This window comes from Bacillus rossius, chromosome 3 (genome assembly GCF_032445375.1).
Source record: "Bacillus rossius redtenbacheri isolate Brsri chromosome 3, Brsri_v3, whole genome shotgun sequence".
Taxonomy (NCBI): domain Eukaryota; kingdom Metazoa; phylum Arthropoda; class Insecta; order Phasmatodea; family Bacillidae; genus Bacillus; species Bacillus rossius.
In genome coordinates this window covers 28,695,027-28,959,122 of record NC_086332.1, presented here as the reverse complement: position 1 = coordinate 28,959,122, position 264,096 = coordinate 28,695,027, and the positions used below count along the sequence as shown (strand labels likewise).

Below are 264,096 nucleotides of genomic sequence, written 5' to 3'. Positions count from 1 at the left end.
ATCCACAGACATTCCACTCATCTGAATCAAGATTTAATGGACTTGAGACACTTAACTTATTATTTTTCTGAAGGCAGTTTAGGTCACATGGCCATATAAATACACTGAGGTGATGTTCAAAGATGTAACTCCTACATGACATGTGAATTATGGCTCACAAGCACATATTCAGTATGAAAGTGATTCATAGCTGACTTGAAAATTTTGGGTGATTTTGTGGGTAGTTGTTTGGTGTTAAATTTTAGCTTTTAATTGAACTGTTAAAGTGATTTTATTTGCTAGGTGTTCATTCATTCTCAAGATTCGACTTAAAATTGGCCGGCTGCAATGTGACCTTGTTCACATTGTTTGACAATGGAGACTGGCTAAGGAACCTCGGGCCCTATGGGGAGTGATTGCTGACCTGTGATGTGCATGGGCCTATATCGGCACTGCCTGGAACCGCAGTGGGGGCAAACACTGTTGGTAAGCTGGGGTAAATGGTGGGCTAATGGCTGTTCGGTGGCACTGAAGTTGGGATGGGTCTCCTCAAACTCTCGACGTAGCTGTTCGGTTGTTAGAATCCATGCAGCGATTGGAAATGGCGTATCTATTTCCTGGTTCTTGGAACCCTGTCCAGTTTGGACTTGTCCGTACTTGGACATGTGAAAGATCTGCTTATCTGCCAATCGGATTTGCCCTCACGGGTTCAGTTGCAGTGGGAGTCTGTGTTTGTAAGGCTGTAGATTGTTTGTATATACTGTTTGACAATGGTGATCTTCCTCATACCTTTCTCACAAAACCATCTATAAATGTGAAGGGGGGAAATAAAACATAAATTTTGGATGTGACTAGCAAGAAACCTGTACAGATTAAGATGGATTTATAATGGTGCTAGTAGAACCTCTACAGAACTAAACTGAAGGAACAAAAATATGGTAAGTTTGTTACAGAAGAGTTCTTTATAGAGAGGTGGAACAAAACTATGCCATTAAGTCTACTATACTGGATTATCCACAACACCTGGACACTAGTATAAGATGTTGAGTGTGATTGTCACAAAACCTGCTGTGCTTTGGTTACAGCAAATAGTTTTTGAAAAAGAAGAAAATTTAAACCTGTTACATTTCATTTGTAGTAAAGGTGTACTAAATTTCCAAATGCCATTAATTTGTGTTAATCAGCATAATATGCTACAACATATATTTTTCTTAAGAAAGTGAGCCAAATCTAACTAAAACAAGAATTTAACTAGAATTAATTGATCACTTAACACCTATGCTAGGCAAAAGTAATTTCTAAGTAAAAGAGTTACAATAGTAAATTACAAAAAATCAAATCAAAATAGACTGCACAAAAATTCATAATGAAGTTAAGTTGAAGGACAGGACAGTGGTGTAGTCATTGTAAAAACATTCCTATTGTATATTTAAAAGTCTGAACCTGTCTTAATTTTTGATTGCATTAAAACAACATATTTTGACAAGATGTGCACCATGTAAGAATACAATGGATGAGATTTACAATTGTAGGTATTTCAGTTGTGTTTATATGTAAAACTTTTTTTTGTAGGGGAGTTTCAGCTGTTGCTACTCATAATATATAAACGTTTATTTATAGCTTTGGGCTCCAGGTTTTTCTCGTAATCATCTTTCAATCGCACGTCACAGTATCTTGTAGACGTAAGCAGCGCTACTAATTGCATCATCTGTACATAGTTCAGAATAGCAAAGACTTAACTTCAAGAAACCTTGGTCAACAGATGAAGCAGACTGTAAGTGACCAAATATTTGGCGGACATAGGTCACATATAACGTTCTTATCAATACAAAAACTTACCGCTTTGGCAAGCGACTAGATATAATTTAGATTTCAAAGAAATACTACCTATTGTAGCCGTTACCATGGTGTGACTTTTGGAAAATGTTTGTGTAGTTTTTCACACACACACACACGTGTGTGTGTATCAATATAAAGTAACATAGGAATGGCGGTCCACCAGATGATAATTGGAGACTTCTAAATTAGGAATTTAAGTCTCCATGAGGACATTTCAAGCCTCTGGCATTTCTGGTGAATAAAATGGGAAATTTTCCCTCAAAATGTGAACTTTTCCCTAAAAATAGAGTAATTTCTAGGAATTTTAAGTCAATTTTGAGGAAATTTGCCATCAAAAATTGCTGCAGTAGCGTTAGAATCCAATATGGCGGTCGGCTCCTGAACCAGGAACCAGGCGCAGGACTGCCATTCCTATACTACATATATATATGTACACACATGTATAAATATACACACATATTTGGTGATATCCTTGTAGCTATTACACATCCCAGACACTTGTTTCCAAAGGCCCGTCAATAGTGAAATCTATACCCAACAATTTCGGGATATGATAGAGCAACAATCCTGACCGTAGCACAGTTGGCTGCATGCCGGCTTGCGGCGCGAGGGGTCCTGGGCAAGGAGAGGGCGCAAATGTGTGTCCAAATATGTAAAAAATTATACATTTCTCAAAATGGTCGCATAATAGTCAGTTATAAGATTACCTCTTAATGACAACGAAACAAACATTTAATATTAAAAATAAAGTGCGTGCAGCTTCTGGCTGGTGAAACAAAGGTTATGTTTCGATTCCCGCCCGGCTCAGCGATAGTTCATCAATATATCACTCGTGGGAAATTTCCTTCCAGAAATAGGACTGGGTGTTGTGTTATCCATGAACATCCAACTCCATACTGCAATGTGGAATCACCGCAGGATCACCTTGCTATGTCGGCTTCAGCCTTGATGGTGTTAACTGGCGACAATACGTACAGAAATGAGTATCAGGACGCCGATGTCATAATTTAGTTACAAGAAATGTCGGGTGATGTATTTCTATTGTGGTAAATTATGAGAAAAAAAAAATATTTCGCCCATCAAAAGTTAAATTTAAACTTCGACAGTTATGGTCTTTGGAATTTAAATTGTTATTATTTGGGTTTTTACCCTACTGTCATTTTACCCTTTCCGGTCCTGAGAGACCAGATTGGTGGTTGTTGTAGTACCGGACGGCTACAGTGCTGGATTCAAATTGTGGACGAGACTTGCGTACGCGGAGTGATACAGAGTGAGTCTGAATACGAGAGAGAGAGAGAGAGAGAGAGAGAGAGAGAGAGAGAGAGAGAGAGAGAGAGAGAGAGAGAACTCCAGCTGCAGGATCATATATATATATATAAATATAAATTTAGATACATCTACATGACATATTGCCTAAAGTGTTTCCCAAGGCTGGAGTGATAAGCTTTTGAAATTGGAGCTGCTAATAGCTGATGTATTGTCAGAAAGATTTTCTCACTGCTCATTATACATGCCACTCCTGAGTAGGCCTCGAATCGGGAAAGAAAAAAAATTCAGTTAAAACAAAAAATAAGTTACAACTATGATGAACGGAAAGAAGAATACGCCACAGACATTCAGTTTAGTTGGTTTCAATAGTTTTTAGGGGAATAGCAAAAAAGCGAAAAGTAAAGTCGGTTTACGGACGATAATTTTACGTGATAACATCATAAGAAAACATTGATGAAAAATTGCATACTTTTTAATTTTCAACTATTATTTACAGTTTTTGCAAATTTAATTTAAATAATTTGTTTAAATATAATCACGAACAATTAGTTAAAAAAAACCCGCCTTAACCTGTTTGATATTATAGAAGATTTTTCTCGCACGGTGGTTGGCCTGTTCTTGCACGCTCGGCTCAGGCGATACGTGACAATTTTTCGAGCGTGCAGCCGGCGTTCATCGATTTATAAGACGTTATCACGTAAAAAAAACTAGGAAAATATGGATTTGAGGTGCACATGAACCCCACCTGAAGGATCTATGTGCCTAATTTCACGGCTATGGGCATTTCCGTTCACGCGCTTTGCCGACCTCTGTCGTGTATCCGGATGCACGCAGCACCGATCATCGGTGAGAGAGGCTCTTTGTTCGAGTCCCGGCTAGGGCATGGGCGTGAAATTTGTACTGCTTGAATAGGCTATATTACTGAGGTAAATATGGCGGTGAAAAAAGTAATACAATTGTGTCTGGTTGTTGACGAAAGCTATTATTATATATTGTCGTTCACGTAGCACGTGCCACACAAAATATCTCGTGTATTATTATATATAATAGAAAAAATCTTTAATTTAGAACACTCAGATTTTTATATTGTTTAATTGCGGAATGTGTCGCTGTCGTAAAATAAAATTCATTTGAATAATTGTGCTTAAATAACATGCAATGCATGGGAAATAATTTCACTAAGCTTGAAATATTTCAATGAAAGCATTTTACGACAGCGACATGTATTGCGGTGGTTGTATAACTTTGTCAACAAAACACTATCCCCATGCTTCGTGTTCCATATAAAAAAATATTATCTGCAATAAACAAGTTGTTCATCTCCAAGTGCGTGTACCAATATCGGGAAGTACTTCAGCTGACTCGTACTCTCGCTGTAATTTTCCCCACGTAGGCATGAGGTTGGACTGTAGGGTCCACAAGAGGGTGTTGATAGGCAAACGCAATTGGCTGTGGAAAACAAGCGTGACGTGGGCGTGGCGGGTTGTTGACGGCGGCGGAGGTCGCCGCGTGACGTGGCACGGGGTTCTTAACGCGGGGGGTCGGCGCGCGGCGGACCAGAGTCCTCGCAGACGCGCGGACGGACAGAAGGACGGACAGAAGAAGGACGGACGATGCTGGTGGGGAGCGCGTGCAGGCTGGTGGCGGGAGGCGCGGCTAGGCGCACCGTGTACTGGCGGGCCCGCGCCGGGGACTCGCGCGCCGCCGTCAGGCTCGTCAAGCACGCCAGGATGTTCTGCCCGTCGCGGACCGGGCCGCCCCCCGCCGCCGCCGCCCCGCAGCCGCCGCCGCGCCGCGCCGCCGCCGCCTGACGGGTGAGTTCTGCTGTCGCTCTCAATCGTGCGTGTTCTCGCGATGGGGAAACTTCGTGAACGTACACACGGAGAGCAAGGCAATATCAGCTGATGTCGAATGTTAAATGCCTGTACAGCACAGATAATTCCGTGGAAGGAATTTATAAATAAATAAGTAAATAAATACAGTTGAGCAGTGGCGTAGTCAAGGATTTGTGTACGGGGGGTGCTAAGCGGGGGGTCCAGGGGTCCTCCCCCGGGAAAATTTTGATTTTAAGGTGTAAAATAGTACTATTTTAGCAGTTTTCGGTACTTAAATTTAAATATTGTAATGGTAAAATTGTTATTAATTTTAATATGAAATTTGTTTGAGTGATGAATAAGAAATTAATTAAAGATTTGGTGCTAAGGGAGAGGGGGTTGAACCCCTAACCCCCCCCCCCCCCCTCCTGGCTACGCCCCTGCAGTTGAGACAACAGCTGACTACGACGATAGAGTTTGCAACAAGAACAGTAACAACAGACAAACGACAATTCCGGACTACACAGCCACGCACAAACGGAACACAACGATGAAACCAAACAGGAGTTCGTTGTCAGCTCACCGTGTCCGTCTCTCATAAATAAATAATATTTTTTTTTCTGAGACAATTCCTTGCACGGAATCCCACCCCGCGGCCGACCCGATCGAAGCGCTAGCTCTCTTGTTGACTGAGCGGGCCTACGTTCCATTTTCTGAGGGAGAACGGCATTTTGGTATCCTGCTTATGGAATGATAGCATATGTACTAACTACATTCATCTCACTAAAGCGGGAGGCATCTTAAAACTACCACGTCAACGTGTTTTAAACGAATATATTAGAGTGTTATTTGTGGTGAAGATTGGTTAAATAAGCTACTGGAATATATGAGGTGCCTATTGGGCTTTCTAGAGCTCACGCCACAACTGCTTGCGAATACCGTCGCATGCCGCGCGTGGCGCAGTTGTGGTGCACTATTGCCTTGCTCTGGCTTCCTATTCAACACCTTTGAAAGCCAATATTCCATAGAAGAGTACAATCAGTTATGTCAGATTCCATAACCGCCTTTCGCGTGTATGGAAAGAAGACGTGCACAAATTCATTCGTTAAACGGACGGTGGGAAACCAGTTATCAAAAAAATACATTGTATGTAATGCGATGCTTAGTAAATATATTTTTTTTTTGCAGTGACATTGCCATCGCACGCTTTTCCTCCAAAACTAATAGGTTAAAAGCTAGCCAAGTAATAAATGGAAATAGTTATGTTTGTGTAAAGACCACGATAAATTAATTTTATTCTGCAACAATGATAGGTATAATTTGAAAAATTGTTAGTAATTAAATATTATGATTTAAGTTTTTGACAAGTGATGTAACATGTTTCAGTTGCTTAGTACACCACAATAATGAAAATAAAACTCTTGTAAAAATTTGTTATTAATGTATAGAATATGTTTCTTCAAACGCTATTCTGTAAGCGTTCCGATGTCAATTAATGTTCATTTAAATAAATATTTAAATTTTTACAAACCTTAATACAAATTAAAAATAATAATTAAAATTCCTAGTTTGCTCCACTCACTGATGCATCACAACTTTAAGAAGAATATGTAGCTTATAGTCCTAAGAATTAACTCATTTACGTTCTGTGAGAAGGTTAGTAAGTACACAGAAATGAAACCTAGGAAAAAAAAAAAGAGCAAAATCTGATTAACTTATGACGTACGAATATGTTATTTGCGTAGCTTGCTGGTAACTCTTACCAAGGATCTTTTTTCAAGATATCAAGTAAATTTACAATTAACAAAATTAAATTAGGTATCATTGGGTGTTATTTTCAGTAAATAAAAACTATCAAATAAAACTTTTAACTTGACGTTACTACCATTTTTTTCCCCTCTAAACTTTGCTTACGTTTCAAAAATGTTGTAAATGGTTACATATAAAAGCTAAATACTACATAGTAGTTATTAAACAGTCTTAGAAGTGAAACATTTCTTAACTGAGTGGAAGATGGAAGATTTATTGAATATAGATTTAAATTATAAGCTGTCACGACAAAAATAATAGCATGGCTATAAGAAGGAAAAAAAACCTTTCGTCTCAGCTTGGGTGCAGGCAAATCTTTGAATTCATATTTCTTAATTGCATGGAGTAAAGAGCACAAGTCAACTTGTTTACCATAAGACTTGTGCCCTTTTGACCATGCACTAAATATTTGGTTTAAAACATCCTGGAAACTTTGAGAACATTCGAAATTATTCTGTAACATTCTGGAATCTTAAATGTAAAATCAACCTATATTTGCTCGGAAATTTCTGAAGGATCAAGAAAACACTTTTCGCATATTCCATGGAACCAAAATGTTTTCAAGGTTTTTTTGTTCATTGCATCTTGTAAATATTACTAAATATATATTTGTCGGAAACGTTTTTTTACTGTAACCCTTGGCGCAAGAGGTGAATAAATTGGTTTAGTGCTTAGTTTGCTAGAATAAATTGGTATGTCACTTTTACAGAACAGGACCTACTTACCTGTCAGGGTCAGTGTCAAGTTTAGGGCCATGCCATTCTTATCGAGAATATTATAGAAATTGTACGAAAATACTGGATTCATTGAATATAAATTAAATATATATATATATATGTACTATATTATATTCTACTACAGGAAATATGCGGAAATGTTCAATCGATCCTTTGGAATGTTCAAGTTGTTCTGTACAAACAGTTTTTAGAATGTCCTAGAATTATGTACAAGTTTCCGGAATTTTCCAGACGATTCTAGAAAGTTCCAGAGTGAATTTCCGGTACATTTATTTTAGAAAATTTCGCTACGTGGGTACTTAAAGCTTAATTTGCTTGGGCCTTCCTACCTGCATCTGTAGACCGAGTCTAAAAGAAATTTAAAGTTTTAAATGTTTAAAAAATAGGATAACGAACCTGCAATAGCGTATTCGTAACTTTTATCCTATCGCCATGTTCGTAACTCTGCAACGCACAGTGGCGCTTCTGTTCGAAAGCGATACCGTGGAAAGGGCTAAATCACGCACGATACAATTTAGCATGTGAAATCCTATTCCGGCGAACGACTAGGTCTCCAGGTGGACAGGAGCCTTAATCGTAGACGCCATGGAGGGGCTGGAGACATTCAGAGACTTGCTACAAGAAAACTATAGCGAAACTCAACATTCTTAGAAAATCAGGAGTCAATCAACAAACGATATCTTCATTTGTTTGTGAAGGATGTGGAGTCCAGACTTCTGGTCTTTTACAGCTTGGTCTTATACACCATTTTGATTTTTTTTACGTAATTACTTTTATTTAAGGGCCATTTATAAAATTCTAACTCAATACGTCCCTTGCATTAATTCTGGCACAAATATTTTCAACAGACACTACACTAGGTGAATACAATGACGAAGAAACAAAACAAATGGGTTCGTGAACTTATATAAGTGTTAGAAATTATCCTTACATGGCGTGATAAAATACTAACTTTAAAAATTCCATGCAAATAATTAATAGAAATGAAATAATAAAAGGACTGGAGTGATCTTATAAATACAGTATAAATTCAATCAAATAAAAAAAAATTAAATACATTCTCAGTATTCAATATTAATATAAACACGCATATAAAAATTGTTATTTAATTCAGTAAAACAATCGAGTTAAAAATTGAATTGATAATTAAAATTAATAAATATACTTAATGTTTATTCTAGTTTTTAATTTAATAATTTATCGTTCAAATAAATTATACATACGATAACATACCCTCTTTTGCATAAATACACTTGTAAACGTCTATAAACACAATTTATATCCCTAATGTTTTAAAAAAAAGTTTTAAATTATATGAACCAGTATTCAATATCAGTAGCTAAAATATATGATTTAAAATCACGTATATAATTTTTATTCGTGTGCAGTTTTTTTATTTTCATCTTGTGAAAATTATTTCGTTGCGTGGTGCGCCGCGCGCGTTGTACATATTCACTCTCATCATTTGTTTTTCTCGTGACGCGCCTCAAGAAGTGTAACTTCAAAAATAATAAACCAACGTGGCGTGTGAGACCAAGCACCAGCTATGTTCTGTTCTCTCTCTCTTAATTCGTCCTGTGTTGCCTGCAGGTGAGACAGCAGGCGCGGCCGATCCCACGTCTCGCAGCGGGGCCTGCGCAGTCGCGTCGACAACATGGCGGTCCCGAGCCGCCCGAGGAGACACGTCCTCTCTGCACTCGTCTGCTTCAACCGCCTCCAGCGACCTCTTGTATCTCCTCCTGGCTCTTGTATATAATTATGAGATGATTTTAACAAAATCACTATTTAATGCCACTGTAATTTGACTTATCATTAGTTTTTTTTTAATTTTATAACTTTTATGAGAATAAAAAAGCTGTTCTTTTAAAATTATGTTTGATCACAAGTTTTTTTCCTGGAATTCCTATTAAATACGTGTAATAATACACCACACTTTATGTTTTGCATTAGTCTAGACACAATGAATATTTCTTGGAAGGCTGTTATTAGATACTTTATTCTGAAAGAGACAGACATAAGTCAGTTAATCTGTTTGTATGTAGGTACTCAAAATACATTTAAATGTCTTAGTCGAGCGTTCTGAAGCAAGATTCTTCCAATTAAAGCTTAGTTTTTTTGCTTATATAAATACATAGATACAGGCAGATTATTGTCCTATGCGCACGGTTCGCTAACGTTACTGTCGGATTCAGCTGATGTAAACAATTTTTACTAACGGTAACCTAAATACACATGTATATTGTTAATGACATTTTTAAATATAAAGTGCTAATTTGACGCAGAACGTTTTTAATTGCACATACCTATAATGGAAATGGAATATCAAACACTTACCACAACGACGCACCGACTGCATCCGGCAGCGAATTCTAGCGGCGGGTGCAGAAACCAACATATGATTTGCGTTCAGAAATTTTGTTAAAAACTCATTTTAAGTATATTTATCACACTTGGCGTTATTTAAAATAATTTTGCGTTAAAATTTTATGTCCAAGTTCAGTATTATTAGTAGGTATATTTGCTGTTTACCGAAGTTAAATGTTAGGTACACATCACTGGCGAGTAATAAAACATTTGCTCACGTGTTTTTTTTTAAATATCCTACATACGTATATATTTGCTTCCCAAAAAAAACTTCCAGAAATAAGCACGTATTAATGGAAAACCAAAGTACATTAACTCGTAGAATAACACCGTGTCAGGGTTAAGAAGACTGCAGGTTGTCGCTCTACCCTCTGGCATTGGGGTAGAGCGCCTGACTTGTGACTTGAAGGACCCGGGTTCGCGCCCCGGCTTCTCCAAAGTGGATGCCTCAGGCAGATGGTGGCATTTGTCTGAAAGAATACAATCCCTTGCAACAAGTCAGGCTAACAAAGAGACGGTGGGTGGTAAAAAAAACTTTCCAGGGTGGCTTCCTTATGGGGAGCCCGTTTCTTTTCTAGGGCTCCCCATGCGGGGGCCATCCGGGGGTTTCTCCGGGGTCGAGGAGTTTTGCAAAAATATTTGTTATCATTATTTTTTGTTCAAGATACTGGTGTATGAATTAATTCTTATATTTATTAGAATAAATGAGTTAATTTTAATCAAAAATATTCTAATTCATTAATTGATACAAATTTTAATTGCAAAACGAATTGTTCATACGAGAACCTCACTTATATTAACACTTCCATAGAGATTATATACAGAAATAAAACAAAAAAAAACCTGCAAAAATACTAATATTAAAAAAATAATATTTAATAGTTTCCGCACACGTTTAACTATATGTTTTATAATAGGAAGTATTAAAAGATAATTGTAATTTTGTAATGTTTTATTTACCATGTGTATGTTCCAGTAATCTTCAATGTAAAATATTTTCCACTAGCGAGTTATGATACAATTCCTAAAACCACTACGTTACGAAGCCTGACGGAAGATCGAACTTGCCTGAGCGGTCACGGCCGTCGAGCAGACTGCGTTAATTAAATTATCTAAAAATTAGTTAAATGCTACATAAATACTGCGGCATATCTATATTAAGCGTTTGACAGTTATTGTCGAGTTTCGCACCCCGCATCTAACCAGATACTCATTCCTACTACTGTAAAGTTGTGGAGATGACTGACATAATGTTCTGTTACATTGACATTCTCGTTGTCGAGCCGGATAGCTTCTGCCCGACCCCCCTCTCTTTCCTTGCGCGGTTCCCCTTCCCGCTCCTCCTAAGGCGCGGCCAACGAGAGCGCAGTTCAGGCACGCGTGGGCGAGTCGATCTAGGGTTTGGAAATACTCTGCACGGTGCGCAGAGCTTCAGATAAAACCACGCGATTTGGTGTCCGTTTACGAAAAGCAATACTAGAACATGCTTTGGGCGGATAAGTGGTTTCTTCGCCATTCCGCATATTCACACTGCTCTAATTTCATAGTTGTCCTATGTACGACGAGAAGATTGCGCGCCAGTTCAGAGTGATATCAGCACTTAATCATTCCACCTTACTAACACAGATACACCCCATACTAGGTAGGTCCCTTTGTGCAAATTTAGTTCACGTGCGCTCGTATAAAGTTTAGTTCATGTACCTTGTCTCAAATTTACATAGTTCTCAAAAGTGGTACTCATTCCCCAACTTTCATTTCAAAGAATGTTGTTCACGAGCACTGTCAACTACATGAAGTTGTTATAAATACTGTTGACGGCATGGGGTGGCCATGTCTGCATGGTTATATGGGTGAAGCAATTTTTTTATCAGTTAATGGCCATGTTGGTTGGACGTCCAAAACATGGGCTTTAACGGTTTAGCTGTTTTAAATAACTGTATTTTTTTTTGGAAGTGACTGATTGACGACAATTCCTAATTCAACGATCGATGGCACAAAAGTGGCACTACCTTTGAGAGCTGTCTGCAAAAGTTATTAATGTTCCAATATTATAAACTGCACTGCGAGTATCAACCAGTTACAAAGCAACTGTATAGATATAGCTAATTTCATCGCCTACAGGTTTGAGAACCGTTTTAACATGCTCGGATATAGCTATAACAATTCAGTAGTTAACATTAAGCGAGAACAACTAAAATAAATTAAAACTAGGTAGTAAAATTCACTCGTATCGACCATGCGTAGACGTAAAAAAAAAAAAACAGTATGGGCAAATTTCTTGCAACCAACTGGTATTACTAAATATACGTTACTACAATGTCATTCATTCATTTACGTACTCTAAAAAAATACATTAGTTAAATTTTTGGGGAGCAAGATTTATTCTCATTATAGCACCTACAACTAACCTGACCAAATGCCATTAAATCACGTATTTACAGAAGGAATTAATGCAGAAGGCAAACCCTCATTAAGTTAGATGTAAAGATTTTGTCATTATTTTAATTAGTTAAGTTTGATAACACGTTCTGTGACCCCGCTTCAAGAGGACTAGGCAGAAAAGTTAAAATCCCTAAAATCCCATAATAGTACCAACTTAATTTTTTTAGGAACTCGTTTGAACGAAGTGAAGTGAATAAAGTGAAGCTGAAGAGCATTTTTTTTTTGCGTATTAAGGTATAATTTAATATAGATTTACTGCAACCAATGACGCCCATCATTGGGCGGACGCATCATTCTCTTTTATCGCAAAACTATTCTGTTAGTCCCATGAGATAGGGTAGTTGAGTGTAATGCTCATGTTAAGGGAAATTAGACCTCGCCATCTTGTAATTTCAAATAGTTTTATGCTTGCATTGCTTTTTGTTGGGTTGGTGTGGCAAAGGACTTAGATTTGGCTACTTTTTGAAGTCAACACTTGTGAACTGATGTGATTATCATTATAGTTGTAGTCGCCTGAAAAAATGTGTTATAACTCGTGGCGCTTGCAGACTAGAGCTGTTAGTCATTAGGTGGTTCCAACAAGGTATGGAAGATATGATTTATTCTATGACATGCCAAAAATTTGGATAAAATTATACGTAGCTTTACCAAAAATTAAACAAAAATACCAAGATGGCGAGGCCTAAACCCTCTGAACATCCAGAGCGCGTGACTAACAGTAGACTTTTCTTTCTCATGGCACTATTTTTTTTTTTTTTAATTTTATGTCACAACGCAAAGCTCATTTAACGTGTATTCGTTTCCTTTCGGAGGGTTGACAGGAAATGCAATTTTAAACCACCGCTTGATTTCCCCTTTGTGCGGATCCGCGCACGAGAGACGACAACCCCCCCCCCCCCCTTCCCCACACCACTCCCAAACCAGCAACAAAGCTTCGACAGTCGTGTGCCGTGACGCTGAATGACCAATCGGCGACCGAGCGATCGGAAACAGAGGCGGAAACGCGCTGACAAGGGCCGGGTGTACGGAATCGTTCCGCCAGTTTCACGCTCTCTTCTCCCCCCCAACCCCTCCTCCAACCCTTCAGCATGTCCGGGACCACGAGCGACAGTGGCGCGGCGACCGGCGGTGTCCGCGCGTGCAAACACAGCCCGCAGCTGCAATCACGCGACCCGCGAAAGGAGGTTACACAAACTCTATTTTAAAACCATAATCACAGCCACCACCGAGAACCAACCCTTTTAGCGCGCACTCCAATCATTCTTTTTTAAACGCAGGGGACGAATTCCCCCGTGTGCGCTGCCACAGGGAGCTTGTTTAAAATAAAACCCGGGTGAAACTGGTAAATATCTAGCGCACGTGTTTCAGTATAAATATAGTTTCACCCGAAGGGACGATACAGCAGAAACCTGGAAAATGCAAATCGGGCTCGCTCGGCAAGTGTACCGTACTGTTAAAGAAATATTTACAAACTGCATTTGAGCGATGTGGTCTTTGTAGCTTTGTTCATTAATAAACTACGTCCTATGATCCGTTTTTTTTAAATGTTGTACATTTATATCCCCCACATCCTTCAGATACATAAAAATATACACCAGATTATGCGACTTCTCAAGCATTTGGTCAAAATAAATGATACATTGAATATATACGTAGGTATATATAAGATAATTTTATGATTATCGAGATATTTACAACGATACGTTATATGCAAAAGAACGAGTCTTTGAATTCCGCACATGTGTACTGTAAATAACTAGTTTCAAACAGTCGTGTGTTAATTTTTTTTTTCTGTCCAGTAATAAGGTAAAAAAGGTATAAGTCAGAGAAGGTGTTGGATTTTAATGACCATGGGGTCAAACAAGACATTTGTATGTTTTCGTCTCTAATAACTGTACTGTAGTTGGTTCACTACGTCATTTATATATATATATATTAATTTAGTTGTATTTGCTGATTGAAATGGACGACTCTCTCCTAGATCGCGGGAAGGAAAAAACGCTCAGTAGGATAATGTTCTCGCGCGACACATCTTTGGAACACAAAGCAAGGAAGATATCAAGAAATTATATAACTAACGCTCTTATTTTATTTGGAAATCGGTGAGCTGAGTGCGGTATTTATTGGCAACCTAATAACCTAAAAGTCGTTAACTTTTCGAAAGAAAATGTTGGCTACATTGATTTGGTTTTTGTCGTTCGTTCACCATAAATGTTTCAGATTATCTATTTTCGAACACGGAACAACCAAAAAACACAATGTTAAAGTTCTTTATCTTTCGTTTCAAAACTTATAAACTGCTAGCCGCGAAGTATGAGTGTTGAATATCATAACTTCAGTTCCAATTGGAACGTCTGCTCATGGTAGCAATGCTTATTTCATTGCCTTCCAATATAATTCAGAACTGTCAAAATGCTTTCCAAAGTATAATAGTTTGCAATTGTACTCAATAACATTACATCAGAAGTAGCTTGGCTTCTAGGTTGTACTTCAGAGAATGGCCGTGAAAGCCTGCGAACATTATTAACATTACATCAATTCTGAGCTAATAATAGATAATATTTTATTAAAGTAATTTTGATTAAGAAATTTCTATGTTTTCTTTATATTTAAAACTTGATTTTTAATAATATTCGCAGGCTTTCACGGCCATGGTCTGAAGTAGCTTGGCTTCTGGGTTGTAGCCGTGTCCTTGGCGAATATTTTTTAATGTTGGGCCATTTCTCAACCGCACGTTTTCCATAGTGGCTAAATTCCGCCTGTTCAGTTGGTCCCCCTGGCGGGGGCTCCAAGCAGCCAGGATGGCTCGCTCGGTCGGGGAGAGTGTGGCGTGGTGGTGTGATTGTGATGGTGTTATCGCTAGCGGGGATAGCCGCGGTGGTTGGGCTGGGGAGGGATGGGGGGGGGGGGGGGTGGCGCCTTGTTGCCACGCCTGCCTGTGTTTGCTGTGCCCCCTGGACCGTGACCAGGCTACCGGCCACGCAGTTAAGCCTCTTACCACGCGATATCAGCTCCAACACACCACAGCCCGGCCGATGCCCGTGGCTCCGGTTCTCCCGCTAGCCTCGCTGCCGCGTGGACTCAATCGCCTTTGGTTATTCCATTTTCCTGTCGATACTATCAATTAGGGGCCCCGCCTACACGGGCGCACATACGCTTCAGAACGAACCACGCGATTTGAAAACTGCTCAAGATGTCAGACTAAAGACCGTCACTGTAATTTTTTTTCCCCTCTCCTCTGGACACGCCTTTTGATTATGCCTAGCCCGAAAATGCATACTAGTGGTATGTAAGTAAATAAACACAAGCAAATATTGTAGTAGGTTAATATAGGAAAGTCGTGGAGAATCCGTGAGACAAATGAAGCTCAGGGATCATTGCGGTATGGGCTGTACCTATGTTGTTGGTACGAGAGTTTTGAATGTATTTTCCTCTTTAACTGCTACATAAGAACATAAGAACACGTTGAGGGTGGATGAGTAGTTTTTTAAATTACTTTTATATTTTTAAGGGAATGAAAAATTACTTAAAACGCGTGTTTTCTGAATCATTTTTAAGCATGAAACGCCCAGTACAGATCATTGAAAGCACTCCAGGGACTTAATTTCTCCGCCTTATAATGTTATGCACGACGAGAAAACTGCGCGCCAAGCCACGGCCTTGCGCTTCAGGGCGATAACGCAGCGAGCGTCGCACTTATCATCCCCTCCCTCTCCCTATAATGTCGGAATCACAACAGCCCGTCACTTCCGTCCGTGACTTTCAGCCAATCGGAGAGCCCGAAAAATTTTATCCGTCGGCTCGTCACAAGTTTGGCAAACTCGTACTTTAGACGGTCATAAGGATGGATTAAATCTATGGTTTTTTTTTTTTAATGCGACAGTCAATTGTTACTGGAATACAGGCCTGTGGAGTTTGTGTAGGCATTTCGGTTCTTAAAACTCATGTCTAAACAATTAAATCACGACTCTGAATTTTTCCAAGGATATGCTAATACAACAGGTACAAAAAAAAGTATACAAAATAGAAATAAGTATCTGAACGGAAAACACTGATTGATTGTTAGTAGCACTTTATTTGGAAAATATGTTGACGTACGGATGAAGTCATGTTGTAAATCGCTTGGCTAGATGCGTGACAGTGACGAACGGACGTATGACGGACGACAATCTGTTGTAATTCCGCCTCAACAAAGATACACCCCTGACTAGGTGTGTCCCTTACAACCTGTAGATTCATTGCGATAGCTGTCTTGCATTGGAGGTTGGATCACGAATTTCCACACCAGATATTTACTTAACGCACTTGTGTATTGAGGTTATTTGAAAAGAAACAGCATTTGTTAGAGAGCTGTCAGTGATAAGTTTGCAGGCCAAGGCCTCAAATGACGTTAATAGTCAGAAAATGAAATGGCAACCATGGCGCTTGAGTCCAAGCCTTGAACACTTCCTACGGACGCACGTCTTCACAATAGTTTATGGACCAATAAATGTAAATACAGTATGTCCATAAAATAATGTCCCAGTTATATATTTTAATAGTGTCAACTGAAAGTGTTGTAGCGTGTTGGTTCCAGGCCACAATTAATTAGTGACTCAAACAGTTTTAGATGATGCATCTCACTGCATAGTAGCAGACCAAGTGAGTTGGTACCACTGATGGCAAAACATCAGTCCGATGACCGTTAAAATTGTAAGTAGTGTTCTCTGATAATCTTATCACCACGAGGTCTCAACAATCTCGACTTGTTTTAACAAGGCAATATCCAAGTTTAGTCGCCTCAAACGAGGTCACAGCTAAGGGGGGGGGGGGGGGGTGGGGAACTTGGAAACACCGACCTTATTTTCTTTTATAGGCAGGCGGAAGTGAGCGAGCGAGTCTCGTGGCTTCATTGCGACCAGGCCGTGTTCCCGGGGGCAGAAGGAGGGGGGGGGGGGGAGGGTGCGCTCATTTGATACCTCCTCTTGGCCCCCAGGAGGGGCTGTGGATCACTCCGAGCTTTGAATATATATACTGTATATAAGTCGCCAGCCCAGGTTAAAATTTCTAATACGGTTTGAGGTAGTTGGTTAATTCACCGCCGCAATCGCCACCATCTCTTAGGGCATCGACTTGTGGTGGTCCCTGGCGGACAAGTGTCGAACTCTTCAAACACCCCTTCCCCACACTCCCACAAACACGCGTTGTCCTCCACCCATCCTCTACCCCACCTCTCAATCTAACAGTTTTGTGACGCACAAACTGACGTTGAACGACCTTGAGCTGCAGTGAATTTTGGGTGGGTGATGCGGGGGAATGACAGCGGGCGACAGTGCTGCGCTCTAAAGTGCAAATAACAACCTAAGACGATACAGGGCGTTACGGCAGCGCACTGCAGCGGTGAAGTTCCCAAGCTGCTCATCACACGCTCCTGAAAAACGTAGAGTAAATCCTATCCACTCGCGACTTCTATACAGTATATATATTCAAAGACTAGAGTCTCTCGAGACGGACGGGAGGGTGCGAGGTGTCGGCGAGCCAGGCGCGTGTCTCTCGTCGCCGCAAGCAGATCCAGGATGTCTCATTCAGTGGCGGGGCTCCGGCCCATTTTACTGCTTTAGGGGCCCTTGACATTTGGAGAATTGCCGTACCGTCCCGGTAAATTTGAAAAAAAAAAAAAAGTAATTTCTTTAACACAACCTTATTTTTAAGCCAACATGGGAATTAAATTTCAACGATGGTTTTGCTAATTTATGTTAATAATACATTTATCTTGTTTCCTGACTAATTATACTAATTATAAATGCTAATGATCAAATTCCGATTAAATCTCGTCATTATAGGAAGCAATACAATCTTTGAGTTTTTTTAATATAAAAATTGAAAACCACCTACAATTAAGACTAAAAAAATTTTTCAAAAATTAATTTCAAAAAAATTGCATTTACAAAATTTCTTTAAAATTCTCAAATTTCGCACAAAAAAAAAATCCTTCATCTAATGGATTTTAACATTGGTTTACCTCGTTATGAAATAATGTTTTAGTATGTTTATAAAATGATGATTGAATGTTTAGAAATTGTGGTTCATATTGAATTATTTAGGAGGGGAGATAATGAATAACAAATTGTCAGTAAATAAAACATGAACTTATTTTATTTAAAAAAATAATCGGATAGGTTCACATTAAAAAATGAAACGTTTATTCTTAATTTTTTTGACACCAATACATTTTCTGACAAATTGACTCTCAAGATTAGCGTTTTGATACAGTAATGTAATGAATAGTTAAAAAAAAAAGGAAAATAGCTCCTCACCAAAGGATTTTTTTGAAAAATCTTTAGAAATACCTTTTTTTGGTTGCATCTGTACTGCACAATTGATTCTCAAAGTTTGGCCATTAAGAACTGAGACAACCTGAACACAGCGTATTCACCAGTTACACATAGGCATGGGTTATGCAGGAAGATTATCAAACGCTCATGACCTTTAGGCATGTCAACGTACTGAAGAAGAAGAAGAGGCAAAACCGAGAGAGGCCAAGAACTCGAGAACTGTTCGGGTGTTGCTCTCATCCCTGTGAACGGCAGGCTTCGCCAGATTCGTGGCTGTCAATGAAAACTGTCAAAAGAAACGGCCAAACTCCCAACAACAAAATTAAAATGTATTGATTGCTCCTTGGTAATATAAAAACAGCGAGACAAAAATTAAACATGGGTACGTATCCGCCACCCGCGTTAAAAGTTAAACTTCACAGATAAGAAGGTTAGGAATTGTTTTGGTTACTCTAATATTTGAAACATGCGTAGTCATGGGTTGAAAATAGACCTTAATTTACTAGTGTCTGTCCATGAATTCAATGGAATCTAAAAAAAAAAAAAAAAAAAAAAAAATATTATTGGGTTTCTGATAGCTAAAATATGATACTTAACCCTATTGGAAATGCCTATACAAATTATTACATTGAGGTTTAGAGTTGCGAATTACGAGTTGCGTAATATGCGAACGTATGAGAAAGTATGTAAAAGTTTACAAAAGTATGGGAAAGTATGAGAAAATATGTAAAAGTTTACAAAAGTATTGGAAAGTTGCGAAATTATGTTGCCACCTGAAATCGGCTGTAAAGATGTTTCAATTCAAAATACGTTACATACGTTAACTCCGTTACCTACTTACTTCCGTGATTCTGATATTACTCTACCGACTAAAATTATCACTTTGAAAACTGTTAATAGTCGGAGTTGTGTTTATGACATCCTTGCGAACTGAACATTCCAATTTTGTTATTGCATGATGCCTTGGAGTCTCTTCAGGCATATGATGGAATGTTGGTTTCCATACGCCACGACCGATTCTTTCTTCAACGATGATCTCGCTGTCTGCGAAACGTTAAATGAAAAACAGTTAATTTAAAATGTATACACAGAGATGCGAGTTGAAAAATTTTCATACATATTCTGAATTAGAAAAATTAAGAAATATACACATTTAAATATTAGATAATAGTGACTGTAAGCATACATTATTACCGTATAAACATCTTTTAACTCAAACAAAGACCATTCCATTGATATGGGAAGTGATTCGTAGTGCGTTCCGATGGTTCGCTAGTCATTAACACCATTCGAACAATATTTTCAATTAACAACACTGATCCATCTTTGAAGTGTTCAAGTAAGTAACACAGCACTTGTGTTAAAATTCATATTTAGCATCTGAAGTGGGAAACCCGTACTTTTTTTTTTTTTTTTACAGGGATTTGTCTGATTGGTCAAGATTACCTTATCACGTATTGTAGCGCTTCCCACCCGTCAAAGATAATAAAAGTGAACAAGTTCACGTGTTTCACGAGTGCTGGGAAAGTTTACTTCCACGTCGTACTACTTGTCACGTTTCAAGCAAGATTGTAACATTCGAGCTCAGGCTTTTATTTTATCTATTTATTTTGACTTCATTTTATATTGATTTGAATTAAGTTCATGACCATATTAAATTTTTACACCGGTTGACATAGAAAAACTTCAAGAATAGACATAAAAAATGAATACATAGTTAGAGAACAAAACATCAGCTGTTTTTAATTGATAGAAAGCATAGAAAATTCACTGGAAGGTATTTAGTTAGAACAATACAGCACAGGCAAACACAGTGGGTTGAAACGACGAAACAGTTGTAACATGATAATAAACACAAAAAAAAACCTGAACAACAAGGCTCAGTACAGACGAACCCAGCGATGAAACTTAACAGATAATATCGTCCACACAACGATGCCAGCATGCGCGAACACAATAGGCATTTTATGACAAAACAGTTGAGACGGAATCATTCAAATAACGTTAAATATCACATGGCATTTTAAAAAGGTATGGTATGGTAATAATTTAGTGTACAATCGTTAAAACAATTAAGTAAAACCAAAATTCCTGTAGCCAAGGCATAAAGTGGATTAGACCATAAATGGGTTTTAACAGTAAAAACAAATAATATATATCACTACTAGCTGCAATTACCGGCGTTGCCCGGGTTGAACACAGGGTGTAGTTAGTTATTGTCTTCTTAATTTGAATGTCAAGTGTGAAAATTAATTTATATCACTTTCAGATCCCGACAGACGTTGTTCTGCCAGTTTATAGTTATTTACCTGGTCTGTATGTAATTTAGACTTTATAAAGCAATATAGAAAAAAGCTTAACAACAAAAACAGACGAAGTGCCGCTATATAAAATGAAATAAACAATTTTTTTGACACGATTCGTACTCCAACTATTGAAAAAATAGTTATACCTTCTCAGTAACCTTCATGGGCATGCCCATAACAAATCACCAAAATTTCATCGCAATCGGATGAATGGTAGGCCTATAGGAACGCATACGGTACAAACCAACGAAAATTAAGACATGAAAAACGCATCAAACGATGGTGCGTTTAAAATTCAAGACAACTCTATCTATTTACGAAGTTAAGAAAAAATTGATATTAGTGCCTTTATTTTGCTAGCCGCTGCAAGCTCCACTAAGCGGACTGGTCTCACCAAGGAGAAAAATATTAATTTGCCAGACCTTACTATGTGTATGATCGTGTGTCAGACATAGAGAAATGACACTCACTCACTATTTGTATGTCTATGACCTATGATTTTTTCTGTTATAAAATGAAATTATCACTTTTTCACTCCCTTAGGGAGGGAATTAAATATTAATATGGGGTCTATGTGTTAATCCAGGCTATAAGCTAGCTGTAGGCCAAATTTCATTCAAATCCATTCAGTAGTTTTTACGTGAAAGAGTAACAGACATCCATTCATCCATACTTACAAACTTTCGCGTTTATAATATTAGTAGGATGCGATAGGGCATGGGGTATTTTAACTATTCTGTCAAGTGAAGCAATATTAGAGAATTCGGATGAAAATAAACTTGGAAAAATGAGCAGAGAAGTACAACATAACAGTTATTAAATAGGCATCAGAATGATGCGCTTACAGGACATTCTAAACTAAAACGTACATAACATGCGAATGTAGCAGGAACAACCAACCCAACCTACATAAACAATCTGAGGTTGTTTTGTGGGTTCATAATTTTAGTTACTAGTTAAAACAACCATGTATTTTTTTCCCAGTGAAAAATCTTAAGCGTGCGTTTTAAATACTGCACATGATCGTGCCTCAGTTCAATTGTCGTCTTTAGTTCAGATAACTGCCGTGAGCCATCTTCTAGCGCTGATGCGAACTGTCCAGCAAGCAGCGACTTGTAACGCACCACTGCGATGAAATTCTTGCAACAATGTGCTGAATGAGAGAGAACGAGCGGACATTGTACGGGCCGTAACTGATATATGGGGGCTCTCGAGACTGTCAAGTGAGCGTTCGTTACTTGTCAGGTGAACAAGTCTGCCCGTAGAAGTACAATGCGTCAAGATAGTGCCAACATCCAGTTAGATACGTCTGTGCTATCTCGCTGGGTGCGAAGTTCACGGACACAATCAGCTACACAGTGATTGGCGACAGGGAGTCCTTGGTTCGATGGTGTTGGCTGAATCGTGAAGTGCAAATACAGTATGACATAAACAGAGCCCTAGCTTCCATCCATGGTACCAAATAACTCGGTAGTGCGTTTGTGGAAAATAAATCTCGTAAATATTATATAACAATAGAAAACATATACAAGTATAGCACACAAGACGTAACACAGATAATAACTATTATTGCTATTCGTTCTAGAATGAGGGAAACTGCATACACTATAGTTTTCATAAATGCATTAGCAATATAATTTTAAATAACTTTACTGCAAAAACGCTATAACTGAAACTACGAGAATACGAATAAAGTGTATCGTTAGAATCGATACGTGTATTGCAGTAAAGAAACGAAGTGTACATTTGACGTATTACGTTATCAGACCTTAACTTTGCTTTTGCTCTTATGGCAGTTTGACATAGCTTATGCGATCGTTATGTTTTTTATGTTTCGTCAGCTCCCAGAGTCTGGCTTGATCCTACCAAGCGCTGGAATCAGTTCTAGTTTATTCCAGCCCAAGTGGTACCGTGGCAGGACAATGTCATCCACCAGCTCAAAAGAAAAAAACCCATAGGAAATGTCACAATACATATGTAGGACTAAGTAAGTTACACAAATCGCTGATGGGATGAGTGGATAGCTTAACTGCCAATTCTTGGGGGATCAAGAGTTTTGTTCCCGCCCGAATAATCATATAAAAAGGACGAAAAAAAAATTGCCAAAAAATCGGAAACAATTGAGCCTCGCCCCCTACCTATTTGCTTATACATACGTCGGCGCCTATTTTGGATAGCCGTAAACGTGATTTTATCCAGTGTAAGCAGGGGCCAGAAGGAGGAGAGGAGGGGTGGTTTTGACCCATCAAGCGACAAGCTTGCCATTCACTTGAACGAGGCTTACCGTTTAAGTCCGACACATAAAGCTCGATTCCAGCTTGGTTGAAAGCTTGAATCTGGATCTTGCTGTCTTCGAAGCTCGCCGATGGTTTCAATTAGGTTTTTTCTCCGCATCTAAATGCTTTGGAAATATTCCCAGGGTCTTGCCTCGTCAGGATTGGTCCAAGCTCGACACGTTGACTAGTTAGCTTGAACCAAGATTGCTTAAAAGCTAATATACTTGCTATAACCTGGGTGACAGCTTGTCATGGCGAGCTTGATTCAAGCCGAAAATTTTGTATAAACAAACTATCCATGATCGTTAAGGCGTCACGCTCATGTGACGATGATCGTGGGTGCAATCCCAACATGCCGGCATGACTCATGTTTATGAGCACTGCGTCGGCATCCAAAGGTTCGGAGCCCACTGTAATCTTGGAGGCGTTACGCGCCTTGTGATGCTCGGTTAATGGCCCCGCCTACCCGGGCACGCATACACGTGCAGAGCTTCAGGCAAAATCACGCCATTTGAAAACTTTTTTTACTATAAAGAAAGGTGACCAACTACACTTATATTATCTACGCATTGAGGCTACTACAGTTAATAATACTGCTTTGCGTATTTAGACGGTTCCTTTTTTTTTGTGCGATAGGATTTTTTGCAGTAAAAAAAAATTGTATCCGTGGATGCGAAACGTTCGCTAGAATGCATTGGAACCAAAAAAGTCATTTTCGTTGAACATGTTAGGCGGTGTTGTTCGCTAAGCGACGCTAACCAGGTGCTCAAACCTATTTTAGTAACATACAAAATTGTGACTTTATGTAAGTTTTTGGACATACGCCATTGCTAAGAACTTTTTTTGTTAAAGAAAAGCTAAAAAAATAAAATAAATAAATAAATAAAATACCCAAAAAAGACAAAAAAACACTAATTAAGCCAAAAATTACTGTTGTCAACAAGGATATAAACACCACAAAATATTCCGTAACAGGAATATGGTCAACAAACAAAGAAAAACAAAGAAAATGTACTAAGAGAACGAAAAAAAAAAAAACCACAAATGATGACGACACAGAAATATTGAACCCAAAAGAATTCAGTACAACGGTTGAAACGAAACAAAAAAACGACAAAACGAAAAGACGAAACAAACACAATAGTTTTCCAATTTTGCAAATAGTTTCGGATAAAGCTTACGCGGAGCGCACATCACGGTTATGTGTTGAAGGTGAGCACGCGGTAGTCCACTCGACGGCTATCAGCAAGCAGGGTGGTGGCGGTGGGAGATACGGCGCCGGCGGCGGTATAAGGCCCCCGGGCAGCCGCGCCCCGCCCTTGTCAGGCCATGCTGGTGGGCAGGGCGACCCGGTTCTTCGCGGCGCGCGGCGCCGTGCAGACGGTGTACTGGCGCGCGTCCGGCGACCAGGGCCAGCGCGTGAAGCTGGTGAAGACGGGCCGCTGCCTCAACCTGGCGGCCAGGTCGCCGGGCGAGCGCGAGCAGGCGGCGCGCGTCATGGCGGCCTCGCGCCACGGTGAGTGGCACCAGTGGCGTAGCCAGGATTTGTGTATGGGGGGTGTTAAGAACCATGCCCCCCTCCGCCCCCGTATTAAAGCGGGAGGTCCGGGTACCCTCCCCCGGCAAAATTTGGATTTTAAGGTGTTAAATAGTGCTATTTTACCAGTTTTCGGTTCTTAAATTTAAATATTGTAATGGTAAAATTTTTATTAAATGTTAATATGAAATTCGTTTTGAGTGATGAATAAGAAATTAATTAAAGATTTAGTGCTAGGGGGGGGGGGGTTGAACCCCTAACACCCCCCCCCCTCCTGGCCCCGCCCCTGACGGTGAGTCCCCCGCTCCGCGCTTCAGTCGGGACAATACAGCGACCCCCAGACAAGCAGGGTATCAGGGTTCCTCCCCCCGGAAATCAAAAGAAAATAATAATTCAAAACGCGTTTTTTTTTTTTTTTTTTTTTTTTTTAACTATTTGAGCACACACTTAAGTGCTTCATTCAAAACCTGATGTTCTGAAACAGACAGTAAGTGCCACTTATGGAATGTATATCGTTGCAACACCACTGCTTATTGTTGTGTCCTAACGTGTGATCAAAGAGACGGCTACTCTTTAATTTTGCATGGTTTAGATACACATTAATTAGTCATTGTAAAATATTTCTTTAGAGGGGGGCCCATGACCCGTTCTTGTCTACATTCTTGCATACATCGTAGATAGAAACCACGGGTCTCGTAAAAGTTAAACGTGGCAAAAATAAATCAGTCAATTTTACTCGTTATGATTTTTTTTAAATATCTTCCTTTAATTCAACGCTACTGGGCAATAACATGCTCGCTTGATTTCTATTTTGAGGCTGCACTCCAGAAAGGCTGATTTTCACTATTCTCCACGATCTCTGTTAATAAATCATTATGATTCCAATTTACTAGTACTTTTGAAGATACTCTCTGCTTTTATGGGGCCTAATAACTAGAGACCTGCAAAATTCGCGGATTCATTCGGTGATAGGCTAGAATTCAAACACATATACCTCTTAGATAATTTTGCTATTGGCTTACTGTTAATCTGGACGAATTTCAACCAGTTATAAACCCTCAACCAAAGAAGGATCGAATCACAGAAAAACCATCTGAGATGACTTACAAGTCGGCAGCCAATGAACTTGCGTTATTTGCCCGAGTGTACAGGGGTATGTGCAGTCTATCCTGAAGGCCATCGAAACCGCGAATTTTGCAGGTCTCTACTAATAACCTGTTTTTTTTACATCAAATTTAAGTACATTGAAAAAAATAAAAAAGACTGCATGCTTCAGATTTGAGAGAGGGAAACTAACAAAGCCTTTGTGTGTTTCCAGGCGGAGCCGGAGAAGGCAGATAACTTCCAGCACCCCCACCACCCCAGCAGACGCCACCACCTCCATCTGTGCACCTTACGCCTTCACGATTCAGTATTAAAACACTCTACCTGCCACTTCCTGCGTGTCGCATTTATTGTTGTCGTACACCGTCCCATCCACAGGCTAATGACTAGGTGGAGCTGTTCTAACCCTCTGCTCGTACGACCAGCACGGGATAACGGGTTCCAAAAATTACAGTCAGCATAAATTTGTGTAAACAGTTGAAAAGTGTATTTTTTAATACCTGAAATCTCAATTTACTCATCAAATTACTTAATACTCGGTCTCATACGCCACGTTGATTTTTTAAGTGGAACTTATTTGGGTCGAATTTTAATACAACTTTCAGTGAAACATTGTTGTGAAACGTTTAACATGCGAAAAGGACATAGAATATTTACTTGGCCCAAGAGATATGAAGAGAGCTTTATGCTATATACGTTACTAGACTCGTTTTCGTTTTCCTCTTTGTGCGATGATTCGTCTCCCCCCCCCCCTCCCCCCAAAAAACCCTATAGAGATAGATGAACGAAAGAATAAGATATAGTGCGTGCGCAACACTTGTTTCGTTTTATCATTAAGTATAACTATTATTTAAGGACTATATCTGAAATGTTAACATGATACTTCCTTTGAATTTGTTATTGTGTCACGAATATTGCCAACAAATATCCTCCCAGAGTGATATAATGAGCAGTAGCGACCAGTGGCGTAGCCAGGATTTGCGTATGGGGGGTGTTAAGAAGCATGCGGCCCCCCCCCCCCCCGTACTAAAGCTTGGGGTCCGGGGGTCCTCCCCCGGGAAAATTTGGATTTTAAGGTGTAAAATAGTGCTATTTTAGCAGTTTTCGGTACTTAAATTTAAATATTGTAATGGTAAAAATTTTATTAATTTTAATATGAAATTTGTTTGAGTGATGAATAAGAAATTAATTAAAGATTTGGTGCTAAGGGGGGGGGGGGTTCGAACCCCTAAACCCCCCCCCCCCTGGCTACGCCCTTGGTAGCGACCATAGACTTTGGGGGCCCCCAATATTTTGGTGTGGGGCCTTACCGAGGTGTATTTATGGAATACGTATCTACAAAGAAGGCGATTACGAGGGCCAGTTACAATACGCTTTATGAATATCCATTGAAAATATAAGCTACCAAACTACAAATGTAAGGGAGATATCGTGTAAGTTTCAGAGATACCCTAAAAAAAAAAAAATTGCAACGATGAGAGGAAAAAAAACCACCATGGTGTGCGAAACCGACCCTAAAGGTAAATTTGTAATTTGACGCAGAACATGTTTTTCACGATTGGCCTGTATTACCCTCTTTTTGCACTCACCTGACAAACATAGTGCTAATGGTATTTTATAACTCAGAGCGATTCTTGGACGCGTGCGTGTTTTTGAACCGCTGGACGTGGAGACGCTATATCCGTAGCGCGAGCACATGCAGCGTAGAGAAGACACGCTGTGGCCAACTTGCGACTGGTATCCCCGGGTTTTAAACACTCAGACCTCAGGAAAGAGGGCATGCATAAATAACACTGATTCACAGGTACAGCCAGTTAAATTACACAAATTTAACACACGAGCACATTATGTATTCACATTTATACATACATGCATGCTTTAATCTGAGCCACACATTTGTACATAACGTTAGAGTCAATTTGAAAAGTTACAAAAATTTCAGTCATGAGCTGGACCTACTACACTAAAAAAAAAGGGGATTGTCTGTAAAGTCGGTTTACGGACGATAATTTTACGTGATAACGTCATAAGAAAACATTGATGAAAAATTGCATTCTTTTAAATTTTCAAATATTATTTACAGTTTTTGCAAATTTAATTTAAATAATTTGTTTAAATATAATCACGAACCATTAGTTAAAAAGCCTGATATTATAGAAGATTTTCTCGCACGGTGGTTGGCTGGTTCTTGCACGCTCGGCTCAGGCGGAACGTGACAATTTTTCGTGCGTGCAGCCGGCGTTCATCGATTTATAAGACGTTATCACGTAAAAAAAAACAGATGAAGGTTACAAAGTTCGCCGTCCGTGAGGTCACTGAAAACAGACAGCGCGGCGCGGCCGATGAAGGCATCTGCCGGGTACCACGTGACAAGGAGCAACCCCGACCCTTGCCTGGGTTGAACTCGCGAGAGAATGGCAAACAGGTACAAGAATGGTTGAATCGGGATTCGAGTTTTGATACTCCCGAATACGAGTCCAGCGTTTCACGATTGCTGGCAATTTAATGTTAGATGGAAAAAATTCTTGATAACCATACTCTATTTTTTTTAATGGAACTGAAATAATTATGTATAATGACAGATTTTTTTTTGTGAATTTGCACATTTACATGAAATAAACTGTATCTCTGCAACCAAATGCTTGCAGGAATTTGGGTTAGGATTCTTGTCAGATTTTGTTGTCAAAGTATCTACATTTTTAAAGTTATTTGTAAACCGTTTCCTGAATAGCTTTCCAGTGTTCACTACGTAAATTAATAATCATAATAAAAAGGTCCAATCGTTTGTTGTTCGATTATATTTTCCACGGATTAAAAATTTATGCTTATATAAAATATCAATACAAATTTAAAATTATGCCCCAATTTTCGTAAGTGTGACAAGAAATATTCAATTTTTTTTTCCAAAAACGTATTTCGTAAATGTAAAAATTACCATATTAATGTGTTGTACCAATTCAACAATATATTTCGTGTGGTATTATGAACTATTTCTTTGCAACTGGTTTCCAAAGGAGTGTGTTGAATAACAGTGGCACTGTTTATCAACAAGGCGATAATCTTTTTATTTATGATAAACTTTAACCCCAAAACACATGATCTAGCATTATTCATTGTCAGTACTACCTTAAAAGAATCTACTTGAGCAGTTGTTTTAACCGGAAGATTCTTATAGCTGATACAGTCTCAGGCGACGCACTGTAGCTTCCTACCTCCAGCTATGATTAATAGACAATTGGTTTTGGCTATCTGGAGTAATTAAAAATATCTTTAGTTTATTAAAAACTGTTTTTATCTATTAACGTTCTTGGCTGAGGATGAATCTCGATCCAAGCCTGTCGGGTGTAATATTTAGAAAGTTAATACAATTTTGTAATTTCAAATAGCACAAAAATAGTTGTGAAACGTAGCCATTATTTTTTATAGCAAAGTTGTAAATAACTATGGCTTGAATCTAAGGGTTTAATGATATGTAAACATCTTAGCACTCAGTATGCAGAATTTGGTAGGACTAATTTCGTGCAAATGGAACGAAAATGAGTAACCACGGTGCTGCGTCTGCGTGGAAGTCTCGGAAACCTCGAAAAGATGGTGCACCCGCGTGAAAAAATCGTGGTCACCTAACAATGTACCAACCACGCTCAATGGGGCTTAATTATGATCATATTTTAATCATAACTATCATATAATTATTATAGTTCATGGTGGCCACCATGAAGTATAATAGTCTTATAAATATATAAATTAAGAATATCTCAGAAAAAAAAATAAAATTTTTACGAGTCTTTCAACAATAAGTTTTGTTCATTTAAGCCACCAGCGTACGAACTGTAGGATAAATGATCCGAAACTACTCCAACCGCATCAAATGCACCGACTTTGAGAAAAATTGTAGGAAATAAAAAAAATAGCCTAACCTAACCTGGGTTGGGTTGTTTCAGTTACCATTTTGTTTAACAGAATTATGGTTATGTGTTAAATAGGGGAATAATTTTGACTTTTTTTCCCTTTTCGCATATTTATCACACTCTGCATTATTTTTAAGATTTAAGCGTTAAATTTCGTGTCTAAATTTCGTATTATAAGTTTATTTGCAACATAAGAACACATTAACCTCCTCGTTACCGAGGTTAAATGTTTACACATCAAAGTCGAGTAGGCTAAAAGACTAGATCAATTTTTTTTTAAAATGGATATGTGGAAGTGGAAAATCACCTTCTGAACAGCCACTCCTCAAACAATGTTTCATCTGTCGACACTGCAGTCGCCATCATCAGGGAGCAGTTACCTACTGCAGTGTCGACCGAGACGTCGGTGAATTATTCGCCCAAGGACGCGGCTACAAACCCAGAAGCCGAGCTGCTGCTTCAGACAATGGCCGTGAAAGCCTGCGAACATTACTAATGTTTCATCTGGTTGGGGTTGAGATAGCACGAAGCAAGGTTTGAACTGTGACGTAACTCCGAAGTGCTCGGCCAACCGCGAAGAGGCCGGCGGCCGGTCACGTGACGCGACTGGCGGCCTCGGGGCGGGTCGCGCGACCCGGAGACACGCCGTCTGCCGCGGCGCCAGAGGAAAGTCCCCAGACGCTGACAGCAGCCGGACTCGCCACTGGCTCGCAACAGAACAAGAAATCGCTAGGGACCTGAAAAATACGCGGATTCATTTCGTGTTATGCTAAAATTCAAATAATAATTAGAGCCACGGAATTTTCGCGGATTCATTTAGTCGCAAGCTAGAATGCAAACCTCCACACTGTCGCACTGTGTTCATGATTGGACCGCAGTTATCTGAACACACCCCTCTACGACCGTGAGCCAATGATGTCCAGCTAGGAGAGAAGTAAGCGAATCAGGTAGTGCCAAATAACAAGGATAAAAATTGTTCTCGCTAAGAAATCAACCAATGGGAAAGTAAACATGGGTCGAGCACACCTATAACTTTGAATTCTATCCTGACGCCAGAGGAATCCGCGAAATTTCCGGCACTCTAATAATAATACCTACCTTAGTGCTGCTTCCACCACTGGTTCACTGTTAATCTGGAGGACTGAGGGCCAATTAGAGACCCTCGCTCAAAGAAGTGTCGAATCACAGGCCACCCAGTCGAGACCTCTCACAAGTCAGCATCCATTGTACAGGTGGCATTTGCCCGAGTGTGTAGAGGATTGTGGAGTCTATCCTGGAGGTCATTGAACCCGCACATTTTTCCGGTCTCTAGAAATCGCTGGGTTAATGGGAACCGAGACATATCATCTTGGTTTGAACAGCTGTAGGGGCGATACAATATAATATATATTGCCAGAATTTAGATTCGTCGAAATAAAGTACAGCACGTCCATAAAATCATGTCCACGTTAAAATACAAATTGTAGTAGAGTTTTGGTTCAAGGTCACAATTAAATAGTTACACAGTTTTAGATAAGCTCATGCGCAAACACCGCTCTGTTTTCTCACTTGCAGCGCCACATACGCAAATTACGACTCCCCACTGGAATCTCTTTGTACGAGAGTGGTTGAACGTCGATCCCTGACCGTTGGACTGGTCGTGATGGTCGAGACGACAGAGCTCTTTTCAGCGGGCCTCCACGTTCACCTGACATAACGCCGTGCGATTTTGTTTTACTTTTGGAGCTTTATAAAAGATCGTGTCTACGTTCTGCCGCTGCCTAGTAATTATTTGCCAGAGTTGAGACGCAGAATTGAAGTCCATTACTCCAGACGTGTTAACCAAAGTGTGGGAAGAATTAGACTTTATGTTGAAAGTGTGCCGTATAACTGAAGGCGCACATACTGAACATTTGTGAGGAAAAATAGGTTAATTTACCTTCATTTTTATTTATGATTTGTTGTAGTTGTAGTATAAATTATAATTATAATTATATTTTTATAATATATAGTATGTGCATAATTTAATAATATCACAATTATTTCTGAGAGGCTTGGATCGCCGGGCGGTAGCCTCCCCGTGGTCCCCGTGTAAACCAAACAACTGAGTTCCAATGACAGAATGTTTGGGCCAAATACCGCTCTCCGCCTGGGGTGGAATATCCTTCAGATATCCTCCTTGGGCGGACCTCAGGGGTATTTCCAAGCAGACCAAATGATTTATTTTTAAATGATAACTTTTTTATTATTTAATAATTCTGACAGAAAAATTACAGATGGTTTCGCTAATTAGTAAATTAATTTAAAAAAGAAGAATAGGTACCTCGGTAGGGCCACTAAAGGGTAAGAGGAGTTTCATGTGTTGTTTTGTTATAAATATGTTATACTGTATCATTGAAACTGGGGCATTCTCTTATGGGCACTCTGTTTATAGTTTACTCGACCGCCTCAAGTTAATAATGACTAGCTACTATGAATAGTTTCCCCCGTGAAGTTATTGATGTTTGGTATTGAATTCATGTTTGGGAATCACCGCAACTTTAATAGTTGTGCCAGTCTACACTACGTTATGGCCTTTGAAAATCTTTCAATATGCTTTCAAAAGTTAAATTAAGAAACGATAAAAAATATTGTTATGGCACGGAAACTGTTGAAACCAATATTACGTCTTTCGGCTCCTAAATCAGATCAAGAGAGCTCGTCACCTGGCATGTTCATGAACCAGATAAACGCCGGGGAGTTGGGATGAAGCCCACAACCACCTCCACGTCAGAGCGACCACCTCAGCTACCGCGACCTCCGAGGACAGATGCAGGCAGACGTGACGAAGTGGATAGGGAAGGCAAAACTTTTCAACACATCGATATAGCGCTTGAATTATATCGATAACGATGAAATATCGGCCTGATAATATCGATATTTTCGATAATTTGGTCCATTATAATATAAACAGTTTAAACCATTATTTACTTATTACAAAAATTATTATTTAAGTGTATGTTACATCGAGTTCTTGATATGCATTGCTACAACCTACCATTCTAATGAAATTCCCTACTGTTAACTCCAATATTTCCCCCTTTCCCCCTCCTTTTAAATAACAATGTGTTCTCCCTAGAGCCTTTTGTCCACCATTTTATTATTTTATCTGCCAAATTTATTTACATATAATTTTAATACAATTTTTTACATGAAAAATAGTAATTTATACACATACGTTAGCGGAAGAAAATATCGATAGAATACTATCTGCACTAAAATATCGATACCAAATTATCGATATTTTGAACATGAAATATCAATATTTCCGATATATCGATATATCGTTGCCATTCTTAGAAGTGTAGGAGCTATGGCACGGTCCATCACCACGCCGACGCTTAAACAGCGTTTATCTTTCTCTTGGGATGATAAGCGCGACGCTCGCTGGTGCTTCTAGCGCGGTGTCGCCTCCACGTGCAAGGCTGTGGACTGGCGCGTAGTCTTATCGTTCTGCACAGGATAACTGTGAAATTTGAGCTGTAAACGTAACATTAGATGACGGAGAACTGAGGGTAAAAGTGTATTACAAGGCCCTTGGTGCTTTCTAGATCTTTAACAGGAGTTTCATGTCTAAAACTTATTCCGAAAACACTTATCACTCTCCATAAAAACGAAATATGGAAACATCCGCCCTCAGCCATTCTTCGTAAACAAACACCACTCGGATATCTTGAACAGTTTTGAAATCGCGTAGTTTTTTTGTGAAGCTCTACAGACTGTATGTGTGCGTAGGTAGGCAGTTCCGATTAGTTTACTACTTTTGTATCTAATAGAGTAAAGAACGTACTTTACTTTTTTTTCTTTTGTTTACTATTTTTTTAAGTTTTCTTCATTTAAATAAAAATTAACTATATAATTGTTGAGTTCAATTTAGTTTATATAAGCTATGATCTTAGCTGTCAAATCGCCAGTGGCACACCAATAGAATTATATTTTTGTTCATTGCAGCTAACATCTTTTTAGATAAAATTTTTAAAATAGAATTGATGATCAACTATTTTTTTTAGTAGTATGATAGGAATTTACGAATCATACATCAGAACAACAAAAAATTACAATTTTTTTTTTAATTTTCAATACTTAACTAGTAGAATTATTAAACATTTTTCTGTCTAGTTTCCATTTTTTGTTAAGTGTGCATAATGTAAAGTTTAGGTCATTTAGTCGATGTAAGTGCTAGTGGTGTATTTGTGTTGGTGAGGTGGGATGATAAGGGTGACACTTATTACCCTGTGCGGAGTCTCCCTAAACGCGAGACTCTGATATGGCACCAAGTTTTTACATTGTGAGACTTTGAGTGGTGACACAAACATTAACGGTGTATAATTAGAAATTAAGGCATATAAAAGTTGCTAAGTTAAAAAAATAAAGAATTAGTACCGGGGATTTCATAAGTGGAGATTTAGTTCCCTATCAGCCACATTCACTCCCCAAAACGAAATTCTAAACGAGAACAAACATTCCCACCTCAACATATCTCTAAATGCTGGTCGTAAACATACACGTGGATCTATTGAACAATTTTTAAATGGCGTGGGGTCTGCTGGAGCTCGACGCAAGTTTGGAGGGCCCAGCTATCGGATAAAGTTTCACCGCGATCTTAAACTTTTATCCCGACGGCATGCTCGGAAAAGTTCCAAGAGGCCTTCGGAAACACTAGGCGACGCAAGTTTTGTTCCCGGCCGCACATTGACCTCGTGGCAAATAACGCACGGGGCAAAGTGTGTCCGCTGGCGTGATGGCCAGATAAGTCACAATAACCAGGAGGTCCTTGAACCGGGTCGTAACACTTGGCCACACGACCATCGCAAACAGAAGCTCTCTCTCTTCATGCGCTTATCACCACGCATGACCTGCTTTGCTCATACTGAATTAATTATCTTCGGATGGAAGTTGTAAACATCTGCCGAACATCTGCGCACACATGAGTATTTATACTTTCTTTTACATTCCTGACCCGCTCTTGGTGGGCTGCAGTGGTTGTATTAGGAAAACCTCAGGAGTAGACAACAAAGGTGAACACATGAAGGCACAGGCAACAAGCCAATATGTGTTGAAGTCAAGTTTGATAACTTTGACGGCAAAATATTATCCCGCAGAAGAAAATTAGTCATAATTGATTGCAGTACAGACGAACACAGTGAGCTGACAAAGAAAGGTCAGTTGCAACAAGAACTGTAGGGGTGGACGGGGTAATGCTCACATAAGCGAAAATCGCTTTGAAACAAATAGAAATGGACTTAGTAAGAATAATTTTTTTTAATGGACATTTCAAAATTCCAACTTTTAAATGCCATAGTGTGAAACATATGGAAACCTAAAAGTCTATGATTAACACAAAGTATATATATACACATATCTTAATATATATAAATCTCGTGTCACAATGTTTGTCCTCAATGGACTCCTAAACCACTTAACCGATTTCGATGAAAATTGGCATTTAGGTGTAATATTTTCCAACTTGAGAGATAGGATAGTTTTTATTTCGAATAATGGTCTTAATCTTATAATTTTAGAGTTTTCTAATGTGATGTATGTATGAGTTGGCAGAAAATCACCACGGCAACGGCTGTAGCATTGTTGATGCTTCATTCGTCTCCATGGCAACGACTATTTCATTGTTAGTGTAGTCCTCATCACTCATTAAATACAGACCACCAATTTTTAGATATATACAGGTAAATAACTATACACTGGTAGAACAAAGTCGGTCGGGATTTGAAAGTGATATAAATTATTCAAATTAAGAAGACAATTACTAACTACATCTGATTTCTAAAAAGGTCCCCTTCACCAAGTCAACTGATTTCGATGAAAATGGGCATTTATGTGTAATTTTTTCCAACTTGAGAGATAGGGTAGTTTTTATTTCGATCAATGGTCTTAAAAATTTATTATTAATAATAAACTGATCATCAATGTTGATTGGTGTTTAAGCCCGGGAAACAGTGGGCACTTCGTCTCCATGACAACGTTGCGTGCTCGAGAGTCGGGAAACCATCGGTGCTATTCGTTTTTTCTTCGGTACATTACAAAGCATTGTATTAAATTTTTGTCAAAATTAATTAATTTTCATTTTATTTCATTTATTATAACTGTAAATAAGAGATTTGGTCTCATTTCCCCCTCCCCCCCCCAATTAATACAACCGTGCGAAGCCGGATCGGGCAGCTAGTCTTATATATAAAATTCTCGTGTCACAGTGTTAGTTACGATACTCCTCCGAAACGGCTTGACAGATTTTTATGAAATTTTGTATGCATATTCATTAGGTCTGAGAATCGGCTACTATCTATTTTTCATATCCCTAAGTGATAAGGGTTGTCCACCCCTAACATTTTTTTTTTTAAATTTTTTGGACAAACATTTTATTTTTATTTTTTTATAATGTGGCATTAAAAAGTATACACAACCCTAAATTTTCACCCTTCTATCACCAACTCCTAATTTTTAATAGAATTTTATATTTTTAAACCCCGGTCGATAGCTGATCAATTAACACTTGATCAACCTTCCCCGCCTACAGCGAGCTCATTACCTGGATTAACACATAAACCACATATTAATATGAAATTCCATCCATAAGGGAGTGAAAAAGTGATAATTTCATTTTATAACAGAAAAAATCATAGGTCATAGACTTAAAAATAGTGAGTGAGTGTAATTTCTCTATGTCTGCCACACGATAATACACATAGTAAGGTCTGAAAATACATATTTTTCTCCTTGGTGAGACCAGCCCGCTTAGTGGAGCTCGCAGCGGCTAGCAAAATAAAGGTGCTAATAACAGTTTGGTTCTTAACTTCGTTAATAGATAGAGCTGTCTTGAATTTTAAACGCACCTTCGTTCGATGCGTTTGTCATGTCTTTAATATTTTCGTTTGTTTGTGCCGTATGCGTTCCTATACCATTCATCCGATTGCGATGAAATTTTGGTGAGTTGTTATGCACATGCCCGTGAAGTTTTCTGAGACGGTATAACTAATTTGCAATAGTTGGAGCACGAATCGTTTCAAAAAAATGTGTTTATTTCATGTTATATAGCGGCACTTCGTCTGTTTTTGTTGACTAAGTGCGCACGCATGATACAATTGATTTAAATATAAAAGAGAGACAGAGATAGAGTGATATATATACAGAGTGAGATTGAGAGAGACAGAGAGATAAGTTGAGATAGAGCGCGGTATAGAGAATGAAATGGGTTAGATAAAGAGATATATAGATGTATAGCGCTATATAGAGATTTATATATAGAAGAGAGAGATAGTGGGAGTTATATATGTATATATGTGCCGAGCATTAGCTAGATAATGGAATCTTTTCATTATTAGTAATCTCTTATTTTTCAGCTTTTTTCTATTGTGCTTTATAGAGTCTAGACTACATACAGACCACCAATTTTTAGATGTATACAAGTAAATAACTATACACTGACAGAACAACGTCTGTCGGGATCTGAAAGTGATATAAATTATTTTGCACACTTGACATTCAAATTAAGAAGACAATAAATTACTAATTTCGAAAAAGGTCCCCTTCACCCTGTGTTAAGCCAGGGCAACGCCGGGTACTGCAGCTAGTATATTATATAAATGCCCCACCGATATGAAAATGACTTATATAGAGTAATCAAAGCACAATTTTCTTGTACACATGAGCATCGAAATTGTTATACCTTTAATTAATTATATCTAATATGCTTCTTAAAAGAATTTAATTGTTTTTCAAAGTAATTTTTTTAAATTTTTTTATTAAATCGGATTGTCTGCGATATGCTGCTTTCTAGGGCTAAACAATGTTTTGCAATGGTGGTTGGCATGTGAGGGCAGCGATACCATGTTCCTTACTAGACTCATATGCATACATAGTGCAGTGGGATATGAGGTTGTCAAGAATCAAGACCTTTGTTTATGTCTACACTCGCAGTGGTGAGGTTAGCAAACTTGCAAGACCTTGGTAGGAACAGTTCCACCCATAATACACCCCGGCTGCTTCTGTAAACAGACCCTTATTGTCTAATATTCCGTTGAGGAAAGATGAACATTGGCGGTACATATTCACCTCCAGAATTAATTGCACAGACAACCGTTAAATTGTTCCCTTTTTTGCTAACTTGTGCGGGACCCGACTCTTTTCTGGCCTTTTCAGAAATATTCAAACCAGGATCTCATGTGATTTTTTACCCTGGTTTCAACCAAATTCCAAATGATTGTGCTGATGAAATCTTTTACCTCACTTACGTCCACCAAGTTCTTAAAGAAGCAACGAACTTCAGTTTGATTACCTCTGGCTCCCGAACACTAATATTATGTCGACTTAGAAAACTCAGCAAGCCAGTCCGCTATCTCCATCCTGCTTCCATTACAGAAACGGGCCCATCCAAACGCTTTGGAGCGTCTATTTTTTGTCCTTCATAGTGTCACGATTTCGCCCTAACTGAAGTGTACGAAAATTTCGGGCCTGCGGTGTGCTAAAAAGATGTAATATGCTTTTGCAGCTTTACGTAATGACATTTTACAGCCTGAAGAGTTTTGCAGGGTCTCGAAAGTATATTTGCCGTTCTCGGTTTTTCGAATATATTTTTGCGAACCGAGAAGCAGGGCCGCGACACGTGCCAGGTACCTGAGCGGGCCTTCCGGCGGTAGTCTGACCGGGGGGGCTCTCGCACGGGCACTGACGTCATGCGCGCATACCGCGGGGGATCAGGGAGGCCGGGCCTCACCACCCCCTACCCCCTACCATCCTTACTCGGCCTGGGAATACTGCGAGCTTACAGAGGTCGCCGCGTGGAGTGGCGTGAATAATGCGCCGCTATTCTGGATGCTTCGAGCGTCGGGTCGGCCCGGGATGACGCGACTGATCACAACTACTCAAGTTGATTCCAAAAAGGCGGTCAACGGATATAAAAGCGTGGAAGCCGGCCTCTGCGATAGCCCTAACAGGCGAGAGTGAGTGAAGTGCGTGTTCGGCAAACGGCGCAGACGAGACCGAGTGGCGCGAGACTGTGTGTGTGGACAGGCGCGTGGTAAGGGGCGAACCACTGTTGAGCCTAGCTCCAGTGCAGAGTGCGAACTGTGGACTGAACATATACTTAGTGAATTGTGAACAGACATTAAGTGTGGTGATTTCATTAATAATGTAAATATTAGTATTAAATAAAACTGTATAAAAATTAATTGGGCTATCCTTACGACATCTGTAACAATAAATAATTGATAACCGACCTTATATTTGTTTGAAAACAGTGGAATCATGTCAGACACTTTTAAGGCGACCGTAAATACCAAACAACGACTGACTGCCACTTCCCAAAAATGCAACCTTTCATAAAGAACCCAACAAACTTTCAAATCTGAAAAGTTTGTACCGTACGTAACTCATTCTATATAGATTAGTGATATTATTGACAAACGCACATTAATGAAGCATTACACAAACTGCCGACTTACTGCTGCAGTATTTTTGTTTTCCTTAGCCTACATCATGAAATGAGGTGACACACTTTGCACAATAATATAACAGCAAATACTGTCAAGCTGTCGTCGCTTATGGCGCCAGTTCACTTTTGTCTGTAGATAGGGCAGCCCCCATCAGAATTGAACCTGTGCGATACATTTCTCAGGTATTTCAATAACCGGTATTACCTTCTGGATGGCTGCCACTGCAACATCCTTACCTAAAAACAGAAATAAACAACCCAGGACAAAAAAAGCAACGCTCAGACGAACCCAGCGACGACATTTACCAGATTATTATCGGTAAGGTTCATCTGTACGTGTGTGTGTTGTCCAGTTTTTTTTTTAGTTTTCTGTATTTACTGTTCCTGTTGCCGTTGTCCCGTTGTTATCAGCCCACCACGGTCGTCTGTGCTGTATTTATTTTGACGGAATTATCTGTTAAGTCTGTATGACACGATGGAAGGTTTCATATACATGCTCTGCTAGAAGCATCCAGAAAAAAACTGCTAGTGAAACCTCCATGGAAGCAGGTATGGGTGTTTCTATGGGAGAAATTGTGACTGGTGTATAGGCCTAGCTAGTGCGAAATGTTTTATTATGATAATTAATACTTTTCTAATGTATAAACATTGGTATTTCTTATTATTGTCGCATAATGCGGTGACTCCTCCAACAGGCCAAATGTTCACCGAGCCTCAAATCAAAAATAAAGATGACTTCAATCCCTCCAAAATTAATTACATTTTTTAACAATTGGGACACACTATCACTACATTATGTTTGGATAAAATTTCCATCTTCTATGAAACCGACCGATTACAAAAAATTCTATGAAAACGGCCAGCGCTTTGCTAATTCTTCTACAGAACCATACATACCAGCTACCGTGGGAGAACTTCCAAGGAAACTTCCATCGTGTAATAGGGGCTTTACTTTTTAGACATGTAACATTTGACATCAACTGATATAGGCTAGATGTTAGTGTAGATAAGCATCTTTGGTGTCCATTCTTAAAGTTTTTACTATGACAAGTACTATTACCATTACTATGACAAGTACTATTACCATTACTATGACAATTAACAGCTTATCCAATAAATACTTTTAATTTATTTAATATATATAAACAAATTAAGGATTTAATTATGTTTCGCGCCTTTCAATTAACTTATGACGCATTTGGTGGCGGCTAGCAACACAAACAAATCCTTCCAAACGCATTGAACTGGGTAATTTAGACTGCCACGAATGATTTACCATTCTTCTGAGTTAGAGTGTACGCAGAAACGAATATTGAATTCCTCACGTCGCAGTAAGCGATGCTGAGCGATTGGCTGACGAAGGCACGGCGAAAACAAAGCTGCTCAATAACATCGGTTTCCCTATCACGTGGGGTATGGAAGTGCCTACTTTCACACCTCGGATATCGAGAGCTCATATCCGCCGAATCGAAAAAAACAACAAAAAAACTAAAACAGTCATGGGGACTGCCGACAGAAGTGAAAACTTAAAACTTTGGAATGACTGCGTTCTATTTTTGAACTTTTAAATTACTTATAGTCCGAATATCTTTCAATATCATGCTTTACATAAGACGTGACTCATAACTGACTCATGACTGACGCATAATTTCGCACTTATTTAGATCAGATACTGACGTAACATTAATGTCATAATGATGTCGTTAGTCTGACATCATTATGATCTCCCTTAAGTGGATTTTACATACCCATGACATAGTAATGATCCTCAATTTTATCGATTAAACCAGGCGACGAATAATAATAATATTTTAAAATGCCTAGCGATTCAGTTTCGAATCCCACTCGGATACTTTTTTAAAAATATTGTAACGGGCGGCATGGGCGCCCGTGCACACGGCCTTCCCTCCCTCTCTTTCCCCCCATTTACTTTTGCTTGAAACCCCTCCCCTCCCGCTCCCTTCTTTTCGTTTCTTCGGTCGGCGATTGACGACGCTAGCGCCACCTGGGTAGTTTTTATAAGGGCTTGTTCCCCTTTCCTCTTCCTGTTTCGACGCTGGGACTCCGACCGATCAACACTCTTTTGCTCTCGCTGATAAGGTACGGTTGATATTGACTTTGAGTGATTTCTGATGGGGCGCGGTGGCCGCCCCCGTTTTTTAAACGTAAATGTTTTAAATTTTCCTTACTAGTTTTTTTTTTTTTTAAATCATTGTCTCGGCTGCCACCTTCTAAATTCTGTTTTGAATAATTCTTAGAGTTTTTCCTCCCTTAGTCAACCGTGACTCGCGAGATGTATTTGTGGTTCGCGCACTGCGAGACAATTTTCGTGAGGGCTTTGTAATTTACCCGCTAGGATAGGAATGTAAGTCTCCACCGTTGGCAGCGAAGCTTATCACTTTTTATTCTTTGTGTAATTAATGTGCGCACATTCTCTGTTTGTTCTTTACCACGACTTTCCTTTTTTTTTATAACTATTTAGAGTGCAAATTTATGATGTACGGCGTGTTAACCACTTTGTATGTTTGTGCCTTGAGGATCATTTAAGATGGATCGCTTTGTGTAATATGGGGCTTTCTGCCGCGTGTGTCCAATGAGACTGAGTGTGATTCTCAAATTTGTAACCCTCAATATTTAGTGTAAATTTATAATCTGTATTGATAAAGGAACATATTTATTGACGAGGAACAGTAACGTGTTAATAAAATAAAAATAACTTTACACATACTTGAGATCATGATGGAGTATGCTCTTATCAATAACTTGCTCTTGGAAAGCATATTAATGTGAAATTCCCATGTTTGAACATATGTAATGAACTTTGGCAGTTGTTGATCGCCCTGGATAAACTATTTAATAAATTGTTCTGGTAACAGTCGTTTTTGGAAATTCCTCGTTTACTTCTTATAGCACTGTTGTTTATCCCTTTTGTTACGGCAATCATTCTGAGAGCACCCCTCCCAGAAGGGGCCTATAATATTATAGAAACACTGTTAAAACACGCGTGGGTGCAATATAATAATGATAAACTAAAAAAAGGACTCGATTATTGTTATTATAAGTATTTAGGAAATCACAATCTCGGGATCCGAACGTAGTACCTAACCCTCGCCAGTCTTATGCGCTATCCACAACGCTACGCAACAGGTTTGCAGCATAGTGTTTTAGTAAGTTTATATAAGGTAGTTGTAAACCACGTCTCTACAAATGACAATGCATTCTGTCAAATGGAGAAGGGATAAAAGGTCACGATCACATGTAAAATTATTATGTACGCAGTTGAAGAAGTTATAGCAGTAATAGAAGTTGGACTCTATCTTATTGGCTATAAAATACATCCTTTTTTATTTTCTTGTTTTACTTTTCGGAAGATTATTGTAAATTAAATTCTTTATTTCTGTTTTATCGAGCGAGGGCTTCAGAAAATTTCATACCGATTTTCTCAGGTCTCTATACCGCGATTTCTATAAATATCAGTATGATGTCAGCATGATATAATTTATCCTTACGTCATTTTTTTAGCCACAACAGATGTCAGTGGTATGTCAAAATTACGTAAAAATTCATTACCTAGTTATGACTTACCAGCGATGTCAGACCTAGCACCTAGGTCATGTGTTCACTGGGCAATGCACAGTATACACAAATAAAACTTTTCACGTGGTTAATTTAACTTCACTTACTGCTACTACAGCATGTCGGTGCCGCGAACTCTAGATTTTACCCATCCAAAAAGAGTCCAACACGCAATAATACAGTCAAGTATATACAATGTGTTAGTGTATATATGCGTATACGTGTACACAGGCCACTGCGCGTGACCAGTCTGGCACAACACGTCACTAGCATGTCAGAGACGCGAACCCCTAAGTTTTGCTCCTACCAAAAATCGCTCAACACGGCTAAAAATGTTTTCACTTCAAAAATATAATTAAATACCCATAATTCATATACAGAAATACATTATTGGAAAAAAATATATTTGAGCTTAAGAACCTCATATACTGGGGAGGAAAAAAATCAGGAATAAATTGATTTCTTAAATTTTTTATAATAATACGACACAATTGTAAAAAGTAACTTTTTATGAAACTTAACATTTTACACACATACATCGGTAATTTTTACAAAAAAATATTTATCGTCATTAATTTAGTGGCTTAGTTCTTGCCTCATATTTCCCTGCGCTACTTCACACTATGTCGTGCAAAACCGGTGGAATTCAGTGGCTGAGACTGTTGCTCCAGTCATCAGTAGTAAAGGGGCTTCAAGGATAACTGGTTTAAATATCATAGATCTGCAGTCATTGTAGAACTGGAGACTGTGTGTTGTTTGCACAAAAGACTTCGCAAACAACACTGCAGCAGGTAGAAGTGAAAAATTCATTGAAAATCGGTTTCGGCCAGTAGCTGCGAGTAAGAGGAGTTGTAGTGGGTAGTCTCAAGGCAGGAAGGTGAGAGAAGTACGAACGATCCGTTCAGGAAAATAAGGAAGACGAGGCTGAATGAGCAGGGTTGGAGATGTAGGAGTTAATAGAATGACTGAAAGAGAAGGGGAACTACTACCAATATTGCAAGAGAAGGAGTGGGATGAGTTTCTGTGGCAGGGAAGAGAGGTAATACACAATATGTATGAAGTAAACTTTCACTCCCTAACACCTCAAAATTTGTCCTGAACACATTCGGACTGGAGCTAACCAGGAGAAGGAGATATTTTAGTCCTGTTGAAAAGCTGGACTGGAGTGTATGATCCATTTTGAAGGTGGAATTACTTGTTGCCCATGCTTTAGACACACCTAGTAATAATACCAAAGGTATAAATGTTTGAAATTGAAGAAATTATATTATCTTGGGGTGATTTTTCATAAGTCCGCAGCCTATTACAATAACTTAAGAACTCCGGAGTCGTCTGTTCTAAAGTGCAGTCAAGAGATTTAGTTACGACAGCTTCACTTGGTATTTTACTTCAAACACTCTGGGCCCGCCTGTGTTTTTATTCGCTTCATGTTGACTCCAGTCCAAGTTCTTGCTAGACAGAATGAGGAAAGCAAGAGGAGGTCGCAGTCAGCAATGAGAGGACTCCTGAAGTGTAGCGCCACTACAGTGGCAGGCTCTCGTGGGTGAACTGAAGTCCGCCTTCGCTGAAGTCCGAGGCGGCATGTCCGTCTCCTCGCAGCACCCACTTGGTGGTCAGCAAGCCCTCCACGCCCACAGGCCCACGCGCATGGATCCGCGCTGTGCTGATGCCCACCTCAGCACCTGCCGCGGACACAACACGGACTCCTCGTCAATCGTCCCTCAGGCGAACAACGTAACGAGCTTTGGTGCCCCTATCGGGACCTTTCAAAGTGTTCATTACCCCCGATAGAGGTGTGGACTTTCAAACTTGGACCTGAGCTTGTATGGTAGGTCGTTAAGAGATATTTAAGGCTTAAAGTCATAAAGACCGAGATGCAATTCTGGTATGGTGTGAATTCCACTAGTTATATACTGTTGGCAAACAGTGGCATATGACACTGGTAGCACGCCAAATCTCTGAACAAAATATGAAATTCATAACAAGTAGCGCTATCGATGCGGGAAATCCAGGAATGTCTCAACAGTGCTCTCAACGCTGCAATTCTCTGTTCTTTTCACATCAGAAACGTTTCACAAAAGGTTTCACGAAAACGTTGCATGTTACTCTCATCGTACTCAAAGAATATTCACTTCAAAAAATCTTGTTTGGACTCAGATGCAGAGTATTTCGGGTTGGTGAGTGAGGAGTACTCACCCAGTCCGAACCTGTAGCCGTCTGCGAAGCGAGAGCTGGCATTGACGAACACGCACGCGCTGTCCACCTGTCGCTGGAACTCGGCCGCCTTCAGCTCTGCGAACAGGACCTGCTCTGGAGGCGAGTATATGGCCCGGGGGGTGGGGGAGAGAAGAGGGCAGTAGGCGAGGTGAGCTGGTAGGGAGAGGTGGACCGAGGGCAGTGTGTGAGGCAGGTATCTGTAGGAGAGTTGGACAAAACCGGGTGGTCTGGTAAAACGGGGTACCGCTGTTATTTCCACTATACCGTGCTGCCATCTACCTCTGATCGTGTCAGTTAATTACTCGTACGAGTACCGCTAGCCAGCAACAAATAGCGCGGCAGTCGGCAGCGTCAAGCGTTGTCTATTGAGAAAAGTGTGTTTTCTGACTGATGTGATGTAATTTTTGGCTTTTGTTTGTATGATTACTGCAGATGAATGAAACCGTCAAACTATACAGGTGAGTAGGCATAGAAATGAGTGTAGTATGCACTAAAAATACGTGTGTGTACTAATTTGTACGTTTCTCATCTTTCCTTAGAAATGAATTTATTTTGTAGCAAGGCGTAGTCTGACAAAACAGGGTACTGCGTGGTCGGTTAAAACAGGGTAGTACCCTGTTTTATCCGACTATACCCTGTTTTATCAAACCGTTTCTTAACTATAGCTTTAAGTACAATGATCATTTGATATTGTTACCCATAAGTTATAAACCATTATTTATTCGGTTTCGGGCACAAATTAATGTACAGAATTTTATTTAGACAGTGAATCATCATGCCTTATGTTCGCCAAACCAACAAACAGTCTTGGTCTCAAGATGCTATGAAAAATGCAGTTGCTGAGGTTTTGGCTGCCAGAATGGGATACCTTAAGGCTTCTAAAATGTTTGGCGTCCCACAATCAACTTCTTAAAGCGAGAGTGAAAAAAGCCAGAACTGGTTTATCGCTTGAGGATGCTACTAAGAAAGGCAAGCACTTTAAAATTATTGCATTCTAAGAAGTGTAAAAAATAAATATGTATAGTTTTTTAATATATATTTATTGAAAAAAACTATATAAAATCTCTATTATTTTGCTGAATGTTGACTTTTTAAAATAAGAAGCATCATAATGTGTGAATTATTATGTTTTAGGCTTGGGCTGGATGTTTCAACCTGCTGAAACCACTGAAAGGGCTCTAAAGGAAATGTATCGTCAGCAAAGTTTGGCCATTTCAAGCATCCACCAACCATTGGTACAACCTACCATGGCTGAATCTGAAACTAATGCCAGCACACCTGAACCTGCATCTAGCCAACGCGAATCTCATGGGCCATTTTCGCAATGTCTCTTGGATTCCGAAGCATCCACATCAACAGCCACATCGGCATTTGCTGTGTCACCGAAAGACATTAAACCCATACCTATAGCTCAGAGGAAGGTTGAAACCAAAAATAACAGGAGACGTGGCAAAACTGTGATCCTCACAAGCTCCCCTTATAAAAATGAACTAGGCCTAATTGCTGCACAAAGTAAGACATCTGCGCATAGTTACACTGCAATCCCAAAACAGTAAAAAGAAAACTGAATTCATCTAGAGACAGGTCACATGTTAATGAGTCTACAACTCGCAAAGCCCACAGTAATAAAAAATGCAGTAAAATATCCGTAATGACTCAGGACAACTCTGAAACATCTGATGAAGATGAAACAAATGCAGCATGTCTCTTCTGCTATTACTTGTATTCAAACTCCAAATCAGAAGAAGGGTGGATTAAGTGTGTTATGTGCGATGAATGGGCACACGAACAGTGTGCAGGTATAGACAGTGATGATGTTGGTTCTTACACTTGTGATTAGTGCCAGCGATAGAATATTGTTTTTGGTATAAATGTGTTGTATAACTTGCACTGATACTCAGAGAGTCTGTGATTTCATGCATTTTGAAAAATGAGATCCTCAGAAACTGATAATGATGACATTTGACTTCCTTATTGTGCTATTTGTTAATGTATCATAGTAAACTGTAATATACATGCAAGTCATAAATCATATGTAATAACGTTGTCAACACTTTTTATTAAATATGTCTCAATTTGTATCGAAATACCTGCACTAATATGTTCGACATTGATGTACCCCGTTTTATCCGACCGGTATGATAAAACAGGGTACTTAGCAACAAGAAAGAAAAATATTAATGTTTTATTTCACATTGCTTGGATCCGACTCTTCATATGCACAATATCAGTAGGGATATATATAGTGTTTCCTTGAAAATAATGGATACTCAGGTATAATTACCAGCCACTTAATGAGCATATAAACACTAAGTACCCCGTTTTAGCGGGTCGTGGAGATTTTGAAAGTGACAGTGGAAGCCAATGGTTTTTATGGGGACTGACCGGATAGTTCATACAAAGTTTCTAACGACAAGGTCAGTTAAAAGGATTTTCATATAAATATGAACGGTTTTATCTGTTTGATGGGCAGTTTATGTCTTACGACCAGAAAAAAAAGATGTACACACAAACCTTTCGTTTGGCCCGCCACAAGAAGAGCTGTGATGCTCTTGTTAAGGACTATAAATTGAAGGTGCCGGTAATGCCTCAAGAAACACGCGCATCAGGGCGAGACCAAGTGTGACAGAACTGTACCACGAGGTAAATGCCAGTTCCAGTACTAACGAAGAAAATATCCTAAGGGCATTATGAAGACTGCAAGGGACTAGGACATTTTCGATGGAGGTGCTCGGAATGGGAAGTACCCAATGGGACTGCCTGCAAAATTCGCGGTTTCGATGGCCTTCAGGATAGACTGCACATACCCCTGTACACTGGGGGAAATAACGCAAGTTCATTGGCTGCCGACTTGTAAGTCGTCTCAGCTGGTTTGTCTGTGATTCGATCCTTCTTTGGTTGAAGGTTTATAACTGGTTGAAATTCGTCCAGATGAACAGTAAGCCAATAGTAAAATTATCTAAGAGGTATATGTGTTTGAATTCTAGCCTATCACCGAATGAATCCACGAATTTTGCAGGTCTCTACTGATGAGAAAGGAGACGTCACAGCCACAAATACAAAAGAAAGAAGTCTAAAATCATTTCAAAAAAGACTTATGGCCACGATGTTTACACCTGTCAAGGAGTGGGCCATATCCAGCACGATTGCCAGATGCTTAGGATGACATCACAGTATGGACAACAGGTCCCTGTCCGGGATGAACAGGTTATAGGAGGGGGCAGTGTATCGAGGCTTCTGGAGGTGAGGTCCGGTACGGGCCAAGAGGAATCCATGGGTAAGCCCCGCCTCTTTAAGGAGCGCAACACAGGTAGCAACCGTCCCTCCCTTAACATTACCCAGGAATTTCTTTAGCAGCCTTACCAAAGAGTCGGGGCCGCCTCTTTGTTTCGCCTGAAGGGTTTTACGGGTCATGAGAGTACCGTCGTTTGAAGTGGCATAACTTGAACGTCATTGTTATTGTAGCTTCGAATGTTAAATCCGGGGACTTTGATGACGTGACACGTAGAAGGCCTATTAGACCAATCCAGGGCAAGACGAGTGGTAAATGTAGCGGGCCCGACCTGCGTGCTGGCAGTGAAGCGAAGAGAGAAAGAGAAAGAGAAAGAGAGAGAGGCTGGTGAGACACCGGCGAGCGAGAGAGAGAGAGAGAGAGAGACAGTGGGGCGATACTGATTGTCTAGTTATTTTTCTAATTACTTGTATCTTTGTTAGCATGTTTGAAACCCCCACTGACGAAGATACCATCCTTGCACTCTTCAAACCTGTGCTACTCTGCTTTTCTGGAAGCAGTTTCCTCTGTATGTGTGATTTCTGTTGCATGTAACCATGGCTTGTACTGATACACCGGTGGGATGGGTCTACTCGCTACGGCACGCTGTGCTGGATGAGAACGAGGTAGACTTCGAGGCGTCGGAGACTGTGCCTGAGCTAAGTGCCTAGTTAATCTGGCACATCAGAGATCCTAGGAGGAGACTTCCAAGGGCCAAATCGATTCTGCTCCTGCCAATGTAAGTCACGCCAGTGGCTCGTCATTTAATATAGTTATGTTTTTTCTACCCTCAAGTCTCTTCTGAAGCTATAAGTTAATGATTATAAAGCTTTCTTAGCCTTTTTAAGTGAGGCCACACGGGTCGCCAATCTCAAACTGATTAGCAATGCAGAGTTTTTGAAGGCATTGCTAAGCAAATGTGGTAGCGCATATGTTCAGTAGCTGAGCGAGGCAGTGGCTCAGAATCACTCTTTTCAGCATTTTGAAAGAAGTGTACTGAATTTTGTCAGTCTGCCTCGAGGGCTGGAAAGCTGTAAGCGTGAGTTGGTTTTCCACTCCCAGCACCCCAATGAGCCTGTTTTGGAATTCATTAATTCAGTGGTGACGTATGTCAAGATGAGATTGATAATAAAACTGTGCAAGCCCCTTGTTGAAGTAAGGTTTTTGAATATAACAACTCTTATATATGTACATTCTAAATTCCCCCCCGAAATGAATTCTTGTATCAATGGCTGATTCTACCTATGTTACATTCAGTATACATGTGCATGTGTTTGAAATTTCCTTATAAACATGTTTCAATATTTTTTTTCTCTGAATTTTTTAATCACAGTAAAATATAAAATTAAAATAATTTTGCGAGTATTCTTTTGCTAAGAGAGTACGGATTCTCTTACACTAAACCATGAAACATAAACAACTTATAATAAGTTATATCTATGAAACAAACCTCATATTACTAATGACAGCAGTTAATGATGAATAATATACAAATTTAACATTACATTCAAGTTAAGTACTAAAATAAACAATTTAAAAAGAATTATTAAACATTAAAATATAATGAAATACTAATCAAAAACCTTTTAATATTGTTTTAAATAGAATTTTTTTTTAAATAGATTAAAATTCTTATTATTAGGTCATAAACTCACACACTTACACAAACACACACACATCAATTCTATATTCCTTTGGTTACGTTACTGTAAATTTAGAGAGCCAAGTCTTTTTATTAAGAGTTTTTTAAATATTTTGGTAGACCTTGGTGTCCAGCATCCTGGTCGGGGCTGTTCCAGACGAGATGCAGTGGCTGTGGAGGATCTCGACATTGTGTTTGTTTTATGCATGTAGTATTGAAAGTTCACGATTTGATTTTGATCGGTTCCCAAGACTGTGACGCCAGCTTAAAAAACGTAAATCGACGGGACAGATATTGAGGAGCATTTAAGTATTTCATCTAGCATTAGTAGAGCGTTTGGTGATCTTTTTTTGGTGAAGTTGAAGCCAGCCTGCTTTTGTTTTTGAAGTTATACTTCTAATGCGACTTCCAACAAGGTTGCGTTAAACGTTTAACGCTCCTGGGGAGGGGGAATAGAAAGAGAGAGCGAGCGAGAGTGAAAGCTATTGTAAGGAACTAAGTAGAGAGTAAGAAAAAAATAAAGATCCTAACAGTTTGTAGTGTCGCCATTTTGTTTCAATTTTCAATACCGTTTTTGTATATTACAATTTAAATTGCAGAAAAAAATCATGTTTCATAGACACATAAATAGTGTGTGTGTATTTCTCCCACGAGGTCTCGCCGCGTCAATTTTCTCCTTGGGGCGAATCCGTCCGCTTTAATTAAATAAAAAACTTTTATCGTTGAATGATTTCATTATTTATTTCATGATAATCTGCTCTCATAAAAAAGTTAGTTTTATAGACATTCAATAGGTCTCTGTCCCTCTCTCTTTCTCTCTCTCTGAAAATCAATCTATGAATCGTTACAAATTTATTTCCTTTATTTTTTTTAGTTTGATTTGATACAATATGATTTCACTAAATATCAATTTCTACCCCTTCCTATTTTCATTTCCACATTACGAAGTTTCACTTCTTCCGCGCGGAGGGACTCCACGCACTATTTTTGCATGCAATTAAAAACTATTTTTTAATGATGCCAAAGACGTATAACTTCTCACGCACGTAGTACCTAAGTACACGCACCCATTTTTTGTTTATGGTAGGAGTGCAAGTGATGGTGAGTAAAGCGAGCGCAAGTGTTCGATATAGGTTACGAGCTGACTCTCGAGGCGCGGACTCACGGTTCTCGGTGACGATGACGTCAGTGTGGCTGCTGCCGTAGGTGTGGATGTGCGCGACCGCCTCCGCCAGGCCGGCCACCGTCTCCACGGTGCACTCCAGGCTGCTGTACTCCATCCTCAGCAGCTTGGCCGGCGGCGGGCCGAACGTCAGCTGCTTGGACAGGTTGGGACCCGCGTAGATCGTCACCTGCGGGCCGGTCGCCAGGTCGCTGCTTCACCGACTGCTTCACTGTGGCTAACCTAACCCAACCTAACCTAACCTAACCCAACCCAACCCAACCCAACCCAACCCAACCCAACCCAACCTAACCTAACATAACCTAACCTAATCTAACCTAACCTAACCTAACCTAACCCAACCTAACCCAACCTAACCCAACCCAACCCAACCCAACCTAACCCAACATAACCTAACCTAACCCAACCCAACCCAACCCAACCCAACCCAACCTAACCTAACCTAACCTAACATAACCTAACCTAACCTAACCTAACCTAACCTAACCTAACCTAACCTAACATAACCTCAGGCCATAGTCACACACTTGAGGTAAAACTGCCAACTTGGATCGTGCGGGAATCATCTCCGAAAATCAACAACAACGGTTGTATAATTGAATGCGGGTACAGGTCAGTTCCGAAAGCAAATGCACAGTTTTGTACGTTTAACCTCACTAGAATACGTAGGTTCGTGGTATCACCATGGAAGCAGATCCAAATGTGACACTTTCTTTTAAATGGATTATGGCAAGAGAAAAGAAAAGTTGTTACTACGGGAAAACGGAGTGTATTAATATTGCAGCGGAGCATACTTTATTGGTACCCAGTCGTAAACTTTCACTTCGATGGTTTAGCATAAATTATGTTACTGAATGTGATTTTATACGGTAATTTTTTCATTGTGATTTGTATCGGCTAGACGTCTCAACTACAGTGTAATCCCAACATTTGTGTATGTATTTGGTGTTCAAAAATTAAAATGATGTATGTTGTTCCCAAAAAACTGATGAATAACTTCCAATATTTATAAAACTTCAAGTACGAGAAGGCCTTAGAATGATTATCAGTTCCTGAACGATGCTAATGGAATGGGTTAGGGATATCTGAAAACTCGAGGGGGATCATCGCATTATTTAAGGAGGTGCTTCCCAATGCAGGTCATGATTCTATACGTATTTACGTTGAACACATGCAAAATCGTAGAATTTTTAAATAGTTTAACTTTTACGAAATGAAAAAAATATATACATAGCATACTTTTTGCCTTTTTAGCTGCCAAAGTTACTTCTTATAATGTGTTTGGAGAGTACAAATAAGAATAATTAAATTGATTTCACAACTATATATATTATTTTTAGGTTTAAAAGCAATGATATTGTTACTTCACGATAACGTTTGTATGTCTATTACAAAAAAAACCTTTTTTGATTTCGCTTATCTGTCAAAGTTTTCACAAATTTTGAGGATTTTGAAAGGCCATGTAAAATTAAACAAAAAAAAATAATAAAATCTGAAAAAATCCCAACCGTTTCTTGAAGTAGCCAGTAGTTACTAGCTAGCTAGCTAGCCCAGTTTTACAGTTGCTTTTCTTTATTTTTACGCCCTCCCAAAAACGTTAAAAAATTTTAATTTGTCAACTAATTATGCGAAAAGTGTGGGATCCAATTTTTTTTTTTTTTAAATTTAATGGAAGTTAATCTATTTGAAAAAAAACTCTACATGTTTACCAGCGTTTCATTTAAATACAAAATAACGACCTAGACCCTCTAAGATGCACGCGAACAAGCAACGAGATCGACCGGTGGCGTGGAGGAGACGGGGTTTCTCACCCCTTCCTTCTTGAGCATGTTGCAGACTTGCTCGAAGAAGGAGCCGCTGCCCTTCACCAGGTCCTCGTGGATCAGCAGGGTCTCCATGGCGTTGCAGGCGGCGGGGTAGTCGCACTTGGAGTCCCTGACTGCAAACATCAACACTCTCATCAAACAGCTATGTTTACTCTTTAATGTATGTGTCGAGTCTTTAGTAATACTTAGGTAACGAGCGAATTTACATTTTCTTATTATGCAAATAAACTTATAATACGAAACACTGACACGGGATTTATCGTATAAATTCCTACAAATAATGCTGAACATGATAAATATATGCCAATTACGTTTTCAAATAGGTACACTTCTGAACGCTTATCATACTTAGTTTACGCACCCGTCGTTACAATTCGTTGCCGGAGGAGACCGAAAGTCTAAACTACATATATAATGAAACGGCTCCGATAAAGGAAAGAAAAAAACTACTTTAAAGAATTACCAAACCCCGGATTCGGACCTGATTTCCGACAAATTATTTTATTAAAATGCTGCCCATCACGTTAAAATTTATTAAACAGTTAATACTTAAACGTTTACCTTTGTCTCTGCGAACTTTGGCTCGCGCCATCAGCTACAATAAGAAGCACAGTGGTCACACATTTCCTTTCCACGCCTGTTTCCGTTCCAAGAGTTAAGATGTCGCACATACAAACGATCAGTAGTGAAAAAAACAAACTATATATATATATATATTAATTTACGGTTGCAACGACTTGTATAAAAGTGTAGTATATGGATATGGATATATAATTTTTTTTTGCGTTGCATTGTTTCGCACTGATCATATTTGGCATAATAGGTCGTGCTAGTACTAAAAAAAAAAACTTGAAAATTGAAAAAAAAAGGAAAATGTAAGTATCTATGTAAATTGAACTAGCCAACAGTAAGAAAGTTTCAGTTGAAAATGACAACACCGCTTTTGTGTCACACTGGCTGCAGGGTGTCCACAGTTAGTACTTTCGTTAGTGGTCTAGTACATTTACGCTCAGATCTAGTACATTTTTCTTTACTATAATAATATTATAGTAAATCCCATATGTTTTATTATTAAGCGTAATTTTATTAAAAAACTATGGAATGTATGTGTGCGTGTGGTGTGATCGAGCATTGCAATGCCATAGTATCTTCCTAAATTGTTAAAAACTATAAAAAAATTATAATTTAGTAATTTTATTTCAAATCTAGTACTTTTTTCTCGCCTAAGTTGGTACGAAATATATTTTTTCCTTGTGGGCACCCTGACAGGCTGTCCGCCACCCACCGATCTTGAGCGCCTTCTCCGCGTCGGCCTCGCTGTCCACGTACACGTGGCAGATGCCCTCGGCGTGGCCCAGCACCGGGATGTGCTGGCTCTGCGCCTGGATGCTGCGCACCAGCTCGCTGGAGCCGCGCGGGATGATCAGGTCGATGTGGTGCTCCATGGCGAGCAGGTCGCTGATCTCCTCCCTCGTCGACACCTGAGCGCACATACACTCCCGCCACTGCCTCGCCACCCGCGTCGGCCCGTTCTGCAACTATCGCGTCTCTTCCGCCTCCACAAAGAACGGAAACGTAAAAAAAAAAATGGCCACCGATGATATGGCATTTCAAGGATACAACATATTATGCTTCGAGATCAAAGCACGGGCAGAATTTAAATACATAATAAAAAAAAATTGGTTGTCTGTAAAGTCGGTTTACGGACGATAGTTTAACGCGAAAACGTCATAACAAAACATTGATGAAATGATTGCATACTTTATGAATAAAATTGAATAATTTTTATTTTAATAATAAAATAATACATACTTGAAATAATACTAGTAATCAGATTTTTAAAATGCAAGAATAATTAACCTTTATTGCCGAAATTGTTGTAATAAGCAATGAAAACCACATTAACTTTTCACTTCACTTTATAAACAGTCGAGTGGAAGAGAGATAGATGCGGCGCAAGCGTACAATGAGCGTAACGGAACACAGCGTAACGGAACAATGTGCGTAACGGGACACTTTATCGCGCGTGCAGCCGGCGTTCATCGATTTATTAGACGTTGTCACGTCAAAAATAAACGACAACGTCAAAATTGAAAACTAGATATGCTTGTACATGAAACAATTTTTTTAAGCTTATTTAGAACATAAACGAACGTGGCTAAAACCGCAGCACCGTAAACTCCGTCTCCTGTTTCGGTATCATTGTAGAACGGGCCTTACACGCACGAGTTAAGATTTCCGTCCTTAAGCACGGTCCCCATTAAACTAAGAAATAACTTCCATTATTTTCAAAACTGGAACCTTCAACCAATTGACAGAAAGTGGCTTTACGTAGTGTCCACACATACTTCTCTCTCCCCTTTGCCCCACGTAACATAATTATACACACATACAAGCTATACGGAGAGTTATTTTGTATCTTCACTTGTTCATGTTAAAATGATAACATCTTTTTGTCTACGTAACAAGCAACTGAGCGAGTTAAATGGTAACATAAGATGTTGGAAGTAAAATAACGCAAAACAAAATTAGTTGTAGACTTTACACCTCAAAATGATAAAAAAAATATATTAGCGATTACGAGATTTGTTTGGTCACACGACAAATTTTAGTTATATTTTTATGTTACTCTTATCAAAGGAAGGTATAATGTGTTCAAGACAAATAATATCACTTCCGAAACATCCGTATTTGTGGCGCGTTATGAAAAATCTGGATTACAAGATGTCTCTCAAAGTTAACAATTGTTCGAAGTAGTAGGTACCAGTGGTACGCAGTTTAAATATGTCACATGCAAAGCAACATAATATGTTTAGGGACCGGAAAAATTCGCGTGTTCAATGACCTGCAGGATGAACTCCACAGTTCTACGTACACTCGGTCAAATATCACCCACTCATTGGCTGCTGTCTTGTGAGACGTCCCAACGTAGCAGCCTGTGATTCGATAAAGCTTTGGTCGGGTGTTTCTCACTGGCCCGGAGTCTTCCAGGTGAGTTGTGAGCCAATAGCAGAGGCAGCACTGAGGTATAACCATTTGTATTTTAGCCTATCGCGAAATGAATTCGCGAATTTTTCCGGTCTCTAAATATGTTTGTTTCCGAACACTCGACAGTCGCAGACGCTTGCGGACAGAACGCGGATGGCTGTCGGGAGAAGTGACGTGATCGCAGGCACCCGGGGCGGGAAGACGGCGTACTCACGAGCGCCATGGCGTTGCCGACGCCGACGGTCGCTAGCGCCTCCTTCACCAGCTCCATGAGCGCCTTGTTGCTGTGCGCCGCCTCCTTGCCGCCCTTCAGCAACAGCCCGTTGGCCGAGCTCATGGCCAGAGCCGCCACCTGCACACACGCCGCGGCCCCCCCTCCGGTCACCCAGCTTCAACACCACGCCCGAAACGTCGCTCCGTCACGCGGTCGTTAAATAACAAGTCACTTCGTAGAAGTAGCTTGGCTTCTGGGCTGTAGCCGTGTCCTTGGAGAACAATTTGACCGACGTTTCGGTCGACATTGCAGTCGCCATCATCAGGGAGCAGTTGCCTACTACCGTTAGTTCGCTAGCCGCCGCGAGCTTCACTAAGCGGACAGGTCTCACCAAGGAGAAGGATATAATGGTGCCAAACCTTACTATATGACCGAGTGGCGTACATAGATAAATGACACACACTCACTCTTTGTGTGTCTATGACCTATGATTTTTTGTTATAAAAATGAATTTACTTATGGCAATCGGTTGAACGATATACAAGTTGATGGGCTGCAGCACCGTATAGTGGAAGGTTACAAAAAATGGATAGCATGAAAACCTTCTCCATGAAAAAAATACTTCAATGTGCCAACTTTCATGGTGATGGGTTAAACTGTGTCAGAGTTTATCAACGTCGTATATACAAATATCCATGTTATATATAGATAAACTAAATATATTTGGTCTAACAAACATAATTAAAATTTCTTTGTTGAGCCAGCTTCGCAAAAATTCATATACTGATTTTTCAGCTAATATGAAATTTTCTAGGATTTTAATAAGTGCTCTTCTTTATGATAAGAATGTGTAATAATACGAAACTTTTGATTCTAATATGTTGTCACTTAGAATAGGAGTAAGACGAACTATGTTTATGTTTAAATACTGTACACCCGTGTACAACAATGACTGTCAGAATTCGATGCCAGAACGTTCAGATCAGCTGAAATGCACCATTGGAATACATCTTTCAATTATTTATTGGGTTTATTTTGGTTTTATGTGCCATACTACAGCTGGATGCCATTTACTGAATAACACGAAAACCAAAATATAAAACACCCATTTGCACGATAAACTTAAACAAAAACAAACAATTAAAATAAATCAATAAAGTGAAAATGCACGAGACAACACAACACACATACAAACACAGCTGCGAATAAAAGGTTTTTAACAGAATGTTTTTTTCAAAATTATGACAATGTAAATTATTTTACTTAAAAATCAAGCTAACATTATATAATAAAATGGTCTAATTTTTTAAAGTATTCTTATTTTACGATTTTCCTAAAATTATGACAAATATCCCAATATATTTTTTAAAAATTTTAACGGCAAAATACATTATATTGCTTATATAATATCTTAGTATTTAATTTTCGTTCCAGTGAAAGGTTCTAATTTGTTAACACACCTATTTATTAAGCTATTCTGTTTACTTATCATATTGAAAGTGTAATTTTTGTTCTATAGTGCATCGAGGTCACCTGCGCACGCATGACCCATGCGAAGACACCAGTAGTTCCAAACAGTCCAAGGCCCCGTCGGCCCAGGCACACACACGGTTCGCAGAGATTCAGGGAAAAAAAAAAAAAAAAAAAAAAAAAAAAAAAAAAAAAAAAAAACAACGCGATTTGAAAATTACTCAAGATATCAGAGTGTATGTCTGTTTGAAAATTCGCTGAGGGTCAAAAAGAACTTTTGATTTAGGATTAAGTTTCTAGACTGTATTTTTTTTTTAGACGGGTTAAAATAGGTGTTGCAGATTTTTGTAAGCACCTAATTGACTTTTACCTTCATTTGTATGCCATATAATGTAACGGTCACCGCTCAAATGTCACAGTTGTCGTACGGACGACGAGAAGACCGCGCGCCAGTCCGGAGGCGACGCCGCGCTAGAGGCGCCATCCCGCGCCAGCTCACTGACACACACACACACACACACACACACACACACACACACACACACCTGACCAGAGGGAAGCCTTCTTTTCACAGACGAGAGAGCCAATAGCCCGATCGTGCATTTTTTTGGTTCATTGTAAATAAATATGGTGGTGTTGATAAAAAGGAAAGACCATAAACAAGGCAACGGTATTTATTTGTAATTGTTTTTAGAGGAAAATACCTAATTTAAGAAACGCGTTTTCGTGGATTTTTGCTACAAAAATTCCTCTATTTAATAAAACGTGCGGAGATACGAAATTCCAACACGTTTACGAGAAATCGCAGTTTTTTTCATTAACATACATCTGCACATTGGTGCGACCATCGCAATATTTTTCGTTTGCCGTGTGTCCGTGAATGTTTATTTTGGACAACTCGTGATAACTAATGGTCAATTAGGTTAGGTTAGCTACATTATAAATACTTTAAAACATTGTGGACGGTTGATTTGGTTAGGATAGCTACAGTAAATATACTGTGATATCATGTAAATGGTTTCCCAGCGCTGGATAGCTACATATTAAAGAGTTATTTGCTAAGCAACCATTAAATGATTTTACAGTATTTTTAATGTAGCTATACTTACCTGATATAACCAACCATCCACAATGTTTTAAAGTATTTATAATTACTTCTTGCTAATTTTAAGAATGACATATTGTAATTTAAACCCGCGCATTCGGAGAATAAATGCCCGCGAATTTTTTTTCCACCGCCAAATAAACACACATGTTGTGGTACGGAGGGAAAAAAAAAGCGAGCATGAACTTCGGGGAACTTCGGGGAACTTCGGGTGTGGCTCTCTCGTCTGTGAAATGAGGGCTTCCCCTGACCACACGTCGGCGCGGAGGCACGGCCGCCGGCAACAAGTCACCTGCGGCAGGCAGTCGGGCCGCGACTCGAAGATGACCAGCAGCACGCCGATGGGGACGGTGATCTGCGTGAGCTCCAGTCCGTCGGCCAGCCTGGTGCGCCTCAGCACGCGGTTCACGTTCCGGTGGCTGCTCTCGGCGATCTGCTTCAGGCCTGCGACACGCGCGTCCGCAGTTCCGGGCGGGGGCCTCACATCACCCGCCGGAAAATACTCAGAACAATGGGGCGTGGCTGTGTCATGGACACGGCCGTGTGTTGTGCGTCAGTGGCGGATCCAGAGGTTCACCTCTAGGATTTCAGAGTAGCCGGAGAAAAAATTGTCTTAAAATTACTACATTTGTATTTAATCTACTCACACTACACACTACATCCAACCACCAGATTTTATGATTCTACAAGAAATTCTTTAATTATATTTATTAAAATATTTTCTTGGTTTCAGAAACAATAATTTTTTTCCGGAAATATTAATGTAGCAGATGACAACTGGTTTTTCGTGGATCCGCCACTGTTGTACGTAAAAGGTAATATTTTCTGTACAAAGTATAATAAACGCTATTTTTTTTATTTTAACACCATATTTATATTCACTGTAACTATTTTACACTAATGTTTCATATATGCAATCGATAGATTTTGACAAGAGCTGACGATTGAAACCCAAACGAACGTCGTAGCTTCTCCGAGTCAAAGGATATAATACTAAATGGAAATCTCGAAACGCAGCAAAATGACTTCAAAATGGCGGCGCTTCCCCTTCCACCGGGCACAATGCTTCACAGTCGTAACTTAGCGTAACGAATTCTTTGATCCTTTAGCTATCCAGTGGTGTAATTAAATTTTGGGATGGAGATGATAGATATGTAGCTGCAACACCAAACTGTATTTCCCCGATTTTGTTATCATTCGTATTTTGAATTGCGTCCCACTATCAAAGCAATTTTAAAGAGATATCACGTCAGAAAACTTCTGTACTTTCACAACAGATTTATTTGGAAACCACAAGGAATGTATTGTAACTGTGTGCAACACATGGCTATGTTTATTTTTTACATTTATGAAATACCTTTTTTTTTTTTTGCCAGATAACACTGAATATTTCTCACGAAAATTGGCGCATAATTTTTTTAAAGCATGGAAAAGTAAATAGAAAATTCAACGAATGGACTTTATTTAGTTTTATTATGCTTATTAATGTGCGTAGTTAATGCCGGAAAGCTATTTTGGGGACGGTTTACAAATAACTTTAACTTTTTTAGGTACTGGTGCATAATTTCTCCGGCACGATTCCGAACCCAGTACCTATTATTGCGAACACTATTTTGCAGTGATACAGACATATATTTTTTATGTGAATTTTAAAATTTACAAATATCTGTAAGTTAACGTGGATATTTCTGTTCCATTTACAAAAACAAATTACATTGTACACTGCAATAAGGTATGCCCTCGCCAGCGGGTTCTTCCTTGTGATTGGTGGCCGTCTGCAAGAGAAGCCATTTCCTTATTTGGTCAGGCCATTCAGGACGAGTTGGCTTCCGCACTGGTAGACTTTGAATTTGTGTGCCGACAGTAGGCGTGCATCTGAAGGAAAGTCAATCAATCACGAAACACAGACGATGCTACAGTGTTTGAAGGTTTTAACGCACATTTGGTCTCGAATTCTTTTCACGAAAAATACGTGCCTCTTTTCATGGGTTCCAAAAACGTATAAGATCCGTGGATCCCGCGTCTACAGATTATTTCCGCCGCGACACCCCCAATACGAACAAATACGAGGTTCGTCCCAAAAATCGTTTAGACAAATTTTATTGCAAAACCCATAAATAAATATTATTTTCAATGTATAATTTAATTTTAATTGTTTAATATAATATTAATGTGTAATTTAAATTAAACTTCGGTAATCTTTATCGAGAGCGTACGCAGAATTTCATTTGCGGTGGGTGGTTTGGGGGATGGGGGGATAAGTATCACTTTTCTCGGGAGCTTTCAAATTATTCATTCGTTGTTGGAAATTATTATTATAATTATTTTTTTTAGAATTTCAGGGTTGGGTATGTATCTCCCCCCCCCCCCCCCCCCTCATACACACTTTCCCCGTGCGCACGCCCTTGATATTTATTAATAAAGCTATTTCATAAATAAATAAAAATGAGTTGGTAGAAATGGAGGGGTAAGGAAGTGAACTAAAGAAACAGTAGGTGTTAATTGTTAAGGCAGTGTAAGCTTACTCGCTCTCCTGAGCTTCTAGTTAAGTTATTCAGCAGGGTCAGTAAATCGAATGAGTGAGCTAGAGCAACTACTGTAGTGTATGAAACATTACTTGTAGCCACAAAGAGAAATAAACGGTAACTGTCGACATGCAGTTGTGCTGTAAGGCAAACTGCGACCAGATATTTGTTAAAATGGGTCAGGAACAGTGAGTTTATTCCAGGAGTGTCTCACGCTGTTTGGCTGTTGACAACCATTTTGTGTACAACCATAGAGCTAGGCACCGAAATGTCGGAGGTCAACTCTTCCACCGTGGAGAAACCGGCGAGTGTTCTGAGATTTTGAATCGGTATCTACGCGTCCATGAAAGAATAGAGTTTATTTGATGACTACAATGTCACATGGTCTTTGGTGATAGTGACTGCTGAAGTTCTTCACTCAGGTATTAAAAAAAAAAAGATCGTAATCGCATGTCTCCTAACAATCACGAGAACCCACGATAATTAAAATTATCTTCACAATATCTTCATGTGCTGTTCTTAAATCTGAGATAGAAACCAAACGATGCCATAACACATTCAACAATTTTTTTAAGTGTGAACAATATATTATTGTTAGTTTTTTGAAATTCAACAAATTGATAGTAGTCTGCTGTAAGAAATATTTCACAAGTGAAAAACGCTAGTGTTCATTCAGTATTAATTTAAATTTAACATTCATTACGTCTACAATATCTAATATTAGGCACTATTAGTCACTTTGTTTTATTCTATGAATGTTTATTAACGAGTAACGATAAAAAATATATTGTGGCATAAAAAACTGTCGAATTTATGATCGCGTGTTTTTGTTTCTACCTCTCTTCATTTTACAAATATAAGAGAACGTAATGAAACAAAACTTATTCTGCCTGCGCCAAGACCTCGCTATTTTTAACTGTCATCTATCGTGATAGGAAATAACGAAATAAATATCGTTACGTATACCATAATACATAAATGTTTTAGTTTATGATGACTGTATTTATAGGAACAATAATTGTTAGGGACCGAAAAAATTCTCGGATTCAATGACCTCTAGGATAGCCTCCATTATCCTCTGCATTTCTCAAGTAAACACGCGTGTTCATTGGGTACTAAATTGTGAGCCGTCTCCACTGGGTAGCTTGTGATTCAACGCTTCTTTGGTCGATGGTCTCTCATTGGCCCAGAGAGCTTCAGTTAAACTGCGAGCCAATAGAAGAACCAGCAGAATTGTGCACATGTTTGAAGTTCAGCCTATCACGAAATGAATACGCGAATTTTTCCGGTCTCTAATAATTGTTATTTTGTAATATTGCAGTATAGCAGAAGCTAAGAAGAGACAACAAAGGAAATTGAAGATGATATGTAGGGGCAGGAAATTTTCCCAAAAAAAATCTGAACGCCTACTAGACTGCAACAAGGTATACCCACACCAGCGGTTTCTTCCTTGTGATTGGCGACCGTCTGCGAGAGAAGTCGTTGCCTTGTTTGCACGAGCCACTAAGGACGAGTTTGCTTCCACACTGAATTAGTGTGATTGGTTGTTGTAACAATCGACATGCGCCTCAGAGTAACTCACCCGATCACGAAACACAGACGATGATACCACAGTGTTTTAACTTCCAGCTACTCTCGGTATCTTTTCGCGAAATATTCATGGCCCTAATGATATGGTATAGTAGAGACCTGCAAATTTCGCGGATTAATTCGGTGATATGCTAGAATTCAAACACATATACCTCTTAGATAATTTTGCTATTGGCTTACTTTTCATTTGGACGAATCTCAACCAGTTATAAACCCTCAACTAAAGAAGGATCGAATCACAGACAAACCAGCTGAGACGACTTACAAGCAGTGACGTAGCCAGGATTTGTGTATGGGGGGTGTTAAGAAGCATGCCGCCCCCCCCTCCGTGTTAAAGCGGGGGGGCCCGGGGGTCCTCCCCCGGGAAAATTTGGATTTTAAGGTGTAAAATAGTGCTATTTTAGCAGTTTTCGGTACTTAAATCTAAATATTGTAATTGTACAAATTTTATTAATTTTAATATAAAATTTGTTTGAGTGATGAATAAGATCTTAATTAAAGATTTGGTGCTAAGGGGGGGGGGGGGTTAACCCCTAACACCCCCCCCCTGGCTATGCCCCTGCTTACAAGTCGGCAGCCAATGAACTCGCGTTATTCGCCCGAGTGTACAGGGGTATGTGCAGTCTATCCTGAAGGCCATCGAAACCGCGAATTTGACAGGTCTCTAGGTATAAGCAGCGGCCCCTGGAACAGCCGGGAAAGCGCGACTGGAACTGGGAAATGTGACGCGGGCGCTGACCGAAGGAGAGGTTCTTGAGCTTGGCGGGCGACAGGGACAGCCTGGAGAGCAGGGGCGCCGCCAGCCCCGCCCTGGTGGCCTCGGCGATGTCCCGCGCGTTGGCGGCTAGCACTGCGTCCTGCCGCGACACCAGCAGCTCTGCCAGGGCGGTGATGCAGGCGGCGCGGTCCTCCGCGGCCAGCCCCTGCAGCGCGCGGCTGCCGCTGCGGGCTGCGGGGTCACGTCATGTTCGGTTGGGCACTTTATTTATTTATTTATTAAGTTTTTCATCTGTAGATCCCATATGGAGGTAAAGACTCCGGGATATAGAACAAGTCAATTAATACAAATATATACATATATACAAACATACTGTACAACCACAAAGAATAAATATTACAGAGTACTTTTACATTTCAAAAGTAAGAAAGAGAGAACAAAAAAAAAATGGTTGTTTGTAAAGTCGGATATACGGACGATAGTTTAACGTGACAACGTCATAAAAAAACATTGATGACATGATTGCATACTTTTATGAATAAAATTGAATCATTTTTTATTGATTTATCACTATTTTGTATGGATACAAAGAAGGAGTGAAATGAAATCTATAATTTAATTGATAAATTTACTTTTATTCGCACTCATTAATTCAAATATGTTTATTACTTTAACGAAGAGATTATTTTAACTATAACTTTTATACATGTTTGCTATTTAACTTCTTCCAATCTGTGTTATTCTGTTAAGGATATGACGATGATAGGAAAAGTTGGAAACGATTGGGAGTGTTTCAAGGATGATGTGAAGGAAAATAGCTAACCCAACACCAAGATGCAGTCAAAAATAATATATTTGCGCCACGGACTCTGCAGCAATGCTAGGAGGAACGGGTTAGCAAAGAGCAATGAAAATGTTACATTGAAATGCATGAAAACAGAATTACGCCACGGACTCGGTCGCAATGCTAGGAGGTTCAGGTTAGCAAAGAGCAATATAAAATGAGCGAAACGGGACAATGTGCGTAACGGGACACTTTTTCGTGCGTGCAGCTGGCGTTCATCGATTTATTAGATGTTGTCACGTCAAAAAAAAAAACCTGGGCACATAAGAAATGGTATAAACTCAAGTCTAAGGCTCAGAGCGAAGAGTTAGTTTACAAAACTCAATATTTTTCTCCTCGTTTTGTGATGGATTTAAATAAGATTTACCAGAGTTGATTTACACCGAGTTTCTTTACGTGGCGTTAAGTTGGCATTTCTTTCGGTTCGATCAGTTTACTAGAGGTTGAATTACAGGCAATGCTGAGTTATTTTAGGTTATGTTTGTAACCTCTCTCTCCGTCACAATCACGGTCTTGGTTACTGTCATGATAATTTTCATCGACTGTTTACGTTGCTTACGTTCACTGTAGTGAGAGACGCTTAAATTGTTTCATCGTAATATTTATATAATTTAATTTTTTAATATGTAAAACATATCGATATTTAAACTTACTTTCTGGCGAATGTTGAAAAACAAATGCTGCCAAATAACATATTTGGATATTATTTGCTACATAGACACCAGAGTTGTTACGTACTTTGAATTATTCTTGCAATGGGAAATATTACATTATTATATTTTGGACATGCGCCATCGTCAGCAATGATGCGTGTCCAAAAATTAATTTTAAACCAGAGTTAATATATTGTTGCAAAAAGGCATTGACATTAGAGACTCTTTGTATCACTTTTTAATTTATGTAATATGGTCAGGTAAAATTATAGGTACTGTGTTCATGGTTCTATTTATATAATTTCATTAGCAAGATTTTAGAATATTTATTTTTGGATCGGAAATATGGTCTATGGTTTATTTTTGTAAGAGCTTTTTAATTTTAATGTTAAATTGTTCTCTTTTTTGTGTCGTGTCTCACTTGAATCGAGCACTACTGTAAGGTAAAATATCTGGATGACCGATATTATATCGGAAGAAACGAAATACCTATATTACTACGGACATAAAAAAAAATTAAATTGCTGCATTTAAATTTAGTAATCATAAAAACTATGTCAAAACAATCTTTTCTACATTTGGTACATTTATAAATCGATTTTTTGCCCTCTAAACCAGATATCTTGTGGATTTAAACGAAAGAAAGGCATGCATTGCTCGTTCAATAGTATTCGGCTGTGACTGATCACTGTAGGTATGGTAGTTAGTACAGACGCAGGAGTACCGTTTTCCGCCATGGTGTCCACTGGCGTAGTGCCGTCGTTGTAAGAGTCAGTGAAGAACGTCCCGATCTTCCTGCCGTCCAGTATGGTCTTTATGGCCTTCTCCTGCATGCCGTTGCAGATGACCACGGACACGCCGTGTTCCAGCGCCCACGTGGCAGCCTCCACCTGTGGAACCACGGCCGCAACACTGTTCAGAATCAGTGGCAGATCCAAGGGGGGGGGGGGGGGGGCACCAGGGGCAAGTGACCCCCCCCCTGATAAACCAGTTGTCTGCTACATTAATATTGCCGACAAAAATGATTGTTTCTGAAACCAATAATTTTTTTTTTAATATAATTAATGAATTTCTTGTAGAATCATAAAATCTGGTGGTTGGATGTTATGTGTAGTGTGAGTAGATTAAATACGAATTTAGTAATTTTAAGACATTTTTTTTTCCTCTGGCTATTCTGAAATCCGAGGTGAACCTCTGGATCCGCCACTATTCAGAATGTTCTCATTAAACGCTGGTTACGAACTATCCAGGTATCTTCGTAAATGTACGGGCATCTTCGTTAAATTACTTGCTTTGAACACGAATCCACAAGAATGATATTGGTATAATAGCAAAACATTCAAAAACTTTTTAAGACTCCTAAAAAAACATTCTTATTTCTTGTACACGTGTTCTCACCTCATAAACATAGGGCCTAACTCGGAAGTCTAAATACGGCGTAGTTTTTACGATGATCAAGTTCTGAAATTACGAAAAACGCTTCGTTCATATGAGGTGAAGTCTTCGTCGAAAAGTCCGTAAATCGACCGTAATTTCTTACAGTGTATGACATATATGACGTAATATTTACCTCAACCTTCAGTCTCTCTTCCGTCTTTCGTTAGTTTTTTTTCCTGCTTTATGAAAGCGTACCAATAACCGTCTCGATGGTTCAATATCAATATCATATCAATAATGTAATATAAAACTTAAAATACGTCAAGAGGTAATGAAAAATATAACTATCAGATACCAGAAATTATATTTATTGTCTTTACATATTTTTCCACGAAATATAACCTACAAAGTGTAAAATTTCATATCTTGTAAACTATTCGACCGATATCAATAATTCAAATTTATAAAAGTAATGCAACAGCAATGGAAAAATATGCAATACACAAAAATTGCACCAAATGTTTAAGTACAGGAAAGGTTTGTGCAAATTTCGTAATGGTCAGGTCCTAAACTAATGGACCTAAACTGTAGTCTCTTGAGTGTAGGTACACACGAATTTGCAAGTCAAAGCCCGAGAGGGCAATACCAGAATGGACATAGCGTGACACAAGCTTCTAGGGGTTTTCATGAATTACAACTCGAGTCAAGTTTCACTTTGGTCTTCTTGCTTCATTAAGGTAGTGATTGTTCATGGTCACCTTGGATAAATTTATTTTAGGGTGTTTGTTATTATGAAAAACTGTATTATGTGAATAAACTTAAGTTTATAACTTAACAAAATATGTTTATATTATGTGTTCTAACACTATAGGTTCTTTATACTGATGACAAGCGAACATTAAAAAAAAGTTTATTTCCCATGAAAAATCACAATATTAAAAAAAGCACGATTTTAATTCACTCTCGTTGTTAAGCTTGTTGCAGATCTGAAATTGTAAATCCTCACATTTCCTTAAAGTTATGATAATTACTGAATTTGTATATATGATGTACTCTACGTATGTTGTTCTGTGCTCACTGATCTCAATATTTTTATAAAAACATCGTGATGCTATCACAAGCAAAATTTTTACGTTGCATAAAAAGCTCATGGAAACATTTTTTGATCAGCATTTATTTGGCAAACATTAATAGTACAACGACTAGCATTTTTAACAGACCATTTTGGTTATTGGGGTGAGTCAAGTGCTTTTTATTTTAACATATGTGCCCATAGAGCAAGGGAATTAGGAAAATGCGTGGACCAGCTGGATAAGAGTCCAACCAAAAATATTTTTTTCATAGTGGAATGTCACGAAAAGGGGGTACATGTTCTTGACATGATAACTATGCGACAAAAATACACAAGTCATAAAATGAGAAAATTCATTCTTACATGTTAATGAACGAAGTAAGCTCAATGAATACAAAAAAAAAACACTGGAAAGCTGGTGACTGTCTGCAATTAGTTGTAATCTAAATATGTTCCTGTGTGCAGTGATACAAGAAGAACATAATTCATTTATTTCAACAGCTACAGAATATTCCAGTGCGCAGTGAAATAAGAACATAATTCATTTCTTTCGACAGCTACAGAATAGAATTGATGGCATTCATGCAAGACAGCAGTGAACGAAGCGAATGAATGGAAGTAATTCCAATTCGTAGTGAGGGAGCAGGGAATGATCATAATGGATTCAATTCTTTCCGGTAAGTAGAAACTAACTGGATGAACGAAACTCGTTTCGGTCGAACCGTTAATTAATGAAATGGACGAATCTCATTCCGTTTGGCAAAGAATGCATTTAAAGTAATGAAATGAATTTCGGTCTGCGGGAAATTAAAAAGTGGATATTATGCAGTAAATGATTTATAAAAAACATATCTTGAGTTTTGTCTGTTAAACAATAATGCGCGTGTTTGCTTACATTTGGTTTTCCAACATATCCGCGTTAAGATAATCACCAGCTAGTATATGTTAGTTTATGATAATTTTACAGAAAAAAAAACATATTTTGAAATTTGATTTTTAAGGGTGCATAACACTTTAGGCTCTCCGACTTGTGTAAAATTTTTCTTCATTGTGTTGAGACGAGTCTGTGGTCACAACGAACACAACAGATACTGTACACATAGTTGACGCGGTCGGAAGGGGTCGAAGTGACGCAACAGGTTAAAGGTTGGACTCACTTCCGGGAGCCCAATGGTGTGGATAAAACTGTTCATCCATCTTGAATTTGGTTCCCAGAAGAATGCTGGGATGGGCTTGGAGACGCGCAAATTTCGCGAATTCGTTTGGTGTCAGGCAAAAATTCAAAGCCTTATGTTTTATCCACCAACGTTTGCTTTTACATTGTCTGATATTTTACGTGTAAACGTCTGTTCGCTCGTCACTGTGATGATAGTCGGGCGAACTTTCTTGTGTGACAAAATACTGTGACTACTAGACCAATAATGCGTCAACCTTGGTTGAGCCCACGATGGATAGGTATGTCTGTACGTGTTTGTCATGCAGAATTTGATTAGCCTATGACGTAATCGTACCAATGTAAATGCAAGCGTAATTGTTACGATTGATGATTATATTACATGTTAATATGAAACACTTGATTTTATCCCGATGTTTTCACGAGAAATATACGGCGTGGACCCGAACTACGTCTTTCTTAATTTTTTTCTTTTTAATCGGCACTACCGGACTCGCTTTCTACCCTACCTACATATATATGCGCAAAAAAAAAATCATGCTAAGCATGGTTTGCATTTGATACCTATCGTTTCAAAATATATCATATTTTCGCTACACGGCGCTTTTCAAACTGGCATCCTGATCTATAACACGTATTCTCGTCAAAAAAAATGTTTTCGTGGAGCGCACGTACGCTGTTAAAAATTACAGTAAATTTACAAACATTTAAATGATAATAGTGCCTCAAATAAACGAAGATTTCTTCGCAAATTTAGATAACTGTATATTCTTAGAAACTACGCTGTATTTTAACTTACTAAATTTTTCTCTCGGTATAAACAGGGTAAATGCACACGAGGGAAGAAACAGTGTGTTTTTCGCACGAGTAGAGACAGGAAAAAAAATTCGCGGATCCATTTCGCGATAGACTAAAAATCAAATCCATATACCTTTGAAGCTGTTTTTGTTATTGGCTCACTGCTTATTTGGACGACTCTGAGTCAGTGAGAAACCCTCAACCGAAGAAGTAACGAATCACAGGCAAAGTAGTTGAGACGACCCACTGGTCAGGAGCCAATGAACCGGCGTTATTTTCCCCGAGTTCACAGAGGGCTGTGAGGGATATCCTGAAGGATAATCAGTTTTTGAATGTTTTTTTCTTACATACCAAGATTATTCTTGTGGGTTCAAAGTAACAACTGTTTTCCGACTCAAGGCCGGCAACTCCACCACTCCTCCCAAATATGCGCCCTTAAGGGTAGATTGGGAGTCGGCAAGTAAAGTTGAGACCAAACTGTCATGGGATTACTCCCCTCTTTGATCGGGAAGGTGCTGAAGCTTCAGCTATGACCAGAGGCCTCAATCAGCTAACCAGAGAGTTGGCTGCGTCCTTAGCCCTTAGACCTTGTCAGCATTCCACCACATCACACTGGGACCCCTCAAGACACCCAGTGAACCCGTTGTTACGGTGGAGGCCCTTCCAACCTCTGCTAGCTGTCCAGGCTAGTGGTTCAAAGTAATGGCGAGAGAACTTCGTGTCCGTCGGTCTCCGAAGGCGACCACTAATCTACGGACATCCCTGGACAGTGCAAGCACCATGGGCGTCGCAACGTGGGGGGTAGGGGGGACACGTCTCCTCCAATAATAAATGTCTTCAATTTCGTCCCCTCCAATAATATATTTAGTTTCGTAGTTTCGTAGTTTCTCCTGATGTTTAAACTAATGATTGTGTGGATATAGCACCAGCAGATATGTTAACTGTGTTTTTACAAATTTGTTCTCTGAAAATATTTTTTTATAAAAAATAAATTATATAGTGCAACCAACTATAATTAGAATATTTAGGAAAGAAAAATTCCTAAAAACCACCTTTTTGCACCTTCAAACCCCAAATTTTCCCGGCGCTTTTTTTTTTTTCTTCCAGGGGATGGATATTCCTCAAACAACTAAATCAGTTGAAGTCCCCCAAATTTATACTTGCGACGCCCATGCGAGCACACCCGGGAGAGGGGAGTATACGCACCTTGGAGTCCATGCCGCCGGTGCCGACGCGCGACTTCTTGCCGAACTGCACGTTCTCGTTGACGCTCGGCGTGTAGGTGCGCAGCAGTCGCGCGCCCTCCTGCGAGGGCGGCCTGGTGTAGATGCCGTCCACGTCCGACATGAGGATCAGCAGGTCCGCCTGCACCTCCGCCGCCAGCATGGCCGCCAGGCTGTCGTTGTCCTTGATGCTGATCACCTGGATCCCCCCCCCGGCACAACGCGATACCGACCACGGGGGAGAAACCCTCATCACCGAGACCTTTGAATATATATACTGCATAGAAGTCGCCAGCCCAGGTTAAAAATTTCTAATACGGTTTTGAGGTAGTTGCTTAATTCACCGCCGCAATCGCCACACATCTCTAGGGCATCGACTTGTGGTGGTCCCTAGCGGACAAGTCTTCGCCGCCCGAGTATTGGAGTGTTCTATGTCCACTTTTTAGGTTTTTTATGCTATGGACACGAAATTAATATTAGTATTCATTTGTACTATATCCACACACGTCTACGCACATAAAAATGTTTGTTCTTAATTTAAGACCAATATTATTTTGTTCTGTGCCATGATATTCATAGTTATTTGAACTTTCAAATGCTTATATCTCAGTTCCGACTTCAATGGACATAGAACACTCCAATTCTCAGGCGACGATAGTGTCGAACTCTTCAAACACCCCTTCCCCCTCCCGTTGAACGACCTTGAACTGCAGTGAATGATTGATGGGAGGTGCGGGGAATGACAGCGGGTGACAGTGCTGCGCTCTAACGTGTAAATAACAACTAAGACGATGCAGGGCGTTACGGCAGCGCACTGCAGCGGTGAAGTTCCCAAGCTGCTCATCATACGCTTCTGAAAAAACGTAGAGTAAATCCTATCCACTCGCGACTTCTATACAGTATATATATTCAAAGCCGAGACTGAGACCTAGTTTTTTTGAAGTAGTTACGGGCCTGTCCGCTAGATAGTAGTTTTTCATAATACATTGCTGACATAACTACATTTATTTATTAGGAGAAGTAATTTATAAGCTATCGTCAGGCAAACAAACCAGTGAAAATTCGCTCTATTTTAGGTAGCCACTAATTTTGTGGCGTGTAATACAATGAGTTTTTGCAACCTCCTACTCCTTTATTTATTACATGCCGGTTTATTGCAAAACAGCATTAAGTATTTTCGCATCGATTAAATTAGTTTTGCGCCGAAAAGGAAATAACTTAAAACAACCAAAAACACGTATTAACTAAAAATTTGAACCTCTATTCCGATTTTTTATTTGCTGGTAGTTATGGGCCCGCCCAACAGATAGCGACACATGTCGCGTGAAACATGGTTTCAGTTTCCACTGTAAGAGTCGCACTTCTTTATATCCCTCCTTGTTCTGTGATACCGACACACGCCGCAGAGCGCCCGCGACAACCGCGCCAGTCTGCTCGGGGAAGCAACGTCTTCTTCAGATCAGATCAAGAGGGGCAATTTCTACGAAGACGTGGCCGTTTAAAATGAACTGTGATGTGCATGCTACAGATTGGAGTGATTTAGAAATTGTGTTTTTTTTTTTTTTTAATAAGAAACATGATTCGGCTTCACTAGAGTGTGTTTGCACAATAAATACCTAAATAAAGGAAAAAAAAAAAGTGAATATATGGCCTTTTCCAACATATCGATTCAATTTCAACTTGTTTCCAAACCGTTACGGTGCGGAACAGTTGCCTTCCGTAACAAGGAAAACCACGCATTAAAAAGCTTATAGAAATTGATGATGTCAAAGATCTTCAATTATTTTTTTTGTAATCTTAAAAATAATACTAATAATTGAAATGTTATTTGCAAAGATTTTATTTTTTCTCATGGTACGAAAACATTTTAAATCTGTAAGGTAATTAAAATGATGAACATTTTGTAAATGACTGTTTTTCGTACACATTGCACAACAGGAGAACATTGAAATATTAATGATTTTAATTTTAAAAAAATTCGGAACAATAAAAATTAGTCAATTGTAGAACTTTAGGCCACACACTTAATAGTACAAAATATATTAAATTCATGAATTTCTACAAAACTTTTAATACGGTGCGCGACGAAAAAATGTCAACCGTTGTTTAAGCATATCTTTACGTTGTTTTTTTACATTATACATATTTACGACACTGCACAGTAAAAATAATTAATTGTTCAAAAATTGTTTTTAAAAAACCAGTTGCCAAAAAAATTGAAAAAGAACAAATACAATGTTGTAAACACAAAAGATTTTTGTAATAGTACTATTACTATTCCTGTAACTAAACATAAGTCCCATGTTTACCAAAAAATATTTTTGTAACTTTACAAACATTTTTATTTTAAAAAAACTTCTTCTGCTCCAATTACAATATATTTTACTGTGTACAGCGGTTTGTGTTTATTTTTATCCACCATTTCTAACGTAGACCACACGCGCTAGTTTCAAGTCCACGACTAAGCGGCTTGTTTGACAATAGACCTGTCAGAAAAGTGTCATGGTGAATGGCAGTAGATGCGTTGAGATTCTAAAACCATGCTTCACTTCATGGTGAAATTTCACTGCAGTGTTTTATATTTAAATATAGGTGAATTTAAATATGTTACGTGTCAATTTAACATTTCACAATTAAAAATGGGAAAGAAAAACTAGTGTCTATTGATGTACAGTTAGCAAACAAAACAACGTGCTATAATTTGACAGTTTGGTTAGTAAATCTTAAGCCAATGATAGCCTCATGCGCAAGAGACAAGTATCAGTCAATATGATGTGTTTCATGCATGGTCCCCATGCGGCTGCCTAGTGGTGCATTTCACACGTATGCACGTAATACGCGTCAAGCTCATGCGGGTTCATTCCCAACACCACGGAATGACTCAAATACACGAGAACTAAGTCGGTAGCCAAGTGGTTCAGAGTCGACTGTATCTCGGAGGTCCCATCGCCTTAGGCCTCTGGCCATAACCGCGTGACGTGAAATCCTACGAAAGTTACAGATCAAATAAACGAAAAATTCGGTAGTTGTCATAGGCAGAGGAGAACTTCGAAAACACGCATATTTTCTTCATTTGAATACTCGTGACAGTTTTTGATACGCTATGAACGATCAGACGAACGATACAATGCGCAGCGCAGTTCAAAGGTACCGACTAGCCGTTCGTGAACGTGAGGTTTCTTTTCTTCTCCCCAGTTTTTGGGTTCGAACCCGCGATGAGCGAGACGCCTCAGTGATCACTGCCCCCGAGGATCCTAATAGGGCAGAAGTCAGAAAGAATAGTTTATCAGGGTTGCTGCGTCACCCTTTTGACATGCCTCACCCGCCTTTTCCTGCGAGGTCTCACTCTGAAAAAGACAAGGAGGCCTTCTAGTCGTGATCGAAACATCCCGGACATGCTTTAGTGGAAGCACGAGCAGGCAAACCGCCTTCCTGTTAGTAAATTATGCGTGAAAACCTTCTTCCCACAGCTCTTCAATCCAGAGATTCCTTATTGCACCAACGTTAGTGGAAGAGCCTGGTTAGTAAGTGTGTCATGTGAGGAGGTTACTCAATTGTCATGCACGTAACATTGTCCCCCAACTGAAGCCACATTTCTCCTCATGTCTCAGAACCGAAGAAGGTCTTTGCTCGTGCTTTCCCAGCTGTGGCCAGTTGGCAACTAAGGCCCCAGCTGGTGGTCCCGCGTGTGACGTCATGCAGGCGAGGAGAGAAGCAACCTGGCGAAGATCCTGCAGGTCCCCAGCGGAGTCGCCGAGTTGGTCCCAGGACGTGCACACACCCCCCCAGGAGTGCGGGAACACCAACGTGCAGCCTCGCCCACAAGCACTGCTTCCTCGGTCCCGTTGCTAGAGAGAGAGAACGTGTCACCGCATGTTACCTTCTTGTGACGTACCCCGGCCAGATCGTCGTCGGCCTGAGGCGGCGGCGACACCGCGTCGTTCGTGTTGATGATGGGCACGATGTTGAGGCTGATCAGCTCCGACAAGGTGCTGAACAGGTTGCGGCGCGTCTCCTCGTTGTAGAAGTCGGGCTTCGTGACCAGCACCTGGGCCGACACCACGTCAACCACTGAGATCCTCCACGTCTCGGCCGTTACAGACGGACCCATTGCTCTCACTCTGAGTAACTGGCTCACTACGTTCTTGGAAAGATACTTGCTATGGGGAAGACATATTTGTGTACATTCGCCATTGCTGGTTGTCTCGTCCATTACAGATGGACCCACGCTCTCACTCTGAGTAACTGGCTCACTAAGTTTTTGGAAAGATACTTGCCATGGGGAAGACATATTGGTGTACATTCGCCATTGCTGGTTGTCTCGTCCATTACAGACGGGCCCACGCTCTCACTCTGAGTAACTGGCTCACTAAGTTTTTGGAAAGATACTTGCCATGGGGAAGACATATTGGTGTACATTCGCCATTGCTGGTTGTCTCGTCCATTACAGACGGGCCCGCGCTCTCACTCTGAGTAACTGGCTCACTACGTTCTTGGAAAGATACTTGCCATGGGAAAGACATATTTGTATACATTCGCCATTGCTCGTTGTCTCGTCCATTACAGATGGACCCACGCTCTCACTCTGAGTAACTGGCTCACTAAGTTTTTGGAAAGATACTTGCCATGGGGAAGACATATTGGTGTACATTCGCCATTGCTGGTTGTCTCGTCCATTACAGACGGGCCCACGCTCTCACTCTGAGTAACTGGCTCACTACGTTCTTGGAAAGATACTTGCCATGGGAAAGACATATTTGTATACATTCGCCATTGCTGGTTGTCTCGTCAATAACAGACGGGCCCACGCTCTCACTCTGAGTAACTGGCTCACTACGTTCTTGGAAAGATACCTGCCATGGGGAAGACATATTTGTGTACATTCACCATTGCTGGTTTTTCCCTGCACGTTATAGAGAAATCACAAGAATTGACGAAAAAAGATGAATACACAAACACACAGATAGACAATCAAAGATCAGCTGATGCTAAATGTTAAATGCATATACAGACCAGAGAATTATGTGGAAGGAATAAGTTGGAAAAAAAAATTATCACGGCACAGATGACCACAGTGGGCTGACAACGTGACAGTTTATGTCTGATGATGGGAACAAATGTCAGTTCTGGAAATGTCACAAATCTAGTCTTAAAAAATCCACGTCTCAGCTCTCATCATTGCGTTGTCCAGAATAGTTGTTTTGTTTCATAGCTGGGTTCGCCTGTGCGTATCTGTGTTGTCCAGTTTATTTGCTTTCTATCATCGTTGTGTTCATCTGTTTTTCGCTGTGTTGCGTAAGTAAGGTTGCTGTTTGTCTGTATTTTATTTTATTGACACAACTGTCTCGTCGTTGTCAGTACAATGTGTTAGTCTATGCCATGATATTATTTTCTGACATTCCTTTCGCGAAGTTCTCTGTGCTGTCTATGTATTTAACATTTGACTTCGTCTTATTTTGGCTTGTGTAACTGTGTGTTTTTTTCTTTCTTGTTCTATCTCTATAGCATACAGTAAAATAAGCAATGACATACGCCCACAAAATTGTTTAAAATTATGTGAATCACTATACTGAAATTGTAATACAAGAAACTCTTTTTAAACAGCTAGCTGGTGCAGAATGGTAAACCAGTGTAATTCACTGGAAACGTAGCATATGCTGAGCTTCACTCACCTCATAGTTTACTACAGATATTTATGAAACATTGTTTTGAAAATGATAAGTAAATTCGTAATCACTATCCAGCTGTGGAAATACATGAAAATAAACTTCTAGTGAAAAGTTGAAAAGCTAGGAAAGAATTATTTTAGTTATGAATATTTGACTGACAGTTCATAAATAATATTTAAAGTGTATTATATATGTGACGCAAGATTTACAAAACAAAATTACAATACGTAGGAGTTACAATAACACAAAAATTATGACGTAAAAATGCTACAACCCAACATAGCCCTTATAGAACAATGAAATCAGTTGAAATCACTCATAAAATAAGTTAATTTTAGTCACTGTAGTAAGCTGTAAAATGTTACAAATTCTAACTTATCCAAGCAATTAGAATAAATGTGCATTTTTTGTTTGATGTGGATAACTTTCCACTATTTAGAATGTATTCAATGTGAGTAAGAGAAATCGGGAAAGTAATTGGCCATGGATTGATTTTTGGAAAACATAAAAAAAAAAACATAAAAAAATGAAATTATGATGTGGAACCGGGATTGAACCCATGTCTTACCAAATGAGAGTTTCCTAGTTTGTCAACATTTGTTCCTTGCGCTCCCTCTCACTTTGTCTAGCAAAAACGAACAAGCGGTGATTGAACTATAATGAATACAAGGTAGAGTGCACAAGGAGAGTATTAACAAATTTGGTATCCCAAAATCGAATAGCTTATATGCTGATTGAACTGCCAAAATTTTTTTTTGTGGCGTACACCATTGGCACATTCTTTACACATTATACAAATAACTCCATTTTGTATGTCCAAGTCTCAATGATTACTATTTTGTGACTGTTACACTAAAATATATTGGTCAAATTCTAACAATTATATTTGAAAATGATGTTAAGAAAATAATGCGTGTCTATTAGAATATCAAACTTGGTGATTGAATACATCATTTGTAATTAACAGTTGTGTGAGCAAAACGTTGGCCCATGTGTGATCATTACTGCCACCTCGTAAAGGCGTTAAAATACTGACGGTTTTGGCAAACATTCGCTTCCCCACAGGTTTTTTTTCCCAAGCGCTTCGTCTTACAGTGCCAAACTTTCATGAAGTGCACAGTTCGTATACAAGCTACACACAATAAAACTCGGGCTAAAGGCGAAAGAATGGGTTCACCCTGCAACGAAACTCAACAAATTCGCAAATTTAGTTCAATGAATAAAACTTTTTGGAAGCAGCGGTATTGCTCGCACGAAGGCGCGGAGGAGAAAAAGTTTCTAACGAGCTGTTTACATATTCTTTCCTCATTGTGAAACTCTGGCTCCAAGAGGATCTGTTTGCGAGCAGTGGTTTCCACAGAGTTCTGCGGAAAACCGAATTAATAGTTGAGAAGGAAAGCACTTACTTCATGTAAGTTATACTTTTGCCCGTTTCTGTTGCACCCGTACGTGTTGCTCATTTCACAAGAACGATTCGAATTTGTATTCGAATAGGATACTTCGCAAGAGAAGATGAGTTCAGTCAGATTAGATATGAGAAAGGGTGGGGCCCTTCATTCATGCAACCACTCTCATGACCCTAGCAAGCAGATATAGTGATTCTGAGGGGTTCCTGCGAGAGGCATATTTGTTCGCTCAAGCAGACAAATATTAATTCACGCAACTCTTTATACAATCACAGGTACATAGGTTTCAAAAATACTTCAGACGACGAAGTTTATTTCCGAGCGTGCGTTAAATTTAATGTCGACATGTTCCATCATAAGATCCGGAAGTAGTTTAGCATTACGTCTCTTATCCTTTAGGTTTATTGTTTCTTTGTTAAAGTTACATTAATGTCAACGGTGATAGTTGTAATAGCTTCACGGTAATAAAACTGCACTGGAAGGCATATCATTTCATAAACATAATTTAACTTCATGTTAAATTTGTTACAAATACTGTCTGTGGCTTCCGTGTAGGAAGGATACGTCAGCATTTTTATTGTTTCCTCACCGCGTTCGAAAGACTCCGAGCTCAATGACGTAAGTGAGTTTTTTAATAAAATTTTTATAAAAATTGTGTTTAAATAATTTTTAAAAATTAAAATTTTTTTCTAATTTTTTGGACAGTATTTACGGAATTTCAAGATGGCGGAAGTGATGTCATTTTTATTAAAAAAATATTATATAATTTTTAAAAACATTTTCCAATATTTTCGATTTTAATTAAAGATTTTCAAGATGTCGACCGTAAAGATAATTGAAAAAGTGACATCATAATCAAAAATGGCGGCCATGACGTCCTATTAGTCTAGGTCAGATGTCCTCAGAGGTTTATTGGAGGTTTGTAGATGAGGAATTTAAACCTCTTTGCGGATATTTCAAGCCTCTGGAATTTTCTGAGGACTAATACGGGAATTTTTCCTCAAAACGGGAATTATTTCCTCAAAAGAGAGAAATTTTTTATTTCCGATTTTTTAAAAATTTTTGGCGGAATATTTTTCCTAAAAACTGGACATTTTTTCATTTTGGCCATTTTCGGCAAATTTTAAAATTAAAGGTCAAGGTCATCCACCGATACATCACAATCCAAGACGGCGGATCGATAATCCAACCCTCACTCCAACTCCAGACCCCCTGACAGACATTATATACTACTACTACTACACACCCACTATATATAAAAGTGGATGACTTATCTCGTTGACCGCAAATGCCATTAAAAGACGGTTCTATGAAAGTCATTCTATAAATTCTTGGAAAATAAATATGCCATGTCGGTAAGGACATATATATTTGAACGTAGATTTCAGGAAATCATTACGAAATAGAAAAATATGGTCCGATTATCGAAATTGGGATCTTTCCAAATGCCGAGTACAAGTTGTGCCACAGTGCGATCTCACTCGAAGGGGTATCGTCAATTTAAGCAGTCTTTCATCTCAATGCCGTCGGTAGGATGTGTGACACGGAAGCGTAGAGTGAACATTGCGGGTAGACTGGACACTAAAGAGACGCAGAACCACACCTGTCGCCCCAAACTGAACGGTTTATTTGCCTCCATATCTGACACAAACGTTTGTCTTGTCGGACGCAGTTAACTGTTTGCATGTCCAACTCTCAGTAGAGAAGTTCGTTACAAGTGCACAAAAATATGTGTACCGCGTCAAAATACTACTTTATATATATATATATTTTAAAATTTTAACCAATGCTGTGATCTGTTTAATACCGAACGCAAACTCATGTGTCATTGTTTACAACCGATGATCTCGACATTTCTACTGGGAAATCGTACATCAGCAAAGGGATCACGTTTACAAGTCAAAAATCTGACTACTGAATCATCAAGTTGCTTGGCTTATGGGTTCTACCGAGGAAGTTGGAATTTCTCAGGTAGAACAAATCTCTTACATGAGAGTATTTCAAGACAAGGAACTACCCAGACCCTCAGTAGGAGAATACTACCATGAAGATAAGGACTGCAATTTTGACCGAAACGTCGGTAATCTCTTCGTCTCCGGCGTGGCTAGATCCCACAAGCCAGGAAACCGTAGACAATGCCCGCAATAGCCTGCAATTCTTAAAGCTGCACCGTCAGTCGACGCAAGTGGCACACCTGGGCGATATCCTTACTACCGCACTGTCAGTCCACGCAGGTGGCTCACCTGGGCGATCTTGACGCCGTACTGCGCGAACATGGCGTCGTAGAGCGACATGAGGCCGGACTGGCCCACGGCGGCGGCGGCTCTGGGCTCGAGCAGCGTGCCCGCGTCCTGCAAGCACAGACTCTGCTCAAGCACCGCTCACACCACCGCACCGTCACAAATACTCCTCACTGCAGACTCTGAATCGATCAACGTGTTCCGATATTTTTAGATTCCACCGGTACATTCTTCAGCGTTTCCCAATTTGAAATTTAGGGCTCCCCATGCGGAGGCCATCCGGGGTCGAGGAGTTTTGAAAAAAAAAAAAAATGTTGTAGTAGCAGATTAAAAGTTACGTAAAAATATTTATTATGGCATACCAGATATGAAAAAAATAAATAGAAGTTGACTACAAATAAGTGTATATAAAATCTTTTCGTATGCATGATGCAAGTAAACTAAACCGAGTTGTAATAGAAGCGTCGCCATTTTAAAAAGCGTTTTGTAGATTGTATTCGAAACAACACTTTGGCAAATAAAAAATAGCAAAATATATTTTACTCCGTTGTTTATCCGGATTACATATTACATGAACATATACCTAATTATTGTTTTTCACGGAAATGAAGTAAATGATAAATTCGGATGTGTTCGTAGAGGTAAAAATGTATGTGGGTGAGCAGGTAATAACATTGTACTTGAATTCGGGCACAGTCTAAGGTGGGCTTTATAAACCACGCAAAAACGCAAGAAACGAAAGATACAAAACTACCTTCTTTTCTGCCCATCATACTTGTTCCGAAAATCTTCAGTCACTGGCTGTTTCAGAAAACCTCCTTGAAGGACCTTTTAGCCTAAAGAACTCCTAAGTCACGAAAAAAACATGACGAAATGTCGGTTAACTTCAACATGACTTGCGAAAGCCACATCTTTTTTTATAAATCTTTTTCGTATGCCCTATTAAAAAAATGTGCGGTTATAAGGAATGTTGATTAATGCAATGCTGATATTAAGGACCAGCCACGAACTATATTTGACAGCAAAGTTGAAAAGATATGTTGTATATATTGTCGCGGGTTGAAATTTTGCAGGGTTGTTGAAATCAAATTTAGGGACTTTACTGACGGGACTCTGGGCTGGCTGCTCTGTTCACTCGTCAGCGCAAGTGGCGTGACCATGTAATTGGGGCACGGGGCCGGCGCGGCGCGCTGCGGGCTTGCAGAATTTTGTTTGTTTGTTTGGCCGCGCGCTGGCGCAGCCACGGGCCGCAGTTACTGGGGCGCGCTGTCGTAACAAGCCGCGCGGTGTGGCCTGCACATCGGGGTAGAGGGGGGGTAGTCTTCCCAGATGTTCTAGTTAGTTGTTTAGTAAATTTGACTTCAATAACGAGCTTTTGTTATGCTAGGCGCGGCAGGGCGCGCGAATTTAAGCGCAAGTGAGTGGTGACTTCAGGCTCACTCAGGCGGAGGCTCACTCAGGCGGAGGCTATGCGTCTCACCTGTGGTCACGAGTTGTTAGTTCGTTCGTGATGTAGGAATTCAAGCTTTCGGGCGGAAGCTATGGCCGACGCCAGAGGCCACGAGTCGTTTAATTTAAGTTAGGTCATAATGTAGTCGTCAAGCTTTCGGGCGGAGGCTATGGCCCTCGTCAGGGGTCACGCGTCATAGTTTTTAAAATGTAATGTTCGTTCGGGATTTCAAGGGCAGGAGAGGCCCCTACGTTATTTTTTTTAAAGTAATCGATCAAGAAAGGCTTTTCGGAAAATGTGAGTATGGACTTATCTTTGTTTTAATTTTAAGTATTAATTATGATTTGAGGTATTCGGAAGGACTAGGGAAGTGTTTAGTGAAGTTCTCTCATTCTCTCTCTTGTAAGGTCGTTCAATCGTTAAGGAAGTAAAGAGATTATTGTTTTAAATTGTAATCCCGCTATTTAAATGTTCTTTAAAATGATGTTGAGTATTTGACTTTAAGAATAAAATAATTTTAATTAAGTATTATGTTATTTTGCAAAATCTCCTTAGTTCAGCTCTCACCAGACATCCTGTACGGGATGACGAACCTATGATCCTAGGTACAGTAAAGTATTTTATGAAGTTAAGACTAGTTGATGCCAAGCGAGTTGTTTCTATGTAAAGAGCTACGATTCTCGCCCCCCCCTCTGAAGGTGGATCGTGACAGAAATGGCGGTGGCACCGGCTAGGTGTTTGTGATAGAAATGGTAGAGTTCGCCGGATAGGTTCTATTTCTGGAGAGAGAGAGAGGTAGATTTTTATGTTTATTATTAAGTTAGTTTCAGCTTCTGATAGCAGGTTATTAAGAGTTTACTTGAGGAGAGGATTACGGAATTTAATCTAAGTGGAGGAAGTCTTTGAGATTTTTTTTTTGACGTAACAGATGTTTATTTGAGTATACTTGTAAGGATAAAGTTTATAGTGATAAGTTGTTTTAAGTCGTTGAGTTTATCGGGGATTATTACGTGAGGAGAATACGTTATAAGTTAAATGCTTATTAGAGATAATGCAAGTGGTTTAATTTAATTGAAGTTCATTTTAAGATTGTAGGTTAAGAGAATTATAATTTAAAATAAAAATTTTTTGTCGTAAATAGGAATTATTTTCAAGTGAAGTTTGTTTTGTTGTCGTGCGCGTAGGAGACGAGACGTACGAATTAAATCAGTCGAGGGAAGGATAAACGTTAGAAAGGAATTAAAAAGAAAACGAGAGTTTATGTAAAAGAGAGTTATAGAATTTATAGTGATGTTTTGTTTTAATTAGAAAAATGTTGAGAGTTGTTTCAGAACGACACGTCAGTGGACGTGGCAGAATGAACACGTGACGGGGAGGTGCTGAGACCTAGCGGAGAACGGAGGAACCGCAAGCGAGGGTTGGCGCACCTGATGGAATTCGGTGACGTCACGAGCACGTACAGAGACGTGGACGGCCGTGACCTTGTTTTGATCAGCTGTACGGTAACTTAGCGATAAGAAAATAGACTATTGGTTAAATAAATTTAAATTTAAGTGTGTTTTAGAAGAAGAGGAACTTTCAGTATGTAAGTAATTTAATTTAAGAAGTGTATGATGTATAGGCTAGAAGTGTTTCGTTGTAAGTTGTTTATGTTTTTGTTAGTTAAATTCTACCTCGGTTTTAAAAATATTTTTTTTGGGATTTGTAAACATTATTAAGGAGGTACACTATAAAATCGATAAGCATTGAGAAAACTGGGAAGGCTAGATTTTGTGTGTAGAGGGAATTTACTCCAAAAGAACAGAGAGACAAAATTAATGTTTTCATTAGGGCGAGGGACCCTAAGGTGAGGCGTTGTGTCCCTGGGAAGAAAGGGAATTGTAGCGCAGACCATAGGAGATGGGCTGACTACGGAATTAAGGGTCAGGAGAATCCTGAGAGTTGTGAGTAGTTTGGGGCAGGAGTTCCCCATGGTAGTACCGAAGTGGCTATCCTGTATGGGATAGGGTACCATTTCAATGAAGTTTGTTGGTGGGGTTAGAGTCCCTTGCTGTGTAGTGGGCCTATAGCAGATAGGCACTACAGTGAAATTTTTGGTTATTTTGTGAGGTAAATTCCCTGGAGGTTAAGTAAGATTGGATTCAGTTAGGAAGGAGGGAAATGAGAAACATTGCTGTAGAGAGTTAGTGTACTTGCCTAATGTGAAATTGAATTTTACTAAATTAATTTAGGAGAAAGTTTTGTTCGGTAAATAAATAATAATGGAAGATAGCTAGATAATTAATTAATTTTTTTTGAGTAAGGTGTTTTAAGTAATGAAATAAAATAAGGTGAAGTAATTTGAATAATTGGGGAGGAGTTTCTTTAAGAGTTTAGATAATTGTTTTTGAATTTATTGAGATATTCAGCCAGTGAAGTTTGAGTGTGAGAGATACAGTGAGATTTTAAGGAAATCGGTTGTTTATTAATTAGGACAAATGAGATTTTATGATTAAGAGTCAGTAAGCATAGTTAAAATTTACGACATGATATTTGTTGACAGTTTACAGTTATTAAGGAGAAAACAGAGTAATCTATTTATTTTTATTTTAATGGTTTGAAGATAAGATTATGAATTTTTTTTGGAAGTTTCTTTGGCATGTTGGAATAATTTTTTTTGATTTTTAGAATTTACAGAGAAAATTTAATTGATTTACATTAGTTTGGAAGTATGGAGGTTTAGTGTTCGATTAGCCCTAACTTGATGGTCGGATCCCAAAAGAATGCCGTAAAACCGATAGCCAATTGAGAGGAATGCGGTAGGCGCTTGTGTAGAGAGGGGTTGTGGGAAAACTCCTTGGGACTGATGGCAGATCAGGGGCCCTAAATAGTGTGTGATGCTGTAAAACCAGTGCAGAGAAAGCCTGGTATGCTTAAATTTTTGGGCACAGGTTATGTAAACCTGGGGTTCCATGGGATTTAGTCATGTTAGCTGCTGTGAGACATTAAGATTTCCAGGCTCCATAGTAAATTCAATGTAAATTTTTGTTTTCTTAAAATAATAAATTTGTTTTTAATTTATTTGAGATATTTGATTTGGAACAGTGAATACAGACCCCGAGGAATAAGAGTTATGCTGTGAGAGGAGAAGGTGGTAGGCCTAAAGGGTACAGGCACCACAGAGGTTATTTGTATTGCATAATTTAAATATAAGGAAACTTGAGAATTTGAAATTTTGTTGTTGGTTTGTACACCCATAAGAAGAGTATAGGCAGAATTTTTATTGTTATGAGATGTCTAATTTAATTGAAAAGAAGAAAGTTTAAAGATGCAAGGTAACATTATTATTGTAATAATTGAAAGAGATTAAGAGGTAGAGAGAAATAGGCAGTTTTTGTTTGTAAGTACTAAAGTTTACATATAGAAATTTAGTAACTAAGAATGAATAATAAGTTAAGTCTAGTGTAAAAGTTTTTTTTTAAGTTTGTTAAGTTAAGAGTCACAAGTAAATTTTTTTTTTAGAGAGAATGTCTTTGATAGGAAGTATTAGAAACTTATGGGAAGTTTAGGGTAACATAAATAATGTAGGTAATGAATAATAAATAGATGGTAGGTCTTAAGTTAGGATTAACATTTGAAGCAGAATTTAATTAAGAAGAAGGAAAATAAATAGGCCTAATGAAAAGAACAAAAAAGGATTTTATGGTAAAGCATTTTTTTTAAGTAATAAACAATGAATAATAATGTTGTTTCAGGGTAATGTGTACTAATAATACAATTTTTTTTTTAGGACCAAAGAACAGGAATTATGTAATTTAAATTAACATGTATTTTTGAAACTGTTACAGATTCCTTAAGATGAGCTGAGCAGCAGTCCAGTTTACAAGATGACAAGAGTTCGAGAGACAAGATACAAGATCACTGAAACAAGAGCCAAGACTGAAGATTCAAGAGAAGAGAAAGCTGGCAGCCATGGACTTACAAGTGGAGATTAATAAGGTCATGTAAAGTTTTATTTTTTTTATGGAAGACAGTAACTGGAGTTTTTTTTTGTTATAAACATTATTTACAGAACTTTTTAGGTTATAGTAATGTAATGGAACTAGTGAGTTGTGGTAGCTGTCAAAAAGAACTAATACCTTAAGTTTAATTTTTAAAGTTAATTTTCTTAATTTACAGAGGGATTAGTAGTTTTTTTTAAACCTTATTTAGGTTGGAATTTCAATACAATAGCTTATTATAAATGTGTACGAACAGTTCAAGTTCACCGTACTGATAGGTAGGTCAGATGATCTTATTGATTTTGATGATTTGTTGTTTTGAGTTGATTTTTAGGTGTTGTGAATTAGACAATGAAATAGTTTTGAAAACTTAAATTATTTCAAGCTAAGAAATAGTAAATTTAATTGTAACTCAAAGGACACCAGAATTTAATTTTTTTTTGAATTAGTAATGTTTGAAAATTTTATACTTTACCAGAAAGGTTATAAACAAACAGATCGGATGGAACAAGGATGCAGTAAATCACAATTTCATTTAGAATTATTGATTTGCTTTTGAGGTTATGAAGGAAAAGTAGCTATAATTTAAAAATTTGAATAAAAATGGTTTTTTTTTATTTGTTTGAAATAGAAAGTTTAAAAGTTAATTAGTCATGATCTAGGTGGGTGATGGGGTGGGAATTGGCCACTCTTTTTCCCTATAACCTCCCTAACATGGCCTTCTATTACATCTAACAGAATAGAAGAAGAAAAAGACTTATTATTAGTTAGAATGTTTTTTTATGAAGATACCTGATGAACTTTTTTTTTATTGTTGGGAAGAATAGTAGCAAGATTAATCAGATGTTTTACTCAGAAGAAGAAGAAGAAGAAGATAAAGCAGTTTTATGACTCGACAAGCCAGAGATTGGTGTTTCCCCTCTGCGCTCCTATTGACTACGTTGTTTACTCTCATGGGATAGCTGGTTCGGCACCATGGAGAGAGATTGGTGGGCATTGTGGTTGCCCCCAGAAGAAAAGAAGAGTAGAAAGGTTATGGGTGGGTCATGTGAAGTGACCTTCAACCCAGTTACTTCGTGGGGACTATTTGCTGTATAGAGAAGATCAAGACTCAAGAGTTAGGGAAAATCATTGGAGGTCATGTTTCCCTTCCTTAAGTTTTTCCTATCAAATTATTTGCCTGATTAGATTATGCTAAGGGTGGGATACTTTATGTTAGCAGTTGAATTAATTAATTTTATTTTTTTTGTGTGTTTGCATCCTTGCCCATCGATTGCAGTTTAGTAGTTAGTTTTGTATTTGTCAGGCGTGATGGTAATGCCTGTTGATGATGTTTCAGAATTGTAATCTGTTCGTGATGAGGATGGCACAACTCCGAAGCAGATGTGGGGAGAAGTTGTGAGCTGCCCTGGAAGCCAGTCCAGTAGCTGTTGGAGTTGAGTGGTGTTTGCTGATGGCCAGCCCAGGGAGCTACTCTTCTCGACAACACTGACTTCGAGGAGTTGCACCAACCTTCACGAGATAAGAGTTTAATTAATTGAAACACTGTAAGGACACTTAATTTTTTTTGAAGAACGAAAGAAGTATGGTAATAAACGGAAACCGAAAAAAAAAAAAAAAATAATAATTATCAAGAATTTGCACATTGTTTAACGAATACTGAGAAACTAAGAACAGTAATTTAATTTGTAAAGAGAGCTTCACTAACAGAACAATTTTTTTAGAATTGAGAACTCGAGCCTCTGAAGGTTCCTGTGAGAACAAACCAGATAAAAGTTTTACATTTAATTTTATGAATACTTGTTGTTTTAAAATAAATCTTATGCAGAATCTAGATGTATGTTCAGACAGCAAGGAACTAAGAAAATTATTATTTTTGTGAAATGAGGAATTTATAGTTATGGTTTAATGGAAAAAGACAATTTGTAATTTTGAGGTAGCTCGATGGGGCTCGAGCTCTGTGAGGGGAGGGTTATGTCGCGGGTTGAAATTTTGCAGGGTTGTTGAAATCAAATTTAGGGACTTTACTGACGGGACTCTGGGCTGGCTGCTCTGTTCACTCGTCAGCGCAAGTGGCGTGACCATGTAATTGGGGCACGGGGCCGGCGCGGCGCGCTGCGGGCTTGCAGAATTTTGTTTGTTTGTTTGGCCGCGCGCTGGCGCAGCCACGGGCCGCAGTTACTGGGGCGCGCTGTCGTAACAAGCCGCGCGGTGTGGCCTGCACATCGGGGTAGAGGGGGGGTAGTCTTCCCAGATGTTCTAGTTAGTTGTTTAGTAAATTTGACTTCAATAACGAGCTTTTGTTATGCTAGGCGCGGCAGGGCGCGCGAATTTAAGCGCAAGTGAGTGGTGACTTCAGGCTCACTCAGGCGGAGGCTCACTCAGGCGGAGGCTATGCGTCTCACCTGTGGTCACGAGTTGTTAGTTCGTTCGTGATGTAGGAATTCAAGCTTTCGGGCGGAAGCTATGGCCGACGCCAGAGGCCACGAGTCGTTTAATTTAAGTTAGGTCATAATGTAGTCGTCAAGCTTTCGGGCGGAGGCTATGGCCCTCGTCAGGGGTCACGCGTCATAGTTTTTAAAATGTAATGTTCGTTCGGGATTTCAAGGGCAGGAGAGGCCCCTACGTTATTTTTTTTAAAGTAATCGATCAAGAAAGGCTTTTCGGAAAATGTGAGTATGGACTTATCTTTGTTTTAATTTTAAGTATTAATTATGATTTGAGGTATTCGGAAGGACTAGGGAAGTGTTTAGTGAAGTTCTCTCATTCTCTCTCTTGTAAGGTCGTTCAATCGTTAAGGAAGTAAAGAGATTATTGTTTTAAATTGTAATCCCGCTATTTAAATGTTCTTTAAAATGATGTTGAGTATTTGACTTTAAGAATAAAATAATTTTAATTAAGTATTATGTTATTTTGCAAAATCTCCTTAGTTCAGCTCTCACCAGACATCCTGTACGGGATGACGAACCTATGATCCTAGGTACAGTAAAGTATTTTATGAAGTTAAGACTAGTTGATGCCAAGCGAGTTGTTTCTATGTAAAGAGCTACGATTCTCGCCCCCCCCTCTGAAGGTGGATCGTGACAATATGTAAGAATATAAGAATATATATATATATATATATATATATATATATTTATTTATATTTATATTGTTACACCAACGTTTATATTTTTAACTCATTTTAAAATAAAATATCCAGTTAACAGTTAAAGTACTTTATATCGGAAACAGATGCCAGTATTCAGCCATCTTGTTTGACGTCATGGTTGTCATCTTGATTTTTAATAAATTTTTCGTAGGATCATCTAATGTTTTTTCCTCGACTGCGCTAGTATCACTCTCCCTTGTGCATACAAAGAGGATGTTCCATTATGTTTTTAATATTTTATATAAATACCTTTATTGGTAGACGTCTCACATAGAAAAGTGACACCCTTAACCACACTGCCATTTTTTTTTTAAATTTATAGAACGCATATGTTTGCTAGATATTATTATTATTTGGAGGAGGTTCAAATCATCCAAACTTTCGTAGTATACGCCCTCGTTTCCGAAATTGGCCGATGAGTCTCGCATGAAAACTCCACGAAAAAAAAAGGATTTTCAGCTTGTGCGCGGTGAGTGGGTGGATGTTTGGGAAGATAACTTTTTCATACCTAAGATAGTCATGTCGTATTTTAACGCGTTAAATGTCTTTTCTCTCATTACAGTTATGGTAGGACGAACTTTCTTGTGTGAGAGAATACCGTTAGGATTGAATCGCCAATAACTACGAAACTATTAATGTGCCAACAATGGTTGAGTCCATAACGCATAGACCATGTCTGTACGTGCTTGTCATGCGGTATTTATTTTACCTGTGACGTCATCGTACCTGTGTTGGCTGGCGCATGCGTGATTCTTACGAATTGTTATAAATTCTGTGTTTGTCTGTTTGTTGTAACAACGGATCGATATGATTATTTTTGCATATGGTATATATATAAAATATTTAAAATTTATCTATAAGAGAGTGATAAAGGGGTAAATTCAGTTTTATAATATAGAATTATTGCAGGTATCTCAAACCATGAGTTTTTGTCATGTCTCTATGTCCACCACATGGTAATATAGTCTGACAACTTCACTATCCTTCTCATTGGCGCGGCTGCTAGCGAACTAAACAAGCTAATAACAGTTTAGAAGACTACGTTACTTTGAATTTGTAACGCGCTATCGTTTGGTGCGTCCGTCACGTCTTGCCTAGGGCTTACCTGCCTTACATTAAAACGAAGCTGAAGTTTGGCGTCCATGTTTTGCTTATGCGTAGCTTTGAGGCACAAAGATAGTGAAATCAATGGTACTTTAAAATCAAAATTTCCCGTTTTTCAGGTGTATGTACTGCAGACTCGGTAATTATGTTCCTTACATTATGACGTGTTTAGCCCGGGAACTCTTAAACTAGTCATTCATGAAATAATTTTTTTTAAATTTCATAGCCATAATGTCTACTAGAATGTAGGAACACCTTAACCCACAAATACTGAGACCTAAATTGTCCACTAGAATGTAGGCACACATCATTAACCCACAAACATAGAGATGTAAATGGTCCACCAGAGCGGAGGAACGGAGTGGGAAGGAGTATCTGCGGTGCTGGACGGCCTCACCTCGCGCGTGTGGTCCTTGGGAGACAGCGTCTCCCTCATGCTGAGCGACATGAGCAGCTCCTGGGTCAGCTTCTGCTTGCCGAACGCCACGGCGCCGCTCGTCACCATGATGCACTCGCGGCCCTCGATCTGGCACTCCGCCACCTGCGCACGTCCCCGACTGCTTCAGCCGCTCACAGCACTGCCGTCCGTCACAACTGTGTCCTGTACTGCCGCTCACAGCGCTGCTGTCCGTAACAACTGTGTCCTGTACTGCCGCTCACAGCACTGCCGTCCGTCACAACTGTGTCCTGTACTGCCGCTCACAGCACTGCAGTCCGTCACAACTGTGTCCTGTACTGCCGCTCACAGCACTGCAGTCCGTCACAACTGTCACCTGAACTGCCGCTCACAGCACTGCCGTCCGTCACAACTGTCACCTGAACTGCCGCTCACAGCACTGCCGTCCGTCACAACTGTGTCCTGTACTGCCGCTCACAACACTGCAGTCCGTTACAACGTTATAGAGTGCAAATGTTTCAGACACAAAATTGCAATGTAATGAAACGTTTTTAATTTATCTGAAAAATTAGTCTATTGTCAAGGAAAATTTGAAATAAGAATTGTGGAAATTAATTTTCCAGCGTATTTAATCAAGAGCATTATCTGATAATATTAATTTTTTTCTTTCATTTCAATGGAGACATAATTGAAAGATTCTATATTTGTTTCAACAAATTTTGTTGACTGTTTAGAAAAAAAAAACAGAAATGGTATAGTTAAACAAGCCAGGTGTTACCAATTAGGCAACAGTGTTGTCCATTTACACTCACTACTCTCCAAGCGTGGGCCAGACTAGAAGGAGAATACTACATTACTTCCAATCGAAATCGGGTAAGAAACTCAGCTTTGACAAGGGACTGATTAGCAGAAATACAGGATGTCCATAAAATAATGTCCCAATTTCAATGGAATATTATAAAAGTTTAATTTCGACTATCAACAACATATCATACATCAAATTGAATGTAAACTAACCTTTTTTTTCTTACAAATGTTCAATTTGTTCACCTTTAGTTATACAGCACACATTCATCCTAAAGTCCAATTCTCCCCACTTTTTTGTTAACAAGTCCGGAGTAATGGAAGCAATAGCCTCTTAAATTCTGTGTATCAACTCAGGAATATCATTAGGCAGCGGCGGAACGTAGACCCCAAAGAAAAGAAACGCATTGTATGTCAGGTGAACGTGGAAGCCAGCGAAAAAGAGCTCTGTCGCCTCGTATCGCCTATACCATCGGCGGATGTTTTTGACACATGGAAGATCACAATTAAACTTTAAAGGAAACGCACGTTGAACTGTAATTACAGATTCACTCTTGGCAAATTGCAGAACCCAAAACTATTTACGCTCAGGAGTTGGCGCTGCAAGCGAGGAAACAACAGTGCAGTACTGGCGCATGCACTCATCTAAAACTGTTTGTTACTCTTTAATAGTGACCTTGGACCAATACTCTTAGATACTCTTAGAGTTGATACTATTGGAATTTATAACTGGGACATTCTGAGTTTGAACTATGACTCGATCTCGTAGGGGTCGTGAGGCGAAGCGACTGTACCTGCTGGGCGATGGCGAGGCGACTGTACATACCTGCTCGACGATGGAGGGGTGACCGTACCTGCTCGACGATGGAGGGGCGACCGTACCTGCTCGACGATGGAGGGGTGACCGTACCTGCTCGACGTGTAGAGGGGCGACCGCACCTGCTCGACGATGGAGGGGCGACCGTACCTGCTCGACGGTGGAGGGGCGACCGTACCTGCTCGACGTGTAGAGGGGCGACCGCACCTGCTCGACGTGTAGAGGGGCGACCGCACCTGCTCAACGATGGAGGGGCGACCGTACCTACTCGACGATCGAGGGGCGAGGGGCGACCGTACCTGCTCGAGGTGTAGACGGGCGACCGCACCTGCTCGACGATGGAGGGGCGACTGTACCTGCTCGACGATGGAGGGGCGACCGTACCTGCTCGACGTGTAGAGGGGCGACCGCACCTGCTCGACGATGGAGGGGCGACCGTACCTGCTCGACGGTGGAGGGGCGACCGTACCTGCTCGACGTGTAGAGGGGCGACCGCACCTGCTCGACGATGGAGGGGCGACCGCACCTGCTCAACGATGGAGGGGCGACCGTACCTACTCGACGATGGAGGGGCGAGGGGCGACCGTACCTGCTCGACGTGTAGAGGGGCGACCGTACCTGCTCGACGATGGAGGGGCGACCGTACCTGCTCGACGATGGAGGGGCGACCGTACCTGCTCGACGTGTAGAGGGGCGACCGCACCTGTTCGACGATGGAGGGGCGACCGTACCTGCTCGACGGTGGAGGGGCGACCGTACCTGCTCGACGTGTAGAGGGGCGACCGCACCTGCTCGACGATAGAGGGGCGACCGTACCTGCTCGACGTGTAGAGGGGCGACCGCACCTGCTCGACGATGGAGGGGCGACCGTACCTGCTCGACGATGGAGGGGCGACCGTACCTGCTCGACGGTGGAGGGGTGACCGCACCTGCTCAACGATGGAGGGGCGACCGTACCTACTCGACGATGAAGGGGCGAGGGGCGACCGTACCTGCTCGACGTGTGGAGGGGCGACCGCACCTGCTCAACGATGGAGGGGCGACCGTACCTACTCGACGATGGAGGGGCGACCGTACCTACTCGACGATGGAGGGGCGAGGGGCGACCGTACCTGCTCGACGATGGAGGGGCGACTGTACCTGCTCGACGGTTGAGGGGTGACAGTACCTGCTCGACGATGGAGGCGAGCCGACCCAGCGCCAGGCCGTTCTCGTCCTCGCGCGTGATGACGGCGCTGCCCAGCTTCACAACCAGGCGGCGCGCGTACTTGAACTGGCTGCGGTCCGTGAAGGTGGCTGCCCGCCGCTCCACGCCGCCGTGCGCCGCGCGCCTGGCGTCCACCTGCGCCGCCTGCGGACAAGCACCGTCTCCCTCGGTCCACACCCTCGACCGTCACGCAACCATATCCCCCGCTGCGCCGAGCGGAGATCCACAGAACAAGGAGGGAGGCATAGTAGTGCGACCAGTGGCGTAGCCAGGATTTGTGTAAGGGGGGGTGTGAGGAAGCATGGCCCCCTTCCCCCCGAATTAAAGCGTGGGCCCGGGGGTCATCCCCCGGGAAAATTTGGATTTTAAGGTGTAAAATAGTGCTATTTTAGCAGTTTTCGGTTCTTAAATTTACATATTCCAATGGTAAAAATTTTATTAATTTTAATATGAAATTTGTTTGAGTGATGTATAAGAAATTAATTAAAGATTTGGTGCTATAGGGGGGGGGGGGGTTGAACCACTACCCCCCCCCCCTGGCTACGTCACTGCGACTCTACAGTGGGTAATGAGACCATGTTGTTCACGACATGTGTCTCTATCTGTTGGGTGAGTCCATAACTACTAGCAAAAAAAGAAGAAAAAAAAATCTTGGGCCAGATTTTGAAATCCAAAGTTTTAGGTTTATAAATTTAGTTTAACTACTTGAGGATTAATTGCGTAGTAAAAATTATTTAAACTTCGCGAAAATAACTTAATGGTGTTTCTTAATTTTTTTTTAAAAAAATGCATGTTCTTTATACATGAGTAGGGAATGTATAATTTTTATTGGTTTGTGTGCCTGACAAGCCTGCATTAATTCTCACTGTCAATGTAGCCATGTTATAAATAAAGTATGAATGCTACTATCTATTGGACGGGCCCAAAACTACTTAAAAAAAAACTAGGTCTCAGTCTCGGCAATCAGAGTTTCTCCCCCGCGCGAAGATCGTCGGGAGCTCCGATGTGCACCGGCCCTCAGGTCCCTGCAGCCCAAGTTAGTCCGTCGGTTTCGGACTCTCCGAAAACATTTGTGGCGGGACAACAGACGCAAGGGAGTATCGTGTTAAAGTTTCAATAATAGGCCTTAAATAAAACTAACTGATGAAAAAAAAAATTGGTTGTCTGTAAAGTCCGTTTACGGACGATAGTTTAACGTGACAACGTCATAACAAAACATTGATGAAATGATTGATCCAGAAGAAAATGAAATATCCAATTAGGTTTTTGCAACCAAACCATTTAGGCATTAAAAATATGTTATTCTTTCAGGAAGGTAATTTTTTTTATTTTTCTATCTTTTGTTTTTACGCTTGTTCGCAATTACACATTTAACGACGAAGTTTGTTCGTTGTAAAATTAAACGTAGAATTTAATAAAAATGCCCTTGCAGTTAATAAAATAAGTATTAGTAAGTTTAAGAAAGAATTTCGGCTTTAATCTCCAACCCAGACGCTCGTGGTGCGCTGGGGCCGAGATTAAAATTCGCCGAGAATTTTTTTATGTTTTTATGTATTCCAGTGCTCAAAATGATATGCAATTGTGGCCCCGGGCACGAAATTTTATTTATAATTAATTAATAATAACGCCCCTCGTGATAAACAAAGGAAAATATGTATTAACGAGTGCCTGGTTTCCACGGAAGACAATGAGCGTAACGGGACACATCGTAGTGGGACAATGTGTGTAACGGGACACTTTTTCGTGCGTGCAGCCGGCGTTCATCGATTTATTAGACGTTGTCACGTCAAAAATCAACACGACGTGTGAGACCGAGGCTTAATGCACTCCGCGGATTCTCCTCCAAATACAGTTCGAATATCGGGTGCAGGAAACGAGAAGATTCGCTTGAGCAACGCAGCAGACACAGCAGCCGTAGGTACTTGCAATGCACGCAGTAATCTAATTCCGTTGAAACTGCGTTTGCATCAGGTTCAGCCGGGGTCGAAAGCGCTTCGGGGATCAATCTATTCCCACCAAGGGCCAGCATAATTCTTTTTTTTTTCTGGGTGCAGGAGAATGTAGGACGCAGGGATGATTTGCGCGGCTCTGGAGCCCCCAAGCGCTAATTCGGTCCTGAGCAATCTCCCGACGGACCTCCCAGCGATGAAACGACCAGGATATTATTTAAATTCGAAACCGTGTCCGCGGGAGAAATTTAAAAAAATTGGAATGCTTCGAAATAGAAGGTCTGTGCGATAACAGCTCGCTTAGATTTACTGCAGCGGAAAGTTAATGCAATATTTTTCGTGCGCAGGGAAAATTTTAAACCCGGAAACTCAAAGAGAAAAATCATGTTTTAATCAGTTTTATTTTACTGGAAACTAATGTCAACTCATCCTTAGGGATAACTTATAGATAATTCAAGGAAAAAATAATTTTCTTAAGTATAATTTAATAATAGTGTTAGTTAGCTCTAAGATAAAAAAGTTTTGTTTATTCCGATAGTTGTTTATATTTAGTCTGATTTCATTTCACCGAATATTTGGAGAAGCAAAGACGCATTTCGCAGTGTTTGTATAAATAAATTTGCATGTTCTCAACAATAACGAACAAGTGTCAGTTATTTATGCACAACCTATGTTAATACATTTTACAAGCGAAAATTTTGGATACTTTATATTTATATTGTTTATATTATTATATTAAATATTAATTTTTATTTATAAATCCACCACTTTTTAAAATTACTTATTTGGACATTTTGGCTTAATATTTTACTTATTATTTTTTTTTAAAATTTTACTGTTTGAAAAATTGAATATGAGTATTTAAAAAAATCTAAATCATTTACATATACCAAAAATAATATTTTTCATAGTTTAAAAATCCATTAATACATCTTGTTGGTTTTAATGAGCTTATATTTACATATTTCGTAAAGAAACAGAACAAGCTTGATATTATTTTACTCCAAACCTCGCAACATTCACTTGAGACACAGACGTTTAATGGCGACATTTGTAACGGGACGTACGCTCATTACGTTCCGTCCACTGTCATGACTCTCCTACGAGCGCGAGGACTGGGGAGAATAGCAGTGACTCGGCCAGTGTAACTTGGTCGGAGGCCCAGTTGCCAGACAGCCACTGCGCACCGTGACGTCAGGAGTCTGGTGTGCCGATACAGGGTGTGCGGGAGGGGAAGGCTTCTTTTCACAGACGAGAGAGCCAAACGCAGGATCGTGCATCTTCGGTTGTTTTTTTTTGGTTCATTGTAAATAAATATGGCGGTGTTGATAAAATTATACTAAATGGTCAATTAGGTTAGGTTAGCTACATTATAAATACTTTAAAACATTGTGGACTGTTGATTTGGTTAGGATAGCTACATTAAAGATACGGAGAGAAAAGAAAAACGAGCATGAACTTCGGGGAACTTCGGGTTTTGGCTCTCTCGTCTGTGAAATGATTGCTTCCCGTGCGGGAGAGCCGAGAAGCACCGAGGGGCGACGAGGAGGGAGCGGAGCACCGGGACACTCGCTCGCTCGGCACGCGAGCGAATAAGAGATCGTCGCCTGCCAAGGCTGCAGCGAGCCACATGACGCCCGCACCACGGAGCGAGCCCAGGCGGACGGGAACCGGCCGAGGCGGAGCGAACGAGCACCGGGCCACTAGCTTGAGTCTGGATCCCCCACATAACTTATAAAAATCACAACTTATATCATTCACAACATGGAGTTCTTGAAAAACCACATAACTTAGATCCATCACAACTTAGAAACACATAACTAAGAACTGTCATAACTTAGAAACACACAACATCGAAACACCAAAATTAGAAATGTAATAATTTAGAACTATCAAAACTTATAACAGTACTAACTTAAAAACACCATAACTCAGAAAGTTATAACTTAGAAAGTCATAACTTAGAAAGTCATAACACAGAAAGTTATGACTTAGAAAGTCATAACGTAGAAATTCATAACTTAGTAAATCGTGACTTAGAAAGTCATAACGTAGAAATTCATAACTTAGAAAATCGTGCCTTAGAAAGTCATAACTTAGAAATTCATAAATTAGAAAGCCATAACTTAGAAAGTCATAACTTAGACATTCATAACTTAGAAAGTCATTACTTAAGTAATGACTTAGAACTGTCATAACTTAGAAAATGTTATCGTGTGCGTTTCTAGGTTATGACAGTTTCGTCCGCCCGCATAGGAAGCGAGGATACTCGCACAAAAGGGGACCGACAGCAGCGTCTGGACGCCAGCGAGTCGCCGCCGAGGACATTTCCGTCAAAACGAATCTCAAAAATAGCAAAGTAATTAAAGAGTTTATTAAAGTTGTAAAAGCTAAAATAATGATAATATGAATGATGAACATATAATGTGTCTATAGCTTTTAAAAATATTGGAACGATCTACGTGCGAGGAGTGAACTGCGTGTCTGCCCGAGGACCCGGTGGGAGCTCCAGGCCTGCGCAGTCCGAGGGATCAGCCCCAGGAATAGTGAACCGAGGGTTGTCTACCGGCAGCAGTCAGTTGACAACACAAAATAGTAAATTAGCTTCGCCGAGCGAAGGGGCGAGTTGTAACCAGATAAACTAGTTTTTTCATCCGATTACTTTTTTGTGGCACCCGTTACCAATTGATTTAGGAACGATCCATGTCCGTAGACAATATTGGAAAAGGGCCGTGAATAGTAATTGCAGATATTTGTTGAATAATTTGATGATAGTGCATATGAAGGCACATTGTTTAATTTTATGTGTTATATAGGAGGATGGAGCCAAGAGATAATTTGCGCAGTGTTACGAATACATTACGTCGAGATATATGCAATTATTTATTTTGAAGTTTCAAGCAATAGATCATTTGTAACGAGTCTGCATTTTGTTTTTCCAGAGTTGGTAACTATCCCAACACATTTATGTATATTTTTAAAAGATTAGTAATGTGAGTGCACGTACTAGTTGTATTCTATATATATGTGTGTGTAACAAGAATCAATTTTCAACCTCTCTACATGGTTATCTCAGAACTAACACTTTGTATCTGCACTCATAATCATGCATTATTTAATCTTGTGCTCAATCTTAACTGTCACTCTCCGGACAGATTACATGGGAGCGTTACCTAAGTAGTTCAAGTACTCGTGTGTGTCAATTAAAAACACTCGTTATCACTGCATCGACTATGCGCGAAACACAAACGTTGTGCTTGATATTCACGCGCTCTTATAGTAGGCTTACCACTGATAACACCTGTCTCTCCCGTAAGACCCGTCACACGGTCAAACTTTCGTTTCCAACACTTTCCAATATGTTTTATCAAATAATGTCGCAGGCATATGACGTCACCGGACAACGTCACTGGCGCAGCGATGTTTGTTTGACATATTGGATGACTTGAATTTCAATCAGAGATTTTGTATAAAGTACGGCTTGGACGGAATCAACCAATCAGAATCGTGCCTAGTGAAAACGTAAATGGGGTACATTTCCGTCAAAACGAATCTCAAAAATAGCAAAGTAAGTTTATTAAAATTGAAAAAGCTAAAATAATGTTAATATGAATTATGTACATTATAATGTGTCTATAGCTTTTAAAAATATTTGAACATGAATTTAATTGCCATACATATTAATGCGCGTTAAATTTAAAAATTCACTGTTTGAAAATTTCAATATAGGTATTTCAAAAAGCTAAATCATATATATACTAAAAATAAATTCTTTTGTAGTTTAAATATCCATTAATATATTTTGTTGGTTTCTATGAGTTAATATTTACATATCTCGTAAAGAAACAGAACAAGCTGATATTTTCTTACAAACCTCGCCACGCAACACTTGAGACACTGACGTTTAATAACTTCTTATATCTCCATATAACTATAAAAGATAGCTGGAACCAGAAATAAACTTTGAGAGTGCAACACGATTTAAAACATATTTGAGGTTCATCAGAGACGGAGTTTGGTTTTCCTTCGCCCGGAGCGTAAATTGCGATTAGCGCTTCCACCCTCCCCTCTTAAATAGAAATAGAAGTACCAGGCAAGATTTGTTTTGCATCCGTGTACATCATATGGGGAAAACATTAAGTTAAATTATCGAACCTCATGTATTTACCAGTGTTTAAATGTACGTTTTGTTTTACGTACTGTATTTATAGCAATTATAGATTATTGAAGATTAAGGTTCATTGTAAACACTATATATACTATATATTGTTTACCGTGAACATTATATATAATAGTTCTAATGGTATTACATTATTAAATAACAACATTGAAAAATGATTTCATAAAAATACAAAATCTTAACTAACTTTGACTGTTGTATTACCTAAATACCTACATAATAAAACAAGGTAATAAGAACACATAAACATTATGGGAAGGTAAAGTTTTCATCCACCTAATGTCTTAAAACTTCACTTGACGAGCTTGTCTTGTAACAAAAGAAATGAAAATATCCTCAAACGGGAACTCAGAAGCTAACTCATCCATCAATATGAATGACGTGAGGTGTGGAGAACATTCCCTCCCCTAACCACCTTCCTTTATCCTCAGTGTTCTTCACGCAAGCAAGACACGCAAACTATCTTCTGAGTGAAAAAAATCTCCATTTAAAACATGATTACTGATAACGAGTAAAATACAAATGTTGGTAAATTTTCAGTAATTTAATTTTTTATTCGCCTTTTAACTAACACTTAACAATAAGTGCGGATATACGCAAGCAATAATGAAACTGTGGCATGTTGATGATTGGATCGCAGTTATTTATACCCCTCTCTACGACCGTGAGCCATGGATTCCCAGCTAGAAGAGAAGTAAGCGAGTTAGATGGTTCTCACGACGAAAAGAAACGTTTGCAGAGCAAGGCTTTGAATTTTAACCTGATCTCAAACGAATTCGCGGAATTTCCAGGTCTCTACTTATTGTACGAAAATTCTGTCGGTTCATCCTGCTCACCTTCTAACCCAGTGCCCAGAACAAGCTACACTCCCTACCTCCCCTATATCCGTCCCCGCAGGTTATCTGTCCAACTTTATTGGATAGAGAAAATTGGAGATAATTTTGCTTCCAATGTTACCCTCCCAACTCTATTGTAGACAATTTATCTGTCTAACTTTATTGGATAGAGAAAATTGGAGACTATTTTACTTCCAATGTTACCCTATTGGTTAGAGAAAATTACAGACCATTTTGCTTCCAATGTTACTCTTCCAAATCTATTGTCAAACTATAAATATAGACAAACATATTTGACAGTGTGATAGGGTCTTTACAAATGTTTCCATAAAACAGGCGAGGGAAAGGAGGCGTGGACGAGTAAACAAGTTATTCGTGTAAACATGCCACGTTGATAACAGAGTAGGCTAACACAGCGAGCGCAAAGTCCAAGGCACAAGAGTTTGAGTGGGTTCGGTTACTCGCCCAACGCGCTCTACGCGGAGTGAAAGTTTCTTTCCCGTTTTGTGATCCAGGCGCGTCGATAAGTTAGCTATATACGGGAAAAGGAACAATCATTCGTACACACAGGGCAATATAACATGTTTTTATGGAAACTGGACATGGCTATGTATTCATTTACGACTTGATGCAAAACTGTGGAATGAATATGGTAAAATATAATGTTCGCACATATTATATCTCACGCTCCTAAAATATAAATCTTGGCAAATAGTTTTGAAATCAGAAAAAAAATAAAATTCATACCCGTTTATTGGACTAAAATCAATCAATTAAATTCAATATATTTCAAAATGACAGGAAAATAGGTCCTTGTTCTATTTTAATATAATTTTAACCGTTATCAGGATGCACTAGGAAGAAAATATATATCCGTAGACATCACACTCTTATAGGCAATCTGTAACCGGTTCAGTTAAACACTGTTGAGACCTAAAACGGGGGTTTTAAGTACACATCACTACGGGTTAAAGGAAAAGGAAATCTTACAATAAAAATATATAATTTAGAGTTAAATTTTAATAGAATTTAACATGAGTTGGATGATGGCAATTTTTGAATTCGATGGGTGACGAGTTAACACAGTTTACTATAGTAAAGATTAGCTGACAGAAACCTCGGAGGAACCTTGCTTTCAGCAATACTGCCTTTACAACACAGCAAACTTGAACTGTATCTTTAATTAAACTTATTAGTCACCACGCGTCTTGCTTGCTGCAAGATAGCTACAGAAATATTGTTCAAGCTGGCACAAGAACTCGACTTAGGCTTACACAAATCTTACACCAAGCTTGAATTAGGGCTTTCATAATGAAAAAAAAAAAGAATTAAATAAATATTATAAAAACGTATAGCCATGAAAACAACTGGTTTTCCCCAAATATACATTAAAAATTTATTTGAATTTTGAAGAAATGTATCGAAATTCCAATCATACGCACGCCAGTTTCTCTCTAGTTGGTATAAAGCTCTAAAGTAAAGCCAAGATAAAAAAATAATAAATATGTATAATCTACCGTGTTGCTCTCTATGTTTTACCACGTGAACAAGATGCATCGGTTAAGTGCTTCAGACAGAATGTTTAGACAACACGGCCAGACAGATCTAACAGACGCGACTGCGCATATGTTGCAGAGCCTTTATTCGGCATCTCAGCCCGAATCCTGGTCTACGGATCGCGTACAAGAAAGCGTCAGCTGACTCTCGACTGGCTTGCTGGTCTAGGGCGCTTGGGATTCATCCCTGTTAGTCGTCAGCTGACTCATAAACCGGTTGCGTATTTCCAAACCCTAGATAGACTCGCCGACGCATGCCTGAACTGCGCTCTCGTTGGCCGCGCCTTAGGAGAAGAGGGGGGTCGGGCAGAAGCTATCCGGCTCGACAACGAGAATTCGTCTTATTTACAGAACTTTATTTCAGTCATCTCCACAACTTTACAGTAATAAGAATGAGTATCTGGTTAGGTGCGGGGTGCGAAACTCGACAGTAACTATCGAATGATTGATATAGATATGCTGCAGCATTTATGTAGGATTTTAGAATTTAACTAAATGTAATATTTGACGCACAATAATTCCCATTATCAAATCAGTCTCCTTGACGGCAGTGACCGCTGAGGCGAGTTCCCTCGGTTCAGGCCCAGCCTCTGTCATGTTAAGACATAATGAGACGAGAAACCAGTAGGCCTACCAATGCAACATGTTTAATTTATATCAATTAACAACAATTATCTTTGGTTTCTTGGATTTTTAGACATTATTATAACCCGTATAACATCCTGCATAAAATAAACGGAATTGTAACAAAAAAGTGTATAAATTATTTTTTTTATCCTTGTACCCTAAAATGCCACCGTTTTAACTCATACAAGTAACTCGCATATTTAAAAAATATATTATTAAAATATAAAAACCTTTATTATTCGTTAAAATTTCGTAGTTGTATTTTTTTTGTGCGTTAAGGAAACATAAAAGTGAATTTGTACGATGCGCACGCAATGCAACATGCAGGGAAAATTTCATATTCACGTGTATGAATATGGAACCAAAAATATTGGTGTTTCAAATGAAACTAGATGATAGTGAAACTAGTATTAAATATATTTGCTAAATTAAAATAGTCATATTAAACAATCTTCCGACAGGCTTCATAACGTAGTGGTTAATTCATAACTAGATATTGGAAAATATGTTACATATTATTAAATACTTAGCTCAGTCCATTACTTGAATTAAAATAAAATTAATTACTTTAGGTAAAAATATAACATTATAAAATTGCAACAATCCTCTAATACTTCCTATTACACATAAAACATATCAAACGTGTGTGGAAACTACGAAGTAATAAATTTTAAAGATTGGTATTTCTTCAAGTATAAGTATAAGTGATCGAAATTGTGTATATAATCTTATGGAAATGTCTATATTTATAATTTTGTTGCAAATTAAAAATTTTATCAATTAATCAGCATTATTTACTGATTTCAATTAACTCATTTATTATAAAAATATAAGAATTATTTTTTAAATATTTTTGTTACAATAAAAAATTATAATAAATATTTTTGCAAAACTCCGCGACCCTGAAGAAACCCCCGGATGAACCCCGCATGGAGCGCCCAAGAAAAGAAACGGGCTCCCCATTTGGAAGCCACCTTGGAAGGTTTTTTTTTACCATCCACCGTCTCTTTGGTAGCCTGACTTGTTGCAAGGATTGTAATCCTATCAGACAAATGCCACCATTTGACTGAGGCAATCCACCTTGGAGAAGCCGGGGCGCGAACCCGGGCCCTACAAGTCACAAGGCAGGCGCCCTACCCCAGAGCCAGAGTGGTAGAGCGACGACATGCAGTCTTCTTAACACTGACACGGTGTTATTCTACGAGTTAATGTACTTTGGTTTGCCATTAACACGTGCTTATTTCTGGAAGTTTATTTGTGAAGTAAATATATACGTATGTAGGATATTAAAAAAAAACACGTGAGCTAATGTTTTATTACTAGCCAGTGATGTGTAATTTCTAAATTCGGTAAATATTAAATTCATATGTTCGCATGTTAAAAAATACACTAATAATACGAAACTCGGCACGAAATTTAACGCAGAATTCTTGAAAATAATGGCGAGAGTGATAAATACACGCAAAATGTGTTTTTTAATAAATTTCAGAACGTGAATCATGTGTAGCTTCAGCACCCACCGCTAGAATTCGCTGCCGGAGCAACTAAGTCAGCTATACAATTTTAACATGAAAAAAATAGTAAACCCTGGCTATGGCAGCATGAAAAAAGACTACTTACAAATAATTATTTACGTGTTTTTAAATCTTATAATTAGTGATTGGTATTAAATAATGGTCCATATGATTAAAAACTTTATTTATTGTGAATATTAATTATATAAATTGTTTATAAACTTTCTAAGTGTATTTATAAGTGAGGTTATGTTCCAGTATGCACAGCGAAGAGTTTCTGTAAGCTTCCATTGTCGCTGGCAGGGAGTGTATGTGGAGTAGTCTGCTGGCCGTTTACATGGTAGTGTTTGTGAGGTTATGTTCCCGTTTGTATGATTTATTTACATTATAAATTATCATTTAATAAATGATTAAAATTATTAAACTATGATAAACATTAGGCACATTTTTTTAAAAATATTAATTAAAATTTATACTCATTTATATTAATATTGAGTTTTTATTCAAAGTACAGTTGATTTACTTTATATTTTCCTAACCGTACTTTTATTATTTTATTTATAATTATTATTTGCATGCAATATAAAAATTAGTTTTTCATTGCCCGGGATGTAGACAGTAATTGTCTTCTTAATTTGAATGTCAAGTGTTCAAAATAATTTGTCACTGGCAGAACCCGGAAGACGTTGTTCTGCCAGTGTATAGTTATCATTCGCCAGAGCCCTAGCTCTAACCACCCTCCTCCTGCCCCGCTAGTGCCGCGACCAATCCCAGCGCGCTTCAAGGGCCAGCACGCGAGTCAATCTAGGTTTTGGAAATACGTCTCCCGGCTGCTATAGTCTGGGGCGCTTGTGGTAAGTCTCTGGAAGTCGTCAGATACTGTTCTGGGGCGCTTGGCATTAGTCTCTGGAAGTCGTCTCTGTCTGTAATCACGCAAAATAAAAGTCAGAGCTTCTGGCTGGAAGCAACAGATACCGATTTCACTCGTGGAAATTGTCCTTTCTGGATTCAGGACTGGGTGCCGTTGTGTCCCTCCAACACCATAATCCGGAAGGTCACGGAAAACCACCGTAGAATTATTTAGTCCAGTTCGCCCGAGTCACGCCACGGGTATCCTCCAGTGGCAATGTCCAGAATTCCAAACCAACCTCCCGTAATAACATGAAAACATTCTAAAGGTCCCGTCACTCTGTCAAATTTTCGCTTCTAACAGCTTCCAATATATCGTGTCAATTAAACAAGGAGGGTCATGATGTTAACCGAAAAGTCACTTGCGCAGCCATGTTTGTTGGACAAGTTGGATGACTTTCCAAGAAAATATTTTGCATTTAGGACGGGCTCTAAAATTAGTTCGATGTTGGATGCGATCGGCCAATCAGAATCGCGCATAGCGAAAACGGATATGACACACGTTTCCGTCACAACGATTCTTTAAAATGGAGAAGAACAACACATGGGCGATTAAAGAGGTTGTAAAAGTGAAATAACTAAATAAATGTTTATGTGAAAAATGTATTTGTAAAAATGAAATTATGATTCTATAAATTAAAAAAAAATACTGACCATTAATTTTATTATGTAACTAATATTATTGTGAATTAATTTTATACATGTTTAAAATGTTTTAAAAAGTTCAAAAATTCTTTCCAGCACTGTGATGCATTATTTCGTTTAAAAATTGAGATTACGATTGACAAAATTGAGACAGCTCAGGCCAAAAATAAACTTCGATAGGATGACATCATTTGAAATACATTCGAGGTGATCTGTCCAAATTTATTTGATGTAGAAATGTAGAAAATTGGAAGCTATTTTACGTCCAATATTCACCCTCTAACTGTATTGTAAAATATATTGGAGACAAATATTTGACAGTGTGACAGGGCTTTTTGGACACGACTCTCATCTCGTTGGTATTACAAAGAAATCGCATTTATGACTATTCATGAGGTGGCTTGTATGTTCAACTCCTCGCAAAGAAAATGCTTCTTCCAGCTGCGCTGGTCATTTGTGTGTGTGTGTTGTGTGTGTGTGTGTGTGTCGGGGGGAGGAAGGGAGGGAGAGGGGCCAGGGGCAAGAAACCTCACGTTCAAACGTCTCATTGACTGAAATAAATCGTCAAAAAAAGATTTCCAAATCTAACAAACCTGGCTGGAATGTAGGTAGTTAGCTCGCATGACGGAACTATTCATTCCCCCTACCCACTTCTTCACACAGTCGGATTTACCGGGGTTGGCGAATGATATGTCCTCGGGACAGGTCCAAGTGTGTAACGCTCCAAAATTAAGCAGTATCTGAAACCTGGATCTTCGGCCAATCGAATAAGAAGCCTGTCCTCACCTGATACTTAGAGAAAAGGTAACACTCAACATGTGATTGAAGTTATTAACGTATACAGTTGTGAGGAATCCTTTTTAACATTTGTTCAGGAACAAGTCAAATTAATAGGAAACACACATCATAAAGTTCGCAGGCCTTCGCTGCCAATGTCTGGAGTTGCTTGGCTTCTGAGCAACCAAGGAAAAGTCCCAGCTATGTGTGCATTGTAAAATTTGCCGTGCAACTTGTTATAGTTACACGTTTAGGAACGTCGTTGCTAGAAGGCAGCTTTACAGTAGTGGCTCTAGACTTTGCGGGGACCTGGACTGTTTACTTTGATGGATGCCCTTAAACCCCCCCCCCAAAAAAAAAAGAATAGTTGACGCTTTCAAACAATATTATTAGCCAAACCTGTACCTTAAATTTTGACGATGATTTTTCTAATTTATTTTAGAATATTTGGATTTTTTTTCCTGATAAATTATCCTCAGGTCAGTTTTATAAATGCTTGAGATCAAATTACCTTTAGAATCGCTTCATTATATGTGGCAATAAAATCTTTGATTTTTCTTTTTTAAATACGAAATTATGAACTGAAATAGGTATTAACAAGCACATTAAGTTACAAGATAATAATATTTTGACTTTCCTTTTCCCTTTAATGTCCACATTTCCAACATAACACTAGACAAACAAACAAAAAAATAAAAAATGAAAAGCTTCTGTGCTGGACTCTGTACGGTTGACTGGAGCCGCCCCTGGAGCTGTATTTCAAACGGAATATGTCCTTGTTTCAGCTGAGCCGGACAGGTGGCAGTATGTTCCTAGGAGTTGTAAGAGTTAGGAGCAAATGAACCTAGGTCAAAAGTTGAGTTCGTAACTTTCGTATAGGCGAAGAGAACGACTTAGAGGTTTAGTATTTTTTTTTTAATGGGACAAAAGAGTAGTCATGAAAAATATAATTGCGAAGTAAGTTTTCTCTGAAGGTGAAACTGCTTAGACAATACCTACTATCGTGCCACAAATGATGAGAGCTTAATCAAATTATGTTTTATGATTTTTAACGTAAGATCGTCAATACGAACATAACCTCTAGTAATGCAATTTATTCGAAATACAATGAGATATAAATATGCGATCATCATTGTAATTTGTAACGTGATACTTAAATTATTCATTATCTTAAAAATCATAATACACCGAAAATTACAGACGACATAACAGTAGATGATCGCGCCGAAACAACGAAACAACGGTACAACCAGCAGAGGACTTGCCCTCTAAACTCTCTCTCTCCAGAGGAGCATCGAGGTTTATGACCTGAGTGACCTGAGAGCATCTGGCTTCGTCGAGTAAAAACTGCCGCTCGCCATACTGTTTCCGGCCAAGAAGAACGAGAAAAGGGCACCCAGAGAGTTAAACGATCAAAAAACAGACATCGAGTAAACGCCCCCCCCCCCCCCCCCACACACACGATAAGTTCGAACTGTCCTTCCGAACTTATCATTTGTAACTTAACAGCCGGAATCTCCTTGTCTGAGCTAGAAAGGTGGACTTATCAGCCGGAACTGATGGCTTTCCATCAGATCGGGACTGTGGGCTCGAGAACCACCCAGTCCGAACAGCCGTGTGTGGGAACAGCGTCTTTGCCAGTCCAAAAAATCAAGCCATCAGCTGAGTGTCGTGGCAGACATCTTTGGTTACATTGCTGTTTTGTTTTCCTTTTTTTCTAACTAAAAATTGCAACAACCTAAGTTTATTCTGTACTTTACGATGAAGCGGTACCTCCGACCACACGACCAGCCTGGAGGAAGGGCCAGGAGGGGGTGGAGGAAGGGCAGGAAGGGGAGGAGGAAGGGCAGGAAGGGGAGGAGGAAGGGCAGGAAGGGGAGGAGGGTGGGCAGGAAGGGGAGGAGGAAGGGCAGGAAGGGGAGGAGGAAGGGCAGGAAGGGGAGGAGGGTGGGCAGGAAGGGGATGAGGAAGGGCAGGAAGGGTAGAGCCATCACGCACCTGGAGGGCGAGGCGCAGCAGCAGCCCGCGGGCCGCGAAGAGCAGCGGGAGCGTCCGGCAGGGCCCGCCGCGGTGCAACATGGCGGCCGAGTGACTCCGCGGGTCTCTCGCCGGGAAGCCCGATAAGGCGGCGCGACCCTCGACCCCTCGCCCATGATAACGCCTTCTCCCTCCCCCACCCTCCCCCACCTCCTTGCGGCTGTGGTCAGCGAGCTCGGCCAAACGGTTTCAACAAAGGAAAGATGCCATCGCCTTTTTTTTTAATCGTTCATTCGTCTTATTTTTACATGTGGCAAAGTTAAGGCGTGTAAACCACATTTTTTTTTACACTTAGCCACAATTAAAAAAATATATTACTTATAAAAATAAACATTAAATAGAAAAACAAAACAAAGAAATTTTAACTAAAAAAAAAAAATGAAAAAAATTCTCGCTACCGAGTTTTGAACTAAGTTCCTTCAGCTTATTAGCCACGCACTATACACTGAACTACTTCTTTTTTTTTTTTTTTAAATTATGAGTAGCACACGGTCAATTTTAACAGTCACCAGTGAGCCAACCATCTCTCTCTCTCTCTCTCTCCCCCCCCAAATTAAGGTTGTATGTTTTTATGTAACCCCCGTGTCCTTTTGTAATTGTAGTTGTAGGTGTTTGGGTAAGCGCCAAGGAGGCGATTAGGACCCGGTATTCGAACCCAGAGCCCCCGCACCGAAACCCGGGGCGTTGCCGACTACGCTACGGAGGCCGACACTACTAAGGTTACATGTAAAATATGTATTGTAATTTTTATAATACGAGCATCCTTATGATTTCTTTTTAACTTGAGATTACTTTTTACTGTGACTTTTTTAGTTTACCAAATATATTCCAGGGTGGTTTTCCCTATCACGACGTTTAATTTACCACACCAATACGTTTGGTATGTCCGCTAATTTTTATAAAAAAAAATTATGTATGTGTTTATGTTCATGCACGTGGGTCCGCCATCTTCCTGTGAAAATTTTATTGCATGGTGCGCACGCATCGAAGAAAATTCATTTTCATCAGTTTTCGATTACGCACCTTAATAACTATCCATAACTCTAAAAATGTCAAAACTAAGGAAATAGCTCAAACTTAAAATACTAAAAAAAAGTATCTTGATTAAATGGTTATCAGTAACAAATATTCTATCGTTTAATTCATTGAACGTGATTCATTAATATAATTTAATTGAATGCCTAAATATTATAGTGACTGGCTGCTACAAATAGTTCCCCCTGTGAATTCATTGGCGTTTAGTTTTTAATTCACATTTGGGAATTACTACAACTGTAATAATATTGTCAACTGGCACAATGTCACTGTCTTTATTAATCTATTATTGTGCGAACTCTGCCTAAACTAAGACTAAAATTCAATATTAAAATTTAAAATCTTTTATGACATGAAAACACCATCTGAAACCAATATGGCGTCCTTCAGTTCCTATCTCTCTCTGGAATAATTATCGGTAAAAAAAAAGATATGACGCAAATAAATTAACGTTTACGTTGCCTGGTGCGTACCAGCACCGAGTCTAAAAAAGTAGGTCTATGTTATAATGCGGCAATGAACGGGCTTTTTTCTAAATTCATTTTCATGTGTTGTCAAAGTCGGGAAACACACGCCACAACGACACGAATCACGGTTGTCGGTGAGGTAACCTGCAATGGAAGACATTACATCATTTGCCTACGATGGAATCATTTTTAGTGAAAACCACGGAAAACCGGACTTCTGTTTTCACCAAAATCTAATTTCGGACCTGGGTGCTTAAAGGATGCGATTTCAGGGTCCTACAATGTTACCACCTCGCTCGGTTATGAATCTGTAACTTGTGTTTGAATTAGCACATCGGTAACATGTGTTTTATTTTGTTTTCATATCTTTGAAGGCTCATAAATTCGTATTAAATATATTTAATTTTATAAAAAAAACATAATAGCGCCATGAAGTCCCCGCGTAAATACTGGGCTGTTGGATTCTCGATGCGTGGTTTGAAGCGGGATTACCAAAAATCTGGCGACTGCCGTATCTCCTGCGATACCGTCGAAATCACATCGCATCCTAAACACCGCGATGTGAACGCATGCTTGCAGTTCTTCAGGGTGTATTTGTGCTAGTGAGGCGGGATGATAAGAGCGACGCTTGCTGGTGCCCGTAGTGCAATCTCGCCTCTAAGCCCAGGGCTGTGGCCTGACGCAATTTCTTCTCGTCATGCAAAGGGCAACTACGGTGTAATGCAAGTCCCTTTAGTTCTTTAAAGAATCTCTACCGAGAGTTTTATGTTCTTATAACACGCGTAACCATTATCACTTCCCTAAAAGTACAGTTTTAAAACGAAACACGGAAACGTAACTAGTCATCCGCTCCCAGCGCATTCTTAAATGCTTTTCGTAAACAGACACCGCTCGGATATGTTGAGCAGTTTTCAAATCGTGTGGTTTGATCTGAGACTCTGCACACTGTGTGTGTTCCCAGGTATGCTCAGTCGTGATTTGGGGCAAAGCAAAGTATTTCACAATGGATTAACCTGCAAAAAGTTGTTGCTTGTATTGTACTCACCTGTCTTTGCAAGCGGCCCTAATGGTTGGCCTACACTACGTGTTGATGAGTTAATTTTCTGGTTATTAATTTTCTTGAAAGCTATTCCAGTAACTGAATTTCGGTAGTTTTTTTCACATTTGTTTTTTGGTTATATTTTTTCACCCGATATTTATTGAACATTACTTTCAAGCCTTAATATATCACGCAAGTAAGCATAAAACCGAACACTTGCTTAACTTTTACCTCTATTAGATAACGTTTATTAAATATCTAGTGACAAGATTTGTGAAGAAACATAACATGTAAGATAGATATTGTACTATATCTACTATAAAAACACGTAAAGAACAGTAATGACAAGAAGATGGAGTAACCGACTTGGCGAACGAGACTTAAACTTTAGCGTGGGAACAATAAGGGTGACATTGACTGGTGTGGCAAATGCTTAACCACCTGTACGTGCAAGGCGCGCTGAATTCTCTATTTTGCGTCAACGGTAAAACGCTTGCATGTCATATCTGAAACACAACGCTTACGCCATGACTTGGCTACTAGGGCGTTTCTTTTGACCGCAATACACAAGACATGAATCCTAGAGAGTTTAGGAATCTGCAGTGTTTCAAGATGTTAGTCTCTACGTGGTTTTATAAGTCAATATCCACCCCTTGTTCTCACTTCTCATTTATGAAGGTGATTAAGAGTGGCTTAAAACAAACAGTAGAATATTTTTTAATGTTTCAAGAACATTTTCACCTGAACCTTTTTAGGAAATGCCTAGCAAATTTTCTGAGTCAGCAAGATTTGTAACAGGTTGTCATGTATTGTGTATATATTCCATCGAGATACCAACAGTAATTCCATTACGGTTCTAAAGGTAAATACCCCCCCTTTTTTATGTCATGTTGTTACGTTCTGCCTTCTGAGCGCTGAAGAGTGGGAAGAACTGTCGGAGGAAAATAATTTAAATACCAAAAATTCTCTTCGCATTCGTGGAAATAATGGCTTTCCAAGAAATATCTTCCACTTGCGAAAATTGAATGCACGAAAAACTGCTCACAAATGAAAAGTTAACGAGCACTTGAGAAGGCCGACGGAAAATCAGAAAATAACATTTTACCTCTCACGTAATATAAATTAAATTATTCGACGACGCGTGGTCTGTAAAAAAAAAAATTCTTGCAACCCAAGTAAAAATTTTGCTGCAAACACGTGTAGTATACGTCGCCTAGTCTCTGGGTTATGGTCGCAGCGTGGCTGTCTTGAACAGCCGATTATAATAGAGATTTTTGATATTATATATATAAATATGTTATCTTAATTTTTTGATCTTATACTTTTTTAGACGCGTTCTGAAAAAGTGAAAGTGAATTCCTACGATTTTACGCGCACACCATTCAACGAAATTGTTACAGGATAAAAAAGGCTTCAAAGAAATACTAATTTTATATGTGCTTTAAATATTATATATTATAATATTATAGTGATTGATATTACTGGACCATATCATTATAAACATTTATACATTGTGGATATTAGTGATATAAATTGTGTTTCGAAACTTTTTCAAGCATGTTTTCAAGTTTATTTATGTAAATGAGGTTATTTGTACAATATTATTATTTATTGAATAATTAAAATTAATAAATTAGTCTAAACATTCAGCATAATTATTGAGTTATAATATTAATTGATATTCATCTCGGTTATTTAACTATATTAAATAGTTAACTTCATAAACAAGTTTACATTTAATTGAAAACGGAATATTTATTAAAATTATTTCTAATTTTATTGAATTTATCTCTCCAATCTATTATTATTATTATTTATATTGATAAATTGCATATAAATTTAAAGTAAGGTTTTACTACGCCAAGTAAGTATAACTTTTAACACGTATGTATATGTATGTGTATATATGTATATATTATATATATATATTTCACGCTTACTGAACACGCTCGACGCTTGGCGCTAGCCATACACTACCTGCTACGCTTGCTGATCACTCTCGACGCTTGGCGCTAGCCACACACTACCGGCCACGCTTGCTGAACACGCTCGACGCTTGGCGCTAGCCACACACTACCCGCCACGCTTGCTTAACACGCTCGACGCTTGGCGTTAGCCACACACTACCAGCCACGCTTGCTGAAAACGCTCGACGCTTGGCGCTAGCCAATCACTACCCGCCACGCTTGCTGAACACGCTCGAAGCTTGGCGCTAGCCATACACTACCTGCTACGCTTGCTGATCACTCTCGACGCTTGGCGCTAGCCACACACTACCGGCCACGCTTGCTGATCACGCTCGACGCTTGGCGCTAGCCACACACTACACGAGCACGCGCATCTCTTGCGCTCGTGTGGATTTTTAATTATGTTCAAAAATTACAAACATAATTTACATTTTTTTGGTAATTATAAATTGTACAAGGTGAGTCAATCATTTTATTCGTCATAAGTTTCTATTAATTATCAAGAACTGTTTAACATTAAAGTGTAAACAATCTCCCATCCTTGGTCTTCGAGTCTGTGAAAAATCAATGAATATTAATAATAAATAAAAACTTTATTCACAGTTATAACCCCCTTCGTGTATTTTAGCCCACACTGTATTTTTATTGAAATTACTAACTGTGTTGTCGTTTAAATCTTCAGTTTATCCGTTGTCATGGCCTTTGCAACAATAAAATTTTTAGTGACTTCTATCAATAAAATTTTAATAAGATAATAATAATTTACCCTGGAAGTGGCTGGGATTAATAAAAGAGGGGAACAGGCAAACAAAACTTAGTACCTCAGAGGTGACACTAAAGGCCAAGCAAAGAAAAGAGAATGCTTCCCAGTAAACACTGTGAAGACTATGGATCGGTAACGTTATATTAATAAATAAAAAATGCAGTTTTATCTATAAGCGTGCTTCGATTTATTTTCTTTCATATGTCTGAAGTGTTAGAACAAGAGATTAACATGAGTTAAGTTCATGACAGAGTAAATTTATATTATAGGGTCGACCCGATAATAGTTGCACATATGCATCTGAGACATAATTAAAAAAAATCAAGTAATATAAGATGTTAACATATAGAATTTGCACACTGGCGATCTTGTTTGTACATAAGTTATTATAAAAATGTGGCGATATTTAAATTGCGCATTTTCGCTTGCCTTGTTTACATCCTAATTATTGCGGAAATGTCCCGCAGTTGGTGTTTCGTAACAACAAGGGTCCTGAGTCGTCGTGGAGAATTTGTAAGGTGATAGTCCGTAGCCGGCTGATTTTGAGAGGTTATCGCTTATGAGTAGTATGTAAATGGGCATACTGGATCAGGGTTCAGGGTGTGGTGCCGGTGCCGGTGTCCGCCATCTTGGATTTGTGACGTCACGGCGGCAAAAATTCCTCAAAATTCCTCAAAAATGACTCAAAATGACTCAAAATTTCCCGTTTTAAGAAAAAAATTCCCGTTTTCGAGGGAAAAATTCCCGTTTCGAGGGAAAATTTCCCGATTTAGTCCTTAAAAATCCCAACGGCTAGAAATGTCCTGATAGAGGCTTAAGCATCCTTAACTCAAGCCTCAGTTAAGCCTCTATCAGGATGTGACCTTGACCTTTGACCTTGACCCCGACGGCCATCTTGGATCCACCATCTTGGATGACGTCATTTAGTTTTCTCGGACATTCCGGCATTGTGTTATCGGTCATTTTGAATTATGACGTCACCGTTGCAATTTCCGTTACGGTCGCCATCTTTAAATTTATTATCCGATTTTAATGAAAAAAATTAAAATTCATAAAAAAATCCATTTAATAAAATTTTAATACAAATTTTTAAAAAACAAACATTTACGACACGGAGTTCGGAGTCCTCGGTTCGAACCCGGTGAGGGCAAAAGAAATAAAAATGGTGACCGATCCTTCCCCTGTGGCGGGGGGTGCTGGCAGACTGACCCCCACCACTTATGTCAATGCACATATACCATCAGGTAGTATGACGTCATGTCCGCCATCTTGAAATTTGGACGCCATCTTGAAAATCTTTATTTATTATCCGATTTTAATGAAAAAAATTCCAAAATTCATCAAAAAATTAACGTATTTGAATTCTGTTTGATTATATCGATGTACGTCCTTGGTTCGATTCCCGACGAGAGTAAACAGTCGATCCTTCCTCCATGAAAGCTACCTAGACTGATCTATCACCACCAATACCAAGGTATATATCGTCAACTGGTATGACATCATGTCCGCCATCTTGTCTTCATCCACTGGAGACCACCATCTTGTTTTCGTCTGCTAGAGTGTGCCGATATCATGTAGTATAATTATCTGGTCACCACACCTTTGACCTTGACCTTGAACTTTGACCTTGACCCTTGAACTTTGACCTTGACCCTAGAAATTTGACCTTGACCTTGAAATTTGGCCTTGACCTTGAAATTTGACCTTGACCTTGAAATTTGACCTTGACCTTGAACTTTGACCTTGACCTTGAACTTTGACCTTGAAATTTGACCTTGACCTTGAAATTTTACATTGACCTTGAAATTTGACCTTGACCTAGAAATTTTACCTTGACCTTGAAATTTGACCTTGACCTTGAAATTTGACCTTGACCTTGAAATTTGACTTTGACCTTGAAATTTTACTTTGTCCTTGAAATTTGACTTTGTCCTTGATGTCCATCACGGATCCGTCATTTTATGTTCAGTACATGCTACCAGGAGCGACCACCTGCTGGAGTACACCATCTTGTGCATGTACTCGTATTACCATCATGCTAGTTTTATTCTAACATGCTACAGTGCAGTAATCATTTATTATTACTGAGGTACCCACCATCTTGAAATTTGACCGCCATCTTGAAATCATGTAATTATTTAGCTATAAATGCGGGAAAAATTCCAATAGTCTCCGAAAAAATCATTTATTAATTTACAAATCAAATCGATGGATCCCTGTCCACGGTTCGATTCTTGACCAGAGACAGTTGTAACTAATTATTAAATAAATGTTAGGTTCTGTTTTCCATTACCTTTCGCAGAGTTTATTAATCATTCACTCTACGAAAATCAACTCAAGTCAATATACCGGACCAACGAATTAAATCAGTGCCGATTAGCCTATTATGAAAGTCTAATTTTTCAATAATCTGAATAACATAAAAGCCGTTCATGTACAAAGCCACACATATAGATCAATTGCCTTCAGTCCATGAGACCGAGTCATGTCATTATCAGACGTATAGGCTAGTCATTTCAGGACCACATGACCTTCGTAATCCATCGTGACATTTTTATACATTCTAAAGGACCAAGTAACCTTGTAAAATATTTTAGTAACACCAAGAGGTGATAAACTAGTAAATATTCAATCACTACATTTTGTACTACGCGCAATCAACAAAAATGGAAGCACCGACAACGAAAAGACAGCACCACCAACGAAAAGACAGCTCATTTGGAAGCACCGACAACGAAAAGGCAGCACATTTGGAAGCACCGACAACGAAAAGGCAGCACATATGGAAGCACCGACAACGTAAAGGCAGCACATCTGGAAGCACCGACAACGAAAAGGCAGCACATTTGGAAGCACCGACAACGAAAAGGCAGCACATTTGGAAGCACCGACAACGAAAAGGCAGCACATTTGGAAGCACCGACAACGTAAAGGCAGCACATTTGGAAGCACCGACAACGAAAAGGCAGCACATTTGGAAGCACCGACAACGAAAAGGCAGCATATTTGGAAGCACCGACAACGAAAAGGCAGCACATTTGGAAGCACCGACATAGAAAAGGCAGCACATTTGGAAGCACCGACAACGAAAAGGCAGCACATTTGGAAGCACCGACAACGAAAAGGCAGCACATTTGGAAGCACCGACTACGAAAAGGCAGCACATTTGGAAGCACCATCACCGAAAAGGCAGCACATTTGGAAGCACCGACAACGAAAAGGCAGCACATTTAGAAGCACCGACAACGTAAAGGCAGCACATTTGGAAGCACCGACAACGAAAAGGCAGCACATTTGGAAGCACCGACAACGAAAAGGCAGCACATTTGGAAGCATCGACAACGAAAAGGCAGCACATTTGGAAGCACCGACAACAAAAAGGCAGCACATTTGGAAGCACCGACAACAAAAAGGCAGCACATTTGGAAGCACCGACAACGAAAAGGCAGCACATTTGGAAGCACCGACTACGAAAAGGCAGCACATTTGGAAGCACCGACTACGAAAAGGCAGCACATTTGGAAGCACCGACAACGAAAAGGCAGCACATTTGGAAGCACCGACAACGAAAAGGCAGCACATTTGGAAGCACCGACAACGAAAAGGTAGCACATTTGGAAGCACCGACAACGAAAAGGCAGCACATTTGGAAGCATCATCGAATAAGGAAGCACATTTGGAAGCTCCATCAACTAAAAAAGGCAAAAAGGAAGCACAAGTTACGAGATATAAGTCTTAGAAAGAAATCATAATACAAGAAATAAAAACATTACATTCTTATAATTTAAATTATTTATTTTATTGCTTTACATTATACAAATGCAAGTAAAACAAGTCAATATTGTATGTAGCCAGCATTCCTCAGTTCCTTGAGTATGAAGGATATTTCTTTGATGCACGAATAGTTTCCTGCACAAAGCGAACCATGTAGTAGTCTTAGCCGGTCAACCAATATGTTTGGATCTTTCCATGATGTGTAATCATTCTCTTCTACCACCATCTTCCTTGCACCTTTATAATAAATATTATGATCTCTGGTGTCTTCCGTTTTACCACCAACCTCAGGGTAACTTTCATGTTTGAGACGGTGATCATCACAAGCTTGATCAGATTTATTTAATATATCACGTCGTTTCCATCGTTTCGGTCTCAGGACACAGCCACATTCTTCGATCTTGGCAGCTTTAGGTGCTTCATCATAGTCTATGTCTTTGTCAACAGCCTCAGAGTCACTGTAACAATCACCGTAGAAGGAATCGTCTTCACCCAATTTACCGTAATAATTCGATGTTGATGATGTTGAAGTGTCTTCATCGTCTTCGTGCTTCCTTTTTAGGAGTCCATCATTTTTACAAAGTAGGAAAGATCTACTTGAATTCGGCTGGAATATATTCTCACTTTTCACGTTAAGGATTCTTCCATTGTCTTCATTCTTCCGTAAATCATCAACCTTCTTCAATTTAAGTTCTTTGTCGAGATCGGAAGAGCCAAGAAAATTATTGTCGTAATGCAGATCACTCTTCCTTAGGCTAGTAGATTCATCGTTGTCCTCTAGCTTGTACGTAGGCTTGGCGCTACAAGTTCTGCCATGTCTTTTTAGGCTCTCTCTCCGTGTAAACGACTTGCTACATCGAACACAACTTATCATATTGCGCAGTGGATTTTTAACACAGTCATTCTTCTCGTGTTGTCTTTTATTCTTTCTCAAGATAAACTCTTTACTGCAAAACTTACACCTATGTTCTTTCGAAACAGCGTCAGATCTCAAATCTGAATTCATATTAGTTACTGAGACTAATGCCAGATACCAATTGAGTGTTTTAAATTAGATTCAATACTTAAATAGAAATTTTTTCATATTTCATCAGCGAGAATTAATATATCTCATGCAAAAGTACTTTTTGCATGTAGTTCTGCTTTTCAACAACAGATATCGCCACATGTTGCTTGCAGGTAAATAATATTTAGTTATTTTATGCGGGATGCGGGATGCTCACTAACGATCGCAAAAGAAGGATGGCTTCGTTAGACTCCAAGGAAAAGGAAGTTCGTCTTGCATGTTGGTGCTCCACAGATGTCTCATGGCGTAATATTAATTTGACTGTGTAATGATATTTGTTAATTCCACCTGATAAAAATATTGCAAGTTTTGATTTAGTAGCAGAAATTATCGAATTAAATGTAACTCCAAATAAAATGACATGTCTCATTAGAACAAAAAAAAAATCCATGCAGAGAGCGGTTTCTCAGAATAGTCAGAAACACTTGAAGAAACCACAGGAATGATTGCAAGAACACGGGAAAAACCATCAAAATATTGTCAAGAATAATCAGGAGCACACTGAGAAAACCACTATAATATTAACAATAATAATCGGAAGCACACGGAGAAAACCATCATAATATTGGCAAGAATAATCAGGAGCACACGAAGAAAACCGCCACAAGTTTTCTTTGATATCATTAAAATACAAAAAAAAAATTAATAAAAAATAAAAACGAAAAAAAATTCAAACATTCTGGCTTGTACTAGAACTCTATCTTTGCTCAACAATGAGAAGTTCACAAGCTAGCAGAATGTTTGAATTTTTTTTCGTTTTTATTTTTTATTAATTTTTTTTTTTGTATTTTAATGATATCAAAGAAAACTTGTGGCGGTTTTCTTCGTGTGCTCCTGATTATTCTTGCCAATATAATGATGGTTTTCTCCGTGTGCTTCCGATTATTATTGTTAATATTATAGTGGTTTTCTCAGTGTGCTCCTGATTATTCTTGACAATATTTTGATGGTTTTTCCCGTGTTCTTGCAATCATTCCTGTGGTTTCTTCAAGTGTTTCTGACTATTCTGAGAAACCGCTCTCTGCATGGATTTTTTTTTGTTCTAATGAGACATGTCATTTTATTTGGAGTTACATTTAAATCGATAATTTCTGCTACTAAATCAAAACTTGCAATATTTTTATCAGGTGGAATTAACAAATATCATTACACAGTCAAATTAATATTACGCCATGAGACATCTGTGGAGCACCAACATGCAAGACGAACTTCCTTTTCCTTGGAGTCTAACGAAGCCATCCTTCTTTTGCGATCGTTAGTGAGCATCCCGCATCCCGCATAAAATAACTAAATATTATTTACCTGCAAGCAACATGTGGCGATATCTGTTGTTGAAAAGCAGAACTACATGCAAAAAGTACTTTTGCATGAGATATATTAATTCTCGCTGATGAAATATGAAAAAATTTCTATTTAAGTATTGAATCTAATTTAAAACACTCAATTGGTATCTGGCATTAGTCTCAGTAACTAATATGAATTCCGATTTGGGATCTGACGCTGTATCGAAAGAACATAGGTGTAAGTTTTGCAGTAAAGAGTTTATCTTGAGAAAGAATAAAAGACAACACGAGAAGAATGACTGTGTTAAAAATCCACTGCGCAATATGATAAGTTGTGTTCGATGTAGCAAGTCGTTTACACGGAGAGAGAGCCTAAAAAGACATGGCAGAACTTGTAGCGCCAAGCCTGCGTACAAGCTAGAGGACAACGATGAATCTACTAGCCTAAGGAAGAGTGATCTGCATTACGACAATAATTTTCTTGGCTCTTCCGATCTCGACAAAGAACTTAAATTGAAGAAGGTTGATGATTTACGGAAGAATGAAGACAATGGAAGAATCCTTAACGTGAAAAGTGAGAATATATTCCAGCCGAATTCAAGTAGATCTTTCCTACTTTGTAAAAATGATGGACTCCTAAAAAGGAAGCACGAAGACGATGAAGACACTTCAACATCATCAACATCGAATTATTACGGTAAATTGGGTGAAGACGATTCCTTCTACGGTGATTGTTACAGTGACTCTGAGGCTGTTGACAAAGACATAGACTATGATGAAGCACCTAAAGCTGCCAAGATCGAAGAATGTGGCTGTGTCCTGAGACCGAAACGATGGAAACGACGTGATATATTAAATAAATCTGATCAAGCTTGTGATGATCACCGTCTCAAACATGAAAGTTACCCTGAGGTTGGTGGTAAAACGGAAGACACCAGAGATCATAATATTTATTATAAAGGTGCAAGGAAGATGGTGGTAGAAGAGAATGATTACACATCATGGAAAGATCCAAACATATTGGTTGACCGGCTAAGACTACTACATGGTTCGCTTTGTGCAGGAAACTATTCGTGCATCAAAGAAATATCCTTCATACTCAAGGAACTGAGGAATGCTGGCTACATACAATATTGACTTGTTTTACTTGCATTTGTATAATGTAAAGCAATAAAATAAATAATTTAAATTATAAGAATGTAATGTTTTTATTTCTTGTATTATGATTTCTTTCTAAGACTTAGATCTCGTAACTTGTGCTTCCTTTTTGCTTTTTTTTAGTTGATGGAGCTTCCAAATGTGCTTCCTTATTCGATGATGCATCCAAAATGTGCTGCCTTTTCGTTGGCGGTGCTTCCAAATGTGCTGCTTTTTCGTTGTCGGTGCTTCCAATGTGCTGCCTTTTCGTTGTCGGTGCTTCCAAATGTGCTGCCTTTTCGTTGTCGGTGCTTCCAAATGTGCTGCCTTTTCGTTGTCGGTGCTTCCAAATGTGCTGCCTTTTCGTTGTCGGTGCTTCCAAATGTGCTGCCTTTTCGTTGTCGGTGCTTCCAAATGTGCTGCCTTTTCGTAGTCGGTGCTTCCAAATGTGCTGCCTTTTCGTAGTCGGTGCTTCCAAATGTGCTACCTTTTCGTTGTCGGTGCTTCCAAATGTGCTGCCTTTTCGTTGTCGGTGCTTCCAAATGTGCTGCCTTTTTGTTGTCGGTGCTTCCAAATGTGCTGCCTTTTCGTTGTCGGTGCTTCCAAATGTGCTGCCTTTTCGTTGTCGGTGCTTCCAAATGTGCTGCCTTTTCGTTGTCGGTGCTTCCAAATGTGCTGCCTTTACGTTGTCGGTGCTTCCAAATGTGCTGCCTTTTCGTTGTCGGTGCTTCCAAATGTGCTGCCTTTTCGTTGTCGGTGCTTCCAAATGTGCTGCCTTTTCGTTGTCGGTGCTTCCAAATGTGCTGCCTTTACGTTGTCGGTGCTTCCATATGTGCTGCCTTTACGTTGTCGGTGCTTCCATATGTGCTGCCTTTACGTTGTCGGTGCTTCCAAATGTGCTGCCTTTTCGTTGTCGGTGCTTCCAAATGTGCTGCCTTTACGTTGTCGGTGCTTCCAAATGTGCTGCCTTTTCGTTGTCGGTGCTTCCAAATGTGCTGCCTTTTCGTTGTCGGTGCTTCCAAATGAGCTGTCTTTTCGTTGGTGGTGCTGTCTTTTCGTTGTCGGTGCTTCCTTTTTTGTTGATTGCGCGTAGTACAAAATGTAGTGATTGAATATTTACTAGTTTATCACCTCTTGGTGTTACTAAAATATTTTACAAGGTTACTTGGTCCTTTAGAATGTATAAAAATGTCACGATGGATTACGAAGGTCATGTGGTCCTGAAATGACTAGCCTATACGTCTGATAATGACATGACTCGGTCTCATGGACTGAAGGCAATTGATCTATATGTGTGGCTTTGTACATGAACGGCTTTTATGTTATTCAGATTATTGAAAAATTAGACTTTCATAATAGGCTAATCGGCACTGATTTAATTCGTTGGTCCGGTATATTGACTTGAGTTGATTTTCGTAGAGTGAATGATTAATAAACTCTGCGAAAGGTAATGGAAAACAGAACCTAACATTTATTTAATAATTAGTTACAACTGTCTCTGGTCAAGAATCGAACCGTGGACAGGGATCCATCGATTTGATTTGTAAATTAATAAATGATTTTTTCGGAGACTATTGGAATTTTTCCCGCATTTATAGCTAAATAATTTCATGATTTCAAGATGGCGGTCAAATTTCAAGATGGTGGGTACCTCAGTAATAATAAATGATTACTGCACTGTAGCATGTTAGAATAAAACTAGCATGATGGTAATACGAGTACATGCACAAGATGGTGTACTCCAGCAGGTGGTCGCTCCTGGTAGCATGTACTGAACATAAAATGACGGATCCGTGATGGACATCAAGGACAAAGTCAAATTTCAAGGACAAAGTAAAATTTCAAGGTCAAAGTAAAATTTCAAGGTCAAGGTAAAATTTCAAGGTCAAGGTCAAATTTCAAGGTCAAGGTCAAATTTCTAGGTCAAGGTCAAATTTCTAGGTCAAGGTCAAAGTTCAAGGTCAATGTAAAATTTCAAGGTCAAGGTCAAATTTCAAGGTCAAGGTCAAAGTTCTAGGTCAAGGTCAAAGTTCAAGGTCAAGGTCTAATTTCAAGGTCAAGGTCAAATTTCAAGGTCAAGGCCAAATTTCAAGGTCAAGGTCAAAGTTCAAGGTCAAGGTCAAAGGTGTGGTGACCAGATTATTATACTACATGATATCGGCACACTCTAGCAGACGAAAACAAGATGGTGGTCTCCAGTGGATGAAGACAAGATGGCGGACATGATGTCATACCAGTTGACGATATATACCTTGGTATTGGTGGTGATAGATCAGTCTAGGTAGCTTTCATGGAGGAAGAATCGACTGTTTACTCTCGTCGGGAATCGAACCAAGGACGTACATCGATATAATCAAACAGAATTCAAATACGTTAATTTTTTGATGAATTTTGGAATTTTTTTCATTAAAATCGGATAATAAATAAAGATTTTCAAGATGGCGTCCAAATTTCAAGATGGCGGACATGACGTCATACTACCTGATGGTATATGTGCATTGACATAAGTGGTGGGGGTCAGTCTGCCAGCACCCCCCGCCACAGGGGAAGGATCGGTCACCATTTTTTTTTTTTTTGCCCTCACCGGGTTCGAACCGAGGACTCCGAACTCCGTGTCGTAAATGTTTGTTTTTTAAAAATTTTTATTAAAATTTTATTAAATGGATATTTTTATGAATTTTAATTTTTTTTCATTAAAATCGGATAATAAATTTAAAGATGGCGACCGTAACGGAAATTGCAACGGTGACGTCATAATTCAAAATGACCGATAACACAATGCCGGAATGTCCGAGAAAACTAAATGACGTCATCCAAGATGGTGGATCCAAGATGGCCGTCGGGGTCAAGGTCAAAGGTCAAGGTCACATCCTGATAGAGGCTTAACTGAGGCTTGAGTTAAGGATGCTTAAGCCTCTATCAGGACATTTCTAGCCGTTGGGATTTTTAAGGACTAAATCGGGAAATTTTCCCTCGAAACGGGAATTTTTCCCCCGAAAACGGGAATTTTTTTCTTAAAACGGGAAATTTTGAGTCATTTTGAGTCATTTTTGAGGAATTTTGAGGAATTTTTGCCGCCGTGACGTCACAAATCCAAGATGGCGGACACCGGCACCGGCACCACACCCTGAACCCTGATCCAGTATGCCCATTTACATACTACTCTTATGATGCCATGAAAACCATTTGGCCGCAATCTCGGCTGCGGTTCTTGAGTACTGGTTCTTGGATCCTGGTTCTTGGATACGGGTTATTAGATACTGGTTCTTGGATACGGGTTCTTGGATACGGGTTCTTAGATACTGGTTCTTGGATACTGGTTATTAGATATTGGTTCTTGGATACTGGTTCTTAGACCCTGTCCGCGAACAAGCCAAATCCAAAGGAATTAGCCCTAGTCCGCAGTAAGTCGTAAATAGGCACAAATGCCCCCCAAAAAAGGGAATTATCGGGGAAGAGAAATAGGTATTGACAACTCACCAAAACAGGGTGTCGATCCTGGAATCAAGAGGTGTCTCGCCGAGGAGCCCACGAAACTAGCGCGGTGGACGCGGAAGCACTCATAATTATATAAAAAAAATGAACCAAGTTTTAACTATAACTCTGACTGACTGTTTACAAAAGTTAACAATAAAGTGATTTGGGAAAACATCACTTAAAGAGGCGACTACATCTTAGTTGAAGTAGTGAAGGCGAATCTAGCTGTGAGCTGGCCGAGAACTATGCAGTCAGTCGGAAGTCACGCCAAGAAGTCCCTGGTATGGCACCTTGAAAAAGGAGGGGATACTTCGGCTACAGGGCCGAAAGATTCCGAAGATGTCCGAGGGAGGTATCGAGAAATACATAGCTCGGCGCTGCAGTTGGCGCCTGATCGCAGTGCTATCTACTGGGGAGTGGCCGAAACAGAAGTGAAGTCGACTCGCACATCTCGAACGAGACTACTATAAAAGCATGGGGCTTATGGAGGAGACTGGTGGAGCGCTCAGGTGACTGGGAAGAGAACGACAGGAGAACATTTGTTGTGTGGGTCGCTAGAGGGCAGGTGTGTTGAACAACAACTCGAACACCCAGGAAAATAGTTGGTAACTCTGCCACTAGAGGTCAGAGGCGGTATATTCGAACACCAGTGTCCAGACCTTGAGACAGGCTGTCGCTGGCCGGGGTTAAGAACTGGTAAATGTTCTGGGTGGTGATTCATGGAAAAGAGGGAAGGAGGGGGCACAGGCTTATGAGAAATGTCTTACCCGGAGTGCCTATACGTGCTCGAGAGCCCTGGAACATTAGAATGGGGCATGAATGTAAGTGTTCACCTCAGGCGAGCTCTAAGAAATGGGCTGCGCTGAGAAGCTGCAGCCTCAAGCAGTCCTGGTCACAGCAGGAGGGATGGATTTCAATCACTGGTCATGCACTGGGACAAGAAAAATATGATGCCAGAGGCTAGCCTCGCAAAGAATCGGCAAAGTCGCAGATACTGCGCTGGGAACTAGCCGAGGAACTAGCCGAACAAAAATTAAGTGGGAGGTTACAGTGGGCTGAACAAGTTTAAATGCAAGCTATAAAATTCCTGTTAAACTGATAATTTAAAAATCAAATTAATTGTTTGTATCATTCTGGTTTAAGGAGCCCACCTAGTCAGGAGTGTATCTGTGAGGTGGGATGATAAGTGCGATGCAAGCTGGTGTTTCTAGCGTGGTTTCGCTTCTAAGCGCAAGGCTCTGAACTAGTGCAGTAAAATTAGCAGAACCCATATCAATAAATGGTGGAGAAATGAAGATAAAAGTTTAATACAAGGCCCTTGGGTGCTTTCAAGAATTTTTACCAGGTGTTTCATATCTAACAATTAGTCTGAAAACACGCGTTTTAGCCATTTGCACACTTCTTAAAATACAATTTAAAAATGAAATACGGAAACAGAAAGACTCATCCGCCCTCAGCTCATTCTTAACTGATTTATGTAAACAGACAGCACTCGGATATCTCAAGCAATTATCAAGTAGTGTGGTTTCTTCTGAATCTCTGCACTCCGAATTTGCGTTTGCCTAGTCACATATTTCTTACTCTTTATGTACTAAACTGGTCGAGGAGTGCGATATAGGTTTGTGAATTCCCCCCCCCCCCCCAAAAAAAAATCCCTTTGTCGTCAAAAGACTATAAAGTGAAGGACAAAACTGAAATGGTGTCACACCTAACAGCACTCACACTGTAGCGAACCAGCTCGGCTGGACCATAGCAAAATCTAAATAAAAATGTGTTCTCAAGGTATGAATTTCCCAGAGTACTCCTGACAGACAATGACGTACAATTAATGAGTCGTCACTGGCGGGCGTCATGTAGGCGGTAGGGGGTCAAACACCACACCACCCCCACCTACCATCCACGGGCAAATCCCACAGATAGGTGCAATCAGGACATTAAGACTCAACTACGAATCCGCCTAGATGAGGACCATACCAAGTGGGATATACACCTCCTCACTCTCCTATATTGTATCCGGCACAGGACCAATGTGGTCACAGGCCACTCCCCGGCCGAGCTGCTGGAAGGCCGTAACCTAGTGCTGCCGGGAGAATTGGGTACCATCGGGACCGAGGGCCTGGTCCCAATAGAGACCCAGTGAGCCGAGGCCCAGCAGCTACAAGCCCATTTTCAAGCTCGTCACACCACTCAATCCACCACTCAACCCATTCAACTTGCCCTCGGGCAGATGGTCCACGTCAAGCTTCATCATCTGTCAGCTGGTGGGCGAAAATTCTGTGCAGGCCTAGCACCCAAGTGGTCTGAACCTCGGAGAGTAATGGCTCGATTGGGTGCGACTTCTTACTTGGTCAGGACAGCCAAGGTCCACTGCGATGCTATGTGGCTAGTCGATGACTCGACAACACCTGAGCTACCCCTGATGGCACCAAGGGAAGATCGACCTATGCTCGACCGAAATCAGCCGATCCCACCAGAACCCAAGCAAACTAGAACTTTACCAAGAGACAATGACATGGGTATCAACTCTGAAACTCCTAAGTCTGCTCCAGCAGAGACTTCCCCTGAGGCACAACCTGAAATGAACCAGCACAGCACAACCGACATTTCGGGAGCAGAGCTAGTCCCCAACACAGGGGCCAGAGAAAATCCCAGGCCGGGTTTAAATCCCGAGGCTTCCGAGTACCATCCAGTAGGAGTACCCACACAGTTTCGGCATACAGACCAATCCAACGAGACCGCCCCACTTGAAGCTGTACCGGCTGGAAATAGGGCCTCCCAGAGGAACAATACCTCAAACACGATCCCAGAGCCCACACAGAGGGACCCCCCCTATGTTGCCAATCGTTCATCACGGGAAATCGAGCGAGGCGACATGACACTGCACAAACTGGAGCAGCTGATGGATAGGCTGTTTCCCAGGGACTCATCACCCGGGTCTAGGGAAGGTCACTACAATGGTAATGACGATTAGAATGCCCCACTCCAGGTCAGTGGACCTATCATTACACCACCCCCAGAAATTGACAACCCCAATTTACCGGCCTCCAATACGACACTGATAGTGAAGCTTCCCAAGGACACCATAGACGAAACAGACTCTATTGTACGCCCTCGCCAAACCCGCCACTCACCCGAACTACTCGGTGATTCAGATGATGCAGAGGGTGTTATCATAGTTCCTATTGATGAGGAAGAATTCGGAGGTGGAGCCCAGCCCACTACTAGTAACCCTGAGCAGGACGAACACGAAACCCTGTTGCACCCCGCTGTTCCACCCAACAACGTAGGGCCCCAGCCCCTCTTCAGTACTTCCCATGGCCAGGTGCTTTTACTCTGCAGACGATCCCCACTCACGCCCCGAGCCCCTCGATCAGTGATACCAAGAAGTCTAAGTGCTTCGTTATGCAGTGCGTTTGACCAATGTGTCAATGGGCAAAACGGCCTTGGCAGAGGGGGGGCATTTGACATAGCCCCACGTGCTCCTCCCAGTCGCTTAGGCCGTTGTTGCACATTGCCACCTCTTTTCCCCGATGGCAAAACCAGTGCGCGTGTGGGGAGTGTGGGTAGCGGGGGCAGAAATAATCTTGCGAGCCGGATTACCGTCGTATCGCCAGTATCGCGCGGATCGCGAAAGACGACAGCATAGTGAGTGTGGCTGTGGGTAGCGGAGTCGTCGGACGCGCTGGAAGCGCGTGCTCGCGGACGCTCGCGGACGCTCGCGGACGGACGCCTTGGCCGACGCGGGACGCAACCACGGCGGGGAAACTTCTCAGGTTCGTCATCTCGTTCCACGACGGGAACCTGCGGTTCTCTCCGGGACAGTGACACACCTGCGCTAGGCTAGTTCCCCCAGGCAACGAGGCTCGAACCCCCTCTACCTCCCAACTGAGCAGCCGGGACTTCATCCAACACAGACGGGATCAGCCCCAGCGACGCCAACATTTATAAAAATATTCCACGTGTAATTATAATTTATTTTTAAGATTTTACTTTACAATCATACCCCGCCTAAACAATACCACACAATTATAAAAGTTATTTAAAATTTTATTCAAAGCAAAAATAATTCTGTAGGAATTGCAACTTTTTTTATTTTAAGTACAGTTCCTTGTTTACAAATAAACATAGCTAAGCTTTGAGTTATTAAATAAAGAACATAAATCTACTAGACAACATATGTTTTTAATTTAACAGGGAAAACTTTTCTCTATCTGATGGGTATCTTAGGAGTTACTTAGCATTATTTTTCTTGCTCAAACATAGTGCAAACGTTTGTTGATTAATTGGGTCAACAAGGTAAAATTTATCCTTTTAAAACAAATTATGATGTTGTTAACCACTTACACATACATGAAAGTGATGAAATAAATAAACCTTTATTTTTAATGAACGGTCAAATGGAGACCCAAACATTTAAATTGACAGGTTGACATCTTTATCACTTAGATTCGAAGGTAAACTGAAAATGAACTTTTTTAAGAGCTGCTACTTATCATTTCTTCCGATTACCCACACAGGTAATATTATATTAAAATTACGCTCACTCGCTTATTCGATAAATATTCATGTGCTTTAATATACATAATATTGTATTTGTATTTAATTTCAATTCTGGAACAGGTAAATATTACTTGAATATAGCCAAGAGCTTGAAAGTTTGTAACATGTTTACCTACTATTTATATTTTATAAATTACATTTTACTGTACCCGTGATGCTTTTTAATTTGTTATTCTTCCGTCGGTTAGAATCCAGAAACAAAATATCTTCTTACATTGGTGCGCAGATATATTTATCTCAGTACTTCAGGCATCTTCTTTCAATCCCAGGATCAAGGTTTGGTTTCATAAATATTAATCAGTTTTTGTTAATTTTCTTCCGACCAACCCATAATTAAAAAAAAAAAAAACATTGTGAACGAGTCATTCAGTACTTGCCAGTATTGTGTAAACATCTGACCTCGGTCAAGAGCAAATTCTTGTATTCTCATATTATTCATGTATTATTATGCATGTAATTTACTAACTAAACCGGATCCTGTTGAAACACCTACTTCAGGGAACAGTTTAGATATAATTTCATACTTTATATGATTATCGTCTTTAAACAAGTTAGTTTTCGAACCGTTGTTTTTGTAATGAGCACTTGTAGTTTTTAACATTAGCTTATATTGTTCTAAATCTGTATTTGTATATCGCTGAGGATCTCTAAGAAACAGCAAATTATAGAGTCCAGGTGTCCCAGTCGTAGTAAATCCGCCTACTTGTATGACATCACCAGGTAAAAAATGTACTTCCAATTTACCCATATACCCCTTTTCGCTACGTTTAAAAACACCATAAATAGGATCTCCTTTACGTGACGAGTATGAAGAAATAAAAAGTATAAAACGAAATTCGGACACAAAATTTAACGTATTAGAATTCCTTAAAATAATACCGAAATGATAAATAAACAGAGAAATAAAATATTTGCTTTTAAAATACCAAAATTTCTGGACGCGAATCACACTCATACTTTCTGCACCCGCCGCTAGAATTCGCTGCCTGAATCGTAAACGTTGCTTGCCACCATCAAACGCAGATAGCAGCTAGGGATAAGTGAAATGGTTACTTTGCAATACCAGATATGGTAGTTATGGTTACTATTGAATAACTGGTTATTTATATGGTTTACATGATCAGTTATTGGGCATGAAGATCTGCTTTCAATCATTATTATTCTAGTTACAAAGAGTGACCAAAAACATATTTACAGCCATCAAAATTATGGGTAATTCTAACACTGGCTTTGTAATTTTCTTTTTTTTTATTCAAAATAAAATAATATTTTTTCACAGTTGCAAATGTAATTGTGTATCATTTGGTCCAAGCACAATTTTTATTTACATAATATCGAAGAAATTTCTATTTACTAAATGAATGACACATTTTATATAATTTCACCCATATTCCACTTAACTTTGACGTGCAGACTATAGCCTATCGACATAACATGAAACATTTAACTGTTAAACCAAGCAATTATGAAATAATGAATAACCGCCACCTCCTGATAGTTGTCAAATAACTGAGAGTTTGTTAAAATTTCTATCGCGAACAGAGAACTGTTTCTGTTGATAGCGAGCAGAGAATTGTTTCTATCGATTGAGAGCACAGAACTGTTTACGTCGATCGCAAACAGAAAAATTCTGGTATAAAACGTTACTTTAAAGATTTCCTGTTACTTGAACTTAAAAACTCCTCAATTACCCGAAGAACTTAAAAATGTTAACTGCTAAACGATTATTTTATAACCGAGAACTGTGTAAAGGGAAGACTCGGTATATGTAGATAGTTTCGTCCAGAAAATAATTGTTTCTGTTTAGAATCGATACTATCGATAGCAAGAACTGGTCTTTCACTAATGAAGTGCATACATCGCAATACCTAGCGGAAGCACAAGAGTTGAAGTTACAGTATTTTATTTGCTCACTAGATCGCGCGATGTGCGCTATCGTACAGTTGTAAATTATATTATCTTTCTTTAATAACAGGTTATCAGAGACCCAGAAACGTAACGAAACGGTTATTGTTTCATAACCGTCTTATATTCTGGTTATAGTGAATGCCGCCGATCTATAATAGCAGCACGAAACAACAGGAAATTTTAAACTACTACAAACGGCTGCGATTTAACCCCAACTTTGTACCTTATTTTCGACAGTAAATTTTATTAAAATACTACCAATCTTGCTAAAATTCACTAAGCATTAAAAACTGTATAGTAACCGCACACATTAGAAGTTATATTTTAAAACACATTTTGTAACACAAAGTATATGTTTGTATATTTGTTTTTGCTTAAACGACTGAAATAAGTCTGTAAATACTACCTGCAAGCAAACCATAACATTATTGATCTGATTGAACATTATTTTTAATATTATAATAATATTAAAAATAAAATTCCGAATGAAAAGATTTGTACCACGTCGTTTGGGTTTAACAAGCCCGCACTCTACCGCTGTGCTGCTAAAACAGTTGAGGATGTTAAAAGAGGATACGTATTATAATAAATGTAATGCCAGTTTTCTTATGTATTTTAAAACTTTAAATTACTTTTTACTATGAATATTTTAGTTAAAAAGATATATATTATAGGGTAGTTTCACTATCATTAAGTTTCATTTGGCACACCAATACATTTGGTATATACCCTTATGTTTACGAAAGTGACTATATACGTGTCTATGTTGCTATACGTGGTTCCGCCATCGTTGTGTCACATTTCCGTTCATCGACTTCCGTCCCAGTTCCGTACCGAGAACTAAGACGTTTACACAAAAAATACTGCGAAACAAAATCAATACGCACAAGATGAAATAGTCTACGGAGTTTGGAGGTTCGCGAGCAGAAAGACACACAAAACAAGAAAATTGGGTCAAGGAATGTATGGAAAACGAAACCTTGCAAAATTACAAATGTGAACAGCAGCTCGCAAATTTGAATTTGGCGGGTTTCCGAGGACTGCTCTACTCGCTCTCTCAGCGGGAGACAGTTGATGTGACGGATAGTGTTATTCAAAGTGAACTACCAACCAGCAGTCACAGTAGCTGGGTTGGTTCTGGCAGGTTTACGCGTTTGGCTTGCATTCGCAGAGATGGCTAACACGTTAGTTCTGCAGCAAGAGAAATAGGGCATTTACCAAGGGCGCTTTCACAACGTACGTATCGTCGCATGCTTCCCTGCGCTGCGTTCGCGCGTCCTCTCAGCCAATGGAGTGGTCCCACCCAGCCCGCCAAATTCAAATTTGCGTATTACTGTTCGCGCTTGTAACTTTGCAGGGTTTAGTTCCTGGACACATGTTCTTTAATTGCTTGTTTTGGCATTCTCTGTTACCCATTAAATTTATACCCCTTAATCCTCGAATATCATGTATGTAAAGTGACAAAATAAAACTTCTCATGTTTTAAATTCAACACAAAACATTAGATTGTGTTTGTTGGAGTATTATATTTAAAAAAAAACAACTATGGGTCATTGTTGACATTCACGTATTTGACGTTTCTATTTGTAAAATTTTAAAGCAATGCTGTAGTTGGACATATAAGACTACACAACATCATTTTTTCACCTTTAGTCTATGGACGTACTGGGATTATAGTGTGTCCAGCGCGCTAAGTAAACATAGTAATCACTGAACCCCGATCAGTCACCACTCACTTTCAATGCTCGCTCGTGTAAACATCACAGTCGGAATAGGAAAAAAAGTTTTTGCGAGATCGCATATATTTTCACGATTTGGGAGTGTTTTAAAGGTCGCTGACCTAACCTCACAAACCTTTTATTTTTCTTAGGTTGAACTAGCGTGCAAAAACCTCCCTTCCGAAAAAAAACGGGTTTTCAATAATTTACATTTTTTAACAACGATTTTACTTACTATTAATATAAAATACCTAATAACGTATAGCTCGCTTTTTTATCATTAGGATATTGGAGCTATAACTTAAAAATGCGCGTAGAGGTGTTTAAGCTCTAATGGCACGTGCAAGTGAACACCCTTATTGCTTTGACATCTTGCTTCAGTATCTCAGAAAGCCATAAAGCTCCTAGAGGCTCTTAGCTCACTGGCATATTTTTTTCCTATCCTGTCTAGCCAACTCTTTTCATTCTGGAAATATTCCAGGTTCATTTACATTTTTATGTGACAATTTTATCCGTAATTTCTCGCTACTGAATCCATAAGATGGGATCAGTGCAATGTCTTCACTACTGCAGTAACATTAATCATTTGCTTTCAAACTCTCGAAGAATACTAAACGTGAAAATGAATAAGTGATATCTATCTAAAAAAAAAATTGTGATCACGTCTCCCGTAATATTGTTCGCAGAAAGTTTTTGGAGTACGGAAACTTCATCGATGTCATTGGAATTCACACGAGAACCTCTGGAGAAAGAATAATGGCGGAAGGATTTTATTTTTTTAACTATATTTATAAAGTTTGAATTTCAAATTTATTTCTTATATTTTTCTAACATAATCACCTTAGTTTATTTAAGCTGAAACATTAAACTAACTTATTTAAAACTGGAAATTTATATTTAATAAGGTTTTCTTTTCTGAATGACACGTGCAAACGAAATCTGAAGTATATATACCATTTTTATTCTGGAAAGTGTTACCAACTACGTAAAAACACTGGGGGAAAAATACATGTCAAGAATAATAATGCTCACCCATGCTGTTAAATACAACACGGAGGAAGTGACGTAAAGTTTCAATGGAAAAGTTGTTTAAATCTATTTTTTTTTAATTTTTGAAGTGAAACTTCTTGACAACCGGTGGGGTAAGTCAAGGTGATGACATCATCAGAGCCTAACGAAGTAGTAACGCTCAGAGGGCAATTGAATGTGCAAACATCGGGAGTGGGGCACTCGATGGCCTGTTTTTGTACCGTTGCATACTTACTCGTTCACTTGTTATCTCGTGTAATTACTCACTCGCATACTCGCACAAGTTATTACATATTAGTTTACCTCTATCGGTAAAGTGTCGCTTTCAATTCGTGTGGCGGTCACGCACCCGTGTGTTTATGATGAAACATCCAATAATTATTTTATGTTATTACTAACGGGTGTAAGTTATTTCTCACAGCGACGCAGACATTGGAAAATAAGGCTCTTTGAGCGAGAACGCTTTGAAACACGACCGAGCTTCGAACCCGACCACGTCGTGTGCCGTAGCTACTGACTCATCGAGTGATCACGAGCCAGGTAAATAAAACGCCATTTCATTAAAAAAAAAGTATATTTTTTTCCCCTGTGTCTAACACGTCATTAAGGTGCCGGACTTGTCAGCGGTGTAACTGAGTTAATGAGAAGGGATGATAGTGCGACACTATTTGGTGCTCCTAGTGCGGTGTCGCCTCTAAGCGCAAGGCTGTGAACTGGCATTGCACCTTTAACATTCATTTCTCCGCCATGTAACGTTAGGGCCACCACTCGGTTTTCACAGTTGCACAAAGACGAGAAGACTGCGCGCCAGTCCAGAGCCTTGCGCTTAGAGGCGACACCGCGCTAGAAGCACCAGCGAGCGTCGTACTTATCACCCCGCCTCGCTAACAGACACCCCCCCCCCCCCGACGAGGCGGGCAACAGGGGGATCCCCACATAACTTAGAAAGTCACAACGTAGAACAATCATTAATTAGAATTATAAATAAACCCAAAGAATGTCAATAACTTAGAAACACGTAACTTGGAACTGCCATAACTTAGAAACACACGCCGCAAAACACACAACTTAGAAAATGATAAATTAGAAAATGATAACTTAGAATATCACAACTTAGAGCTGTCATAACACAGAAACACGTAACGTAGAAACGCACAACGCCGTAACACGCAACTTAGAAAGCCATAACTTAGAACTGTCATAACTTAGAAACACGTAACGCAAAACACACAAATTTTAAACGTAATAACTTAGAAAATAACAACTTCGAAGCATCACAACTTAGAAACACACAACTTAGAACTGTCATATCACAGAAACACATAACTTAGAAACCCACAACGCCGAAACACACAAACTTAGATCTGTCATAACTTAGACAGTTCTATGTTGAGTGTTCCTAAGTGGCGACGGCACCCCGCAGCAGGGCCCTGTGGCTGGCGGGACTGCCCGGGCGCAGACGGCCGGCTCTGCGACGGAAATGAAGGGCTTGCCGGGGGAAAGGGGACCGAGAAAGGCCCGCAAAGTGCATCTGAACTCGACTGGAATGCCGCGTGCTCGCTGGCACGTGTTACAGCGGTCCGCTGCATCTCTCGTTTCCCGCGGACTCCTCACAAAGGAACTGGTCGACAGATCCCTGCACCTCGTACAAATACTGGACAGCTTAGATGTCTTTGCGAGAAAACTACGCCAACACATGTCTAAAGGCTAGTACAGTCGTGACTTGAGGCAAGTGAAGTATTTTCCCATTTGCCTAAACTGCAAAGTTTTTTCTTTAGATTTAACTTACCTGACCCAGAAAGCGGTCCTATTTATATTAAAAATTGATGATACCAGAATTGTGACTGTTAATTTATTTATGTGTCCAAATTATTGTAACAAAAACAGACCCTAAAATAAAATAATTTTTTTTGAAGATATTACAAATATGTCTTAAAGTATCGAGCAGTATTAAACTTACATATCAAAAGATTGTCATGTAATACGTTTAAGTCTACTCACACGTAGTTCTCTTAAAGCCTTGCTTAAATCATAATGTTAGACATTTAGTTTCTCTGATATTAGCTTTGTTTCAGGACAATTACAACGGATGTTCTTCTATATAAGCAATGGATGTTCTGTTTTGTTGGAAATTATTCTGTCAAATATAGGTATGCTACAATTGTTTTTACTTATTGAGCTATAGTCTCTGAAAGTTAATTTTCTATAATTTCATAGCTGGGTAACGAATACAATTTAACTGCTATGGACGAATTTCAAAAATACGCCTTCGTAAGAATCTGAATTAGGAAAAAAATAAAATACAAATAAAAGGATGATAAATCAGTCTTTTTATTTTTTTAATGAAGATAAAATCAATTAAATTTTCTACAGGTATAACTATTTGCAACATATGTATTTGATAACGATTTAAAAAGCATTAAACACTCTTAAGGAATGATTCTCCCCCTCCACAGAACACCGCAAGTAGGATAAAAAAGCTCATTTCTGGCCGATTCGTTATGTTCTTTTTACAATACTCGTACACAGGGGGCGCAAATCTGTAGGATTCGCAAAGGGAGGCCTGCGGAAATACACACAAAAAAAAGCGGGGGGGGGGGGGGGGGGGGGGCGCGGAAAGAGTTTTGCGCGTGGGTTTTAACCGACACAGGTCATCTCTGGATAGGGTGCTTGTATGTTGTATAGCCTACTGTCCATAAGTTGGCCTATATGCATGCAATAAGCAGAAAACTTTAAAATACACTGGAAGTTTTCCATAAAACATAGTTTTTGACGTTTACGTTTATCAAACCCGTTTCACGGTCACGATTTTGCAAGCGCAAGCCGGGCCACCACTTGATCCCAGGGGAAGGGGGGGGGGGCATCTCTGGCCTCCTCCCCCCGGGGTCTTTACCCATGCCCGTACATTATGACATTTTTACGATTATTCCTAGCGAGTTCCTTTAACGAATTAAATAGAGACTTCATCATTTAGATCGGACACCCACTCCATGGAAGTACCTACACCTGGTCGCTTTGCAGGACTGACGGATTAGCAGCTGGCGGTTCTCTCGCTCATCAGCACGCCCTGCCGGGAGGAGAGGGAACTAACTCATCACTGTCGCGCGTAATGGCGCTCCTTTGTCTTCGACCGCGCTTCTCTCGCCGGAGAAGCCGCCATGTTTTCATCGCGCCCACGAGCTCGCGAGGAATCCTCAGTCCGAGATGGACGGACTTCCCCGAGCAGGCGCCGCGTTCCAGGATTTAAAAGGATCCAACTTGCTTCTCATTCCCGGACAAAATTAAATTGCTCCAGGCGCGACAGGAAAGAAAATCCGACTGTCTGCCGGGGATTTCTGGCATAGAGTTAAGAATCGTCAGGAGAAGGCTTGATTTGACGTAGTTGAACACATCATCTGACCGTCACACCCAAAACGTTACGGAAACGGTGCTTTACCTCGCCTGATGATGGCCAATAAGTATTAATTAGAATTTCCATTTTTAGGGGGCCCGCCTGGTCAGGGGTGTATCTGTGTTAGTGAGGCGGGATGATAAGGGCGACGCTCGCTGGTGCTTTTAGCGCGGTATCACCTCTAAGCGCAGGGCTTCTGATCTGGCACGCAGTCTTCTCGTCATCCATATGGCAACTATGAGATTAGAGCGGTAACCATAATATTATATGGTGGAGAAATGAAGATAAAGGTGTAATGCTTGTCCGTTGAGTGCTTTCAAGAATCTGTACCGTTTATATTATGCCTAAAAAGTACTTTAAAAACACGCTTTTTAGCCTTTTTCACTCTTATAAAAGCACAGTTTATAAACTTAATCCGGAAATAAAACTTCTTATCGGCCCTCAGCGAATTCTTAAATCCTTTTCGTAAACAGACCCCACTCCCATATATCTTGAGTGGTTTTCAAATCGCGTTGTTTTTCCTGAAGCTCTGCGCGCCGTGTGTGTGTCCAGGTAGGAGGGGCCATCAAGCGAAACCACTTCTATAAAACGCTGTGTTCTAAAACAGTTTCCACGCTTCACTCAACGTCTCGGTTGACCCTCAGTCACGGCGCAGACAGTCAGCTGGGCAAAGAGGCTTCAGTGTCCAAGCAGTAACACGTGCGCGACCGCACCCTGGTTCCTGATCTGCCTCTTGTTTCGGGATATTCGGGCGCATGCGCAGAAGATACCCATTTCTTCGCTTCCCGACGCTGCAGTCTCGTGTGATTACGGCCGTTTACCCGCCAAGGTAAGGCCTGTGTTAACATCAGATATTTAATATAAGTCAGCTCTGGTCGCGATAAATGAATTATTTTATTTATTTATTTTCCACTTTAGTTTTGCAGTGTTGTGAGCAAGTAGGAGTCTACAGCCCCACGTAACTACAACGTCGACTACATGATTTCAGCACTTTTCACAAATAATAATCAATGTACACGTTATGAATATTTCCGAACTTAGCTTTATTTGTAAGTTAAAGATATAATCATTGACTCACCTCCCACAGTTCAAGAAATAGACCTGTTTTTTTTTTGCTTATTAAAGGTATACTCTAGCGAAGCGTGAGTAAAAACCGTCGGGTTGTATATTCGCATCTTGTTCCCTTTAAGCGAGAAGTTGAATGAGTGGAGCTTTGAGGAGGAGGTAGCGAAGGGGAGGTGGCTGAGAAAAATGACAACATCATAACAAGATAAGTTCGGAGGGAACAGTGAGAGTGCCGCAAACTGTGATTTAAATTTTCATTTTATCTTACTGTAAATCATTTTTTATTGCCCAGTTTCAACGAGATATGACTTCTGACAAAAACTTTGTTCTGAAACCTCGAATTAATGTTATCAGATAACATTTGCATCATAAAACAGGCCGCTGTAGGCTCTGTTATTAAATTTTCTGATGCTTTTGTGGTTGAGTGATGCCATCTTACGACGAGGTTTTCCTTTCAACTTTCCGCGTCCCATGGCATATAGGTATATTTTCACTAACGACACTTTTAGGTCGATAATAAAAAAATAATGGTTTTACCTAGCTTCATTTGTACTGTAAAGCAGATCCGAAAGATATGATATGAATATTTATGTAAGCAATTATTTCGTTGATTAAGAAATAGGGGTCGGGGAAAAAGAATTAATAAATTTGAGTAAAAAGCACACATAAAATTATGCTACAGTGGTTAATAAACGAAATAAAATGCCCTTGCTAAATGGTAAAATAGTTTGGTAATATTTGTATGTAAAGTATTCGTATCCAATATCTTAACATCTGCTTACTTGGCTTTGGAGCTACGATTAACTTATTGTAAAACCTTTTTTCATTCCTTTAGGGGTGAAATTTCGTAAAAAAAAGTAAAATTTTATAGTCCAGTATTCAAGTTAGCCAAATACTTTACTAACAAAAGCATTTAATCTAAATCCGTATAGTTTTCAAGTGATGTCTGAACAGACAGAAAAAAATAGGAATACAAAGAGGCGAATAAAAATAAAATTTCTTCTAGTTCCTTATATTGTAAATGGTATTTTCCTAAATATTTCATAATTTTATGAAATGTTCAGTCTTATTACCCCGGATTTATAACTGGTACAGTTTACTTGGATGCAACTCATATCTAAAAGACGAATAATATAATCTTTTAAGCATCTGAAATGAGTAATTACATTGACAAACTGTAAAATTAAGAATATATTTTTTCACAGCAGTTGTGTGTTAATTTTAATTGTACCGTTAAAATGTTCCTTCTGTATCATGCTATCTGAGCGAATCGCAAAATGTGATAGCATCAGGCTGTTATGATCGGAGAGACGGTACACAAAGTTTCCACTGATAACTCACAACAGTACAGCCTCTCAAAATCTTATAATCTCCTAGTATCAAACTGACAGAAAATGCACTATCTGGACTTAATTTACAACAGCCGTGATCTCATTGTGCTCGTCAGCAAACTCGGAAATCCACTGTACCTTTTGAGCGAGCCGTATGACATTATAGTATCTGGCTGTTAGGATTTGAGAAGAGGGGTATGTAATAATTAACACTGTTTGTGCGCCACAATGCCATCACCCTGTCCAGATATTTTACTTTAACCAACAGCAATATTTGAACCAAATAAACAACAAAAAGAGACTAATAAAGCTGATAGTATTTCTTACCTTATGCTACATTATTGCAGACGGTCAATAACCTATTCATTTGTGATATCAATATACTATAACCGAATCGGTTCGCTGTAAATTATATGAACTAAACAATGCACTGCAATTCTACCACCCTGCATCTTATAATCTACTGATACCAAATTGAAATAATACTGCAATCAACAAGGATGATTGCAATTATTAATTATTAATTAAGCCTATGGGAGCAAAGAGGAGGAGTAACATACTTAATGAATCCCAAAGCCTTGCAAGTGCGCATAAATTTTATTTATCATTCCTCATCTATCTGTTTTTTTACGTGAAACTTACTTGGGCGCAATGAGAGTAAAATTTCAAGGTCGAATTTTAATGCAAGTGAAACATTGTTGTGAAAACATTTCTGACTCAAAAGGTCAGAGAATAGGTACTTGGCCATAGAGATATAACGAGAGCACTATGCTATATACGATGCTGTGAGTGTTTTCGTTCTCCACTTTGTGCGATGATTCGTCCCCCACCCAAAAATCACAGAACAGAAATAGATAGATGAACAAACGAATAAGACAGAGAATGTGCGCATGCGCTTATTTCAGAAAACAGATTTAGGTACCGCATACAAGTAGTATATAAATGTATCCCCTGCGGCAGGGTCCAGGGTCTGGATCTGGAGACCATGTCCACCATCTTGGGCTGTGACGTCACGGCGGCCATCTTGGATTACCTTGACATAGACCTTTAAATTGGCCAGAAATTGCCAAAAAATGACTCAAAATTTTCCAAAAAAATTCGCCAAAATCCAGTTTTTAGAAAAATAATTCCGCTAAAAATTCTCAAAACATATGAAATAAATTTTTTTTATATTTCGAGGGAAAAATTCTCGTATTGAGAAAAAAATTCCCGTTTTAATAAGTACTAAAAAAAAAAAATGTTAGAGGTTTGAAAATTCATAAAAGAGGCTTAAGACTCCTAAAAACAAGCCGCCGAGGTCATGACCTTAACCAATGGAATGGCCGCCATTTTGAATTGTGACGTAACCGTTGCAATTATCGTTACGGTGGACGTCTTGAAAATACCTAATTATTATCAAAATAAATGAGAACAATTTTAAAATTTACAAAAAGATTTATATAATAAAAATTTTAATAAAAATATTCGGTCATTTTGAAATTATGATGTCATGAACGCCATTTTGGACATTTGTCATAACTTAGCTAAACATTCGGGGAAAAAATATTTAAAAACAATTTTACAAAACTTTAATAAAAAACGCACTTACGTCATGGAGTTCGGAGTCCTCGGTTCGAACCCAGTGAGGACAAAATAAAAATGGCAACGGATACTTCCTTCACAGAGGCCACCGACAGACTGACCTCCGACCACTAATACGAATGTATAAATTATGGCATCTAGTATGACGTCATGTCCGCCATCTTGTTTTTCTGTGCTGGAGACCACCATCTTGGATTATGAAATCACAGAAGACATCTTGTTTTCGTCTGCTGGAGGTCGCCATCTTCTATTATGACATCGGAGTCGTCATATAGTTTTCGTCTGTTAGAGGGTGCTGCCACCATATTAGTTTAATTTTTACCTTGTAGAGTGCAGTAATTATTTATTGCCAGGGTGCCCGCCATATTTTCGACCTTATTGGCCGCCATCTTGAAAATATGTATTTATTAAGCTAGAAATTCGGGATATTTTCTAAAAATCATCAAAACAATCAGCAATTAATTTACTGATTGATTCATGTTTGTAGTGCATATACCAGAGTTGAACCCAGGCCATATACCACAAAAAGACATCGCCACGAATAATAAGAAACAACAAATCTTCTTACAGGTCAAGCGAATTGGAACCAAGAAGTATTTTTCGACGATACTCGACGAATATTTTAAACAGGCCAAGTCCAATTTCAGGCGTTTAGACCAGGCATCTCCGAACCACGAGAACAATCATGTCCAAAGTACAGACTTAACGATCCAAAACCAATGAAAAGGAAGCACATTTGGAAGCACAATCAGCGAAAAGGAAGCACAATCGGAAGCACAATCAACGAAAAGGAAACATAATAAAAAAAGGAAGCATATTTGGAATAATAATCAACGAAAAGGAATCACAATCAATTTTACAGTTTGTGTCAATGTAATTACTAATTTCAATATGCTTCTTTTTTGATTGTGCTTCCTTTTCGCTGATTCTGCTTCTAATTGTGCTTCATTTTCGTTGATTATGCTTCCAAATGTGCTTCCTCATTTTGTTTGTCCTTTCAAATGTGCTTCATTTTGGCTTCCAAATGTGCTTTCTATTCGTTGATTGTGCTTCCTTTTCTTTGATTATGCTTCCTTTGAAACCAGTTTACAGCCAAGCACAGGGCACCGTTTTTTAAAATAGTTGCCGATATTTTTCCTTGCTGGGATTCGGCTTGGACACGTTCTGGAATACTGCCCGCGAGTTAGGTTACAGTTGTGTCCCAACAAGGTAGTGCTTATTCGCTACCTTATCCGAACGTCTTGGAATACCTCCCTATGAGAGTATGTGAAAGTATGTTAAAGTATGCATAAATATGTGATAGTATAAAGTTGTGCGACGGTGCGCTATAGTGCACTTAAGTGTACGAAAGTGTGGGAGAGTACGTATAAGTATGGGAAAATAGTTTAACTATCGGAAAGTAAGAAAAAGTATGATAAAATATGAAAAATCATGGAAATGTATGTGAAAGTACGCGAAAGTATATAAAAATTTTAAAAAGTACTTTAAAAAATATATTTTTCACTTTTTAAACAATGTAAAAATATACTAAAATGTGCGAATGTGAGCGAAAGTGTGCAAAGTGTAAAATGTTAGTGTGTAAAAGTAAGTAACGAAAAGTAAGTAACTGTGCGAAAGTAAGTGTGCTGTAGTGTACGCTTGTAGTGTGTAGTTTGCTGTAGTTTTTAACGTGCTAAAATGTGCTGCTGTGTGTGGAAAATCACTTGAATGATAAAACTAAATAATAAATTACTCAATTGCTAATCACAATCGCAACAAACATTGCGACGTAAACCCGCAAAGATTTTTAATTTTTCTCTCAACTTTATTCGTTGAAAGAGCATAACTTTATGGCTTCGCAGGTGTTGCTTGGCAGACATAAAGAATATGACACATATGTTTTGTATGTCTATAATTCATGCTCTGTGTCTTACCTTTTATGACTTTCTATTATATTACTGAAGCTACCCCTTTTTTACTCTTTTAGCTGAGGAATTTCATAATCATGTACAGCCTATGTTTTAATCCACGATATTCGTTATCTATGTTTTAAATTACATCTAAATCCATTCAGTATCAAAGACATGATTGAGAAACAAACATACAAACTTTCACACTTATATATCAGTACGCCAAGATAAGATAATATAAGATGTAACTTTGTAACAGAAAAAAAAGTTTTTGAATCTGTCCATTATCTTTCATATTGACTTCCTACAAAAAAAAAACTGAATCACACACTATATTTATAATATCAGTTTAGATTGAAATATACATTATAGTTAGTACAGAACGTCCTCTATGAATGTTAGCTAGACGTAGAGAATTGAAATCCTGAGACAAAGGCGAATTATGTGGTCGGACTAGTCGCCTCTTGCCAATGTGAACGAATTTTTTTACAGTTGGTGGTTCCCTCATATAAAATAATACGCCAGTACATCGGAGTAGCTGGGTTGTGTCAGGGTGCTCCGTGGTATTCCATCGTTGCACCGTCTCAGGGCCTGGGTCAAGTCCGGGAAAGACAGGCCTCCGCGAATGAAACATCTAAAGCCCTCGCTCCGACTGGTACGTCCACACATCTTTCGCAAGGGATTGCCCACGTGATTGGTCAGCCGAATTCGTTATCACCAAGACTGCGATGATGATTATTACTATTGCCGAATTCTGAGCGTGATGTCAGCAGACAACGTCATAAAGGCGGAAGGAGGAAGCTGGCAGGCAATTCTGCGGTGGTTCGACACTGCCTTCCGCACTACGGAAGTGATGGGACGTCACATCATCCAGTCCAAAACCCAGGACCTACCAACCTGCTTTCACTGTATCAAAATTCTCAATAAAGCTCACATAGGTTTATTATTTTTGACGTGAACACGTCTTTAAAATTGCTCCCATAGTGGGAGGCTATTCAAAAAAATTAATGATAACAAAATTGGGATAGCTAAAGGATCAAAGAATTCGTTACGCGGAGTGAGGACTGTGACGCATCGCGCGCGGTGGAGGGGGAAGCGCCGCCATTTTGAGGTCATTTTTCTGCGTTTCGAGATTTACATTTAGTATAACTTTTGACTCGGAGAAGCTATACGACCTTCGTTTGAGTTTCAATCGTCAGCTCTCGTCAAAATCTATCGATTGAATATACAAAACATTAGGTAATGTAAAATAGTTACAGTGATTATATATGGTGTTAAAATAAAAAAAATATATATAATGTCGGCCTATACGCGCCTTCTTAGTGTTCAAACATGATTATAACATACATTAATTAGCGTATTTTATATTTTGTACAGAAAATCTTACCTGTTACGTACACGTATTAACGTGCAACACACGGCCGTGTCCATGACACAGCCACACCCCATTTTTTTGGGAAGTATTTTCGTATATTAAATGCAAAAAAGCAAAAATTTTAAAAGTATATAATTCACGCGACTTATTTTTGCAGGGGTAATGAGTCACCTTAAATTGATAATGGCTACTATCATTATCTACAAGAGGTCACTCATGTCTGCATATATACGTACACAAGTTTGCTACAGAAAGCTTCGCCTACCAATCGCCGTTTATGTTTTGCTGGCTTAATCTGAACATCGCGTGCAAAATAATAACATTTAACTGCAAATTTCCGAGTTAATTGCTCTTTTATTTGTTTTGGCGCTGTTGAACTTTTCACTTTTGGTAGTCGATATTACCGTCGATTGAGTTTTCCCCGTCGCTATTTCAACGCGGATGCTTTTAATAATCACGAAATAATTACTATCGCTGGTTTTTATCAATGACTGATATTTTTATTAGTGGTACGCTGAGATATTATTCGGTCCTCGCCCATATGGTCACGTGGTTAAGCTTCCTATTACGTGTTGTTTTCTACTGAATTTGTCTGTAAACGTGCATGGTACAATATTTATTTGCACTAGCTGCATTACCCGGCGTTACCCGGGCTAAATCACCCTTCGGAGCTAATTTTTTAAAACCTCATTCTCGTTTGCTGGCTGTGTAACTTAAAGGAAAATCACTGCGCAGTTTCAAGTCTGTAAGTAATATACTTGAAGAACGGGAAATTTTTATCTTTAACTCCCCCGCAACCCACTTTGGTAACTGATTTTCGTAAAAGTCCTTTCTTAGCGGATGTCTACGTAGCAAAAGGTATACACGCGCCAAATTTAAAGTCTGTAGGTCTAATAGTTCCTGAAAATGATGAGTGAGTCATTAAGTGGTATTTCACTTCATACAAATTAACACCCATTTAGGTATATAGGCCTAATTAAAAAAAAAGTCCCTCATTAAGTGCATCTCTAGAGTACCCAAAGAATATTTCCTCTTATTTAAAATCTCTAGGTCCGACGGTTTATGTTTTGCGTTGTCCGTCACCCAGTCAGTGTTAGAGTTTTATTAAGTAGATGAGCGATTTCGTGGAAACTACCAGTTTGGTGGTGGGGGAGGGGGAATTGGGGTCAACTCTGTCAGGACTCGGCCGCCAGCTTTTAAGGGGCCTCCCTAGTAGCATCAGCAGTTAGCGGAACACTATGTTTTTAAAATAATGATGGGACTTTTTTAATCGACACTACGAATCTGAAAATTTTTCACCCACGAGAAGATAATACACGAATTGTCTGTATACTTTTACATTTTGTTTTTTTTTTATCAAAATATGAAATAAAAAATCACCAACTTGTCCAACTTTGGGGCCATTTTATACTGCTTAGGAGAATGACAGAAAAAAAGTACAAGTCTAGAAAAAAAGATAATTTTTTTCTGAAGAAATTCATGTATTTAAAACATATAGTCATCGCTTTGAATTCCGAGTTATCTTTTCCACAATTTCCGCAAATCCTGATAGTTTTCCACCGTCTCGTGCTGCCGCTCGGCGAAGCCAGCTCGCAGGCCACACAGCTCAGGTAGCCGGGTGGAGGAACCCGTTCCCGGAGGGGAGTCAGGCTACCTGTGTGTGCGTGCGTGCGTGAGAGGGAGACAACCCACAACCGGCACCGGTAAAAGATAATCCCGTGACCGAAAGAAATTCTCAGAATTGCTTTTAGTGTGCCTCGCCACAGTACCATGTGCTCGACTTACTCTGTGACTATATTCGTGTATCTCTAAAACATTGCTTTTGTTTAAACTACAAATATCCTAAAGCTTACCAACCTAGATCATGTATTACGAAATAAAGTATTGAAACTAATCAATCAACACATTGAAAGTTGTCCTACAAACTATTTATTGGTGGCTTTACAGTCTCGCTAGCTAATTCGACAAAATTTATATTTAATTTTTAACATGAAAATACACTTCATTGTTTTTCCTTTTATTTTTAATAAAAATTCAAGAAACAATTATTATACTACCCAATATTTTTTAAAATTATTTTAGTTTTCCAAAATGATTTTACACATCTTACAACGCCGGGGAAAAATTTTATACTGGTATTAACCAAATGGTTAACTATTTACAAAAGTTTTGATACTTAAAAATGTAGGTTTTATATAAAATGTATCTTAAATTAAAAGAAAAATCGTATTTTGAAAACTCAATGTCATTTTGCTATGCTTTTTGGTTAGATAGATATCTGATTGTCTGCACTGTTTTAAAAATGTTCATGGAATGATAAATAAAAAATAAAAACTAGGGAAGTTCTATATTAAATAAGCTAGTCAGAATTATGTAAATGTTCCTCCTGGCGCAGGAATCACGAGGAGGATTGAAGATGAGGTCAGTGACCGATCGCTCACATATGTAGTTATGGATGGTACGTTATTAATTACAAAATTCAAAAACCATTTTGAAGTTAAAAAGTATAATTAATGGCAATGTTTAATAAAGATGACGTAAATTTTCAGATAAACTTATTTCTACAGCTCAATTAATTAATAAGGGCAGGAAATAAATTTTTTACAGTAATTATACAAAATTATTAAAAAATTTTAAACCACAATTAATTTATCCAAAAACCAAAATTAAGTAAATATTGCCCACACATTACAACATCCACGAAAGAACCTTGCAAATTATTTTTGTTAGATGCATTATTTTGCATTCAAGTTCTTTATTTTTTTATACTTCACCTACTTATAATTGTTACATATTTGGCACATGGTCCGTCACGCCCAATTAAAGGGCCTGAATAAGTAGAACGCGTTTCTGATCAAATTGCACGCCTGTTACTTTACCTGCAACCCGGAGCGGTGTGAAATAAATTATTGTACATTCGTGACGTTGGCAATCAACTTAAATATTTATGAGTTAAAACCAAACATAACTATAACGGATACTCAAAGAAATTTATAAATTTTGAAAGTTTGTTCTGTTTTTATATAGTACACGAAGCAGTTAAACCATAAATTATTTGTTGTTGAAAAAAAATAATCCTTAACCTTTCATGCTTTTTTTCATTAATTTTTATTACCAGATATTTCCGTTTAAGTAATACTTATATATATAACAATATAGCAATCTAGAAAAAAAATTAAGGTAGCCTTATTCCAAATTTGTTATGATAGACGTTAGTTAACTAAGAATATAAATTCGCTTTACAACCACAGCTTGTACACAAGTAAAAAAAAAAACATGGTTCTACTTACAGGCCGTATTGAACGTAGGGTAGGTTTATGACAAATACAACAGCAATAAACATATGGCTGAGTCTGCTTTCATGTACACTTTTTTTTTAAGTTATCACTTTTAAAGCGGGTAAAGGGTACCTATCAAGTAGCTTAGCATTACCCAAAGTGAATGTCGTGCTCCAGAAAATGTTCGAACTATGTAATATTTGTATCACTGTTGCGTTACAGACCTGCAACTTTTTTCAGTGCGCGATGTCACTCTCATGTAAAAATATGTCGTGTTTAGCGCAAACGTGTTCGAATGAATCCACATCGAGCTGCCAAAGAATACCTATCGATGTCGGCAACATACATAAGTATACAAACCAACGTTTACAAGTGTATTCATACGTAAGTATAAAACTGGCGGCGGGCCATGATGCAGTTGGTTCTTCGCGTACAGTCCACTGACGGGATAAGAAGCGTCAAAGATCTTATATGGCTATTCTGTAAACTTGTATGTCATTTCACTGCCTGCTTTAGACAAACAACATCCATTACTTTTAGCTTTGGCTTGAAAAGAATTACTCCGGCCGGCTTTCTTATATGACTTATTTCAGCTCCTCGTGCGACCAGTGTGTATAATTTGTCCGCGGATTTATCTTTGGGTGAAAGTTATTTGTAAGGGAAGTTGTATCGGTAATATTCATCATGTATTACATAACAATTCGACTTAGATACGCACATGTGTTTTTAAAATATATGTTTAATAACTTGCAATACAAAGTATGTGTTGAATTTCATGTATTGAATTTTTTTTTACATTATGTACGAACATAATAATCACAATATTTCATGAGAAATTTTTAAAACATTTTACAAAGTAATCTCTAATTTCTTCCACACCTCATGGTTAACCTTACTATTTTATTTCATGTTTCAGTTGATTTAAACTGTTTGGAATCATAATATGACGGACAATGAAGAATATTAGTTTCGGTAAATTTTATGAGAGGATTTACTTATTACATTAAATATACCTCAATTTTTACCTCAAAGGAAAATAGTTGCATATCATTAAATGATAAATATTTGTTTCCCATTAATATAGTTTATGAACATAACTTATTGTTATACCTAATACCTACATTAGTTAAATTGTGTTTTTGTAATGCTCTCCTATTTCAGTAAAATTTTTGGGCAAATTGAATAGCATATAGTCGATCTTTAACATAAGCTTTTGGAATACATAAATATAATAAATTATGTTCTCGTGATTTTAACAATTAAATATTTCTTCGCATGAAAAAATTAATTAACTAAAAAATATTTCAGTAATTTATACTTAAGGACTAAAAAAAAATTTATTTTTATAATATAATAATATTGTATGTATGTATACTTTTCTGAAAAAAGTAGATTCAAGAAAACAAATTTTCTTTTTTTTTAATTTTGTTCTTGAACTTACTTGACAAGCGATATTGAACTTCAACTTTATACTTTCGGTATAGCACTTTTCGATTTATTTTCTCCAAACGGGAATTAAAAGTAAAGAATAAATAACATTTTCCTCTATAATTATTGCAGCCGTATACTGAAAAGTTTAACTTTCCTTTATTTGCATGACGCGGAGCTCCTAACTACACAAAATTTTTGTTATTTATTTTGAACGTTGTATTTATGTTTCCTTACAAACTTAAATGAACCTCTTAACATTTAATTTCATCAAAAGTTATACAATATAAGTATCAAGTTAAAATATTTTTAAGTGTAGTTGTGGCTATTTTGTTGTTGAAAATTACACTCTATAAGTTTGAATGAAAGTGAGATATGATAAAATTATATTTGTAGTTAAAAACAGATAATTCATTTAAATTCAATATTTTGTTACATGCATATTTCCAAATAAATTTGACAATATATTAAATTCTATGCATTTGAATCTATTCGTATATTCTGCAGCATTAATTCCTATAAGCAAATACTTATTACGTACAATGTACTTTTAGTCCTGTCGTATAGTTATGCAAAAAATTGTTTCAAAAGTATTGTTTCTTCTATGCGGTTATGGTTTAAAAAGAAAAAAAGTAATTTAATTTATTTTTAAATTCGGTTGTCAGTAAGAACACGTATTTAGTGTAATACGACATATATTATTCTGTTTATTAAAACATTACTATCGATAACTCCATTTTAGATTTATCTGTCTATGTTATATTTCAAATTGATTCTTTTTCTTCGGCTTATGACAGCAGCAAATTTTGTTTTATCGCATATGTAATGTTTTTATGTTTTGCATATTATAATTAATGAGTTAGTATTGTTGCGGGTGAGGCGTTTTCACAAATGGACGCGTTCTTGGCGGCTAGCAGGTAGGACGCGTGTATTACGCAGGTTGGATAGGGAAGTACGACTGCGGGCGAGCTCCATGATAGAAGCAACGGGAGTAGTATCACTCGGCTATTTGTATAGGTTGGGATAGCTGTGCGAATGGTAGAACAGACCACGGGACTATGGTGAGGAAAAAGGTCCCAAGCTCGACATCCCGACGATGAGACCGTTTACGAACTGTCGATGGATCATCAGGAAAGTTAACAACTTCTTCAGAAACTTGAGTCCCTCTTTCAAAATTCAGTTTAATACCTGGAGATGACTATATTCGGTGTTCTACCAAGCGAAGCATACTCTTAATTCATTACTAGTTGATGTTTAATATTTTGACGCAAAATAAAATTGTGAATCAGCTTACTTTGCTCATGCCAGGTTTTACAAGTTTTGTCAAAGTTAATTAAATGAATAAAAATTGTGTCCCTTTGTTGCTGGCTACCCGCAAGAAATTATCATGGTGAATAATACTAATTTTAAGTCGACATGTAATATTATGATTTTTATGGGATTGTGTTTTGGTAATGGTGTGTGTAACTGTCTTGTGTATTTTATTACATTCACTTCACGTAACGAATTGTCTGAACGTAATGTTATTGTTTGTTTGTTTTAATATTTCGTTTTATTGGACAAAGATACATAGTTTGCCGCTTCGAGCGACTACAGAAATGACAATACAATTAGTTTACAGTGTTCCAAACATTTTAGTTTCCTCTACTGTACATGGGGCGAATATTTTTTATGTTATGTTTACTGAAACCATTTTACGCGCTAAGTGAGATGTTGCGATTGAGTAGAAGGGAAAATATGTCTTAAAACCCTGCGTAATGTTATGAATTCCATTCATTCGTTTACTCTGTGATCCGGAGGGTCTAATGTTAAGACTGAATACATGTGCACTTCCTCTATGTAGAGTGGCTTCATTGAGATGAAAGCAAAGCTCACGTTAATGAAATACTTATTAATTAAAAAATTTAAATGTTGTTTTATGCTTCAATTTCTGTTAGTGTCGTACACAGATTAAAAATGTAATGCAGAGTTCCTCAGTTTTATGTATATTGAAATTTGCTCATGTGTAGAGTAGTTATTAAAAGCATAAAAAACATATATGACGAATTGTTGTGTATTATTTCCATTAGGTTTGACCATGAAAATAGATAAGATTTGATCATTATGTAAAATATACATTTTAAATGTTGGTGTTTAAATATTTATGAAAGCGTGTGATCTTAAAGCACTATTTATCTATTTAGGAAGTAGGTAGTTTCTTTGATTTTAGAAGGGTTTTTTAAACAAACAACTAAATTAATTCAAAAATTTGAACTACTGCAAGCAAAAAATACTTTATTCCATTTTTATTTTAAAATTAGCCATTGTATTCTACCTTGCTTACACTCTATTATCGAAAAATATTTTTTTTTGGCAGAGATGAATACCGTAAATTAATACACAACAAAACATACATGTTTTCGTATGATACAATAATAGCTAGTGACAGTGACGAAACCAAAATTATTTTGATAGTTTGTATAGAAAATCCCCAACAGTAGTGGTGGTATATTTAGGGATTTCTTTGTAGATGGGTACTATTCCACAATAAAAAGGAGTTATCGTCAATTATCAAAGCAGCCATATTTCGTATCTTCTTTGACAGCCTAAATACAGCACCAAATGACGTATGTACTTGGCTAAAAATTAATTCCAGCTGCATGCGTAGATTCCGGGAGGAGGGGAGAATCTCAGGGTGGCCCGAACCTCCCTGAAATAAAAAAGTCCGTCTGAGGGGGCCCGCTTGCATTTGCAAAATCTTCACGTTATCCCGTGGGCCTCATGGGAATCCTACAAATTTTCGCCCGTGATTCCAGTTATACATTTCACTGACACCTTGAGCACAACAGTCAGTGCACACTGAGTTCTTCCATACCACCCGCACTTGTCTTCGATAAAATCTGAACTCAGGTGGATTCAGCGTGACTGACTAAGCCTGCAGTCTGAATCCACCTGTAGGCCGCTGTTGCAACAGCTAAGAAATGTACACTGCTCGTAGTGAACAGTCTGTATGTAACTCGAAACGGGATTCCAGTTCATTCGTGTATACTTATTCATCATATTATGCAACGTTAAAGTCATTTAAAAAATATGCAAAAATAAAATAAAATGCTAAACATGTAATAAGAGCCAGAAAATAATAATATGCAGTAATATTTAGTGTAACTAAATACGACGTGAACCCTAGAATACAAAGTTGACTATGTGTCTTTGGTGGGAACACTTGTTTGTTCCTGACATTTTTTTTCTTTACAGAATTTAAAAGTAAGTTTGACATGCACTTTTTATTCAGGAAGTAAGTTAAAAATTTATTTGTCGTTATTGCGATTTAAAAAGTTGATTTGTGTCTAAGAGTAAAAATAATTAATATTATTTTCATCATTTTATTCCCAGTTTTATTACTCAATTATTAGTAGGACGTGATTTCTCGTCGCGGTGCGGAATACTTTAAGAATGAAAGCATAACTGTTCGTGCAAAACCATTCATCACACAAATGTCAGTTCGAAAGTATAATGTTGTAAATTTTTTTAATGATATAATTTTTGCATTTTTCCCCCCCTGAAAACACAAGCTAACACATCGATTGTTGGTGACAGCATTTTTTGTAATGTATGTAAATCTCTTAATTATGTAGAACGTTAATTAAAAAATAAAAATACATGTTTTAAACAGAATTGACGATTGTTTGCATTTCATGGATATGGACTGGATCGCAACACTAATTTAATGTTTCAAGTTAATAAACACTGTCAGGAAGCAAGCAAGGCAATATGAGAACATTATCCTTTTGGTTGAATGTAGCGAAAGGGAAAAACAGTCACCTTTCTTGCCACGATCTTGTTCGCAGATAACGCAGGTATAAGTAGTAAATGGACTCCACACAATGACAACCCTCCCATTTTTCCGCCCCCCTCGCTGAAACGCCCTCTCCCCCCTCCACCCCGGCGCAGGCGACAGTCTCAGGTATATCGCCCCGCCCAACCACTGGCCGTAGCACGTGGCCAGTGGCCCACCGCGCTAAAAATTTTTACTAGGGAGGCCCCTTAATATTGTCACGTGCACCTAGCCGGTGCCACCGCCATTTCTGTCACGATCCACCTTCAGAGGGGGGAGAGAATCGTAGCTCTTTACATAGAAACAACTCGCTTGGCATCAACTAGTCTTAACTTCATAAAATACTTTACTGTACCTAGGATCATAGGTTCGTCATCCCGTACAGGATGTCTGGTGAGAGCTGAACTAAGGAGATTTTGCAAAATAACATAATACTTAATTAAAATTATTTTATTCTTAAAGTCAAATACTCAACATCATTTTAAAGAACATTTAAATAGCGGGATTACAATTTAAAACAATAATCTCTTTACTTCCTTAACGATTGAACGACCTTACAAGAGAGAGAATGAGAGAACTTCACTAAACACTTCCCTAGTCCTTCCGAATACCTCAAATCATAATTAATACTTAAAATTAAAACAAAGATAAGTCCATACTCACATTTTCCGAAAAGCCTTTCTTGATCGATTACTTAAAACTAACGTAGGGGCCTCTCCTGCCCTTAAAATCCGAACGAACATTACATTTTAAAAATTATAACTAAACGACTAGTGACGAGGGCCATTGCCTCCGCCCGAAAGCTTGAAGATGACTACATTATGACCTAACTTAAATTAAACGACTCGTGGCCTCTGGCGTCGGCCATAGCTTCCGCCCGAAAGCTTGAATTCCTACATCACGAACGAACTAACAACTCGTGACCACAGGTGAGACGCATAGCCTCCGCCTGAGTGAGCCTGAATTCCTACATCACGAACGAACTAACAACTCGTGACCACAGGTGAGACGCATAGCCTCCGCCTGAGTGAGCCTGAATTCCTACATCACGAACGAACTAACAACTCGTGACCACAGGTGAGACGCATAGCCTCCGCCTGAGTGAGCCTGAATTCCTACATCACGAACGAACTAACAACTCGTGACCACAGGTGAGACGCATAGCCTCCGCCTGAGTGAGCCCCGAGTCACCACTCACTTGCGCTTAAATTCGCGCGCCCTGCCGCGCCTACCATAACAAAAGCTCGTTATTGAAGTCAAATTTACTAAACAACTAACTAGAACATCTGGGAAGACTACCCCCCCTCTACCCCAATGTGCAGGCCACACCGCGCGGCTTGTTACGACAGCGCGCCCCAGTAACTGCGGCCCGTGGCTGCGCCAGCGCGCGGCCAAACAAACAAACAAAATTCTGCAAGCCCGCAGCGCGCCGCGCCGGCCCCGTGCCCCAATTACATGGTCACGCCACTTGCGCTGACGAGTGAACAGAGCAGCCAGCCCAGAGTCCCGTCAGTAAAGTCCCTAAATTTGATTTCAACAACCCTGCAAAATTTCAACCCGCGACATAACCCTCCCCTCACAGAGCTCGAGCCCCATCGAGCTACCTCAAAATTACAAATTGTCTTTTTCCATTAAACCATAACTATAAATTCCTCATTTCACAAAAATAATAATTTTCTTAGTTCCTTGCTGTCTGAACATACATCTAGATTCTGCATAAGATTTATTTTAAAACAACAAGTATTCATAAAATTAAATGTAAAACTTTTATCTGGTTTGTTCTCACAGGAACCTTCAGAGGCTCGAGTTCTCAATTCTAAAAAAATTGTTCTGTTAGTGAAGCTCTCTTTACAAATTAAATTACTGTTCTTAGTTTCTCAGTATTCGTTAAACAATGTGCAAATTCTTGATAATTATTATTATTTTTTTTTTTCGGTTTCCGTTTATTACCATACTTCTTTCGTTCTTCAAAAAAAATTAAGTGTCCTTACAGTGTTTCAATTAATTAAACTCTTATCTCGTGAAGGTTGGTGCAACTCCTCGAAGTCAGTGTTGTCGAGAAGAGTAGCTCCCTGGGCTGGCCATCAGCAAACACCACTCAACTCCAACAGCTACTGGACTGGCTTCCAGGGCAGCTCACAACTTCTCCCCACATCTGCTTCGGAGTTGTGCCATCCTCATCACGAACAGATTACAATTCTGAAACATCATCAACAGGCATTACCAACACGTCTTACAAATACCGAACTGACATCTAAACTGCAATCGATGGGCAAGGATGCAAACACACAAAAAAATAAAATTAATTAATTCAACTGCTAACATAAAGTATCCCACCCTTAGCATAATCTAATCAGGCAAATAATTTGATAGGAAAAACTTAAGGAAGGGAAACATGACCTCCAATGATTTTCCCTAACTCTTGAGTCTTGATCTTCTCTATACAGCAAATAGTCCCCACGAAGTAACTGGGTTGAAGGTCACTTCACATGACCCACCCATAACCTTTCTACTCTTCTTTTCTTCTGGGGGCAACCACAATGCCCACCAATCTCTCTCCATGGTGCCGAACCAGCTATCCCATGAGAGTAAACAACGTAGTCAATAGAAGCGCAGAGGGGAAACACCAATCTCTGGCTTGTCGAGTCATAAAACTGCTTTATCTTCTTCTTCTTCTTCTTCTGAGTAAAACATCTGATTAATCTTGCTACTATTCTTCCCAACAATAAAAAAAAAAGTTCATCAGGTATCTTCATGAAAAAACATTCTAACTAATACTAAGTCTTCTTTTTCTTCTTTTTTTTTCTTCTGTTAGATGTAATAGAAGGCCATGTTAGGGAGGTTATAGGGAAAAAGAGTGGCCAATTCCCACCCCATCACCCACCTAGATCATGACTAATTAACTTTTAAACTTTCTATTTCAAACAAATAAAAAAAAAACATTTTTTTTTTATTCAAACTTTTAAACTATAATTACTTTTACTTCATAACCTCAAAAGCTAATCAATAATTCTAAATGAAATTGTGATTTACTGCATCCTTGTTCCATCCGATCTGTTTGTTTATAACCTTTCTTGTAAAGTATAAAATTTTCAAACATTACTAATTCAAAAAAAAATTAAATTCTGGTGTCCTTTGAGTTACAATTAACTTTACTATTTCTTAGCTTGAAATAATTTAAGTTTTCAGAACTATTTCATTGTCTAATTCACAACACTTAATCAACTCAAAACAACAAATCATCAAAATCAATAAGATCATCTGACCTACCTATCAGTACTGTGAACTTGAACTGTTCGTACACATTTATAATAAGCTATTGTATTTAAATTCCAACCTAAATAAGGTTTAAAAAAAACTACTAATCCCTCTGTAAATTAAGAAAATTAACTTTAAAAATTAAACTTAAGGTATTAGTTCTTTTTGACAGCTACCACAACTCACTAGTTCCATTACATTACTATAACCTAAAAAGTTCTGTAAATAATGTTTATAACAAAAAAAAACTCCAGTTACTGTCTTCCATAAAAAAAAATAAAACTTTACATGACCTTATTAATCTCCACTTGTAAGTCCATGGCTGCCAGCTTTCTCTTCTCTTGAATCTTCAGTCTTGGCTCTTGTTTCAGTGATCTTGTATCTTGTCTCTCGAACTCTTGTCATCTTGTAAACTGGACTGCTGCTCAGCTCATCTTAAGGAATCTGTAACAGTTTCAAAAATACATGTTAATTTAAATTACATAATTCCTGTTCTTTGGTCCTAAAAAAAAAATGGTATTATTAGTACACATAACCCTGAAACAACATTATTATTCATTGTTTATTACTTAAAAAAAATGCTTTACCATAAAATCCTTTTTTGTTCTTTTCATTAGGCCTATTTATTTTCCTTCTTCTTAATTAAATTCTGCTTCAAATGTTAATCCTAACTTAAGACCTACCATCTATTTATTATTCATTACCTACATTATTTATGTTACCCTAAAATTCCCATAAGTTTCTAATACTTCCTATCAAAGACATTCTCTCTAAAAAAAAATTTACTTGTGACTCTTAACTTAACAAACTTAAAAAAAACTTTTACACTAGACTTAACTTATTATTCATTCTTAGTTACTAAATTTCTATATGTAAACTTTAGTACTTACAAACAAAAACTGCCTATTTCTCTCTACCTCTTAATCTCTTTCAATTATTACAATAATAATGTTACCTTGCATCTTTAAACTTTCTTCTTTTCAATTAAATTAGACATCTCATAACAATAAAAATTCTGCCTATACTCTTCTTATGGGTGTACAAACCAACAACAAAATTTCAAATTCTCAAGTTTCCTTATATTTAAATTATGCAATGCACATAACCTCTGTGGTGCCTGTACCCTTTTAGGCCTACCACCTTCTCCTCTTACATCATGACAACTCTTATTCCTCGGGGTCTGTATTCACTGTTACAAATCAAATATCTCAAAAAAATTAAAAACAAATTTATTATTTTAAGAAAACAAAAATTTACATTGAATTTACTATGGAGCCTGGAAATCTTAATGTCTCACAGCAGCTAACATGACTAAATCCCATGGAACCCCAGGTTTACATAACCTGTGCCCAAAAATTTAAGCATACCAGGCTTTCTCTGCACTGGTTTTACAGCATCACACACTATTTAGGGCCCCTGATCTGCCATCAGTCCCAAGGAGTTTTCCCACAACCCCTCTCTACACAAGCGCCTACCGCATTCCTCTCAATTGGCTATCGGTTTTACGGCATTCTTTTGGGATCCGACCATCAAGTTAGGGCTAATCGAACACTAAACCTCCATACTTCCAAACTAATGTAAATCAATTAAATTTTCTCTGTAAATTCTAAAAATCAAAAAAAATTATTCCAACATGCCAAAGAAACTTCCAAAAAAAATTCATAATCTTATCTTCAAACCATTAAAATAAAAATAAATAGATTACTCTGTTTTCTCCTTAATAACTGTAAACTGTCAACAAATATCATGTCGTAAATTTTAACTATGCTTACTGACTCTAAATCATAAAATCTCATTCGTCCTAATTAATAAACAACCAATTTCCTTGAAATCTCACTGTATCTCTCATACTCAAACTCCACTGGCTGAATATCTCAATAAATTCAAAAACAATTATCTAAACTCTTAAAGAAACTCCTCCCCAATTATTCAAATTACTTCACCTTATTTTATTTCATTACTTAAAACACCTTACTCAAAAAAAATTAATTAATTATCTAGCTATCTTCCATTATTATTTATTTACCGAACAAAACTTTCTCCTAAATTAATTTAGTAAAATTCAATTTCACATTAGGCAAGTACACTAACTCTCTACAGCAATGTTTCTCATTTCCCTCCTTCCTAACTGAATCCAATCTTACTTAACCTCCAGGGAATTTACCTCACAAAATAACCAAAAATTTCACTGTAGTGCCTATCTGCTATAGGCCCACTACACAGGGGGCTCTAACCCCACCAACAAACTTCATTGAAATGGTACCCTATCCCATACAGGATAGCCACTTCGGTACTACCATGGGGAACTCCTGCCCCAAACTACTCACAACTCTCAGGATTCTCCTAACCCTTAATTCACGTAGTCAGCCCATCTCCTATGGTCTGCGCTACAATTCCCTTTCTTCCCAGGGACACAACGCCTCACCTTAGGGTCCCTCGCCTTAAAGAAAACATTAATTTTCTCTGTTCCCTTGGAGTAAATTCCCTCTACACACAAAAACTATCCTTCCACTTTTATCAATGCTTATTGATTTTATAGTGTACCTCCTTATTACTGTTTACAAATCCCAAAAAAATATTTTTAAAACCGAGGTAGAATTTAACTAACAAAAACATAAACAACTTACAACGAAACACTTCTAGCCTATACATCATACACTTCTTAAATTAAATTACTTACATACTGAAAGTTCCTCTTCTCCTAAAACACACTTAAATTTAAATTTATTTAACCAATAGTCTATTTTCTTATCGCTAAGTTACCGTACAGCTGATCAAAACAAGGTCACGGCCTGTCCACGTCTCCGTATGAGCCCGTGACGTCACCGAATTCCATCAGGTGCGCCAACCCTCGCTTGCGGTTCCTCCGTTCTCCGCTAGGTCTCAGCACCTCCCCGTCACGTGTTCACTCTGCCACGTCCACTGACGTGTCGTTCTGAAACAACTCTCAACATTTTTCTAATTAAAACAAAACATCACTATAAATTCTATAACTCTCTTTTACATAAACTCTCGTTTTCTCTTTAATTCCTTTCTAACGTTTATCCTTCCCTCGACTGATTTAATTCGTACGTCTCGTCTCCTACGCGCACGAAAACAAAACAAACTTCTCTTGAAAATAATTCCTATTTACGACAAAAAACTTTATTTTAAATTATAATTCTCTTAACCTACAATCTTAAATTAACTTTAATAAAACTAAACCACTTGCATTATCTTTATTAAGTATTTAAATTATAACGTATTCTCCTCACGTAAAAATCCCCGATAAACTCAACGACTTAAAACAACTTATCACTATAAACTTTATCCTTACAAGTATACTCAAATAAACATCTGTTACGTCAAAAAAAAAATCTCAAAGACTTCCTCCACTTAGATTAAATTCCGTAATCCTCTCCTCAAGTAAACTCTTAATAACCTGCTATCAGAAGCTGAAACTAACTTAATAATAAACATAAAAATCTACCCCTCTCTCTCTCCAGAAATAGGACCTACCCGGCGCCTCCACCATTTCTGTCACGTGCACCTAGCCGGTGCCACCGCCATTTCTGTCACGATCCACCTTCAGAGGGGGGAGAGAATCGTAGCTCTTTACATAGAAACAACTCGCTTGGCATCAACTAGTCTTAACTTCATAAAATACTTTACTGTACCTAGGATCATAGGTTCGTCATCCCGTACAGGATGTCTGGTGAGAGCTGAACTAAGGAGATTTTGCAAAATAACATAATACTTAATTAAAATTATTTTATTCTTAAAGTCAAATACTCAACATCATTTTAAAGAACATTTAAATAGCGGGATTACAATTTAAAACAATAATCTCTTTACTTCCTTAACGATTGAACGACCTTACAAGAGAGAGAATGAGAGAACTTCACTAAACACTTCCCTAGTCCTTCCGAATACCTCAAATCATAATTAATACTTAAAATTAAAACAAAGATAAGTCCATACTCACATTTTCCGAAAAGCCTTTCTTGATCGATTACTTAAAACTAACGTAGGGGCCTCTCCTGCCCTTAAAATCCGAACGAACATTACATTTTAAAAATTATAACTAAACGACTAGTGACGAGGGCCATTGCCTCCGCCCGAAAGCTTGAAGATGACTACATTATGACCTAACTTAAATTAAACGACTCGTGGCCTCTGTCGTCGGCCATAGCTTCCGCCCGAAAGCTTGAATTCCTACATCACGAACGAACTAACAACTCGTGACCACAGGTGAGACGCATAGCCTCCGCCTGAGTGAGCCTGAATTCCTACATCACGAACGAACTAACAACTCGTGACCACAGGTGAGACGCATAGCCTCCGCCTGAGTGAGCCTGAATTCCTACATCACGAACGAACTAACAACTCGTGACCACAGGTGAGACGCATAGCCTCCGCCTGAGTGAGCCTGAATTCCTACATCACGAACGAACTAACAACTCGTGACCACAGGTGAGACGCATAGCCTCCGCCTGAGTGAGCCTGAATTCCTACATCACGAACGAACTAACAACTCGTGACCACAGGTGAGACGCATAGCCTCCGCCTGAGTGAGCCTGAATTCCTACATCACGAACGAACTAACAACTCGTGACCACAGGTGAGACGCATAGCCTCCGCCTGAGTGAGCCTGAATTCCTACATCACGAACGAACTAACAACTCGTGACCACAGGTGAGACGCATAGCCTCCGCCTGAGTGAGCCTGAATTCCTACATCACGAACGAACTAACAACTCGTGACCACAGGTGAGACGCATAGCCTCCGCCTGAGTGAGCCCCGAGTCACCACTCACTTGCGCTTAAATTCGCGCGCCCTGCCGCGCCTACCATAACAAAAGCTCGTTATTGAAGTCAAATTTACTAAACAACTAACTAGAACATCTGGGAAGACTACCCCCCCTCTACCCCAATGTGCAGGCCACACCGCGCGGCTTGTTACGACAGCGCGCCCCAGTAACTGCGGCCCGTGGCTGCGCCAGCGCGCGGCCAAACAAACAAACAAAATTCTGCAAGCCCGCAGCGCGCCGCGCCGGCCCCGTGCCCCAATTACATGGAAAGTTCATACGAAGACAGCAGTTTCAATCAGCTGTTTATATAAGGGCTTATGAATGGAATTCACATCAATGCTAGTTTTAGCCGCGGCTGAACACTATCGGTGATGCCTCCACTCGTACCAGGCCGTGACGTCCGCCATCTTAGATTTCTTCCTCTACCAGCTGTCTGTTACTTTCGGCTTGAAAATCTTTTCTTTCTTCTTATCTTAGTTTCTTGCAATTCCGATTGAACAAATATGCCATATGTCTAGACATGGTATGTTATACGCACTATTATTCGTAATTTCGTCTCATAATTGTGATATCGTAAACTTAAAAAAAAAAAAAAATTAAAGCGTGGTTAAATTTCGTTACTACTTTCTGCACAAGTGTTTCATATATTTGCTCTCAAAGTAGATGTATCATCCGGAATTGAACATTCGAGAAACTTGCCTATTAGGTACTCCTAGTGATCTTTAAATTTACAAAAAAATGTTTTAAATTGACGTGAGTTAAAAACATTATCTTACCTCATATATATATATATATATATATATATATATATATATATATATATATATGCAAAACTCGAATATAATAAGCACGGTTTGTATTTTATAATGTTTAAAAAATATAATATTTTCGTTACTCTCCAATATTTAATCTGGCATTCCGAGTTGTAAGACGTATCAAATTCAAAAAACGAAATCAGGCTGACCGGACAGGATAACAACCCGTGTCCTCGGGGACTGTGTTCGCAAACGAGTGGCGGGGGGTCGCGGGTTCGAGCCAGTGTTCCAATACACCTATTGACATTTTTACTCTTAAAAATGAGTACAGTTTGAAGTGAAAGTAAAAGTTCGGCTAGGTTAGGTAGTAAGCTACTTAAAATAATACGTAAAATATTTTGCTCAAGTATTAAAATCCAGCAAAAATTGGTTCCTCTCCCCCCCACCGCCACACACGGTTAGAGTGAGATTTAGTACTAAAGGTGATCACAACTGCGCTAAGATATTTGATTGCTTAGCAAAATTTTTTTTCCTAACCGAACTAAAACAAAAAAAAAAATATTTTGCAGAAAAGGTCCAGATTATGGAGGGGCCTAGGTGCTTCTCAGGCCGAAGACTAAGTCGTGCTGGGATTTAGCCATGCTGGGAGAGGGTCGCATGCATCGCGTGCTTTCGAAAAAAAAATTGTGGCGTTCCTTTTTTTTTTTAAATTCGGACAGCGAAGTAGCACCGGCGACCGTGAATGTTCCAGAATAATTTGGGGAGGGCGAGGGGTTTTTAGTGAATTTGAAGTTTGTTTTTTCCCCCCCCCCCACAGTTTCTTCCCCTTGATAAGTAATAATCCCCGTATTTGGCGACGGCCTCCCGTAAAATATTCCCCGTCCGAGGAGCGGGCGGGTCCGTCACGCAGGACGCGGGTCGCGCCCTCCGGGGGAATTCTGGTCACGTACGGCACACACCCCTGCGCGGACACCGGCCAGAGACGAGGCCAAACTCGGGATTAGCGCGGCGAGTGCCACCCCCTGCTCGGGGGGCGAGAACCACCCCCGCTCCGCCGGTCCGCCGATCCGCGCCCGATGAATCCGTCGTGCTCGACGGCATCATTATTAATTTACATATATATATATATTTTCTTTCGAGGCGACGGACCGGGAGGCATGAACCCGAGTGAGTTGTGCAGGTACGAGAGGCGCGTGAAGGGGAGAGGGTAGGAAGAGGGTGGAGTGACCGACGTTGAGATAACTCCACAACAGGTGCACTCAAACCGTTAGTGACCGAGGTGAAATTATTTATGCGCCAATTAAATAACGTTTTTTTCTCCCATTTTAAATCTTGAAAGTATTATCACAGGTATTGAAAATTCACAATCATAAATTTTCAGGACAATCTGCATATGGGCCTAGCAGAATTTATTTTATACTTTAAGCCCGTTTTTTTTTTAAAAAAAGCGGTATATTAAATAATTTAATTATTTACTCATCTTCCCCACTTGCGCTAACTGGGAATGACTAGACAAGGATTCGTATTAGAAACCCCTCTTATAAGAGTCCCGTATGAAAGTGAATGCCTTCTCTCATTATCTAGGCTTCGTTATATGAAATTAATGGAACATAAATTTTTGATCGTTTTTGAGAATGACTGAAGGCATATTCTTTTTTCCCTTCGATTACTGACTGTGGCGACACCAGGTATCGCAATGGCGGGAAAAGCCGCTACGTAATTGTGGTTGCCATGGAGTCGATGTGACGACACAAAATCCGGTATTGCGTCCAAGGAGGAGATTTTTTTTATACAAATGGTGGATTTATAGCCTGGCCGAGGGTCGAATCCGAGATATCATACGCTCCAGATGGCTGCCCAGGTTAGTGGGAAAAGCCGGCCAGACTGAAGTATTAGGCTACAACAGTTCTTTCACTAATAAAAATAAAAAAAAACTTAACTGCAAGATATTGATTTAAATACAATTTCTTGCGAAATAAATAGGTATATAAATAAAAAATTACGATTAATTGGCTTAATAAAGTAATTACAACAGTCCATAAATCTACTCTGAACACGAGAAGCGAAGCAGTTTATTAAAATCAACTAAACAGTCCTTGTTTTTCTTCGTGTATTAATGGGGAAAAATGGTCGTTTTGACTCGCATATTATACCGGAAATTATACACGAAAAAAACCCTCACCTATAACAATGATGCTAACAAAGCTAATATAGCTGGGAAAGAGCAGTTTGCTCTCCCTGGGAGCAGTGTGTTGATACTACCTGCAATGTTCTCCAGCACACAATGCGCTATTTCCGCGCAGAAATTGCAAACAGCGCAGCGGCAGCGTATATGGCTGGTTGCAGAAACGGTAAACAGAAGTGCAGCTGTGAATGCATGCGAAAATGCTCTATACGCCCGATCATTCCGCCCAAACACTTAAACATAGAGATCCAGGTCCTCAATAGCTTCGATCGTTGACGCATCTCGTATCGCAAGTTTCTATATTCAAAACCGAGGCAGAACTCGCAATAAAAAGAAAAAAAATGTAAATATACGTGAGGCTAAACAAAGCGTGAGTGCGTCACGTTTTTAAAAAGGACTGAGCGTATGTGGACAAGTCTGTAAATCATACTTTTTAATTAATTACTTAGATTTATAAACATTTTATGATGGAAGACTGTCGATGGGAAACAATACAATTGTTTTTAAAATTTCCCAGCCTGTTAATAAATACTCGACTGTAGCAATTATTTTTTTGATGGGGGATGCCTAGTCAGGCTAAAATAATTGAAAAAAATAATTCCAAATTGAAATATATATAATATTAAAAAAGGTGTGGACAAATTCCCTCTTGAAGAGCGCCCCTTAAATTTGTTTCCCGAGAGAGGACGTGCATGAGAGATGCCTCGCTTCACCTCGGAGGACCTCCCACATAAAGAAGCCCCAGCTCGCGCGCGTGCTGCACAAAGGGAGCCCGGGACGAGCTGCTCCTCGATGCGCGGCACGCACCGCTGCTGTTCCGGCGCCGATGGAAGGGCCTGGGAGGGTCGATGCGCGCCCTCCGCGGTCCCGCGGGAGAGTTACGACCCTGTCCGCCGCCTCCCCCCTGTGACGCTACCCCAGACACCTCCGTCGCCCGGCCGTGAGCCGGCGCGGGGCTGACGCGACGCTCGTCTGCGACTTCATCTCCGGCAGCCGCGCGACTGTCACCAAGGACGCATCCGGCTCGGAAACGGAACGAGACGTCATGTTATCACAAACCAGCTGAAGCACCCGACGTCTGTAGGATATACACTTGGAAAAAAAAAACGGAACATTTTTATTTTGAAGTCCCATTTGGTTGCACAGACTCGGCGCATCAAGGCAACGCAAAGAGCGAAATACGGACGCCAATCTTCATCTAAAATTCTGCGGGAAGGCAGGCAAGACGTGACGGACGCACCAAACAATGGCGCGTTACAAATTCAAGGCAACGCCATCTATTAACGAAGTTCTAAAGTAAACTGTTGTTACCGTCCGTCTTTAGTTCGCTAACAAACCGCGAGCTTCACTGAGCGGATGGATTTCGCCAAGGAGAAAGATAGGAAGTTGTCATTCCTTGTGGCGGACATAGAAAAATGACAAAAACTCACTGTGTCTAGTGACCCACCTCCTATGATTTTCTATTATAAAACTGAATTTACTCCTTTCTCACTTCCTTAGTGATGGAATTTCATAATTTCGTGTAGGCTATGTCACTCTCCGGCCCATAAACTATCTTTATGCAAAAAATAATGTCCATCATGTGCGAAAGTAATATTTACGATGCATGCGACATTTATATTTCATCATTGAATGTTTTTAATCATAGTTTTTTTTACATGAATGTTGAGTATTACCTATACTTGCTTGATACAAGCGATGCATTTCCAATATTCGTTTATTGTAAAGAGCGATGTATAAAATTTTTTCTGATAAGGCTTTCAGATATCGCAATGATATTGGAAATGTGCAGCCCTTCCGGTAACTTCCGTGATGTCTCGTCATCCCACTCAGTTGTACGACGCTAGGAGGAGAAGCTGCTAAGTACACTCGCCTGGAGCTAGCATTAACTCAAAAACATAATTTGAAGGGCGATATAAATTTTGAGTTGTCTGAAATATAGGCAGTGGTTCGATACATTTCAATATAAAAATTACAAATCCAATAAACACCCTTTTGTCTCTTCACTAGTAGGTGGAATACAGAATGTATTCGATTTGCACTCTCTCACGTGAAAACTCTACATATTTAATTTATTATAATTTTATACGCCTTCCAATTCAAAGCTAATATATCACGGAGAAATACTAACAACCAATTTCATAGCGATAACCTCAATAATCCATTGAGGTAGTAAAATATGTGAAGAGGAATAACCAAAATGTTGCTGGTTACCCACACTAATTATTTACAAGAATAAACGACTTATTATGTTAATTTCGAGCACTCGACACTCACGAGCAGGCTACACACACTTGGCCATGGGAAAAACATGAAGTACATACCTAACTATATCCTGCCAATTTCAATGTTTATCCATGTGGCTTATTTATCGTCGTTGTAAATGTAACTTTAAATATTAGCTGCAGTTTCTTAAACTGAACAGGCTGATATCGAATAAAACTGAGTTTATAGTTTTTGCATGTTTATAATTGATATACAATATCTTTATTTCCTATTGATTGGCTTCGAGCATATATTTAATAATAAAACCAAACCTCGCTCTCTTTTCACCTCCTTGGGGAAAAAATTTCAAATAAGTTGCGAGTTTTCGTATGTTTATTATTCGTGTAAATTATTTGAACTTCCACTTGATTAGCATAGGAGGTATTATTCATTATTATAAAAATAAATTTTCTGTCTTTTCATTCCTTTAAGCTGCACAATTTCTAAAATTAAAAAGCTATTTCCCTCGATATATGTTATTTCTGCTCAATTTCTCAACACGAGCATAGTTTGTTTTGGATATAAAAATATATTTTTATAGTTAAACAAAGCCCCATTTAGCATATATTTAGTTTGGTATATGGGCTGGCACGGTTACAAGTTTCACCCAATTCGGTTCTGTAGTAAAGACGGGATAGGGTGACAAACATCAAAACGTCTACATTTATAATCATTATTTGTAAGACTTAATAAATTTCTCTGTAAAAAGAAATATTCCTTGCATTCAGAATATATGATATAACACGGGTGAATTTGAAGGTTTAAGTTGATTCACGCGGGAGAATTTTGCAAGTGAATCAGTTAAAAGCTTTGCTTTTGGAACTAAAGTTCTCTTCTAGTTAAGCTATTTCGTCTGACTTACTACTAGACCAACAACTCTCTGCGGACACGTATCTCTCAGTAAAGTCGCGTTTCAAACGGGAACTTTTACTTTAGGAAATTGGCACTAACTCATTTGACTCTGGCACGTTAACCTACATGTGTACGTAAGAAATATTCACTTTCTTGAGGATGTTCGCATTTGAAACGGAAGATGTTTTTTTCGCACCTTTTAAGAAAATTGTACCCAAATCTTCATTTGCGGACAACTTTATTTACAGTTCGCTGTACTTGAACAGGAATGTTTCCTGTTCCTCGTTTTTAAATCTTGGCACCAGATTGCATTCCTTCTGTGTTCACTCTCAGATGAAGAAGCGCACGATTTATCCGCAAAGAAAATATCGTTTGTAAACATAGCAAGTTAAATAAAATATAGCATCGTTGCAATAACTTCAATTAAACCAAACACGTTAAAAGATGTGTGTTATTTAAAATCCTTTGAACTGTAAAGTGCTGTGAACTAATATAGCCAGAAGACCGTTAACAGACGATGGCAGGATAAGAGATACTCTAAACTATAATTTGTTTTCTGCTCCAGGATAACCTCACACTTTATAAATATGGTTGATGAAAAGACTGTGGGGTGTTACGTTTTTATTAGAACATTGATATTTAAATGATATCTTAAGATATTTCACGCAGGTTTTAGCAGCAACAAGGTTGAGCTGTTAGAACCGTGTGGCAATGGACATATTTTATTTTGTTTTTGTGTTGGGAGCTAACCAAGTCTTTGGCTCTAATCACTCTTACGCTCATCGAAGGTTAGGGAGTAAGAAATTCGTACATTACGGCTCGGCTTCAACCACCATTTTTATTGTTATGTTTTTCCAATTCCAGATATTTACGAAGAAAGGTTTTTCTGAAACAAAACAACTGTCGCAATGTTGTACGGATTAGGTACTTAGTAACCTAGTTGCGGAAACTCAGAAACTCACTTTGAGTGCAGACTGCCAGAGGTCGAACCCACGGCCTCATAAAAGTCAGACCGACACTCTACCACGTGAAAAAACAAAAACAAAACAAAAAATGCTATGTGATCAACCCACACACATAGATTAGAAAGCTTTGTCCTAAATTTAACTAATGCATGGAATCGTTTATTTAAGTAATTAATTGCGTTCACAACTAGGTGATTCATAATTTAATTTAATGCTTGAACTTGTTATAATTTTATCACTCCGTATGGCAGATATTACCGAGTTTCAAATTTTCACAATACGCTTTCATATAAATCATAATTCAACATCATCTGAGCGTAATATTTCACTTGACGCTACAAAATGTTTTCAAATAAGCCAATCTTCTTTTTCCACGCAAACAATGAGGATGGCTAATTTTTGTGATGAATGTATCTTACGACCTTCTAGCATGTGCAATGCTGGCACACTGCAAGAGAGAAATTTTAATATCGTGTTCAGGACTACAGGCCCGGCGCGCATGCAAATGTGCAGATTTGCATTTCTTTTTGAGACGGAAAGGCGATAAACCTAATATTCTACCACTGATATTTAATTTAAAAAAATTCTTTATTTCAACATTTTCATCAGGGTAACACGTTACGTGATATCAATACATAATATTCTGCAGCCTTCAAAAATCACACATAGTCTGAATTGTGACGTAGGTATATTTAAATACCATATGTTTAAAGTTTTATGATATTAAAGCGAAGGATTTAATACTGGAAAAAATGACCATGTAGCGTGTTCGTACTTCAATTAAAAAACTTTAAAAATAATATTGATGAAGACAAGAAGAAACGATTTCCAATGCTAAATTAGAGTACTCTTTTGATAAAAAGGTTAGTACATATTTGCAATATATCATTATAATAAGTTATGTAGAACCATTTTAATTCCACAAATTAATACAACAGAGCCAAATTATTTTAAGCATCAGCTTTTTTTCAATCACATTTAATTCAGTCAATGGTATGTAATGAAATGCAATGAAATCACTGTACAATTTTGAAATATTTTGGAAATGCTATAGGTACGCTAACAAGATTTATTTTTAAAATTAACGAAAATTATTTATAGTTTTAATTACCTGTTCCCATGTATAAATTATTTTAACCATTTGTGAAACGACATCAAAACCAGTAATCACAAATTGATTATTTCCCGATACGGAGCCAACATCACCGCACGAAAGAGCAGATGCGATAACAAATGTAACTTCTTTCATTGTACCCAGTAATAAATCTTTTTCTTTTAACACAATACGTCTTTTGTGCACGGAAATTCTCGTTCACGCGGTAAGAATTATTGCATGTCTGGCAATGAACGTAGATCCATTAAAAAAAAAAAAAAAAAAGGTGGGGGAGGGGGCTTCAGCGGGTTTCGGCCCCCTGAAATCAAAAGGGTTCCCGCTTAAGCTTACAAAATCGATAACTGTGAAATGGGAATGATAAAACGTTATCCCATGACTCCCACCCCCCTGGGAATAAGGGGAGGGGGGGTCATGCATCCAGCAACACTATAACATGCGTCGAAACAACTGTTAAAAATTGTCTACTTAAATTTACGAAGAACGCTGTGTTACGTACCTTTACTTGCCACAACATTTAAGCTCAAACCCCGTTGAGTTGCTCTCTGCCCAAACACTCCCTTACTAGATGTCAGCAAGTTGTGGTCACGTCAGGCGCAGGCGGGTCCCTACCGCCACGACCCGCCTATCCCTGCAGCAATGCAGCCGCACGCCACCACGTGGAGCCCGCTCTAGGCATCGAGACCCGACAAGTTCTCTGCACCGTCCGCAACCTATTATCCGTGCTTTTCGCGTCACAAACGTTAAGAAGTTTCACTTAAAAAATAAATCATGAAATCATTCAACGATAAAAGCTGTTTAATTAATTAAGCGGACGGGTTCGCCCCAAAGAGAAAATTGACGCGGCGAGACCTCGTGGACATAGAGAAATGACACACACTCACTATTTATGTGTCTTTGGAACATGATTTTTTTATGCAATTTAAATTGTAACATACAAAAAGGGTATTGAAAATTGAAACAAATATGGCGACACTACAAACTGTCAGGATCTTTATTTTTTTCTTACTCTCTACTTAGTTCCTTACAATAGCATTCACTCTCACGCTCTCTCTCTTTCTATTCCCCCTCCCCAGGAGCGTTAAACGTTTAACGCAACCTTGTTGGAAGTCGCATTAGAAGTAAAACTTCAATAACATCAAAAACTCTTTAAAAAAAAAAGATTAAATGATTATATAAGGAAGTTATCTAATAATAATGTGCACAAACACGCAGAATTACAAGTAGAGTAATTGAGGGAAATTCCCCCTGTAGGGCGCCGGCCGACCGCAGCTCGGTGACACATGGCCAGTGGCTTCGCGGAGCAGGGGTCTGCTAATCCCCACCCGCCTCGGGGCAGCTCCCTCACAGCTGCGGCGGGCCGGCGGGTGCGTTCCGTCGCGATGAATATTCAACCCACCGCCCCACAGCGCAGGACACCACAGGTACTTTTTTTTTCCCCCGAAGTGAAACTTCTTCGGCAGCGACGGGATTAAAATTTCAAGTTCTAATCCTAATACAACGTTTTCGTGAAACATTGCTGTGAGACGTTTCTGACGCGTAAAGGACAGAGAATAGGTACTTGTTTCTAATCATTGTGTAAAATGGCATTTCAGTATTTTAAGTAGTTTACCAATTATTAACAGTTTAATGATTTGGTTAGGTTAGGTAGGTGACATTTAAAATACTAAAGATTTAGTGTAAACGTTTCGTTTAGTTTATGTTAGCTACGTTTAAAATTATTGTAAACAACGCGTGGACGGTTACTTGCGTACGTTTAATAATTTAGTTACCATAAAGTTATAAAATCGATATTAGTGTAAATATCGAGGAAATTTAATCAAAAATTTAAATGATATTTTGGATATAATGTTATCATTTTGATCCTTTAAATACTTTCCTTAAATTTCATTCATACTAAAGTTTTTTTTTTTTTTACAAAATTGTCTTCTTTCTCTCTCTCTGCCGTTTAATCCCTTACGAGGTTTTAATTGCCATAGAAGGTCCACTTCTATGACGGGAATTGAGTTTCACGCGCTCTTTTTTTTCCTACAAGGCGGCCGACGCCTTGCTGAATTAGGGAACCAGCGACGTCACTGCACCTTCCGCACGCGATGAGTCGGAGTTCATCTGCGACAAACATCGGCTGCTGTCTCATCACGGCAAGGAATTAAGTTCAAGATATGTACACACGACTTGCGTTTCAGGGCAGTGATGGCAAATATTCTCTCTCTTCGACGGCCAGATATTATTTTTTGTTACTAATCCGAGGGTCTGACACGCATGAATTAAATATTTAACATATTGCTAATTCATAATAACCAATAATTTCAGGTTACATACATGTTACGAGTAATGCTATAAAAGAAGTAAACCTAGGTTTCCCCGGGAAAATTAGCATTATCCAAGGTTGTTGGGTGAAGTCCGAATAATCACTGAAATGAATTTGTGTTCGGCGTCCACCCGTGTGCAGCTATGTCTACCCAGCGCTGACCGGGTGATGTCATGTCCGAGCCCGCGGCACAAACCGCCGGGCGCCGACACCCCCTTCACCGCTCAGGGACAGCCTGCTGGCCTATCAGAGAGAACGCACGGCGTTCCGTCAGCGCTTACGTAAAAGGTTTCAAGAGTCATTGCCTATGAAGGGATCGACCTGCTCTTCCTTTAACAACGAACAGTATTTGCAAGCAACATTAACGAACGCGGGAACTATTGAGGAAATGTTCTCAACTAACCAGTACTCATTGATATTGAAAAGCTTACGACAACTTGCAAATGAACAAGAACTTTCAGGAGGTCCGAGGCTATAAAAGGTGTTATTATTAAACAAAATGTGCTACAAAGAAGTGCAAATGCAAAGCTGCAGGAAATTTTTTTGCAATTTTAAGTGTCACGACAGTTTGTCTTTCTAAAGTAACAATTACTTTGTTATTAATAACCATATAGATACTATTTTGTGAAAGAGCAATTTTGTGAACTATTGTCATAATCATTATAATTTTGATTACATTTCACTACGAATTTTCTCATTCAAAATACTTTAAATATGTATGTTTAGTTAAGGTATCAATGTTTTGTCGATCGTTAAATTCGCCAACTCCACGCTCACACACACACACACACACACACACACACACACACACACACACACACTCACACACTCACACACACACACACCTACACCTACACACACACACTCTTACCTGAAAAAAAAAATTGGAATACAGTCACTACCCATTTCAAGTTATGATTTTTTTTCTTATATTACTTAAAAAACGGCAGTAAATTTCACAAGAATACTCATTACTGTATATAAGAAAAGAATTTAAACAAATATTTTGTTTCTTTTATTTGGGTTGAACGCACAGTTTCATCATGCAGAGACATAGAACAGAGATATTGGGGAAAGGATCAGCTGTGGATGATTTAGGGAAACAATTGAATACTGAAATCAGGTTGGCCTAACTGGAATGCAAACTCGGCTCCTCCGAAATGCAGATTCTGTGCTTTGCCACTGCATCACCTCGTGTAGTTTTATATAAAATTTTAATACATTTTAATAATTACACTCACTGGCTTTGCTCATAGTCCAGACAAAGCATGATTTTTGATGTGTAAACAAATTATTTCTCGGTACACTGCATTTGGTGGGAGTAATCTCGTGAAAATTGAACGGTTTTCGATGAACGGAAATGTGATACAAAGATGTTGGACCCACTTGTAGCACCATAAACCCTTATATAGTCATTTTCGTAAACATAAGGTGACATACCAATCGTATTGGTACGCCAAATGAAACTTTATAATAGTGAAATTACCCTGGAATATATTTGGTAAACTAAAATAGTCCTAGTAAAAAAGTAATCTCAAGTTTTATAATATCTGAGAAAATTGGCATTACACTATTGATAATGCACATTCTCCTTTCAGATTCTTAAAAGGCTTAGAAGCGCGCTTGATATCTTCGAAGGGCTAGGTTCTAAACTCCTTAATGTTATTTTATTAATAACATTATAATTTATTATATAATATTAATGTTGATTCAGCCCAATATTTTTTTTTGTAGAAAGTATTTACAGTAAGTACCTACGTGTGTGATTCACATCCAGAAATTTTGGCATTTGAAAAGCGAGCACTTTGTTTGTCAGTTTATTTATCACGCTCAGCATTATTGTAAAGAACTCTACGTTAAATTTCGTGTACGAGTTTCTATTGGTAAGTTGTTTGCAACTTTTGCAATTATAAATTTATCGTTACTGCGGTTTTATGTTTACACATCATTGGCGAGTGCTGAAAGACTCCCTCACTTATTTTTTCCCCCATCAGAACATGGAACGTGATATGATTTTTATTTGGTAACGACACTCAAAAATAGATGAATAGCTATTCCTATAAACCCTAAGCGTTTCTGTTAGTAATTTAGAATTATATTTCACACATACAGGCAATTTGCGTACGTCGACTGAACACTTCAATTTCATACTCGAACTGTGTGTATTCAACCTGAACATCAGGTGGGCAGATGTAACAAAATGAGAAAATGTTTACTGAATCTGTGGGTTTTGGTTATGGCTAACGAGTAGGCTAATATCGCACTGGCATCACGAGTATGTTTATCCGCCGGAAACAGACGAAGTGGTTTAGGGACACTAGTACTAACATTTCAGAACTCAGGGGAACGCGAAAGCAGGCGAAATTTATTTTGAGGAACATTAAATTATTAATTTTACTACCGTGGTCATAAAAAAAAATTATTTAAACATCTTCACTGAAAGTTTGAAATTTCATAAGCATTTACGTTTCAAGTGTAAGGACATGTAACTAAAATGTAAGAATATTTTGATGCATTTTTAATGGCATTATGAAAAAATAAAGAACTTAATGTATGTTTCTGTAATGTGGGTCATTATAAAAATAAAAATAAAACAATTGATTTAATTTTATTAGTTATTTGAACACTAAAAAAATTTGTCACCCAAATATCAGAACATGAAATTATTTTTTTAATATCACAAAATAATCTCTCTGTGGTTTAATTAGTTACGACACGATAGGTTTTTGAATATGTTAAAGTGAAACCCCGTGTTTTTAGCGATGCCATCATTCACTCCTGTTAGCCAAAGTGCTAAACACATGTTTATTGCGACATGCAAATTCCTTGCTTGTTTATCAACCACGCTTATCCCTGCTCGAGGTTCACGGGAGTAGACGCCAAGGGACCTACATTCCTGACTTCTGCTCACGGGATCACTTGAAGCTTGCAGTGACCGAAGAAGCTTCGCGAATCTTCGGCAGTTTTGTGTTTGTCAGCAATAGACGAAGCTACAGGAATGAGAGAGAGTTCAAGATTCTTAACGCAGTTCCAGACTTCATTTCCTTGTCATCATTGGCACATAAACGCCACATTTCTCGATCATTTTTAGGTATTGATATTACATTTTCCTGAAGTCGTGGTTTTTATCGTTGTCGGGAAACGGAGGAACTGAGTTTGAATTAATTAATTATTAAGTTTTTGAACTTTTCTCAGAAACCTGTCCATGCAAATGCCTAGGTGGTTTTCCTATCAATGCTCTTGGCCGATTACATCCCCAATAACTTTGGCTCGTGTTGTGCTCTGGTTCCGCATCTAATGATCTTTCTGTCAAAGAGGCGCAAATGTCAACAAGAAACTATAGCCAATGAATCATGATTTGTAGAAGGAAGCAAAAATTATTGCTGGACCGGAATTGTATTACATATTCCCTCCAAATGAGATCCCAGAGTTGTGCCACTAGGCCAGGGTCGTCGGTGGTTGCTATTGGGCCGCGCTCATTACCTAGGGGTCACGGATTCGACTCCAAGCCGTGGCAAGATATGAGCGCCAAGTATTTATTCAAGCTGTTCGGAGCCGACCATGTGTAGTACTTCTTGGCAACCCTGTCGCCTTTAAGCCAGTGCGCATAACCGCGCGATTTAATAAGACACTTTTACTAGGCTACATTACTTTTTTATTCATACATCACCTTCAGCTCGCTTCCGTTCAAGCCCGGTTCCATAGAGTAAACACGGGTGAGCGTTGAAGGGAAAAGGTGGTTGAAGCCGGGGGAAAAAGGGGGGGAAAAAAAGGGGGGGGGGGGGTAAGATCGATATCCCTCTGAGTCCGAAATTTATTTTTTATATAATATTTGAAGAACATACTTATGTTTACCTAAATACTTAAAAATTTTAATTCGTGTGATGAAGTTTTGTTTCATCAAATGTTGTATGCAATTACTCAAACCATAATTTTGAAAATAATCCCAGACCAATTTCTAAATTATTTAAGCTCATGGATTAAGTTTCAGTCCTCCTTTGTACGATATCCCTTCCCGGAAATTCTTCCTATAGTTCAATAATGGTGCGCACAATCCTAAAAATTGTTACATTTTGATCGGGGGATTTTCTTAGCCATAGTTTAAATTACTTCTTGGCTTTTGGATTGAGACGCCGTCCGATGCCTTGAAGATGTAACCGATGTTTCGGCTTGTTATCTCGCAGCCATCATGGCCGCTCTCAGGGACCCACCGAAGCTCTGATGTGACTGACACAATATAGGTACAATACAATGCCAGAACACCAGGCCTTCAGTCGCGGAGCGTCTTTGCAGATAGATGCAACATGGAGACCCGAAACGTTGGGCAAATCATCAATTAGTCGGGCAGAAAAAAATATTGGTTGTCTGTAAAGTCGGTTACGGAAGATAGTTTAACGTGACAATGTCATTACAAAACATTGATGAAATGATTGCATACTTTTATGAATAAAATTGAATCATTTTTATTGAATTATCACTATTTTGTATGGATACAAATAAGGAGTAAAATGAAATCTACAATTTAATTGATACATTTACTTTTATTTGAACTCATTAATTCAAATATGTTTATTACTTTAACGAAGAGATTATTTTAACTATAACTTTTATACATGTTTGCTATTTAACTTCTTCCAATCTGTGTTATTCTGTTAAGGATAGGACGATGATAAGAAAAGTAGGAAACGAATGGGAGTGTTTCAAGTTTAATGTGCCTCTAAAACGTCAAATCGATGGTTGTTCCAATCGAGTGGAAGAGAGTTAGATGCGGCGCAAGCGTACTTTGAGCGTAACGGGACACAGCGTAACGGGACAATGTGCGTAACTGGACATTTTTTCGTGCGTGCAGCCGGCTTTCATCGATTTATTAGACGTTGTCACGTCAAAAAGTAGTTGAATGATCCTAGACATGTTGCCAACTTATAAGGGTGGCATCCTATATTATTTTGCTTCTAATATTAAATGATTTTGCACATAATTTTAATTAATTCTTTCACGACGTGTCGTTTTACGCGCTAGTAGAAGTCGCGAGCACAGGTAATGACATGACGTCACCGCCATGACGTCTCTATTCGTGCCAAGCCTTAGCGGGATGAAGGTTGAAGGAACCCGGGTAGGTTTTTGAAAAATCCCCTTCCCGGTGGGGAATCGAACCCGGGCCAACAGCCATACACGCTAGCCACTACACCAAGTGGACGGACTAAAAAAACATAGTATTATCATACTTAATTGTTTATAAAATATGTTTTTTACTTCACAAAACTTTATTTAATGGTTTTCATTAACTTACGAGCTAATTTTTAGGTCAGTCCTAGCATTTACTGAAATAATGAAATCATACCCTGTTCCGTTTCGAATTAACCGTTTGTATAAAACGTTCGTCTTCACACATTTATTTTTAATGTATATTTAATTAAATTAATAAAAATGAGTTTTTTTTTTCAGAACCTTAAAAATATGCAGGTTTTTATGGTTTTGGGGAAACATAACTTTTATTGATTTAATGAAAAATGTACTTTAAAAAAATTTATTTAAGCCAAAGGCTGCATGCTAACGATTAATCTAAAACTGTATACCATGTGATTTCATGATTTCAGTACATGCTACTATTGACGTAAAAATTATTTGCCTTTAATCTAATAAAAACAATCAAGCAAGAACTTGTTAAGTGTAAAATTTGTTTATGAATAATTAAACATTATTTTTTTATGAATTTATTTAAAAAAAACATTGCAAAAACGCGAAATATTACAAGCAAATTAATTTAGGGCGGGAAAGACGTGGAGCTTGTATCTGTATTCCGGAAGAGGAAGGGGAGGGCCGCGTGTCGGGTTGTGACGCTGACACCCCCCTCCCTCACTCGCCCCTAGCCGTGCAGCGCTCCCGGCATGCCCCACATCGCGGCGCACGCAGCCGCCACAGGCTGCCTGTTTCCACCGCGGCCCAGACAAGTGGTGTGCAAACTCCACTCCCGCCGGCCAGCCCCTCCCCCCCTCTCCCACCTTCTCACTATACGGCAATGTTTGTTTTCTCGTCGGGGTAGACGAGAGAGCAGCAGCGCTGAAGGAAAAAGCCAATCTCTTCTCCCACGCCTCTCTCCCTCTCTTCGTCTTTCGGCACTTCCCTCCCACTCCTCAATCCCCTTTCTAACCAACCCCCTTCCCCCACACCGGGAAACCATTAATTTAAACCCCGCAAAATGTTACCTTTGTCGGCCCCGACCGCCAACTGAAATGGCGGAATCGTGTTTTTCGCCTTCCACCCCCCTCTCTTTCCCACTCCCTCAACAAGACCTGCGGAGGAGAAGGAATATATTTTTAGAACAGCTCAGAGCGCGCCGGAACAATGGCGTCACAGTGTCCCGCCTTTTCGCGGAAGGAAAACTCCGAGTTGAGAAAACTTAAAAGAGACGTGGCATGAAAATTTCGCTTGTTAGTCACGTGCACGCGAAAGGAAAATTTTTTTTTTTCAAGCCGTACGTACACTCGAGGATTAATAACTGGTGCGGGGATTCGTTGTAATAATAAATCTATTTCCCAGCATGAGTTATTTTCTATGGGAGACATCAATTCATTGTTATATCTTACTACTAATACCTATTTTATGCATGTGAAAATGTTTGGTCGTTTCACGCGCAAATCACGTAGGCCTATTTAGTACTGAAGGGATTTGGATAGAAACTTAACAGGGGTAGGCTAACACACATACTGGATTAACACATTGGCTTCATATAATTATGAAATTTCATCCCTAATGAACGTAAATAGCGGTAAATTCAGACATAGTTAGAACATCATAGATGGGTGTTATTTTCTCTATGTTTACCAATCAGAAACTGTAGAGCTTTGTATTTATAATGTTGCAGAGTCAAAGGTCAGCCATTAAGTCTTGAAAGCTAAACATTGGAATTTCCATACAATTAAAAATTTAAAAAACGTGTTTTTTTACGTTGCTACGTTGATAATTACATAGGCTTTTCCAGTTATTTCAGCGATTTGCTTCCATATTGCCACGTATCAGTAACATTTATGGAATACAACACGGAGTTTGTCTCTATTCATAAACTGTAGTTGACCTGCGTACAGTCAGATGCAAATAAACAAAATAAGATCACCGATATTTCGTTATCACCAATTTAAATGAAATAATTTTTTTTTAACTTCGTATAATCGCCTTTGTCCTAATTCCTATTCTATTATTTTTAACTAATATATAAATGAGAAAGTTGCGATGTTTGGATGTTTGTTGCTCAATCAAGTCTTTACTATTCAGCTGATTTTGATGAATTTTTGTAACAGACGTACCCGATGAATTGGATTTATTTCATCCAATAAAAAAAAACTTATGAATCATCATAAATAGATACCTATTTTATATGATAATGCATAGCAACACTGGCCACAATAGCGATATAAATAAGGAATAGCATACTGTCTAGGTTTAGTGGTTCAATAAACATTTATTTGGCGTAATTTATTTAAATTTTATAATAAAAGAGATAATCTCAATCTCTGTAGGTAACTGCTCCCTGATGATGGCGACTGCAAAGTCGACCGAAACGTCGGTGATGTCTTCGCCTTCGACGCGGCTACAACCTAGAAACCAAGCAACTCCAAAAAAAGGTATCGAATGTTTGCGATGATTATTAATGTATACTTTTACGACCAATGTATGTTGTTTATATTGCGAATATGTTATTTTCGAAGTGATATGGATATTCGGAGCTAAGTGCATCTGAACGCTTGGACCAAACGGGAATCAAACCCATCAACGATGGGTACTACAGCTAGTTAGTTAAAAAAACCAACAGTTCTAATCAGAGCTTGACTAATCAGAAAGTTCCTGGTTTTGGTTTTGAGGAGATTACAACTACAATTTTGATTTGTAGAGACTAAACTAAACTATTGTGATAAATGAGTACTTCCCGTTTATCACACGACTGTTGTGTTGAAGGAAAAGAATTAGCTACTTCCTCGGCAAACGATCTGAAATTCTTTGCACAAACAGTTTTTTTTTTTAGAAATGATGAATTTTTTAGGCGCTTTGAGGATGAAATTTTAATGGGGGAAAAAAATTTCACGCGCACCATGCGACGGAAATTTTAAAAGGACTAAGTCCTATGTGCATGCGCGTTTCTTCTAGTTGTGCTTTAACGCAAGTTATACTACGTTGAACGTGATTTGTTTTCAAGCAAATGAAAAAAGTTCTCATTATAATTAAATTGAAAAACATGTGTACATGAAATTTGTTTTTTAAATATTGAATCGCTAATTTAAAAAAATCTGAAACCAGAGTACACAGTTTCGCAATTTGGTTTTCTTCAGGATTACTCATTATATATTAGCCAAGAAAATTGAGTTGGAACAAACATGGAGTCGATGATACTAACCACTTTTCAAAGTCTAATATGACGAACGCATCTCTATCTTTTTATGTCAACTATAGTCTATGCTTAATTTGATCATGCAAAAGAACAAGCACCCCTTCTTTTATGAAAAAAAAATAAAGATGATTTTATGAATGTATGAAAAGTATTTCTGCTGTAAAAAGTGAAACGCAGTTGCAATTATGTTTTACTATGCGTCACGAAAAGTGGTGGTTTTGCCCTCCCCCCTTTCTCCAAGGGCAATCTGGGGATCTAGTCCAATAGAGCCGCCAACCACTGAGCTCAAAAGAGATCTCGCGTGATGAAAAGTTGATGATGAGGATGGAATGTGTTGATGAATGTTGCGTACGTTCCCACGCGCAACGGCTTAATTAATGAGACGCCACGGGAATGCCGATTCATTAAGTGAAGCCTTCGCGTGCCACAATAACTTTTCCCCTCCAATTTACCCGAAGACGAAGTGGCAGCCCCAACACAAACCCGAAAATACACTTCTCCCCCCTCCAGAAGCGAATAAGGCTTCGTCTGGCTGTCAATCCTAAACGCAGGATTTAGCCCATTTCCGTCCCATTTACACTAACGACTGATAGGCGCAAATAACGGAAGAAAAGGCCAAATGTTTTGTTACTCAAACATGAGTCAGGCTAAGATACACATTGTCACCTGCTTAACTAATTCAAAATGAGACAGAAAATATAGTAATACTATTAATAGGCTATAGTTATTAAATAGTTGTCATTATAAATTTTTTTAAGCAAGAGAATTAAAATCAACTTCTTAAGACTAAACAGTTAATTTTGTATTAATGCAGCTTTCATTGAATGAAGCTATTAAATGCGATAATATTTGGTTAGTAAACTTAAGGGGTGCTGGTTTGTTATTATAATTTGTCTTTATAATTAGATTGAAATTTAACTTTTTTTTTTCAATTTATTATTAATTAACACGTACAAAAAATATTAAAAAGTTGTCCTTGGTGCCACTCTTTCAGGTCAAGGGTTCTCTTCGAAAAAAACACAGTTTGAAAGGGTGAAGCATCAGAACGCCTGGTAGCTATGCAACCTATTTTACTTAATTATAGTAGCAAAAAAACATTTTAACCAGCATAGTTCACATTGCATTAGCACTGCATCAGATTTTGTATAAAAATGACGCCCCATTGACGTGCATTGGATTATTGAATTCCGTAACGCAACGTGGTGCAGATAGAGGTTTTCAGGAGGTACGGGAATAAATTACAGAGAGACCTTATTGCGTCACGGACGCTATGTCCCGTTCCCTAGCGCCAAAATTAATCCAGATTGGCAGGTAGAGGTGAAAACTGCAGGGGACGAACAGAGGATGGTTCGGTAAATTATTCAGGATGGGCAGATTTGTTTATCAAGCAACACTACATAAAAATATACTAAATATATATCCTTTTCTCCGAGCCTTGGTTGGTTGACGCTCCAATATCGGTACGGAAAATGTGTGTGTTTATGTTCTTGATTCGAATACTGTGTGACTTTTGAAATGACGTGGTGTTTGTAATACAAATCAGGTTATTTTAGCTCGTAGGTAGTCCCCTTCACAGCTTCATAGAAAGCGTAAATAAATAAATAAATAAATAAACGTAGTCCAACTCCACTAAACTTTTAAGGTTATTTGTGTGGATTTTTATTTTCACTACATTCAGCGTTGTAAATGTAGAGAAAACTAATACAGAAAATGTTTTTACATCGTTGTTTAGTTACATAAATAACACCCGCGTTGTTTGCTAGCTGTGTTTTACCGGAAAGAGAATCGGTCATGTAGTGACAAATACGTGTCTGTAAACAGTGCACGCCCGGTGCTCGTTCAAAATGTGGTGAAAGAATCTTTTACAGATCAGGTAGAAAACATTCCGCCTCAAACATAAGGAAGAAGAAATCGGTTGTCCTGACATGCTAGGACACTTTTTTTTGTATAGATAATACACAGCATACGACCAGGTGCACGACCGCCATCAACCTCCCCCCCCCCTCTTTCTTACACAAGGGTAACTACTGCTGCAGACTATGGTTGATAGCTCTGGCAATTATCTCATCTTGCAAGCTGACAACCCTAGAAACTTTCCGTCTCTTTTACCGAAGAATGCAGCCTATACACTGGACAAATAAATATGCCTATGTGTTATTTAAGGAGGATTATTTATTTTTATTACTTCAGCTCACTTCTTTTTTCCTTTAGAATGCATGATAACTTTCAATTTCTTTATCATGTCAAAGAAGTATAACTTATAAGTTATAACGCGTGTACATAAGTACAGACGTCTTTTTAAATACGAAAATATGAAAACTAAATTACATTGGAAATCTGTTGACCAGCACCTTGAATTACAGGCTACTAAATAGGTTAATTCTCCCTTTTACCATTAATGTTGATTATTTTTTTAATAACAATTAATTAAACTAGGAAAATAAACTGAAAAGATATGGTATTCTTGGAGCCGCCCTTGATTGCAGAATGCAGTCATTGTATTTTAACACCAGAATCGGTCGAGCCCTATTGTTAAGCAACATCCCAGAACTATTCTGGAGTGATTTAAGGAAAACACGGTAAAAATACTCGAGGGGGCTTAGGCCTCGCCATTTTGCTATATCAAATAATTTGATACCACTTGCAATAAATCTTTCGTGAGAACATTCTGCGGCTCGACGTAGCATAGGACTTAGCTTTGGTTAATTGTCGAAGTCAGCACTTGGGAACTGGTGTGGGTATCATGACAGTTGTAGTCACCCGCGCGAAGTGTTAAGTTTTTTCCTCACGGCGCTTACAGGCTAGAGCTAGTTAGTAAACACGTGGTTACAAACAAGGTACAGAGCGTCTGCAAGGTATGATTTATGGTTTGACACGCAGAAATTGAGATAAATAGTTAAAAATGTTTATTTGACCCAAAAATGGGAAAAATCCAAGTTGGTTTTGCCTAATCCACTTCAAGTCAAGATGGTCGGGGTTCTCCTGGAACGCCGTTTCAGTGAGTTATCACCATACATCTTTCTTTAAATGATTCATACAATGGGGAACTTTGATTTAATACGGTTTTTTTGGACGTACGCCATTGCATTTTTGCACTGTTTGTCATAGAAAAAATTCAAGAATGCAAATTAAGAAATAAAAATGAAAACAAACCCACAGAGTACAAGCCGAAATCAGCTGATGTCAAACAGACAAACCCAATGATGAATCTAAACAGGCATTATGGACAAAACAACGACGATAGAACAGACGAATTTAAATATCAGACATTACAAGAATTCCGTGGAAGGAATTTAGCCTTGAATAAAATAATAGCAGTACAGACGAACACAGAGGGCAAAAAACGACGACGAGACAGTTTCAACAATAACAGTAAATGCAGGCAGATAACACAACCTGGACAACGCAGCAAACATACGAACACAACGATGAAGATGTATATTATGGACAACACAACGGCAACACCGTCAGAGTAGCTTTCCTAAGACCTGCTTAGGTTCATAGTTGGGTTTATGTGTTTGACATCAGCTGATTTAGGCTTGTTTTATGTAGGTTTGTGTTTTCAGTTTTATTTTCATGACTAGAGGCATGCATATTTCGCGAAAAAATTCCGAGACCAGCTGAAAGCTAAAACACTGTAGAATCGTCTGTGTTTCGCGTTTGGTTCCTTTTTTTCTGGTACATGTCGATTGTTACAACACCAACCACAGTAACCCAACGCGGAAGCAGACGCGTCCTGAGTGGTTCAGTCAAATAAGGCACCTACTTTTCTCACAGACGGCTGCCAATCACGGGGAATAAACCTCTGTTGCAAGTATACCTTGTCGCAGTCTAATAGGCCTTCAGATTTTTTTTTCGCGAAAAATGCCTGCCCCTATTAATGACAAATAGTTAGGGACCGGAAAAATTCGCGGGTTCAATGACCTACAGGTTGAACTCCACAGTTCTACGAACATTCGGTCAAATGTCACCCACTCATTGGCTGCTGTGTTTTGAGACGTCCCAGCGTAGCAGCCTGTGATTCGATACAGCTTTGGCTGGGTGTTTCTAATTGGCCCAGAGTCCTCCAGTTGAGTTGTGAGCCAATAGCAGAGGCAGCACTGAGGTATAACTATTTGTATTTTAGCCTATCGCGAAATGAATTCGCGAATTTTTCCGGTCTCTACAAACAGTGCAAAACTGCAATGGCGTATGTTCTAGATCAGCAGACGTGTTGTTTGGCAGAGGCCCGTGCTGTCGGTTGCTCGGAGCAGGCCGAGGCGACCACTCGGCGTGAAAGCAGCCCCGGCAGCATTAGCCGATCACGCCATGTGTCGCGGAGAGGTGTGTTAACTCACTCGGCACTCCGCAGATGGAGCCGGAGCCGGTTAGCGACCGCGTAATGGATTGGCGCTGCGCGGCGCGTCGCGTGACCAATCGGCAGTCGCGTGCGGCGGCGGGGTGTGCGTGCAGCCGCAAGTGGCGCGCGCGCCGGCACTGCGGGAAGTGCTGGAACTACCTCCCGACCGACCAGCGTGCAAAGTATCACACGTTCTCGTGCTTTCAAGCACGCCTCATTTTGCATTGTTTCATATACAACTATTGTTGCTACAGCTATAATTTAGCTTGTAACAAATATAATAAATTTTCAACCTCATTATTATTTAGAATAAACTGATAAGAGTATTTTTTCTTAAAGGAGATTAGTTGCTTTAGGTGAAACCGTTAATGTATAAATACATACAGTTATCTTATATCTCTTTACAGTAATTGCGGGTGACTTTTAAAATAAAGAGTTTTGTGTATGAATGTAATATGTGTTGCCTAATGACCTAAACAGTACGGCAGATATTTTAATTAAATTAATTGTTTAAATTCATACTGCCACATCTAAGTATGGTATCAATCATTGCCATATTTCATTGGCATGATAAAAAGTGTAGTTTTTACCAATAAAGAACTTATAAAAATATTTATAAGAATTCACACATACGTTATATAAGCAATTAGTAGTAACAAATATATTTATAGAAAACTCACCCTAGGCAGCCTGGAGACATCAAGCTGGTGATCATCTCTCACCTGCAGCTTCTCAGCCTGAATAAAACAGAGCGTATGAGCGGAAGTACCACTTTCACTGCTTTTTACCAGCAGGCTTGTTATTACACTTTCACCATTACCCACAGTGAGTACAGTCACGACTAGAACCACCACACTGAGAGTTGCTGCACTCGTTGTACTTTCATTTTATATTGTTGTGTTTTTTTAATAATAATACATTTGTAAACCTTTGTTTGTATTTGGTAGCACGTGATATTTTCTTTAGTTTTTAACTCACAGCTCACTTGCGTCATGTACTAAAATCAGTTTACAAATAGATTTTTTTAATAATCAATTTACATTGTGGTTTTTACATACTTTTTTTTACTCTTCTTTAGTAGGCTACTACTATTTCAGATATTATTAAATCTATTTTGGTTGGTTAAAACAGGCTTCGAATTAATTTAGTTTATGTTTGTCATAACTGTAGTCAATGAAGGGAATGCAAACAGTCTAATTTAAGAGTAGTAATTACAACAAATTATTGCGATTTAATATTAAAACCAACAAACATTTTATATGTTGTTGCAAAAAGAGTTTCAAGAAATGACACTTATATATAGAATGATACACAATTATGTGCCATTATTTTAAGCAAGAAGTCAGCCCTTGTATTTATATGACAATTTTTTTTCCGGCAAACAGCTCTATTTCTTTTGGGTTTTCATCAACAGATTAAATGCTGAAACAATTAACAATAAAATATATCAATATTTAAAATGTATCCTGGATTCGAATGGTCAATATTATTACTTACACTAATAATAGCAAATAATAATATAATAATATAGTTTCAATATTTTTCATATTTTAATAATTTACCAATAAAGTTACAAATATAACAAAAAAAAATATTTTTTAACATTATTCACGTTTGTGTATTCGATACTACTTATAAATCTAAACTGATTTTCTCAAAATTTCTCATACTTTTTATATGCTAATAACCCGAGGCTTCGCTCGCGCCAATTTCAGGGCATTGCTGATATTGTACCATCGTAAGACAAGTATGTGAATTATTGCAAATGTTTTAAGAAAAGAAATAGTCGAAATAAATGGTCAGATTTGTATAAGATTAAATTCATAAAAAAATTTTGAGTTTGAAATTTTAAAAGTGGTAGTGCGTAAACCTTTTTAATTTTTAACGCGCATTAATAATGTAGATTTTATTAATCTTAGTTTAGAGTGCTCAGAGATATATTTTACCTTGAGAAATCGCATCTACCTCCTTTTCATGTTATGAGGGAGCCAATTAGAAATTGGTAAAAGATGCATCTAATTTACTTCTATTAAAATAATGTAATCTTTTACTTGTCCAAATAAATTTAATTTTATTGTGTGCACACAAATATTAAAAATAAAAATCCCCCTGTTTCACGTTATAACAGATAAGTTACTTACATTATTTTAAGATTTTTGAAAAAAATATTGCTGTTTTATTTTTAATATTAAATACAGGTATAACAATTCTTATCGTAGGTACGTGTTAGTAGATAAAAAGAGCCAATGATCTATTAATGAAACAAAACTTCCAAATATCACCCGTCGCTTTATTTCATCTCGTGTGTAGACAAAGCTGGAAAAAATTAATAACAAAACATGGTAACTTATTAGTGGTGCTTAGTTTCTTACCTTCCCCTTGATTTGTTCCGTGGATATGATTTCTTTGATAAAACAAAACTTACTCTCTGTTCACTCTCTTACCTGTTTTATTTCGAAAAATAAAAATGTAAACTGCAATATGCACTTAACTCTAAATTTTGTCTTAGTTTCGTACCTATAGTTGTAGTAGAATTGGAAAAGTGCATTTTTCTTCTGAAAACTGAACCTAACACTTTTACATTTCATATAATTTGAATTTGGTAAAAAAAAACTTATGTTTGGTTAAATAAGTTGTTTATTATTACTGAATACTTTAGATCCTGATTTATTAGTTTTGGAAATACGATTTTTTAAAATAAATTTAAATGTACCTCATATGTACTTTCTCTACTGGTCAAATTTCAACAAATGGGGAAAAAATACGAGACATTAATTTGTACGCATGTTGTTCAGGATTTGTTTCTTACCTTTAGCTCTTGTAGATGCGGTTGTAGTATATATATTTTCTTCTTTAAACCTAAACTAGCTCTTCTACACCTCTAATGAGTGGAGTTCGTAAAATGGTAAAAAAAAATTAAATATGTATTTAGTTTTTGAAATGTTACGAGGACTCTAGCGACGAGGATGGCCAGCCAGCCGGCGCACCTTCCTGCGGAGATGGTGCGATGCAGGTTGCGCCCATCCCTCCATTACCGCTACACGTCTAATTCGATTAGCAGCGGCGCCTAGTTAACCCCCTTTCCCTTCCATAGCGCTTAGCCATTGTGCCCGGAGAATTCTGTGTGGCTCCCGAGGATTCGGCACGTTCCCAGAGCCCCCGGTCTGCGTGAAGTGGCGTAAATTGGACGCCATTGTTCTCGAAGCTTCGCGTGTTCAGTCGGGGATTCTGATGACGCGGCACTTAGGAGGACTACGATACTTTTCCAGGGGAGGACATGGAAGGTGTATAAATGATAGGGACTGACATGCGGATGGGAGTGAAGTGAAGCGGGTGAGTAGTGACCCCTTGGCGAGCGAGCCATAGCGGGCGACGAGCGACGGGCTTTGTGCGCGAGGACTGGTGCATCGGGGAGCGTATCATCCGAGACTGTGTTGTGTGCGCGGCGGACGAGTGAGTTGTGCGAGGCAGTGTGTTGGGACAGAGGTGCGAGGTAAAAGACGAGCAGTAGGGAGAGCCACTGTCAAGCCGAGCGCCCGTATGGAGAGTAAATTGTGGCCCTTATGACATTTAAATTACTATGACATAACGAATAATGTAAATATTAGGTAATAAATATATCTCAACTTAATTAGTTTGGCTATCCTTACCGGACCCTTTATTCCAATCGTATCAATATGATTTATTATTCTTACCCCAATAGCTCAGGTTTTTCTTTAATAGTTTCGGACATTAAATTATTTAAAAGAAAAATAAATTTAAACCAGTTTCATTCATTTAAACAGTCAAAATTCAACAAATAAAAAAAATACAGTACAGAAATTTATGTGCTTGTTTTTCGGTCTCAGTTTTTTTTTTACTTATAGCTCTTCGCAAGTATGCTTTTTTCTTGCTAAAACTGAACTTTCCCTTTTTTTACACTCCTTATGGGTAGAATCTCGCGAAATGGTAAAAATGGGGTTGGTAGTTTTGGTATGTTTATTATTAATACGAAATATATTTTCTTATACTGTATTAATTTGGAGAGTGGAAATTTAAATTTATGTAATCTAGTGTTTGGTGATGTTGAGTCGCACAGGCAACTCCACGGTGATGATAGCCGTGAAGTTCCTGTGCTTGCCGAGGCAAAATAATTCTGCGGTGGTTTACAATTGCCTTCTGTGGGATAAAGTCAAAGGCGATATTACGAACACCCAGTCCTGAACCCAGGGCCAGTAATAAGAACCCGGGACCCTGGCGTACCATCCAGACACACTAGCCACTAGACCAAGCGGGCGGACAAGCTAGTGATTAAGTTAAAAAAATACCTTACTAAAACAAAGAATTTAATAGAATTATGTTCAGAACTTCTGAGTTATGATGGCACAGACAGACAAAAATACAGTCAAAAAAAAAAAAAAAAAAAACTATGTTTTTGGGTTCCAAATAACGCAAATAGCAGTTTACAACGTTTTTTTTTAAATACAAGCAGTGTACAGACTATCAACCTCGAGCAGTTTTATTGTCTATACCATCGGAGGATGTTTCTTCCATACGGGGGATCACAATTAAAATTTGAACAAAATTCACATTGAACCGAAATTACAGATTCACTCTTAGCAAATTGCAAACATAAAACGCTTTACGCTCAGGAGTCGCCATCTTGCGTAGGTGGCGCTGCAAGCGAAAAATAGACAAAGCAGTATTCGCGCTTGCGCTTATCTAAAACTGTTTGAGTTACTCTTTAATTGTGAAATAGAACCAACATTCTACAACACTTACAGTTGATACTATTAAAATCAATTTTACTAACATTATTTTATGGATATACTGTACATTATGATGCTTAAATACAAGATCGCAACACACATGGTATGCGCAAAAACCGCACCAATGTGACGCATGCGCGCTTGCAGCATTGGCCGGCGGTAGTTCGTCAGCAACGCAAACCACGCATGCGTGCGGCGGAATGCACTGCCGCAGAAAATGGTGTGTTTTAACATATACTGCTAAGAATAGCAACCATTCCTCACATTAAACATCTTATGGCAGCAATAGCATTGTTGTGAATCTTTAAAATTATTTAGCTTTATCCTTGAAGAGAATGTAGCAGCAAACCATATTATAAGAGAGTGAGATAGTAAGTGTGTGTATATATATATATATATATATATATATATATATATATATATATAGTAGAAGTTTAATAGAGTTTTCAACAAGATATTCCGAACGTTGACTTCCAAAACATTAAAAATTGACATGGTCTAAACCCAGAAGTCGAGAAATAAATATTTAATATTTCACCTTTATGTATGTCGTTTACACAAAGTCAAGCTGGAAGAAGCACACCTATTAGGAATCTTACAATACATAACTGAGTTTGTAACCCCATCGTCACCCCATTCAAAATTCGCCGGCCTGAAGCTGAGTAATTATTTAATAAACATCCTCCTTCGATTCCTCAGTGAGGGCCGGCGGCGGGAGGGGTAAAGGGGAAGATCCTGTTCCGCGAGTAATTGGCTGCCATTCTGCGAGAACCCTCTCTGGGCGACTCCCAATTCTCACCCGCGAGGCATCTGTTCTCGACACGCTCACTCAATAGGCAAACCCCCCCCCCCCCCCTTCTCCTCGAGGCTCAAATTGGCCGCGAGAGAGTCTGCCCTGCAACATTCCCCCTCCCCCCTCTTTCTCGTAGCTCCTTCCCCCGCGTCTTTGCCAACCCCGCCCTGGCCAACCAAAACCGTTCCACCAACACTTGCCGCTAGACCACCCTTCCACCTTCGATCTTGGTGTGCCGTGGCCTCTCTCTGTCTTATAGGATTTCTAATGTAGGATTATATCTTTGCAAACATCACAAAACCAACACCTTCAGATACATCCCCTTTACTTCCTCCACCAAGAACAGATGTATTCATCTGGTTGATACTCAATAATCCCTCCTGCACTTTTGAACTAGTGTAACTTCAAGTTTTTTCGACTGAAGAAGAGTCAATTATCTGGATGCACCGAGAAAAGGAAAGTGCTGTTGCGGATTGGAAGCTCTATCAAAGGTTAATCACGAGGAAACGTTGGATAGAGTTAAGAAATTAGCTAATCCCAGACAACTCCCCTAAAGTATATATATTTTTTATTCATCAACAACCGTAAACAATGTCAGTCAATAATTGTCAGCGTCATCCGATACTGTGTGAGCCACGCGTAGGTATTCTGATGTTGCTCGAAGTACTTGAAAGGTAGTTTGCTTAGTTAGAATTACATTTATATAAAGAAAGAACACAAAAATTGCCTCTTTAACTAAATAATCACAAATAAGTATTAAATTAAATCTGAGTAGTCTGATTTCAAAAAAAAAAACTAGTTGACATCAACATAGTGTTCACACATATCGCTACAGAGCAGTCGCTTTTCTGTTGCCATGACGAAGAGATCTGCTTACAGTGAAAACTATTTGAATTTTTTTGGCACAGTTTAGAAAAATAATCCACACAACTATGTTGGCATGGTTATAATCATAAAAAAAGAAACAGAAAATTGGAATAAATTTCGTTTTAGTTTAAAAAATTTGAGAGGCCTGCAGTGAATATAATGGTTATCTCTCATTAACTTTGAAGAAAAAGTTCCATTTTTAATGGTGCTGTATCATGATTGTTGGGTTGTTCTTTGGGAGTCAGTTTACAAGCTTCATTCTTTTGAGTAGGAAAACATTTTACTGCATCCCGGAGTGCTAGTCGTGATGTAGGAGGAGATGGTGGTGGGGAGAGACGGGGACCGTGTGTCGGGAAAGTGGTCTCTGCTCACTCCAGATGGCTTGTTCTGCTGACGGGAGCTCTCTGCTGGGGGGGAAACGGGGTTGGGGGAACTTGTGGGTCGCTATTGGCTGCTTCTCCCTTTCCTACTCCCTCCCACCCGGACAATATCCCTGTTTGCCCGGCTCCACTGAGAGGGTATATTGGACGCCGTGCGGGGAGAAAACGTGTTACAACTTCTCGCCGCTCCAGGGTGTCACACACAGCTGGTTTCATGGCGGCTCTCCTGGGCCTGCATCTACTTTGCTCGCATCTTGCTGACTCCAGACTTCGACCGATTCCTTGCCCGTAGCTACGTATGCACTGTTTTGAATCTTGATGGAAGAATTTACATGGTCAGGGTCATCAAACCGCATGGGTGCTTCTGGGTTGGAGGCCACATCGACGGACTACCATTTGCTTTCCAGCTGCAACAAGATATGCCAAAATGTTGGATTTTTAAAACCTCCAAAACAGACAAGTCTAAACTCAGAGTTTGAAGCATACCTTATACGTAACCTTATAATTAATAATTGGGTGGGCACTGAAATCAGTTTTTTTTATACTACACCCAATAAATGCATTTATGTGAGTGGGTTGAAGATCACAGGTAGCGGATTTTTCCAGTTTAAAATGAAAGTTGTAGGTTGTAAAAAACGACGTGTTCTTAAAACTACGAGGCTTTTTTTTTTTAACAATCCTTTGGAAAAATTAGATGCCGACATGGTGCTCATGAATTTTATACATGCATGGAGCTGGAATCGAACCACTGTCCGCTCGCCACATCGGCGCGACGCCTCAGTGATTTCGGCTGCCGATGATTCTCGTGGTGAATTGAGATTAGTCGTTTATATTTATTGGGGATTGTATTTAACGTGATTGCATTAGAGGCCACTTGCTGGGCCTCAGTCTTCCTGCACCCTTTTAATATAATTTCTTTAATATTATATTTTTTTTCTTTTAAATATTCAGATATGTTTGCCGTATTTATTTAAGCCAGTCATAATTTATTTAAACATTTTAATATGTGTAGTTAATTAATTTAATATTTTGTTTTGGGTTTGATTCAGTTTTCTTTAATACGTAATATCGATACTGTTCCCATGGACGGCTACTGGGCGCGGTGTCGTCGGCTGCTAACTTGACGTCACGATCGCCGGACGAGGGAGCGAGGCTTGTCGACTGCTGGCGGTGGTGGAGGAAACGTCGCCGGACTGCTCCGCGCGAGGTCTCGCCGGGAGACGAGCCAAATGCCTCGGGACATGGAGAGGCGGCCCGTCACCAATTGTGCACGGACTGGGGACTTAATTTGTTGGGCACAAATGGGAGTGCCTTTGCTACGGATCGCCGGTACCTGCAAGGTAAAGAGGCGACATGTATATTTGGATTTGGCCCCCGCCAACAGTGTTGCACATTTTGGAGTTTCACAGCAATTTAGCAAAATTTGGTGACTTAAATATTCGTGCACGAATTCCATCTTGAAGACGTCTGTTTTACGTGCTTTTAAAGTAATATGAAAAGGCCTACGCTTCGCCCGTTTTATGACTGGTTATAAAGAAAACTGGAGAAAGTTTATAGGGCTTTTTGAGAATATTTTAAGGAAGTCAAATTTATAGCTAAGCCCTTATGATAACGGATTTTGCTTTTATGAGACCTGGCATGTAGGAACTTCTACTTTAAGGCAGTGGCCCGTCTTGTATACGGTGTTTGCGCATACGTTTTTGACCTCGCTGTGCTGTTGCGTAGGTCAGGGAAACAGCTGTGATTATTTACGACTCTTAACAAAAACGTATACGTTTAAGACCTTGAACTTTATTAATTTCTTATTTAATATTTTACGTAATTATATAGTTGTATTTATTTTATGTATGCTTTTATTGTAACTAGGCCCTTTGGTATAGGATTTTTGCTTCTGGCTTATATTACTAGTTACATGGTATCAGAAATATTTAAATCTATAATTTATAGGTGTGTTGAAGGTAAAATTTTGTATTGTATATTTAACTATCTATAGGTTTGGTATGAGACGTACTGGTAATTGACATATACGCAAAATTGTAAATTCATTGCCATACTTTGTATTATGTTGAAGGCTATTCTAGTAAACCTCTCTATATGCGTTTATTTTTTTTTTTAGTATTTAGTTACCACAGACTAGCCCTCAATTTGTTTGCTACTTCTTTATGTTTACGCCCGGCTACTTGGGTAAATAGTGATTTTTACATTTATTATTATTTAAAGTTTTTTAGATTTTTGTGTGACAATATAAAATTTACCCAGAGTGTGTCAGGGATGCAACCCCTCTTTCTTCGGGGAAGGAAGGCGGGTTACACATTTAACGCAAGGTTATACCCTTAGACAAAGATGAAACTGTATTTGGAGCAAGGAAGTGAGGTTCTACTCGCGCGTGTCTCACTGCGAGGGAAGTAGTTTAGGCTCTGTCTCACGCGAAATGCTGATTATTTATTTTTCTTGTCATTACTATTATGTCACAAGCATACTGTAGGCGGGGCCGCGAGGTGGGCCAGAGGCCGGTTGGCTGGTCCGTTGGCTCCCGGGTGGGGCGCGGCCCATTGACGCGGCGCATTTCTTGTCGCTCTCTCTCTCTCTCTCTCTCTCTCTCTCTCTCTCTCTCTCTCTCTCTCTCAGCTTCCCGTTCCTCGGCGCTTTTTCATTGAACCCTCAGTCCATCTGTAGGATTCTGCGGGCTCCCAGAGGCCACTGTGTGGAGTGGCGTAACTAGAACGCCATTGTTCTGGGAGATTCGGGCTTCTAGTCGACCCTGATGACGCGACATGTCAAAGGGGTGCGAGACCATTCCAGAAAGGGACTCAGAAGTTTGAATACAACGATGTCAGCCTCTGAGGGAGGAAGTGAATATTGAGCAGTAGGGAGAGCTACTGTCAATCCGAGCTCCAATGAGGATTGTAAACTGTGGAATAAATGAAAGTGTGATTAACTTTTGGACAGGCATTTTAAATATTGTAATTTAATTAATATTGTAAATAATAAGCTAACAAATAACACTGCAATTTATTAGTTGTGCTACCCTTTTCGAACCTTTATTTTCCTGCTTGTAACAATTACCTGAGGATTTTAATGTAAATTTATGATGCAGTATTTTATCCTTGCCTAAAATATTTCTATATATTTTACTAAATATTGTTACGAATGGGAAAACAGGTTCATATGTATAACCAATTTAATTTTTATACAGTTATATTTGATAATAATATTTGCATTACTAATTAAATCACCACACTTAATGTCTGTTCACAAATCACTAAGTAGTTTCCAGTCCACAGTTCACACTCACACTCATCACTGGAGCTAGGCTCAGCAGTGGTTCGCCCCTTACCTCGTGCCTGTACACACATAGTATCGCTCCACTTGGTCACACACACACAGTTCCGTCGCTCTGCGTCCCACCGTTCGCTAAAAAAAGGGGGGGGGGGCTGCCGTCCTCCTCGCCAAACGCACACTTCACTCACCTGTTGGAACTCGAGGAACTACCGCGAATTCCGGCATCGCCGCTTTTATACCCTTGGCAGTCTTTCTGAAACCGACTGGAGTGGTTGTGACGTGTCGCGTCCTCCCAGGCTAACCCGACGCTCGAAGCATCAAGAATAACGGCGCGTTATTCACGCCACCCCACGCGACTAGCTGTGCAAGCCCGCTGGATTCCCAGGTCACTCAGGGACAGATAACAGCGCCGAGCAAGGAAGGCGTGGTGGCAAGGGGGCGGGGGTAGCGAGGTTAGGCCGCTATAATTCCCGAAGAACTGCGCGTATGACGTCAGTGGCCGTGCGGGTCCACCAGGCACCCGGGTACCTGGCGCGTGTCGTGGACCTGTCTCCCGCGTTCGTAAAAATATAATCCACTAGCTGAAAAAAATTGACGCCACATGTTTATTATTTAGAATACATACTTGCGTGACCTTAAGCAGATCTAAAATAACATAATTTATATCATATATATGTTGAGAACATTTGTGATCGCAGCAACAAACATAAGAGATTTTACAGGAAAAGCCCTACAATAATTGGAAAGACAAAAAAAAAAAAAACAATCGGCGTGCTAAACCGAGCAAAGCACCAATCTGACGATATCAAGATCCTTTAATCAGCGCAGGCTAGATAGTTCCTTTTAATCTTCCTCTGCAGTCCGACCCATGGTCTAACAGCGTAATGGTGTTATTGTGTCCGGGGTACCTGGAGGGTAATTGGCTTGTGACAATCGGGAGTCGAACAATGGCTGCAGGGAGAAATTGAGATAATTAAAAAAGATTTCCGGAGTCGATAACAACTGCACTGAAAGCACTTCGCTCGCACACAGCCCGAAAGTGGTTATAGACGTGAGGACGAAATTGAAGAGACTTCGCTATGTTGACCAACATGATAGTTCCTCCGACCATAGAATTCGTGAAAGGGGAGCCGAAAGCCGTCTGACATATTGGATTTAACGTAAATTTGAACTTTGACTAGGCAGCAATGTTAGCCATGAACCCTTATTTTGAATATTTGAACATACTTTAATCTTGAAATAATATTACTTTTATACGTTGCAACAACTTTGATAAATTCGAACTAAAAAACAAACAAAAAAAAAGCGTTTAAAACTCGATTTATTTGAGTGCTTTTTCAATCGCTTCAATCTTTCGCAATATTTGAGTCACCAGCATGCATCGTATTTAAACAAATACTTAAATAATTATAGAATAAAAGTTTTCCTCATTAAAATCAGTGAGATATAATTATAAAATAATCAAATAATATTTGAAAATAAAAAAAGCGAAAATAATGATTTAAATGTATTAAGTTTAAATTATTTAAAAATCTATATTGGTTCCATAATTAAGAACATGTATAAGTATGGTTTACATTTGTAGGTAAGTAACGTAAACAAAAAAAAATTAATGATACGACAGGAAATTTTTCGTTATACTAGGCATAAATTCTCAATTAGGCTTCACAATTAAGGCATAGGTACCTACTATCATACTTTATATTAGACAAGAGAAGTTCTTCCTCTCTATTTCTTAGCCCTAAAATAATTTGCTCGTTTGTATAATCTTATTTAGTACGGTCGTGTCCTGCGGTTATTCCGCAGGAACGCCATCCCGCGTTTACGCTCGGCCGCAGTTTCGCCGGCGCAGGCACTACACGCGGCGGTCGCCGTCCGTCCGTAAAACTCGCGCGTCGCTCGAACACGCGCGACGCCGCGACCATAACCGCCGCGCGCTCTTAACGGGACGCCCGTGCACCGTGCACCGTGCGCAGCAATAACTGTTCCGAAACAACCGGCGGCCGCGCGTCCCGGCCGTAAACAAGCTGAGGCCAGCACCCGTCCGCCGCGCCGCTCAGCATCCCGCTTTTACGGCCCGCACCTAACCCGTCCCCGCTGGACTCTAGCTCGGCGATGGGACTAGGCGAGAAGCCCAAGATGCACATCAAGTTCTGTCCCTTCCCGATTACACCCGAACAATTCACCTTCGGCCAACTTCGGGATTTGTTTTATTTTTGCGCAGGAAAAATGAATTCAAATATTAAAAGTGGTCGGTTAGGTTAGCTACATTAAAACACTTTAAAACACTATGGACGGTTAGTTAGGTTAGTATAGCTACATTAAAATAAACAGAGAAATATAAATATATATAAATAAACCCGAGGTTGGCCGAAGGTGAATTGTTCGGGTATAATCGGGCAGGGACAGAACTTGGATGTAGGGGAGGACGGGGCAAGTTGGCGATGTTAAGAGTTCGTCATTTTTTATAATTTTAATTTTGGAAATACGATTTCCTTCTTTCCACACACGATTAGAATAGTCTTTTATCGTGGTGTAACTACATGGAAAAATCTATATTTCTATATTATCTCCAAAATTCTGCCCTTTTAAAAATATAATGCAAATGTGCCATCTTGCCCCGTTACCGGGGCAAGATGACTTTGACTACGGGGTAAGATGACATTTCTGCACAAGTTTAAACATATTTATTCTTAGAATGCAAACTAATGTAAATTAACTAATTTAACATTGCTACATGCTTTTTTTACATATATGGCATATTATTAAAGGCTTGGTTTGTTGAAAATTACAATTAATAGTTAACTTACATAACTAATTCAGAGTTGGTGTTTTTATAAACAATAATCGCAAACAAATTTTCCTCCTTCAAAGTTCGAGCAGTCCTCATGCCACCATATGTGGCATTTGCAACACTCGATCCAATCTTCTGATGGAGGGTCGACATAAATCTCATCACACACAAGACACTGCACTTCGGATATTTGAGCTGAAGTCATGCCTGGCGAAAGTTGGAGCTTCTTGGATTTTTCTCGAGAATCGAACTTCAGTTTCTTAGTAACAGTTCCTTTTTTTGCATCTCGAGACTCATGTCTTTATTGCTTCAAACGTTCTTGTTCTATCCTCTGAGCTTTTCTCTGAACCAGCATCGCTTTCATGGGTGAGCTTGTGATGACACTTGCACATTGCTTATGACTTATCCTTTTTCTCACATATGATCTTTCTTTAGGCAATGGTTTGAAATCGAAAACACTTCGGCACAGTTTTGGCTCAACAGGAGTAGCATTTCTTATAGGCCCTATCTTAATGAGAGTAGCATTTCTTGAAAGTCCTGGCTCAACGGGAGTAGAATTTCTTGAAGGTCCTGGCTCAATGGAAGCTGCGGGAGAAGTATTTATTGAAGGTCCTGGCACAATCGGAGAAATATTTCTTGAAGATCCTGGTTTAATGGAAATGTCATTTCTTGTAGGTCCTGGCTCAATGGCAGTAGCATTTCTTAATGGTCCTGGCTCAATGGAAGTAGTTAATTAGAATTTTTGTTTAATGAAAGCCTGTAGGGCATGAACAATTAAAAAACAACTGTAAAAAAGCACTTGGGGCAAGATGACGAGTCGTCATCTTGCCCCAGTCAACTTGCCCCGATCAGCAATGTTATTAGTATTGGATTTTTTCGCTAGGAAAAAATATAAAAGGTTAACAATATATAGTGGTTAAGAAAAGTATATTGTCTAAGGTAATAATGTGTGGCATTGAATAACCAAATATCTTACCTGTTTGTCCATGAGATATTACTTCGAAGTTCTTGAAAATTACAATACGTCAGACCAAATGTACGAACATCATCTAACAAACAACTAAATGGTGGCAGCGGCTTCACTGTGCGATTCTTTAGTGCCCACCAGTGTGGAGCGCTAGTAGTGTCTGTTAGGTGGTGCTATCTAATAACATGACGTGGAACTAAGTCATTCGTCGTTTTGCCCCGCTCGTCAACTTGCCCCGTCCTCCCCTACATCTTAGGCTTCTTGGACTAGGCCCGCACGAGTTTGGAAGCCTACGGTTCACTTAACCACGATCAGTCCCCAAACATTTCAGAGATCCACAGAATTTTTTGCTTCCAATTTTTTTTTTTAAATTTATTCTTCCTGAGAAAAAATCTAAAAGTAATTTTCTAATAAAAATATACAAATTTAACAGATGATGATATTGATTTAATATTTAAGTAGGGTTTTAATCATAGGGTAAATACATGCATTAATTCATATGTGATTTTTAAATTAATATATTGTTTTATCAATGTAATACTTTATCTTAACTAAAATTTGGCCACTCTTAAAAAAATAGCGTTTAAACTAGTTAGGTAACTTTAGTAATATGTCTTTTTTTCATTACATGGATAATATAGTTAAAATACTACACGTAGCGTAAATAGACTAGTACCACTCAGGCACAAGCTTGGTTTTGTGAGTGTTGAATTTCCTGAAAAATTTAATGTGATCAGATAAGTCATGTAAAATAAAAGACTAATAAGAAAAATATTAATAAAATTTCGACGTTGGCTCGAATCAATTTAGTGGTTGGAATAAAATCACACATCAATTTGCGAGATTTAATTTTTCACAATTTTAGAGTATTTGAAATGTCACTGACGTACTATAATAGGCCCAACCTTTAAGTTTTTTTACCATCATATAGACAAATAAAAACCTACCCTTCCGGATGAAAAAAAGAACTAATTTTTTTCCAAGGATTTTAATACTTAACCACAAATTAACTTATTAGTTCTGTGCCCCGGACTTAAACGACACAATGTAAAAACATTTTTAATTTTATAGTTGAACAAGTTTTTGAGTCATGTCCAAATAGTGTTGTATACTTACGAACGAAACCGGCCATGGCTATTTTTCGCTATTTAAAGTAACTAAACTTAGTGCACTTAGAGCACAAAATTTCATCATAGACACGTTTCCAAATCTATTTTTAAAAAATGGACAAGCTCTCCTTTACCCTCTGAGTTCAGTTTTGCAACTGAACTAGCAAACCAATATTTCACTTTATTTACTTTCACCTTGACCATTGATGATTTCCTGGAAACGTGTGGCCCAGGATATCATTTTGCACGGTCCGATTAAAGAATCCTTGGACAAATAAATATAACCTTGTATTGATGTCGTGTACGCAGAATAAGATGTACACATATATCGTTTTGGGAAAATATTGAGCACAAAGTTGCATCGAAACAAAGGCAAATCAAAATTTTAAAATGTGTTTTTTGTCCTTTTCCTTTTTTCTTAACCACTTTGTAAAACCGAATTGATTGCGATATTTGTATTATTTCATTGGATATGGCAGAATTATTATACAAGGATGTGATTTTCGCCATGTTAAATTATTGGAACAAAACGTTTGAATGTCGTTTGAAATTCGAAAATGCATTTTATTTTTAGTTCCTAACATTTTCACTAATCATTCTGTAAAAAAATTCGTTCTGTAAACTAATAATTGTAATGTTTTTTACTAGTTGGAAGCAATTATGCCAAATGAAGGAGTATTTGTGCCACATCGTGATAAATATTATAATATTGAACTACATTCACTTAAAATTGCAAACTAATTAGCTTAGAAAACAGCCTTGACCGCGGCTGACATTAAATAAACCCCATCTTTTATTAAACATCCTCGGTTGCTTTATATTCATAATGATTTCCGGAGACCCACAGGATCAAGTATCAGCTAGTATCAAATAACCAAAAGGTCGGCAACAAAAATAATCTAGGATATCTCTCAGGGAAAACAGTCTCGGCTAGGCTACGTTATTAAAGCACAAAACAAATTTACGTCACAATAATTTTAAAAGCATCTGCAAACCGATAAAAGCCATTGCATCATTTACCTAACCAAACATTTAAACGGTAATTTCTTCTAAACAACTTGGAGTATTAAAAGTTTTTTAATGTTGTGATTACGAAGACGTTTAGGCCATAAAAAAGCTTGTTTTCATATTTTTGGTTGCCTTTGTTTCGATGCGCCCCTGTCCTTTATCTCCACCCCATTCTGAAGCTACAATATTCACACAAAAAAATAATATTGCAAACATATTAATTCATTATTGTTAGATTATAAGAGACATATTAAAAACACTTTCTTTTCTCTGCATATTATATTTATTTATGTATCTATGTATAGAATAATTAAACATTAAAATTTTCGTGAAAACATTTATAATAATTCGTACGTTTTTGATCCTTAAATTAGTTTGAAAAATGATATATGTTCCTCAAAAAAAAGTGAAGCTTAGCAGACATCTTTGACCTAGACCAAAACTGCCCCCTCCCCAAACAAAAAAAAATAACAAGCCAGAATTTAATTAAGTAACACGCCTAACGGGGCCAACGAACAGTAGGTTTCCCACTGAAGTTGTATGCGTCGCTAAATTGTAGGAACAAAGATAGTAACTTTTTTTTTATATAATTATACGTGCAAGTCTGAACTTTGACGAAAGGCGGATAAAGTTAATAATGGATCCAGTGACAAAAATATAAAATGAAATGCTTATAATATACCTAGTTGAACAGCCGTGAGGATAACGACTAGAATATAACTTTTAGAAGTTATACGTCACAGATAGAGCAAAATGATATTTCAAGGTTTCACAAATATGTTAAACCTTGTACAAGTATGTAAGTATGTACAAGCGTACATGCGAGTGTAAATATACGAAAGTGTATAAGAACGTGTTCAAGGTATGCGACAAAACAAGTATTCGAGTGAGCAAGTGTGCGAATGCGCAAGTACAAAAGTGTGCAAGTGTACTCTAACGCAAAGATGCTTTCGAGCAATGTTGCTGTTTTCATCTGTGTTTTCGGCAAGTGATTTGAAATTTGGAATATGATGACTTAATTAGCCTCCAATAAAGCAAACAATGGAGGTTACCACTGTAGGCTCAGAAGTGTGAAAAACATGGCGATGGAAATCATGCAAAGAGTCTTACAGTTGTCTAACTCTAATGTGTACGTGGTCTATCCCCTCCTCTTCCGTTGTGTTTGTTGTAAAGAAGTTTCACTTCAAAAACAAAATGGGCATACAAGAGCCCAACATTAAGGGCGGGAGTGCTCGGACAGAAGGTAGTGACAGTAGCGAATCACGATGAAGGACGTAGGCCTACACACGCGTCTCGACACGTAATAGTAACGCTCCAGGCAACAAACAGTCTCCTGTAAGAAGTATAACGCGAAACCAATAGCTGCCCCAGCTAACACCACAGTTCACTAGCGGACTGACTTCGAATATCCTGTAGAAAGGCCAGTGGCGGATCCAGAGGTTCACCTCGGAGGGGCACTCTAGGATTTTAGAATAGCCACAGAAAAAATGTCTTAAAATTACTAAATTTGTATTTAATCTACTCACACTACACATAACATCCAACCACCAGATTTTATGATCCTACAAGAAATTCATTAATTATATTAAAATATTTTATTGATTTCAGAAACAATCATTTTTGTCGGCAATATTAATTTAGCAGACAACTGGTTTTTCGGGGGGGGGGGGGGGGGCACTTGCCCCTGGTGCCCCCCCTTGGATCCGCCACTGAAAGGCGGTTGATATTTCAACCAAACCGAAACAAAGCTGATATTAATGAGTACTAGAGTGTCTTTCGCTTTATTTTGTAGTGCAGAGTAAATAACGCTCAATGTTGCCAGACTGGTACCATTTGGCTTGTTTTCATTATTAATCTTATTTTTTATACCATCGTTAACTATACTAGTTTTAAATAATATTTTTAATGTTAATGTTTTTTTTAAATTTTTCTTATACTACATAATAAACATTTTTCGTTATTCTGAAAATAAAATTCAATACTAAACGCGAATTATTTTATAGGAGGAACTATTTGTAGCAGTCAGTTCCTATTTATTTCAAGGCATTCCATTAAATTAGGTAGGATGCTCAAATAAAGCCAATTTTTTAAAATATTTAATTATATAAAAATTTGTTGCCAATAACGGTTGAAAACAAGATGTAGTCGTTCAGTTACATCTCCTTAGAAGTAAAAATAGAATATTATCAGATGATGCTCTTGATTAAAAACAAAAAATAATTTATATTTCCAAAATTCTTATTCCTAATTTTTATTTAAATTGAAACAAAATTCTATTCCATCATAAATTTGTTTATAAATATTTTGTGCTCTATGGCCTAAATCTCTGACAGCAGAGCATATACAAAACTAGATACGCTATCATCGGCATCGCTTCACGATGCTTGATTCGTCACAACCGTAGAGTGAATGCCGATGCAGAGTGACATCAATTAAATTTATAGTTGGGTTGGATTAGCGGTGGACTCAAATCCGAATTTCTCGCAAGTGGAAAACTTTGCGGACGTTTCCGCGAGCGGGTGCTCTCCTCCAACCATTCATTCTGCTGCTCCATCCTCACCTTTATCACTTGCTATCGTCTCGAACGACCCTGAAGTTGACACGACGTAAGCCGTTATTAAAACATCCGACTTCAGGCTAAGCGCTTTGATCCATAGACTTTAAAAATAATTTCTTATTTTGGGCCTGAGAATTCTTTCAGGGAACTTTTACTAGAGTGAGATTCCTTTAGATAATAAATCACGTGGCTACCGGAATTCTTTTTTAGACTATTTTTGTGAAGCCTTTAGAGTGGGCAAGACAAAAAAAAGGGGTAAAAGCTTAAAAATTAAAATTCCATTAAAACAATTTATGCATTGTCTGTCTCTTACTGCACAGTTAAAAAAAATTGTAGGCCATTAGAAAATGTTTGAGGTTTCTCACTATTTTTTTTAGTTACAAGTTACGAAGACTATATTACCAACATTCATTTCAGTCGGTGTTCTGTTTAATTTCCCGCGAAGCAGCAACAAACACGATTTCACATGCATGCGTGAGTTTACTAAATTTTACGTCCACTCTGACATGGCATAAGAGAAATAAATTTAATAAACATACAATATGCTGTCACCTGAACCGATGCAACATTATTTAATTAATTAAATGACTATTTATGCACACTTTGGTGATTACAATTTCAGCATGAATGCAAAAATAAATCGCATAAATTTTATACAAGCGTCAATGACATTAATCATCATGAAACAAGATGTTTATTCCTATTGAACCTAGAAATATTACGAAGCATGATTTTAGTATAACAATGTACTTGTAACCAATCACGTAAAATCATATTTGTGAGTTTTATGATTATTTGATTGATATATATGATAGGTCCAAGAAGTTTCCCTCAAATGTATGTAGCAATGGAAAACATTAAATATACACTTCCAGAGTGACTAAATACCATTAGAGCACACGATATTTCAAATACATTTCAGAAATGTGACTCTAGATCTTGACACATTTTAATGTATCTGCAACATCTCAGTAACATAGATAACATGTTTGAGCTGTATCGGGAGTAAAATGCCTAATTTCAACTGCTCAAAAAAAAGTTTTTTTGAATATAATTTATTAATTTTTTTTATTTATCAGGGGTAAATTTTACACAATCTCTTAATGGCTCTGTCACACTGTACTTCTAAATGGAAAAATTTAACTTATAACATTTTGCATTTCTTTAAATTAAAATATTTTAACTTAAATCACATTAGAACTCGTCGCATGGTAAAATGAATTTTATGCGATATTTATTAGCCATAGACACATCACACATAATTTACAACTAAATAACTTCACATATGACGTTAATAGGTCTCCGTGTACTTCACCATTTTAAAGATTCGTTGTGATGTGAATGTCCGGCAATTCCGTTTTCGTCCGGGCACGATTTAAAATGCTTGATTATGTCAAACATCGAACATATTTTAGAACCAGTAGTGCAAATCATTTTTGTGATATATATTAAGTAATCTAACTTGTTAAAAAAAATCATGGCGGGGCTAATGACGTTTTTGGTGTCGTCATAACCCTCCATCACTACGTGACCAACATATTGGCAGTTGTAACTGAGAGCTAGTCCGGTCAAATTAGACAAAAAAAATAGGGGTGAGGTTACAAAAATTCGCACCCAGCTGAAAATTTGTAGGATTGTTCAAAACACCATTATAAATTAAATGTGAAAAGTCCTCATCGATTCGACACCTGGAAAAAAATTTACTAGGGGTCAAAGGTCACAAAAACGGGTTTTTCGCAATTTTCAGCAAAAAGGTAAGTTTTATCATAAAATTAGCTCAGACAAAAATTGTAGATCAGATAATTATCTACAAGAAATGTCTAAACACATTTTTCCTAAGAGCCACTGTTTTTGAGATATAACGATTTAAAAAATTGAAAGAGTTGTAATCGTCATAATATGTATTAAGTACACCACTTATATACATCACTGAAGCTGCAATACAAGTAAAAATATCGTTCTATCGGTCAGTGTAACGTACACATATAAAATATTATAAATATGAGAATTTCGGGTAAAAAGAAACCCAGTCCCTCATTTTATACGCCAGTGTAACCTTGAGCAACCGGGGTTGGAATTTGGTCGACAATACATTTGAGCCTGTTCAAACTTTATTCCGGCGCCGGAAAAACTGCTAAACACAATTTTTTGCAACTGTAAAACGGGATGTAGTGCTAAATGTGGTTGCAAAAAAGTTGGACTGTTTTCTTCTGTAGCATGTACAAATTGTCAAGGCCGGTCATGCTCCAATGTTGAATCACCAACAATTGAGGATTCATTTGAGGCTAACGAAGAGACACACTATGTGTCATTATTGGAGCAATTTACTTGCACCCAAGATGAAGAAGATGAACAAGGAGAAGAAGAAGAACAAGGAGAAGAACAAGAAGAACAAGGAGAAGAGGAAGCAGAAGTATCAGAGAATTGCGATTCCGATGGATAAATTTCCCTATTTTTTTATTTACACAGCTTTGATCATTTTCAACCCTTGCCAATATCTTTAATTATTCAATAGTTTCAAATTAAACAAAATCACAACAGATCAGTGGAATAGGCCTACCGGGGAAACCACATTAAAAAAAGGTGGCGTGCAAACGTGTGCATATTATGATGATTACAACTCTTTCAACTATTTGAATCGTTATATCTTAAAAAAACGGTGGCTCTTAGGAAAAAAAAGTATTAAGACACGTTTTATAGATTATTATCTGATCTACAATTTTTTTCTGGGCTAATTTTATGATAAAACTTACCTTTTTGCTGAAAATCGCGAAAAACCCGTTTTTGTGACCTTTGACTCCTAGTAAATTTTTTTCCAGGTGTCGGATCGATGAGGACTTTTCACATTTCATTTATAATGGTGTTTTGAACAATCCTACCAATTTTCAGCAGGGTGCGAATTTTTTTAACCTCGGATGTCTAAATTGACCGGACTAAGCCTGGACGTGTGAAAATGTCTTCGTTAGGAAAAAAAAATATGAGCGAGGCTTTTAGTACTCTCCAGTGATTTTTAACATATAACCTTGGTAACGAGCAAATTCGAGTGTTCTCATATTGCAAATAAACTTATAATACGTAACTTGAACAAGAAATTCAACGTAGAATTCTTAAAAAAATAAATGCCGAGCGCGATAAATGTACGCAAATAGAGTTTTTAACTATATTTCTGTACGCGAATCATACGTAGTTTCCGCACCCGCCGCTAGAATTTGTTGCCGGTGCAGCTATGTTGACTATCGAATCATTTGGTTAGTAGACCGGAATTTTAAACTAAATAATGAAACGGCTCCGTAAAAGCCAAAAAGACAAACAAAAATTTCTAAATCCCGGATCTGAACCTCATTTTCGACAAGAAATTTTATTAAAACACTGTCCATCTTATTAAAATTCATTAAAAAGTTAATTCTATATAGTTTTAGTTTGTCTTTGTGAACTTTGGTTCGCGTCATCCGCCTTAGATGGCAGCACCGTGGTGGTTACACTTTTCCGTTCCTTGACTTCCTTTGTGTTCACAAAATGACTCCAAAAATTGCTGTATATCGAGAGCTAAGACGTTACACACAAATTGAAAGCTGAATACGTTAAAACATTATCTTGTCCAACTGAGCACCACGAGGTATGTTCAGCCACGAGATCGTATTTCACACGCAGACTGTCCTGCGGCAATTGCGCGCAAGCATACACGCACACGGGCGCACTTCAGGGCTGGCGCATGAATAATCCCGCGCGTATCAAGCGCAGATATGGCCTCTTCCCGCGCCCCCGTATCAGCGCGTTTAAACACGCGACCGCCCCCCGATTTACCGGCCCTGGGTGCCGCCACGCCGCCAGCTGCGTCCCCGGATGATTCAGACGCGACAATTTGTCTGTGTTATCACGTGACACACTTGTTTCGCTCCCCGCGAACCCACCGCTCGGCGAGGCCAATCGGCGACAGGCAATCCCATTTGTGCCTGAAACGCCGAACGGGGGCGTCACTTAACGCACGGCGCGTGGTTTTACGAGTCGTGTAAAAGTTATAGTTTAGATAGAGATATAACCATAGCGCAGACCACAGTGGTGCTTAAAGTCTATACTAAGATATATCGGTAAATGTTTCTCTCTCCCGACAACCACCAATAAATATCTCGAACGGATAATCTCTCACTATTTCGCTCTGCAGATTCAAAACAGTTTATTTATGACTTCCATCCAAGCTTGCATTTGAGGCACAATATTTTTTCCCCTCTTAAACAACTGAATTTCAGTTAGCTGAAATTATTAAAATTTCTTATTTTAACTTGAATATATTCGGCAGTAATTATTTCTCAACTTTTTCAACTAGTTAACTTGTGGATAATAGAAGATTTAGATAAAAAAAAACACATACTTTATTCGACAAAAATCATTCCTCAATTTTCTTCAATATATGAAAAACTGTAGATTCACAAACATAGATTCTCCTTGAGAATATGATTTAAGCGTTCATCAGTTAAAAAAACAAAATATTCTCAAATATTTATAAATATGAAACGTAAAAGTTAAAAAAAAATTAGGAATATATTTTTTTTGTATACTATTTTCTGTCAAACATTCTTGTGAATAACAAAATGCAGGAATTACGTCCAAAATTTATTATGTCAGTAGCAGTGTTCAATCCATCTTAACTGAACATACTTCTCGGATCTGTTACATTTTAAAGCAAGTATTGAGCAGTGCTATAACCTAATTATTGTTGTAGAATGTGAATGACTAGTTGATTCTTTTCCATCTCTTTCCAGTGTGCATTATTTTCCTTTCGAGTCGGCGAGGCGGGACTTGGAGGATTTAGTCTATGCAGCGGGCGTCTGTTCTAAAACTGGAGTTGCTCTGGTAGCGAAACAATCAGCAGGTTTAAAAAGGATTATTCAGAGAGCTTTTTTAATTGGTTGTAAGGTACTCGTTAAGAAGAAAAATAAATTGCCACTATGAAGTTAGTGTTGGGAAACAAATATATTGACAACACATCTGCAAGTAATTGGCGTTTAACTACGCTATGACAAAAAAAGGGTACGTTTAACTCAGTACACGTGATGAGAGGTGAAACGTATTTGGCAATTACAATCTCGACTCGTAATTATGTCATAAGGGGTAAAACGGCTGAGAGAGAGGAAGAGAGAGAGAGAGAGCGAGAGAGAGAGAGCGAGAGAGAGAGAGGGTGAGAGAGAAAGAAGAAACATTTGCTAGATATGATTAATTAACAATAAACGTTACTCACTGTTGAAATACTAAGACCACAAATAAAAAAAAAACTCTGCGTGTTACTGTTTCTTCAAACAATTCTGCTATTGGGAACACTCCAAATCTCTAAACGAACTATGAAATTCATAACAGGTAGCGCTATCTATGCGCTCTCTACGCTGCTGGTTGAAGGAGGAACGCGAGCGCGCTGGTAGCAAATATAAAATTAAAGGCACTCACAGCTGACTGTACCTATAGGATACCTATATCTGTTTTCTGAAGAAAAAAGAAGAGCATGTGCACACTATCTGTCGTATTCTTTTGTAAATACGGCGTGCAAGTCTTCGTAATCATCATCGCTTTTATAGTTAAAACTACGCGTAAATAGTCCCAGATAAAAAAAAAAAACTATGAGGGAGTTCTTCAGTACTCGCTGGAGATGTGTAGAAACTAACTTCAGTAACAAGCAAATTCGCGTGTTTTCATGTTGCAAATTCACTTATAATACGAAAATAGGGCACGGAATGTATCATAGAATTCTTTAAAATAATGCTAAGTGAGATTTGAATGCGTAAATTATGTTTTCAACTACATTTCTGGACGCTAATCACTTGTAGTTTCCACACCCGCCACTTTAATTCTCTGCTAGAGCAGCTATGTCGACTATAGAATCGTTTAATTAGCAACCTGAAATTTTAAAATATATAATGAAACGGATCCGATAAAAGCGGGAAAAAGACTTGAAAAAAATACTAAACCTCGGCTTTAGACCTAATTTTTGATAAAGATTTTAATAAAACAATGTCCATTTTGTTGAATATCATTAAACAGTTAATACTGCAATATTTACCTTTGGTTTTGTAAAATTTGGTTCGCTCTATCCGCCATAGATGGCAGCACCGAGGTTACACATTTATTTTCAATGCGACTTCCGTTCAATTCTCACGAAAATACTCCTACCAAATGCCGCATAACGGATGCTTAGATGTTACACATCAACAACACTAAACCAATATAGCCTATGAAGCCGAGTCTTAAACGCGGGTCTGTGAGTAAAAATCTATGCTCGCATGTTTGGCCTTGGTTGCCGTGGAGGAGGCTAATTCTGCGACAGGTTGGGAAGATCATTGTTGCAAGTTTTGGCATGCCGAATGGTTTCGCCGCTAGATAGCACTGGTGGTTCAACCAGAGTCACATATCCATTTGTTTTGATTTCACCAAGGCGGATGTTTGCGAACTTAAAATTAAAATATTTCCAAAAAAAAAAAAAAAATTGTACTCATGTTCAAAGTAAGTTAACTCAGGGTCTGTGCATTTACGAAGATAACTGTAAATTTAAGGAAGATCCCCGGATAATTTTTAACCAGCGTTCTTCGTAAATTGAAGGTGACAATTTTAATAGTGTAGCAAGTAAAAAAAAATTACTCGTTTATAGCATATAAAACATAGTATGGTGTTTAAGAAATAAAACATAATTGAAAGAAGAAAAAATAATCACTATAGCTGACTATAAGAAGATTTGTAAAAGGGGAAATAAAGTTCAACATCTAGTTCAAACTGTAATCTTAACTTAGCCGTAAGTCGGCGAGAACCGTAAACAAGTCTGTCTTCGCGTTCAACACGGACGCGGGCATGAGAACGCAGGCTGTCGCGCTAATAAGAATCTATGAGGGAGCGGCAGACAAACATCGCCCTCTGGCGGATCACCGGCCGCCGCTGAGATATTTATTGCAACACCGCAACACGTGTTACAGGGGAAAAGATATAGAAAAAAAAATAATCCCTCGTGGAAATAAATAAAATCGACGCGAGGGGCTCCGTAAATCACGAACGCCTCGCGTCCCTGGAAGCCGTTTCTCACTTGTTTACAAGTGCTCAACGCCACGCGATGTCTACCACGTGGCCATTCATATCCTGGCTAGAGTTATTTTTTTATTGGAAGTCCTTTCATACGCTCCTTCTCACAAGTTTTCACTCACTATACATGTACAAACCGTCTGATATAGCGTAAATATGCATCGTAAGTTCTACAACATAATATATGGGATAATCTTCACGGCGATGCTCATAACGTAGTTTTTTTGAAGTGAAAACTTCTATAGAAAGGTTTGGATAGGGAGTAAATTCATATAAGTCGTCATCGACATGGTCACGTGACGTGTTAACGATAACACTATCTGTTCAAATTGTGTTTTTGTTCCATTTTTATTTTAAATCCTAAGTATACGATTACCGTACAGTAAAACGTTAGTATAAAATATACTAATATTCTCATATAGATATATTTTGTTTGAATAACGAAGAAAACGGAGTCTTTGTAGCAATATAACCTAAAATTTAAGAACATCATCATTAATTTATTTAATACCTACAATTACTATGCAATGCGTATTTTATACTAATTTAGGAGTTATTTTACTAACGTGATAAAACAAATGTGTTGTGTGATAATATTTTTTCTTAAAAATTGCGAAAAAGTCACTGTTTTTATCAAAAAATATTATTTATGTTACACAATTATATTTTACAAAGTTAGTATTTCTTATTTAAAATTATATTTGTATTTTCTTAATTCTATTATTAATATGAATAATAGTTACTTCTATTATTATTATTAATTCTATCATTTGAAGTTTAGGAAAAAATGTTGTGTACATTATAATGTTATTCTCTCTAAATATCTATTGTTCATATTTTTTTAGATCCTCGATTCTGTGTGGAAAACGTTAAAGATGTCTTCAGACGACAGAAAAAGAAAATTGAAAATAACAACTGTTTGTTTATAGTTTTAAGTTTTCACTTCTGTCGGCAGTCCTCACGACTGCTTGAAATTTTTTTTCTGGATTTCAGTTGTCATAGTTTGAAATTAAAAAAAAAATCATATGCAGTGAAACGTAATATCAGAAGGTTTTTGAACCGAGCAAAATAGCGTAATGTTAAGACGCATCGCATCGTTCATACAGATAAACACAATAATAGAATTTGAACGACTTAACAGGATTCGATGGGGTTGGTATTGTCGGCTAAATATTTTCATTACGTGGACTTGAATGTACAGAAATAGTCAATACATAGTATAGTTTGAAAATAAGTGCAAACTTTTTTTTTTTTTTACAAAATATGGGCTTGGAATAAAAAAATAAATATGAAAAGGTTTTCGCTAAAATATTATTTAAATCACCCAAGAAAAATCTATATAATAAACAAATCCTAGAACAAAATATATTTCAATGATTTTTTTACAACTACGTGTTTAATGTTCAATACAACTGCATGAATTTTTAAATAAGTTAAAACTGCTTAAAATTGAATATGGGTTAATTATTTCAAGCGGATGTTTACTCAAAACGTTTCTCGGCTTGTGGGTTTTAGCCACATCGAGGCAGAAGTGTTTTACCGACGTTTCGGTAGACCTCGCAGTCGTTATCATCAGGGTAGCGTCCCAATGCAATTTCCCACAAGCCACAAGAAACTTCAGACAATGGCCTTGCAAGCCTGAAATTTTTATTACGGTCTTTCCTTTAAAGCTTATATGAATTTTAATAAATATGTTTTAATATTTCTAAAGAAACCAATAACGTGTTGAAAGCTAATTTATGAAGCTCCATCACAACAGAGGTAAAATGTATAGATTGCTGACTGTTTTGAGTTTTGTTTTGTGACATAACATCGTGGATATAAAAACGTTTAACGCCCCTCCCCTATTTAATGAAATTATGGAACCGCTACCACTATAATGTACAACGGGGTCTCGCTGAATGAGCGGTCATATCACTCGTCTCCCTCCAAGCTGCTTCGAGCTCTGTTCCCGGGAGGGGGGGGGGGGGGGGGGCAAGCACAAGTATCGCAATTGGACTTTCTTGTGTGCCGTCAGATTTAATTTCTTTTGGGGGGTTTTCACTTTTCCTCCTCATTTAGTCAATGATTCATTCTCATACCATCAACAGTCATCGTTTTTAATTACCTCGTTTTCGACAGGAGTAAAAACCACGGAGCCAAGGGGGCGGGGGTTAATATTTTGAGGGGGGGGGAGGAAACACATAAGTGAGTATATTGCGGCCACTATAATTTGTTCACTTTTAATTTGCAGTATAGGGTAAATTGCACCAATTTTTGCCAGATTGATACCACTTGTCTTGCTAACATTAAAAGTATTATTTTGTACATATACTATCGTTAATTATATCAAGTTTAAATATTTTTTATGAAGTGTCATTTGATTATTTTTTCTAAGGCCATAAGGTATTTTCCATTGACAGCATTATTACAACTGTAACCTTGTGAAAGAAAAAAATATATAAGTCAGTGCTAAACACCAGTTATTATTTCACAGGAGAAATAATTTGTAGCAGTCAGTTTCCATAAATATCCAGGCATTCCATTAAATTATGTGCTATGTTCAATTTGAACCCAAAATTTTAAATATTAAAAGATAAGTGAGCATTTTTGTAAAAAAACAGTTGACACCAAACTTGCGTTTTTCTTTTATGTCTCCTAGGATTTTTTTAAAAAAATAATTTTATCACATGTTGCTCTTAATGAAACACAATAAAATGTATTTCCAAAATTTTATTTCCAAATTTAATTTTAAAAAAATGATTAAGGTAAATTAAAAAAAAATCATTGCATAATAAATTTGTGTATAGAATGTTTGTACTCTATGGCGTATATATAGCAAAAGAGCATACTAAACAGTGGCGGCTCTAATGACAGAAATAATGCATTGGAAAGGGAGAGTAAAATGTCCACTACAATGCACTCTGCAAATCAAGGACGAGACACGCTGTAGATGCTACCTTCCTCGCGGTGTTGGGTCAGGGGTGTCCCTGGCGCTAGAAAGTTGGTCCGGAAAGAAACGAGGCAGGTGGAAGAACCACTCCCCCCCTCAGGGTCTCGCACCAGGCGGCCCAGAGAGAGAGAGAGAGAGAGAGAGAGAGAGACGCGGGCAGGAGTGGCAGAGCTGGCGGAGTGCAGGTGCGAGTAGTGGCGTCGTTGATTGGCGCCCCATTAACTCCAGCCCCACTCCACGGCGGGTTGGAACAACAGCGCCGCCAACTCGATTACCCGCGGCGGTCGGTCGGCGAGAGGCGGAACTGCTCGGAGGGGCATCGTCTGCGGCGCGGCGGGTCAGCGGTTGCGGGAAGTAGACTCGCCAAGACGTAGACCAGTAGATCCACACCGCGAGGACCCTCTGACTACCAAGCTCATGATTAGAGACTGGAAAAATTCGCGGTTTCAATGACCTCTAGGATAGACTCCACGATCCTCTATGTTACTAGGACAAATTGCACCTGCTCATTGGATAATGACTCGTGACACGCGTTACCTGGGATGCTTGTGATTTGATTCTTCTTTTGTTGAAGGTTTTTAACTGGCTTAGAGACCTTCAGGTAAACGGTGGTCCAATCACTGACTCAGAATGAAGGTGAACGAGTTTGGAGTCTAGCCTACCGTGAAATGAATCCACGAATTTTTTCGGTCTCTACTAATGATTGAAGGACATCAAGTCAAATTTTGTTTAAGTTAAAAAGAACACACATACACACAGGTTGTCCATAAAATAATGTCCCAGTCTCAATGGTATATTATAACAGTTTGATTTATACTATTCACAACAAATCAAACATTAAATTGTAGGTAAATTATTGTAGTCATCCTTACAAATTTTCAATATGTGCACTTTTTTTTTTGGTTGTATGGCTCACATCCAACCTAGAGTACAATTCTTTCCGCACTTTGGCTAACAAGTCCGGAGTAATGGAAGCAATAGCCTCTTCAAATCTGTGTCTCAACTCTGGCAAGTCATTAGGTAGCAGCGGAACGTAGACACGATCTTTTATAAAGGTCCAAACGAAATAAAGAAATCACATGGCCAAAAAAAGAGCTTTGTCGTCTCGAACTGCCTGTACCATTGGCGAATGTTTTTGCCACTTGGAGGATCATAATTTAACTTTAAACGAAACGCACGTTGAACTCAAATTACAGATTTACTCTTAGCAAATTGTAGTACACAAAATGCTTTACGCTCAGGTGTCGCAATTTTGCGTAGGTGACGTTGCGAGCGAACAAAACAACAAAGCAGGTTTGCGCATTCGCTTTTCTAAAATGTTTGAGTTACTCTTTAATTGTGACCTTGAACAAACTACTAGGCTTACAGTTCTTTTATGGACATACTTTACTGTTACGCGGATACTAGAGGCTGGGCCGCGAGGCATACGGTTTCCATTAACCACTAATTTACCCTAGAAGGGACCAGATCTAGGTGACGAAATAAAAAACGTTTACCATCTCAGTAGTTGGAACAATGTGCACACTCATAGCGCGAAGCTCGTTCTATTCTAACATCCCAGCATTAATCTAATTTATGAGCCCTGAGTCGGAATCTACTGAAGCGATTCGGAGCCCACTGATATTATGGATACCGCGTTGCCTTAGGCATCTGTGCAAGATCATGAGTCGTTCAACCCTATCAAACAAATGAAAACAATCATGCTAAAGCTCACTAATGTAAATGTATTTTAGGGGTGAGGTGGAAAAATTAGTTAGAACAGTTTTCACGCCATAATGAATAATTTTCTTTTTATACTGTAATTTAGCCTTAGTTAGGGAAAAGCTCACACATGGCCATATTTACAAAGACCATGACATTGAGATTTATTTACAGTGTTCTTAATATTGCAGTCGTTCTCAAAAATGAGTTTAATTCTAAACGTCATCTTCAGGCATTACACTAAATTAGATATGATTCTTTGTTCCAAGTTTTGAAAATTTCTGGAAGAAATATATGTTATAAACTAAAAAAAAATTATGAATCCAAGATGGCGTATTTCTGTTCCTATTCCCACCTCCCCTTGAAAACAGGACCAACGATTTATTAAAATAATAATCTTGTTATACACTGCTTGGTATCCGTAAAATATGTGGCAGTCTAAAATACGAGAACAAATATTTTGGTTGTCTATTAATTAAAGTTCAAGATTTTATCCTCCGTAATACAAAAAAAAAAACAACTAAAAACGTGTAAATTACCGGTGGCCATAATTATGCAGTTATCTGTGAGTAAAAAATATTCATGCACTGGGGAAGGGTGATTTAATACAATTATTTTTGGACACACGCCATTGCAGTACTGCACTGTTTGTCATAAAATAATTAAAGATGCAAGTGCTGCCTGGTATATTTAAAGTTTGACTGTGTTCGTCTGTGCTGCCGTCGTTGTGTTGTCCATAATAACCCGTTTAGGTTCATTGTTGCATCCACCTGTTCGACATCAGCTGATTTAGGTTTGTTCCCTGTGGGTTTATGTCTTAATTTTTATTTATTATTTTGCATTCTTGAGTATTTTTCATGACAAACAGTGCTAAACCGCAATGGCGCGTGACCACAAAAGTTTTATTAAATCGTCCTTTCAGGAAGGTTTGCATCGGCGTTTCTGTAAGAATCGTTTCAAATATTCAGGTGGTCAACACAAATGCCTTAAAAACCTTTAAGATGTTCTTTTCAATTATACTTTAGGCTGAAAGATCCTTAAAATGTGTGTTTGGAAAGTTTGTGTTCGTATTAACAGGAAGTATTTTTTTTTTCAATGCTAATTTAATAAAAAAAAATAACGTATACACATAGGTACACTTTTGTGGAAGATTACATTATATATTCGATAAACATGAGCAACGCGCATTAATAACGACACCTTATTGCTGTCTGAGCGATGATCAACAACCATGATATAAATCAAGTAAACAAAGACCACGTGATCGCGAGAAGGGATTATCCCCGGACGCTCTCTGAAATGACCGGGGTATCGAAACTGTAGCGGGGCTTCGCACAACAACCACCCCTCTCCCCCCCCCCCCGGTTTTTCCCCCCTTCCCAACGGGCCCTTCACAAACTATCGCCAGTAAAACATGGTGTCGCGCCGAGGGGTGGGCGAGAGTCATCCATCATGGCGGCGATGGACGCCGGCTGGTGACGCGTCACCGGGTTGACGATTCGCACGACCGAATTTAATGCTCCCCCGCACACGTCATCCCCGCGTCCAATACGACGGGAACAACTCCGCCATGGTCTTGTTTCCTCGTCCCCTAGTTACAAACACACCCTCGACCCGCATTCGAAGTTTACTGGCAGCTTTGCGTACATTAAACATCTACGTGGGAAAGTAGCAGGTGTATCATTTAATATCTGTATAGAAGATCTGAAGACCTTGCTTCGTGATGTAGGCATCTTTAATTTTTTTGAGAAAAAAAAATGTATGTTTTGTTTCGTACTTTATACACATGTAGATTATAATGTAGGTATTTCGGGTGTGCTAGTTACGGCAAGATTCAGAGGATTGCATCATTCTTGTCTGCTGACTTGAGACTTTACACGTTTATGCGTGATTGGGGTAAGAAACGCAGACACGAATAAAATCAAGCACGTTTATGAAATAAAGTTTTCATCCTACTATTTTCTTCCGTCAAAAAAAGTCGGAGATACTCCCCCCCTCTCCACCAAATTTCCACAAGTGGTGCTACGTCCATCTTCAAGGAAGGTCCCATGGCCCCTACATTCGATTACGGGCCCTGGACCCAGGATATTAAACGGGGGAATTTGGGGGGGGGGGGGGGGCAATTTTACAGTCAAGTGCTGATTTAGAATTGCATGGTTATTTCTTACCGACACTCTTTTTAGAATGTTTTTTTAACTTGGAAATACAGTGTATAATCATAGTTACTATGTTAAGAGTCAAAACACAAATGGAGTAGGTTTCATTACGTTATTCTTCAGGTTGTCTATATTGGAAATACATATTTGGCAAATTCATTTTTATCAGTATATAAAGGTGCTATAATTAATTTATACAGTTGTTTTTGCCAAACAAAACGTTAATGCTGGTTTTGCTTTCTTAAGCTTAATATATATATATATATTTTTTCGGTTTGGGCCGTAATTAAATCAAATGCCAATTTTTGATCAATTTTAATCACAGTAGCCTATATCCGGTTTTCTCAACAATACATGGCTTTGAATCAGTTTAAAAAACATATTTGGTAGACTAAAAAACGATTCTTTGTGCAGTCACGAAAACCTACACTGTTCCAGGAAGGTTCATATTTATGGCTTCGCTCCCACAACGTTGCAATTTGTGAATTACACCACAATGTAATGCAGTTTTTCTAGCGGTTGTAAAATGAACATGATTGTCACAGCCCCTGCAGCCACTAAAGAAATTTGCCTCTGAAGATCGTAGAAAGCAATCAACTGAAGTCACGGGAAAGCTTCAGCAAGCTGTCCTCCACGTACCAGACATAAACGGAATTGTAGTCTCTCTATGGAATATTCATTTCCCTCGGAGAAAACAATTCCTCCAGAGGCTTTACGTGAAGAGGAAGCTTTATCGTGCAGTTCAGGGGTGGAAGAAAATGTTGAACAGCTAGAAGTAAACCGACTTAAAGAAATGTAATATTCGCAATTTCTGTCTTCGTAACAACAGAACAGAGCTGCAGTATTCATCAAGGTTGCTTGTGAACCAAGATTCATTTCAGATACAGAAAGGTTTGAAAAGACGAAGCAGAGCCGTTGCAGAAATGCTATTCCTGAGAAAATATAAATGGCCTCCACTTTACCGCGCACAAAGAGTGCGGCTGCAATGAACAGTAGATTTGTAAAAGTTATGGGGCAAATATTTATTCGCGAAAATATTTCGAGAGTATTATCTTTGAAAGATTTGTGCAATGGGAGTGCATGCCTTGATGTAAGTTTTTGGACATACGCCATTGCTATTTGTTTATTTTTTTATTTTTTTTTGTTTTCTTCTACAGAAAAAGTGCTTAGCAATGGTGTATGTCCAAAAACTTACATCAAGTCATTTCGAGAGTAGCTGAGAGTTAAAACACTGTAGCACTGGTCAATTTTTATTTCAGGTACATGTTTATGTTTACAGTCGGCACACAAATTACATCAACTTCGTGACGAATCAAACGAGTCCTGAATGGCCTGACCAAATAAGGAAATGTCTTCTCTTGCAGACGGTCACCAATCACAAGGAAGAACCCGCTGGCGCGGGCATACCTTGTTGCAGTCTATTGAGTGCTTAGATTTACTCGCAAAACATTCATGGCCCTAATGAGGTAGTCCTATCATTAACACGGAAAATTTAGCCATTCTCTATAACTATTAGTTGTTGTGTAGTTAAATCGTGGTTAAAATATTTCAGTTTAGCCTAAAATATACAATGAACACTTTTGCTGTTTTTAAATGCTATCCTCGTATAAAAATTTACAGGAAAAAGTCATCTTTATTTCGAAATTTTTAGGAGATAAAATTTTTCAAAGTTTTAATAAAACTATATAATTCCGCTCAATGCCTGAAGTTGATAGTGAATGACTGGAAAGTTATTGGTGTTTGGTATTGAATTAATTTTTGGTAATATTTATTATTTATATTTATTATTATTTTAGTGCCTGCCAACAGTCATGACCACATTAGGCAGGCACTTATCAAATGTTACATAAAATGTTACATTATACACATAATAGTACACCAAGGCAGTCATAAAAAGAAGATAACACAAACATAAAATATGATCTTACCAACACATAGCAAATACAAAAAAAATCTTAGAGAAAGGAATATGTAAGATTAACATTATCAATTTTAAAAATAAAATGAAATAAAAGGATAGAATATTTACATAAAATAATTATATTAACTGTTCAAAAATTAGGAGTTCAAATGTATTTAATTAAGATTACTCACTTCAGAAATGGATCCAAACTTTTAAAACAATAACAAAGAATACTAATGTAATAATACAGTCAATATTCACTATGATGGTCTTTAAAAATATCTTAATGATTCATATCTGCCTTGAAAGAAAGCAATTTACTAATATTACATGTTAACATTTTTATGGAATAGTAATTTCTGAAACCAGGTTGGGTCTTTCAATCCCCATCAATTCTACGGATGGATACTTCTCTATTTACGCCTCGTGAAATTTTAGAGAAGCCTGTGAACAGGTCATCAAAAATATATGCTAACAGAAAAAATTGGAAAATATTTTGAGAGGCAGCCTGGTAGCTTCAAGCGTTATTGAGGGACTGATTACCCCTAAAAAGAGTTAAACGGAAGAGGTGGCATATCCATGGGTTTATTTTGATTTTTTTTTTCCAGTAATGCCAGAATCAGCGAGCAGAAATTATTAGTATGGATTAAACCTTCTCTTCACGTAACAAAAAATTCTCATCTGTACCTTTGCTCAAAGCTTATGATGTCCCTAAGCCAAAAATCCTGCAAGTGAAATGGACACTCACAAGTCAGTGTATCAGTCATAAGGGGGAGAAAAAAAAATTTGCAACAGGGGATGAATGTTTGAAAACAAAAGTATTTAAGTCGATTTTCGTGTTATGTACTGGAACAGCTCGTCACTTTTTGTGAACCCAGCTTTGAGTTGTTAAGTTAATGCTGTACCTGATGCCTGCTAATTATTATTATGTACTTATTTTCGTGATGACGTTTTCTTACCGGTGGCTACGTGACTTAAAGCAACGAGCAGGGCGTACGAGTGCGAGAGCTAGCGTCCGGCTTCCACAACTTTGCATTACTTATATAGGCAGCTAGTATATTTGTTAGTTTTTGCAGGTCAAGTTATGTGTATTAAAAGCTTGATTATTTTTGTTGGAGGGATACATTTCATCAAGGATATTTCTGAATCTTTCTCTAAAAAAATGTTTTAGACAGTATTTTAAAAATCGAATCTCTTCATAGTAAACAGAATTTTAAGACAGATTTTCTAGTACTCGCACAGATAGGGTGAAATTTCTTATTTTCTGGAGTGTTATTATAAAGAGAAAACAAACAATAATTTTCCATTATGGTTACAATTGTGTAATAAATTATTTTCAGCTAATTTGATGAGTTTTATTAAGACAGTCATAATATCATTCACTGATAGCACTAGATTAAAGACTTTATTGTAAAATTTTGCATTGAGAGTCACTTCTCCTTAAAACTGTGAATACATAGATAGCTATAAACAGTACTGTGTGTTGCTATCATACATAGCATTATGAGTTACATATGAATACCTTAAATCAATAATGGTAAAACTAAAATTTTGTCCATTTTGAGAAACTGAGTGTTTAAAATAAATGTGAAGTGAAAATTATGTGGTTGAGACACATTGAATAATGCAGTACATGGCTTCTGTAAACCTTTTAAATAATATATATGAATATGAAAGAGTGGCTAACTTCATTTTTTTTTTAATTGAATTTTACCTATATTGAAATAAGTCTTCATATGATGTCTTTGGAAATAGTACGTTAATGGATGATTAAATATAGCTTAGTAAAATCATCACGTGATGCTAAAAGAGTAACTGCGAGATAGCTTACTGGTAGGGGCAGGCATTTTTCGCGAAAAGATCTGAACACTTATTCAACTGCAACAAGTTATACCCGCGCCTGGGGTTTCTTCCTTGTGATTGGCGGCTGTCTGCGAGAGAAGTCGTTGCCTTATTTGACCGAGCCACCCAGGACGCGTTTACTTCCGCACTGAATCACTTTGATTGGTTGTTGTTACAATCGAGTTGTACCTCGGAGAAACTCACCCAATCACGAAACACAGACTGAGCTACAGTGTTTTAACTTTCATCTAGTCTCAAATCTTTTCGCGAAATCTGCATGGCCCTACATATTGGCTAATCTCACCCACACGCACTTGCAAGGTTCAGGCTACGCTGGACCCGAACTCTGCACAGCGTGTTGCGACGTGGGTCTTCATCCCGTGGCCGCTGAGAACCACATCGGCAGGATTCACAGCACTTCGTGACTGGACGCGGCAGCTTAGACTACAGCAACACGGGCTGGTTTCAGAGGTGATTGATTTTACCAATTCTCAATAAACTGAATAGCGTTAGTTTACACATTTTGAGAACCAACACGTTTATGGGATGTTTCAGATGTTGGACTTCGTCGGTGGCCGTGGTGACTAAGGTGGCGAGGGTCATATGTTTCGATCCAAACACCTTGGCATGGCTAATTTCTCTGAGGAATTGGCCATACATGGTATGGATTTCGTCTCCATGAAGGCCCCGCAAACCTGAACACACTTACGGTGTGCATAGTTCAGGAAAACAACACCGTGATTTGAAAACTGCTCAAGATATCCGATCGTTTACGAAAACTATGAGTATTTCTGTTTCCGTTTTTTATAAACGTTTTTTTTGTGAACGTTATACGTGTGACATGAAAAATTCGTTACAGATTATTTAAAGCACTCAATGGCCTTGAAATTACACCTTTATCTTCAGTTATTTGCCCCGTAATGTTATCGTAACCACTCAGATCTCATAGTTTCCCTATGCGCGCCAGTCCACAGCCTTGCGCTTAGAGGCGATACCGCGCTAGAATTACCGGCCACCGTCGCGCTTATCATCCCGCCTCACCAACACAGATACACCCCTGACGAGGCGGGCCCCTTAAGCCTGTATGCGTAACCGTGACACATGTTGTTTATAGTATTGCCGGGTGGTTGGACATACATTGGGTGGCCATACGCGCATTGCCACGTATTTTTTTCAACTGATGGCCTGCTTCTTGTTCGCGGGATATCCTATACATAGGGTGAAGTGTTGCTTGTGCGATGTGGGAACAGTTTCACAAGACTGCATTTATTTGTCAGATTCTAATTAAACTTATTAACAATCGTCAGGGGTGGTCAAGAACCCGTTCCGCAATGTTTTGAGTGTTTCAATAAGGCGATGGTGAGGTAAGAAGTAACTTCAACTACGTCAGAGCTTCTCCTGGTTGCATGGACGAATCCCATCGGCAGACGGTAGCACCAAATACATTAGAGACTAATACCAAACAGCTACCAATACAGGCGATATTGTGGAAAATACCCTAGTGGCAAGAGGCGTGACTATAAAAATAGATCATAAATAAATTGTTATATTACATATTTTTATTATCTGGATGAACTCATTTTTAAGAAATTTGTAGCATTGGTGAATTGTTTTCTCCATAAATCTGTATGAAGATGAAAATGTTTTTGAAGGGAAACTTATTTGAGCGCGATGGGAGTAATATTTCAAGGCATAAATTTAATGCGGTTTCTTGAAACATTGTATTATTTGTCACGAATTATTATTTGATTAACTAAATCACACATCGTATTATATTTATGAGCTCACAAGCATGTAAATATATTATGCCATGCAAAACTAAGCTAGTTAAAAAAAGTGCAAACAAATCCCGTGCGTGAAATATAATTTTTTTTTAAATTTTAATCAATTTATAATAAATACAAAAAAGATCAGGATTCTTAAATTCTTGAAAAAGAAATGAAAGCCAAAAAACACTGCATTTTGTTATTTTGAGAAAATTGTCTTCTTTCTATTTCTTTCTTTCTCTCTCGCTCTCTCTCTGCCGTCTTACCCCCTATAGTCCAGTAAATGGTAGGTTTGACATAAAGAATTCTGGAGTAAGTTTTCTCAACGGCTCCTTGTAGTTTTTGGGGTGCTGAATCCGAATTACAACTTTGCCGCGCCGTATGGCTCATTTTATGTTTATTGCGTATAACATGCATACGGAAAAACATAATTAGGTTCTTCTCCTGGTTTTTATGTTATCTGGAGTGCTGGATCTGAATTTAAATCCACTAGACACGTAGAAGTGACAAAACAAGGCTAAAATGGGAAAAGTGTAACATAATTTGATCCATTTTTACAATCATTTCAACAATTTTTTTTTTCAAAATGGTTCTTTATGTTTGTTTTTTGGGTTCTGAGTCCGAATTTCTCTGTTTCAGCCTCATAAAGGCAACGGAACATGAAATAAATTAAATAAAATTTGTTAAAATATAGTTCATTTAGATGTATTTTTCCCCTTAGATATAAATAAGTAGATATCTCACTTTTTCAGGGTGTTGAATCCGAATTTCCATTTTTCCTTTGAGGGAGCAATGCATCATTGTTAAAATTAGAAAAAATAAATAAAATTACAAAAAAATATTTGGAAGGAGTATATTAACAAATTATAAACAAATTAAGGTCATCTTACGTACTTACAATTAATTTCTTAATTACTTTCGTTTCTGGGTATAAAAAAGATATAAAATTAGGATAAAATAAATGAAATAGTGCAATATGAGAAAAAAAAACGAAGTAGCAAAAGAAAAGATGAGAAAAAAAAAACGATATGGTAGGTATTGACTGAACATACCATCTGTTTTTGATGCTCGTCGTATTTTGGAAAGTCCAGCATGGGAGGGTTCGGGATGTGATTGTGACAATACGTTGGAGGATCCAGGCTGTGTTTGTGTGTGATGATATAATGAGGAGGAAATACATTATTGTAACCCAATAAGTATTTCAATAATCCTTCAAAAAATATTATATCTGTAATGGTATGCATGCAAATTGCTGTAATTTTATTATCTCTGCTTTTTTTTTTTTTAAATTCCGGTAAGTGAGGGGTCCGGACCGTTTGTACCTCCCGCATGGATACGCCACTGGTCGAGCCCAGCTCCGCACCCTCCTCCCCCCCCCCCCCCCCCCGCCGCTGAAAGCAATCTCTCACCGCGGGTAATCGCGTTACTCGCCCCGCGAGCCGGCGGTTTGATTGGGGCCAAGATTACCGCCCTCGGCCGGGGGGGGGGGGGGGGGGCGGTGGCAATTGAGTGATTATAAAACTCCCGCCCGGCTCCTTGCAAGCCTGGAATCCCCTTCCTGTCCTTTCCCTCGTCGAAACTGATCGCGCTCTTTCTCTTTCACACGCTTTCTCTCTCTCCTTCCCCACCCACCCTCCTCTCATCCCCGGGCGGACGCCGGAGTCCCTTATATCTCCAGCCGGGTGGTCGGATATATATATTTCCCCCTGCCCTACAAGTCCTCTGCGATTCGGGCCCGAAAGTAATCTCCCGCGTTGGGGGGGGGGGGGGGGGGGTATCTTCCCCGACGGCTTCGAGACTCCAGCCACGGCCTACTTGCTCATTCTCCGCTCGCGGTAAAATAGCGTCGTAAACTACCCGGAGAATATTGACTGGCAACCAGGACGCCCTCCTGCAATTCCTCTAATAAACTCCCCTTCCGTTGTAGCGTTTCCTGGTTTCCTGCCCCCCCCCCCTCCCACAACCACCCGGCTGGGGCCGTCGCAGCTGAAGCGGCTGATGCGATTAAGTTTTTAAAAAACTTGCTGCAGATAAGTTACACCGGAGCTGCCTCGCTGCTCATTCCGCATTACCGCTCGGCTGGTCGGCGGACATTCCCAGGGATGAGGTTTTCTCGTGAGCGCCCGCTCTCCGCCGTGTTTTGCAATTCAAATCTTCAGACTTCTGTGAAATTAAACGTTGTCGTAAACGGTCTTGAGTCGAAAGCTAATTGTCGAGAGGAAAAAAAAACGTTCATCCTGCGAAGAACTACATCAGAAATAAACAATACTGTTGAATTTTGTTTGAGCGTGAAATCATGTTATTGTTTTCAATTTCAACCAAACAAAAATTATTCCTTATGGAAATAAGTATAAAACCGCGGGTTACTTATCCATGACAGGTTGTGGGACGACGTCTGAATACTCTCGCCTTCTGGCGTTTATAGTTTACTTTAGTTAAGTCTCATGAGGAGCAACCAAACTTGGAAATTATCGATTAAGGTGGGTCTCATAAAATTTTGTTGGTTGCCGTAACCTTAAAAAAAAAAGAAGTTCAAAAGATCGCAATCGCCGGATAGTAGTTTGCAAGGCAAATTTAATACTAGTTGCGAAGTACTCCAGTCAGCAAAAGAATATATATCAGTACAACGCAGCTGACAGTTTCCTTCAGTCGTTCTGGAGACACGGGATTACTCACAGGCTTCTGGATTGATTCCTTTTTTAGTTGTAATTAGTAAATTAAATTACAAAATTTATTTAAGACCAGTTACATTAAAATTCAATCAAAACTTTACTTCGTTGAGTTTAAATTTTTATTAGCATATACTAGTCATTCTTTAGTTTAACACAACCAAATTTAATTATTTCTCGATAATACGTAAACCCAACATAAGTTTACACGCAAAGATACGTACAAAATAACAATTCCCAAGTATTTAAAAATGAACGCGTTATTAAATCAAGAAACAAACAAAATAAAGCACTGTTGATATTAAACTATAGCATATCAAGATTCCTTTCAGCACAAATTATAAATTGTTTTTAATATATTAAGCTAGCTTGATGGTTACTTATTTTGTAATCTAAAAACAAAACCAAAAGTTCCAGACGCAAGACCGAGTCCGCATCAGCGAGGCAGTCAAAGAAATTCCCGACTACTTTCATCTACCCACTCCCCTTCTTTTACCACAATATTTCGCAGGCTGCGGTATACTACGTTAAAAAGTACGCTTGTATTTCAGCTTGATCATCTCTGAAAGTATACTATACTGCTCGTCACATAAACTACATTAACACCTCGCACCAAGGGGAGGACAACCTACATAATGCATAAGTGAGACACATCGGAATAAATTTTTCTTAAGTTTGTTGCTGCCGTTGTCCGACTCGTGGTTTATATACAAAAATAGTTCTTTTCGGTCAGGGGTGTATCTTTGTTAGTGAGGCGGGATGGTAAGTGCGACGCTCGCTGGTGCTTCTAGCGCGGTGTAACCTCTAAGTGCAAGATTGTGGACTGGCGCGCAGTCTTCTCATCGTGCAAAGGACAACTATGAGATTTGAGCGGTAACCATAACATTATATGAGGGAGAAAAGAAAATAACGTTACAATGCAAGCCCCCTCAGTGCTTTCAAGAATCTGTACCGAGAGTTTCATGTCTAAAAATTATGCTGAAAACATTAGTTTTAGCCATTTTCACTATCCTAAAAATAGAGTTTAAAAACGAAATACGGATACAGAACTACTTATTCGCTCTCAGCGTATTCTTAAACATTATTTTCGTAAATAATACAACAATATGATATCTAGAGGAGTTTTTAAATCTCGTGGTTTCTTCTGAAGCTCTGTACACCGTATTGGATGCCCGGGAAGGCGGAGTCCTTAATCTATCATTCATCGATGTTTGGAGTTCTGAGTATAGGATCTTCCTGTATACGCGTGCCTAAGTTGCGCATTCGAACCCGACTATAATGTAACATAATCAATATTAACATAATAACATATCTACCAATAAGTCATAGATCAAAGATGGTTGCGTAGTTGATCTCTTAACACACCATGCAAACGTTCACCATTTCCAGCCTTTAGGTATATAAGAATCGGTCTAGTTACATGTTTTCTGTTATTGCGACAGTTTGAATGTGACATTCATTGTGTGCTATGGGAAATAAAACAAAGAAAGAACTTTTTACTTCTGATTTAGCACACAGAAGACAAAAAAATTTGCTGCAACTAAATACATACATTCCTGTTGTGATCGGAAAATTTTTTAAATCACTAAGATGTTAAATTTAATTAATTAAGAAATATTTAATAATTTTACATAGAGAATACCCTAGCTTATTAAAAAACAACCTTGTCTGAACACTTTAGTACGAATTAAAATACAGGTTCTGAATTCACGTCCCCGAGATTATGACTTTTAATATACGCAAGGATCTGTTACTTGAAACTGAAGTTCACGTTATCAGTTTAAGGCATTGACACATTAGTAAATACTGAATTATTGAGCATTTTGCGATTTTTTGTGTGGTTCAATTTTCAACCATTCGAGTCTACTTCTATAATGCACTTATACCTATTGCTCATATTCAGAACAACTAGCTAAACATAAATTTTAAATTTGATGTAAATTTGTTTCTGCTACCACTTAGTGCCTATAGAAATTGGCAAAATAACCCGAATAAAATTTTGTTTTTCATTTTATCCAAACTAAATCCAAAAAATCTAATATTTTTTATATTTTATAACAAATAATATAAAACCATTATATTTACGTAAAATAGTTTTTAAACAATGTTTACATTCAAGGACAACAGGGTTCTCTAGAAGTAATCTTTAAGCCAGGAGGGAAAAACTGGTAGCTCCATGTCAACAAATCACGCCATTAAAATCGGCTGTAATTACTTAAACATGTATAATGCAGGTAAAAAAGTAAAATAAAGTGTTGAAAGTGAAATTTAACAAAATTATTAATATTGAATGACAAGGCGATATCGTACTTTTCTTACTTAAATGAAAGAACATATGTGTCGTTATTGGGAAAATATTGGCAGGTCTAGTTTATTGAAACTGGTGTTTTGTAATATTTGAGGTAAATTAAACGGTATTGTAGGTACGTACCTGTAATATGTTACGAAGAGCAGAGCATATTCCTTATTGGTGTTTTGAGACATTTGATAAATTTTCGGGTTTATTGTTATTTATTATTTGATACCAACTTTTCCCAGGCACACAACGCTAATAATCTTGTAGGACTGTACAAGTTCCTAACGATGCAATATTGAGGCCACGCCCACACGTGTGCGCTTCATGGTATGAGATGAAAGCGTTTATGTGCGTGAGCACACACCACGACTCCGCTTCAAAGAAAACCAACGCATTTGCCCAGCAAACGTTTCCGTCAAACGAGAAGGCACTAATAAAGGGATAAGAGCAGAACTCGTTAACCGTTCAATGTAAACCGTAGCTCAATGAATGTCCGTTTGAATTAAAATTTCCAATGAGTGACCTCAGCTGTGTTTGAATTGCTGCAGTCGAGTCGAGTGCCTTTTACGAACGTAATGGACCAGGAGAAATGCCAGAGTTAAACCTTGCTTCGCAAACGTGAACACATGATCCAGAACAGCAAACTAACCAGAAAATACTTTCCCGGAGATGTTTGTTTTTCAGAATTTAAATTAAAATGACATTCTCAGCAAGTTCACAATAATTTAAATATTCATAAATATTTTAATAACGTATATTAACAATACTTTTTAATTTACATACTAAGCTTTAATAGTAGTTTCAATTGAACACAATTTCAATCTTAAACAGAATTAAATGCCCCTAACCAGTAAAATTTACCTAAGGTTTAGTAAAAAAATTGTTTCGATGAGAGTTTTAATTAACTGCTACTGATCGCTTCTGTAACAATTACGCTGATAAACCTGTTATTTATAATCTGTGGAAAACGTTACTGAACTGGGAACTGTTATTTGGCGGTTATCAGGCAGATTCATATCCAGCTGATGAAAATCAGAGTTCTTCATTTCAAATTAAGAGTGCAGCGAGATAACACGTGGGAGAAGGGAGAAAGCGGATGAACCGAAAAAAAAAAAAAGTTCCCGGAGCTGAAGCCCACAATTTCAGCATTTATCACAATTGCTGAAAAACCTGAACCATTTTCTCCTTTCATCTCCCTCCCTCCTTAACAAACAAATCTTTTTTATATTTGGAATTTAAGGTCCCCGCCTACCCGGTCACACACACGGTGTGCAGAGCTTTAGAAGAAACCACGTGATTTGAAAACAGCTCAACATATCCGAGCTGTGCCTGTTTAGGAAAAGCATTTAAGAATATTCCGAGGGCGGATTAGTAGTTTTGTTTTCGTATTTCGTTTTAAAAATGTATTTTTAATGAGTGAAAATGGCTGAAACTGGTGTTTTCAGAATACGTTTTAGCCATGAAACATTCGCTACAGATTCTTGAAGGCACTAAAGGGTCTGTCACTACACCTTTATCTTCATTTATTCGCTATATTATGCATGCTATGCCTACACACTCAATTATCATAGTAGACCCATGTATGACGAGAAGACTTCGCGCCATTTCAGAGCCTTGCGATTAGAGGCTATACCGCGCTAGAAGCACCATCGAGCGTCGACCTTATCAACCCGCCTCACTAACACAGATACACCAATGACTACGCGGGTCCCCTTGAAGTCCTCTTTGATTATCGACTAGACACAGAGATAAAACATTATAACGAATACAATGGAAGGCAATGAAAATAAATCGGCCACGAGCTATGGAAAATAAACATACCAGAATTTCCTTGGAGTGATTTTTGGAAAGGGGTCACGAAACAGGATAACCAGTTTGGGTTTCGAACCCATGTCGTCCTGAACGCGAGTTTTAATTTCTTAACCTTGCTCATACAAAACGCACGACCTTAGGGGCCCGCCTCATCAGGGGTGTATCTGTGTTAGTGAGGCGGGATGAGTAGAACGACGCTCGCTGGTGCTTCTAGCACGGTATCGCCTTCGAGCGCAAGGCTCTGAACTGGCGTGCATATAGAACAACTGTGAAATTAGAGCGGTGACCGTAACATTATATGGTGGAGGAATGAAGATAAAAGTGTAATTCAAGAACCTTAAGTGTTTTTAAGAATCTGTACCGGTTTTTTTATGCCTAAAAATTACTCTGGAAACACATTTTTTTTTGGCAATTATAACTCTTATGAAATACATTTAAAAAACTTGGTCTTGAAACGAAACTACTTATCTGCCCTCAGCGAATTCTCGAATGCTTTTAGTGAACAGACCCTACTATGAACTAGGATGTCATGCGTGGTTTTCAAACCGCGTTGTTTTTCCTGAGGCTCTGCACAGAGGAGGAGGAGGAGGAGGAAGGGTAGTATTTGGCGGCGACACCTACCTTCTTGTCGCTGCGACCCATGAGGCGGAGGTTCGGCGGTGCGGTAGCCTGCAGATAGCCGCGCCGCTGCCGTCCGTCGGACAGAGTGAGCGCCTACAGCCTCGCACTGACCTCCCTTTCCCCCTCCCTGTTCCCCTCTCCCACCCCGGGGGTGTCTCGCGAATCAGCTGGTCCGACTCGCATTCCGGCGTGCGTAGTGAACCGCGCGTAGCCCGCGGCGGCCTATTAGCTCCGCTCCCTCCCTGTACCTGCTCAACGCCGTCCGCCCGAGGTGAAGGTAAGGGGCCTGCGTCCCACGCAAGAGCGTTCTATGTCCCGTCTGGACTCTAGAGGTGGCATTCAACGCTATCGTCGATATGGTCACAATTTTTTTTTGACGTGTAAACATCTTAACTCTCAGTGTTAAGGAGAGTGTAGGAGTAATTTCGTGAAAATGGAACGGAAGTCAATGAACGGAAATGTGACACAACCCGTATATAGTAACTTTCGTGAACTTCAGGGTACATACCAAACTTATTGGTGTGCCAAATTAAACTTTTTGGTAGTGAAATTACCCCGGAATACATTTGGTAATCTAAAATAATTAGACATAGTAAAAAGTCATCTAAAGTTTTAAAATACCTAAGAAAACTGGCACTACTCTGAGTATAATACATATTCGCCTGACAATATGTAAACGGGCTTGGTAGCTTAGCGGTAAAGCGCGCGCTTCTTATCCTTAAGGGACTTAGTTTGAATTACGTTTCTGTACATTCTTTTTTTACCTTTTTAATAACAATATAATAATGTATGCTCAGTATGGTTTATAGTAATTATTTACAGACTGATTTCATTCGTTTATGTAATAACCAATATACAAACATATACTTAGTGTTATAATATATGTTTTAAAACATTTCCGGTTAATGTTTTAGTAATGCCATAGAAGCATAATTTCTTACGTGTGCGAAAACCTTAAAGTGTTAACTTTAATGTGAATTTTAAAATGATGGACAGTATGTTAGTAAAATTCCTTGTCAAAAAGTTTATTTGCAGCATGGACAACATAGGAACACGAGAACGCATGAATGAACTCGTTACCATGTTTATATGTTTACACATCTCTGGCTAGTACTGAAAGACTCATTAACATTTATATAGTATTTTTAAAGCTATCGTTTATTTATATTATTACAAAGAACTATATTCGTAGCCAGATTTACTAACTGCTCGATAGCTTCTGAGTTGTTGTAGCCATCTTCAAAGGCGATTAACCACTGAAGACCTAGTGTTATGGCACGGTATATATATAGGGAGATTCACAGACGAACTGTCCCTTCTCCCTTCCCCCTTTCTCGGCCAGAGACTAATTACAACAACAAGCTTTCAGTTGTTAATCGCGCTTAAAGATTGACTGCAATAACGTATGCCGAAACGTCACTCACATCATCATTTCCACGACGTGGCTTTAATCTGAAAGCAAAAAAAAAAAAGGCGAAAAAAAGTCAATCTTTTGCTGAATAATCTAAATTATGAAGATATTCCTTTTACAATATTTAAGTAATGTTTAATATACTGTTATAATTTATGTACTTTTCCTTAAAGATTGATTTTTGCCTTTTTTATATAAGATACTTTTTCTGAAACCATTGTTATACTTTATCTTGTATTTAATTTAATTTATTTTTAAACTTTAAAATTGATAAAAACTTATGTAAGGATTCTTATGTTATTTTTATTTATTTGCCAACTGTTAAAATTTTTAAAACTTTTACATTAGTCAAAATACCACACGTAGATTAAATGAAGTAACTAGATGCACTCACACATAAGCATGCTTGTGTGAGTGATAACTTTCCTTTTTAATGTATTGAATTGTAGTCAAAATGTAAAAGAAGAGGAAATAAATAAATTTGTCATTATTGTTTTAAAAAATTATTTATTTTTTTAAAGACGAAAACACCTTAATTTACGCAATATTTAGTAGAAAAGAGAAAAACGTCTAGGAAATGAAACCGCAAGAGATGAAGTCAATTTTTTTCTCAATAAAACCGTGTCAAAAAAATTGGTATGGGCACAGAATTTTATTTGATGTAATTCAAGGTAACTATTGTCAATTTTCGCGCTAGAATCCAATCACCCAAGGCTTTTTTTGCACTCAAACTACATTGATCTTGAACCCTGCGACGAGATCTCCTATATTACTGTGAACTACAAGTCTCGTAGAATTCGATGTTCTTGCACTCCGATTTGAGCGGAAAAAGGGGGTGGGTATGCACAAAATGGCTAAAGGCTGGTTTTGTCGTCTCCACGTACTCAGTACAGAGGAACACGCTGATATAGAGTTGTGATACATGTTGCCACTCTCTGCATGATGCAACAAGAAAACCACACGAATCATGAATGCGAGTTTTTTTTTCCCCCTTGTTGAAGCCAACGTTCTCCGGACCAGTTTCCTGCAACTCTCTTTTACGTCCTGTTTTGTCTTTTCGTTTTTCATTCTTCCATAGCAGTTACGTTCTAAGGCTGATGTAATCGGTTTTGAATAGCTTTTGTCCATCCATATATTTCTTACCTCCATTATTAACTTGAGTTAACCCAAGTTACTTTCAAATAAATTTATTCCTTTACTTTTTATCAAGAATCGCCACAAAATATTTCTTTTGCCAATTATGTATAGGAGAAATTTCGTTTGCTTTTTATTTCTATTCATTAAATAATCTTTCGTATACAACTAAGAAAATCACGCATTTAAAACTTATATGTATTTAAATGCGTCATTTTTAAACAAACTGGTGATTTAATGAGCCTATGGGTGACGTGTGATATAAAGAAAAAATACTATTCGACATTATATGACTGATTCGGTTTTTTTTTATTTCATAAGTATTCGCAATGCTATAAGATCTCCTTTCAAAGAAGTGAATATGCGCGGTCAAAAGTAAGTGATTTAATGCCCAGCGTATAAGGAGCTCAGGAAATGTTCAATATGTGTATCAATTTTGTCTTTTAATCATAAAAAATACTCGTTGGCAAATAAAACATCCATGCCAACATCGACGCATTTGTAATTGTGCGATCGTTCTTACATGAACACCCTATCCGCCGGAGGAAGTCTTCATAGGCTTTGGAAGGAAATTGCTCAAAAATGAAGCTTAGTATTTTTCATATACAATACATAATTTCTTCACATCGTAAGTCCATAAACCGCACAAAAGTCAAGCATATCTTACTTTAAACAACCCTATGGCGCACTTCTTTCAACCAGGCAAGCGATCTCTTTGCAAGCTGGTGGGATCTACATTTTGCCACGTGATAGTTACAATGATTGTAGTTGGTGAAGCTATAGGCTACAGCTCAGAGCTGGATTCTCACGATCTGCCATCCACGTGCGGTGGATGTTGTTGACAATACAGTGTTTACCCGTGATTCTCCTGTTGCTCCGCCAGCCATTACAATTACTTTATATACTCGGTAACGCATTCGAGAGCCGAAAGCAATGAATTGGCCTAAGAAGAATTTCTGTGCACGTCTCAGGGAAACACAGGTCTATTTTCACAGTGTGATAGGTGAAACGAACGCGTCTTAGCGATGCCTCACAAAGAGTGTTCTGTCTCCCTACAATGATTTTTTTTGTGAATGGAACAGAAATATCCGTGTAAATTTACATATAATTGTAAATCTGTACATTTACGTGAAAACAACTGTATAACTACAAAATAGCGTTAGCAGTAATATTGGGTTCGGGTACCCGGGTATTTATGCTATGTTGTCCCAGTACCTCTACTAGTTAAAGTAATTGTAAACCGTTCCCTTAATAGCTTTCTAGTATTAAATGCGCACATTAATAAGTATAATAAAACAAAAAAGTCAAATTATTGAATATTCTATTATCTATACCACGATTTAAAAAAAAAATATGCTTGAATGAAACATGAATTGAAATATAAAATTTTAGAAAGAAATACTCAGTATTATCACGAAAAAAAGTATTTCATACATGCGGAAATAAACACAGCTATGGGTTGTACAAAGTTACGATATCTTGCTTTTAGTACCTACTGAGTACAAACTATTTCTTGACAACTCGTTCCCAAAGGAATATTTTTTAAAAGTACAGGAAAATGGATCTGCGCAACGGTCACAGCGGAAAAACGGACTCGCACTCCACTCTGATCACTTGGCAAAATTTACCACTTTTTAAAAAATACGCATTCATTCCAATAGTTAGCTTCGCGTTTTAAAGTATCGACGGTCCCTTCATTACTTCAGGAAGGCTACCACTAAGTGTTCTTTTATCCTTTGCAAGGCTCCCCAAGGATTAAAATACAAATACATGTGGCTTAACGTAGAATCTCATTATTTTAAGAAGATTAGTTCACGAATTATGATGATCACAATCTATAGTTTTATAGCTATATATGTATGGTTAACGGTGGTAATGATCACTTTGACTCTATGCTCATGTAACGAGGCTAATTAATGTATGAGGTTTCGTTCCTACCAATGGAATTCCTCATATTACTTTATAAAACACAGTCGGTAAGCCATTATATTCCTAGAGTTCTATTCATCTTTAAAACTTGCTATGTATAACCATACGATATTTAATCCTAATGTTCCCGTTTTTCAAAAAAGGCACAAACCCAAGTTAAGACCAAAACTGTAAAGAAAAAAATAGTTTTAACGATACAGTTAATATTAGCTGTTAACACGAACTTTATGTATTTGCATACATATAATTTTGCTTTAGGCGCTTTTCTTCGTCGTAACTGTGCACTAGGGGAAATAACAATAAAAAGAGTTAGAGGTTAAACTGCTGCGAACGGTGTGGAATGCAGTTGATTAACCAGCATCCGGCATTCCTCCGACAAACCGGATTCGTGCAGTAGGCTAGACCACTGTTTTTTTTTTTTTTTTTAAACTTTTACAAGGATAATCTTTGGAAACTGAGTAACCAACCATATCACTTGTAAAATTGCAAATGAAACTCAGTTGCCAACGATATGATATCAATTGTAAAATTGAAAGCAGAGCTTTGTACCATTTGTAATTTACAAAGCTATGCCTTGCAGTTTTACAAGTGATATGGTTGCCTACTCAGTTTACAAGGATTATCCTTTCAAAAAGTACAAAAACTGTGTACAGTGTAGCGTGCCACTATAATGCCGAGTCCAAATTCAATAGTCAAAATGTCCATTAGTGTTCGCTTATAATTTTTCAAAAGCTTACGGCGACCACGTAAACACCGACCTGGCGTTTCAGGAATTCAAAGCCATGTGCTCCTTGTGCCGGGAAAAAGGGCACGGATTCCTAGCTGTTGTAAAGGACTGGCCTCTATACACCCAAGGGCCGGTACAGAATAAGGTTTTAATTAGTTTATCGTCAAAAATGAACGGGAACATTTCGAAATTAGGTCAGAGCAGTCACTCTCGGAGCACTGAAAACAAACCGCATAGATACTGTCTTGAAGGCTCCCGACACTTATCGATACTTGGTCAAAATAAAGGGGATTGTCTATAAAATGGGTTTACGGACGATAATTTGACGTGATAACGTCATAAGAAAACATTGATGAAAAAGTACTTATTGATAAATTGTTAATTACAATTTGATATCTTTTGATTTTGTTTTAAATTGGCTTTGAGCTAGATGAAAATACATGTAATTAAATACGAATCAATACACTTAATTAAATTCGTCCATGATTTGATTTTTTCAATATTTGCAAGTTTAATGTGAATTATTTGTTTAAAAATAATTATGAGCAATTTGTTTTAGAAATAAACTTTAATCAAATCAATGTTAATGACGTGTTAGTTTAAAACGACAAAATTGAAATCATAAATCAATTTCATGAAACTGATGCTTTTGAAAAGCCCGCCAAAACCTGCTTAGTATAATAATATATTCCCTTGCACTACGTTAACTTGTCATTAAAAAATAAATATTTTAAAAACTCTGGTTGAAAACATTAATTTTTAATTTTCAAATATGATTTAATTTTTTTTTGCAAATTTAATTTAAATAATTTCTTTAAATATAATCACTAACAATAAGTTATAGAAATAAAGTGAAATAAAATCAATGTCAATAAATTGTTAATTTGAAATGACGAAATTGGACAAATAAATCAAATTTCTTAAATTGCTGCTTTTAAAAAGCCCGCCTTAACCTTTTTGATATTATAGAAGATTTTCTTGCACGGTGGTTGGCCGGTTCTACTTGTCATTTTAGACACATTGTTATGAGTGGAAGAGAGATAGATGCGTCACAAGCCGAACGCCGATCGTGCCTCTCTACCGCTGTTCCGCGCTCTCGCTTGCACGCTCGGCTCAGGCGGAACTTGACAATGGGTCATGCTTTTTCATGCGTGCAGCCGGCGTTCATCGAATTACAAGACGCTATCACGTCAAAAATAGAAAATACGATAAACGAATACTAGAGTACCTGGTGGCCATCCATCAAAGCGTGGAGGACAAACATTCTCGAATTCGTGACGCTATCGAAGTATCGACTGCGCAAAGACGTGAAGATTTGAGAGCCTTTCAAGAGAGTCAGAATGTTTCACTATCTCACTTGACAAAGAAAACAGATCTTGCTGAACACAGCAATAATGCGATTGATTCATGTGTGGAATAAATCGATAAAGTTACTGTGAACGAATAAAAGCATAAAGTATTTTTAGCCACAGTATAATGCCAGGCTGGGCGTTTTACAGTCTGCCCGTGCCAAATATTTACTTGCTAGAAGAGACAGAATTTCATGGGAAATGGAACGTGAGAGGTATTTAAACCTATCACTAGTCGTCTTGACGAACTTAAAAAAAGAGAAAAACTGGCCATCATCTTGAAGACAGAAATCGATGACGGAGTGAGTTGTTGCAATAGCGAGATACTAGACTAGCATTCCGGAGGATGTGGGTTCGGATACCGATTCGTCCAAACCTGATTTAAATTTGATATTGCTTCTAAAATCACTCCAGGTAAAAACTGTGGTGGTTTTTTTTTACTACAGGTCATAAAAGATTTGTGACTAAATATTCCTCATACGTGCCGTTGTGTGTTACCGTCTCTAATGAGTACACAAAACAAGCCACAAGGGCCAGTTAAAAATACAAATAGTTTTATCACGATTCTGAAAAAATAATTGTCCACCCTCTTAACATAACATTTAATTAATAAAATTCCTGTTCTCAAAACTAAAAAAAGTCAAAAGACATTTCCACAAACAAACAAGGTGCCCCATTTCAGCAACTTGAATCTTTAAATACATGTCTTGTTACAAGTGTGCCTGTATCAAACGTGCTTGTACAGAAAATGTTTTCCAAACTAGTATAAAATCTTTTGTGTCAATTGGCAGTTATACCATTACTTGATCACGAATAGGTTTAAAATGTACTAAGTATTATAACAAAATCATGTAAGCACAATACACATTTCTCTTCAGTTGTCCTGGTAACTGGTATGTGATATCATCAACCAGTCTCAGACAAAATAAGTACTGGTTCGTCAGATAATAGGAGCTGTAGTTGTCGGAAAGATAAAAAATGCCAGATGTTTTGAAACTGGAAAAATGTGCTTCGATAATATCCATATCATTCAATAAAAAGTTAGAGCGTGCGACGTAAAAATAACTAGCTGAACTAATGAATAAATAAGTTAAAGTAAAAAAAGATAATAATTAGTTCTCCAAAACAGAACAATTTCGCCGTATAACAAGAAAACATTATCAACCAACTTATTGAAAGATAAACTTTAACTGACCTAATTATTTCGGATTTCCAATATTCCGATTTCGCATTGATTCCAAACACACACACACACACACACACACACACACACACACACACACCAAACACACACACACACATATATATATATATATTTAGAGAGAGAGAGAAGAGAGAAATAGAGAGCGAGAGAGAGAGGAAGGAAAAGAAAGGAATGAGATGAGGTGGATTTTCGTCAATAGGAAAGCTGAAAATAGGATGGAATACCAACAAAATGTCGAACAAAACGAAAGTAAATATTGAAAACAGGCGAAAACCCAGAGTCTCGCCGTCAGCACGCGCACTTGGAAACTGACCATATTTTGCACATACAAATCCCTCTGCAGTGACGCATGTCAACAATTCTGCTGGAATGAACCGTGGCCAGGGGTGGAATAATTTGCTGTCGTACAGGGTGTGATCGTTTACAGAAAAACACGCCATCGACCTGGCGGTGATGGAACGGGAATCATCATATCGCTTGGTTGAGCTGAATGCAGGCAAGGGATAGGGTGGGAGAGGGGATCATTAATCAGTGAGGTCTCTCTCTCTCTCTCTCTCTCTCTCTCTCGGCACAGTTTCTCAGCAGTGACGGGGATATTACCACCCCGGAATTAGGTCACACTGAACAATAAACCCTCCTCGCGTCCGAAATTAGTTTTTAACGAAAGAAAATGTTGCGGAGTTGTTGATTGATTGCCGTCGGTGGTGTGACGAACGTCAAACGGGGCGGAAAATAAATCACGCGTTGCTCGCAATGGGATTCGTCAAATGCGCCGACGAGTAAACACGATCGATGCAATGCTGTCTCTCGCTGTTCCTGGACAATACATAGTTTTATACATTCACGTTTAAGTGGGCCTTTTCTTCTCCCCATTTTCCATCTATCAATTCCAATAAATAAATTAACATTGTCTTGTCTTAGGTATTCAATTGGCGTCGGACTAACATCGGACTTCGCCGCTTCCGCGAAGGTGATTTATGGACGGAGAATGTAAGATTAAAGTGGGACGCAGTTGGCTGGATAGCTGCCTTAAGAGAGAGGGATCCTTGGTTCGAACCACGTGCGAGAATTAGTTTTGCACAGCGTTGTTAATGCTAAGGTTGGACCGAGTTCGTCTTGTTAAGCGCACCCGAGACAGGTGACTCAAGGGTTAAACGTTGGACTCATTCTACGAAGGAACTGGGTTAGAATCCTGGTATATTCAAAGGTATTTCTTGAAATAATTCTAGGGATATACTGGGACGGTTCTTTACTTTAACCATGGTCGATTTTCCCCCCGACTTTTTCATGACTTTTGATATAACTAATATGCATCCGTTCTAAATGGCAACGTTGTCAACGAAAGACAAAAAATATAATTACTTCGCCTTTCTTTGTCAGCCGCCTCAATTAACTTACGGGCGTAAATGTGATTACGGTTCACTTGCTATAGCCTGCTGGAAGCAAATATGTATGCAAAATGGGTGAGAAGATTATGATTTTTTTTTGTTTTGGGGTTTACTTCTCGTCGACAACTAGGTTGGGTCAAGTTCATGTGGCTAGGGTCGTGGGGTTAATCCCAGCTCTATGGCATAACTCAAAGCGTATCGGTTAGGGGATGTAATTTTTCGCGAAAAATTCCGAACGCCCATTAGACTGCAACATGGCGTGCCTGCACCAGCGGTTTATTCCTTGCGATTGGCGGCCGTCAGAGCCAATCAGAACTTAGTTGTTGTGATTGGTGCGCACACGTACGAAACTCACCCACTCACGAAACACAGAATATGCTACAGTGTCTCAGTTAGTTTCGAAAACCTTTCGCGAAATGTATCGGTGTTCCGGGATACTCATCAGTCTTTGTGATCCCGTCGCCTTACCTCTCTGTACACCTAGCTTCATCACGTACGACCCTACAGACATTCAAAAGAACGTGGTCTTCAGAGACATTTCACTAGGGATACTTGGGACAGGAATGTGCCACGAGTAGAGGCATGCAATTTTTCGCGAAAATATTCCTATTCTATCTGAGAGTTAAATACATTGTAGCATCGTCTGTTGTTTCTTGATTGGGCGAGTTTCTTTCAGATAGATGTTCACGGTCAGCACACCAATCACAGACATTCAGCGCGGGAGCAAACGCGTTCAAATAAGGCACTGGCTTCTCTTGCAGACGGCCGCCAATTGCAATAAAAAAAAAACCTAGAGCTGGCACACCACGTTGGGGTCTAGTTAGTGTCAGGAATATATTTGTTTTTCTCGCGAAACATGCTCGGCTCCCCAGCCATGAGTAGGGACCGGAAAAATTCGCGGGTTCAATGACCTGTCGGATGAACTCCAAAGTTCTACGTACATTCGATCAAATGCCACCCACTCATTGGCTGCTGTCTTGTGAGACGTTCCAGCGTAGCAGCCTGTGATTCGATAAAGCTTTGGTTGGGTGTTTCTCATTGGCCCAGAGTCATCCAGGTGAGTTGTGAACCAATAGCAGAGGCAGCACTGAGGTATAACTATTTGTATTTTAACCTTTAGCGAAATGAATTCGCGAATTCTTCCTGTCTCTAGACATGTAACTTATCCCCGGCGACCACGGGGGACCCCGAAACGAGTCTCGCTGGACCGTGTAACGCGGGCCCGGCGCTGGCGGACTGACGCGCAGAAGGGCCGGGGCGGAAGCGTCTTGGTCCAGCGGTCCCGCCACGGAGCCCCGGGTCCAATATGCCTAATGGAACCGACGTTTCCTCGCCACAGAGGAGATCAAGGCGGAGGGAATCGCAGACGTAGCCAGGGATACGAGACCTGCCGGTGACGGAAACCGTCCTTGACGCTGTTATCGGAATTGGGAGCACATCTGCCTTACGCGACGTTCGTGCGAGGCAAGGAGAGAGACTCCGGAATAACGGAGACTGCGATAAAAATGGATAAAGTGATTTTTTTTGTTTTAATTGAAAGCTACACTCTTTAAAATAAAAATTAATATAGTTTTTTTTGAAAAGAAAAACAAAATATGATTGAAGAGTTCAAATTCAAACGCGACTAAGCGCCGAAAAAATAAAGTTCACTACTATACCAAATAAATATCCTATGTGCTATACGTAGTGATATTCTAAAGGGAGATGATGCCAAATTATTGTTGCAATAGTATGTCCATCAAATGTAGAAAGTGTCATGCCTAGAGATATTCAATAGGAAATATTCATAAAATAAAATATCAGGCACTTCGTTCTTTAAATTTATACTCTTCAATTAATAAAAATAACATTTTTTTTAATTTTTATAGTCTCTAAAATATAAAACGACTGTAGAAATAAGTCTCACGTAAATGTAATTAATTGATTATAGGTTATATATATATTAATATTAATTGATTAATTGAAAATAGGTCCTGAATAAACATATCACTATGGCACGTTTTTATATATTTTTATGTCATGTTTAATAAATATATCTACTTTAATCCCAGTCTTCGTTTTCTAGTTCACAGGGGAAAATCCTTTTCCGGACGGCGATTTTTGGGCCACTTCCAAAGGCAGTATTTTTTTTTGCGAATAAAGGGAGGCAGAAGCCACGGTAGAGGACAAAGAGAAACAAGATGAAAGGAACGACAAAAACTATAGAAAGTATACAGAGGCCTCGCCTTTCTTTTGCATGCATGCAATTCCGGTTCTAGATTTTTAACGTGGCAGGCAAGGTGATTTCAGCATAGGCGCCTTCTTTCTAATTTAAATTTCGAGTAAAAAATCTTACTTTGAAAAAAAAAATCGGATGTTAAAATACACATACCTTCCACTTTACCTTTTACGTATTTATGTCAAAACTAATCCTTACCTTAGTAATACATAATATTATTGTGTCGCATCATTATAGACTCAAATTTGACTGTTCTAAAAAAAAATCTAAAATTTAAATACCATGGTTTATTAGCAGGGGTATGCATTTTTCGCGACAAGATTTCGAAACTAGCTGAGAGTTTAAACAATGTGTTTCGTGATTGATCGATTTTGTTTGAGGTACGTGTTTACTTTTGGTACTCGAATCACAGCAACTACGTGCTGAAGCAAACACGACCTAAAAGGCCCGGTCAAATAAGGCAATGCCTTCTCTTGCGGACGGTCACCAATCACAAGGAAGAAATTGCTGGCGCTGGCATACTTTGTTGCAGGATAATAAGTGTCCAGATTCTTCCGCGAAAAATACATGACCCTTTTTACTAGCTTATTTTACTGTTCGTTAGTCGTAAAAAACGCTTCCTGTGAAAATAACTATTCAATAAAGATCAACAAAACTCATTAAACACAATACTTTTATTATCTTATTAAAGAAAGAGAGGCTGGGGAAAGTCACGTTAGGATCCCTAACTTAGATAGATGGTACTGCTAGTTAAATGTCGTTTTCGTCCTTCCTGTCCTGCCTACCGCCGCCATTGAAGCAGCTGGCCATTATAAACAGACTTAAAACGCGGCTGGTAGCCCAAGTTTGAAACTCGATCAGCTTAAGAGTGTCTTCATGCGACCCATGGTGGTAAGAAGTCAGGGGAGTGGATGCGAGCAATATTTGCCGACCAAATGAGAACGTCCTTCCAACTTCTTCATTTTTTTCCCCCACCTGGATAGCAATACTTACATGGTTAGGGATCGGAAAAAAATTCGCGGGGGTCACTGGCCTGCAGGATGGACTCCACAGTTCTACATACACTCGGGCGGATGTCACCCACTCATTGGCTGCTGTCTTGCGAGACGTCCCAACGTAGTAGCCTGTGATTCGATACAGCCTTGGCTGAGTGTTTCTCAACGTCCTAAGAGTCCTCCAGGTGAGTTGTGAACCCATAGCAGAGGCCGCACTGAGGTATAAATAAAAAACTAATTCAACACAATAATTTTATTATCTTGTTAAATAAAGAATGGCTGGGGAACGTCCCGTTAGACTTCCTAACATAGAAAGATGGTACTGCTAGATAATTCCAGCCGATCGCGAAATGAATCGGCGAAATTTTTGGTCTCTATACATGGTAAATTTTTTAACGATTTTTCTACCAGTGTGCTGCCACAGTTTGTTTCGCTAACCAATTGCTAGAGACATCCAAAATTCGCGGATTTTTTTCGCGATAGGCTAGCATCAAAACAACTATACCTTCGTACCGCTTCTGTGACTGGCCCACATTTTATCGGGGGAACTGTGAGCCAATGGGAAACACTAAACCAAGAAAGTGCCGAATTACGGACAGCCTAGTTGAGACGTCTCACGCGTCAGTAGCCAATGAACACGTGTCATTTCCGCGAGTATTTAAAGGACTGTGGAGTCCATCCTAGAGGTCAATGAATCCGCGAATTTTTCAGATCTCTACCAATTGCTAGAGACCTGCAAAATTCGCGTATTCATTCGGTGATAGGCTAGAATTCAAACACATATACCTCTTAGATAATTTTGCTATTGGCTTACTGTTCATCTGGACGAATCTCAACCAGTTATAAATCCTCAACCAAAGAAGGATCGAATCACAGACAAACCAGCTGAGACGACTTACAAGTCGGCGCGACCAATGAACTTGCGTTATTTGCCCGAGTGTACAGGGTTATGTGCAGTCTATCCTGAAGGCCATCGGAACAGCGAATTTTGCAGGTCTCTACCAATTGCTCACCAGAGTCCTTGGATGTCTGAAGAGACGTCCAGAGCGTAGACTAGTACCTCCGCGACTAGCGCCGGCGGGGGGTGTCGGCTCTCGCGGAGGGGTGGAGGGGAGAAGCAGGGACACTGGGGCCCCCGGCCTGACCCCACCAGTGCGCGGGCAGGCCTGTTATCCGACGCCCGCGGAGCGAGTGTTCAATGCTGCGCCTCTGCGACGCCGTATGCGGGGGCGGAGGAGGGCTGGAGGCGTGGGGCGAGGGGCGTGGGGCACGGCCCCGGACCGGAGTTCCCGCGTGTAATCGCGTTACCGCAGGGGAGCTGACGAGGCCCGGCTCGTCAAAGTCGCTAATTGGGGCCTCGCCTCGCCTCGCAAGCGGCACGCGACGTAGGGCGCGCCCGCTCGCAAGTCCTCCGAGTCGGAAGTCAGTCGGCGCGGCAACTTCGCCCTTCCCCCCTCCCCTCCCCCATACTTGTTAGTTTACTGAGGAGGAGGAGGAGGAGGAGGCAAGATAACGACTCCCTTGGGGGGGTCTGTGTACAGCAAACCTCGACTCGAGGAGTCCTTTGAAGTCGAGTTTTAGTGTTAATGGAAGGCGTTGACTTTAAAATGGCTGAAATTAGGTTTCTAGTGAACACACCGTTTAACAAGATTTGCTCGCATAGCTTCAAAGTTGAACGAAACACACCCAATATTTTTTTAACACAGCATTAAGATAATTGAGTGTTCAACTTTTTTTTTCCCCTTTTCAGCAGCAGCTAAATGTTAAGAATGAAAACATTTTTAATTTAAAGAATACTCTTTAAAGTAAACAGAGATACACCAGCATTATATATACCTATACCTATATTAGGGGAAAGAGACAATTATTTAGTGATTTACGACCCACATAATTAAATATTTATTTGGACTAATTCTGAGTGTGTGAAGCTGCAATGTAGCTAATGGAAATGTTGAGTCTGTAAATATCATCGAAAACACACCCGTTAATCTCTTTGTGCAGTTTCATTTTAAAATAACGAGATTACAGTGTCTTACCAAGCATGTCCATTTATAACGCTTTCAAGATGTAATTAGTGGGATGAAAAACTCCCGACAATCAGTAACATAAGGGTTCTTTGACACTGAAAATATAACACCTACCTGCAGGAGCTTATATATATATATATATATATATATATATATATATATATATATATATATATATATATATATATATATGTGTGTGTGTGTGTGTGTGTGTATGTACTCTCGTTGTTTGAAATGAAACTGCTCCCATTCCACCGTTCCACCTCTAACCTTTTCTACCCTGTCAGCGACTGAGACCGACGGTCATCAGTTTGTTTGTGTCTGATGACGGGTAGATACAGTTGTCAGTTCCCGAAACGTCACAACTGTTTTGTCGTAGGAAACCTGCCGTGTTCGTTGGTGTTATCCCTAATACGTGTTTATTTTGATCGTTGTGTGTTCGTATGTTTGCTGCGTTGTCCAGATTTGTCATCTGTCTGCATTCACTGCTCTTGTTGAAACTGTCTCGTCTTTGTTGATCCACTGTGTTCGTCTGCACTGTTAATTTTTCATGACTAAATTCCTTTCACAGAATTCTTGAGTTGTCTCATATTTAAAGTTTTAAAGTGTTCGTCTGTGCTGTCGTCATTGTGTTGGCCATTAAGCTTTTTTGTTCCATTGTTGTGTCCGTCTGTTCGGCATCAGCGGGTTTAGGCTTGTTCTCTGTGAATTTATGTTTTCATTTTTATTAATTTTTTTTTGCACTACTTGAAATTTTTACATGGAAACAGTGCAAAACAGCAATGGTGTAAGTCCAAAACATTGTATTAAATCTGCGAGTAAAGCTTAGACAGTAACTCCCTGAAGCGAACAGTACAACAACAAAACACTTGAGTTGTGAGCGACGCACTGCTATGCTGTGATTGTTCGATGCCTCATGGCCTCATGGGGCTTCGTGGGGTACTGTTGCTTGAACTCCTGAGATAACTAAATTTTTTTCTGTGCAGCCGAATTTCGACTCGTAGTAAAATACTACTTAAGAATGGCTTTTCTACCCCCTCCCTAACCATCCGTGGTAAGGTCCAGTAGATATTATTTTTAACCCCTCCTTCCCTCTCGGGGCTATTACGTAATCAATAGAGACCTGCAAAATCGCGGATTCATTGTCCTCTAGGATAGACTCCACAGCCCTTTAAATACTCAAAAAATGACACCTATTCATTGGCTACTGACGCGTGAGACGTCTCAACTAGGCTATCCGTAAATCGGCACTTTCTTGGTTTAGTGTTTCCCATTGGCTCACAGTTCCCCGGATAAAATGTGGGCCAATCGCAGAAGCGATACTAAGGTATAGTTGTTTTGATGCTAGCCTATCGCGAAATGAATCAGCGAATTTTGCATGTCTCTAGTAATCAATGAACGTCCCCTATGGAAAACGGCTTCTGCACCTGAAATGAGTCAGAAAGTGTAGACCATATTCTTCACGGGCAGTTAAGACGTTTAATAATTTGATGACAAAAGTTTTTTATCATTGGTAGGGGCAGCATGTTTCGCAAAAAAATCTAAACGCCTATTAGAATGCAACAAGGTATACCCGCACGAGCGGTTTCTTCCTTGTGGTTAGCGGCCGTCTGTGAGAGACGTCGTTGCCTTGTTTGACCGAGCCACTCAGGACGCGTTTGCTTACGCACTGAATAGCTGTGAGTGGTGTTCTAACGGTAGACATTTACCTCAAAGAAACTCACCCAATCACGAAACAAATTTTATGCTACAGTGTTTTAACTTTCAGATAGACTCGGAATATTTTCACGAAATATGCATGCCCCTAGTCATTGGTAGAGACCGAAAAAAATTCGCGGGTTCATTTCCTGATATGCTAAAATTCAAATAATTATACCGTTGAGCTGCTTCTGCTATTGGTTCACTGTTAATATATAGGACTCTTGGCCAATTAGAGACAATAAATCAAAGAAGTATCCAACCTCAAGTTACCCACTTGAGACGCCTCAAAATTCAGTACCCAATGAACGGGCGTCGTTTGCCCAAGTAGGCAGAGGATCGTGTAATCTATCCTGGAGGCCATTGAACTCGCGAATTTTTCCAGTCTCTAGTCATTTGTACAGACCTGAAAAATTAAGGGGTTCATTTCGTGTTATGCTTAAATACAAATAATTATACCTTAGTGCTGATTCTTCATTGGTTCACTGTTAATCTGGAGGACTGAGGGCCTATTAGAGACCTTCACTCATAGAAGTGTCGAATCACAGGCCACCCAGTCGAGACGACTCACAAGTCAGCAGCCAATGAACAGTTGGCATTTGCCCGAGTGTGTAGAGGATATTGGAGTCTATCCTGGAGGTCATTGAACCCGCGAATTTTTCCAGTCTCTAGTCATTGGTGATCGCATGACTGACCCAGGAACACCGCGGTACGTCGTGTTTCGAGTCTCGAACGAGCGGGAACTGGGCTGGACTCTGCACGTTACACGCGCAACAACTCGTTCGATTGGGACCCGTTCAGTAAGCATTCTCTCGGCAGCTCCTCCAACGCGCTCCTGCATTATGCATCTCCGCGTGTCTCGGTTCCTCCGCGCCAGTGGACTACACCAGCCGCGAGAGCTGCCGCGCGGCCAAGCTGCCGGAGTTTAGGAACCGATGGATCGGAACGAGTGGTAGGGATGAGAGGGGGGGGGGGGGGGGGGCATCCAACGATCCCCTTGGCACGAGCGGCGCCGAAGAAGTTGGCGACACTGTCGAAACTATTGGTTCAGACCTGACCGGATTTTTTTTTTTGTTCTGTTCTCCGGGAAGTTCAGCGAAGCGAAGTCCATTTTTATGATATATTATGGTCATGGACTGTCGAGAGAATAGCGATAAAACAAACCTAAAAAAAAAAAAAAACTATATTTATAAGCATATTCTGCTTCAGCCGAACCGAGAAGGCTTGGCTTCGAATAATATGAAATTTATACTCAAGCTGATGATTTTGTTTATGACCACTTAGTGATTTAGCTCCAATATTTTTATCACAATAATTTACATTTTATTTATTGTCAGGTTTTGCATTTTTTTGTACTAGTAACACCTCTCTGTGAAGCTAAACCTGTTTCTTTTGTATTGATTTTAATAATAAATTTGAAAAAAACACCAAAGGACTACTTAGCTGCAATTTCATTAAATGTTTTAAACACATTTTAAATACTTATTGTTACAATTACATGTTAAAGTCAAATATAAGTAATAAAATCATGACGAGGATAAAGTAGGAAAACCAAAAAAAAGTACTTAAAAAGAAGTGGCATCGTTCTCATTTTCGCATGAATGATTGAGACCTGTTCTATTTGTAATACTCAATTTTTTATTTACCGTACAGTTTTATTTGTAACAAAAGTATTTGGTGTTTAAACATTAAACATGCCAGGTGTGTCAAAGAAGACTTAAATAAGTAAAATTGTACATCTGAGTTATTCAGGCGATTGTTGAGGACAGTCCGAAAGCGTATTTCACACTTTTCAAGGTTGACGCAATATTTGTAGTAATAATAAAATGAAGTGAAGCGTTTCCCTACGTTGAAAATAAGCGTGAGTTGGATCAGAATGGCGTGACGTCGTGTTACAAGAAAAAAAAGTTTTTTATTAGTGACAACAACCAATCCTGGTGGATTTGTTTAGACACAACCCTCCAGCATCTCCCACAGTAACTTGAAACTTTATTAATAAAACTCGTGGATTTATATCATGTTTACACGTTTTACTGTTGAATTTGTATTTTAGTTTATTTATATTTACTTTTGGTACCTAGCGGATGAATATTAATGAAACACAAAAAAAAAACTACTGTTAAACAAAACTACGACAGCGCTGTATAACATACAAGTAAAATAAAATGTTTGCGTAACCTCAGCGCTGTTTAAAACACGTTCAAGACTTTTTTCTACATCTCTGAAATGTTGGCTAGTAATTTACTTACCATTAAAAAACTGCATTTTTATATAAAAAGTTAAAATATGAAGGATTCAGTTGAAATTTTTAACACAAAGTTCAGATTAACACTTGAAACCCCTTAATATTTAATCTTCCAAAAGTGTTACATATATTTTTATGCTGATAAAAGAAAATGTTTGTTTTTCTGTCTGTTTGTAGTTTGTGTAGCGTGGATACAGCAAAACCTAGAGTCGTTGAAGCGATTTTTTTTTTTAAAGAATTTCGGTCTTTTAAAAAATTTTTATTTTGTAGTGGTTATCCACTATATTTTCCCGATAATCTCCTGGAAACTGCTATTACATTGTTAATTTTTTTATTATTTAATTGAATTTTACAACTCTGTGAACTGTTATTGTTGTTGAAGCATATATATCGCTTCAGGTTCAAGCAGAAACATTCTATGGCTCGCCATCGACACCTCGATTGGCCTCGGAGCTACAAGTGGTCACGAGATGAACTGCCGGAAAGGTGTGCGCACCCCTGTGTTCCCGTCTCTCTCGCGCGAGCTGAGAACGACCACGCCCACTCTTCAGTTGCCTCGAAGGCCTCACCGGCAGAGGATCTTACATGTGCAAACTGATCGGATCTAGCCGGTTACTTGCTGTAAGTCATGTGACAGGGCAAGAACAAGAAACAATATGAAGAAGTCCAAGTTGAAGAGAAATACGAAAGAAAACGAGGTAAAGTGGCGGCTGTAAGAAAACTAAATAAAGAAAAAAGAAAACATGATATTCAACGAAGAAAACTTTTTAAATATATTGTTATCAATCAATTAGAAGACCTTTTTGGAAGACAAAATTATAATAAAATTATAAATTAAAGTAAGTAATACAGAATACTGCACAAAATTGATAATGTTTCAAAAAATGGGGCCCCAGAAAACTACCCCTATATTGGGTACTGATATGGTGGTTGGAATAAATATAGTGTATATATATATATATATATATATATATATATATATATATAATTTTTTGAAAGATTCACAGAGTTTTCGTCTCATTAATAGTATCGTAATTTCGTTTCAAAGTAACTTTTGATCTAGCTACCGAACCGAACTGAACAGACTTTTCCGCATCAGAAATTTCATTAAGTTCTTGAACATTCTTGGAAATGAGGAACATGTGCAGACGCGCGCATTCGGGAAGATATACATATATATATATATAAAATATATTCTGAAGGCGGTTAAAACACTGGGTCTCCGCGCGCTTCTGGCCCCGACACCCACAGCCCTGTGACTCTGAGCTGCTGTTTCCCTCCGGGATCAAATTATAAATGCTACCCTCCCGCCGCTGCTTCGCTCCGTGTATTTAGTCGATATTGGCGGAGGGTTGGGGGGTGGGGAGGGGAACAGGGAGGGCAGCGAACGGTGTCAGGGGCCAGCAGGAGGAAACGGCGGGAAACTTATTTTACAAGATTAGACTTTAATGGAGAAGCGAAATAATTGAATTCTCCCTCATTGTATTCATTTCCTCCATAATGCAATCTCCTCGGCGGAACTGGAGACTGTGGAATAAATTGCTTTACTGTCCGCGAGGTTTTGGATTTCAAAAGAAGTAAACGTTTAGTTTCTTAATGTTATCTCTAATAACGCGCAAATGAAGACTCGAGAGAAAAATAAACACGACGGAACTAGTTAAAATCACTACAAAAGTATCTTCGCGTCGTTTTTTTTTTCGTTCAATTATTTGCGGGCCTTCGTTAGCGACGAAGATATTTAGCACAAGCCAAATGTATTTGGGAAGAAATTGGCAATACAAATTTAGTAAGGATACACCACATACCTATCTGGATTGATTTCGAAATGACTGTCTTCTTTACACACAGTTCTTGGCAACCATCCCAAGTGCGACTGGTGAATGGTTGATTTTACGGTCTCTAGTTTTGCACCTGTAAGGCTAGGGGTCTCGGTCACTCCATAAAACACTGAGCGAAGTGACACAGTGGTAGGACACTGACCTTGCACCCCAGAGGACCTGTATTTTGATCTCAGAACAGTGGTCCTGTTCTAGGATTTACTTTAAAATTTTCTAAATACACTAAATGCAAGTGTTTGGATGGTACCTTATTCTAAACACTTGCCAGGCGAAATTTATTTTAAAATTTTAGCGAGTCAGAACTTTATAGCAATACTTGACGGAAAAAAGATATAAGTACACTTAGTTAAAAAAATAATGTTAAGTAAGAGAAAATAAGTACTACAGACGAAGGCTAAATGTTAGAATACGTGTGGTGGAAGTATGAGAGAATTAGGGCTTACTGTTACTTTTCACAAAAATATTAAATTAATAATATGATTTTCTATTAAAAATCAACAAACGTAGTTTAGTAATTAACGCACTCGTTTTATGTCGCAGCTTGATAAAATATATAACTAGTTTAACTGACTAGTTTATCTAGCAATAAGTGATTACAGATGCATCACTACTGAACATTAAAGACAGGGTTCAACAAAGTGAATGATTGGCTTCGTAGTCTCAAGTGGCTGATGAGGGTTCAGATGGAACAGGGACGGATTGCACCGGTGAGGATAAAGGCCGCATCCTCAGTGAAACCACCGGCAAACCGCCATGCCCGCCACGTTTCCCAATTGCGGAATATACGGTTGTTAACTCGCCGGGAAAACAACCTGCACTGACCGCTCAACCCACCGTGACCCGATTAATGGTGGAGTGTTGTTCCGTAACTAGGTAATGCTTGGAGGACTGACACGATGAGATCTCTCAGATTATAGAAGTATCAGGACCACTTGATATACTCGATGCTCGTGAATGTTAGCTGACCACGTCGTAGAAGGGTGAAGTAGGTCTGGCGGGGGTGGGGGGGGGGGGGAAGAGAAGGTGATCGAACAACATTTTATACATTTTATACATAATCTTGTTGATAAAAAGACCACTAAAAACCTGATCCAAGCTATGTGCTGTGAGGCAGGACAGTCTCAGGCGCCGCCAATAAGGCCTGGTTCGTAAACTACGCAAGAACGCAAAACGCAAAATGTTCAGCCCGGTTTAAAAAACTGCGTAAGTTGCAATAACGTCACACAAATATTGTTTAACTTCCAAATTCTTGTGGTTTTTTGATTGCGTTTCCAACGCTCATATTTGAAGCGAAGTGTTCCAAAAACATTAAAATGCGCAGACGTTAATTGCATAGTATACCAATATACAGGTATATTTTTTGTTATATACATCACAAAGTGAAAGAAAAAAAACATTTTAAGTTCAAATCGTCTAGAACATTTTTTTTTGTTTTCATGATAAATCTGAATTAACAAAAGAAGCCCGGTGTTGAAATTAGTTATGTACAGTTTTATAATTTTATGTTATAGTGTTGCATGACATCTGGAGACCAGCGTGCTTTATAAACGATTGCGATTGCTTTGCGTTGGTTGTGTGATGCATTGCTGCGTAGTTACGTCCCTTGCGTGGTTTTTAAACCCTGCCTAGGTGTGCCTGCGACTGCAATTTTAGAACCTCGATTCACGTAGACTTAAGAACAAAGTAATGAGTGAATGTGCACATGAGTAATATCGCAATGTCTTGTTGAAATTCTGGTCATTAAAGAGGACGAGGGAGGGGGTGGTATCACGGTAAGAGCATCGGCGGAGTGAATCGTTCGAAGAAACGGGAGCACCCCGACAGAACCCACCGCCCTGACGGAAACGTACACCTGCGAAGTTAATTAATTAATTTTATTTATTTCTACTTCTGTTTGGCGTAGTTAAAGCTTGTACGCCTTGCTTTATAACGAACCACAAGACACAAAAAACATATATATAGTTATATCTACGAATAAAATATAAAATTACATACCAACAAATGACAAATCACATCAATTACTGTTTATTACTAACAAACTATTTAAAAAAAAAGACTGTATCTAATACAGAAATATTGAAATGTAATTAAATGCTAACGTAAAACGAAATAAATATGGTTTTAAATACATAATATTGAAATATAACAAACCCTAATCTTAAACATTACAAATATAGTTTTAAATAGTAAAAAAAAATATTTAAATATAACTTGAATTCTTATTATGATGTAATTATCTCACACGCTCGCACACACATTCATTCAGTATTCCCTCGGTGAGGTGTCTGTGAATGCGGGGAGTGTAACCAGAGTGTTGCTGAGAGCTCTGGGGAGAGGGGAGAGGGGAGAGGGGAGAGGGGAGAGGAGGGACGCGGGGCGACTGTCCCGGCTGGTGTGCCGGGGAGACCTGGAGGACCCCAGCGGCGAGGCTGCAAGAGAGCGCCTCTCCAGGCGACCCGCAGACGCATCAGCAGTTTCCACAATGGAGGCTGGGGCCGGCGATGATCGCGGCCTCCCCTCTCACCCTGCATCTAGTCGGCGCGGGAGCGAAGCTCGTAGTCCTGTCCCCAGGGACTAAATAAAAAAAAAATACATTTTACGACCTTAGAAAGGTTGGCGTGGAAACGATTATGAAATACACCGTCTAGCACTGAACGCAGACGGAATAAAAAGCGTGTACTGGTGTCCACGCGCTATAGAAGTGAAAATCCTTGCTTATTATGTATAGATAAAGATATTTTATAATATTTTTTACTGAACAAGAGTTAATAATTGAGAATTAAAGGATGCGAGTATGATTAAAAAAAAAAAAAGTAAACTGGGGAGTAGACAAACACAAGCAGCGTTACGAGAAATCCGTAGCATCACTGCTGTGTCATTTCTAGCTCTCCCCTGCCGTCTCCCTTTCCGGACGTTACAAATAGAATACTGTAAGTATAGCATGCTACGTACGTACGTATTTCATTTCGACCGCTAGTGCATGCGTTGGAGTGGCGTCGCCGCTGACGCACTCTCTTTATCTAGCGGTTTCCCCCACCACCTACTAAACTATTCCCCTCGTGCGATCTGAATTTTCGTAACGCTCGAAAATTGTAGTCCCCTCAGCAAAGAAGTTTCACTTCAAAAATTAAAAATTTCTGCTTTTTGCACGCAGAGATATGTTTTGACGTGAAAAGTCTTCCAGTTCGGCGAGTAGAGGGCACGTTTTCTAAAACCACATGTAACGGAAAATTTTCTCCACTTCTTATCACTTATATCTTTTCAAACGCAACGGCCGCGCATCGTCGTGTACAGATCTTGCTGGGCCACGCATGACACAAACAGAGCTAAATATAGCCACTGCTCTGCATTCGTTAGAGTTAGTTATACACAGTTTGAATGAAATATTATAGGTTCAAAAGATTTTCATGGACATACGTCATTGCTGGTTTTAACTGTGCGTCATAGAGAAACCATAAGAGTGAACAAAGAAGATGTTTGAAGAAACACACAGAAAACAAGCCAAAACCAGCCGATATCAAATGTTAAACACACAGAAAGTAAAATTTTTCTTAGGAAGCTTACTGTGTCTGTGGCGTCGTCATTGTTTTGTCCGAGTTATTATTTTTTGTTTAGTTTCATCGCTGTGTTTTACAAGGTTGTTTGTTGTTTGTCTGTATTTACTGTTCTTGTTGCAACTGTCCCATTGTTGTCAGCTTGTCTATACGGTGATATTTTTTTCCGAATAATTCCTTCCACCTAATCCTCTCTGACATCGGCTAATTTTAACTTGTTTTCTGTGTGTTTGTGCAGTCATCTTTCTTGTTCATTCTTGTGGTTTCTCTATGCCATTCATGGCGCATGTCCATGAAAATATTTTTAATCAAGCTTTCCCACTGCATAAAATCATTCAAATAATGTATAAATCTTGTAGCCTTAGAAAGACAAAAATGAAACGGATTTTCTAGCATTTTTTTGCATACGTAAAACTGATTCAAACCTAATAACATCTGAAATGCTCTCCTTGAAATTCCGTCAGTAAAAAAAATTGATTAATTACTGATAAATATGGCGCAGCATAAAAATTAAAATTATGGAAAAAAGTTATACTGTTAATTTATGACGAATGGTTTTAGTAGGAATAGGAGATGAATAAATAATATTGGAACAAACGACCAATATCAATGATAAAAAAGTCATTATCCTTGAATTAGGCAGTGCGATAAGGATGAAAGACGTCTAAGGAAAAATATTTGTAGAATTTGTGCCTTCAAGGAAAAGTGATTTTTTAATGTTTGACTTCAAGATGAATGAAAATTGGGGCAAGTTGACTCCAAACAAATTTGTTTCGAGACTTTGGTTAGAACGTGAATAAATTATTACTTTGGAACAACTTTCTAGATTAGTTTACTAACATTTAAGTGAAACGTTATTTCGTTGAGATGTGTAACATTTATTTGGGCGAAAACACAGAAGCTCTTTGAGACGTGCGGGGCTAAAACGGGATCTGCCACTTTCACTTAATGGGTGCTAATGCATATCCCAACTGTGAGGAACGAGATGGAGGTTGAGCGCGATAGAGACAGAGAGAGAGAGAGAGAGAGAGACAGAGAGAGAGAGAGAGAGAGAGAGAGAGAGAGAAATGTGTATTTTGGAACAGGGGGAGGGAGAGGGTTGTCGTTTAGTGGCAGTGCATTCGGCGAGGGAACAGCGGCGTTTCCGAGTGGGCACAACTCGGGAACCCCCAGAACATCTGGCGATAATGACAGCAAGGGTTGTCCCAGCGCTTTGTCTGGTGTGTTTAGGGAGGGTCGGGGGGAGGGAAAGCAGATGGACGTTTCGTAGCGACGCCCGGGGCTGTTTCAACAAACCCGCTGTCCCTGCAGGAACCCGGCGAACACCTGCGCAAGTCCATTACAGTTCAGGTGATCGAGCTCTACATTTGGGGAAAGTCCGTGGCACACCCGGCTAAGAAAGGTATTTTCATTTTGATTGGGGGAGGGGCGAAGCAGAATACCCAAGTGTTGGTTTAAGGTAGTATGGAAGTATGGAATACCTACCAGTTATATAGGAAGTCGAAAATTAAACACCCCCTAAAAAAACCAACTATAAACGTAATTTTTTTATGTCTTAAAAGGTGATCAAAGCTATAGAGTAGATAAAAAATTTTTTATCTCTGTTCTTATTAAAACCAAATTAATTTTAAGGATTGTAAAGGGGCCAATCGTCCCCATAGACCATCCCATAATAACACCAGTGCGGAAAGTAAAGTTAGGATTTTTTTTACGTCGCAACTTTATGGACACATAACCAAGTGTATCTAAAAATACATGGTCAATAATGTGGGTGCATATAAAGGGCATGCACAAGAGGTAGACATGCTGGTGAACACAGGAGGTGTGGGTCACCAGAGGCGTTACCGGAAAGAACGAGATAAATTGGATCCCCTTTACGTGGAATCACATATCGGCGATTGTGTGAACTATCCGTATGGTTAGTGGGGCGCCTTGCACTCGTGGCATTCCCCGTGAAAGGGATTCGGTGTGTCTTGTCCATGGTAACAATTAGAGCGATGAATAAAATCCATTCTGGAACTATGTTATCGACATTTCTGCCTCTTCTGAATGTCCTGCATATAATTTATCCACAGTTTTTATTTTTTTAAGGCCCAACCCAGAACTGTCATTCTTATTTTAAGTTTAATTTGGTTAATATTCTTTTTCTTGTTAGTGATTGTATAAATCTACCTACATATTCTTTTTATTTAATTTCAACTGCTGCCAAAGCCACGGGTCTTTTATCGTTCTTCTAAGGTTTTTTATTCAAGAGATTCTCAGTCATGATATGTTGATAAGCTATGGATCCAGATTTATGTCGTTAAACCCATGAACAAGTAGGGATAAACAATAAGGAAATCTGCTAGAGACGTCCTGACTTGTGAAACGGAATAACCGGATTTTTATCCATCTGTTGTTGGCTCGGCGGTCGTGCACAAGTACGAAAGTCGAAAAGACTTCCAAGCTAAACGTGAACTCCAAACCTCTTGATTTCCCTACTCAGTGACCTATGCCTCTGAGCGTTACGCCGTTAGTGATTACTGCTCCAAATAACCCGTGGATTCAAAACGGCTGGTTGCTAGAAACTTGATCAAGACCTGAGAAAGAGTCTTTAAACTGTAACTGGCAAGCTGATCCTTAATAATATTATACATGCAAACGTGTGATTGTCTGTTTGTTATACTTTCACGCGTCAACGTAGATACGTATCGACATTATTTTTTGCGTATAGATAGTTCATGGGCCGGAGAGTGACATAGACTACATATAATTATAAAATTTCTTCCCTAAGGGAGTTAAAAAGGAAATAGGTCATAGACACACAAACAGTGAGTTTGTGTAATTTCTCTATGTCCACCACACGGTCATATGGTAAGGTCTAGCCATTTCCTATTATTCTCCTTGGCGAAAGCCATCCCATTAGTGAGGCTCACTGCGGCTAGCGAACTAAAGGTGCTAATAACAGTTTAGTTTATAACTTCGTTAATAGTTGACTTTGCCTTGAATTTGTGACGCGCTATTGTTTGGTGCGTCCGTCACGTCTGGCCTAGGGGTTGCCTGCCTTCCCGCAGAATGAAGATGAAGATTGGCGTCTCGGTATTGCTGATGAGTACCCTTGGTGCGCCGAAATTGTGCGATCAATGGGACTTTAAAATCAAACTTTCCTGTTTTTCAAGTGTACATGTGTCCTACAGACTTGAAACTCTGTAGTGATGTTCTTTATAACATAACGTGTTTAGCCAGGGCAGTGCAACTCTAGGTACTTTAGCTAGTTATTTTATTATTTACAAACAAACGTAAATTTTAGACCAATAAAGGCAACAGTGTACACTCAGGTAAACAAACATCTTTAGTATAGATTAAAATCATTCGTCAATAATGACGTTTCATCTGTTCTAACGCATGTTTAATAAAGCATATTATGGCGATTTTGACTGTAGGAGTCATATTAGACGATATTGAAAGGTTAACGTGATAAACTGTCAACTTTGTTTTCGAAAGTATAGTTATTTTTAGAATGGACATAGAAATATGTATAGAAGAGTTATTTGACTACTTTGTGAGACTATCCTAATGACCAGCTGATAAAAAGGTATATAGGTATTCAATGTAAATATTATGAAAGTATAAAATAAAAAAAATTGGAAAATTTATAAAATGACTCAAGCTGAACGAGTAATTACTATTAATTTTCCCCTTTATGTGTGATATTTTTTTTTAGTTTAATAAGGTAATAGAATCAGTATGGACATGAACAAACTTTATTTGCATTGAAAGATACTGAATTAAAATTTGGTGTTATGTACAAATATCTATATTTATGGTAACTAGTGCTGAAATCGACGTAAACAAGTTCTGCAGATGAAATGATAATTAAAACCGAAGCAAACCACTTAAACTCGCAGTGCGCAACGGCCGCTCGCCGAGATAGCGACGACGGGCTCGTTCAGCCAGTGTAATCGAGGCTGCGCGGAGGACGCTACCAGCGACCGCAGAGACGCCGTATCCGATGCCGACTCTTGGCAAAAGCGGGGGGGGGGGGGGGGGGGGGGGGAGGAGGGGGTTCGCCGAATGGCAGGGCGTCCCTCATTGGCCGCGGGGGAACACTTGCATAGCCTGGTCGAGTCGGGTCTGCGCCCACTGAGATAAGCCCACGGGTCGCCCCCCTCTCCGCTGTCAGCTCAGCTGCAAGTGCCGCGCGGCCTGAGGCAATTGCAGTTCACATACACCACGTACTTCTGACTTCTTCGTGTAAGTTTATTCTATCCATTGTTCACAGACTTAGAAGAAAAAAATCTTAAAATTCTTTAAAGTCTTTAAACTTAATTTGACAGTATAATGACACACACTCATTGAAATCTTTCCAACAAAAAAAATGATTTAAAAACCATTTAAAATGTACTAAAATGCTAAAAAAATAAGTAATTACGTTTAAGTTAGATCATTCTTTTTTGACTGAAGGTATATTTAAAATCTCTAAAAGCACTGAAAGCTGTAAACATAAAGTTTTCAAGGGTACGTCTTAAAAAAAAACACATATAGTTATCAATTAAGTTACAATTGATAATGGTATAAAATTTCATTCGATGTTTAATTTGTCAGTTTGGATCAAGGTGTGAGTAAAATGTCATGGCAACGATGATTTTCACGATAGTGGACGTAAGACCTAAACGTAGGCTCGCGAGGAAATTTCTGGGAAAGAGTGGTTGCACACTTTACAGGTGTTTCGTCCTCTTCAATCCCACATCCTGCCCCGGGATTCCTTGAAATGCATAACTTCCACACTTTTGGCAACATTCAGCTGAGCGCACAGCCAGGTTTACTGCTCACCAGGCACCTAACACTGGACAGAAAAACACAAGGCCATAGAGTACAGAAAATGGGTGCGTGTACTTATGTGTGTGCGTTTAAAGTTATACTTAATTGGCGTAATAAACCTTACTTTAATTTTACATGCAAATAATTAATAGAGATATAATAATAAAGGACACTGAAGTGATATTATAAAGTTAAGTATAATTTCAATAAAATTAAAAAGTTTAAGTAAATATTCAGTATTCAATATTAATATAAACAAGTGTGTAAAATTATTACCTAAGTTAGTAAAATAATCTAGATAGTAAAAATAACATAAATCCATATTTTGACTGTTTGTTTATTCTAAGTTATTAATGTTATTTATTAAATGGTATAACTTACAATTCAATAAATTATACAAACGGGAACATACCATCACAGACATTCCCATGAAAACGGCCAGGAGACTACTAACCTGCCACAGACACTCCCTGCCAGCAACAATGGAAGCTCACAAGCAACCTGACATCGTTATACATATGGGAACATACCCTCACTTATATACACTTTAAAAATATTATAAACACTATTTCTATCACTAATATAGACAATACTAATCGTTTGGTTAAGTATTCAATATCAATAACTAAAGTTTATGATTTAAAAGCACTTTAATAATATTTATTTTTATGCGGCCTTTTCTTTTTATCGTTCTGTGGGAATTTCGTTGCATTGTGCGCCTCTTCGTAAAAATTCTCTCTCGCGAGTTTTTCACAACGCGCCTAAAGAAGGGCTATAACTTCAAAAAATGGGTGCGTGGCCACCACGCACGCTAGAAGTAAAAAACCTTCGCAGACAGAGGATATAAAAATATTTGAAACACGTGTAAAACTGTGCACGCATATGTACAAGCGTTCAGGCGATTGTACAAGTATGAAAGTGTCCAAGTAAGTATACAAGTGTGGAATTATTATGCAAGTGATCAAGTAGCTACGCAAGGGAGCAAGTATGCAAGTGGGTAAGTATACAATTGCGTAAGTATGCTAGTGTTCAAGAACGCAACGATGCTATAGATCGTTGATGCTTCAATTTATGTGTTTTCTGTAATTAATTTTTGATCGTTAATAAATAATACAATGTAGGTTAACATATAGGCTTTTAACAATTATTGTTACAAACACGGGACGAAATCCCGCGAATTGTTGCCTGATACTATTTTATTCACTCTGAGCGTTACCATTCTAATCATTGCGCTTTTTCGTTCCTCTTTGATGACGTCATTTCCTATGCTTACCCTGAAGTTTGACTTCAGGTAAAAATGATGAAGGGTTTTAAATCGCACAAATTCAACCATACGTTTAAGACTCTGGGCCTTCTAAGACACAGAGGGCTTGAGAACCAAAGACTCGGTGCTTATATTTTAACGAGACTTTACAGTTTGGAGTCAAATCCGCGACTTTTATTGTCACCGACCGCACTAGAAGTATGTGCACGCACGCGATGCTCATTGGACACGCGGCAACTGACTGCAATGTACAGTGGATAAAGAAGTGGGTACTAGATTTTTTGGCTCGCTTATGAGTAACGTTAAGATGAGTAAATCCAGTTTTATTTGTGCATAATGAAGGTCTCCAAGAGACCATATTCGAAAGAACATATTGTATGTAGGATTACTGAAAAAAAATTTATTAACTGTACGTTATTTGAATGGTTCTGCAAGGGGAAGATTGGTAAATAATTAAAAAATTATATTTGAGCAAACGCCATTGCTGGCTACCCTGTATGCCATAGCAAACCTCAAAAACGGATAAAAAATTACGACTTTTGACATCGGATGAGTTTAGATTGTTTATGACATACAGCGTAACCAGCAATGAAATGTGTCAAAACAATTTTTTAAATAGTTACAAGTATTTAGATATCAACATTGAAACAAAACAGTACTTGCAAAATTCGTCAATGTCTGCAACGACTATAAGGAATAAGGAACAGCACTTTCTGAAACACACTTTTCTAATGATCATAAATTTTAACTCATTTCCAAAGGTAAGTTTGCTTGATAGGGTTCATAAATGAAATCCTAAATCGTATCAAATACGCTGGTTTTAAGACATACTTTAATAGTAGAAATAAAAATATATTCTGACGACGCTAGTAGCATCGTAGCACGCAGCGTCACGTGATCAGTCCCAATGCATAGCTTGCTAGCGACGTTAAGGAACTCGGTGGCGGTTCCTGTCCAAGAGTCCTCGCTGTTCTGATCTATACGTCCCTGACACGCTCTATGTCTTTAGGTAAAAACAGCGCCGAGAAGATAGCAACACATCGCTGGAATGAAATGCATCTACTTGTAGATGAAACGAGCTTGACAAACGTAAAGCCGAATGCGCTTTATGGAGCTTAAAAATACGTGCGTAAAAGTCATTACCGTGCCTGTTATTTCTGTAACAGTGACATTGTGGTTCTTATAAAGACTTTTAGAGAACTTTATTTTTAATGATTTTTAATATTCCTTTATTTGTATCGAATAGGTCAAACGAAATGTTGCTGACTGCCTTCTAGTTTTAAGTCAAAATTTAATTAATTATTTTTAGTGTAAATTTTTAAAATAAATTATTTTGATTTCTCATTTATTAGGTATTTTAGATACAACCTATATAATCAGAATAACGCCTCGTTTCTGGTTAAATATTTTTAAAGCTTTTTTGTAACTACGTGTTTAGTAATGAATATATTAGTAACTTAACAATTCTTATGTATATTTTCCATAAGATCACAAACCCCAATTCCATCCTCCGTAACCTTGCTTTGCTGCTGCTTATGATTCTGTGTTTGCTTTGTTCTCACACGTTAGGGCATTTTGTAAAATCACAATTAAAATTTTATTTTTGGAACTCTAGCGAGAGCGGGACAAGTTGTTCGCCTTTGCTGGGTATATTGGTAGACCAGTTAGGGGATAACAGAATTTTGACTAAATGAAAGAGAGAAAAAAACAAAAACAAAATGTTTTGTAACTAGAGCTGAAAAAGTTTCTTTTAAGCTCTAAGTACACGAACAAGCTGTTTGTGTCCAAACGCATGGTGGTCTCTTAGAACAGAGCTCATTCAATTCCTGTTTTTTTTCTCACAGAGTACGGAACCCAATGATCGCAGGCTGGAATCCTCGGCAAACAGCCGTAACTCAATTTCAGAGTTCCGTAAAGGACACCAGTCGAGGGAAAATTCAGGAAGCTGCAGTTCAGGATTTAAAGACGAACAGAAGTAACTCAATTTCACACCAGCGTTGCTTAAGTTTTCTGAACACAAAGATAACTATTTTTGGACAAAATAATTGTATTGTGAAGTTAAACCCTTGAAGCGAAATAAATTTAAACGATAACACTATATAAAAAGGGTACATACGAAACACGTTATTTCACGTACAGCACCTGTGGTTACCATCTATTTTTATCATTTAAATTTGTGACACTTACTTCATACCATAACCTATCATTTCAAACACATAAAGCAGCATTATTAGCAGACACATTTACGTAATGTTTCCCCAAGTCCGAGACACGACACACGACATAAAACAAGCCGTAATTAAACCCGGTTTGTTAATGCAAACAGTATTTTCTGACTAAGTAAATTGTAGCTATGTGTAAACAAAAATACTTAAGATTTACAACCAAGCAAAATCGTTTATTCAACCTAACAATAATGGGCGGAAACTAAGTTTATTTAATGATTATTTTTTTTAAAGACTCTACTTTATCTTTAAAACAATGACATAAAAAACTTTAAGCTAAGTGAAATAGTATGCATGCATGTACTTTTGATACATTCTTAATTGAGAACATTTATCATTTACAGTAATAATGAACTAGAACTGATAGGAAGTTTTTACTGTTATCTTAAACTTACTCACTTGGAAAATTTTAATAGGAAGTCACATAACATTTAGATTCATTAAACAAAGGTCACATTTGAAGACGTCTGCGTCTCTGTGAATGAGAATTTTTTAGTTTCCACAAACTTTTTTTGCAGTTTGTATAAAAAGTAAAAGAAGAGAGAGTGGCGGAATACCAGTGAGCAGACAAAGTTATCTATTTCAGCGTCTTCTTTCAAGGCCAACGTTAATTAGCGCCTTGGCAAGTCTCTGAAAAGAGAGGCAATTATCTTTGAGAAGCAGCCATCCCTCCAAGAATCCCGAAGGTAAAATCCACGGGTATTTATAATTATAATGAACTCTTGATGTGTGGTTTTAAATATATTTATGAATAATTGTAAAAAAAAAAATTTCTACAAAAGTTACACGTGCATAGATATAGGTCTTGGCACTTTTCAAGGAAAATGTAAGGCAGTTTTTATATTGCCGCAAGAATATTGCATCTTTACGAGTGCGAAATTTTTTTTATAGCTGTCAGATTTAAAGTTTAAAGGAAAAAAATAGGTTGAAAATTATTTTCGGAAAGGAAAATTCTTCATTCTGAGTTGTAACTGTGTTATGGAAGCAACAGGCATAGAATTTCACCGACGAATGTACTGATACATGCACATTACCGTGTTGATGTATTATTGGCAGCCGTGATAGCCATGACGTTATGCCCATGAGTCGAGGCCTTGGTCGATGTTTCGAACCCGACAATCGACTTTCACTTTGAGAAGTGCATCGAGATTCACATGGTTCGGAGTATTCGATCTCCGGGCAGGGATGAGCATGCACTGTGCGCGATGCGAAAGACGTAATGCGAAAGACGCGACGAGAAAGATACCATGCGACAGCAAATTATCGCATTACTGTCAACGCGCTGCTTCTTACCCGAGCTACAAACAAAAATCAGTAACAACAAAATTTTTCTAGCCATTACTTTTTCACCACGTATAAGTCCGCCAAACATACATACAAGGTTTTTAATCGACAAGTTTGAAACACGTTTAATACAAATTTAACGTTCATAAAATAAAATACTGTGTGGGAACACAGATTAATTAAGCGAAAAAAATCTATAGTAATGCACTTATTTGAATGATTATGTCTTATCACTATTCTAAAAAAATAATTCTGACACGTAACGTCTTTCGCGGGCGCGAATTTCGTCGCACTGACGTCACAGGTGTGTGTTGAACGGGATTGGATAGGCGATTGTGTTATTCGTATCGCACTCGTAGCCCGAATGTGATTCGGGCGTAGTACGAGGGCCATTATAAAATTAAAGAACGTTTCAATGTGACGAGCCGCGTAGTCCCCCCCTCTTTTTCACCGAGAAACTGCTAATTCCTTCGCCAGTCTGACGCTAACAGCGAGCCGCAACGTTCGTTTACTGTTTGTATGCGTGACTTTGAAATGTGTGACAAAATTAAAGATCCCGCTAAGTGTGTGGTTCGTAATGTAATAAGCTTTTTGAATGCAAAAAAAAATATTAAAAATTCCACCCTTTCGAAATTTCAACCCTTTAGAAAATATCCCAAACATTTCGAAAGTCAGATAACAGGGGTTAATGGTTAAGTGATAAATGAAGCTTTAGTTCGGAAATTGGTGCTTCATGTTTAATGGCGGGAGAAAGAATATTCTTGTTGAAGAACGCATGACCCAACCTTCAGTTGTGATTGACGAACTCAAATAAATGACTGAGGAGAAAAAAAATTTGACCGGATAGACGTTTCACTATGGAAGTGACTACTAACTGAAAGAGGACGTTAATGAATGGTTCAACAACTTGGCGGTAACTAAGTGTGCATGAAAAAGCTGGTGATTCCTATGACAAATGTTTAAGGGTGTATGTCCCGTTCCAAGACATTATTTTATATTTACGTTACGCACTGTTAAACATGCCGACTTTTCGAGTGGCTCAACTTTCATAATCTGAAGCAAAAAAACCAATAATGTTTGCGTAGTTAGGTGGCAAAGTTGCATTTCAACATGTTTGTGCAGTATGGATAAGGAGAATGAGATAGAATATGAAACTGGAATTTTTAAAGGTTTAAAGTCAACTTTACTGTTTGCTCTGTGATATTGTGTTGCAGCGTACCGGGTTCAAGCCCGACCCAATACTCTTCAAGCTATAGGTACCGCTCACACGAGAGGAGAAATACTTAAGCGTCTGTTGTCTTACAGACTTCAGAGTGGGAATCATTCTGCATGTAAAGACAATTCATTTTAGAGTTTTTAATGTTTTGTTTTGGGAAATACAATTAAATCAGCCTCTTACAATATCTGATCACAAACAGATCTCACTGCCGTACAATCAACACTGGACACGTAATAAATCATTTCCTAAGCGATCTACCAAGTGAAATATTGAATAAACAAGCAAAACGAGGCTAACTGGTTACATAAGATGCTTCGGAGCAATAACCAACCCAACGTATTTACTCGAGAATCACAAAAAACAGTATGGCTAGGTTATGTACACGTGATTACTAGAGACTGGAAAAATTCGCGCTTTCGATGACCTCTAGGATAGACTCCACAACCCCCTACATACTCAGGCAAATGCCACCTGCTTATTGGCTATTGACTCGTGACACCTGTCAACTCGGACCCTTCGATTCGATAATTTTTTTTTGTTGAAGGTTTTCCATTGGCTCAAAGTCCTTCAGATAAACTGTAAGCCAATCACAGAAGCAATACAAAGGTACAGTTGTTTGGATTCTAGCATATCGTGAAATGAATCCGCGAATTTTTTCGGTCTCTAGTGATTACTATCTCTGTGTGTGTATATATATATATGTATTCGTATAGAATTACAAGGGTCCAAATTATAACAATCTTACACTACCTAGAGAGTCAAAACAAATGTTCTACGTCACAAATCAGCAATTCCAGCTATAACATATCGGACGTTAAACTCTTAAGGACTATGCTCTATGACTATTTCACTACAGAA

At 38.7% G+C, this 264,096-nt stretch overlaps 1 protein-coding gene and 1 long non-coding RNA gene across 4 annotated transcripts; one reads left to right on the top strand and one right to left on the bottom strand.

Moving 5' to 3' along the window:
- Window positions 1-43,228: 43,228 nt before the first annotated feature.
- On the bottom strand, window positions 43,229-228,813 carry LOC134530438 (delta-1-pyrroline-5-carboxylate synthase). Of its 3 annotated transcripts, none has more exons than XM_063365255.1 (16): window positions 228,730-228,813; window positions 184,151-184,207; window positions 92,814-92,996; window positions 90,025-90,168; window positions 79,946-80,053; window positions 74,508-74,675; window positions 70,611-70,826; window positions 65,708-65,873; window positions 63,508-63,717; window positions 58,946-59,097; window positions 56,079-56,216; window positions 54,162-54,357; window positions 52,862-52,989; window positions 51,033-51,219; window positions 44,934-45,029; window positions 43,229-44,419 (listed from the first exon to the last, which is right to left on the bottom strand). In XM_063365255.1, the coding sequence occupies exons 1-16, from the start codon at window positions 228,748-228,750 to the stop codon at window positions 44,259-44,261; spliced, it is 2,331 nt and encodes a 776-aa protein (XP_063221325.1). In that variant the 5' UTR covers window positions 228,751-228,813; the 3' UTR covers window positions 43,229-44,258. The 3 variants fall into 3 exon arrangements, with proteins under 3 accessions (XP_063221325.1, XP_063221326.1, XP_063221328.1); XM_063365256.1 differs by having other exon boundaries at window positions 74,523-74,675; window positions 228,730-228,799; XM_063365258.1 differs by lacking the exons at window positions 92,814-92,996; window positions 184,151-184,207; window positions 228,730-228,813 and adding an exon at window positions 91,655-91,662.
- LOC134530437 (uncharacterized) lies at window positions 80,991-86,999 on the top strand. The gene is made up of 2 exons (XR_010074815.1): window positions 80,991-82,977; window positions 85,220-86,999. It is a non-coding gene; the product is annotated as an uncharacterized LOC134530437 (long non-coding RNA).
- Window positions 228,814-264,096: the final 35,283 nt, after the last annotated feature.

Bases quoted from the DNA above. Each gene is read 5' to 3' on its own strand.
- LOC134530438 (XM_063365255.1), bottom strand. From the start codon at position 228,750: ATGGGTCGCAGCGACAAGAAG. The intron at 92,997-184,150 runs GTGAGTTTTCTA...GCTTGTCCGCAG, and splicing joins ATGTCTCCAGGCTGCCTAGG to GCGGCGCAGGTGGACGCCAG. The intron at 45,030-51,032 runs GTGAGTCCGCGC...TCCTGTTCGCAG, and splicing joins CGTCATCGTCACCGAGAACC to AGCTGAAGGCGGCCGAGTTC.